Raw genomic sequence first — 288,358 nt, forward strand, 5'->3', positions numbered from 1 at the left:
CTCTGTTAGTGACAGACAAAATTACTTAAATCAAAACAAGAATTTATTGAAAATCTGAACAGGTCACCGAAAATACAAGCTGCGATACATTTGCGTCCCCCTCCCTCATACTTTTAGAGCGCTGCTTGCTCTGATCAGGATTTTTCGATGCCTTTGCCGAGTTCACCCTGATTTAGTCCGTAAAGAAAGGCAGCATCGAGGTAGTAGATACTGAATTTCCTGACAATTTGGACTTGCTGGCATGAAATTCAAACATTCCAACGAAAATACAACAGAATATGATATGACAACCGAATTCCGAACTTGTGATGATAAATACGAATTCTACACAAAAAAGTCAATGGTACCTCGGAGAAATATTGACGGGAGATTGATGGGAGTGAGATTGACAGGAGAGAGGGACATTTCGCCGCCTTGCTCCTTAGGTTGAGAGAAAACGTGTCAAGATCTACGAGTCGTGGTGACGTTAATAAACTACAAGCTCATAAGCTGTTTGGGTACAGAAGACGTGACCTCCCCGGAAAACACTCTCGTGAAAGGAAGGCCAAGAGACACGGTATTACTGGCTCATGCCTAGAGAGTTACGAAGATGTTAAAAGGACAGCCCAGAAAACTCACCAATAGTTACGTCCAGCTCCATAGCTGAATGGTTAACGTGCTGGCCATTAGTCCACGGGGTCCCACGTTCGATTCCCGACTGGGTAGGAGGTTTTAAGCTTAACTGGTTAAATCCAATGACTCAGTGGCTGGGTGTGTGCATTAGAACCTATCACAGGTAGAAACACTCGCCCGAGGCTTCTGGCACGCCTTCCTTGCAAAATTTGGCATTTAAAGAAGTTTTTGAAAAACATTTAGCTGAACGAACCGTGGGTTAAATAATGTTCACCATGTTCTAATATTCTTGGCATTTTCATGACACTGTAACTGGAGATCTGCAGCTTGTGCATTGAATGCCTCGATGTGCCGAGGAAATCTTGGTCGACACATATAATACTGTGTTGCGAAGTTGGCAGTACGGCAGAGTTAGTAGCCATTGTGTCAGTCCACACAACATGAGTGATATTTCTTCCCTAAGAGTAAGTTATTGTTGTATACGAAAGTCATTTATTAATTCTCATTGCTTATACTTGTCCGGCTCCATGGCTAAATGGTTAGCGTGCTGGCCTTTGGTCACAGGGGTCCCGGGTTCGATTCCCGGCTGGGTCGGGAAATTTAACCATCATTGGTTAACTTCGCTAGCATGGGAGCTGAGTGTATGTGTCGTCTTCATCATCATCATTTCGTCCTCATCACGACGCGCAGGTCGCCGACGGGAGTCAAATCAAAAGACCTGCATCTGGCGAGCCGAACTTGTCCTCGGACACTCCTGGCACTAAAAGCCGTACGCCATTTGATTTCATTGCATTTACTTCAAAATACAGAATGCATTCTGTAGCATAACAGCAAGTTAACTTGTGTTTATGTGTAGTGGACTTGTTTGACACACACCCCCTCCCCCATTCCCGCCAAGGTATTAGAGATTCTTAAGCTATGTAACGGTGTGGTGACACTGTGATGTAACGTCATGTTGCTGGTTCAACTCCAGTATTCCCTCTCCTGACCACGATGGGTCTCTCTCTCCCCTCTCTCTCTCTCTCTCTCTCTCTCTAAGAGTGTGGTGACATTGTGATGTAACATCATGATCATGGTTCACCTCAGTATTCCCTCTCCTGACCGTGACAGATCTCTGTCTCCCCTCTCTCTCTCTCGCTCTCTCTCTCTCTCTCTCTCTCTCTCTCTAAGAGTGTGGTGACATTGTGATGTAACATCATGATGATGGTTCACCTCCAGTATTCCCCCTCCTGACCATGACAGATCTCTCTCTCCCCTCTCTCTCTCTCTCTAAGAGTGTGGTGACATTGTGATGTAACATCATGATGATGGTTCACCTCCAGTATTCCCCCTCCTGACCATGACAGATCTCTCTCTCTCTCTCTCTCTCTCTCTCTCTAAGAGTGTGGTGACATTGTGATGTAACATCATGATGATGGTTCACCTCCAGTATTCCCCCTCCTGACCATGACAGATCTCTCTCTCCCCTCTCTCTCTCTCTCTATGAGTGTGGTGACATTGTGATGTAACATCATGATGATGGTTCACCTCCAGTATTCCCCCTCCTGACCATGACAGATCTCTCTCTCCCCTCTCTCTCTCTCTCTATGAGTGTGGTGACATTGTGATGTAACATCATGATGATGGTTCACCTCCAGTATTCCCCCTCCTGACCATGACAGATCTCTCTCTCCCCTCTCTCTCTCTCTCTAAGAGTGTGGTGACATTGTGATGTAACATCATGATGATGGTTCACCTCCAGTATTCCCCCTCCTGACCATGACAGATCTCTCTCTCCCCTCTCTCTCTCTCTCTAAGAGTGTGGTGACATTGTGATGTAACATCATGATGATGGTTCACCTAAAGTATTCCCGTCAAAATGGTAGCTGACATCTTGACAGCTGTCGAAAGCACGTGGCTTTGTTTACAAACGAGGCCACGTGCTCGTGACGTCACGGTCACATGGGCATGACGTCTTGGGGCCAATGACCTTGACCGGAGTCAATGACCTTGGGTGCTGACTTAGCACAAAAAATGCTGACGCCAGTGATTTAGAACCCGTATAGCTCTTCGAGATATCGAGGTTCCACTGTAAAAGCAATCGCAAACAAATGAATAGGATACCTGCGAAGATGCCTGGGCTGTCAACAATACCACAGATACTCCTTGTATCTTCTTTACTGGCAACCATTAGATGTTTTAAACCATTTATTTAAAAGAAAAATATAATAATAATAATAATAATAATAATAATAATAATAATAATAATAATAATAATAATAATAATAATAATAATAATAATAAGCGTATTAACACAAACAATTTTCACATAAATTTCATGAATTACGTTATTTTGTTTTTCGGGTTGGTACAATTAATATTAAAACAATATAATAGACCATTTTCCTTTTAGAGCTATATTTGGGGCTGAGATGTCGAACTCTTGAGGAAGCCACGTACAGTTGACCATGGCAGAAGGACGAGCGATTGTTGATGCACATAGCGAAACTCAAAGGAACGGGAAACTGCAGACATCTAAATTGAAACGTTATACCCGAAGCGATGATTGGAATCTGATCACTCACTGCATGTCGAGTCATGACCGACCTCAGTCGCTGCAGTGCGACCAGTATGGAGTATCCCGCAGATAGTGGGTTCGAACCCCACTGTCGGCAGCCCTGAAATGGTTTCCCGTGGTTTTTGTGTAGGTCCTTTGGCACAGTTGACCATCGCTTCGAAAATACATTCCAGAGTAATTAAAAATATATTCTAGATTGTGCAGAAATTAAAACAGAGATAGACAACAGCGTTGATATAGAATCTGTATGTATTTCAATTACACATGTGCTTTCTGCAGCTCATGATGGCAACATTGCGGGAAGAAACCTGGCGACACTTCATCAGTAACAACTGTTTTCTTCACCAGAACGATGTAGTTTTTGCACATAAGGCGCTAACACTAATTCTGGGCTTGTTGTGCACTCATTTTTTTTAAAAACCTGGAGATTTTCTTATGAAGGAACAATCGAGACATAAAGTATCACTACACGTGTTTTTAAATGCGATTTTGCTTTACGTCGCACCGACACAGATAGAGCTTATGGGGGCGATGGGAAGGAAGCGGCCGTGGCCTTAATTAAGATACAGCCTGGTTTGAAAATGGGAAACAACGGAAAACTATTTTCAGGGCTGTCGACAATGGGATTCGACCCCACTATCTCCCTAACGCAAGCTCATAGCTGCGCGATCCTCAATATTAATTAATTAATTAATATTAATTTTAATAATTTCAGTGGCAACATTGCAAACATAAATGTGTTATTTATTCTAACCTTTATGGAAAAAGGACTATTTTTCACTTGTACCCTTATAAAATGTCCATTGAGAAGGTTTTACAGGTACATATCTTTTACTTATGAAGCATTTCTTTAAGTAATGTCAAACATTTTGTAATCTCCAATTTTGGAATGTTTTCTTCGAAGAATAGGCCACCTCTGGCCACTTCAGTAACTGCGTTATCTAATCTATATATAACATATCCTGACTGACTGACTGACTGACTGACTGACTGACTGACTGACTGACTGACTGACTGACTGACTGATTCGGTATCGCCGGGCCAAAACTACTGGACATAAGGAAATGAAATTTTGGGGATAATTTATATTACAGTGTTGGTTCTCATATTGCGTTGCTAGCGGGGTGTAAAAGGAGTAAATTTTTTAAGCGAATAGATCTCAAAATCTTAACACTTTACAGACGTGAAAATTGGCATTTGGAATCTCTTTTAAAAATAAGGCAACACGTATTTTTTCAAAATATAAGGTTCCTAGAAGGAAACTATAATTTTTTGTTTTCGGAAAATGCACTCAAGGTTACTTAAAAGAAGTAAAAAGCGGACTGAATTAAATTTATGATGAAACTTATATATCAAAAACAGAAGATGATACAGACGTGGAATCTCGTCTCGTATAAACAAGGGCAGACAAGCCAGAACAGTACAGCAAGATCTGATGTCTTTACAACAGAGGTGAGTTATTTTCTTTGTAAATATAATGTTTATTGGCAACTCCTGAATGCTTTACTGGAAAACCATCTTTCCACTTCAAGAGAAAATTTATTTCAATTTATTTGTAAGAGGTTCACCAACTTCATTTAAAATAATGCCATCGGTACTGTGATGGGTTTTGTTAATCATAACGCCGCAATTTGTGATTTTATGGTTTGCTATTTCAGTATATTAATTGAGGAATTCTACCATTGTCCGGTCTCAAGTCCGGAATGGGAGAGGAGGAGGGTTAGCTGGCTTAGAAACCAGCTGTAAAAAAATTCTAACGCCGAGTGCCGAGCGGCAGTAAATAACTCGACCCCCCATAGGGGCCAGCAGATTCAGGTTGGGTGATGGTCCCCTCAGTGACACTGGAACCCTTCATCTGTGTCTTTGACTCAACGGCAAAACTGAGGGAGGAACCTCCTTTTTTGTGGTTCTCATCGGTCGTGGAGACGGATGAGGTCCTGCCAGATGGACTGGCTGTGAAGGTGAAACTGAGTGGTATTTCGGGTCTGCGTCAGTCCGTTGCAGTCGTGGTTCTAGAACCTGTATGTCGCATTTAATTTTGTGCCACAGGAGTATGTGGGTCACTTCCTTGCAAGCTGAGATCCACCTTGTGGCTGTCACGCTCTTCAACTCAAGTCAGACGGCGATGGGATAAGGATGGTGGAGGCAGGTTTTTGGGTGAAACGGGAAACTATTTCGGACCTGCACGTTGAGCAGATGTGCGGTGGTCGTCTTTCTGAGACCCAGTGACTACTCAGGAATTCGGTCCTGCATCTGTGTTTGGGCAGGCCTATTTAGGATCACCGCTGCCCGCCCTGAATGGGGAAGGTCCTTGAAAATGTGGGCTAAATATCGGTAGTCACACTCTGAGCCGGCTGGGAGGCCGCACCCAGCGGGTCACCCCTCGAAAAACGGAGATTGCCAAAGTTTTGAATATAGGAACCTGGAATGTTTGAACCCTACTTGATTTGAAAGACAATAACAGACATGCGAGAATAACAGCGCTTATCACCCTTGAGCTTGGTTGATATTGCTGCCTTAAGTGAAACCAGACTGTCCATCGAAGGTAAATTTACAAATTTCAGCTCAGGCTACACAATCTTCTGAGGGAGAACACCGCATTCATAGTGTTGGATTCGCTGTGGAGACCGCATTGGTGAATGATTATCAGCTAACTCCAACCGTTGTCAGCGAAAGAATTATGACTCTCCGAAACCCACCCTCTGGAGCCAAATCTATGACACTCATCTCAGCATATGCTCCCACCTTGGATGCTGATGTACAAGCTAAAGACCAATTCTATAACCTGGTGAGCACTACCATCACCAAAGTACCACCAAGAGACAAACTCTTACTACTTGGTGATTTCAACGCCAGAGTTTGTAAAGGTCACCAATTATGGAGCAATGTACGGGAAAACATGGACTTGGCAACTGCAGTGACAATGGTCTACTGCTCCTTGGTTTATTGAACTCTTCATTACTAACACTCATTTCCGCCTGACTAATCGCTACAACACCACTTGGATGCATCCTCGCTCAAAGTACTGGCACATCCTTGATTATATCATCAGCAGGCAATGTGATGAAAAAGATGTCCTTGTTACAAGGACCGCAAGAAAGGTAGAGGACTGATAGACAGTAAGCTCCTTTCTTGCCGGTTGAGAGTCTCAATCTGTCTCAAAACAAAAAGATCCATCCACAACCTGCCCAGACAGAAATTCGATACTTCTAAACTTCAAATTGAATCCATTGCTTCAGAATACAGAAATGCAATCTCAAACAAACTGGCATAATGGAGGGTCATAGAAGACTGCTGACAACTCCATCATTTTAACAGATAATGGAGAAATTTTAGAGCATTTGAAGGAACATTTCTCTGCGCTTCTAAATCGTGTCTCCAGTGTTGCTGAGGACTTTCTTCGTAATGTCCCTCAGCAGCCCCAGTAACCACTCATATACAGAGACTTCACCAAAGCAATCAACCAGCTAAAACCAAGAAAGGCTCCTGATACTGTTTGCATTCCTCTGAAACTGGTACAAAATGGAGGTATACCCTTGAATACCAGACTTTTCACACTCACCCTCCTGATTCGGGAAACTCGAGAAGTACTATATTCAAGAAAGTCGATCGTAGCATATGTTAAAACTACCGTAGTATATTACTTTTGACAATTGCAGGTAAAATTCTCGCAAGAATTCTATTAAACCGGGTCCAAGTTATTTCTGAGAGGATTTTGCCTGAGTCTCAATGTGGTTTCCGAACCTCCAGAAGCACTACAGATATGATCTTCTGTGCTAGACAACTCCAGGAAAAATGCAGAGAACAACAGCAGCCTCGGTATTTAGTTTTCTATGATCTGGAAAAAGCCTTTGATTCAGTACCAAGGTCTGCTATGTGGAAAGTATTGAGACATTTTGGATGTCCTGAACGTTATGTGGAATTGGTTCAAGCTCTTCATGATGGCATGTCTGGACAGGTTACTTGTGGTAACTCGGTATCAGATTCTTTCCCAATGAATCATAGATTGAAACAAGGCTGTGTGCTTGCTTCTACACTCTTTGCACTGTACATGGCTGCAATGCTGCATGAATCATCTGCAAACAACTTAGGCATGGAGATTAAATTTCCTTTTTATGGAGGCCTCACAATCTGGCAAGACTTCGCTCACAAAGATGTACTCAGGTTACCCGTACGACAGAACTACAGTATGCATCTGCTGCTCTAACACCTGCAGAACTACAACTGTCACTCAAATGCTTTAAAACTGCATGTGATCCATGTGATCACTTTCGTGTTACCATTAATGCGAAAAAGCGAAGGTACTTGCACAATCACACCCAGGATTAACTCTTCCTGAATTCAGTATCTCCAACTTAGACACAACACTGGAACAGGTTGATCACTTTTCATTTATTGGAAGCATCTTTTCTAAACCGTGTAAATGCGAACAAGACATTGATAAAATAATAGGGACTGCTGATGCAGCATTCGGACGGTTAATGCACAGAATATTCATGAATAACGACTTAAACTGCATGTCAAAGTCATGGTGTACAAGGCTGTTGTCATTTCCACACTGCTGTATGGCTGTGAGACATGGACATTCTATCGCCAATGAGCGCTTCCTCCAACAGAAAATGAGATACGTCTCTGTGTGACCAACACAAAGCGCAGCTAAATATCATTGAGGCAACAATCATCGTTCATCAACTGAGATGGTTAGGCCATGTTCACCGCATGGGTGATACCAGGCTTCCCCGCCAAATTCTTTATGGTGAACTTTGCTCCTGCAGTAGACCCCTTAAGCGTTTTAAGGACCAGCTGAAACACATCATGAAAACAACTGGTAAAAAATATACAGACATGGGAAGAATGTGCTGTGGCGCAACACTGCATCCACTGCTGCCAACTTGTTTGAAAGAGAATGCTGCAGACATAAAGAGGCCAAGTGACATGCAAGAAAACTCCGTCAATTACAACCCCCGTCCTCCTCCATCTATTCAGTGTGATTTGTGTGGGAGTATATTTTATGCCAGGATTGGTCTGTTTAGTCATCGCAAACACATCCATAAACTGAGTTGAGGAAGGAAGAAGTTATATATATTCGGATGGGGTTACAACCGACAATATTAGTTGAGGGCAGAGACTCCGGCCAATCAGCTCTTGGCGTTGGCCATTTTGGAATAGTCTCCTTCTCCTGTGAGCAAGGGAAGCGAAGCCTTGCATTCGGTGTCTTCCCAACATGGAACGAGGGCTTTTGTCCAATCTGAAGGTACCTTACCAACACACGAAGACGTTGGTGTATCAGTCTCCAAGTTATGTGTTGGAGTAGCGGCATGAACTTTGGATAGTAGTTTTAAAAGATGTAAGGTTGTGCTCCACACCCTCAGTACATTCTACTTTCATCCTCGTAGTGCCAGTTTTTTATTTACCTGAAAATGTGATCTTCGTCTGGTAAGCTACACATGGCTTGACAACAGTGAGGTTTAATCCCGTCAAGATGGCAGCAGTGAGGTTAGCGATGTTCTGTTGTTTAAAATTCCGCGCCACGTCATGCATATGAGGTTTAGCGCGGTGAAGATTGCAGCAGTGAGGTTAGCGATGCTCTGTTGTCCTTAAAAGTGAGGTTAGGTTTCGTCAAGATGACAGCTGTCAAAAAAAGCACGCGACTTTGTTTACAAACGAGAGCACGTGGTCGTGAAGTCACGGTCACGTGGTATACTACGTCAGCACGCGAAGTTCAAAATCCACGCCCGCGTGGTTAAAAATTGTCAAAAAAGCACGTTGAAGTTCCGCGTTCTTCGTCGTTAAGAGCAGCACTAAGAATAATCATGTTTACAAATGTTGTAAACTTAGCAGTAGTAAGAATAGCAATGTTTAAAAGCGTGTACATATTACCTATCGATGACGCATGCATCGACTATCGTACTAAACTTATTCCGCTACAATGAACAACGTTCGCATGTGTGTGTGTGTGTGTGTGTGTGTGTGTGTGTGTGTGTGTGTGTGTGTGTGCTATGTTAGCATAGCCTATGTGCACTAACTTAACGACGTCGCCAACCGGTTTCCACTTTTCGGGATAAATTATGTAACCTCTGTGTCCTAGGCAAGGCCGTGAAGAACATACAATGTTAATATAATATAATATAATATAATATAATATAATATAATATAATATAATATAATATAATATAATATAATATAATATAATATAATATAATATAATATAATATAATATAATATAATATAATATAATATAATATAATATAATATAATATAATATAATATAATATAATATAATATAATATGCCTGTCTTCTTCAGGGTTTCCATGGCAGTCTGAACAAATCGACTAATATGGCTGACACTTTAGGTAAAGATTGTATCAAGTGCCTTTCTTCGGACTGTTATCTATGGATCAATTTTCGGTTAAAACAAAATGGCTGCAGTTATGACCCAAAAGTGGTGCAATGGTTGTGTCTAGAAACACTATTAAACGATGATTATATTATATTATATTATATTATATTATTAGGGAGGTGAGTCGAGATTTCCTGATACGGCAGAAGCCCATGTCTACAATTACAGACCGTGAACGTATCTCATAACATAGACATGATTTGTGCCGTGTCAAGAAAAAAAGGTGAAATTATTTACGATTCGCAGAGAATTTCGGTCCACCTCGACTCTTTACGAGGAGGACTTCTGAAATAATGAAGTTTGAATTCAGACGTTAGTAATAAAAGCGTCATTCGTCACCAGATGGCTCCGTACAGCGGAAGAGGAAGCTGACGGCGCCATCATGACCGGCCTGGGAGGTTGTACACAACACTGACACAAGCCTGGAGTGAAACATCTGGCGGTGAGGAACATACGAATTTTGAAAACACCGAAACGAAATAACAATAGTGAAAGGACAGGGAAGGTAAATCCTTAATGGCTTGCCTTCCTTTCTTGGATGATCTAATAAGAAAGAAACCGGACGGCTCCTATCGTAAGCCTACCTTCATTCTGATTATCACCACCATCCATCATAGAAACAAGCCATCCTCACGACACACACCAATAGGGCGTTACGAATTTGTGAGCCATCAAATATCCAGGTGGAGATGGACACACTCAAAGACACGTTCAAGGGCAATGGTTACAGCGATGTGCAGATTCATAAAACCTTGCATCCCAGTGGAACGACCAAGCAAAGCTTATAGGAAGAAGAAGTGAAGGGAACTGCCTACTTGCCTTACATTCACAACACCACAGATCGAATTGCCAAGATCATCCCCAAACACAATACAAAACCCCGCTTTGGTACCGCCAGTAAAATTGCTCACAGTCTGGATAAAACCAAGGACAAATTGTCCCCACTTTTACATCCTGGGGTATACGAAATTCCCTGTACTTGCGGTAAGGTATACATCGGCCAAACATGCCGGGCCATTGGTACCCGTACCAAGGAACATGAACGTAACACTCCTCTCAACCAACCAGACAAATCAGCAATAGGTGAGCACGCTCTATCGTCGGGCCATGATGTCCTGTTCCACACTAGACACTACGGGAAGCTGTGGAAATTCTAACAATTTCTACAGGGACACTGGCTATCCTTAAAGTAATACGTGGTTGCCAGTCTTTAATGCTTTCCCTTCCCTGTCCCTTCGCTATTGTTACTTCGTTTCGGTGTTCTCCTAACTCGTACGTTCCTCACCACCAGATGTTTCACTCCAAGTTTGTATCAATGTCATGTGTGTACACCTGTTATGTGACTCCCTCTCAGACTGATTCTGATGGTTCTGACAGCTTCCGCTTCAAATGCTAGCGCTGTATCGCGTACGGTGAGCCATCTGGTGATGAACGAATATATCATTACCACTTCTATTAATAACGACTAAATTCAAACTTCATTCTTTGAGAAGTCTTCTCGTCAAGAGTCGAGATTTTCAACTGAAGACGCAGAGCAAAGTTGCCTCTGAAACATAAAGAGATTCACCATAGTTTCTTGACACGGCACATAAGCTAAAAAGCCTGTACCATGTTTATGAGTACGAGCCGTTAAAGCATCAGATGGCCTTCACTTAAACCGCAGTGGTACATATGTTAGGAAATATGTTAAGAATGGTTATAGGGAGGTACATTCAGGGAAATGGGATGGTCTAGAGAGCAGTGATAACGGTACAGGGATTTGGAAGTCAACTAGGGATGACATAAAATTGTTAGTGCTGAACTGCAGAAGTACTGTGATCATGATGATGATGATGATGATGATGATGATGCTTGTTGTTTAAAGGGGCCTAACATCGAGGTCATCGACCCCTAATAGTACGAAATGAAATAACAAAAAGTAAAAATTAATCCACTGACCAAAATAAAATAAAAGATGAAATGAAGAATGAATGGATGGACATGAACCCAACAAAAAATCCATACAAACAAACAAACAAACAAACCAAACAGTGGATCAGACTTAAAAAAAATCGTAAATAAAGGTAGTACTGACCAAGGTACCACTCAGAAAGCACAATGATGCTTGATGCCTGAAGGGGTGAAAAATCCATGTCTAAGGCCCCACAGAATGGCACATGTCGGGAGTAAAGTAGAACCATGGTATGTGTCATGTTGGGGTACTAATCAAAAGTAGCGAAGACTCACGGTGTTCCACACAAGATGGTACTACTCACAAGTACTGTACTTCGTACAGGTAACGCAGACCTATGGTGTTTCTCACACAATGGCGCCACGCATAGCCAACGCAAACCGATGAGGTTCCTCACCTAGGTGTACTAGTCACGGGTACCGGTATTCCCGTGGTGTTCCTCACATAGTGGGTGCTAATCACAGGCAACGCAGACCCACGGTGTCGCTCATATAGTGGTACAACTCACAGGCAACGCCCAGACCCGCGGTGTTGCTCACATGGATACGACGCACGGGTACTGGAAAACTCCCAGGCCAGGCTCTATACTGCTACTAATCACAAACTTATTTCGTACCTAATATAGTGGTACTACTCGCAGGTAGAGGCAACCTATGGTGTTCCCCGCGTGATAGTACGAATCAAAAGTAGTTTCATGGTTCTAATTAAATCAACCCTTGGTCACCCCTTTTAGTCGCCTCTCACGACAGGCAGGGGATACCGCGGGTGTATTCTACATGTGCGTCCCCCACCCGCAGGGGGTAGTGTGTTTGGTCCGCGAGAGGTATTTTATTTCCCGCAAATCCGGCGGCAAGCCGGTTAGGACCCCCCTATCCGCCACCTGGGACGCGCCACGTGGGAGTATCACCTCTCCCCCTCCTACGCCAGCGTAGTAGGTTCGTGGAGAAGTACTGTAAAGAAAGGAATGCAATTAAGTAATTTAATAGATATATACTTACCATATATTGTAATAGGAGTGGAATCATGACTGAGAAATGATATAATGGATGCAGAAATATTCTCACGGAACTGGAGTGTGTGTCGTAGAGATAGGATAGGATTGGTAGGAGGAGTTTTCATTCTGGTGAAAGAAGAATTTGTAAGCTACGGGAAAGTTAAATTTCATAAACATGAAATTCTAGGTGTAAGGTTCATCTCTAAAGATAATAGACAACTTGGTGTCTTCGGAGTGTACAGACCGGGAAAGGGTAGCGCTGACGCTGAAGCAGAATTAATTGATAAGATAATCAGCTACGATATGGAAAGGAATGTAATTGTAGCGGGTGATCTCAATTTATCAAACGTCGATTGGGAAGGTAATGCAAACGACAGGAAACATGAAAAACAAATGGCAAATAAGTTAATATGGGAAGGACAGCTGATTCAGAAAGTGATGGAACCAACTAGAGGAAATTATATTCTAGATGTGGTGCTGGTAAAACCGGATGAGCTCTATAGAAAAACCGAAGTAATAGATAGTATAAGTAATCACGAAGGTTTTTTTGTCGTACTTAGAAATAAATGTGACAGAAAGGAAGGTATTAAAATTAGGACTCTTTGGCAGTACCATATGGCTGATAAAACGGGCATGAGGGAGTTTAAAAAAGCAATTATGATCGGTGGAAAACGGTAAATAAAAATGTAAGCAGACTCTAGGATGGGTTAAAAGAAATCGTTGAGCAATGTGAAAACAGGTTTGTACCTTTAAAGGTGGTAAGGAATGGTAAAGAGAACTAAAGAGTCTAAGAAGGAGATCGGGAAAAAAAGTAGAGTTAGAAATGTCTGTGGAAGTAAGGAGAAATTGAAGGAACTTACTAGAAAATTGAATCTAGCAAAGAAGTCAGCTAAGGATAACACGATGGCAAACATAATTGGCGATCATACCAACTTTAGTGAAAAATAGAAGGGTGTGTATAGGTACTTTAAAAAAGAAACAGATTCCAAGAAGGACATTCCAGGAATCATTCATGCACAAGGGGAGTGTGTATGTGAGGATCTTCAAAAGCAGAAGTACTCAGACAGCAGTGTGTAAGGATTGTTGGTTACAAGGGTAATGTTCAGATAGAGGAGGTGACTAACACTAAAGAAGCATTAAACTTTACGTATGATAACAATTACCTTTACAATAAGATATGAAAGTTGAAAACTAGAAAGGGAGCCGGAATTGATAAGGTTTCGGGTATATACTAAGGACATTGGGTTGGGATATAGTACCATGTCTGAAGTACTTATTTGATTATTGTTTGCGTGAAGGAGCTATAAGAAATGAATGCAGAGTTGCTGTAGTAGCCCCTGTGTATAAAGGAAAGGTGTTTTCGAAATTAATAACTGGTTTGATACTAGGCAGTTTGGATTTAGGAAAGGTTATTACACTGAAGCTCAACTTGTAGGACTCCAGCAAGATATAGCAGATCTCCTGGATTTTGGTGGTGAAATGGACTGTATCGTGATTGACTATCTAAGGCATTTGATATGGTACATCATGGGAGACTACTGGCAAATATTAGTGAAATTGGACTACACAAAAGAGTGACTGAATGGGTTGCTATATTTCTAGAAAATAGATCTCAGAGAATTTGAGTAGGCGAAGCTTTATCTGACCCTGTAATAATTAAGAGGGGAATTCCTCAGGGCAGTATTATTGGACCTTTATGCTTCCTTATATATATATATAAATGATATGTGTAAAGAAGTGGAATCAGAGGTAAGGCTTTTTGCAGATGATGTTTTTCTGTACATAGTAATCAATAAGTTACAAGATTGTGAGCAACTGCAAAATGACCTCAATAATGTTGTGAGATGGACAGTAGGCCATGGCATGATGATAAACGGGGTTAAAAGTCAGGTTGTGAGTTTCACAATAGGAAGAGTCCTCTCAGTTTTAATTACTGCGTTGATGGGGTGAAAGTTCCTTTCGGGGATCATTGTAATTACCTAGGTGTTAATAATTATAAGGAAAGATCTTCATTAGGATAATCACATAAATGGGATTGTAAATAAAGGGCACAGACCTCTGCACATGGTTATGAGAGTGTTTAGTGGTTGTAGTAAGGATGTAAAGAAGAGATAATATAAGTCTCTGGTATGACCCCAACAAGAGTATGGTTCCAGTGTATGGAACCTTCACCAGGATTACTTGATTCAAGAACCGCAAAAAATCCAAAGAAAAGCAGCTCGATTTGTCCTGGGTGATTTTCGACAAAAGTGTAACTTGACAAAAATGTTTTAATGTTTGGGCTGGGCAGACTTGAGAGAAAGGAGACGAGCTGCTCGACTAAGTGGTATGTTTTGAGCTGTCGGTGGAGAGATGACATTAGTAGACAAATAAGTTTGAGTGGTGTATTTAAAAGTAGGAAAGATCAGAATATGAAGATAAAGCTGGAATTCAAGAGGACAAATAAGGGCATGATATTCGTTTATAGGAAAGGTAGTTAGGGAATGGGTTATGTTACCAAAAGAGATGTTCAACAAATTTTCAATTTCTTTGCAATCAGTTAAGAAAAGGTTAGGAAGACAACAGATAGGGAATCTGCCACCTGGGCGACTGCCCTAAATGCAGATCAGGATTGATTGATTGATTGATTGATTGATTGATTGATTGATTGATTGATTGATTGATTGATTGATTGATTGATTGATTGATTGATTGATTGATTGATTGATTGATTGATTGATTGATTGATTGATTGATTGATTGATTGATTGATTGATTGATATGTCGTAACATTTTATCCTGTTTATACCACGGCACGATTTACCTCGTCGTTCTTTATAGGCGGATGTGTACTTGCCCAGTGTTTGAAGCTTTGTTGGGCAAATTTACAGGTCCTTTCTGTAAGTTTAATTGGAAGGGCCGAAGGACGATGTTTGTCGAAGGGAAATTACAATAAGAAGAGACACTACGTCACAGTAACACATGAGTCTTGATCACCTGACCTCACCTGTAAGTCTGACAGCTGCTGGCCAGTTAAAAAGGCTTCACTTCGTGACTTTACAAAACTTATAATATTTCTGGCGCTGTCATATATTATTGTTGACTCACTGGAGTTACGAGAAGTCTGACACCACGCGCCAAAACCCGGTTCCATCGTGAACTCTGAGTCATGTAGAGGAGGCAGGATTCCTTGTTTAATTTTAACTGGTGACTGATAAACGTCACCCTGAAGGGGTGGCGCGGGCCACCAAGCAAACTAACAGCACGCATGCGCGACGTATTGTCGCTAATGCAGCCCCAATACTTGACAAGTCCGCACACTCTTCTTTCTGCTTATATCGTATCGCAATACTTTTGATGGGTATCTCCACCGATACTAAGCAGTTCAATAATTCCAGGGTTTATAACAAAATTTAAATAACAGAAGCGCTAAGTTTAAATAACATATGTATATTTGATAGTAATAACAGTGAGAATATTAAAATAAATATTTAAAACTATACACAGAGATAATAAATAATGAAGTCTCGTGGACGCGGTCAGTACTGTGAAGGGCAGTTCTTCTGGTCGGTGCGAATGAAGAATGCTCTGCTGATGCCATTCTTATCCACCACGGCGTAAGCGCGTTCCATCACCTCCAAGGGCGGGTGTCGGGCCCTTGTCAAGATCCAAGCATTTCCTGAAACACACAAGTTGCTACATCAACGTCACTTCTCCGCATTCACACTGTCCATTTAGGCGGCATGAGTGTCAGTTTTGCTTTGCCAGATCGCACAGAAACAGACTTATATTGGTGCGATCTGTTGCTGGGTTTTGATCATTTTGTAATTTTCTCTGGTAAAGACAAAAATTTCTCAACATGGAACGAAGCGTGCAACGCGGCCAATTCAGCCTCCGGAGCTCAACTGAGTAAAGGAGGGTTCGATTCCCACCTCAGCCATCCTCGAAGTGGATTTCCGTGGTTTCCTTCTTCTCCTCCAGGCAGATGCCAGGATGGTACCTAACTTAAGGCCCCGGCCACTTCCTTCCCTCCGCCTTGTCTATCCCTTCCAATATTCCCATTCCCCACCCCCACAAGGCCCCTGTTCCTCCCCCCACCCAAAGTCTCACGCTCCAGGACACTGCCCTTGAGGCGGTAGAGGTGGGATCCATCGCAGAGTCCAACCCTGGAGGGTAAACAGATTAAAAACTACGAATAAATATTACATTTTGCTGAAAAATAACGATTACAAATCTGTGGTGTATAATCCGGTACGTCAAAGAACTTGACATTTGAGGAGGCGGCTTTAAATGTTGGCGAGTTCGCTGAAATTCATCATATATTATCATAAGATGATCGACAGGACACAAAATACAGTAGAAATATGAAAGGTCCCCGGAGTTATTTCGAATTGGACACATCACTTGGACAGAATTGTCACCCCAGTTACTTACTTGTGCTGAAGAGGCCGAAGTTGGAACAAGACCAAACGACGGAGAAGTTGTCGTAATCGGTGTCCAGTACCCAATATGGCGCAGCCAAAGTCACTGCAGACAAGAAAATACATAACATTAGTTATGGTGAGTTCTATGGGTTGGAAGATACATTACAGATTTATAGATTCTGGTTGCTTTTGCAGCTCGTGCATAAAATGGGTCTCTTTTACAATTGCAATAGTGTAAAAAGTTGCGGACTAGGCCTACAAGCTTCCCTACGGGATTTTCTTTGTGGTTTCCCTAGCTGAAGTCATCATAGGATAGCAATATAGCGATTAAAGGCAGCGTTATCATATAAAATACTTGATCAAATGAAAAACCGCACGTTTTGTCACTTTCAAACAGTCCAAAGTACCAGTGCTGAAAAAACCAGGCCGCAGAAAGGGGTAAACACTCCTCTACCATTATTCCGTTAAAGGTGCACACTGCTCATTCCAGTCACCCCCTCAGAGTAGGGGTTGAATAGCTTGAATGCTATGATGAACCAGCGTGTTACGTACCAGTAGATCCGAAAATTTATGAACCGGAGGAATGGCACGCTAAAGAAGAAACTTATCTAACTCGCCAGCTATTCCCCGCCAATATTCAGGCAGGCTGTTACACTCGGTACGACCGGGCGAGTTGGCCGTGTGGTTAGGCGCGCAAGGGTGAGCTTGAATCCAGGAGATATCGGGTTCGAACTCCACTGTCGGCAGCCCTAAAGATGGTTTTCCGTGGTTTCCCATTTTCACACCAGGCACAACTTGGGAACTTTTCATTATAATGGCAGACAGTCTCTCTCCACCAGCCTTTTTACATCCTCAGAAAGACTGTTAGTTGTTTTTCCAACTGAAATCAACATAGGTCATTACGATGATATCAGTAGGAATGTCGCGATTAAAAGCAATGCACCACATGAAATACTCGATCAAATGAAAAACCATACATTTTCTCACTTTTAACAAACAGTACTATGCTGCCGACCTAACAGCCCAAAGTTCCACGCCGCAGACAGTCGTGAACACTCCTCTGCCAATATTACGTTAAGTGCCCACACTGGTCATTCCAATTTGTGTCTCAGGGTAGGAATCGAATAACTGGAATATTGTGATGAACCAGTGTGTTACGTACCAGCAGTATCAGAAAATGTATGAACCAGAGGAATTACATGCTAACAAATAAAATTATCTAACTCCCGAGCTCTTTCCCGCCGATATTCAGGCAGGCTGTTATACTCGGTACGCAGCAGTAATTCCATGTATGGGAGATGAGTGGCAGCAGAAGAGACAATGAACATCACAACAGACAATGGTCAATGTAATATTACTGTTGATTAATTTTATGAACTTTGGATATTGTAGGCCTCCACATTTAGTTTTCTTCCAACTCTGAAATACCACTCATCATAGTCGGTACGGTAAAACAGAATAAAACATAAATGATGCGAAATTGTGTCTCTGTCACTTTTGTTATGTAGTACTTGTGGATAGGACCAATAGCAGAGGTATTTAAAAATTAAATTTTAAGCTTCTTCTCCCAACACTACAATTTTATTCAGGGTGAATAGAATTGTTTACAGCCTAGAGCGACTCATTCCCCCACTCTGCATACCGATTTTCAATAAATTTCGTTCAGCCTGTTTTTGTGATGCGCGTACATACATACATACATACATACATACATACATACATACATACATACATACATACATACATACAGACAGACAGACAGAAATTACCGAAAATTAAAAAGTGCATTTCCTTGTTACTGTGGCGATACAAAAATACCATTCTTTTCAGTTCTGAGCAATGTACAGACAAAACTATTATTTTATATATATATATAAATCAATGTATGGAAAGAAACATACCGTATTACAAAAGGTTGTGTGCAACTGTTTATGTTCTTATAGGAAGTAATTGTGTAATACGTTGATTATGGTAGGCCATGAAATTGTCCAAGGAACGTATTCGTTTTATCTTCCATAAACAAGCATCTGTACAGTTACAATAAACCTATCGGCGTTCCTCGCGACTGCCCTAACACATTTTCTGATCATTTCTAAGGTATAAAAACTCACCGAGAAATTGAGTTTGATTTACCCCAGTACGATGTTTGTGGTAGTGCCATGACCTGGCTACGGATCATGCCACACGTGCGAGAAACGGCCCACTCTCAACAACATGCTTCTTCATTTTTAAACGAGATTCCAAATGCCCAATATCACGTCTGTAACGTGCGATTTTGATATATAAGTATCTCCATAAAAAGAATTCAACGCCTTTTTCAGTTCTGTTAACCCCCGTTTTAAAATGGATTTCCCAAAAATAAATACGTATTCCTTTAATTTTAAAGGAGCTTCCAAATACCAATTTTCATCTTCAGTTATTGAGATATGAGAGTACGCATAAAATATTCAATCTTTTTTCTCTTCTTATCACCCACCCACCCCTCAAATGGATTTTTAGAAAACAAAAATACGTGTTTCTTTATTTTAAAGGAAATATCAAATACCAATTATCACGCATGTAACATCATTTTTTGAGATACAAATATCCACATTAAAATAATTCCATCATTTTTTTTACTTCAGTCAGTCAGTACATGCTGTTACCCGCAGCTTTGCTGGCGTGGAATTCGCAGTTTGATTAAAGTAAGCCTACAAAAATTCACCAAAAAATTGTGCTTCATTTACCCAGAACCTCTGTGTAAACCACGTTTGTGGTATTGCCTTTTGGGGCTAAGGTCACCAGGATACTGGCAGAGGTTACTCTGGATCATGTGACATAGATTTTTTTTTCTTTTCTTACGTCGCACTGACACAGACAGGTCTTATGGCGACGATAAAACGGGAGAGGGCTGGAAGTGGGAGGGAAGCGGCCGTGGCCTTAATTAAGGTACAGCTCCAGCACTTGCCTGGTGTGAAAATGGGAAACCACGGAAAACCATCCTCAGGGCTGCCAACAGTGGGGTTCGAACCCACTATCTCCCGAATACTGGATACTGGCCGTACCTATCAGGCTCGGTCACATAGATCTCTACATGTGAGAAACAGTCCTGTCTCAAGTCGAAAACAAAAATAATACATGTTTCCATGTCCGTAACATCTTCAGATTTTGTGATATAAGTAACTTCATAAAAAGGATTCAAATCTTTCTTTCACGTCTCTTCACCCCCGTTAAGTGGCTTTTCTAAAATACGTGTTTCTTTATTTTTGAAGCAGGCTCTAAGTACAAGTTTTCACGTCTGTAACATCTTCAGTTTTTGAGATATGAATACACTCGTACCCTTCTACACTGTCATACAAATAGCTCGGCCGTCATTCAGTCAGTCAGGTTAGGAAAGAGTCACGTGATGTATTTCACAGTGTCTGGAAAAGGCAGAACTGTTATTTTTTGTCATTGTCCCGGTGAGTTCGTGACTCATTTTCAACAACGTTAATTTTTACACATGGTTTTCATTGAAGAAATTTGGATGATTTTTTATGTGATCCAGGCTCGCTACTTCGATAACGATTATATCAATGATAGTGATGAAGAGAACGAAATTATTTGATGGAATATCTTGGATATTTTACAGTCTACTGTAGATACAAGTAGGTTATCATGTAAATACTCACTGCCATCTGGCGGTGTTGTCTTAGCTTCTTCCCGCCCCGTGAATTTCAAGCATTTAATGTCTCGATTTCGAATCCCCTCTTTTATGATGGCTTGTTACCTCGTTATTCGAATGACCGTACCGCCACACTTCTTCACTGCCCTTCTGATCAGCAAGAGACGGCCGCGTCTATCTACTGCAGCAGTCGGATGTGGAAAGGTTATTCACATTAGACATGCTACCGATATAATCAACTATATATTTCCAATTAGTCGTTTGTTCGATGTTTCCAGAGTTACAAGAAGGTTTAGTGTTCTATGGTCACATAGTCAGGATTGACAGCCAGAGACTCAGTTCAAGGATCTTCAATACTGTACCTAGAGGGAGAGCAACAAATGCCAAATAGAGGAATTTAGTTCGTAAAGACCTACAATACCTAAACATTGATCACATTGACATTTACAACCGAGATAAGTTCAGAAAGTTAATCAAGACATGTGACTCTCTCCAGACACTAACGGCTAAATCACTGCGTCCAGGAGTAGGAGTGAAATAGACTCAGAAAGAAAAGACATCCATAGCGCTAGAATGAAGGAATACTCGACTGAGGAAGAAAAAAGCTCACCAGAGCTAAGAACCACGTGATACATCGTAGGCCTAAACGAAGAGGAAGAAGAAGAAACTGAATATTTTCTTTGTTAGTGTTAAAATACGACGCCTCGCACACTTACTCCTCTGTTTATTGAGTGTCGCTTCTCTTTTGATGGTTGTTCGCAGTTTACATGGATTTTTGTAGAATTTGGCCTAAAGCTGGCAAGTCCCGTTCTTGATTAAAGCTCTTTTGTAGAATTTCCTTCAAATTTTCGATATTCAGACTCACTTACTTACAAACTGCCCTTGTATTCACTTGTGAAGACGAGACCAGACGCATTCGCTCGATGTGATACTGAAAGCGGTGTCGTCCCACTTGCGATCACTCAGGCTGGTACAAGGGCTAGAATTCTGATGTTCAAACTCATAAAATAAATTATGTGTACCGTTCGTGTTTGATATGCTGACATCGGGACAGACATAGACTGATTAAGACCCATGTGTACCTTTCATTTAGGGTTATCAGATGGTCGACATATGAGTTCTAAAACCAGGACATATTAAAACCGCTGAATTTTACACTCTTCACATTCAACACAAAGATTTGTACAGTAACACTCTGCTTCCTCGACAGTACGACCCATAACTCCAACATAGCATAGAGAATGTGCGTTTGGATAAGGAACAGCGACTGTCACAAATATGTTTTCGAAAGTTAAATTGATGGGTGATTCCTTCGAAGTAAGAACGGAAGTACGACAGGGGATCGGCTCTCAACTGTGCGCTTGAGAAGGTAGTTAGAGAATGGAAGGGTATGTATAGGTATTTTAAGGCAGAAACAGGTTCCAAGAAAGACATTCCAGCAATAATTAATGAACAAGGGAAGTGTGTATGTGAGGATCTTCAAAAGGCAGAAGTATTCAGTCAGCAGTTTGTAAAGATTGTTGGTTACAAGGATAATGTCCAGATAGAGGAGGAGACTAAGGTCAAAGAAGTAATAAAATTTACATATGATAACAATGACATTTACAATAAGTTACAGAAGTTGAAAACTAGAAAAGCGGCTGGAATTGATCAGATTTCTGGGGATATACTAAAGACAATGGGTTGGGATATAGTACCATATCTGAAATACTTATTTGATTATTGTTTGGTCGGAGGAGCTATACCAGATGAATGGAGAGTTGCTATAGTAGCCCCTGTGTATAAAGGAAAGGGTGATAGACATAAAGCTGAAAATTACAGGCCAGTAAGTTTGACATGCATTGTATGTAAGCTTTGGGAAGGCATTCTTTCTGATTATATTAGACATGTTTGTGAAATTAATAACTGGTTCGATAGAAGGCAATTCGGTTTTAGGAAAGGTTATTCCACTAAAGCTCAACTAGTAGGATTCCAGCAAGATATAGCAGATATCTTGGATTCTGGAGGTCAAATGGACAAATTGACATGTCTAAAGCATTTGATAGGGTGGATCATGGGAGACTACTGGCAAAAATGAGTGCAATTGGACTAGACAAAAGAGTGACTGAATCGGTTGCTATATTTCTAGAAAATAGATCTCAGAGAATTAGAGTAGGTGAAGCTTTGTCTGACCCTGTAATAATTAATAGGGGAATTCCTCAAGGCAGTATTATTGGACCTTTATGTTTTCTTACTGTATATATATAAATGATATGAGTAAAGGAGTGGAATCGGAGGTAAGGCTTTTTGCGGATGATGTTATTCTCTATATAGTGATAAATAAGTTACGAGATTGTGAGCAACTGCAACGTGACCTCGAAAATGTTGTGAGATGGACAGTAGGCAATGGTATGTTGATAATCGGGGTTAAAAGTCAGGTTGTGAGTTTCACAAATAGGAAAAGTCCTCTCAGTTTTAATTACTGCGTTGATGGGGGGTGAAAGTTCCTTTTGGGGATCATTGTAAGTATCTAGATGTTAATATAAGGAAAAAGCTTCATTGGGGTAATCACATAAATATGATTGTAAATAAACGGTACAGATCTCTGCACATGGTTATGAGGGTGTCTAGGGGTTGTAGTAAGGATGTAAAGGAGAGGGCATATAAGTCTCTGGTAAGACCCCAACTAGAGTATGGTTCCAGTGTATGGGACCCTCACCAGGATTACCTGATTCAAGAACTGGAAAAAATCCAAAGAAAAGCAGCTCGATTTGTTCTGGGTGATTTCCAACAAAAGAGTAGCGTTACAAAAATGTTGCAAAGTTTAGGTTGGGAAGAATTGAGAGAAAAAAGAAGAGCTGCTCGACTAAGTGGTATGTTCCGAGCTGTCAGCGGAGAGATGGCGTGGAATGACATTAGTAGACGAATAAGTTTGAGTGGCGTTTATAAAAGTAGGAAAGATCACAATATGAAGATAAAGTTGGAATTCAAGAGGACAAACTGGGGCAAATATTCATTTATAGGACGGGGAGTTAGGGATTGGAATAACTTACCAAGGGAGACGTTCAATAAATTTCCAATTTCTTTGAAATCATTTAGGAAAAGGTAGGAAAACAACAGATAGGGAATCTGCCACCTGGGCGACTGCCCTAAATGCAGATCAGTAGTGATTGATTGATTATGAAGAGTGCAATTAGACTGGGTTGCAAAAAGGAAGACCCTTAAAATCAATTGTATTGCTTTTGCGTGTGATATGGCCTTGTTTGCGAAAGAATGGAGGAAGCAAGGGAGATGAACTAGAGAAACATCTCTTTCGAAAACACAAAATCACGACAAACAGCAAACACCCACATAAATACCTCAAAGTCCAAGATGAAACGATTGAAATAGTAAAAGATTTCAAATATCTCGGAGAATGGATTGCTGTGGAATCCAAGGACTCGCCTTCCAAGACACATACAACATGAAACCCCTTTCTCATGGGGTGCAGAAGCACTATAGGCAGCAGAAACAGTAAGGATGGAGACACTCGAGCTAAAAGAAGGGAGAGATCATAGGACAACATACATGAAGAATGAATCACTCTACGAGAAAATTAGAAAAGTCTCCGTCTATGCGGAAAAGAAGGATACATTTTTATGGCCATCTTTTCAGAATGAACTCTAACAGATTAACCAAACAAATCTTTGACTTCCTCTGTAAATGGAAAATAAAACCTAACTGGTTTAAAGAAACTGAAAAAGACCGAGTAGAATGAAAAATAGAGAAAATTCGCTATTGGGTCGAACAGCTAAAGTAATAAGTAAATACGAAAATATAATCTTCGAAGTCAAACGTATCTCGGAAGATGAGGGAAAGCGAAGATCAGATAGAAAGAAGAAAAACTGGGCACTAAGAAAAGAACAACACGTGCCCCAAAGAGGCTGAAACTAAAGAAGAATAAGAAGGGGACACCATTAAATGAATGCCCAAAGTGACACGTTAAGTAAACATCTGTGGGTATGTCCGGGATGAGGTGAGACCTGTTTTACGGCTGGATGGTCTTCCTCATTCCAAACTCAGTTGAGGATGAATGAAATTGGGTAAGGAGGTGGAACTTTTCCAGTATTTGACAGGGAAGCCGACGGTGGGACTTGAACCCACGTCTCACCGGGTCACTAAGCCTGCTTGCATCTGTACACTCTAAACAACCTTTAAAAAATGTTTACAATTAAAATAGTTTTAAGAACCCATCATTCTGTACTGATAGTGCGATGTTAGCGTCAGCACCTCCACTGTTTTGAAGTGAGCATATTAACTCCCCTTTGGCATTAGTCAAGAAACTTTCCAACATCAGAACTTTCTTTCTACCTTCCAGTAATCCTTGCTATTCTTTCGTCCAACTCCCCTTACAACTATTGATGCTTTCAGGGCCCGTGCTTATAGACATGATACTGTATAGGCTTTTGGGGTTATCAAGAAAGTAAGGTAAAATTCTTAACGTTTCGCAGAAAACAGTGCTCTGCGTCCTCAGCTGACCACGACAAAGGCTTCTTCTTAAACAACCACATAAATACCTCAAACTCCAAGAAGAAAAGTAAAAGAATTCAATTTCTTAAACAAGAAGAAGCCTTTCTTGTGGTCAGTCGAGATTTCTTCTGAGGACGCAGAGCACAGTTTTCTGCCGAACGTTAAGAATTTCACCTTATTTCCTTGACACGGCATAACCCCAAAAGCCTATACAGTATCATAGCTTTTTCCCTTTTCTCCTTCTAAAGTCAAGTCCATCCTGATTTGACGAGGTCGCCCACTCTGCGGTGTGGTCTTCCAATCCGACTGTTCAGTTTGACGTCCATAATTTACGCGACACTTCAGGATTTTCAAGCCACGAAGGAGCTTTTCTGCTTGCTCGATCTTCAGGCTGCAGAGCAGTAGATATAGTGGACCCTTCTCCCCCTGTGCGTGAGGGCGGTAGAATTACTCTCACTGTCTGTCGTAAGACGCGACCACACAGCCGTTAGCCGAGTCTTGGCATTTGTGCCTCCTGTCCGACCTCCCTTGGTCAACTCCTGAACCCGAGGCCGTTGTGTTCCTTTGGCCGATATCTTCATTTTTCCAAGTGTCGGACGCCTTCAATTTTTCTCTCGGATTAGTGTAAATAGAGGATAATTGCCCAGTTGTACTTCCTCTTAAAACAATAATCACCACCACCACCACCACCAGAGACACTCCGTAAAGACCTCTGTGGATGTTAACAGAGGGAAATACCTCCTTTAAGGCTGAGAGAGACGACGTTTCAAAATCAGTATACTGTATATCGTCAATCAGGTAATTCTTGTGAAAGCAATCGCAGCATTCGTAAATAAGTTACTTCCTTTTTTGTCAGGAAGAAGACTTGTGCAACATCTGTTTCCGTGCTTCAAGGTCGAGATGTATGGAACAGATTTGAATAAATTGAGTACTGCAGCTTCCGAATGTCCTTTCCTTTGCCTCCACCGAACACGAACAACCTATCTTTTACAGCATCATCGGCCAGGATAAAATTCTCCCCGTCAGTAAAACATCCTCACGAAGAACGATCCCCTCCTTGGCTCTTTTTGTACTCCTTGTTTCGGCGTCCTTGTAACCCGTCTTTTGTAAATACTTGGTGAAATACAGCTTCCTTTGCGTCTCTCGTCAGGAACGCACACCGATACACTAGTGTTACTTTACACAGTCAAACCTCCATCATATAAAGCACATTCGGCTTAGAGAACTCCAACGCAGATAAGAACAAAAGCTCAAACGATGAATTTCTCAGGCGGAATGATAGGATGGCTCTTAACAATCCCTGAGACTAGTTGTCTGGACTCCCCCTGCTGACTGTGATCGCAAATGGAACACAACCCTCAAAGCACGCGGGGAGTCGTTGTGAGACCTTGAGCGATACAGACAGCCTCTGATATTTGTCAACAGAAATTAAAACAGTGAAATTAAGTTATCCTCCTCTTGTGTGAGCTGGAGCTACGTACCTGGTAAGGAAGGAAACTTGACACTCAGCTTCGACTCGTCCGTTCTCCCCAGCTGCTTCACTTCACCTTCGATTGTGGAACGGATGCCCGTGCTGCAACAAACAGTCACAACACACTCAAAATAACAACTCACCTGTAAAGTGTGATAAAAAATTAAGATAACTTACAACCACGAATCACAGCTTACACGACAAGAAACGTCATGTGTTAATTGGCTACCAGCCTTACCATTAATTCTGATATTAATAAACTATGTATGCTGTGGTGTTCGACAGCTTTTATATAAGTGGGACACATTATATTGCTCCACAATTCATTGTAATTTGTGATTTCATTTTCTGCCGAACAGCGCGGGGAGCCAGGAGTCTCTATAACATCTGGTATAGCGCCAAACAAGTGTCGGATCTTCTACTGAAAACAACCAACATAGAAAATGCTCTGTGTGGCGACATTCCTTGGACTCTGAACTTTAAGGCAAACTGCTAGATTGGTTTAGATCAGTGATCGCCAAACTACTAGCTCGGGGGAACATTTTCGGTAGTTTGCGGTATCGCTCAGTTTGGCTAACCTGGAGTTGCTCCACTGAACAGCGCCGTATCTCGTACACTGGTGCTAGCGAAGCCGGAAACTTGCGGCCGCCGCCATCTTACGTCACTACAGATTCACTGTAAACATGCATGTTACAGCGTTATGTGCAGTTTTGTTTTATGTTGTATTTATGTACATTTCACATCAAGTTTTCGAAATACTACTGTGTGGCAGAATGATGAATACCGCTGTAGTATTTGGGTGTGTTTTTTTTTCTATTCACGAAGAAAGAATAAGGAAGGAATAGGAGTTTCAATACACCAGTAAGTGGCGTACTTGTGCTTATTTCCGACTTATTAATGCAATTACATTTAAATTTGTTGGCGTTAGCCCCCTTGTGATTAGGGACTAATAATGTTACTACAACATTTGGTTACAAGTAAAGTTTTTGTTTTGCTGGTGTTAGTAATTTAATAACAGCGGTCTCGGTCTTTTCTAATCTTTAAAGATACATTATAAGCAGGTCAAAATTACGCTTAAAATTAGAGTGGAAAGACTGATGACATTGCACCAATCGAAATACGGTGTTACGATTATTATCACTGAATATTATTGAATATATCTTAGGATTTGTGGTAAAGATGTTAGCCAATTCTCTACACTGTGATACTTGTATGAAAGCTGTTGTACAAAAAGAAAATCCTTAGCCGGGCGGAGTGGCTCAGACGGTTGAGGCGCTGGCTTTCTGACCCCCATCTTGGCAGATTTGATCCTGCCTCAGTCTCGTGGTATTTAAAGGTACCGGTATTCAAGTACGTCAGTCTCGTGTCTGTACATTTACTGACACGGAAAACTCCTGCAGGACAAAATTCCAGCACCTCAGCGTCTCCGAAAGCCGTAAAAATAGTTAGTGGGACGTAAAATAAATAACATTAAATATTATGATTAGTAAATCCTTATCCATTCATTTCTTTCCAGAATAGAGGTAATCTGTATGTGTGCAAACTTACTGAGATTACACATGTAATGGCTTAAGCTCAGTCATGAAAGGGAACATACCCAACGAAGTCACAGCTCGGCTGTATGTAGCATTTTCTTCTTCAACTTAAAGCTCACATACTTTAGACCTCAGCTCAAAGGACTAGAACGTTCATCACCTTATTAGTGTAATTTCATCGTTGTACCTGAAAATACACGGTAAGCCCACCTGGTAGCCATGATCGTTAAGGCACGTTCTGACACTGTAGTTAGTCGGTTCGAGACCCGTTGGTCACCATCAGATTGTTGGCGGTCAGGGTGGGAGAAGTGGTGGTAATCACGAGATTGCGTAACAAAAACCTAGATTAAATTCCACACCTCTCCGCAATACTCATATGGAGCGAGGGAATATGACGCTGTTGATGGTGATTCGTCCGTCGTATGGGGACGTTAAGCCTTGAGCAGACCCCTTGGTGCTATTCGACAGGAGTAGGCTACGTGCTAGCACCGGACTTCAACCTATCCCTTCCTAGTATCATCTATCACGGGATTCATTCCATCTCATTAACTCCTCTGACGAGGTTGACGTCAGGAAGGGCATCCGAATACAACAACTCGCCACGGCAGATTCATCTTACCTCATACGCGACCCCGTACAGAAACGGGACAACGATTGAACAAACAAACCTGAAAATACGTGTGAAGCATGCTGTAAGAGTGTTGAATGGAAACAGATTTGACCAAATATCGGTCTAAAACAGGTTGGTTATGTTTAAGCACAGGTAAACCAGGATTTCATTTTTGAACAGTAAAATAAAGCACCTAATAGGTCTAATTAATCAATGCTAGTGTTATTATTACGATATGTTTTAAATTATTATAATTATCCCCTGTCCAATGTTCCCGTTTCAGCTACTATTTCACATTAATGCACCGGGGTAGTGTAGTGACGTAAGATGGCGGCGGCCGCACGCTTCCGGCTTCAGAATTCTGCTGCTCGTTGCCAGTCTAAATCTATATTCCTGTGGCTTGGATCGCGCTTTCTGCCTTAGTAGAATTTTTCAAAGAATCGGGAGAATCCCTCCGTGAACTAGAAGATCCAGTTTGGCTGCAGGAATTCGCTGAAAAGTTAAATATCCTTAATTTGTCAGCTTCAAGATAAGAATAAAGATACTGGCGGAGCAACAAGCATCACTATTTCATAACACACCATTGTGAGGGAGTCAGTTAGAAGACGGCTCAATACTCGACCGCGCTAATGCAAGAGACCAGCCGGTGCCTATTTTGTATCAACGATCCTTTCAAATTTGAACGAACTCAGCCAATCACAAGCTGGTAGGAGGAGTGTGAGGTGACTAGGAGCCACCGAACAAAGATATCAGGATAACCAACTTGGTAAACTGCAGGAATGAACCAGTAAGATATTACGAGAGGAATCCGTCATCGTCCCAATATTCCAGAGTCCTGTTATGTCCAGAATGACAGACATGATTTTACCAATGCCCCTATGTGGAAATGTTGATTACTTAAAGGTGATATAAAGATTTCGCACTCTCAACGGTTTGCTGTTTAAACTCAAGCGGCGGTTGAACCGACACCCTATTCACTTAGGGAGACTCCCCGAGTACAAATGGGAGTAAGTGAGTCTTTATAAGAACGAGGAGAGGGGGAGGGCTGGGTCATTCCTGTGCTGTTCGCTCACGGATATCGTATTTTGCTAACGACGGTTTGTTCTTGCGATATTTGAACTAAGCCAGTTGCTACATTCGCAAAAGTGTTATTCGTGACTGTGAATTTAATATGCGCGTTACCTGTGCCGTACAAACTATTCCGTTCCGGAGTGATATCAGTTTAATTGAATTAAGGTAGTAAACTCTACCCGTGACAATTATTAAGGTAACGCTAGGGGGGGGGGGGGAGAGTTGGCGCGTAATTTATCTAACTTATCTAAAGACGATATGAACTATGTCAGCCAGTTGGCACTGATTTGAGTCTTATTTCACGTAAACTAAATGCTGTCCAGAGCTGTCTGCATGTTCGAGTTTATCTTTTCTTTATTTTATGTAGAAGGGAATAAGGAATTATTACGGTAGATATAGGAGTGTGTATATTTCTTTTCAGTGTATTCCATTTGTGTGTGATAAAGATTAGAGACATGGTCATTGTTTTTCTAGGCTGCACGCCATTAGTATTCGTATGAGATAATATGTTCATAGCAGCAGTGCATGTTTCACTTTTTTGTAATGCATGGGTTTTCCAGGCGTAATTGCAAAGCAGAGACCATGGAGACTCTCAATGTTGCCTAGCTGGAATCTTATTATTATGCAATGAAGGCAGGATACACGGGAAGAACGAACTACGGATCTGATGTTTATGAAGCCAGATGTGCATAAAATTATAAGGTGTTTTCGAACTACCGGGCAGATTAGAAGAAGGCTTGAGGAGCCTGAATACAGAGATAAATAATTAAAGTGGAGCAATGGAAGACTGGGTTATTTAGAGTAGGCTCAATGTGCCATATTTAAGACTAGAGGGGAGACATGAACCCGAGTGCTCCCAAATGAATGGCCTGAATTTGTCTTAGAATTATGATGATGCTGCGTATATTCAAATGAAAGAGACTTAAGGCCTTATTGATGTGAAACGGAGGGTTATAGAGAACTGAGATCGCAGGTTGTTTTATGAAATGTTAGCAGTGGTTTAACTGCGAAGTTACGAGAAGGGAAGCCAGGTGTCAAGTAGTGAAAGTCCAGCCCCCTGTCGAGTGTAGTTGAATGAACCAGCCAGCCCCATGTTACTGTGAAGGCTTAGTTCGATAGGGTCCGCTTACCCTGCGTTTCCAGGGGAGCTCATTCCCGAGTCCCGCGCTTTGCTTCCAGCGTAGCATCACCTCATGCTGACGTCACGTGAAGGTCTCCTGTCGGCAGCTGTTGCAGTGAACGATAAGGAACTCGCTTTCAGTATAGATCTATTTTACGGTACGCAGTCTTCTAACATTTTCCGTGTTGTGTTAGAGATGAGTAAGGTTTCTAAATATAAAGTTAATTGTGCTATGGCACAATGCACTAATTGGGGATCGAAAACATCTGGTGTCTTGTACCACAGATTTCCAAAACGTGAGAGGAGTGTGAGTGTTGCGCTGTAAGCGAAGTGACAAATTTAATCCTGATAATGCCAGAGTATGTTCCATACATTTTCGTCAAGAGGATTACGAACGAGATTTGAGAAATGAACTACTGGGATTACCGCAGAGAAAAATCTTGCGGGCAGATGCTGTTCCGTCTCTGTCCATTGCAAATTGGCTTGGTGATAAAGCTTCGTGTTCAACCGCTAGCACCGTTCCCAGCCAAACAGCAGGCCTATCTGTCTACTACTTTTCATACAATATTTAATATTTAATAAATACAATTTTTAATAAATCGTAATAAATTTGACCAGCTACGTGGAAGTATGAATAAACTTATTCTGTCGTACTACGGTATTGTATACTGGCTAGGATAGTTGACTTTTGTTTAGATGGCTTCAGTTCGATTCCTGGTACTAGAACAAAGTTTTGAATCTTTTTACTTTGTTCTGTTGTTTGCCAGAAGAACGTTTTATATGAGAACACCGAGTTACGACAGTGTATTAACTTACAACTATTCATATACTTCGAACGTAGTTAGGCTTCTTTTACATAACGATCGTAGTTTCGATTTTTTATATGTTTAAAACGTGATCGCTCATAAAGCTTTATCTTCATTTTACAGATTTCCAGTGATAGAGATTTGCGTCCTGAAGTTAGGAGCGTGAAGAAGCGGGCGCGGTCAACATTAAAGACTTTCTCACCAAAGAAAAGGAAAGTTGACCAGGCGACTAGCACCGAATCGCTTCAAAATTAGGAGATCTTAAAACTCCGTAAGCGGGTGGAGATTTTGGAAAAGGAAAACACGACTTTAAGACGAAGGGAGGCTGCTCTAAAAAAGCTCAAGGGACCTAGGTATCTAGTCTCAAAAAGACAACAATCGTCTCCGCCGAAAGTGAAGAAGAGTGCACACAGAGAGGAAGTAGTTAAGATTATGTCCAAATGTTTTACGCCAGGGCAGATTCGATTTCTCTTGAGGGGCAATAAACGAGTGAAATGGTCCTCGGAGGACATAGCAAATGCTTTGTCTTTGAGACCGCTTTGCAGAAAAGCATATGGTTATTTGAGGAACCGCAACATTCCTTTACCATGTCGGTCAACCTTACAAAAATGGATTCGGCGCTTTGAATGTAGGCCCGGAATTTTAACAGAGGTGCAATATCTGTTGAAAACCAGCGCAGTAAATTACAAGGAGTCTGAATAGATCGCGGTTTTGACTTTTGATGAAATGAATATAGACGGACGCATTTCATACGATTCATCTGAAGACCCATACTAGGGCCTCACAGCAACGTCCAGCTAGCGATGGTTCGAGGGCTCTTTGCTGCATGGAAGCAACCCATTTTTTATGATTTCGACGTCACAATGACGTCAGAGTTGTTAAGAAACATAATTAGTAAACTTGAGACTTGTGACATTCGTATTGTCGCAGTAACTTGTGACATGCGGGGCAAAAATGTCAAAGTGTGGAAGGAACTAAACGTACACAAGGACAAGAGCTTTTTTACCAATCCAGTGGATGATAGAAGGAAGGTGTGGATGTTCTGTGATGTACCCCACCTCTTGAAATTATTGAGACACCACTTTTTAGATGAAGGTTTGACGTTAGCTGATGGTTCAGAGTTTCATAAGAAGACAATGGAACACCTATAACAAACTCAAACAGGGGATCTATCAACTACACATTATTTAATGAGGCTCATCTGATGTCTGCTCAGTTATTTTCCAGGCGCACAGCTCTGGCAGTGCGGTATTCTTTAAAAAAGGACGCTGAAAGGAACTTCATCGAGCTAGTCAATGACACCTTCAATCAATACTGATCTGCATTTAGGGCAGTCGCCCAGGTGGCAGATTCCCTATCTGTTGTTCCCTAGCCTTTTCCGAAATGATTTCAAAGAAATTGGAAATTTATTGAACATCTCCCTTGGTAAGTTATTCCAGTCCCTAACTCCCCTTCCTATAAATGAATATTTGCCCCAGTTTGTCCTCTTGAATTCCAACTTTATCTTCATATTGTGATCTTTCCTACTTTTATAAACGCTATTCAAACCTATTCGTCTACTAATGTCATTCCACGCAGTCTCTCCGCTGACAGCTCGGAATATACCTCTTAGTCGAGCAGCTCTTCTTCTTTCTCTCAATTCTTCCCAACCCAAACATTGCAACATTTTCGTAACGCTACTCTTTTGTCGGAAATCACTCAGAACAAATCGAGCTGCTTTTCTTTGGATTTTTTCCAGTTCTTGAATCAGGTAATCCTGGTGAGGGTCCCATACACTGGAACCATACTCTAGTTGGGGTCTTACCAGAGACTTATATGCCCTCTCCTTTACATCTTTACTACAACCCCTAAACACCCTCATAACCATGTGCAGAGATCTGTACCCTTTATTTACAATTCCATTTATGTGATTACCCCAGTGAAGATCTTTCCTTATATTAACACCTAGATACTTACAATGATCCCCAAAAGGAACTTTCACCCCATCAACGCAGTAATTAAAACTGAGAGGACTTTTCCTATTTGTGAAACTCACAACCTGACTTTTAGCCCCGTTTATCAACATACCATTGCCTGCTGTCCATCTCACAACATTTTCGAGGTCACGTTGCAGTTGCTCACAATCTTGTAACTTATTTATTACTCTATAGAGAATAACATCATCCGCAAAAAGGCTTACCTCCGATTCCACTCCTTTACTCATATCATTTATATATATATAAGAAAACATAAAGGTCCGATAACACTGCCCTGAGGAACTCCCCTCTCAACTATTACAGGGTCAGACAAAGCTTCACCTATTCTAACTCTCTGAGATCTATTTTCTAGAAATATAGCAACCCATTCAGTCACTCTTTTGTCTAGTCCAAATGCACTCATTTTTGCCAGTAGTCTCCCATGATCCAACCTATCAAATGCTTTAGACAGGTCAATCGCGATACAGTCCATTTGACCTCCAGAATCCAAGATATCTGCTATATCTTGCTGGAATCCTACAAGTTGAGCTTCAGTGGAATAACCTTTCCTAAAACCGAATTGCCTTCTATCGAACCAGTTATTAATTTCACAAACATGTCTAATATAATCAGAAAGAATGCCTTCCCAAAGCTTACATACAATGCATGTCAAACTTACTGGCCTGTAATTTTCAGCTTTATGTCTGTACCGGGCGGTACACCTCTACTCTGTTTATTTAAAAGTTGCGCCAGTTGAAACTCCTCTTCTGGAGGAAGTCTGAACTTTATCTACACTATTAATCTACTAATTTCTCAGAAGATGTCACTACCTGGAAATTTTTGAGTTTGTGAACTGTGTCATTTTTGATGTGTTTTTGTTTCGCTTGAAGTAAGAAGTGTGAACTTTCTCTTCTAGAGGACACTACTGAAGATCAACAATAGTGCGACCTAGTGCGGAGTCAAAGAACTATTTTGTTGGAGAAATTTTTATTTCAAGAGTTTGTTCTTTGTTAAATTTCTTTCTGTCATTGTTTAAGTTGGCTGTATACCCCTCTTTTTCCCCTTATTTTGGATCTAGCCAATCCTGAATTTCTTTAATTAATTTTTCCAACAATAATGTGTTTCTTCTTCCTCTATGTAGGGGTTTCTTTTCCCTAGCCAATAAAAATTTTGTGGGAGGGTGTTTTCTTTCCCCTAACGCCTAGAATCTTCCGCGAGAGGATATAAACTGCTGATTTTAGGGTCTCGGGGCCACTTCTGTTCCATCTTTCAGTGTATTAAGTACATAGCAGGAGGCGGGAAGCGCCTCTTTCTTCGGCGGCGTCTACAACAAGGTAATGGCCAAGTAATAACTTCTTTCTTTGCTTGCTCAGCAGTTTAACCTTCGGGGCGGGTTCTAGGCCTTCCACCATGTAACTTTCCTTTAAAATGTAAAGACTACTGGTACCTATCCTATCTTCTAAACTACATACTGGGATAGAGAGTGCTAACCCTCTCGAGTTCCCACTCATATTGTTTTGAGGTGAACTTATTTTCTCAAACCCATTCTTCCGTGATGTAATGTAAATTGTTATTTTCTTAAGTCACCTCTGTAGTATGGGATTAGCCCTTGTATTAACGGCCTAGTGCCAAGTAGGTCTTAAACTAAGTGTATCAGGAGTGCGGTTAGCCTCCTCTCAAATTGTTATTTTAGAGGTCATGTAATCAACCTTCTTTTCATGTAATAGACCTCAGTAGGTTGGGTATTTTACCCCTGTGAATACGTCCTTAGAGGACAGCTTGAAGGTAGAGTTTGGTGTGGCCTTTGAGAGGCTTAAATTTTGAGAGCGGATCGCTCTTTTGAAAATGGAGTGTCATATGCCTTGCGGAGGCTTTTCTGTGTAATTCGGAGCCAGGGGCTCCTAGGGATGAATGGGGTTTTCTGCCCCTCTGTTAAAACTTGTGTTTGTGGTAAAACTGAGCTGATCGCTGAAGTCAGGGCGTGAAGCCCAAAACCTGTAAATATTGTAACTCCCCTTGTTTTGCTACATTGTACCTGCCATGTCTGTTATTGCTTTGTTTTTGAAAAGAAAATATAACTTTGTTAAATTTTAAATTAATTTTACATGCACTATAATTTCGTAGCTTGAAACCCATTCACACCCGCACCTTCTTTTACGCATAACTACCGCTAAAACACGGTAACAAGTGGTAGCAGAGCGTGGTTGAATGGGTCTCAATTTAGCCCCTTTTGACGGCTAAACATTGCTTTGATTCGAACTCTAACAATTTTCTCAGTTGCTGGAATTTTTTGAGTTTTTCAAAATTGTTCTGTCATCATGCCCGGCCCTCGCGATGTTCTCCTCCTTAACTATTTGCGCAAAGAGGAGTTGATATACGAGTTAACTATCAGAAATGTGCAATCTGGAGGCACGGTTGCAATCGACACCAACAAGCATAGAGAGTCCCTTGATTTGCCCATTTCCATCCCCAATTTGGGAGAGAAAGAAATTGATGATTCTCTTTCCACGATCGTCGAGAATATTACTGGGCTAGCATCTGTAGTCAGCTTTTTTGATGAAAACGATCCGTCTCCTAATCAAATTAAGCGTGTGCAAGGCAGGCTGTATCACTTTGCAAATAGAGTTAATGATCTGTTGTCTCTAAAGGTGAATGACGTTCAGAGGAAGGACGCTAATACGCTCCTTGAAACTATTTCTGAATTGTCTAATAAGGTCACTCAATTGCTAACCGGCGAAGTTCCTCCCAAAACTGATCAACCAGCCACAGTGAACGTAGGTAGTGATGAAGAGCCTCCTCAGGGAGAAGTCAATAGGATAACCGTTGCTGCTCAAACTATCTCTGCCCCATCGAACAACGAATCTGAACGCCGTGCGTCATTGGGTAACATCCGCTCTGAATTAACTTCTTTGCCATTGAAACCTTTAACGACTATGTCACCTGGGTTCAGTAGCTTGCCTCATCCATTGGCAATGTTGCTTAGAGGTATCTCTAAGTTTTCTGTCAACACCACCAGTGATGTAATTTCATTTTTAAGATTTCTAGTGGAATTTCAGGATCATGCTCTTGTTTTTTCTCTTTCGCCATGTCAAATTTTGCAAATTATCTATCCGTATGCTATTGGTATTCTCTCTGATAAAATCGTAAGAGCCATTGCCGAGCAATCATCTATTGAGGATTTCCATGCCCATTTGCTAGCTAACTTCATCCCGGCTAGGGCCAGGTCCTCCCTGATTCAGAAGTACTATTACCGTGTACAGCGCTTGGATGAAAACTTGGCTGATTTCATACAAGATATCAAATTCTACACTAGGGTGTTTGCTCTGCACTTTCCTGAAGATCAGATTGTGCAGGCTATTGTAGAAGGTATTTCGCCATCCTACAGGTCATATTTGTGTTTCGCGGCGTGTCCGCAAACCTTCTCTGAACTTGAAGCATTGGCCGTCTCAGCGGAAGGAGTTAGATACGCCGATTCTTTGCGTGTCGCGAAAGAACCCCCGCCTTCCTTTAGTAACACTCGGCCTCCACCTCGCCGACCAGTCAATCCCCGTAAATGTTATGCTTGCGGGTCGCCTGACCATCTGCGCAACAAGTGTCCACTGATCAAGCCAAGTGGGACTAGGAATGGAGCTGGTTCATCACAAGGCTGCTTTAAATGTGGGGCTTTCTCACATATCGCCAAGAATTGCCCAAACTCAAATAGCACCCCCTCCTGCTCAACTTCTGGTGCAAATTCCACCTATGCCAATAATAAAAAGTGACTAGCGGCTTCGGCTGAGTCGACTAATTCTGCTTTCCAAGGCTCAGCCCCGGGCAAAAAGGTCGAGAATTCAGGGAATGAGCAATCTTCAAATTCTTTTTTTGAATGCCCCAGAGAGTGTCTTAGGATTGCGGCGGATACCCCCGCACCTGTTCCTTTTCTTAAGATTGAGTTAAATAACGAGCCTATAACAGCTCTCTTAGATTCAGGCAGTGTTTGTTCCATTATTTCGGCTGATTGGTATTCTAAATTGAAATCTGTTTGTAAACTCCCTGACTATGACTCATCTCCTGTTAAATATGTTTCGGCTAATTCATCTCCATTAGAAATTCTAGGTTCCTTACATGTCAAAATTCGTGTTTTTAAATTTACATGGAAAATCAAATTGTGTGTGGCCAAGCATTTGTCTTGCCCCATCATACTGGGAGCGGACTTCATGTCTCACACTGGTCTTGTGCTCGATCTTCAGAGTAAGTCGTGCAAATTCAAATTTGCCTCTAATTGTAAAATCCCTCTATTAAAGTGTAATTCTGCATCATGTTCATCTATTTCGCCTACCCAGGATGAGATGTTGTTAGACCTTAGACATCTACCTGAGGAGCAGGCTGATAGTATTCGCAAATTGTGTCAGTCGTTTCCCGAGGTGTTTTCTGATACTCTTGGTGTTACTGACCTTATTGAATACAAAATTGAGGTCACGGATTCGATTCCTGTTCGCTTTCCACCTTATAGGCTGTCTCCTCCTAAAATGAAAGCTCTGAAAGAAATCATCGATCAGATGTTGAAGGATGGTATTATTAGGCCCTCTAAGTCAGCGTATTCTTCGCCTATTTTTCTAGTCCCGAAACCCCAAGGAGGCTTCAGGCCTGTCATTGATTACAGGGCTCTCAATCGGAAGGTGGTGTTGCAATCTGTGCCCCTTCCCGACCTTCATTCTTGTTTTTCATGGTTTCGTAAGGCCAAGTTCTTCACCATCTTGGACTTAAATCAGGCCTATAATCAAATTCCCCTTGCCGAAGAGTCTAAACATCTTACAGCGTTTGCCACGGACTGGAATTTATATGAATACAACCGCGTGCCTTTCGGGCTCCCTACGGGAGCAGCTGTACTCACTAGGCTGCTAGATAGGGTCTTCTCCGACATCAAATTCGAGTACTTATATCACTACTTAGATGATGTCGTCGTATTTTCAGAGACTTTTGAAGAACATCTAGATCATCTGCGAGAAGTTCTCGATCGCCTTCTTAAGGCTGGGTTAACTGTTAAGTTGTCCAAGGTTGCCTTTGCTAAGCCCTCTATGTCATTCCTAGGGCATATTGTGTCACCCGATGGAGTAGCAGTTGATCATTCTAGAACACAGGCCATCAGTGATTTTAAACCTCCCAAGGACATTAAAGGTATCGCCAGGTTCATCGGTATGGTGAATTTCTTCAGGAAGTTCATTCCTAATTTTGCTAATAGAGCGGCGCCCCTAAACCTTCTACGTAGGAAAGGCATCAAATTTGAGTGGGGACCTTCTCAACAAGCCGCTTTTGAAGACCTTAAATTAGCTCTCTGTAATGCCCCTGTACTTGCTATGCCTGATTTCTCGAAGAAATTCATCGTCCAAACCGACGCGTCGTCGTCGGCGGTAGCTGCAGTCCTTCTTCAAGAGACTGAACGAGGGAGGCGACCCATCGCCTATGCGTCTAGGACATTGTCAGCTCAAGAAGCAAAGTACTCCATATATGAGCTTGAAGGTTTGGCAGTCTTATTCGCCTTAGAAAAGTTCCGTCTCTATCTGGAACACGTCAAATTCGATCTGGAGACAGATAATCAAGCCTTAAGCTGGGTCTTAGGTAGGCCGCGTCGTACAGGTCGTATAGCCCGTTGGGCCATCCGTATTTCTGCCTTCCAATTCGATGTACGGCATATCAGAGGTACTGAAAATGTTGTGGCTGATGGACTCAGCCGTATGTTTTCTAACGACGTCGAGACCCAGGAACCGGCCGACAGTTCATCACCTCCCGAGTCCATACTATCTGAGGTTAATGCCATCTTAACAGATGCTCCCATGCTCTTTAGGGATATTGAGAAATACCAACGTGAAGATCCGACGCTGGGTCCGATAATGGAAACCCTTTCTTCTGGGGAACATGTCGTCCCTTATGTTCTGAGGAATGGTGTTTTATGTTGCCCATCGAGGCATGATAAGATGATGAAGGTTGTCGTTCCAGCGGTTCTTGTGCCTATGATCTTCAAATACTATCATGAGACCCCATTGGGGGGGCACCTGGGTATCTCTAAAACTCGTGAAAAGATTCGTGAAATGTTCATCTGGAAAGGTATGGACGGTGAAATCCGCGAACTTGTAAAAGCTTGTAAATCTTGTTTGCTTAGTAAACCCACCATGTCCACCAAGGTAGGCCTTTTGTCTTCGCATCAAGCGTCGCGCCCCATGGAACGCCTGTATATCGATTATGAAGGACCCTTCCCCCAGTCAAAGGGTAATGCTAATAAGTTCATCTTTGTATGTGTAGATGGTTTTACAAGATTTTCTTGGTTATTTCCGACTAAACTGGCTACCGCTCAGTCTACCATTACCTGCTTAAATTCTATTTTTGCTTCTTTTGGTCCGTGTCAATATATTGTATCTGATAATGCTAAGGCGTTCACATCAAATTTATTTCGTAAATTCTGTTTTGACTTGTCCATCTCTCATGTAACTACTTCTGCTTATTACCCTCAACCATCTCTGGCTGAACGGGTTAACCGTAATCTCAGGTCCGCACTCATTGCCTATCATCATGAAGATCCTTCCAGGTGGGACACGTCCCTGCATTGGATAGCTTTTGCTTTGAATTCGGCGGTTCATGAATCTCACAAGTTTACTCCAGCTTCTTTGATGTTTAAGTTTGTTCCCAACTCGCCGCTCTCTAACCTCTGGTCTCTGAATGACATTCTACCCGAGACAATAGATCCGGACAGCATTAAAAATCTTTGGAAGAAGGCTAAAGCCAATCTTAAAGTGTCTCATGAAAAGGTTAGGGAAAGGTATGATCGTGGACGGAGACCCACCCCTTTGAAGGTAGGCGACCAAGTAATGGTCAAGAATTTTGTTCCCGCGGGCAAGCTTGCCCCCAGATTTCATGGGCCTTGTATCATTCTCGATTTTCTTACGCCAGTTACGTTGTTAGTTAGCAATCCAGCCACCGAGAGGATATTTAGGGTTCACCTGTCACAGGTGAAACCGGTGTAATTTACGTGTTAACTTGCTTCATATTATTTTGAAAGGAATATGAAGGTTATATTTTTTTTTGAGTTTTCAATTTCTAGGCATTCTGCCCCTTCTATAGGATTTTGTTTCTTATGTAAGCATGTTTGTGAAACCTGCCCCGACCCATTAAACTGCCATCCTGTCTTTGCCACGGCCATTACCACGCTCCCGTCTCCTGCTCCACTCTACACAGTGGCTTTATGAATACCATGAATATCTGCACGCCGCTGGCCCCTCAATCTCTCTACAAGCCTGTGCCCTCAAAGAAACATGATGGTCCAACACAATTCTGCCGCCTAGCTTAATGTTTCAGTGCCCCCGCAGCCACGCAGCGCCGTGCAGCAACTGGGGAGGGGGATGGGCCCCCTCCTCTCCAGCGAAGACGTCATGTGCCCGGCGAGCCGGAGCTCTCCTCCCGGCCAAGGCTGATGTGCGGCGCACGACCTGCTACTTGCCCGCAGCCTGTGTATGTTCACCGCGGGCGCGGCGTGTGTCAACACCTCTGCTCCCCTCATAGTGCGGGCGAGCGGTATCTCAGGGTACTTGAGGGGTCCGAGCGGCCTCCTTTGGACGCAAGCTGCAACGGCCGGTCTGGCCACCTCACTTCATCAACATCAACTACATGAACAGTTACTATAAGTAATGATTACAATTGGGAATCCAACAACAATATTTGGTGGACATTGCCAAATTTTTCATCACTTTCAAGTATTAAAAGTTTATCTTCAAAAATTCAACTTCTACAAACTGAAAGACTTTGCTTCACCTGCAACAACAAATTGTGAAACTGAATCACACAACATTCTGAAAATCTTGTAATCTATTTTCATATTCACTTTATAACTTGGAACTTGTTTCAAACTGATTTCATGTGTCACCCCTGGAGGAACTTTTGGGGGGGGAGGTCTGTACCGGGCGGTACACCTCTACTCTGTTTATTTAAAAGTTGCGCCAGTTGAAACTCCTCTTCTGGAGGAAGTCTGAACTTTATCTACACTATTAATCTACTAATTTCTCAGAAGATGTCACTACCTGGAAATTTTTGAGTTTGTGAACTGTGTCATTTTTGATGTGTTTTTGTTTCGCTTGAAGTAAGAAGTGTGAACTTTCTCTTCTAGAGGACACTACTGAAGATCAACAATAGTGCGACCTAGTGCGGAGTCAAAGAACTATTTTGTTGGAGAAATTTTTATTTCAAGAGTTTGTTCTTTGTTAAATTTCTTTCTGTCATTGTTTAAGTTGGCTGTATACCCCTCTTTTTCCCCTTATTTTGGATCTAGCCAATCCCGAATTTCTTTAATTAATTTTTCCACCAATAATGTGTTTCTTCTTCCTCTATGTAGGGGTTTCTTTTCCCTAGCCAATAAAAATTTTGTGGGAGGGTGTTTTCTTTCCCCTAACGCCTAGAATCTTCCGCGAGAGGATATAAACTGCTGATTTTAGGGTCTCGGGGCCACTTCTGTTCCATCTTTCAGTGTATTAAGTACATAGCAGGAGGCGGGAAGCGCCTCTTTCTTCGGCGGCGTCTACAACAAGGTAATGGCCAAGTAATAACTTCTTTCTTTGCTTGCTCAGCAGTTTAACCTTCGGGGCGGGTTCTAGGCCTTCCACCATGTAACTTTCCTTTAAAATGTAAAGACTACTGGTACCTATCCTATCTTCTAAACTACATACTGGGATAGAGAGTGCTAACCCTCTCGAGTTCCCACTCATATTGTTTTGAGGTGAACTTATTTTCTCAAACCCATTCTTCCGTGATGTAATGTAAATTGTTATTTTCTTAAGTCACCTCTGTAGTATGGGATTAGCCCTTGTATTAACGGCCTAGTGCCAAGTAGGTCTTAAACTAAGTGTATCAGGAGTGCGGTTAGCCTCCTCTCAAATTGTTATTTTAGAGGTCATGTAATCAACCTTCTTTTCATGTAATAGACCTCAGTAGGTTGGGTATTTTACCCCTGTGAATACGTCCTTAGAGGACAGCTTGAAGGTAGAGTTTGGTGTGGCCTTTGAGAGGCTTAAATTTTGAGAGCGGATCGCTCTTTTGAAAATGGAGTGTCATATGCCTTGCGGAGGCTTTTCTGTGTAATTCGGAGCCAGGGGCTCCTAGGGATGAATGGGGTTTTCTGCCCCTCTGTTAAAACTTGTGTTTGTGGTAAAACTGAGCTGATCGCTGAAGTCAGGGCGTGAAGCCCAAAACCTGTAAATATTGTAACTCCCCTTGTTTTGCTACATTGTACCTGCCATGTCTGTTATTGCTTTGTTTTTGAAAAGAAAATATAACTTTGTTAAATTTTAAATTAATTTTACATGCACTATAATTTCGTAGCTTGAAACCCATTCACACCCGCACCTTCTTTTACGCATAACTACCGCTAAAACACGGTAACAATGTCTATCACTCTTTCCTTTATACACTATAACTATAGCAACTCTCCATTCATCTGGTATAGCTCCTTCGGCCAAACAATAATCAAATAAGTACTTCAGATATGGTACTATACCCCAACCCATTGTCTTTAGTATATCCCCAGAAATCTGATCAATTCCAGCCACTTTTCCAGTTTTCAACTTTTGTATCTTATTGTAAATGTCATTGTTATCATATGTAAATTTTATTACTTCTTTGGCCTTAGTCTCCTCCTCTATCTCGACATTATCCTTGTAACCAACAATCTTTACATACTGCTGACTGAATACTTCTGCCTTTTGAAGATCCTCACATACACACTCCCCTTGTTCATTAATTATTCCTGGAATGTCCTTCTTGGAACCTGTTTCTGCCTTAAAATACCTATACATACCCTTCCATTTTTCACTAAAATGTGTATGACTGCCAATTATGCTTGCCATCATGTTATCCTTAGCTGCCTTCTTTGCTAGATTCAATTTTCTAGTAAGTTCCTTACTTCCACAGCCATTTCTAACTCTATTTCTTTCCAGTCTGCACCTCCTTCGACGTGTTGAACTCCAGGCGCCTAAAGATGAAAAGACTCCCCTTAGGAGTGGATACTGCTTAAACTTAAGAGCCAGGAAAATACTCTGAAGCGCTTTCTGGAGGTGATTACACAAGTGAGATTTGGTAAACGGAAAACTTTACTTCCGTTTCAGAAGGGGTTCATAATATCTATAAACTCTCTCTTAGGACTTTTTTCTTTTTGCTAGGGGCTTTACGTCGCACCGACACAGATAGGTCTTGTGGCGACGATGGGATAGGAAAGGCCTACGAGTTGGAAGGAAGCGGCCGTGGCCTTAATTAAGGTACAGCCCCAGCATTTGCCTGGTGTGAAAATGGGAAACCACGGAAAACCATTTTCAGGGCTGCCGATAGTGGGATTCGAACCTACTATCTCCCGGATGCAAGCTCACAGCCGCGCGCCTCTACACGCACGGCCAACTCGCCCGGTCTTAGGACTTTTTGAAGACCTGAAACATGCAAATATGTCTTATATTTTAACTGCCAGATTAAACCAAGACTGCTTGGAGAATTTTTTTCACGCGTCCGTAGCCTATGAGTTTTTTTTATAGCAATCCGTCCCCTTTTGAAGTTCGTAACAGAATTCGACTTGTATTACTCACAAGGAGTAATGAAATCCCTCTCTCCTGTAGTGTGTCAGTGGAAGCTGAAAATAATTCATCGCCGAGTAATACGGGTATTTTTCATCCTGATGCTGATAATGAGGAAGATTTCTTGAGCTTCGTAAGCAATGAACTGTGTATAGATATTTTTGAGGGGCCGTTAACTCCTGTACCCGTAGATGAACAGAAAGAAACGTTGGAGTTGTTAAGGATGGAAGGCTTGAGCCAGGACTTCGAAACTGAAGACGTAAACCAGGATGCAGTTAAATACCTTGCAGGCTACTTGGCATTCAAATGTCGCTCTGTTGAAGACAGCTTGGGTTATAAAAGTGAAATGTTTGCCTTGCCACAGGAAGTGCCTCACGACTGGCTATCAATCATTTCAAAAGGAGGCCTTACTCCTCCAACCGAAGAATGGTATCAAAAAGTTGTGCAGTTTGAGGAACTGTTTGGAAGTTTTCACGGGATTTATATTTCTAGATGTGAAAGAGTAATACAGACTTTGACTTCTATAATTAAATCAAAATTTCCGGAACTTGACGAGAATATTATATCACTGTACGTCAGAACTAGGACTTTCATTAGAATACGTCACCCCAACAAAAAACATCATATAGATGCTATGAAGAAGTATTCAGCGAAAAAGAGTCGACTGTGGGCAGCTTCAACTCCTTCAACAACTTCCTAAGTCATCAAAACGTGAGCTTTAAATACAATTAAACCAATAACTATTCCAGTGTTTCGATGTTACAGCCGGCTTATAAGATGTAATTACTCAGAGTTTCTTCTATTTTTCTATCAACAGTATTATATCACTGATTGCAGGTGGTATGTAAAGTACTGCTTTATTATAATAATGCCAACCTTTTAATTATTTATAAGAAATTGAACTTATTTTACCTAATTATCGAGGTTTATGCTGCATGCTGGCAATGCAGGCGCGCGCTTCTAGCCCTCCCGGCTACGTCACGCGCGATCAACCAATGAGAGCGTTGTGAGCGGGAATGGCCTACCTAATATACTCTACCTACCTTGCTGCGTTCCATTGTCCATTAGGGAGACGTTTTACTAGGTCACAGCTGTTCTGAACCCAAGGAGAGGGACGTTTGTGACACTCCCCCACATGTTAACTGGAGACACAACCCAGCGCCTATATTTTATTGGTGTGATTCCAATAAACCATAATAAGAACAAGAGTATATATTTATGAGTTTATTTCCAGGTTCCCATATGAGTCATCTTATTTGCATGTGTATTATTTCAGAGATCCTATGCTCTCTTTATGTTCGATGTATGTGTCTGGTGTTTGTATCTTTGATGTAAGTAGTATAATTGGATGGTTCTGGCGCCTCCGCCGCATCTTCCGCCGCCGCCGCCGCCGCCGCCCGCGGGAAATTTGAATTTTGGCAGGAAATTTGAATTTTGGCGGGAGATTTGAATTTGTAAACAAAGCCACGTGCTTTTTGACAGCTGTCATCGACAACAACGCATCGCTAACCTCACTGCTGCCATCTTGACGGGCCTAAACCTCACTAGTGCCAACTTAACCTAACTAGCATGAGGTAAACAAAGCCACGTGTTTTTTGACAGCCACGTGCTTTTTGACAGACAACAACGCATCGCTAACCTCAGTACTGCCATCTTGACGGGCCTAAACCTCAGTAGTGCCAACTTAACCTAACTAGCGCGAGGTAAAACAATCCACGTGTTTTTTGACAGCCACGTGCTTTTGACAGATTTGTAAACAAAGCCACGTGCTTTTTGACAGACAACAACGCATCGCTAACCTCAGTACTGTCATCTTGACGGGCCTAAACCTTAGTGGTACCAACTTAACCTCACAAGCATGAGGTAAACAAAGCCACGTGCTTTTTGACAGCCACGTGCTTTTCGACAGATTTGTAAACAAAGCCACGTGCATTTTGACAGACAACAACGCATCGCTAACCTCAGTACTGCCATCTTGACGGACCTAAACCTTAGTGGTACCAACTTAACCTAACTAGCGCGAGGTAAACAAAGCCACGTGCTTTTTGACAGCTACGTGCTTTTTTGACAGCTGTCATCCGCCATCTTTAAACTACAGAGCACCGTGCTGCCCTCTTTCGTCACCTGTCATCGGCAGTGCTGCCATCTTGACGGGCCTAAACCTTAGTGCTACCAACTTAACCTCACTAGCTCGAGATAAACAAATCCACGTGCTTTTTGACAGCCACGTGCTTTTTGATAGCTGTCACCCGCCATCTTTAATCTATAGAGCACAGTGCTGCCCTCTTTAGCTACTTACCTTTGAAATGTGGTGGCGGATAATTTGAAAAATGCTTTTCGACAAGCAGCCATCTTTAATCCAGAGAGAACAGTGCTGCCCCGGTGACGGCAAATTCCACGTGCTCTTGTTTGAAAACAAACTCACGTGCTTTTTTGACAGCTGTCATCTGCCATCTTTGAGCACAGTGCTGTCCTCTTTAGTTTGAAATGTGGTGGTGGTAAATTCCACGTGCTCTTGTTTGGAAACAAAGCCATGTGCTTTTTTGACAGCTGTCATCCGCCATCTTTAATCAACAGAGCACTGTGCTACTATCATGCGGGCAATTTCATCACCTGTCATCCGCCATCTTTAATCCACAGAACACCATGCTGCCCTCTTTGTGGCTACTACCTTAAGCACGTAGTAGCGGGCAATTTGAAAAGTTCTGTTAGCTATCATCCGCCATCTTTAATCAAGAGAGCACTGTGCTGCCATCTTTAGCTAGATACCTTTGAAATGTGGTGGCGGCAAATTGAAAAATTCCACGTGCTCTTGTTTGGAAACAAACTCACGTGCTTTTTCGACAGCTACCATCCGCCATCTTTAATCAACAGAGCATAGTGCTACCCTCTTTAGTTTGAAATGGCGGGAGATTTGAATTTGTAAACAAAGCCACGTGCTTTTTGACAGCTGTCATCGACAACAACGCATCGCTAACCTCACTGCTGCCATCTTGACGGGCCTAAACCTCAGTAGTGCCAACTTAACCTAACTAGCGTGAGGTAAACAAAGCCACGTGTTTTTTGACAGCCACGTGCTTTTTGACAGACAACAACGCATCGCTAACCTCATTACTGCCATCTTGACGGGCCTAAACCTCAGTAGTGCTAACTTAACCTAACTAGCGCGAGGTAAACAAAGCCACGTGCTTTTTGACAGCCACGTGCTTTTTGACAGCTGTTACTTAACCTAACTAGTGCGAGGTAAACAAAGCCACGTGTTTTTCGACAGCCACGTGCTTTTTGACAGACAACAACGCATCGCTAACCTCAGTACTGCCATCTTGACAGGCCTAAACCTTAATGGTACCAACTTAACCTAACTAGCGCGTGGTAAACAAAGCCACGTGCTTTTTGACAGCTGTCATCCGCCATCTTTAAACACTGTGCTGCCCTCTTTCATCACCTGTCATCGGCAGTGCTGCCATCTTGACGGGCCTAAACCTTAGTGCTACCAACTTAACCTCACTAGCGTGAGATAAACAAATCCACGTGCAGCTGTCATCCGCCATCTTTAATCACAGTGCTGCCCTCTTTGTGGTGGCGGATAATTTGAAAAATGCTTTTTGATAGCAGCCATCTTTGAGCACCGTGCTGCCCTCTATGTGGTGGCGGTAAATTCCACGTGCTTTACAAACCTATATGCTTTTCTGACAGCTGTCATCCGCCATCTTTAATCACAGTGCTGCCGGGAGCGGCAAATTCCACGTGCTCTTGTTTGGAAACAGAGCTTTTAATCCAGAGAGAACAGTGCTGCCACACCGTGCTGCCCTCTTTATGGCTACTACCTTAAGCATGTAGTAGCGGGCAATTTGAAAAGTTCTGTTAGCTATCATCCGCCATCTTTAATCAAGAGAGCACCGTCCTGCCATCTTTAGCTAGATACCTTTGAAATGTGGTGGCGGCAAATTGAAAAATTTCACGTGCTCTTGTTTGGAAACAAACTCACGTGCTTTTTTGACAGCTACCATCCGCCATCTTTAATCAACAGAGCATAGTGCTGCCCTCTTTAGTTTGAAATGTGGTGGCAGCAAATTCCACGTGCACTTGTTTGGAAACAAAGCCATGTGCAGCTGTCATCCGCCATCTTTGAGCACCGTGCTGCCCTCTTTAGATGTAAATTCGTCACCTGTCATCCGCAGTGCTGTCATCTTTAGCTAGATACCTTTGAAATGTGGTGGTGGATAATTTAAAAAGAGAAATTCTACAGCAGCCCTCTCTCGACGCTAATTGCATAAGATGGCGGCTATACATGACTCCTTAAGGGTGCTTACGCAAGATGGCTGCTATACACAGGTGTTTATGAGACGCCCTTGGGATGCTTGCGCAAGATGGTAGTTATACATGGCTCCTTATGAGATGCCCTAGGGATGCTTGCTCAAGATAGCGACTGCTCTTATGGGACGGCTTAAGTGTCCTTGCACAAGATGGCTTGAGACGCCCTAAGGATGCTTGCGCAAGATGGCGGACACAAGATGGCGGCTATACACAACTCCTTATGAGACGCTTTAAGGGTGCTTGCGCAAGATGGTTGCTACTCTTAGCTTAGAGGCTAACGTGTCGTGCTAGTTCGATTCATTAAATTTAGGGCTTAAATGCAAAATGTTAAATATATCGAAAACGGTGCACCGTAGAGCAAAACGGACAAAATTTTTCTGCCTAATACCTTGGTTCCCAGTATGAGGAACAAGAAAACTATAGTCTAATGATGGGATCAACGGTTCGGTTCCTACTTAGGCCCTTTGACATTTGCTCTGTTTTAGCTTGTATTGAAGCGAGTCTTCGTAACATGATCAGGTCTAACTATGGTAGAGAGTATAACGTACCGTGCTGGTTCGATTCATTAAATTTGGAGGCTTAAATGCAAAATGTTAAATATCTCGAAAACGGTGCATCGTAGAGCAAAACGGACAAAATTTTTCCGCCTAATACGTAGGTTCGTAGTATCAGGAACAAGAAAAAAACATAGTCTAATGATGAGATCAACGGTTCGATTCTTACTTAAGCCCTTTGGCATTGGCAGCTATCTATTTCTACAAGATGGTGGCTGCTCTTATGAGACACAAGATGGCTTGAGACGTCCTAGGGATGCTTACGCAAGATGGCGGACACAAAATGGTGACTATACATAGCTCCTTATGAGACAGCCTAGGGGTGCTCGCACAAGATGGCAGCTACTCTTATGAAGAAAGCTAGCTTAGAGGCTACTGCGCAAGATAACAGCTGCTGTTATGCATGTGGTGGAGGGCAATTTGAAATTCTATGTGCTTAATCAACAGAGCACCCTGCTACCCTCTTTATCTGAAATGTGGTGGTGGATAATTTGAAAAATTCTTTTGACAGCTATCATCTTTAAACAATGGCGACTATACATAGGCTGTTAAGGCCTTATCATTCTCCTCCTCCTCCTACTCCTCCTCTTCCTCCTCCTCCTTCTCGACCTCCTCCTCCGCCTCTTATGTCAAGGCATAGCTTTATATCGAACAAGTTTAAACCTGCATCGCGAAGGCAAGCGTGTGCAGCGATAACATTATTATGCATGTTTAGACTTTCGAAACATAAGAAGAGTAGAATCAAACGCTGTACTCGATACGACATGTGATCAGAACATTGATTGATGCGTTTAGAAAACAAAATAGGTGATCAAGACTAGAATCGAACACTGCACTCAATACATCATGTGTTTAGAATATGTCAGGGGATACCCTTGTTCTAAGAAGATAAGATTGAAACATAACAAGACTAGAATAGAACACTGTAATCGATGTTGCTAACTTCAACATTTGATCAGAACATTGATTGATGTGTTCAGAACACAAAATAAGTGATCATGACTAGAATCGAACACTGTACTCGATACAACATGTGATCAGAACATTGATCGATGTGTTCAGAACACAAAATAAGTGATCAAGACTAGAATCGAACACTGTACTCAATACAACATGTGTTTAGAACATGTTAGGGGGTACCCTTGTTCTAAGAAGATCAGAATGAAACATAGCAAGACTGTAATCGATGTTGTTAACCTCAACATATGATCAGAACATTGTTTGATGTGTTCAGAGCAAAAGTACAATTTTGATGATTTGCTTAGTGTAAAATCAAAAACTATGGAAACACACTGTGCACATATCGCATAGCTAACTCGCTCAGTAAGCAATATTGCAAAACTACAACTTCAATGATTTGCCTAGTGTAAAAATCAAAAAACACACTGTACCCATACTGCGCAGCTAACTCGCTCGGTAAACGATATAGCCAAAGTATAACTTCAAATTATTTACCTTCCATCATTCGTCTTGTGTGAAAATCAGTCGAACAAGTTATCGCATAAAAATGTAACATGAAATATCAGTCAATCTGTTGGCATGGGTTACAAGCATGTAGCTTATGCGGGAAGTAAAATTAAACGGAACGCTAGTGCTATAAGAAATACTCTGCTTACATTTAAGTCCCTAGCTGTTGAACAAGTTATTACATAAATATGTAACATGAAATATCGGTTCGGAAACATATTGTTTCAAGGATGAAAGGACTCTTCCTCCTCCTTACCGCACATTCCTTGTAGGGCTAAGGGGCTAATGGGCTAAAGGGCTAATGGGCAAAAGGGCTAAAGGGCTAATGGGCTAAAGGGCTAAAGGGCTGAAGGAGCAACAACCTCATCGATCGCTATCAGCAAGAACGCTTGTACTTTGTTAAGAGTAGAAAATTAATCTTTATTTGTAAATGGTTTCATGTTCAGAACAAGGAATGGAACCTAGGGGTTACGTCTTACCTAATAAAATCCCCGAGGTGCGATGAGTTACGTTTTTCGAACTAGTGTTTGGAACACTGAACTTTTCAAGATGATAGCAGAGAGTTTAGCAATGTTCTGTTGTTGGATTATAAATTCCGCGCTACAACATGCATAAGGTGGCAGCCTTGAGGTTTACTGCCGTAAAGATGACAAGAGTGAGGTTAACAATGTTCCGTTGTTGGATTTTAAATTCCGCGCTATAACATGCATAAGGTGGCAGCCTTGAGGTTTACCGCCGTAAAGATGGCAGCAGTGAGGTTAGCGACGCTCTATTGTCCTTCAAAGTGAGGTTAGGGTTCGTCAAGAAGACAGCTGTCAAAAAAGCACGTGGCTATGTTTACCAAACAAGAGCACGTGGTCGTGACGTCACGGTCACGTAGTATGCTGCCTCAGCATGCAAAGTTCAATGTCTACACCTACGTAGTAAACATTCTGCTGTGTTCACAAGATTTTTACACATAACTATTATTTATGCTTTAAGTTCATGCACACAGGCTATGCTAAGATAGCAGCACAAACACATGCGAACTTTGTACATTCTAATGGAATATGTTTAGTACTGCGTGCATCATAGATACATGATGTGTACACGCATTTAAACATGGCTATACTTAATGCTGCTGCTTTGTTTACAAGATTTTTATACATTGCTATTCTTTATGCTTTAAGTTCGTGCACACACAAGCGATAGTCGTACGCTCTGGCAGGAGAAGTTTAGTACGATATTCGATATATTATCGGTGGGTGATGTGTACACGCTTTAGAACATAGCTCTTCTTTGTGCTTTAAGTTCGTGCACATGGGTTGGGGATACACAAAAGCGATTGCTACATGCTCTAGCGGAGGAAGTCTAGTACGATAGTCGATGCATGTAAAATCGATAGGTTTTGCTAAGGTAGCAGCACACTTACACGATTTTAGCACAATCTAGTGGAAAAAGTTTAGTATGATAGTCGTTTCGTGCAAAATCATTAGGTAATGTGTACACGCTTTGAAACAAGGCTATTCTTTGTACTTTAAGTTCATGCGTACAGGTTATGCTAAGATAGCAGCACAACCTAGCGGAAGAAGTTTAGTACGATATTTGATGCATGCAAAATCAATAAGTAATGTGTACACGCTTTAAAACATGGTTATTCTTCGTACTTTAAGTTCATGCGTATAGGTTAGGCTAAGACAGCAGCACAGTCTAGCGTAAGAAGTTTAGTACGAGAGTCGATGAATGCAAAATCGATAGGTGATGTGTACACGCTTTGAAACATAGCTATTCTTTGTACTTTAAGTTCATGCGTCTTAGTTATGCTAAGATAGCAGCACAATCTACCTGAAGAAGTTTTGTACGAGAGTCGATACATGCAAAATCGATAGTTGATGCGTACATGCTTTGAAACATGACTATTCATTGTTTGGTAAACATAGCCACGTGCTTTTTTGACAGCTGTCTTCTTGACGAACCCTAACCTCACTTTGAAGGAAAATAGAGCGTCGCTAACCTCACTGCTGCCATCTTTACGGCGGTAAACCTCAAGGCTGCCACCTTATGCATGTTATAGCGCGGAATTTAAAATCCAACAACGGAACATTGTTAACCTCACTCTTGTCATCTTTACGGCAGTAAACCTCAAGGCTGCCACCTTATGCATGTTGTAGCGCGGAATTTATAATCCAACAACAGAACATTGCTAAACTCTCTGCTATCATCTTGAAAAGTTCAGTGTTCCAAACACTAGTTCGAAAAACGTAACTCATCGCACCTCGGGGATTTTATTAGGTAAGACGTAACCCCTAGGTTCCATTCCTTGTTCTGAACATGAAACCATTTACAAATAAAGATTAATTTTCTACACTTAACAAAGTACAAGCGTTCTTGCTGATAGCGATCGATGAGGTTGTTGCTCCTTCAGCCCTTTAGCCCTTTAGCCCATTAGCCCTTTAGCCCTTTTGCCCATTAGCCCTTTAGCCCATTAGCCCCTTAGCCCTACAAGGAATGTGCGGTAAGGAGGAGGAAGAGTCCTTTCATCCTTGAAACAATATGTTTCCGAACCGATATTTCATGTTACATATTTATGTAATAACTTGTTCAACAGCTAGGGACTTAAATGTAAGCAGAGTATTTCTTATAGCACTAGCGTTCCGTTTAATTTTACTTCCCGCATAAGCTACATGCTTGTAACCCATGCCAACAGATTGACTGATATTTCATGTTACATGTTTATGCGATAACTTGTTCGACTGATTTTCACACAAGACGAATGATGGAAGGTAAATAATTTGAAGTTATACTTTGGCTATATCGTTTACCGAGCGAGTTAGCTGCGCAGTATGGGTACAGTGTGTTTCTTGATTTTTACACTAGGCAAATCATTGAAGTTGTAGTTTTGCAATATTGCTTACTGAGCGAGTTAGCTATGCGATATGTGCACAGTGTGTTTCCATAGTTTTTGATTTTACACTAAGCAAATCATCAAAATTGTACTTTTGCTCTGAACACATCAAACAATGTTCTGATCATATGTTGAGGTGAACAACATCGATTACAGTCTTGCTATGTTTCATTCTGATCTTCTTAGAACAAGGGTACCCCCTAACATGTTCTAAACACATGTTGTATTGAGTACAGTGTTCGATTCTAGTCTTGATCACTTATTTTGTGTTCTGAACACATCGATCAATGTTCTGATCACATGTTGTATCGAGTACAGTGTTCGATTCTAGTCATGATCACTTATTTTGTGTTCTGAACACATCAATCAATGTTCTGATCAAATGTTGAAGTTAGCAACATCGATTACAGTGTTCTATTCTAGTCTTGTTATGTTTCAATCTTATCTTCTTAGAACAAGGGTATCCCCTGACATATTCTAAACACATGATGTATTGAGTACAGTGTTCGATTCTAGTCTTGATCACCTATTTTGTTTTCTAAACGCATCAATCAATGTTCTGATCACATGTCGTATCGAGTACAGCGTTTGATTCTACTCTTCTTATGTTTCGAAAGTCTAAACATGCATAATAATGTTATCGCTGCACACGCTTGCCTTCGCGATGCAGGTTTAAACTTGTTCGATATAAAGCTATGCCTTGACATAAGAGGCGGAGGAGGAGGTCGAGAAGGAGGAGGAGGAAGAGGAGGAGTAGGAGGAGGAGGAGAATGATAAGGCCTTAACAGCCTATGTATAGTCGCCATTGTTTAAAGATGATAGCTGTCAAAAGAATTTTTCAAATTATCCACCACCACATTTCAGATAAAGAGGGTAGCAGGGTGCTCTGTTGATTAAGCACATAGAATTTCAAATTGCCCTCCACCACATGCATAACAGCAGCTGTTATCTTGCGCAGTAGCCTCTAAGCTAGCTTTCTTCATAAGAGTAGCTGCCATCTTGTGCGAGCACCCCTAGGCTGTCTCATCAGGAGCTATGTATAGTCACCATTTTGTGTCCGCCATCTTGCGTAAGCATCCCTAGGACGTCTCAAGCCATCTTGTGTCTCATAAGAGCAGCCACCATCTTGTAGAAATAGATAGCTGCCAATGCCAAAGGGCTTAAGTAAGAATCGAACCGTTGATCTCATCATTAGACTATGTTTTTTTCTTGTTCCTGATACTACGAACCTACGTATTAGGCGGAAAAATTTTGTCCGTTTTGCTCTACGATGCACCGTTTTCGAGATATTTAACATTTTGCATTTAAGCCTCCAAATTTAATGAATCGAACCAGCACGGTACGTTATACTCTCTACCATAGTTAGACCTGATCATGTTACGAAGACTCGCTTCAATACAAGCTAAAACAGAGCAAATGTCAAAGGGCCTAAGTAGGAACCGAACCGTTGATCCCATCATTAGACTATAGTTTTCTTGTTCCTCATACTGGGAACCAAGGTATTAGGCAGAAAAATTTTGTCCGTTTTGCTCTACGGTGCACCGTTTTCGATATATTTAACATTTTGCATTTAAGCCCTAAATTTAATGAATCGAACTAGCACGACACGTTAGCCTCTAAGCTAAGAGTAGCAACCATCTTGCGCAAGCACCCTTAAAGCGTCTCATAAGGAGTTGTGTATAGCCGCCATCTTGTGTCCGCCATCTTGCGCAAGCATCCTTAGGGCGTCTCAAGCCATCTTGTGCAAGGACACTTAAGCCGTCCCATAAGAGCAGTCGCTATCTTGAGCAAGCATCCCTAGGGCATCTCATAAGGAGCCATGTATAACTACCATCTTGCGCAAGCATCCCAAGGGCGTCTCATAAACACCTGTGTATAGCAGCCATCTTGCGTAAGCACCCTTAAGGAGTCATGTATAGCCGCCATCTTATGCAATTAGCGTCGAGAGAGGGCTGCTGTAGAATTTCTCTTTTTAAATTATCCACCACCACATTTCAAAGGTATCTAGCTAAAGATGACAGCACTGCGGATGACAGGTGACGAATTTACATCTAAAGAGGGCAGCACGGTGCTCAAAGATGGCGGATGACAGCTGCACATGGCTTTGTTTCCAAACAAGTGCACGTGGAATTTGCTGCCACCACATTTCAAACTAAAGAGGGCAGCACTATGCTCTGTTGATTAAAGATGGCGGATGGTAGCTGTCAAAAAAGCACGTGAGTTTGTTTCCAAACAAGAGCACGTGAAATTTTTCAATTTGCCGCCACCACATTTCAAAGGTATCTAGCTAAAGATGGCAGGACGGTGCTCTCTTGATTAAAGATGGCGGATGATAGCTAACAGAACTTTTCAAATTGCCCGCTACTACATGCTTAAGGTAGTAGCCATAAAGAGGGCAGCACGGTGTGGCAGCACTGTTCTCTCTGGATTAAAAGCTCTGTTTCCAAACAAGAGCACGTGGAATTTGCCGCCACCCGGCAGCACTGTGATTAAAGATGGCGGATGACAGCTGTCAGAAAAGCATATAGGTTTGTAAAGCACGTGGAATTTACCGCCACCACATAGAGGGCAGCACGGTGCTCAAAGATGGCTGCTATCAAAAAGCATTTTTCAAATTATCCGCCACCACAAAGAGGGCAGCACTGTGATTAAAGATGGCGGATGACAGCTGCACGTGGATTTGTTTATCTCACGCTAGTGAGGTTAAGTTGGTAGCACTAAGGTTTAGGCCCGTCAAGATGGCAGCACTGCCGATGACAGGTGATGAAAGAGGGCAGCACAGTGTTTAAAGATGGCGGATGACAGCTGTCAAAAAGCACGTGGCTTTGTTTACCACGCGCTAGTTAGGTTAAGTTGGTACCATTAAGGTTTAGGCCTGTCAAGATGGCAGTACTGAGGTTAGCGATGCGTTGTTGTCTGTCAAAAAGCACGTGGCTGTCGAAAAACACGTGGCTTTGTTTACCTCGCACTAGTTAGGTTAAGTAACAGCTGTCAAAAAGCACGTGGCTGTCAAAAAGCACGTGGCTTTGTTTACCTCGCGCTAGTTAGGTTAAGTTGGCACTACTGAGGTTTAGGCCCGTCAAGATGGCAGTAATGAGGTTAGCGATGCGTTGTTGTCTGTCAAAAAGCACGTGGCTGTCAAAAAACACGTGGCTTTGTTTACCTCACGCTAGTTAGGTTAAGTTGGCACTACTGAGGTTTAGGCCCGTCAAGATGGCAGCAGTGAGGTTAGCGATGCGTTGTTGTCGATGACAGCTGTCAAAAAGCACGTGGCTTTGTTTACAAATTCAAATCTCCCGCCATTTCAAACTAAAGAGGGTAGCACTATGCTCTGTTGATTAAAGATGGCGGATGGTAGCTGTCGAAAAAGCACGTGAGTTTGTTTCCAAACAAGAGCACGTGGAATTTTTCAATTTGCCGCCACCACATTTCAAAGGTATCTAGCTAAAGATGGCAGCACAGTGCTCTCTTGATTAAAGATGGCGGATGATAGCTAACAGAACTTTTCAAATTGCCCGCTACTACGTGCTTAAGGTAGTAGCCACAAAGAGGGCAGCATGGTGTTCTGTGGATTAAAGATGGCGGATGACAGGTGATGAAATTGCCCGCATGATAGTAGCACAGTCCTCTGTTGATTAAAGATGGCGGATGACAGCTGTCAAAAAAGCACATGGCTTTGTTTCCAAACAAGAGCACGTGGAATTTACCACCACCACATTTCAAACTAAAGAGGACAGCACTGTGCTCAAAGATGGCAGATGACAGCTGTCAAAAAAGCACGTGAGTTTGTTTTCAAACAAGAGCACGTGGAATTTGCCGTCACCGGGGCAGCACTGTTCTCTCTGGATTAAAGATGGCTGCTTGTCGAAAAGCATTTTTCAAATTATCCGCCACCACATTTCAAAGGTAAGTAGCTAAAGAGGGCAGCACTGTGCTCTATAGATTAAAGATGGCGGATGACAGCTATCAAAAAAGCACGTGGCTGTCAAAAAGCACGTTGATTTGTTTATCTCGAGCTAGTGAGGTTAAGTTGGTAGCACTAAGGTTTAGGCCCGTCAAGATGGCAGCACTGCCGATGACAGGTGACGAAAGAGGGCAGCACGGTGCTCTGTAGTTTAAAGATGGCGGATGACAGCTGTCAAAAAAGCACGTAGCTGTCAAAAAGCACGTGGCTTTGTTTACCTCGCGCTAGTTAGGTTAAGTTGGTACCACTAAGGTTTAGGTCCGTCAAGATGGCAGTACTGAGGTTAGCGATGCGTTGTTGTCTGTCAAAATGCACGTGGCTTTGTTTACAAATCTGTCGAAAAGCACGTGGCTGTCAAAAAGCACGTGGCTTTGTTTACCTCATGCTAGTGAGGTTAAGTTGGTACCACTAAGGTTTAGGCCCGTCAAGATGGCAGTACTGAGGTTAGCGATGCGTTGTTGTCTGTCAAAAAGCACGTGGCTTTGTTTACACATCTGTCAAAAGCACGTGGCTGTCAAAAACACGTGGATTTGTTTACCTCGCGCTAGTTAGGTTAAGTTGGCACTACTGAGGTTTAGGCCCGTCAAGATGGCAGTACTGAGGTTAGCGATGCGTTGTTGTCTGTCAAAAAGCACGTGGCTGTCAAAAAACACGTGGCTTTGTTTACCTCATGCTAGTTAGGTTAAGTTGGCACTAGTGAGGTTTAGGCCCGTCAAGATGGCAGCAGTGAGGTTAGCGATGCGTTGTTGTCGATGACAGCTGTCAAAAAGCACGTGGCTTTGTTTACAAATTCAAATCTCCCGCCAAAATTCAAATTTCCCGCCAAAATTCAAATTTCCCGCGGGCGGCGGCGGCGGCGGCGGAGGAGGATGCGGCGGAGGCGCCAGAACCATCCAATTATGCTACTGATGTATGTGTCAACGTTATCTTCGTTCTTAATTAGCTCGAAAGCTAAAGATTGGTTGTTAGCTTGTGTGCTAACGGGCCGTACTTTCGAGTCAGTGTTGGAGATAACTTAGAGAAGCATTGGACTAGCCTTGATTATTGATTTATTTCAGTTATTAATGTTGTATATATGTAAATAATGGATCAAATACTAGTGTGATTAACTTACTACGCGCTTCCTTCCGACTCCTAGGACTTTCCTATCCCATCGTCGCCATAAGACCTATCCGTGTCACTGCGAGGTAAAGCAAATTGAAAAAAAAAAAAAAAAACAGAGATGTCTGCTAACACAATGCCTTATCATGGCAACTCCATAAGGTTTCAACAGCAAAGCTTCAAGCCAGAGCTAATAGTAAACTTAACAGTACTCCAATACGTTACTGTTTGAAACCGTTCCATGTATCCAAGACCTCGTACGTTTACAAGGCTCGTCATTCATCAAACCGATGACAACGTTCCCAAACGTTCTTCCTACGCTGTCTTTCGTCTCACCCTTATTTATCCCAGGGTTTCTTCATAAATCAATTGCACAAAGTTTCTCTTAAGTATTGACTGCTCTTGTTATTAGAGCATAAAAGGGTAAAATAGTAATAATAACCTTCTACGCATTTACCTTTTGTTTGGCAATCCTTGAGTAGTTCTTGCGAAATTCAAAATTTAATTGCTATTTTCATTTCTGTTTGCTCGTAGTAATAACCTTTTGCAATTAGAATACGTGTGAACGCAGTTTAAAATTATCACAGTGTAGTTATTTTATTAGAAATTAGCGTGTTTATTTTATTATTGCAAAATATTTGAGTACTAGCAGAAATTTCTCTCTCTCTTACTAAAATTCTATTTTTGTAATTAGGATAGGCTTAACTGCAGTTTAGAATTGTGTAATTCTTGTCTATTCCTTTCGATATAATATGACTAAGTAGTACTGCAGTGTCATTAGTAAATTAATTACCTTATTGTCCTTTGAACTTTGTGTACGATCCTAGACAATATTACTTTCCTTTGTTTTCTGTTATGTTGTTTGTTTTCTTCTTTCTTTTTTTGCACAAAATAACTTATTTTACTTTTGATGAATTGCTCTTCCGTTCAGGAGAGTAGAGAATGGCTAAGGAATGCAGGTGTGGGACTGCGGGTGTGGCCAGGAGTTGGAGAGTTTCAGGGAGATAATTAGGATTCTCTCGGAGGACAGGAAGAAAGTAGGCCTCCCTTAAAACAATGTACAGGATACAGTAGATATAAAAGAGGGATGGGAAGGAAAGGGGGGAATTGTAGAAGACAGGTGGTCTAATGTTCTAAGGGGAAGGAGATTTCAGGCTAAGGGCTCTATTCAGGATCAGAATTCAGGACAGGTGTCTGTAAGAAATCGGTATGAGTCACTGCAGGTAGAGCAACAGAGGGAAAATGAGGGACAGGGAACTGTTGCAGGGAAGTGCATAAACAAGAGGAAATGAAAAGGTAGGAAAGACAAATGCAGAGTAGAGGATGGGAAAAGAAAGGTGGAACAGGGTCAAGGGAGGGAGAAAAGACAGGAGGAAATAGATTCTGCAGCCGTCACGAAAGGTAAGGCTGGCCAGGATGGGAGGGGACCAGATGAGGTGGGTAGGGTTGAGGATCAGGTCATGGAGGATTCCACTGTTAGAAATGTGGGGAGAGTGTGTGGAGGAAGGGGAACCAGGGTAAACTGTTATGCAGGAATTAGAATAAGGCAGATGTTGAGGGAAGTAGAAGATGAAGAGGAGGGTAAGGAGAAGGTGATAGTGTTTCACGTAAGACAGGCAGGTATAAGTACTAACATAGTTGTGTAGGATCTGTGGGATCTGCAACACAGGTGAAGTTCACGGAAGCGGATATTGTTATCAGTGGAATACGGTATAGGAGGGGTACTGACTGGAAGGTGATTGGGAATTTAAATGATACTATCGAATGAGTATGTGTGAAACTGGGAGTGAGGTTTCTAGATCCTAATGGGTTCGGTTCTACGCTCAGATGGCCTTCACTTAAACCGCAGTGGTACGTATAAGTTAGGAAATTTGTTTAGAAGGGTTACACGGAGGTACAATCAGGGAAACGGGGTGGCTCTAGGGAGCGGTAATAAGGGTACAGGGATCTGGAAGTCAAGTAGGGATGACATAAAAACGTTAGTGTTGAACTGTAGAAGTATTGTAAAGAAAGGAATAGAATAAAGTAATTTAATATATATATATATACTAATTACCAGATATTGTAATAGGAGTTGAATCATGGCTGAGAAATGATATAATGGATGCAAAAATTTTCTCACGGAACTGGAGGGTGTATCGTAGAGATAGGATAGCAATGGCAGAAAGAAGAATTTGTAAGCTACGAAAAAGTGAAAGATGATAAACATGAAATTCTAAGTGTAAGGTCCATCTCTAAAGATAATAGGCAACTTGATGTCTTCGGAGTGTACAGATCGAGAAAGGGTAGCACTGACGCTGATTCAAAATTATTTCATAAGATAATCAGCTATGTGGGAAACGACATGGCAAGGAATGTAACTGTACCAAAAGTTGATTGGGAAGGTAATGCAAACGACAGGAAGCATAACCAACAGATGGCAAATAAGTTAACAGCTGATTCCAAAAGTGATGGAAGAATATTGTGGGCGTGGTGCTGGTAAAATCAGATGAGCTCTACAGAAAAACTGAAGTAATAGATCCTGTTAGTGATCACGAAGGTGTTTCAGTCGTAGTTAAAATAAATGAGATAGAAAGGAAGGTCTTAAATGTAGGACTATTAGGCAATATCATACGGTTGCTAAAACAGGCATGAGGTAGTTTAAAACAATTGTTCAGGAATACCTTTCAAGGTGGTAAGGAATGTTAGAGACTCGCTGTATTATAACAGAGCACAGAGACTACTAAGAAAGAAGTGCAGGTTGGAAAGAAACAGAGTTATAAATGGTTGCTAAAGTAAGGAGAAATTGAAGGAAATCAGGAAATTGAATCAAACGAAAAAGTCAGTCAGCTAAGGATAACATGATGACAAGCATAACTGACAGTCATACAAATTTTACTGAAAAATGGAAGGGCATGTATAGGTACTTAAGGGCAGAAAGAGGTTCCAAGAAGGACATTCCAGGAACAAGGGGAGTGTGTATGCGAGTATCTGCAGAAGGCAGAAGTATTCAATCAGCAGTATGTGAAGATTATTGTTTCAAGGGTTGTCTCCAGATAGAGGAGGTGACTAATACTATAACGAAGTGTGGAAATTTACCTACGATAACAAAGATATTTGCTATAAGATAAAAAATTTAAAACTGGAACAGCAGCTGGAACTGATAAGATTTCTGGAGATATACTGAAGACAATGGGGTGGGATATAGTATAATATTTCAAGTATTTTTTTGATTACCGTTTGCATGAAGCAGGTATACCAAATTAATGAAGGGTTCCTATAGTAGCCCCTGTGTATAAAGGAAATGGTGATAACATAAAGCCGAAAATAACTGATTCGATAGATGGCAGTTATGGTTTAGGAAAGTATTTCCCACTGAATCTCAACTTGTAAGATTCCAGCAAGATATAGCAGATATCTTAGATTCAGGTCAAATTGACTGTGTCACGACTGGCCTATCTAAGGTATTAGATAGGGTGATTCACGGGAGACTACTGGCAAAAATGGTTTCAAATGGACTAGACAAAAGAGTGACTGAATGGGTGGCTATATTTCTAGAAAATACAAATCAGAGAATTAGAGTAGTTGAAGCATTATCTGATTGTGTAATTGTTAAGAGGGGAATTCTCCAAGGTCCTTGGTCCTTTATATTTTCTTATATATAAACGATATGAGTTAATAACTGGAATCAGAAATAAAGCTTTTGCGGATGATGTTATATTGTGTACAGCAATAAATCAGTTACAAGGTTGTGAGCAACTGCAAAAGGACTTCAGCAATGTTGTTAGATGGACAGCAGGCAATGGTATGATGATAAACGGGGTTCTAAGTCAGGTTGTGAGTTTCACTAATAGGAAAAGTCCTCTCAGTTTTAATTACTGCGTTGATGGAGTGAAATTTCCTTATTGGGATCACTGCAAGTACCTAGATGTTAATATAAGAAAAGATCTTCATTGGGGTAATCACATACCCTCACCCGGATTACTTGATTCTCGACTGGAAAAAATCCAAAGGAAAGAAGTTCGATTTGTTCTGGGTGATGTGATTTCTGACAAAAGAGTAGCAGTACGAAAATGTTGCAAAGTTTAAGCTTGGAGGACTTGGGAGAAAGGATATGAGCTGCTCGAATAAGTGTTATGTTCCGAGCTGTCAGTGGTGGTGTGAAAGAACGTTAGTACTCGAATAAGTTTGAGTGGTGTTTTTAAAAGTTGGAAAGATCACAATAAGAAAGTTGGAATTCAAGAGGACAGATTGAGGTAAATTTTCGTTTATAGGGAGGGGATTTAGGGACTGGAATAATTTACCAAGGGAAATGTTCAATAAATTTACAAATTCTTTACTATTATTTAAGAAAGTGTAGGTAAACAACAGATAGGGAATCTGCCACCTGGGCGACATGCAGATCATGCTCCACACTGTGCATGTTTCCAGGAACTCTTTGAAGCACCAGTTGTTTAACTTGTATAGTTGTATGTTTGTGGCGATAAGATACACTCTTCACATTCGGTTGCACATCTCTGTCTGCTTTTTAACTTATTGTTGGCTTTGTGTTGTTGAACAGAAACTGGACGTTGTTTTCTGGCAGGCAATACAAAATGACTGGATAATCGGTTACATACAATAATCGTAACTTTAGAGACGAGGACATGTGCTTACCGCACAACTTGCTGTCTTTGAAATTCAAGAATCCAACCTTGAAGTACACATGCTAATAACATAAATTTTAAACCATTATCTTCTTCTTCTTAATCTGTTTACCCTCCAGGGTCGGTTTTTCCCTCGGACTCAGCGAGGGATCCCACCTCTACCGCCTCAACGGCAGTGTCCTGGAGCTTCAGACTTTGGGTCGGGGGATGCAACTGGGGAGAATGACTAGTACCTCCCCCAGGCGGCCTCAACAGGGGCCTTGTGCAGGATGGGAAGATTGGACGGGACAGGCAAGGAAGAGGGAAGGAAGCGGCCGTGGCTTTAAGTTAGGTACCATCCCTGCATTTGCCTGGTGTGAATATGGGAAACCACGGAAAACCACTGCCAGGATGGCTGAGGTGGGAATTGAACCTACCTCTACTCAGCTGACCTCCCGAGGCTGCGTGGATCCGGTTCCAGCCCCCGTACCACTTTTCAAATTTCGTGGCAGAGCGAGGAATCGAATCCGGACCTCCGGGGGTGGCAGCTGACCACAGAGGTGGAGTTAAACAAGAATAATTTGAGTCCATTTAAAATGAAACTTTCAATGATGTAGTGAGACGTGAGTTTTTCTAAAAGTACGTACTATACCATGAAATAATATGGAAAATGTGAAACGACTCGCAGTATGTAGACTCACAGAGCGCTGGTCTGCCTGTTGAGGATGAGAACTCGGCCGTCCTCTGAAGCGGTGTAGTTGGCGCTCACACATTTGCCGGCGAACTCGAAGAGGGCGAAGTAGCGCTCAGCTTCGTACCACCTGCCCAGGTACTGAAACAAGGCAAACATCATGATACATTCTCTCGCCATTTTCCGAGTGCACGGAGTCTGGTCCATCTTCCCTGTAGATTAAAAAGTCTGGGTTTTCCAAGCTGTATAAAATCCTTCGAAAAATCCTTAGAAGTAACACTGCAACAACTAAATGTCAATGTTTATCGATTACAATTTAGGATCGTATTCATCAATAAAATCGATACTCATACTCTGAAAACGAGCGGTCAGTATCACGGCCGCTTTCTCCAGATGAGTTTAAACTAGGTTTATTTAATCGGGTTGAAGTCTGAGTTTAAACTAACATTCATTTTCCCCACATTGGTTTAAACTTTGTACCAAGTTTAAACTTGGTTCAGACTTAAACCTTCTATAATGTAGATTTAAACTGCTGTTTATATTACGCCTTCTTGACATTTTATTAACGTATCCGTGATTTTCCTGGTAGAAGCTTTAGTGTTGTCTACCAATAGTGCAGTACTTAAATAGAAAACACACTAAAATTACAACGTAGTATTAGCATTAGAAAATTGGAAGAATTTATTGAAGTCATTGATTAAATCTATCTATATAAAATAAGAGTTTTGTCTGTACATTGCTCGGAATTTAAAAAGGATGGTATTTCTGTATCAGTCGTGTCCACAGTGACAAGTAAATGCACTTTTTAATTTTCCGTAACGTCTGTCTGTCTGTCTGTCTGTCTGTCTGTCTGTCTGTCTGTCTGTCTGTCTGTCTGTCTGTCTGTCTGTCTGTCTGTCTGTGTGTACATGCACCACGAGAAAATGGCTGAAGAGAATTTAATGAAAATCGGTATGCAAAGTCGGGGAATAAGTTGCTATAATCTAGGCCATAAATAATTTTATTCACGCTGAGTGAAATGGTAGTTCAGGGAAGGGCCTAAAATTTAATTCTCAAATATTTGTGTTATTAGTGGTTGTATCTTTATGAAAATAAGTTGCTATAATCTAGGCCATAAATAATTTTATTCACGCTCAGAAAAATGGTAGTTTAGGGGAATGTCACAAATTTAATTCTCAAATATTCATGTTATTAGTGGTCTTATCCTAATAAAAATCGGTATGCAACGTCGGGGAATAAATCGCTATAATCTAGACCATAAATAATTTTATTCACGCTAAGATAAATGGTAGTTTAGGGGAAGGCTTAAAATGTAATTCTCAAATGTTTATGTTGTTAGTGGTCGTATCGATAAATATCACATTACTAAAGTTAAATAGTTTTAAATTTCCGATCATTTATGTTTTATACATTGTTACCGTACCCGCTATGATCACAGAGATATGCATGAACTTGGATGTTTGTTACTATGTCCATATCAGCGCCGAGTTAAGAGAAAATGGGTAAACAGAATTTAATGAAAATCTCTATGTGAAGTCAGAGGATAAGGAACTACAGTCTACGCTATAAATAATTTTATAAGACGCCCTAATATCACAGAGTCGAAAGAAAACTAAATATGAAGACCTACACTATGGAAAGCTCATAAAATTGATCAACAATAGCGTTGGATTGACCATTGTTTGTGATGTGGTTTGTGTCTTTTGTTGCCCCTCATCTCCGATAGACAGGATTATTGCTGCGTACTGAGTATTTTTTTTAAAATTTGCCTTACGTCGCACCGACAATGATAGGTCTTATGGCGACGATGGCAAAGGAAAGGGCTAGGAGTGGGAAGGAATTTGCCTTGGCCTTAATTAGGATACAGCCCCAGCATCTGCCTGGTGTAGAAATGGGAAACCACCGAATACCATCTTCAGGGCTGCCGAGAGTGGAGTGGGGTTCGAATCCATTATCTCGCGGATGCAAGCTCATAGCTGCCTGAATATTGGCGGGAAGTAGCTGGGGAGTTAGATAACTTTCTTCTTTAGCATCTCATTCCTCTGGTTCATACATTTTCTGATACTTCTGGTACGTAACACACTGGTTCATCATAGCATTCGAGCTATTCAATTCCTACTCTGAGGCACTGACTGGAATGAGCAGTGTGCATATTTAACGGAATAATGGCAAAGGAGTGTTCACGGCTATCTGCGGCCTGGTCATTCCAGCTCTGAAACTTTGGATTGTTAGATCAGCACCGTAGTACTGTTCGTTAAAAGTGAGAAAATGTTCGGTTTTCATTTGATCGAGTATTTTATATGATATCATTGCTTTTAATCGGTACTTTCCTACTGACGTTTTTGTAATGACCTATGGTGACTTCAGTTAGGAAAACCACAAGGTCAGGCTCTCTGATCTCGTAGCGAAGCACGGGTACATCAGCTAGCAGGAAATAATTCTGATGTACAAGTGAGGTTAAGAAGCAGCATTCCAACAAACGTTTACAATTTTGGAAAATCGGATGTAAGGGAGTTTTTTGTTGGATTTATAATTCATAAGCGAACAACGAGGATTGTCTTGTACCAAAGAAGGATTCATTTAAAACGTCAACTGCAAGAAATAATGCTAGAAGCAGGGCCGTCGCGTGGTGTGTAGGCAAGGCGCACCCCATCCCCGCGTCGTGATGACGCACAAATGTAAATTATTTATTTATCAGCAGAGCTAATATCCCGGGGAATTTCTACTTTATTCGCCACAAACAGCTGACATTAATACAAAAATGTCGGTCATTGAATTACTTGGCTCTGATTGGCCAAATCCAATCGACCATGCCTTGGACAAGACCAACTACAATACCTCAGACCCACAATGGTGGCTGTTGGAGTGCTAGCATGTGCTTGTTAACGTTTGTGTAAGTCGTGCTGTTACCAAATATTTATGGAAATTTGAATATTATTAATCGAAAATTATACCTAACATTTAAAATGCCCTTTCGGTGGCGTAGGAACGAACTGTCCCGGTGGTGATAGTCCTCGGAAATTGTTCTCTTTCTATTTCCACTTACCTGTGGCTATGGGTCGTATGTGCTGTGTGCCTGGATGTAAGTCCAAAAATTATTATAGGGGCAGAGCAAAAACTTCAGTGTTCAGATTTCTAAAAGACCTTGTATTAAGGTAAATTGGTTAGGTGCATCCATAAGGAAAACTTCGAACCAAGTGATAGTACAGACGTGTGCATATTATGAGAATAATGGATGAATTTTGTGTCTCTTCTCTCATTTAGTACAAAACCTCTATACATATTAATGTGAAAGTACGTTTCAACCTTTTTATGTATTTTTTGGTTCATGTAGTCCACTGATGGCCCTTTGGGATATCTGAGGGAACACTACTTCCCGCTCTGTAGAGGTTTCTAACACTGTTTATCAGATCAACTGATGCTGTGGCAATTGTTGAATGTGGTTTCCATAGCTTTTTCTAGTTGAGTGTTGAGTTCTTAAGCCAGAAATGAAGCCTAGAAGTGTTTATATTGTTTATATATGTCTGTGTAATCCCAGTTTGGGATAAAGTTGGGTTTTGGATTTGTTTCCTAGTGAGTTTTAGAAGTGGTGAACTGAAGTTGCATCTTCTTGCAAAAGTGACGTTATGGTAAGTAAACAGATCTTTCTCCCCGTAAATTGGCATTGTCTGAATGTTTATTTAAGGAAGGTAGATATTCCCAAATAAGATATTGATAGGAAATTGAATTTTTCGCAAGTATCGGTTAGTAGAATCAGCTCTGCGTTGAAATCAGGGGAGAACCGTTCAGTCAAACGTAAGGGGAAATGTGGTGGAAAACCGATAATGAGCCCTTGTGTGCAACAAAAATTGATTCAAAATGATAAGATTAATCGAAAAAGCACCAGTAATGATTTGAGCAATCAAATAAATAACTATGGGGTTGAAATAACTCTATCAATTGTCAAATGACGTCTTTGTGCAAGAAGGCCGAGAAATAAAGCCAAAATAACTCGTACCATGGCTAAGAAACGGCTGGAATGGGCCCTGCTGGTATAACTCCCGAGAAGGCTCGCCAGTAATCATGGCTGACGTGGGCGAATGGACTCTGCCATTGGTTGAATATTACGCCAATGAAATGTCGTTCCCACAATTCAAGACATTTATGCATGACGGAGCACCATGCCATAAGGCCAAGTCTGTTAAGAAATTCTTGGAGGAAAACAAGATAAAGATATTGTTTTGGCCTGGTAATAGCCCAGACTGCAACCCAATTGAAAATTTATGGGGAATTGTGAAGTCAAGACTGAGGAAAAGAACAATAACAACCAGAACTAGCCTCATCGAAAACATCATAGATATGTGGCATCGAGATGAGGAAATTCAGAAAATGTGCAAGAACCTTGTGGCAAGCATGACAGAGGATTGAAGTGGAGAACACACACACAGTACTAAAAAGGTCATTGTATATTGATAAATTGTTATACTTATACTTTAAAAGTGAATTACTGTTAGTGTTATCTGTAGTGTTTGTGTGCATTAATCTTTGATATCAAATGTATTGTTATGTGTTTATCCATGCAAACTTTTGAGCTTACCTAATGAAGCCTGTGCTAGCATTTAGTCAATAACTATAAAATGACATCAGTCCCCGTGACTCAGAGCTACGACTGAGATGCGAAACATTTTTAAATGCGTACAAGAATGATGCAAGTGTCTCACAATGAAGGTACGTAAACGAAATCTAACCCCATTTCTCGTGAGTTGAAATGAATTGTGGCGAGTTAAAATTTTGCTCGAGAAGTGCATTTATTAGCATGTTTTACGTAATGGGCTCTCCCGGGTCGGGGATGTTAACCTTGATTGGTTAATTCCAATGTCTCGGGGGCTGGGTATTTGTGCTGTCCCCAACATCCCTACAACTCACACACCGCACACAACACTATCGTCCACCACAATAACACAGAATGTCTGCCTTACAAGGGCTCTACTCGGATAGAAATAGCCACAAGAAATTATTATAACCTGACGTTGATAACATTTCTCCCTCCGTTATTTTCCCTCTGAAATTACAATAAAATTACGCGATAACTTTGCCTTTGTTGCATAACTATTCATATTTTGAGTTCATGAGTTGCATTCCATGACTTTTGATGTTTCCTTGGGTATGATGCGCAAAGGTATCACCCAAATATCACTATAAAATTTGTCACAAATGGAACATAATAATTGCTTTTACACATATCAAGTGAAAAATCCCTGGCAAATTAAGAAATACCGTCGTTATTTGAGAAATATGAAAACATACTTAAGGCTTGTAGACAGGACTGGTTTATGTCATACTACGCTGCTGGTGCCGTCTTTTGTTACTTTATTCAGGTCCAGGGCTAGCACCGTGGAATGGGAGTGCTATGTCTGTGGATTCTCATTATCTTTGTCCATTCGCTGCTGGTGCCGTCTTTTGTTACTTTCTTCAGGTCCAGGGCTAGCACCGTGGAATGGGAGTGCTATGTCTGTAGATTCTCATTATATTTGGCCAGTACAAACAGCAAAATGGAGGTCAAAAGAAAAATAGCATGATCCCTGGACCAATAAATATTTTTATTTCTGTTCGAACGAAAGTAGCTCGATCCCTGGACCAATAAATCACTAGTCCACTGAATTTTTCTTATGTACACTGGCCATATCATTTTGTCGCCTATTAAATATTGCATATCGCGATAAAATTCATGAAATGATGTCATTGACAAGTGAAGAATGAAACGAAAGCAAAGAACTTCAGTGAACACAGATATCACACACGAAATTGTTCAAAGTGTAAGACAAAAGACATACGTGTGTCACTGTGAGCGCAACACCAAATGTACTTGTAAAGTAGTAAAGTACGTATTAATATTCTCCAAAAAACATATATTTCTTAATTTGCCAGGGATTTTTCACTTGATATGTGTAAAAGTAATTATTATGTTCCATTTGTGACAAATTTTATAGTGATATTTAGGTGATACCAATGCGCACTATACCCGTTTCCTTTAGGTGACTCATGTCGCCCACAGTGGGTTACGGTCTCATGTACTTGGTCTATACTCAGCCAAGCTAGCGCAGAGTTGACATCATTAGTTTAAGCGGGCGAGCTCTCGTTTAAACTAAACGACTGTCAGAAATTGGTGGAGAATATAGACGCAGGTTTAAACTAAGTACTAAAGTTAGGCTAAACGGGTTTAATTTAAACCAGGTTTAACTCAATTTGGAGAAAATGGCCCTCAGTCACGTCATCATGACAATGTTGGTGGCGTATTTTCATGTCAATGTATGAAAGGAACTGCACAACTCTGGCCCGATTTATTCAACCTCAGTTAACTGCATATTCAAATAATTTAACAGTGAACTTAACCAAATTAGCATATAATAAACTTCGGTTAAGACTGGTAATCTGTTAAACTCTCAGTTAACTTGATGCAAGTGTAATGGACTATTATAACTTGGAAACCATTCTCTAGCCCATGGGTAAATATCGAGCTCGACTGTTATTACTATCACGACTCGTAAGGCGTGGCTATGAATTTGTTTAGTCTATTATTATTATTATTATTATTATTATTATTATTATTATTATTATTATTATTATTATTATTATTATTATTGGCTTTATATCGCACCAACCCAGATAGGTCTTGTGGGGACGATATTAGATATATATATATATATATATATATATATATAATTCGCTGGGGCCATCAAGGACCACGTTAAGTCTTGTTGCATTTGACACTGAACTTGGCCTTCTTTAGGGCCCAGATTTCCCTCATTCTTTGTGAGTGGGCCTGCTTACGCTCCTCTGTCCAAGGGGCACCGTGTGTTCCTTTCGCTTGCCCTTCTCGGTTTAGCCCGTTCGTCAATATTTTCTTGCGGAAGCGATCTTTGTTACGGGCGTCTTCAGCTGAGATATGTAACATTTGCAGGTCTTCTTTGGTATTTCTAAACCAGGGAGTTGTGGTTTTTCTTTTCAGATGACCGTAAAATCGTGCCCGTCTTTTCGTGATTGTGTCGGTAATTTCGATATTATTATTATTATTATTATTATTATTATTATTATTATTATTATTATTATTATTATTATTATTACGTAGTTATGTACGGTCTTTATTTGGTATAACTCGTGATGGTATTATTTATGTGTTTTATATTGTGTAACAAAACATGTGAGAATATGTCATGATACATCCGCTGTGTATATATTAATATGACTTTATTTAATGTAAGAACACGTAATTAATAGTATGTAATTTATTATTACCTGTACAGATGATGCATAAATCCAGTGTAATGTTGTGCAAAACACGGTAATAGTCCAGAACAACGCATCTTATCACTAGAATTGAATTTATAGAAAATTCCTTTCATTGTAATTAGGCTACTCGAGAGTCTAGAAATTACGAGAAAACATGTTTGTCATATCCTTCTAGAAACCTCCCCAGGCAATGTGTATAGAGACAGTCGCGGGTAGTGGAGTTGAGTTGTTTAGCGAGAAGTCGTTAGCCGATGATGTTCTAGCTGTTAGCCCCTTTAAGCAACAAACATCATCATCATCATCATCATCATCATCATCATCATCATCATCATAATCATAATCATAATCATCATCATCGTCGTCGTCGTCGTCGTCGTCGTGGTTAGCGAGTGTGTGAACCCATGTTGTGATTCTGTTGTGTTGGTTGACCTGGTAATGGTTCAGCCTTCGTAGCAGTGTTTTGTCCGAGACAGCAGTTCATAAGCAAGTGTGGAAATAAAACAGTGTGCACAATACACAGCATCTCCTGTGTGGTTACGACGTTCTGCCTCAGTCGCTATGTTTAAGCATGTACATGTATTTTCATGCAAAAATTCAATAATAGTTATTTTCATTTCTGAAACGATTATAAGTGCCCTGTTATAGGGCGGTCATGTTTCTGAGAGCCACAACAGCCCTACCTCCCTTTCTAGGTAACACTGAACAATAATTGAGCATTATATTTGTATCGGAGGTATAACTTCTCCGTCCATTTCAGCAGCGCGCCTTCTAGAAGGCCATCTGTACTGTGAACTCTGAATTATGTATCTGAAGAAACTTGGACCTTTAGTCTTTAGATGTCTCTACTATCAACTTATGTGCCCCCTCTGGCGGGACTGTTAAATTATCAATGGAAATTTCTATTCTATATGACTGCAAAACCTTACGTGTTTGTAAATTATTTCTTTTTATGTGAAGGTTATCAGCACTCCTACGATTTCCTTCTTGCTTAACCAATCAGAAATGATCGTATATATTTTGTAGCCAACTAAAATTGGGGGTGCGTACAGGCATTCTGCGCTGGTCAAGAGAGTTGGGGAACCTTCCCCTTGAGTTGCTATATAACCTGGGTCATCTTCACCGCTCCGGTCTACGTGTGTGCACGGCAGGGGCAGCCTTCCCGTCGTCGGAAGGCCTAACATATTTTAATATGTGGTAGCTCCAGCCTTAATGTAAATTTCTAAAGTTTAAATGTAAATTATCAGACAAGACTAAGGACTCTATTCAAATTCCCGCTGGGAAATATGTAACTTACGGAATAAAGACTGTACATCCTCTATCAACTTGGTATGGGAGTGACTAGGTTTTTCCTCAAATAAATTGTACACTATTTTGGAACTTAACATTTCGCATTTAGGCACCCCTCTGTAACTTCGGGCGAGAAGCCTCCTGGCATTGTGTTCATGGCGGATCTTTTGCACTTCTGGGCCATTTAGTATGGGCACTCACTGCCCCTTGATAGGCGAGTGTGTCGAGCAGAAATGACAGCTAAACACTGTTTTGAAGTTTATCTGGTGTAAAATTTGACAGACAGCTTGTGCCTCTGAGAGGCTCGCCTGTAGTGGAGCAAATGTGCTCTTTGTGTAACTTTAGAGCTATAAAGAGCTCATCTCTTGTCGACAATTGTACAATGCACCGGAGCTGACGAGCTCCTTATTGTTGCTGATTCAGATCATCCATCAAAGTTCAAAGTCAGAAAAAAGAACGGAAAGAAATAAAATTTTAACATTTGATGATGATCCTTGTTGTCATCGGCCCCGAGATGGACGACATGACATATCCACTGACTAGAGTTAAAGAAAATGGTGATGAAGAAAAATGATTATGAAATTAAAACAATCAGTGGATCTAATTCACAATGCCTTATTTCCAATAAAATAATAGAAAATACAGGTAAGAAACGAATAAGGCATTGCCTGAAAGTACAGACACAATTCACGTTAGACGTTAAAATAAAACATTAAAATACGCAACACAAACCAAAATAAAGTCAATGGGATAAAAGCGCTGTTAACACAAATACACTAGGACAAAGGACACCATTACACACGATTAAAAAAGACCACTATCCCTCATAAAACGGATGACGAGGTCTGCGGACTGCTCGTCATCGCGCAGAATGAGGCAGATGGTACGCGGGAGTTTTAGACTACGGCGCAGATCGACCAGGTCCACGCGCTCCGTAAGGATGTGCACCACGGTAAGATGATCGCCGCAAGTACACACCGGAGGGGTTTCTCTTTTCAATAGATGGGAGTGCGTCAGGATATTGTGGCCAATCCGAAGACGACATAATACCACTGATTCTCTCCGGCAAGCCCGAAGGGAACTCCTCCACACCTTCGTTGTACCTTTTATCGCTCTCAGCTTACTTGGAAGAGGAGTGGCCTGCCACTCCATCTCCCAATGGGACATAACAAGAAGTCTCAGCTGAGAGCGAATATCACTTGCTGGAACCTTGTAAGGCAACGGGGGGCAGTGTAACTGCCTCCTTGGCAGCCTGATCTGCTAACTCGTTTCCCTCTACTCCCATGTGGCTTGGGAGCCACATAAACGTGATTCGCGGCCAGCAGGTCCTGGATCCGCTGCACCAGAGGGTGCCAAGGGAAACAGGTATCAATAGCCTGTGGCGAGCTCAAGGAGTTAGTACACAGAAGAAAGTGTCGGCGCTCATCGGACTGTGCGTACCGCAGAGCTGCATAGAGCTCCGCTGTGTACACACTACAAGTTTCCGAGAGAGCAAAAAGAAACCTGTCATTGTCGACAACAAACGCACAACAAACTTTCATGTCTGTTCTCGAGCCATCCGTGTAAACGACGACTGAACCTGGAAACCGGCCAACAACGGACAGGAAGAGCCTCCGATAAATCGAAGGGTCCGTGTTTTCCTTCGGGCCAGTGTGCAGATCCAGTAGAATTTCAGGTCGTCGTACTACCCACCGAGGTACCCCACTTGATGTTCTGACAAGACAAGGAACCAAATGTACGTGAAACAATATGTGACTACTATCCAAGTGTATTCCAACCGGCCATGTTGCACGAGGACAAGCAGCGTACAGCCGACTGTATCCATTGTTGAATACGCAAAAATAGCTTGGGTGAAGTGGGATCTGTCGACGAAATGAGCTGTTGGCGCCACAGGTGTAAAGGTGGCACACCAGATTCAGCGAGTAAGCTAGCTATGGGGCTTGTACGAAAAGCTCCCATCGCCAAACTAACCTCGCTGTGGTGGATGTTGTTCAGTATTGCAAGAACACTTGGTCTTGCTGAGCCATATGCTGCACTGCCGTAGTCCAACCTGGATAAAAAATGTGCCCTATACAATCGTAGGAGCACCGTGCGGTCATCTCCCCAATTAGTGCTGCAAGAAAACTTCAAGAGATTAAGCCTCTTGGTGCATTGCAGTTTTAGCTGCCGCACATGTGGCTCCCACGATCATTTGCTATCGAAAGAAGCACAAGAAAGCGGTAAGTTTCAACTACAGGAATAGCGATATTTCATAAATAAAAAGTTCAGGAGGAGGGTGAAGAGAACGTTGACGTCAAAAGCGGACAACGCAGGTCTTTGTGGTGGAAAACCGAAAGCCATGGTCTAAGGCTCTAAGGCTCACTGTTCCGCTCTCCTAATAGCTTGTTGTAATTGTCGCTCTGCTACTGCCATATTACGCGAGCTATCCTGCGGAGCAAAATCGTCCACATATAGCAACGGTATTACTGCTGAACCACCAGCAGCAACAATACCTTTTATGGCAATCGCGAACAGAGTGACACTAAGAACCGATCCCTGTGGGACTCCATTTACCTGAACGTGGTAATGCGAATATGTCCTCCCTACTGGACATTGAATAGACGGAGGAACAAAAAATTCGCAATAAATACCGGCAAGTTACCTCGCAATATCCATTGATGCAGGACTGAAAAGATACAATATCGCCATGTGGTGTCGTAGGGCTTTTCTAAGTCAAAGAAATCAACTACCAAATGCTGTTTGCGGAGAAACGCATCCTGAATGGAGCTCTTCGTACCAAGTGGTCAGTGGTCGAGCGAGTGGCTCGAAAACCCCACTGGTACTCGGACAAGAGTCCTTGTTTCTCCAGACACCACACAAGTCGGCGATTTACCATCCTCTCAAAGAGCTTTCAAAGGCAGTTTGTAAGACCAATCGGTCTGTAAGTTCCTGCATACTTAGGACCTTTGTCAGGCTTGAGGACAGTAATAACTATGTCCTCTCGCCATTGAGACGAAAAATCGCCTTCTATCCACATTCCGTTGAACACACGAAAGAGATATAATAGACTATCCTCACTAATATGTTTCAACATCTGGTTATGGATATTGTCTGATCCAGGAGACGTGTCCTTGCAAAGCGCTAAGGCGCTGCGGAGTTCCCACACCGTAAAGGGCACGGAGGTCGAGAGGTAAAACTAAGGTGATGTCGTTCTGCCTCCCACTTCAGAGCGAGGAAATCACGATGGTAATTCAAAGAGCCAGATACATCTGCGAAATGACTAGCTAGGTGGTTAGCAATCGAGAGTGGTTCAGTGACGATACTGCCTGCAATGGAAATTCTCGGAAAAGAAGATGACCCCTGGATACCCGAAATACGTCGAAGTTTAGTCCACACTTGAGATGATGCAGTATGTGACGTCACAGACGACACGTATCTCTCCCACGAAGCTTTCTTACTTTGGCGAAAAAGAACTCGCACCTTAGTGCGGAGATTTTTAAATATTACCAAGTTGACCGCAGTAGGCTGCCTGCGATAACGTTCATGAGCGCGACGGCGTTCTTTGAGAGCTGCTGCAATTTCGTCGTTCCACCAAGGAATGAGGTTTCGGCGAGGAGTCCCTGATAAGGATGGAATGGACTCCTCATCAGCATCAAGAATAACTTGGGTGATGTAAGTTATTTCCTCGCCGACGGTCCGGCTGGAATCGTCGTTAAAGACAGCTAGTGATGTGTACTTTGGCCAAACAGCATGTTTAAGAAGCCATCGAGGAAGAGCCTCGACAGATTTTTCTTTCAACAAAGTAAGGATAATGGGAAAATAGTCACTGTCACAGAGATCTTACGTCTATGCGCCAATATGTGCCGTAACGTAGACTAAAGCGGGTTGGTTCCCCTGTGTTTAAAATACATAATCCAGCTCTGTTACTAATGTTTCCAGCTCTCTTCCCCGGGGGCAAGACGTCTCAGAGCCCCATATGGATAGATGGGCGTTAATATCTCCATACAAGAGGAAGGGAGGTGGAAGCCGATCTATAAGATCAGTGACATTATTTAAGTTAAGAGGTTGGCCTGGTGGAAAATAAATTTTACACATTGTTGCTATGACAGGCAGCGGTACCCGCACCGCAACTGCTTCCAGTGGGGTCCTTATAGGAACCACTTCACTATATGTATCAGAACGAACAAAAATACCCACGCCACCGGACGCCCGGTGAGCACTATATCGTTCTGTCCAGTAAAGTCTGAAATTCCTCAAGACCGTATGATGACCCGGTCTGAAGTTTGTCTCCTGAATACAGACTATACTCGCCGCGTACTCACTAATGAGGTGACAGAGCTCAGGAATATGACTGTCATAACTGTTACAATTCCACTATAACAGTGTCATAGTGTGGACTATAAAAGGATTGTTAGGTTATGAGCGACAAGATGTTCGTGAACCTAAACATTATCAACAATCTACATCCGTAGATGTAGAGGACTGCTCGACGTCCAGTGCGGGAGCGCCCGGTGGGGGCGTTCTTCTTCATCGCCTTCTTTTTGAGTTTAGACGGGCTGGGAGCTGATTTCCCAACCCTGGTCAACGATGCCGCCCCCGCCGGCTGGGTTGGGAGGAGAGAGAGAGACTTAGCCTTCTCCCTTGATGTGCCGGCTTAGAAGTGCCAGCCGGCACAGACTTCTGGTTGGTCGAAGGTGGGGTGATCCCCGCCTTCGAGCGTTTACTCTTTGCGACGTTGCTCTGAGCAGCAACAATCGCCTTGGGCGCAGCGATCATCAGGGGTAACGATGTCGTGAAGGACAAACCTGAGAGACTCTGAGCTATCATGCTGTAGTCGAGTGTATACGCAGGTGTATTCGTGGAATTAAACTTATGGCGCGCTCCCTGGTAGGAAAGACCATCCAAGGTTTTGATCTCCTGGATCTTCTTCTCACTCAGGTACGTCGGACAGTTCCGATCCCGAGGAGAATGAAGACCAGAGCAGTTAGTGCACTTTTACGGAGTTGTGCACTCCTCCGCGCCGTAAGCTACTCTTCCACATGTACCACATACAGCCTGATTCGAACAGCGAGATACCATACGTCCGAATCGCTGACATTGATAGCATCGCACAGGAGGCGGGATGTACGGCCTCACATCGCAACGATAAGTTGTTACCTTGACTTTCTCTGGTAACACTGACAACTTGAAAGAGACAATGAAGGCACCAGTGGCAACGTCTTCACCGTTGACCTTGCGCGTAATGCGCCGGACCTGTGTCGCGCCACGGTTCTTCATCTCTTCCATCAACTCTTCGCCAGGGTTCAAAATAATGTCGCGGTGGAAGATGACTCCGCGAACCAGATTGAAGGATTTATGCTCTTCCACTGTGACGGGGATTTCGCCATAGTGCTCGCACTTAAGCAACTGATCAACTTGCAGTGCTGTACGAGTCTTCAAAAGCAAACTACCGTTGCGCATTTCCTTGAGATCTTCAAGTTCGGCGTAGACGCCTTCAATATGTCTACTGAAAAGGATCAACTTCTTTCAAAGTTGCTTTACGTCGCTCTGACACAGATGGGTCTTATGGCAACGATGGGACAGGAAATGGTTAGGAATGGGAAGGAAGCGGTCATGGCCTTAATTAAGGTACAGCCCCAGCATTTGCCTGGTGTAAAAATGGGAAACCACGAAAAAACATCTTCAGGGCTGCCGACAGTGGTGTTCGAATCCACTATCCCCGAGTACTGGATACTGGCCGCACTTAAGCGACTGCAGCTATCGAGCTCCGTAGGATCGATTTTACCAGCTTAAAATCGTGCCCATCGATTCTGGTAGCAACCAGAAACCTCGGGAAGCTGGATCCCATTCCATCACGCTGCGCATGTTCCCAGGGAGTTGAACCTCTCAGGGAAGCAAAAGTTAAAGACTTCGGTGGGGGACCACGTTGAGATGGGCGACTTCGTTTCGAAGTCAGGCCCGAAATCATCCTACCCGAATGCCACCCACTCCGATCAGGGGTCTCTCTAGCCGAACCAAGCAGCCAAGGCAATACCCACCTGGTCATAGCAGGTACTGCCCGGGGTCCGATGTTGGACGATGCCTAATACGGGATGACTGAGGCAATGAACACTAAGACTCCCTTCCTCCAGTCACCCGCAATAGCGTGTACAGCGCACTAAATACAGAGGAAAAGATATAAATAATTAATAACATGTCCTGGCATTCGACTGTGTTGTCAGCCAATACTAGTGCCCGGGTACATACCGCTCCCACCATCAAGATCCCTGGGTGGTCAAATGCGTTTGGGCGTTACCGCACACGTGAGAGGCCCATCTCCGAGCAGCACGCATATCAAAAATTTTGAAATGGTCTACAACTAACCCTAAAAAGAATAACAAATAAAGAGGGGACCATGGCCACATGACCCTTTTAGTCGCCTTCTACGACAGGTAGGGATTACCTGTGAATGTATCCAGCCTCTCCCATCCACGGGGGTCCAGTACATTATACCAAACTGCAATCCATTTCCCCGCCTAGGTCGCCCCTTTTAGTCGCCTCTTACTACAGGCAGGGGATACCGCGGGTGAATTCTACATGTGCCTCCCCACCAGCAGGGGATAATTTCAAAATTTAGTGTTTTAAATTATGCTGTCATCTTTTGTCTGTCCACCCATTCACTCCACCACTGCGTTCCCTATTGAAGCTATCGTAATAGTCAAGGATACTAAATAATTAATTTGAGACATTGAAAGGAATTTTATTGAAATACCAACTGTAGAATAATAAACACTGTGTTAGAAATTGGGCAGTCCACTCTACTGGTACACTGTTCACTTTAGCGTGTAGACACATCTCCTAAGTTGTTTTAACATACTCCCACCAAGTTTCGTGCGATGCCGTGTCCGTTCGAAACATATTATTATATAGAACAGACTGCAATTCCGAATTAAATGTAGCATATTTGATTTACAGTAACAAAGTTCCCACATACATTTCTAAGGAATGTATCCTTTTAAATACATGAAACTCCGAAGTCCAAAAACTGTATTAAGCATGATAATCGCTTTCGGAGTCAGGGTGCGATGATGAGGGCAGTACCGGGCGTGGAAGCCCCTCCCTCAGAAAAATGTAAATGTTAGATCTTTTTGTTTGAATTCTGTTCTTATAACAAGAATTAGAACGTTATTCCAATCGGCTGAGAAGTTTCTTAAGAAAGGCCAGACGAGGCGTGATTTGCCCTGATTCATTGCTTTATTAGTGGAACCCCCTCTATCAGGGCTAAGTGCTGTCAGTTTGTATACTGAATTGGCTCCTATCGGAAACACACCCTCTCCAAAAAGTACTTAGAGCAGTGACAAGGTTCAAGTAATTTACATTGGACTTGCCCGAGTGCAGGTGCGGAGTTGTTTCATTGCTCAAGGTCTAGCAGTCATTTGAATTATTGCTGATGTCATTAATTTCGGTAATACATTATATGTGTTCTACACTTACCTCATTATTTGATAATGAAAGAATCCCCTGGGCAATTTTAGTGGTGGTGGGGGGAAACTTTGAGATAAAATTGTTGGTGGGGAGTGAATCTCTCCACCCCCACAGCCAGTCAAGTTTTCTCACATGTCCATAGACAACACTCGTTCGACTGCCGCATTCGTACCAAGAAAGTATACCGACTGTTGATGTGGACTAACCACCATCTTGTACTAACACCGCGAAGATCAACGAAAGGAGACGAAACTTGTCGCGATTCGGAGAGAACATCACTTGATCAAGAAAGGTCCAGCAATGCCACACTGGTCCCGCTTTAGTTACCTTTAACAGCAGTACGACGCCCCCTACCAACCCCTTTCTATTCTTCGATGGGGTCATTTTGGACGACATTTTTCCATTATAGGTCACTTTTCGCATTCATTACGACACCAAAACCCGCCCTTCGGTATCACTATTTGAAAACCGTTTTTCTCTAACATTCATGAAATTTCGTTAGTTCTTTCATCCGGAGTAAATTTTCTGTGTCTCTGTTGTTCGTTCAAATCAGTCGAATATCCGTATTTTGCTTTACGGGAAACGAAATCACAGAATGTCATTATAGCTTGGGATGATGATGGTTGCAGCACCACGGGCGTCTTGCGCCTATCGAGCGTTTCTTTTGCCGATACCTTCATTGTTCGAAAGATTGGTGGTAACACTACAGTGTCCTCAGGCGCATATGTACTGAGTGATAGAGCACATTTCAATCTCCCGTCCCTTCCTCATCAGGAAACCTAGCAACAGCGCTGTCACATCAGCATCCTGGAAAAACATACCTCTGTGAAATGACTTCAGTTTCATTTATTAAACGACATTCGTGATCAGTTGTTTTTCGAAAATGGGAATAAATATCATGTTTTGACAGTTAGCAAACAATGGCATCTTAAGGTAGGCAATGGAGGTATAGCGAGCCGTCCTATTAAGAAGACCTGAAGGAACCCTTTGAGTTGTGACTTACCTTGACCAAGTTGAAATCACCCATAGTTGGTAGATCAGGACAGGGTCCCAACATGGGGACCTGGGCGTTACTGATACCAATACAGGCCACCAGTAGCGTTGCTGTACACTTGAGGAACTTCTCCATGCTGCTGAACCTGAAACAGGCACAAACATCACGACATTGCCCAGGAGTAAGCTGTTCATGTTTGACGTTGAGAGAAACTCAATACAAAGAACGTGCCAATAATATTTTAATTAAAAATAAAACAAGCACATGAAGAAATAACAAAATAAAAATGAATCGCTAAATGTGTTACTAAGTGTAAACTCGGGAACGGCTGGACCAATTCAGCTAATTCCTTTTTTCAAATATTTGTCTAACTCCCAGTAAGGTTTATAGGAAGAGGAAAATTGGAAAAATGACAGGAAAAACGTAAAAGCCACATTTCTATTTTTCCATTCAAACTGTTCGTCTCTCTTTCCTTCTCCCACGTTTGCGCTTAGCGCTGTCCTCCGCGTTTGCCAAATGTCCGTAGATCTCAATGTTATCGGTTAAAATGGGTGAATATCGGATTATGTAGAAAATTTCAAACCGCATTTGATGCCGTTAACTCTTTGAAGCACAATTTGTGTTTTTGTAATGTTAATGTTCATAACATGTTTATTTCTTCTATATGCACTTGGAATAGTATCATAAGAGTGATTTTGAAACTCTCAGTGTTTTGGTGTGAGTGGTATGAGGTGGCATAAATAGCATACCAGTTGGTCTCTAAGAATTTCTTCCCATATATATGCTAAAAATTACAAATATACCTTAGTTTACTATTACTCATTTACTATTATTTACTAATTTAATTAATACAATGATGAATTTGATAAAATTATGTTCATTTATTACAAAAAAGGAAAAACGAACCACACAAATAAAATATCAAAACAAACAAAGAGAAAACTTCCTTACAGAAAAATTACAGTGCTTCCCTAATTACCAGGAACACTGTCCTCAAGTTTGTGAAAATCCTGGAAACATGTTTTGTTTTCACTGAGGCACAACGTAACTTGTTGTCCACTACAGACTCTTCATCGGATGGAACCTCACACAAAATTGTCTCTATTTCACTGTCTTTTAGCTTCGTCATTCGTCCTTCAAGCGAAATTATTTGAAATTCCGTTAGAAATTGACGTTAGAGAACGAGCGAGTTGAAATAAAACGAATTGAAATAACATCCATCACAACGGAATAGGGGTAAGTTTGGCTGTAGCATTCACGGTCCATGTTTCGGTGGTACACCCACTATTTCCAAGCGAGGAACATGGACATTCAAAATTACAGTAAAGTGATTGTCATATGCCTTAGCTCTAATATGTAGTGAAATGCTCAGCAGAAATTAACCGCACAAATGTAGGTTTCTATAGCCACAATCCAGGAAATAACAACAGGTGACGCTCCGATGTTCATTTCTCTGAAGTGTGAAACACCCTTATGCAGCCGATAAGAAGAGCGGAGCATAGCGCTCACTCTATCCGTAAAGCAGAGAAGTAGCTATGTGGTGGTAATAGAAATTTACCATCATGCCACGTCACCAGAATTAATTGAAAAGGTGGTATATATTCCATACCACCATGCTTCATAAACTGCTTTAAAATGACTTCATTTGGGGCAACAAATATACTTCGGGATAATTTCATACCAAATTGCAAGGTAACGAACAGACTTATCCCCCATATTGTTTTGTTTATTTAATTTTATAGTTTTGTGACAAAAATAATAAACCTGTCCTCCTTAATTTACAGATATAAGGCCAAATATATCACAGAGCAGGTTCACTGTTACCGGTGTTAGATGGTGACTACAAATTCCTGCAAATTCATTTCATGGGCAATTCAATACAAGAAATTGATCTGCGTTGTGCACATAACAGTTCAGTGAAGAAGTCTATTGTAGAACATTTACAAACTTTCTTTCATCAACACAATCAGTTCATTGTTCAAAACTGCATTGGATCTCATGCCATCTGATAATCACAAAATTGTAATCAGAGCTGATGAAACTCCTGTAGGCCAACATGGAAGACGTTTCAATGCGCCAACAATATTGATGAAGATGTCATTGTTCTAGTTGGAGAAAATTCGGAAGCCCATGATATTCTTTTACATCACCGGAATGATCAGTTACAGCGTGTGTACGAAACACATCGCTCATACGATGCGCTACAATAGCCCATCATATTTTGGCAAGGTGAAGATGGAAATCACTTCTCGATCAAGATGATAAATTCCCTTACAGGTAATTATAAATTTGGATATTTTTATCAGCTACTATATGTATTATATGCAAGTTAAATCACTGTCATTAAAACAATAATTTATTTGCAGGTGCCGAAACCAACAAAAAAGTCAGTTCAATGAAGTATTATTCATACCGCGTTATGGTTCGTGAAAATAAAATCAATCACATATTGAAATGTGGGCGATTATTTCACCAATATGCTGTTGATATTGTACGGGAGACACAGCCACGTGAAAACAAGTTCGAAGTATGTGTGTAGCGTGACGTAGCCGCTTCGAGTTAGCTTCACGCAGCCAGGCGTGACCATATATGGTAATGTTCTGACCCATGTGTAAAAGTCTACTTGGAGTTAAGATGTTGTTGTTTTTACACCGCAAACGTGGAGGCAATCGTAACAGATGCAATCTATCAAATTCTCGAGAAAATCCACCATGTACTTTGGGAATTATAGAGGTGGATAATATCCACGTTTCTATATGCTTCGTCACATCCATGTATAAAAGGAGGGCGATCCGGCTACAGATTCAGTGATAATCCACCGTCTCTGAGATACGGGTGACGGGTGGAGCTCTACAAGTGCGGCAGACCGAACCTATGGTCGGACGAGACCTTGCATCTCGTGTGCTCGGTTCCAGCGGAGTTGGAGCTTCATAATTTTCTTCAAGTGCCATGTTAGGACTTGTGTTTCAGTGACAAACTTAGAATTTCTCTCATGAGTATTGTAACCCTTCCAAGTGCTACATTCCAACTTGCGTTTGAACCTGTGTTTCGTAAACAGACTTTGGGAACATAGATATTTTCCGAGTGTCATATTTGAACTTGTGTTTTGCGACCAAGATGTGGGGACATATAACATTTCTTGTGAGTGTTGTGATTTTCCAAGTACCACATTGAACTTGTGTTTCGTGACGAATTGTGGGAACATAGAATATTTTTAGTGCCACATCTGAACTTGTGTTTAAACTTGTGTCATCGTAACTGACTGTGCAAACATAGAGTACCCATGCCATATCTGAATTTGTGTTTTCCTGTCGTGAAGTTCCGAGAGAACATAGGATTTTTCAGTGCGATATTTGAACTTATAATTTCTATTTCATCATAATTATTCACGAACAGTGTTAGACTCTTCCCAAGTGCAGTTGAACTTTAATGATCATTTAAAGACATTGATGAACAGTCTTCAAGTATACGTAATATTTTTCTAGACGGAATAGGACATTCCGAGTGCCAATAAATTTGCGCAATTTATTACGAACATGCTAATATTTCCTGAACTTGCATGAACTGTGAATATTGCGCTCAATATTGTGTTTTGATTATAAAGTTAAGAAGTCAGTAAGTTAGGAACTGTGATGATAACGATTAGTGATCTAATAGAACATGTCAATGTTAGGGTGAACTTGACATTATAAATTGTACACAATTTGACTGGCGTCTAACACGTGGTCAGATATTCAGTTCAATCGTCTTACTTTCAAGTGATAATTTATGAACATTTGTGATTCAGCGAGCTGTTTGAATCAAGATTTGAGAGTCAATTTCATTAGCATTTGACATGTTCCACTTGCAATGAATGAACGCAATATTTAAAGGTCAATGTTAATTTATTTAACAGTGCTACAAGTGAGTTGAATGCCATACGGGGGACTTGTGTGTGCGTCACGCCTCACCTCTCAGTATTGTCGTGTGAGATCGAACCCCGCAACGTGTGCACCTAGAAATTCGAGAATCCCAGATCCTCTAGGACTTCGAGAACTTCACATCCAGGACGGGCGTGGTTCCTGTCCAGACCGTGCCCAGTAACCATCCCGGAGTCCGGAGGTTCAAGCCAGCTAAAACGCTTCAACTCAACTTGTATGAAAGGTGGTATGAATTTGTTTCCAATGAACAATAAAACCAAATTTTCAAAGAAATCTAAGTTCAATGAAGTAATATCCCTTTCTGTACCAACTCCAATGATTACGTGCCACACCCTTAGAAGTATTCCATGTTCTTCAAGCTAGTGTCAGCGGTCCCAAAGACAGACATTTCTTCCCGGACAAAACTGAAACAGAGCGTTTGACATTCATCAAGTTGAACCAGAGGAAACTCCGTTCTGAAGAGTATATTCACCTTCGAGATGCGATTAACAGTGATGGAAATGCAGAGAATGTCGGCCGGATGACCATTCTTCCAGCAAAATACATCGGAAGTCCTCGACATATGCATGAATATGTTCAAGATGCCATGTCGTATGTTCGTCATTATGACACAGCAGATTTATTTATCACATTCACGTGAAATCCGCAGTGGATAGAAATCAAACAAGAGTTGATCCCTGGACAATCAACCATTGATCGCCATGACATTACGGCTAGCGTCTTTCAACAAAAGTTGAAATCTTTATTGGATTTCATTGTGAAACATAGCGTGTTTGGCGAGACGCGCTGGTGGATGTATTCTGCGGAGTGGGAGAAACGTGGATTGCCTCATGCACATATTCTGGTTTGTTTGCTTGAGAATATAAGACCAAATGAGGTTGATGAAGTGATATGAGCTGAAATCCCTGATGTACAAGTAGATCCACGCTTGCATGAGGTAGTTATTAAAAACATGATTCACGGTTCCCTGTGGAACACTCAATCAAAATTCACCGTGTATGGTGGATGGCAAATGCTCGAAGCGTTATCCACGGGTATTACTACCAGAAACAATTACCGGAAATGAAAGTTATGCACTGTATCGTCGCCGGTCGACTGCAGACAACGGAAGATCAACAATAGTCAAAGTGAATCAACAATACATTAAAATTGATAATCGGTGTATTATTCCATATTCACCGATCCTATCAAATACTTTCAAGGCGCACATCAGTCTTGAATCTTGCCATTCCGTCAAATCTATCAAATACATTTTTAAATATGTAACCAAAGGAAGTGACATGGCTGTGATCGGAGTTAGTGCAGATAATTCCCATGATGAAGTCACCCAATAGCAAATGGGCCGCTACGTTGGCAGTAATGAAGCAATTTCGCGCATGTTTCTTGTCCCATTCATGAAAGACACTCCACTGGTGTTCACTTAGAAAATGGTCAAAGAGTATATTTCACGGCTCAGAACGCATTACAACGAGCTGCTGAACCACCATCTACAACCTTGACCAGTTTTCCTAATTGTGCCAGAATGACGATTTCGCCCGAACACTTCTATACTCCGAAATGCCATAATATTATACTTGGAATCAATCCTCAAAGAAATTTCAACGACAGAAACAAGGAAAACCAGTTCCAGGTTACCGGAAACGTGCATTCCACCGATGCAATAGGTCGAATATATTCAGTCCATCCAAGCAACGATGAGTGTTTTTATTTGCGATTGCTATTAGTCAATGTTCGAGGCCGAACATCATTCCATCATTTACGAACTGTTAATGGTGAATTGTGTGACTCTTACAGAGAAGCCTGTCTACTTTTTCAACTGTTAGAAAATGACGCTCATTGGGATCAAACTCTCAATGATGCTGTAATTTCTTCACAACCTCATCAAATACGAATATTATTCTCTATAATTATAACAACATGTTGCCCATCAAAACTAATTTATTTATGGATCAAATACAAAGATAATATGTGTGATGATATCTTGCATCAAATGCGCATCACAACAGGAAATCCAAATTTACAAATCAGTGAAGAAATGTACAACGAGGCGTTCATCTGCTAGATGATGTCAAACAAAGTATCATCTCAATTAGACATGGCCGCGCCCTTGCAACGCGAAAAACTGTACGATCTCGATGCTTTAAGAGAATCAGTTCGAATACATCTTCCGCTTTTGAACCAACAACAAAAGTATGTATTTGATACTCTAATGAAAGTTGTAAATGATGGAACTGGAGGGATTTACTTCTTTGACGCTCCCGGGGGTACAGGAAAATCTTCCTTAATTTCATTGATTTTAGCAACAATTCGCTCACGCAATGAAATTGCACTCGCAATTCTTTATCAGGCATTGCAGCTACATTGTTGGAAGGCGGTCGAACAGCCCATTTAGCGCTAAAATTGCCGTTGAGTATGCAAAGCAACGAAACTCCGACATAAAACATATAGAAGAACTCTGCAATGGCAAAGGTTTTGGAGCAATGTAAACTAATATTGTGGGCACATAAAAAGTCTTTGGAGGCATTAGACCGAACTATGCGAGATCTGCGGAACAATCAAAACCGATTTGGTGGAGCGATGATTCTGTCAGCAGGAGATTTTCGTCAAACATTGCCAGTGATTCCACGATCAACGCCAGCTGATGAACTTAATGCATGTTTAAAGTCATCAGTTCTGTGGAAACACGTCAAGATACTAAATTTAAGCCAGAATATGCGTGTGGAGTTGCAAAATGATCCACCTGGAGAGATATTTTCAAAACTACTAATTGACATTGGTAATGGCAAATTCCCTTCACACGTTCTGACTGGCTGCATTACTTTTCCTGACAATTTTTGTCAGTTTGCTGAATCCAAAACCGAACTCATTCAAGAGGTATTCACCTCCCAAACATTGCTCAAAATTACAGAGATCATATTTGGTTGAGCGAACGAGCTATACTGGCTGCCAAAAACATGGATGTAAATGAATTAAATTTAAAAACTCAAAATGAAGTTGCCGGTGAATTGAGGACATACAAATCAGTTGATTCCGCTACCAACCAAGATGATGTCGTCAACTATCCACCCGAATTTTTGAACTCGCTGGATTTGCCTGGATTGTCGCCTCACATTCTTCAATTAAAGGCCGGATCAGTGGTCATAATGTTGCGAAATATCAACCAACCGCGTCTTCGTAATGGCACACGGCTAGCGGTGAAAACATTACTGAACAACGTGATCGAAGCAACCATTTTAACGAGGAAGTATAAAGGAGAAGACGTTTTGATACCACGCATCCCCTATGATTCCGACTGACATACCATTTGAATTTAAGTGACTGCAGTTTCCAGTGCGGGTCGCTTTTGCTATGACCATAAATAAATCCCAGGGGCAGTCAATGAGTGTTTGAAAACCAATGTTTCTCGCATGGCCAATTGTATGTTGCCTGTTCCCGAGTTGGAAAACCATGAGCTTACGCGCCAGATAACCAAACAAAAAATATCGTGTACCTTAAAGCTTTACATTGAAAAATATCTGTATAGTGCTGATTGGAATCAGCGTTTTCTACGATAGTTATTCCCTACGAAGAAAGAGGAGTAAGTTTTGCCACATTATATTTCACGCCATCAACTTATCAAATTACTTTTATTTGCAACGGGTGATAGTTATGACTCTGTGAGGGATCTGAAGACCTGCTGAACAGTTCACATCTACGTTACAGTCAATCAAGGTCGTTTCTGGGTAGTGATATGCTGTCTATTTGAGTATTTCCTTATTCACAATCAAGGTTATAACATTGCAGGTAATGAAAACGCGTTTTTTCCAGTAGTTTCTTACTAACGTTTGGTAGCAGTAGAAAATTAACTCATTTGATGTTGAGGATGTAGTCATTTGCATTACTCTTATTATTATTTGGGTGCAGTACAGACCGAATTTGAGTTCGTTCCATTGTCATTTATTTTTGACAGAACGACGCCTGTCGGGTCAGCTAGTAAATAATCAAATAAAGATGAGTAGAATTATGTTTGTAATTTGAATACTCCTCTTGAGTTGATAAAATAAAAAGAAAATAATAAGAAATGTTCGTAAAGTTTGACGCCTCACTGAAATGGTCCCATAGCGGACATTACTGACTTGAAATCAACGAGCTATATATCCACGATTACGCTCAAATAAGAGACTGCGACATTTTAACATAGATATTTATTACAAAATATACTTTCTACCAGCTTCAAGTGTCTAATCACTTCAGTTTTAAAGAAAATCACCGAAGATGGTTTCTTAAGATAGTTGTTCAAGATTTTAAGGCAAAAAGTGCAATGTAACTGATTACGTGGAATGTCTTGTAGGACTCAACAAAGGCATTGTGCCCCGGGTCCCCTTTAGCGCAGGATTCCAAGTAGATGGTTGGATCAATAATAGATTGAAGGCAATCGTATCGGTCTTTCAAGCGCTTCCATTCTCCAGGTGGAGCCGCCTGGGCGATGTACAGACCGGACTGCCTTGAGTTTGTGTGATGATCCTTGGTCGTGACTGGCTGGATGTCCTTGACCTTTGTGAGGGAGATTGCGCCCCTTCTTAAACTCCTGGCCTTGTAATCACCCCCTGAGAGTCCATCTTCAGAATTTATCAGCTGATAGAGTTTCGCTTTCCTCCTCGAGGTTCCTTGTGCTCAAGATGTAGGTAGACAGAATGCCTCCCACGGTGCAGAGAATAGTCCTAGCCGCTTAAATTTTCTGTGACTGTACATCATGTCTTCTGGTACATCGGCTGGAAACAGAAGGATTTCCTTCAGGTTTTATTTTATCAATTTGTCAGCTTACACGAGGAGTTTCTTATAGGGACAGTCTCAGACAGACACACACTTGTCTGCAGTGCCACACACAGTCATGTGCATGTGGTAGGTACATAGGTTACAGAGCAACAGAGGCACTGAAGCACTCGAGTTTTCAGTTTATTTCACCAGCAAAACAGGAACAGTCCTGAATTTAACATCGGATTAGTGCACTTCGATGAAGAGCAAAGTGATCGCTACAATAATTATTCATCAAATATATGAAAACAGGAGTAACTCTGAAAAGTAGCGGGAGAGGCAATACACGAAGAATGTTACATGTAACTATTTGTAGAGTTTGGTACATACTTTGCATCATCATTACATAATTTTGTTAGTATTTAGAAAATACAGTGTTGAAATTACTTGTACAAAAGTTTGTAGAGTACGTTTTGAGAACTAACCGTAATATTAGTGCTCTTGCAATTCCTTCAAGTTTCGAAACTTCCTTTGATGATCCGCATGCAGCTAATCAAGTGTCTACAATATACCCCAATATGTGTAGATTTTTTGTTTAATGTAAATTACAACATTAGCTACTGAGCCAGACCTGAAGTAGAACTAAAGTAGTCTTTTATAAGCCATGTACACTGCTATAGAACATTCTGTAGTAAGAATTACTGTAGTTACGAATGAAGCTCTCTAAACAAGCGCGTGTATTTTGTGGCTGAGCCACAGAACATAATGCAAGCAACTTCCAGAAAACCGATACGTGTGCGGCCTTCTTACTGCGTAAGTTCTGCATTGTGTTTGACGATTAAAGGAGACTGCAGTGTGAGAGGTAACTACGAGATACGAGGTACTTTATGGATTGCTTAGAAGATAATGTCACCTTCCTAAGTTGACTGATGGTCTTCAGCGATCTGTCCGTTAAAAAATGTTTACATATCCACATTTTAATGTGTTGATTTCAAGTCCAGGCTCATTAAATCTTTGTAAGGCCGTTCTTATCCTTTGCGATAATGAATTACTGTACTGTGTCGTCATCAAATGCGAGGACTGTTAGAGGCTTCAGACGCGTATTTCTTTGCTAGAGTTCCTTCAGAAACTGGTTGAGAACTGCGAAAGGGGTGAGCGCCTCTCAACAGCTCTGTTGTTGAACGAATACCCTCGACTTGTATCTCATTTCCTTATTGTAATGGTTAGAGATAACCAAAGTCATGATTGTCGATCGTAAGAACAACAACAGTCCACATATCAAACAGACTGGAGGTTGTGAAGTTGTACATCAGTATGTATATGTAGGCGCCTTACTATCCAATTATGGTGGTTCCAAAGATGAAATAAAGAGAAGAATTGAAATAGCAAAGGTAGCGGAAGATCTGGAAAGATAATAACATCACCATCAATACAAAAAAAAAAAGAAGCTCGTTGAATCTCTAGTCTTCTCAGTCTTCTTGTATGGCGCAGAGACGTGGACCATCCTCAAACGTGATCGTGAACGGACAGAAAGCTTTGAAATGTGGTGCTGGAGGAAAACGTTGAGGATTCCTTGGACAGCTCATCGCATGAACACATCAATCCTGAAGCAACTCCAGATAAAAGTTCGTCTATCGTGTAAGGTCTCACAGCGGATCGTACGCTACTTTGGACATATAATGCGCCGAGATGGTAGTCTTCAAAAGTTGACTTTTGAGTGCAAAGTCCAGGGAACCAGACAACGAGGACGAGTACCAACGCGATGGATTGAGATGGTGAACGGCTCCCTAGAGTGTTCTCTCAGAGCAACCACATTGAAAGCTTTAGATAGGGAAGAATGGCGGAGTATGGTTCATCGGCCAGAGGGCTGAATATTATGATAGTCACGACGCCTCAGTCATGAGGCAAAACGAAGAAGAAGAAGAAGAAGAAGAAGAAGAAGAATGGTTAGAGAAAGACAGTTATTTGCAAAGGACTGTGGAGTTTTCCAGACTTTTCCTAAGATGTTCATGCTCAAGATTGTCAAAGGCTAAATCCGAAATAAAAGTACATAGGAAAACATAGTTCTCTTTTCAGCTACTCAGGATGGTGGCGATTTACTACCATTTCTAATAATAGATATACAATGACGAACAAATCCCAAAGCGACAAGTATCAGAGATCTTGCCATCGATAAACGGTATCCTTATCCCTCCAACAATGAACCCTCCCTTCACACAATGATTTTAATACTGTTTTAGATATGCTGTTCAGTTTAAAATATACGTTTTCTGCTCAGAACTCATCCAAGTCGTAGTAAAGGCAGGCTGAAGACAGCAACCACTGCAGAACACTGGACAGTAAATAGACACTTAGACACTCGGCGAAGTTCTTATATATCAGGTTATAAATTTTCATGGAACTTTCCGCTACTTGCCGTATGAATCGGATCATAATTCCCAAGTAAATGCACACTTATTCACAAACAATATCCAATACGGAAAACCTTACAGCTTAAACTTCATTTAAGAAAGACTACTTTTCTTGCGAGACGCACAGCCGTCCTAGATGCAGAACACCACGTGAAGACTGCAATCCTCCATCTGGTGGCAGTAAATGGCCTAAAACAAACTCAGCGACTTGGAGAGACAACCGAGGACACACGGAATTCTTCATCCTAATTCTCTAATTCAGCGAATGGACTTGCCACGTCTAAATGGAGGAAGAGTATTCAACTTCAGGGAGATATGCCATGATTAGAGAGAAAACTTACGAAGTCAATGTCAGATCAAAATCTGTTTGCATCTGTCTGTTGTGGTCCACTTAAGGGGACAGTTTGAAGATAGAAATAGATAATTTGATCATTTCGGCTAAATTATTTATGGCTGAAATAGAAATAATTGAGTTTCTTCTTTGTTGTCACGAAGTTATTTCATTGAATAATGTTTGTTTGCCGGTCTGTGCTTTGTTTTCATTTACCCACCAATTATATTTTACATATTATTCCCATTTTTCTCCCATAATATTCTGCCAAATGCAAAAAAAATTACTTTGCTATACGTATCACAGCTATATTAGGAAACCTGCGTATGCAATTTTTTATTGCAGATTTCTTTCAAGTAGTAGGAATCTTTATATCCAAAATCTGTTCTAAAACATAAAAATTTCACAAATTTTAGTACGATATATCTCCTTATATAAATGATCAATCAATCTGCATTTAGGGCAGTCACCCAGGAGGCAGATTCCCCGTCTGTTGTTTTCCTAGCCTTTTCTTAACTGATTTCAATGAAATTGGACATTTATTGAACATTTCTCTTGGTAACTTACTCTAATCATTAAATCTCCTTCATATAAATGAATATTTGCCCCAGTTTGTCCTATTGAATTCCAACTTTATCTTCATATCCTGATCTTTTCTACTTTTAAAGACGCCACTCAAAATTATTCTTCTACTAATGTCATTCCACGCCATCTCTCCGCTGACGGCTCGGAACATACCACTTAGTCGAGCAGCTCGTCTTCTTTCTCCCAATTCCTCCCAGCCCAAACTTTGCAACATTTTTGTAACGCTACTCTTTCGACAGAAATCACCCAGAACAAATCGAGCTGCTTTTCTTTGGATTTTTCCCATTCCTTGAATCAAGTATTCGTGGTGAGGGTCCCACACACACTGCAGCCATACGTTAGTTGGGGTCTTACCAGAGACTTATATGCCCTCCCCTTTACATCCTTACTATAACCCCTAAATACCCTCATAACCATGGGCAGAGATCTGTACCTTTAATTTACAATAATATTTATGTGTCCGGCTCCATGGCTAAATGGTTAGCGTGCTGGCCCTTGGTCAGAGGGGTCCCGGGTTCGATTACCGCCAGGGCCGGGAGTTTTAACCATCATTGGTTAATTTCGCTGGCACTGGGGCTGGGTGTATCTTCATCATCATTTCAACCCCATATCGACGCGTAGGTCTCCTACGGGAGTCAAATCAAAAGACCTCCATCTGGCGAGTCGAGCTTGTCCTCGGACACTACCTGCACTAAAAGCCATACGCCATTTCATTTCACATTTATGCGATTACCCCAATGAAGATCTTTTCTTAAATTAACACCTAGGTGCTTACAATGGTCCCCCAAAGGAACCTTCATCCCATCAACGCAGCAATTAAAACTGAGAGGACTTTTTCTAGTTGTGAAACTTACAACCTGAGTTTTAACCCCGTTTATCGTCATACCATTGCCTGCTGTCCATCTCACAACAATGTCGAGGTCATCTTGCAATTACTGACAATCTTGTAACTTAACTCTATACACAATAACACCGTCCGCAAAAAGCCTTATCTCTGATTCCACTTCTTTAGTCATATCACTTATTTATGTAAGAAAACATAAAGGTCCAATAATACTGCCTTGAGGAATTCCCCTCTTAATCATTACAGGGTCAGATAAAGTGATATGAAATTGGGTTTGGACCTAAACTAAAATAACCCTCAAATAATTATTCATGCACAGGGCCTGCTTAATGGCGACTGCTGTTGCGCATGACATGGGGCGTACAAACCGGCGGATTTGCTGAGCTTATTTCCTTTAAAGTCCTATGATTATTAATTGTAACAGTGTTCTCAAAACGTCTGAACTTGATACGTTTAAATAGGACTTTATTTTTGCAACAAAAATAACCACATCTATTCATGAACTAAGCTAAAGTGACATGCGGCTAGGCCAGTACAACTGTCATGGCGGCCGTAGTTCACTGACCTTCAGTCAGGGGCACTGTAACGTATATGTTTATCAGTCTATATCTTTATGTCGTTGGTACCTCCCTACAACTCTTCTAAACTTATACGTACCACTGCAGTTTAAAAGAAGGCCATCTGAGCGCAGATCCCTATTTCCTACCCCACCCATTAGGATCTAGAAATCTCACTCCCAGTTTCCCACATAGTCTCATTTAAATCCCCAATCACCTTCCAGTCAGTATCCCTCCTACACAGTATTCCACTAATAACTATCTCCGCTTCCATAAACTTCACCCGTGCTGCATATACTAGATCCCACACATCCCCAACTATGTTGGTACTTCTACGTGCTTGCCTTACGTGAAACACTACCACCTTCTCCTTTCCCTCCTCGTAGTCTTCTAGTTTCCTCAACATCTGCCTCAACCTAATTCCTGGATAACATTCTACCCTGGTTCCCTTTCCTTCACACACTTCCCCATAGGCCTATGTCTAGCAATGGCATCCCCTATGTACAGAAAAACCAATGCACAGTGCTTTTTAAAGAAGTATGATCTACCTAATTCCAAAATTTCATGAATATCTCAATTAAACTTCACAAAAAATAGAATTAAACATTGAAAAATATATTTTCAAAAGAAATGTTTTGGAAACTATTAATTGTCTATGAAATAAATTTTTGTGATACCCCTATTTTTATTTATATGACATTCCCACAAAGTTTTGTGAAAATCCACGAATTATGTAAAAATATCTGTTTATCTCCAGACTGTCCCCTTAATCTTAAAGGCATGACGACTCCTCCCGAAACTTTTCCCACACAGAACAAGTACAGCATGCCAGGAACCTAAAAGAACCCCATGATTGATTGATTGATTGATTGATTGATTGATTGATTGAATGAATTATTTATTTATTTATTTATTTATTTATTTATTTATTTATTTATTTATTTATTTATTTATTTATTTATTTATTTATTTATTTATTTATTTATTTATTTATTTATTTATTTATTTATTTATTTATTTATTTATTTATTTATTTATTTATTTATTTATTTATTTATTTATTTATTTATTTATTTATTTATTTATTTATTTATTTATTTATTTCTCTTACCATGAAATTCAACCATCTGTTGACAGACTGAAATCCACTCTCTGGCTAAAATGAGGTGACCTCAACGGAGAAACAGAAGGATTCTTGACAGAGTCATAAACACCCGTAAGTACCGTAAGTTTGCCTTAAAGGAACAAGTGAACGACAGATGCAGGAGAAGCAACACAACAGTGGAGCCACGAAAGGTGAGGTAATTGCGCGATGAGCTGCTCGTGGTCCTGAACGTCCAGTTGGAACAGAATGGGTTATAAATTTTACTGGTTGCGACATTTCTTCCGGTTGCTCTTTTTGTGTCGATACGGTATCCTGTTGGCGGAGCCACGTGACAGAACACAAAGTGACACAGTTTATATAATTCGTGCGATCTTGACCGACTTAGACCCAGTAGAGCTCGTCCGTCAAACATCACTTGAGTTGCTAATTAAATACTCAGAATTGTGCCTGTTCACTTCATTCTACTTCTTTACTTGTGCTGGTTAAAGTCAGACTACAAAACTGAGCAGAAATTTCTTCTTTTCTTCATTTATTAGTGCCTTATTTACTGGCAAAGTTAGAACCGTAGGCCCTCTCTTATAAGATTCTTAGGAGTAAGTAGAACCACATTGTCAGTGGTGCGGTTAAACGGGAGTTCTATGAGAAATGATTAGTGAGTTGGATCCTCTGCAGCTCTGCCATCAGCTGTCATAGATGGCCTAAGCATCACTGAAGAGGCGTACTAGGCAAATGAGGAGTGAGGTAGTTTTCCGTTGCTTTCCTCACCGAGCCAGAGTTGCTAGTACATATCAGTCTGCCAAGCCCACTGAAATGCATACACCAACCGACCCTATGAACAACATTTTCACACCATTCATAACAGGGACTGGCTGCATAAGGATTGGCATTACTAGCATCGCTCATACCTCAGTCACTTTCATATTGTCAAAGCCAAGGATAAGACAGAGACAGATCTATGAAAGTAACTCAATTGCTCTAGCCTATACCACAAGACATAGTGCACTGTAAACACTAGGTCCTGCCAGCAAAGGCATAAATTCAGCTTGCGCTATGTTTATTGATAAGACACGCATGGTGGAGAAATTCGAGACTAAGATGTCCGAGTAAAAGGGTTCAGATCCAGTAATACTTACACTCCGAGTTCACAGTTGCAGTCCATGTTATTTTGGGGAATCAGCCAGGCTGATCTTATTCTATGGTAGAGAAAGTTGATTAGCTTCATCCAGGCTGAAATTTCTCCAGAGATATTTTGTTAAAATAACTTCAGGTAAATTCTACGATAAAAAATTTTCTCTCGTCATGGAGTTAAAAACCCTGTCTCCAAATGCCAACAAAGGACTCCTTGAAGAACTGGAGAAAAAGAGCGAAAAATTGTGAGAGGAATCTTGGGATCAAAGTATAGAAATAGAATCCGTCAAAAGAGATCCAACGACGAAGTCTACAGCAAAATAGAGAAAATTACCGACACGATCAGAAAAAGACGGGCACGATTTTACGGTCATCTGGAAAGAATGGACGGAAGAAAGTTAACTAAAGAGATATTTCACTTTTTTTAGTCAAACCCCAAAACCAAAATTTCCTGGCTTAGAAATACCAAAGAAGACCTGCAAATGCTACATATCTCAGCTGAAGACGCCCTTAACAGAGATCACTTCCGCAAGAAAATATTGACGAACGGGCTAAACCGAGACGAGCAACCGAAGAGAAGACACGGTGCTTCTTGGACAGAGGAGCGTAAGCAGGCCCACTCACAAAGAATGAGGGAAATTGCTAGTTGCTTTACGTCGCACTGACACAGATAGGTCTTATGGCGACGATGGGACAGGAAAGGGCCAGGAGTGGGAAGGAATCGGCCGTGACCTTAATTAAGGTACAGCCCCAGAATTTGCCTGGTGTGAAATGGAAAACCACGGAAAACCACCTTCAGGACTGCCGACAGAGGGGGGAAATTTGGGCTCTAAAGAAGGCCAAGTTCAGTGTCAAATGCAACAAGACTTAATGTGGTCCTTGATGGCCCAGCGAATTATATGATAATAATAATAATAATAATAATAATAATAATAATAATAATAATAATAATAATAATAATAATAATAATAATAGCCGTGTGGGGATTTTCCAGTTACTTCCATCGGGCGCGTCCCATTGGAATTGGGGAAGCTCGCTGGCTCTGCCGCCAGCAGAGTCAGAGGGTAGTAGGGAAATAAAATACCACCGTGAAAAAAAAACTGGTCCCTTGCCACGGTTACGGCGAAGACTGGTAAATGACCAGAAACCAGAAAACATCTTGAGGCAACCTCTAGGGCTAACAACCCTAGTTGTAAAAGGATGGGTACCCGTCCAAAGCGAAGTCAAGTCAAAAAGCATGATGGTTCAACATTTCAAGAAACATACCCCAGGGGGTAAATCTTCGGATAAATCCCTCGTCGTGAACGCCACGGCGCACGAGTCTCGTTCGGATTCTGGAGGAGACTCGACATCATGCAAGAGACGAGTCGGAGCGTCTCGGTGTACCCCAAAGAGTCAAAAACTCAGGCCAAAATCCAAAACCTTTCTAGCAACTTTCAATATAAATTCACTTACACAAACTGGCAAGCTGAAAACCCTCGCCAAAGCTCTTCATGAAAATCAGATATCCATAATGGCCCTATAGGAAACAAGGTACCCAGATGAAGAGATTTTTGAATCCGAAGGCTACCTATTTTTCAAGAGCAAAGCGCAAAGGGGAATCCTCAATGGATGCTTGGAACCGCGTTTGCTGTTAGAACCAAGATCCTTAAATCGGTTGCAAATTTCGAACCTGTGAATGACAGATTGTCTATACTCACAATTAAATGTGCGAACAAAACCTACGCCCTAGTTAACGCACATGCTCCTACAAACGATAACAACAAGTCTGGTCCAGACGAAGTTGATAATTTCTGGGACCTACTGGATGAAAAATTAAACAAAATCCCCAACACCATATCAAACTTCTTTTAGGTGACTTCAATGCCCAACTAGGTCGTGAACAGAAGTACAAGAAAGTTATAGGAAATTACCCTGCTCACAAAATAACTAATCCCAACGACAAAAGTCTGGTGTCCATTTGCGAAAATCACAACCTGCAGGTCATGTCAACACACTTTCGCCATTTACCCAGAAAGCAAATGACTTGTTCTCCCGTCCAAACTCTCGGAGAGTTCCAAATATATCATGTTGCAATCTCCAGGAGAAACAGCCTTGAGATTATGAATGTCAAGGTAAAGAAAGGCATCAATGTGGCCTCAGATCACTATATATCTTTTATCAAATTCAAACCAATTCCTGCAAACACAAGGAAGACAACCAAACAGATCACACGCTTCGACAATGATAAACTTCGGCAATGGTCGAGGAGTTCCAGGAGAAGGCTAGACCAAATGACTGTGACTTTGACAACACCAAAAGTCTCCTTGTTGAGGCCGCCAAAGACGTTGCAGAAATCAAGAGAAGCAAAAAAGCATGCCTGGTGGAATGGTACCTGCGAATCAGTCCTCAAAGAAAGACTCAATGCGTGGAGACAGTACTACTCTACGAAATCAGAAAATGAATGGGAAACCTACAATACCAGACGTGCCCAAGCAGCTAGGGTGTTCAGAACTGAGAAACGTAAATACGAAAAATCTCTCGTTGAAAAGATAGAACAAAACTTTAGGAAGAATGAAAGCAGAGATTACTACAGAGCCTTCAAACGCAAACTCACTGGCTATAAATCACCATCTCTATGCTTTGAGCGAAAGGACGGCACACTGGCGACGTCAAATGAAGAAAATTGCAGCATTCTGGCAGATTACTTCAAGAATGTACTTAATTGCTCTAAACCGCAAAGCGCCATTGAGACCAAGGAACCCTTACTCAGGTACCCAGATTCCAGACCACCCGACAGAGGTTAAATCAAGCGTCACATTGCCCGTCTCAAAAATAACAAAGCGCTGGGGAAGACTCAGTAGTAGCAGAACTATGGAAATATGCCCCAGAGGAATCACTTGATGTCTTGCAAAAGCAAATAGAAGAAATTTGTAACAAGAAGACCCTACCCAAAGATTGGAAAATAGCTTTGATTCATCCATTACACAAAAAAGGCAGCATGAAGAACATCAACAACTAGCCGTAACTTACAAAATTCTACCTTGCCATCCTGGAGCGTTTGGAAGCACAAATTGAACATCAAATAGGTGAATACCAAAGAGGGTTCAGAAAAGATCGCTCAACAGCTGAACAGATCCAAAATCTCAAAACGATCATCAGATATTGTATACGAAGGTCCAAGCAGTATGTGTCTGTCTTTGTGGACTTCAAGAAAGCGTACGACTCCATTGACCGCGAAGTCCTGCAAAACATCTTAAGTGAATTTGGAGTTGATTTGAAACTGCTCGCATTAATTAGAGCCACCCTGACCGATACAAAATCCAAGGTGAAATTCCACGGATGTCTCTCGCATTCCTTTGACATCAAAACAGGATGGGCAATCCCCATACTCTTCAACTGCGTTCTTGAAAAGATCATCAGAACCTGGCGGGTGAGAACCAACTACAGTCCATTAAGAATAGAATAGATCCAAGGGGATCACAACAGACTGCTTAGCATTTGCCGATGATATTGCTGTTCTCTCAAACGGCATAGAAACAGCTAGAGCTCAAGTTGAAATGTTAAAGGAAATTGCCGAACAAACTGGTTTGCAGATATCGTTTGAGAAAACAGAAGTAATGACTAACATCAAAGAGGCCCCACCAAATTTCCATACAAAATACGGGGACATCACCCGAGTAGACAAATTCAAATATCCGGGTGAGATCATCATGAAAAATGGACTGGACAAAGAAGCACTTCAGGAGCGAGTACGCAAACTGGAAATAGCATACCAAACATTCCGCACAATCTACAACAAAAAATGCCTTTCCCAAAACACCAAGATACGACACTATGAAACAGTTCTGAAGCCAGTAGTTCTGTACGCAGCCGAAACCCTGTCTCTAAATGCCAACAAAGGACTCCTTGAAGAAGTGGACAAAAAAGAGCGCCAAATTGTGAGAGGAATCTTGGGATCAAAGTATACAAATGGAATCCATCAAAAGAGATCCAACGAAGAAGTCTACAGCAAAATAGAGAAAATTACCGACACCATCAGAAAAGGACGGGCACGATTTTACGGTCATCTGAAAAGAATGGACGGAAGAAAGTTAACTAAAGAAATCTTTCATTTTTTTTTATTCAAACCCCGAAACCACAATTCCCTGGTTTAGAAATACCAAAGACCCGCAAATGCTACATATCTCAGCTGAATACGCCCTTAACAGAGATCTCTTCCGCAAGAAAATATTGACGAACGGGCTAAACCGAGACGAGCAACCGAAGAGAAGACACGGTGCCCCTTGGACAGAGGAGCGTAAGCAGGCCCACTCACAAAGAATGAGGGAAATTTGGGCTCTAGAGAAGGCCAAGTTCAGTGTCAAATGCAACAAGACTTAACGTGGTCCTTGATGGCCCCAGCGAATTATATAATAATAATAATAATAATAATAATAATAATAATAATAATAATAATAATAATAATAATAATGAAAATTCACAGCCTGTTTGCAGTCATTCGACCGGGTCAGGAATGGAATGAATGAAGCCCCCATCTAGCGGCGAGGATAGGAATTGTGTCGGCTGCCGAAGCCTGTCGCACTCCTCTGGGGCAATGATTAATGAATGAAAGATTAAATGAAATGATACTGGAGAGTGTTGCTGGAATGGAATATGACAGGAAAAAGCGGAGTACCCGGAGAAATACCTATCCCGCCTCCGCTTTGTCCAGCACAAATATCACATGGAGTGACCGGGATTTGAACCACGGAACTCAATTCATAAAAATTGTATTATATATTTTTATTATATTATTTTATTATTTTATAATAATAAAAATTATTATTATTATTATTATTATTATTATTATTATTATTATTATTATTATTATTATTATTATTATTATTATTATTATTATTATTATTATGCTATTCTACGGGCACATCAGTTGACGGAGTAACAAAATAAATGTGGAATTTCATCAAACGGAAGTGAAAAAGACGATGGTGGTGAATAGGTACCGAGACAGATCGGTATCCCAGACGGGAGCAAATTTAGATGGGTAAAGGGCTGAACAGAATTTAATGAAAATCGGTATGTAAATCTGGGAATTAGGTACTACAGTCATGGCTATAAATAATTTTTATTCACGCTGCTTGAAATGGTAGTTTAGGGGAAGATGCCCAAAATGTAATTTTGTAATTACCTATGTTATTCGCCCTATCGAAAAATATTACATACCGCGACAAGAGTTGACATATTGTCTAATCGTGTCGTGATTGTCTTAAGATCGGTCCGTATCGACAAGGAAAGTGTGAAGATGATTATAAAAACCGTAAAGCAAGGATCGCTTGAGGAATAAGACAAGACATTGTCCATCTGTGCGCCCGCCCGAATACATCGCAACATACCATCACAGAGGAATGAATGAACTCATATTTTGGAAAGATGACGGCGTCTGATCTATTTCTCAAGGTCTCTGAACTGACTTACTCTTTCTATGATTTAATGCAATGGAGACACCTTGATCGTTGCTTTTCCTAAATACCATGAACGTATATTTTGTGGTATAGATGTTAGACCTTAACTAATGAATTCTGTTGGGACCTTCAATAATCTGAAATCTAATATTGTTTATGACGTGTCGACACGTAGCTCAGTATCATGTAGGCTTCTTAGAATACGTGGTCACCAAAGAGGTTGAATAGGAGCGGTACTTACTGTAAACTCCAAGGCCCATGTATAGAGATAGAGAATGGAATATTTTATTTTTACAGATAGAAACGATGAAAGAATGTAGCAGATTTCTTCAATGGTTTCAAAGAAGTTGAAACGTTATGGAACATCTGCCTATTTCTCCACACTAGAAACGAATATTTATCCTGTTGAATTTCATGTTACGATCGTTCTAAACCTACTACCGTGATACCACGCCGCCTCCCGATGTTGTAACGCTACTCTTTTGTCCGAAAGAACAAATCGCGCTGCTTCCAGTTGTCGAAACACGTAATCCTGGTGAACTGGAACTCTACAGAGAGCTGCGTGCTTAAATATGAAGCGAAAGACTCACTCCCCGAGCCAGAAGAATTAAACAGACGCGGGTCGACCGGGTAGCGAACTCGCGACCCTCTGAGGTTGTGGGGGTGGTGGTGATTATTGTTTTAAGAGGAAGTACAAGTAAGCATGCATCCTTTTCTAACATTAATTAAAATAATGAAAGGGAGCAGACACTTCGAAAAATGAAGGTGTCGGATACGGAGAGCGTCAAAATGTAAGCCTCGACCGTCGGGGTCGGAAAAGAAGAAGCGTTGACCAAGTGTGGTCGGACAGGTCCCGTGATCGCCAACCTACGCCTTTTAGTCGCCCCTTACGACAGACAGTGGGTACCATGGCTGTCGGTATGACTCCTTTACATCTTAAACAGCCATCGCTGCATGTACACACCAGTCCTCGTGCCATTCTTAAATCTGTGGCAGTATCGGGAGTAGAAGCCGGACCCCCGAGGACGGCAGTTAACCGGAGCATTACTGAGACATTAGTCTTTAGGTTCTGGCAGTTGAATAAAAAATACCACGGTGAAACTCAATTAGAGGATGAAACGTCATTTGTGTATGCAAGTAGGTCTCAATTCTTATGATATTACAGTAAATGAAGCTCATTGAAGCTTACGTACCTGTTAGTCTGACCGTGTCGCTGCACTTACTGAGTCTCTGACAGTCCGCTAACGGTGAGGCTTACTGGGTCACTAGAGAGACGGGGTCACTGCCTCCCGCTCAGGAATCAAGGGCAAGAACACTGCTGCCAACCAAGTTCAAGGCTCCCGTAACACTTCTCAACACGGAAGTCTGCAAGTGGGTGTTCGTAAGACCCGCTCCTCCAACTTTCTTTCTCCTAGTGGCTTCACGTAGGGCGACGTAAGGATGTAAAAATGGGAAACCACGGAAAGCTCACAGTTATGCGCGGTCTATTTGCCCATGAGAAAGACTAACTGCGTTCCGGAGAAGGAGAGCAGAACAGCCACACCAAATATGAAGAAATACAATGTTGAGATCAGACAAAGAAACCGGTTATCGTCGCACCGACACAGATGGGTCTTACTGCGACGGTGGGACAGGAAAGGGCTAGGAGTGGCACGGAAGCGACCATAGTCTTAATTAAATTACAGCCCCAGCATTTGCCTGGTGTGAAAATGGGAAACCCCGGAAAATCATCTTCAGGGCTGCCGACAGTGGGGTTGGAACCCACTACCTCCCGGATGCACAGCTTATCGAGCGCATTGCACATTCCCGTCCTCATATCCCACACACCTGCATTCCTTAGCCATAGGATGTGTGTGCTCCAAGGTGCAACAAGACTAATGGGGTGTGCTTTAGTGCACGGGAGTGAAAGCCGGGTGGACAAGTCGCGATAACAATGCTAGGATGAGATGAAAGCTAACTTTGAAATGAACTCGATGTGCGTAGAAAATGTGAGCCTAATGGAGGAGGATAGGATGGTGACCTTACTTCCTAAATAAGAAGTATTGTACATAATTCATTCCAGTAAGACATGACTGAGTCTTTCCAGCTGACTGCACATGGGAGTGATAGTGGTGATTATTGTTTTAGAGGAAGTGTAAGTGGGAAACGCTCCTTTATTACCAGTAATCAGAGAGAAAAAGGGAAGGGATTCGACTCTTCGAAAAATGAAGGTATTCGTCAAAGACAAGGGCCATGAAGGGCCTCGAGTGATCTAATACCGTTGGGGTCAGAAAAGAACAAGAGTTGACCAAGGGAGGTTGCATAGGATAAATGAAAGTAAGGAGCCTGGCACATCTAAGTGGAAGTAACGTCAGGACTCAGCTTAGGGCACTGTGGTCGCTAATCCACGCTCCTAAGTTCAGAGCCCCTGAGTCCTCTTACCGTGGCTGTTATTCTAGCGCCCCCACCCACAGCGGGTGTGCACATGTGAAGGACGAGGATCAAGGCGATGGGTCAGAGTTTTGAGTAAAATGAAATTGAAAGTTCTACATAAAATCCAGGCGGAGAAGCCCTTGACATGAGAATAGTCAGTCCGGCCAAAGTGACCCGGCAAGCTAGACAGAGACACCACTCACCCTATCGATAGTACTGTGTAGAGATGAGAAGAATGCAAGAATGAGGAATGTGGCCTGCAAGCACGAACTTCCTGTTCTGCCCAGACAGATCGGCTCTTATCTGTTCTTATCCGCTACACGAAAACATTGACTCACACTTTGCAGTTTTCTTGATTACAACTGACAAGAGCGAAGAGCTGCCAGTAGAAGATAATATAAAGTCACCTGGGTAGTAGCGAAGTTGCTATGGTAACCATTGCGTCACAGGCCCTGCTTGTGAAAACCCCTCCGCCCCGTGCCTGACCGGCCACGTGCATTCTTCTGATCTCCCAACAATACCGAGCTCGATAGCTGTAGTCGCTGAAGTGCGGCCAGTATCCAGTATTCGGGAAATAGTACGTAGTACGTTCGAACCCCACTGTCGGCAGCTCTGAAAATGGTTTTCCCTGGTTTCCCATTTCCACACCAGTCAAATGCTGGGGCTGTACCTTAATTAAGGCCACGGCCGCTTCCTTCCCACTCCTAGCCCTTTCCTGTCCCATCGTCGCCATAAGACCTATCTGTGTCGGTGCGACGTAAAGCAATCTCTCTAGGTTATTCCAATCCGTAATTCGTTTTCCTGTAAACGAATGTTTGTCCGCTGAATTCAGTCTTTATGTTCATACTGGGATTTTTTCCAACTTCCAAAAACACCATTCAAGCTTATTCGTGTATTAATACCACTGACAGCTCGGAATATACCGCTTAGTCGAGCAGCTCGTTTCCTTTCTCCCAACATTTTCCTATCAGCGCTCTTTTGTTGGAAATCGCCGGGAATAAACTGTGCTGCTTCTGTTGGGAGCTTTCCCAGTTGTCGAACCAAGTAATCCTCGTGAGTGTCCGAACACCCAGTCTAGTGAAATGTGGTCAAAGGAAGATGCTTACTTTCTACTTCATGGCCACCCGATTATTTGATACAAACGCAGCTGTTGTCCTCTCGTAGTCCCTGGACCGCACACACGAGCGAGCCGAGTCCAGTTAGAACGGTCAAACCTAGGTCAGTAATACCAGCGCTCCAGGATGTCCTAAATAATAATAATAATAATAATAATAATAATAATAATAATAATAATAATAATAATAATAATAATAATAATAATAATAATAATAACAATAATAATAATAATAATAATAATAATAATAATTGTTACCGTGTATTTGTGGTAGTTATGCGTGAAAGAAGGTGCGGGGTGGTGAACGGGTCTCAAGCTACTAAAGTAAAATTAATTAAAATTTAACCAGGTTATATTTTCTTTTCAAAAACAAAGAAATAACAAGCATGGCAGGTACAAAGTAGCAAGTCAAAGGGTAGTTACAATATTTACAGGATTTGGGCTTCGAGCCCTGAAAACACAATGCTTGGGCAATCAGCGCAGTTTTACCTCCAAACACAAGTTTCAACAGAGGGGCAGAAAACCCCATTCATGCCTAGGAGCCCTAGCTCCAAATTACACTGAAAAGCCTCCACGAGGCATACAACTCTCAATTTTCAAAAGAGCCACTCGCTCTCGAATTTAAGCCTCTCCCAGGCCACACCAAACTCCACCTTCAAGTTGTCCTCAACGGACATAAACACAGGGGTAAAATACCCAATCTACTGAGGTCTATTAAATGCAAAGGAGGTTAATTAAATGACCTCTAAAATAACAATTTGAGAGGAGGCGAACTTGCACTCCTAATACACTTTGATTAAGACCTACTTGGCACTAGGCCGTTAATACAAGGGCTAATCCCATACTAAAGAGGTGACTTAAGAAGAGAACAATTTGTTTTACGTTAACGAAGAATAGCTTGAGAAAAATAAGTTCACCTCAAAACAATATGAGTGGGAGCTCGAGAGGGTTAGCACTCTCTATCCCAGTATGTAGCTTTAAAGAGAATATATGAAAAGAGTAGTTACATTTAGGAAAAGGTTACATGGTGGAACGCTTCGAACCCGCCCCGAGAGTTAAACTGCTGAGCTAGCCAAGAAAGAAGTTATTAATCGGCCATTACCTTGTTGTTGACCGCTGCCGAGGAAAGAGGCGCTTCCCGCCTCCTGCTATGTACCTTATACACTGAAAGATGGAACAGAAGTGGCCCGGAGACCCTAAAATCAGCAGTTTATATACTCTCGCGGAAGTTTCTAGGCGTTAGGGGAATGAGAACACCCTCCCACGAGGATTTTATTGGTTCATCCATAAACCCCCTACACAATACTAAGAAGAAACACATAATTGGTGGAAAATTAATTTAAGAAATTCGGGATAGGCTAGATTTAAAACAAGGGGAAAGAAGGGGTTAATATTGCCAACTTAACCAATGACTGAAAGAAATTTAGCAAAGAACGAACATTTGAAATATAAATTTCTCCAACAAAATAGTTCTTTGACTCCGCACTAGGGTGCACTATTGTTGATCTTCAGTAGTGTCCTCTAGAAGAGAAAGTTCACACTTCTTACTTCAAGCAAAACAAAAACACATCAAAAATGACACAGTTCAAAAACTCAAAATTTTCCACGTGGTGACATCTTCTGAGAAGGTAGCGAATTAATAGCGTATATAAAGTTCAGACTTCCTCCAGCAGAGGAGTTTCAACTGGCACAAATTTTAAATTAGCGGCATGGAGGTGTACCGCCCGGTACAGACCTCCCCCCCCAAAAGTACCTCCAGGGGTGACACATGAAATCCGTTTGAAACAAGGTCCAAGTTATGCTGTGGATATGAAGATTGATTGCAGAAGCATTTATAAGATTTCTTAATTTGGTTTGATTCAGTTTCAAAATTTTGTTGTTGCAGGTGAAGTAAAGTCTTTATATTTGTAGAAGTTGAATTTCTGAAGATAAACTTTTAATACTTAGAGGTGAAGAAAAATTTTGCAATTGCCACCACATATTGCTGTTGAATTCCCAAGTGTAGTCATTGCTTATCGTAACTGTCCATGTAGTTGATGTTGATTCAGTTGAATGGCCAGACCGGCCGTTGCAGCTTGCGTCCAAAGGAAGGCCGCTCGGACCCCTCAAGTACCCTGAGATACCGCTCGCCCGCACTATGAGGGGAGCAGAGGTGTTGAAACACGCCGCGCCTGCGGTGAACATATACAGGCTGCGGGCAAGTAGCAGGTCGTGCGCCGCGCATCAGCCTCGGCCGGGAGGAGAGCTCCGGCTCGCCGTGCACCTGACGTACTCGCTGGAGAAGAGGGGGCCCGTCCTCTGCCCCAGTTGCTGCACGGCGCCGCGCAGCTGCGGGGGCACTGAAACATTAAAGCTAGGCGGCAGAATTGTGTTGGACCATCATCTTTTTGAGGGCACAGCCTTGGTGAAGAGGTTGAGGGGTCAGCGGCGTGCAGATGTCCATGGCATTTAATATAATCCAGCCACAGTGTGTATTGGAGCAGGAGACGGGAGCGTGGTAATGGCCGAGGGAAGGACAGGATGGCAGTTTAACAAATCGGGGGAGGTTTCACACAAATGCTTACATATAAAACAAAATATTATAGAAGGGGCAGAATGCCTAAAAATTGAAAACTCAAAAAAAATATAACCTTCATATCCCCTTTCACAATAATATGAAGCAAGTTAACACAGAAATTACACCGGTTTCACCTGTGACAGGTGAACCCTAAATATCCTCTCGGTGGCTGGATTGCTTACTAACAACGTAACTGGCGTAAGAAAATCGAGAATGATACAAGGCCCATGAAATCTGGGGGCAAGCTTGCCCGCGGGAACAAAGTTCTTGACCATCACCTGGTCACCTACATTCAAAGTGGTGGGTCTCCGTCCACGATCATACCTTTCCCTAACCTTTTCATGAGATACCTTAAGATTGGCTTTAGCCTTCTTCCAAAGATCTTTAATATTATCCGGATCTATTGTCTCGGGTAGAATGTCACTCGGAGACCAGAGGTTAGAGAGCGGCGAGTTGGGAACAAACTTGAACATCAAAGAAGCTGGAGTAAATTTATGTGATTCATGAACCGCCGAATTCAAAGCAAAAGCTAACCAATGCAGGGACGTGTCCCACCTGGAATGATCTTCATGATGATAGGCAATAAGTGCGGACCTGAGATTACGATTAACCCGTTCAGCCAGAGATGGTTGAGGGTAATAAGCAGAAGTAGTTACATGAGAGATGGATAAGTCAAAACAGAATTTACGAAATAAATTAGATGTAAAAGCCTTAGCATTATCAGATACAATATATTGGCACGGACCAAAAGAAGCAAAAATAGAATTTAGGCAAGTAATGGTGGACTGAGCGGTAGCCAGCTTAGTCGGAAATAACCAGGAAAATCTTGTAAAACCATCTACACATACAAAGATGAATTTGTTGGCATTTCCCTTTGACTGGGGGAAGGGTCCTACATAATCAATATACAGGCGTTCCAAGGGGCGCGATGCTTGATGCGAAGACAAAAGGCCTACCTTGGTGGACATGGTGGGTTTACTGAGCAAACAAGATTTACAAGCTTTTACAAGTTCACGGATTTCACCGTCCATACCTTTCCAGATGAACATTTCACGAATCTTTTCACGAGTTTTAAATATTCCCAGATGCCCCCCCCAATGGGGTCTCATGATAGTATTTGAAGATCATAGGCACAAGGACAGCTGGAACGACAACCTTCATCATCTTGTCATGCCTCGAAGGGCAACATAAAACACCATTCCTCAGAACATAAGGGACGACATGTTCCCCAGAAGAAAGGGTTTCCATTATCGGAGCCAGCGTCGGATCTTCATGTTGGTATTTCTCGATATCCCTAAAGAGCATGGGGGCATCCGTTAAGATGGCATTAACATCAGATAGTATGGACTCGGGAGGTGATGAACTGTCGACCGGTTCTTGGGTCTCGACGTCGTTTGAAAACATACGGCTGAGTCCATCAGCGACAATATTTTCGGTACCTCTGATATGTCTAACATCAAACTGGAAGGCAGAAATACGGATGGCCCAACGGGCTATACGACCAGTACGACGCGGCCTACCTAAGACCCAGCTTAAGGCTTGATTATCTGTCTCCAGGTCGAATTTAACATGTTCCAGATAGAGACGGAACTTCTCTAAGGCGAATAAGACTGCCAAACCTTCGAGCTCATATATGGAATACTTGGCTTCTTGAGCCGACAAGGTCCTAGATGCATAGGCGATGGGTCGCCTCCCTAGTTCAGTCTCTTGAAGAAGGACTGCCGCTACTGCTGACGACGACGCGTCGGTTTGGACGATGAATTTCTTCGAGAAATGTGGCATAGCAAGTACGGGGGCATTACAAAGAGCTAATTTAAGGTCTTCAAAAGCGGCTTGTTGAGAAGGTCCCCACTCGATATTGATGCCTTTCCTACGAAGAAGGTTTAAGGGCGCCGCTCTATTAGCGAAGTTAGGAATAAACTTCCTGAAGAAATTCACCATACCAATAAACCTGGCGATGCCTTTGATGTCCTTGGGAGGTTTAAAATCACGGATGGCCTGTGTTCTAGAATGATCGACGGCTACACCATCAGGTGACACAATATGCCCTAGGAAAGACATAGAGGGCTTAGCAAAGGCAACCTTGGACAACTTAACAGTTAACCCAGCTTTACGAAGGCGACCGAGAACTTCTCGCAGATGATCTAGATGCTCTTCAAAAGTCTCTGAAAATACGACGACATCATCCAAGTAGTGATATAAGTACTCAAATTTGATGTCGGAGAAGACCCTATCTAGCAGCCTAGTGAGTACAGCTGCTCCCGTGGGGAGCCCGAAAGGCATGCGGTTGTATTCGTATAAGTTCCAGTCCGTGGCAAACGCTGTAAGATGTTTAGACTCTTCGGCAAGGGGAATTTGATTATAGGCCTGATTCAAGTCCAAGATAGTAAAGAACTTGGCCTTACGAAACCATGAAAAACAAGAATGAAGGTCAGGAAGGGGCACAGATTGCAACACCACCTTCCGATTGAGAGCCCTATAATCAATTACAGGCCTGAAGCCTCCTTGGGGTTTCGGGACTAAAAAAATAGGCGAAGAATACGCTGACTTAGAGGGCCTAATAATACCGTCCTTCAACATCTGATCGATAATTTCTTTCAGAGCCTTCATTTTAGGTGAAGATAGCCTATACGGTGGAAAACGGACAGGAATCGAATCCGTGACCTCAATTTTGTATTCGATCAGGTCAGTAACACCAAGAGTATCAGAAAACACCTCTGGAAACGACTGACACAGCTTACGAATACTATCAGCCTGCTCCTCAGGTAGATGTCTAAGATCTAACAACATCTTATCCTGGGTAGGCGAAATAGAAGAACATGATGCAGAATTACACTTTAATAAAGGGATGTTACAATTAGAGGCAATTTTGAAAGTGCAAGACCTACTCTGAAGGTCGAGCACAAGACCAGTGTGAAAAATAAAGTCCGCTCCCAATATAATGGGGCAAGACAAGTGCTTGGCCACAAACAATTTAACTTTCCACGTGAATTTAAAAATACGAATTTTGACCAATAAGGAACCTAGAATTTCTAATGGGGATGAATTAGCCGAAACATATTGAACCGGAGGTGAGACATAGTCAGGTAGTTTACAAACAGATTTCAATTTAGAATACCATTCAGCCGAAATAATCGAACAAACACTGCCTGAATCTAAGAGAGCTGTTATAGGCTCGTTATTTAACTCAATCTTAAGAAAAGGAACCGGTGCGGGGGAATCCGCCGCAATCCTAAGACACTCTTTGGGACCTTCAAAAGATGAATTTGAAAATTGCTCGTTCCCTGAATTTACAACCTGTTTACTAGGGGCTGAGTCTCGGGAAGATGGATTAGTCGACTCAGCCGAAGCCACTAGTCACTTTTTATTATTGGCATAGGTAGAATTTGCACCAGAAGTTGAGCAGGAGGGGGTGCTAATCGAGTTTGGGCAATTCTTGGCGATATGTGAGAAAGCCCCACATTTAAAACAGCCTTGTGCTGAACCAGCTCCATTATTTGCCCTACTAGTTTTGACCAATGGACATTTATTGCGAAGATGGTCAGGCGACCCGCAAGCATAACATTTACGGGGTGTGACTGGTCGGCGAGGTGGAGGCCGAGTATTACTAAACGAAGGAGGGGGTTCTTTTGCCACACGCAAAGAATCGGCGTACCTAACTCCTTCCGCTGAGACGGCCAACGCTTCAAGTTCAGAGAAAGTTTGCGGGCACGCCGCGAAACACAAATATGACCTATAAGATGGTGAAATGCCTTCTACAATAGCCTGTACAATCTGATCTTCAGGAAAATGAAGGGCAAACACCCTAGTATAAAACTTAATGTCTTGTATGAAATCAGCCAAGTTCTCATCCAAGCGCTGTACACGATAATAGTACTTCTGAATCAGAGATGACCTCGCGCGGGCGGGAATAAAATTTGCAAGCAAGTGTGCATGAAAATCTTCAATAGATGACTGTTCGGCTATGGCTCTTACTATTTTGTCAGAAAGAATACCAATTGCATAAGGATAGATGATTTGCAAAATTTGACATGGAGAAAGAGAAAACACAAGGGCATGATCCTGAAATTCAACCAGAAATCTTAAAAATGAAATTACTTCACTGGTGGTATTAACCGAAAACTTAGAGATACCTCTGAGCAACATTGCCAATGGATGAGGCAAGCTGCTAAACCCGGGTGACATAGTAGGTAAAGGTTTCAATGGCAAGGAAGTTAATTCAGAACGGATGTTACTCAACGATGCACGGCGTTCAGATTCGTTGTCCAATGGGGCAGAGATAGTTTGAGCGGCGATGGTTTTCCTATTTACTTCTCCCTTAGGAGGTTCTTCCTCACTACCTACATTCACTATGGTGGGTTGATCAGATTTGGGAGGAACTTCCCCAGTTAACAATTGAGTGACCTTGCTAGATAATTCAGACATATTTTCAAGCAGCGTACTAGCTTCCTTCTTCTGAACGTCATTCAACTTTAGAGACAACAGATCGTTAACTCTATTTGAAAAGTGATATAGCCTAGCTTGCACACGCTTAATTTGATTAGGAGAAGGATCATTTTCATCAAAAAAACTAACTACAGAAGCTAGCCCAGTAATATTCTCCGTGATCGTGGAAAGAGAGTCGTCAATTTCTTTCTCTCCCAAATTGGGGACGGAAATGGGCAAATCTAGGGACTCTCTAAGCTTGTTTGTGTCTACTGCAACCGTGCCTCCAGATTGTACATTTCTAATAGTCAATTCATAGATCAACTCCTCCTTGCGCAAATAGTTAAGATGGAGAACATCGCGAGGGCCGGGCATGGTGACAGAACAATTTTGAAAAACTCAAAAAATTCCAGCAACTGAAAAAATAGTTAGAGTTCGGAACAAAACAATGTTTAGCCGTCAAAAGGGGCTAAATTGAGACCCATTCAACCACGCTCTGCTACCACTTGTTACCGTGTTTTTGTGGTAGTTATGCGTGAAAGAAGGTGCGGGGTGGTGAACGGGTCTCAAGCTACTAAAGTAAAATTAATTAAAATTTAACCAGGTTATATTTTCTTTTCAAAAACAAAGAAATAACAAGCATGGCAGGTACAAAGTAGCAAGTCAAAGGGTAGTTACAATATTTACAGGATTTGGGCTTCGAGCCCTGAAAACACAATGCTTGGGCAATCAGCGCAGTTTTACCTCCAAACACAAGTTTCAACAGAGGGGCAGAAAACCCCATTCATGCCTAGGAGCCCTAGCTCCAAATTACACTGAAAAGCCTCCACGAGGCATACAACTCTCAATTTTCAAAAGAGCCACTCGCTCTCGAATTTAAGCCTCTCCCAGGCCACACCAAACTCCACCTTCAAGTTGTCCTCAACGGACATAAACACAGGGGTAAAATACCCAATCTACTGAGGTCTATTAAATGCAAAGGAGGTTAATTAAATGACCTCCAAAATAACAATTTGAGAGGAGGCGAACTTGCACTCCTAATACACTTTGATTAAGACCTACTTGGCACTAGGCCGTTAATACAAGGGCTAATCCCATACTAAAGAGGTGACTTAAGAAGAGAACAATTTGTTTTACGTTAACGAAGAATAGGTTGAGAAAAATAAGTTCACCTCAAAACAATATGAGTGGGAGCTCGAGAGGGTTAGCACTCTCTATCCCAGTATGTAGCTTTAAAAGAGAACATATGAAAAGAGTAGTTACATTTAGGAAAAGGTTACATGGTGGAACGCTTCGAACCCGCCCCGAGAGTTAAACTGCTGAGCTAGCCAAGAAAGAAGTTATTAATCGGCCATTACCTTGTTGTTGACCGCTGCCGAGGAAAGAGGCGCTTCCCGCCTCCTGCTATGTACCTTATACACTGAAAGATGGAACAGAAGTGGCCCGGAGACCCTAAAATCAGCAGTTTATATACTCTCGCGGAAGTTTCTAGGCGTTAGGGGAATGAGAACACCCTCCCACGAGGATTTTATTGGTTCATCCATAAACCCCCTACACAATACTAAGAAGAAACACATAATTGGTGGAAAATTAATTTAAGAAATTCGGGATAGGCTAGATTTAAAACAAGGGGAAAGAAGGGGTTAATATTGCCAACTTAACCAATGACTGAAAGAAATTTAGCAAAGAACGAACATTTGAAATATAAATTTCTCCAACAAAATAGTTCTTTGACTCCGCACTAGGGTGCACTATTGTTGATCTTCAGTAGTGTCCTCTAGAAGAGAAAGTTCACACTTCTTACTTCAAGCAAAACAAAAACACATCAAAAATGACACAGTTCAAAAACTCAAAATTTTCCACGTGGTGACATCTTCTGAGAAGGTAGCGAATTAATAGCGTATATAAAGTTCAGACTTCCTCCAGCAGAGGAGTTTCAACTGGCACAAATTTTAAATTAGCGGCATGGAGGTGTACCGCCCGGTACAATAATAATAATAATAATAATAATAATAATAATAATAATAATAATAATAATAATAATAAATCTGAAGGAAAGGCAAGAAAATATAAATTAAGAGGTGGAGATGCTGGTGATTATTTTTTTAAGAGAAAGCACAATTAAGTAATAATCTTCTATTAACATTAATCAGAGGGAGGAAAGGAAGGGATCCAACACTTCGAAAAATGAAGATATCGACCAAAGAAAGACTAGGGCTACCAAGGGCGTGAAAATGAAAAATTCCCTAATAGCGTTGAGATCGGAAACGAACAGGACTTGACTAGGATAGGAAAGTGCGCTGTCTGACAAAACTGGAAACAATGCCAGGACTAGCCAAGGGTTCCATGGTCGCAACCCACGTTCCTGGTGCTCCTGAAGCACCTTTTAGTGACCTCTTACGACAGTGCCCGCAGGGGAGCAACCAGGAAATTTACAATCTACAGTCAGAACTTGACACGAAGCTAATTAAGAAATTCTGTCAAATTCGACCCCCAGTGTTTGGTATGGTCATCTCGGCCTCAGAGAGAGGAACTGTCTTCACTTAATACAACAAAGAAGACGGGGACTAAAAGGAGCGCTTAGTCTTTGACGATACAAAACATTGCATGCGACTCACTCACAAATAGGATGAGATTGGAGAAATACATCCTCTCATGAAAAGATAGGAATGTCTGATATTACAGGAATATCCGTACCCGAACAACACTGATAGAACTCTGAAGTCACAACTTCAAATGCTGTTTGTGAATTTCTGAGAATTAAGCGAAGCTGTATCGCAAACGAACGGAATTTCCCCTGCGAACATTGTGAAATCGTTCCCTTTCAGTTTAACATTCACATGTAAGATGTGTGATTTCAGAACGTTCACAAGAGGAGAACCCACACCACGAATTCGAGGCCCAAAAGTCGGCTTGGACAACGTCTCCGTAAATATTTGTATTTTCGAGCGGCGATAGGCGGCCGATCCCATCATAATGTTGGCCGGCAGGGTACGAGAGTTGTAGAGAGGCTCTCCCTACCACCACCACTACAACTCCCGCGGGCTGCTGTGAGGGTGCGATCACGTCCGCTAACACATGCACACGAGACTCTTCAACAGCGATTGCTTTTTGAGGAAGTACATTTCTCACTTTCTCGAAGAAATTTACTTTTAGATTTGCTTTTGTCATAGAATCGAAAACATTTGTATCTTCAAATTAAGATTCGGGAGGGTCTATGGCCCACCGTGCCTGCCTCTTACCCGGAGGCTGCGGGTTCGATTCCCGGGGAAGGCAGGGAGTTTTACCCGACCACACGTCACCTCGTAATGTGCAGGCCTTCGGTTTGAGCAGCGGTCACTTGGTAGGCCATGGCCCTTCGGGGCCGTTGTGCCATAGAGAGAGGGGGGGGGGGGGATTCTGGCGAAAAAAATAAGTGACGCTTTTCACGAAAGACAAAACTGATGATAGCGCCTTAACGCGCATGACGTCATCACAAGTGAGCAGCCGTGATACCTCTTTCTTCTTCTCCGTCCATCAGCAAGACATTGGTCTTAACAGCTTGTACAGATTTTGGAGACGCCATTGTGGCGGAGTCTCTTTCACCTGCCGCTCATTGGCGGGAATAGTTTTCTTGCACAAACGCCATAAAAATGTAACATTTGAAAACGTACCAGCAAAGTAAATATTCTGCTTCTTAGTTCCCGAAAAAGTGAGAATTCTTCCTTAAATGTAAAGCTGTCGTTCCGCAGCTTCAATACTCGACTATTACTGTAAATATCGATGTTGTTTGTATTGCTTATGGACAGCCACCAGTCGATACTGTTTACCTCGCCAGTAGACTCACAAGTACGAAACCTCTTTTATAAGTCTAAGAAACAAAAAAACCTGGGTGGCACAGCCTGGCCTAACATCTACGTCATCAGCCCCTAATGATAGGAAATGTAAAGACAATTTAAAGATCCAAAATTCATCCCGTGTCTAGAATTCAAAACGTGATGATGAAGAATGAATCGATGAATACAAATTTAAAATAACCAGGGGGAAAGTTGAACTAGATTCCAAAATCAATCCACTGACTAGAACAAAAAGACGACGAAGAACTTAAAACAACCAGTGGATCAGAACTGTCCTAAAACAAGGCACAAAACTTAATCGAGGATGCTCACCGCCCCTCATACTCACCGCTAGTAAACCATGGTATTTCTCATGTACCGCTACTAATCAAATGTAGCCTAGACTCACGGAGCTCCACACATTGTGGTACTACTCACAGGTGACGCAGACCCACGGTGTTCCTCACCTAGGTGTACTAATCACAGGGACTCGTACTATCACGTGGTGTTCCTCACCTAGGTGTACTAATGACAGGGACTCGTACTATCCCGCGGTGTTGCTCACATGGTGGGTACTAATCACAGGGACTCGTACTATCACGTGGTGTTCCTCACCTAGGTGTACTAATGACAGGGACTCGTACTATCCCGCGGTGTTCCTCACGTGGTGGGTACTGATCACAGGGACTCGTACTATCCCGTGGTGTTCCTCACCTAGGTGTACTAATGACAGGGACTCGTACTGTCCCGTGGTGTTCCTCACGTGGTGGGTACTGATCACAGGGACTCGTACTGTCCCGTGGTGTTCCTCACGTGGTGGGTACTGATCACAGGGACTCGTACTATCCCGTGGTGTTCCTCACGTGGTGGGTACTAACCATAAGGACTCGTACTGTCCCGTGGTGTTCCTCACGTGGTGGGTACTAATCACAGGGACTCGTACTGTCCCGTGGTGTTCCTCACGTGGTGGGTACTAATCACAGGGACTCGTACTGTCCCGTGGTGTTCCTCACGTGGTGGGTACTGATCACAGGGACTCGTACTATCCCGTGGTGTTCCTCACGTGGTGGGTACTAACCATAAGGACTCGTACTATCCCGTGGTGTTCCTCACGTGGTGGGTACTAACCATAAGGACTCGTACTGTCCCGTGGTGTTCCTCACGTGGTGGGTACTAATCACAGGGACTCGTACTGTCCCGTGGTGTTCCTCACGTGGTGGGTACTAACCATAAGGACTCGTACGATCCCGTGGTGTTGCTCACATGGTGGGTACTAACCATAAGGACTCGTACTATCCCGTGGTGTTCCTCACGTGGTGGGTACTAATCACAGGGACTCGTACTATCCCGTGGAGTTCCTCACGTGGTGGGTACTAACCATAAGGACTCGTACTATCCCGTGGTGTTGCTCACATGGTGGGTACTAACCATAAGGACTCGTACTATCCCGTGGTGTTCCTCACGTGGTGGGTACTAATCACAGGGACTCGTACTATCCCGTGGTGTTCCTCACGTGGTGGGTACTAACCATAAGGACTCGTACTGTCCCGTGGTGTTGCTCAGATGGTGGGTACTAACCATAAGGACTCGTACTGCCCCGTGGTGTTGCTGACATGGTGGGTACTAATCACAGGGACTCGTACTGTCCCGTGGTGTTCCTCACATGCTGGGTACTGATCACAGGGACTCGTACTATCCCGTGGTGTTGCTCACATGGTGGGTACTAACCATAAGGACTCGTACTATCCTGTGGTGTGCCTCACGTGGTGGGTACTAACCACAGGGACTCGTACTGTCCCGTGGTGTTCCTCACGTGGTGGGTACTACTCACAGGGACTCGTACTATCCCGTGGTGTTGCTCACATAGTGGGTACTAACCATAAGGACTCGTACTGCCCCGTGGTGTTCCTCACATAGTGGGTACTAATCACAGGGATTCGTACGATCCCGTGGTGTTGCTCACATGGTGGGTACTAATCACAGGGACTCGTACTATCCCGTGGTGTTCCTCACGTGGTGGGTACTAATCACAGGGACTCGTACTGTCCCGTGGTGTTGCTCACATGGTGGGTACTAATCACAGGGACTCGTACTATCCCGTGGTGTTCCTCACGTGGTGGGTACTAACCATAAGGACTCGTACTGTCCCGTGGTGTTCCTCACATAGTGGGTACTAATCACAGGGACTCGTACTGTCCCGTGGTGTTGCTCACATAGTGGGTACTAATCACAGGGATTCGTACTGTCCCGTGGTGTTGCTCACATAGTGGGTACTAATCACAGGGATTCGTACTGTCCCGTGGTGTTGCTCACATGGTGGGTACTAATCACAGGGACTCGTACTATCCCGTGGTGTTGCTCACATGGTGGGTACTAATCACAGGGACTCGTACTGTCCCGTGGTGTTGCTCACATAGTGGGTACTAATCACAGGGATTCGTACTATCCCGTGGTGTTGCTCACATAGTGGGTACTAATCACAGGGACTCGTACTGTCCCGTGGTGTTGCTCACATAGTGGGTACTAATCACATTGACTCGTACTGTCCCGTGGTGTTGCTCACATGGTGGGTACTAATCACAGGGACTCGTACTGTCCCGTGGTGTTGCTCACATAGTGGGTACTAATCACAGGGACTCGTACTGTCCCGTGGTGTTCCTCACATGGTGGGTACTAATCACAGGGACTCGTACTGTCCCGTGGTGTTGCTCACATGGTGGGTACTAACCATAAGGACTCGTACTATCCCGTGGTGTTGCTCACATAGTGGGTACTAATCACAGGGACTCGTACTGTCCCGTGGTGTTGCTCACATGGTGGGTACTATTACATGTGACAAGCTTCAACAACTTCATTTCTAATAATAATAATAATAATAATAATAATAATAATAATAATAATAATAATAATAATAATAATAATAATAATCCCATATTGACTATATATCAAACAGTGAATATTTAAGATAAACTTAAATATTATAAACAAGATGTTCGCCTATTCAATACAGTTTATAATTTATTATAGGCCTATTTAATATATGTTTCAGCCCCTAAGGGGCATCATCAGCTATGATAAAGTAACATTAATATATCAGAATGCAAAATAGATATTATTAAAATTGGCAAGACACATTAAAAACCATTGATGCCATAGAATACAGTCTTAGCAAATGTTGTTAAAATTATAAGTCATGTGATCGATAAAAAAAAAAACTCCAGATAATGTTCTTGGGGATAACAGTTGTGCTTTATAAAATCACAAGTGATCATTTAAGATTACGTTAACTATGGTGTTTGCAATATAAGAACAGGATTTGAATCCATTATTTTTTATTCTATTACGGTAACTAAATCAGAGTTCGAAATCTATATCCCTAATGCAGATTTTTTTGTTGCATGTGTCAGTGTTCGAATCCCGCATAATCCATCTTCTTAACACAATATAGGTAGGACAAATATTTTTCATGTTATCCCCTGCTAAGTAGTAACAAAAGCGTAAAATAATTTTATCCGCATAGTGGTAGTGATTATTGATTTAAGAGGAAGTACAACTGAACACTTTAAATCCCATCAATCAACAAGATACGGCGCCTCCTCCTCCTCCTATCAGCTAATGAGGGTAAGTTTTTTCTGTTTATAACACGATAGAAAATGTATGTTGTCTATTCAAATCTTAACTGTAAGATAGCATCTGTCCTCTGTAACAGGACTGAACCTGACAACATGTTTTGTCTTGTCGGATGGAGACATTTGCTTGTTATACAATCAATTCTATACTTTTTTCTTCCTTTGCTATTTGCTCTACGTCGCACCGACACAGATATGTCTTATAGCGACGATGGGAGAGGAAAGGCCTACGAATTGGAAGGAAGCGGCCAAGGCCTTAATTAAGGTACAGCCCCGGCATTTGCCTGGTATGAAAATGGGAAACCACGGAAAACCATCTTCAGGGCTGCCGACAGTGGGGTCGAACCCACTATCTCTCGATTACTGGATACTGGCCGCACTTAAGCGACTGCAGCTATCGAGCTCGGTATTCTATACTTTTGCGTGCGTGCTGATGGCATAGAATTGCGTTTTGTTATCATGTATAAACTGTTTTAAACAAAGAGATTGGTGTTCAAATCCCATAATGCATGTATTACAGATTTTTTCTTATAGAAAGGGAACAGAGATCGAATCATATTCTTAACTATAAGATAACAACTGTCCTCTGTAACAGGATTCAAGCTGTCAACATGCTTTGTCTTGTCGGATGGAGACATACAGCATTTGCTTATCCTACATTCTATATTTTTGTGTGTGTGTGTGTACTGAATGCAATCGAAAAGGAAAAATTGAAGAGGGTAAAAAGTACTACCTTCTTCTTACCGCATACTCCTCCTCCTCCTACCGCTCCCTCCACAATCGAAAAGAGTAAAAACTTATTCGACGAGGTAAAAAGAACAAGAGGACAACGCTACACCATGCTTTCCAGTTTAATAACGTAAGTATATCTGGTAAAAGATAATATTTGACTAATCCTCTCTTTGTAAACTAGACTAGGAGATCGTAATGTGTTAGCTCTTTTAATGTCGAGAAGGCTTGCTTAATCCTCTCTCCAAAATGGTGTCGGGAAGGAACTATGCTGAGAAGGGCAGCTTGCAAAAAATTCCGCAGCGAGGCTAAGTCATGTCAAGATCATTTTAATTCCGCGCTCCCTACAGGGTTAAGATAGTTGCAGTGAGGTTTGGCGCTGTCAAGATTGCAGCACTGAAGTTAGCCATGTTCACTTGTTTAAACACCGTGGCAAAACAAGTGCACGTGGATATGACGTGACAGCTGTCGAAAAGCACGCGGATTTTAAATTCCGTGCCACTACCTGCATAAGGTGGTAGCAATGAGGTTTAGCCCCGTCAATGTGGCAACAGTGAGGTTGGCAATGTTCTCTTGTCCTCAAAAGTGAGGTTAGGGTTCGTCAAGATGACAGCCGTCAAGTTGACAGGTTGACAGCTGTCGAAAAGCACTGGCCAAGCAAGTGGCTTTGTTTACAAACAATGTGACGACACGGTAACGTGGTCATGACGTTATTGTGTCAATGACCTTGGCCAGGTGCTGACTCAGCAGAAAAATGCTGACGCTATGGTACAGATTCCACAGAGCTCTACTACTATGGAACTAATCGCAGAGAATCGTATTATCCCGTGCTGTTCCTCACATAGTGGGTACTAATCACAGGCAACGAAGACACAGAGAGTCACGAAGTTGTCACCCGAAATACTTAGCGAGTTCCTACCTGATAAAGTCCTAGCAGATGTTTAACCAAGTTGTCACCCGAATACTTAACGAATTCCTCCCTGATAAAGTCCTTGTAGCTGTTTAACCAAGTTGTCACCCGAATACTTAACGAATTCCTCCCTGATAAAGTCCTTGTAGCTGTTTAACCAAGTTGTCACCCGAATATTTAACGAATTCCTTACTGATAATGTCCTTGCAGGTGTTTAACCAAGTTGTCACCCGTATACTTAACGAATTCATTACTGATAATGTCCTCGGGGCTGTTTAACCAAGTTGTCACCCGTATACTTAACGAATTCCTCCCTGATAAAGTCCCTGGAGCTGTTTAACCAAGTTGTCACCCGAATACTTAACGAATTCCTTACTGATAAAGTCCTTGCAGCTGTTTAACCAAGTTGTCACCCGTATACTTAACGAATTCCTTACTGATAAAGTCCTTGCAGCTGTTTAACCAAGTTGTCACCCGTATACTTAACGAATTCCTTACTGATAAAGTCCCTGGAGCTGTTTAACCAAGTTGTCACCCGAATACTTAACGAATTCCTTACTGATAAAGTCCTTGCAGCTGTTTAACCAAGTTGTCACCCGAATACTTAACGAATTCCTTACTGATAAAGTCCTTGCAGCTGTTTAACCAAGTTGTCACCCGAATACTTAACGAATTCCTTACTGATAAAGTCCCTGGAGCTGTTTAACCAAGTTGTCACCCGAATACTTAACGAATTCCTTACTGATAAAGTCCTTGCAGCTGTTTAACCAAGTTGTCACCCGAATACTTAACGAATTCCTTACTGATAATGTCCTTGCAGGTGTTTAACCAAGTTGTCACCCGTATACTTAACGAATTCCTTACTGATAAAGTCCGTGGAGCTGTTTAACCAAGTTGACGTACCCGCAATAGTATTGAAAGAATGTGCGTCTGAGCTAGGTAGGCCACTTAGCATCATAATAAATATGTCATTCTCGTCAAGGTATTTTCCGTGTGAGTGGAAGAAATGTTATGTCATACGAGTGTTCAAGAAAGGAGACAAAATGGTGTTTGATAACTATAGGCCTGTTGTGTTATTGTCCCTAATTTCAAAGGTGGCAGAGAAGATCGTGTATAAGAGACTGTACAGTTCAGTTTCACAGTATATTAATATAGCGCAGCACAGTTTTGTACAGAAACGCTCTAACGTCTCCAATATGGCGGTGTATATCAATTCATTTCTGAATCTCTGGATAGGAGGCAACAAGTGGATGTTGTTTTGTACGGACTTCTCCAAAGCCTTTGATTCAGTTCAACGTGATGCTCTACTTACCAAATTGTCAGCATATGGGATAGGAGGAAGTGCTTTGGAGTGGATTAGAAGCTATCTCACTGATAGAGTTTGCGTAGTAGAAGCTGATGGTATAATGTCAAAGCCGTACCACCCTACTTCAGGTGTCCCACAAGGCTCTTTACTGGGCCCCCTTTTCCTTGTCATATTCATAAATGATATAACATCAGTTATACAACACAGTAATTGCCTTCTCTATGCTGACGATCTAAAGATCTTTAAGGTAATCAATAGTGAGTTGGACTGTAAGTTGTTACAGTCTGACTTAAACCTGCTAAGTAACTGGTGTGAAAAGTGGCTGCTTGGTTTGAATACTTCAAAATGCAACGCAATTACATTTTCACGCAAGTTGGAACCAGTAAATTACCCTTACCATTTATGCAATAACCAAATAGCTCGTGTGAATGAAATAAATGATCTTGGTGTGACAGTTTCAAACTGCTACGGTCTTTCCTTCGAGAAACATTTAGACAAGATTTCTAGGAAAGGGTTTACATTACTTGGCTTTCTGAAAATAAATTGTGCCGAATTTGTTTCTCCTAGAACTCTAAAAACTTTGTTTTGCACTCTAATCAGGCCATCGTTAGAATACTGTTGCGAAGTGTGGCTGCCTTCTCAGCAGTATTTAATACAAAACTTGGAAAGAGTCCAAATAAGGTTCATGAAATGGATCAGCTACAAGGATTTGGGTATTTCTCTCTCTTTGTCCGATTACGAGTCTTTTTGTGAGACTATGAGCATGAGGACATTGCACTCACGCCGCAGATGTGCCAATGCCCTCTTTCTTTATAAGTGTCTGACGAACAGAGTGGATTGCTCAACATTACTGGAGCTGATTCCATTACATGTTCCTCGTCGCGGTACTAGGCAAAGGTAGAACTGTGGCTCGGGCTAACTCATGGCTTGTGAGGGCACTAACATCACTGTATGAGGTGGGTGAATCAGTGGACCGTTTACACTCACCCCCGTCTAAAATCAGACTTGCCCTAATGACCTCACGAAAGTAAGACCCTATCTGTAAGATATGTAAATATGTAAATGTTACTAGATATAGTTTAATAATGTCAATTATTTAAGGATATTGAGTTTTATTTATTTATTTAATTTATTTAAGGTTTTGAAAATATGCATATAAAATGGTCTCTAGATTTAGTTTGAATTTGGTCTTTATTTTAGGAAATTAGTGTTATTTACTTAAGGTGTATTTGCAGTATATTATCTTTTATTGAATCATCTTTAATTGGGGAAATAACCTGTTGATGATAAATAATTTTATTCTATTCTATTCTATTCTATTCTATTCTATTCTATTCTATTCTATTCTATTCTATTCTATTCTGTGACGGTGACCTGCACGCACTATTGACTTGTGAACAAGGAAGTTCCTCTTGTCAGTTGACTTGCATTTCCCTTTTAATATCGTATAGTTGCCATCGCATGGAAACCTTACTGCCATGATCTTAATTCGGTATTTTTCAAGTAATTAACCACTTCCAGTGTGTTCGCGTTAAAGGTATTTCTTTCTCGTTCTCAGCTTGCTGGATGATGATGGGTTGGGCGCCCCAGAATCCTGTGCCCTACACCTCAGTAATTCGCGAGGTCGTCTCTAAACAGTAGAGAGAGCTCATTTTCAAAAAATCTTATTTTGATTTAGTGTTTTTGTCCACCACTGCATAGAGTCCCCCACAGTATGACCGCCCATAGACTAGGTAATGCTTACTCGTGCATTGCTATAGTTTACATTTTTGTTTCGCAATCCACTCATTCACTTCAATGTAGCAATTATACTCGTGTGTATATATCGTTATAGGGAAGGGAAACCTCGTAATTCCACTCATGAGGAAACCACGTTTCTCCCCCTGCCTTGTGACAGATTGCCGGTCGCTTGAGAAGGGAACACAAGACTATAATAAATTGGACTATCGTTAAGCACTGAAAATGGCCGTTTGGGGCTGCTTCTGTAAACTTTACATTTATATAGAATACATTTTTGTTATTATTGGGGAACAGGGTGGTGTAGCGACTCATCCCGGAGACGATTCCCGGTGCTGGTGGGTGGTATTTTCAGTGTTTAACCCCGGCCAACTCTTCTATGCGTCAACGCGGGCAAACCGGATAACCTGCGGAAGATGGTGATGATGAAGATGCAGAAGAAGAAGAACAACAAGAGGATTATGATGAATATGAGGATGACGATGATTAATACTATCTGAAATCCAGCAATAATAATTCGTTATTTCGGCTATAATCGCAAGGTTTGATAAGCACTCCATCATGGTAGTTGTGTGGAGTGGGTTGTTCCGCCTTCAAAGCCTTTCAATCCGCGAGTGCGCATCCCCCGATCTGCAGCCACGGCAAGGGCTGCGGGAGGCCCTTGTATCAACCACGACAGTAAAGCCGGCCCAAGTCTGCACGTACCTGAGAGAACTCTTCCTTGAGTCAGCTTCACGACGAGCATATTTCTTTCTCACTAAATGCACGGATCCGTCTCAAGAACATACGCTTTCTATGTACGAGTTTGAAACGTTTGGTCTCGGACCGATGACCTAGATATTAGGCCTTCTTTAAACAAGCATCATCATCAAACTTTTGATGAAATTAGTTATTCTTGTGACTCATCTTCAAGTGCGGTGGACAGCCGTCCTGTATTAACGCTAATAACAGGGGAAAATGGCAGAGATTCGAAGGTATGGGCCACGAAAGGCTTGAAAATGAAACACTCCCTAGGTTTCGGACAAGAAAGGGTTGACCAATGGAGGGCGGATAGGATGTATGAAAGTGAGGAGTCTGGGACAAGCTTAGGGGCCGTAGTCACAACCCACGCTCCTAATTTAAGATCCCCCTTCAGTCACCTCTTACGACAGGCAGAGGGATCATCTTCAAGACAAGTCCGTGTACAGTGGGTCCGTGACGGCCATCCTGGATTTTCCCACCCTATTGTTCAAACTCTTCGCATTCTGTTCACACAACGAAAGTCAACCCACTTTGATCGGTTCCACTCGAGCCAATCAGTGAAAAATTCAGAACCTGAGAGCTCGATGCGAGCTTTTGCTGCCTCCAGATAAGATGTTTTACAAATTTGTTGCACATGTACACTTCCTACACCGCAAAGTTCTAACGTAACCGCACTAACGCAGAAAACAAGTCGCTGAACTGAATTTCTCAAAGCAGGCCAGTGTCAACAGTTCACGGTACGCTGACCTCTTTCCCACCATACAGATTATGTATCACAGGAGAAGTTTCACGTTCTGTCGTTAGCCGCGTCCCCGAAAGTTCATAGCTGAATTCTTCTTGCAATCACAAAACATATCAGAACAATAAATTAAGAACAAGTGGTACACGCGTGATTTACAATGCTGGTGAAGAAAGAAGTCCTCAAACATAAGTGGACCTAACTTTAAATATAACAATCCTCTCTCTCTTACCATCTATGGCCGGGCTCACATGATCCCACCATTATACACACAGCTCTAAACATGGAATGTATTCCTACTTTGGCTTTGATCTCATTTCGAGTACCCTCCTGCCATTGTTCCCACCTATTTGTACCAGGAATCATTCTCACTACTATCATGTCCGTCACTTCTAATTTACAAATAAGATGTCCTGAGTCCTCACAACTTCCACTCCCATACCGTAAGAGCGATCTGAGAATTCACTGCAATAGTTTTGCTGATTTTTGATTCAGTTTCACTTAGTGTCTGAAGTGATGCAGCTGACTTGTGTGCTAATGGCAACACTCTAGGCTTGGAAATATTGAACAGATGAACAATGCATTGGTTTACGTCGCACAGGACAGACCTACGACTAGTGGTGGTGGTGATAACGTATCAAGACGAAGTACAATCATTCTCTGTTAATACAAATCAGAGAGAAAGGTCGAAGCGGCCCTACACCTTGAAAAATCAAGGTATCGGCCAAACAAAGACAAGGGGGGACAATGAAATACTCCCTAAGGCTAAACAGGTAAGAGGTCCATATTGCGTCCCCTTAGCAGATCTGGACTTGTAGAAATTCAGGTATATTATGGACAAGGCTAGAAGTGGCTATATATATTACTGGGTACATAGTCCACTTATATCAAAGCTACAATGAAACTGTAGTCAATATTTGACATTAACACAACAAGTACTAAAGTACCTACCAAAATGTGTTCGTGATTTCGTCCTCACAAAATTTATGAAGTGTAACGAGAAGCTACCTCGCTCCTCATTTCCCTACTACGCCTCTTCAGTGATGCCTAGACTATTTATGACAGCTATTGGCGGATATATATTTTTCCTTTCTAATTATACCAAAAGTTTTCCCTATAATTAATTACTTGAAGGCCATTTATGGAAAATGTTTTTTTTCTAACGCAGCCTTTCAGTGTTGCTCGCTTTACTCCCACATCGCCATAATAGCCTTGTTTATAGCCTCCTTCTCCAACTCCTTGCGTTTTTCCATCTGAAAATAATAAAATTCATAAGTAACAAATGAAATGGAGGGGGACGAAATTACGAACATTCTCTAATCTTGGACCTCTCTTGTTTTTAATTCTAATTAATGATTTACCAGACAATATTTGCCACTCTAACTGTTTACTTTTTGCTGATAATCTGAAACTTTACAAATACATTAGCGACCACCACGACCAAGACGAGTTGCAAATGGACACTAATAATGTCATTTCTTGGTGTGAAATTAATAATTTGTCTTTGAATGTTAGTAAATTGGATAGGGTTTTAACGTTTAAGGATCTTGGTATAATTTTTGACAGTAAGCTAACGTTCAACAATCATATCAATACAATAACAAAGAATGCTAACCGAATGCTAGGATTTTTGATAAGAACATCGAGACCATTTACCCAGCCCTCTGTACTGAATAAATTATATATTACCTTGGTACGAAGCATACTGAAATATTCTATAATAATCTGGAGCCCGTATACAAAACAACAAGTGAATGCCATTGAAATTATACAAAACAAATTCCTACGTTACCTTTATTTCAAAACTTTTAAGACTTTTTGCCCTTTCGACACATCAACCCAGTTATTAAGGAATATTTTTCAATTTACTTCATTGAAATCCAGACGGTCCCTAATTTCTATACAAATACTAAGAAATATTGTAATAGGACGATTTGATTCCTTGGACCTGTTAAGACGCATTTCATTCCATGTTCCGCAGACAAGATCACGTCAGCACCAATTATTTCACGTTCAAACGTCAAAAACATTGCATCAGTCAAATTCACCTTTCGTAGAAATGACAACACTCTACAACACCGTAAGAAAAGTCGATATATTCACCAAATCGGATAAAGAATTCAGTAAGAAACTAGAAGCCTGCCTTTACAATTTGTAAATTTTTGATAATTCCTTCTTTCTGGTATTCTTCATATTTCACAGTGTACTCATTCATATTTTAAGTTTCTTTGTTTCTGCATTGTCTTTTGCTTTGTATTACTGTGTGATTTCTTAGTGAATTTTTCATGTATTATCAACTGTAAATAGTATCATATATAATGTTAATTTTGTTTTTTGTTCATTTTTAACTTTGTTTTTGTTAAACTTTAACTTCATAGATACAGATTGTTACTGAATATCAAGAAGGTACTTAATTGGGTGTAAAACCTGTGTACTTTCAGATAAATAAATTAAATAAATATATAAATTATTATAATGACCGCTACAGTAACTTACTGTTGCGATTACACGCCAGGAACTACAGCACACGACTGAAATGCAGTCCAGTATATCAAAGCTCACTCTAGGAGTAACACAGCTCAGCATAAACAATTACCCCTCCTTGTACACGGACACTAAACGTGGCGCACATAACGAACAAGACAACGGGTTGAGGCTACTCGTTTACCAAACGTACAAAATGGAAATTCCTACGGGGACGAAATTACGTGCAGGGGCGGAAATTGGCCTGTTACCTTACCGTCGGGATCGAAAAAGAACAAGAGTTGACCAAGAGAGATCGGATAGAACAGATGAATATGAGGAATCTGGCACAAGTAGTGGAAACAATGCCAGGGGTTAGCCAAAGGCACAGTGGTGGCCAAACCATACCCTCGAGTCGCCTCTTACGACAGACAAGAGTTCCCTTGGGTACTATACTACCGAACCCACTCCCAGGGTGTAAAAATTGTTACGGTCTGAGAAAAATGTAAAACTCCTACATTCCAATCAACCGCGGAAAAATTGGTATTTAATTTCATAAATCTCACGACACAGGAGCGGTCATTTTGATTCCTTGAGAGGTTCTGTTGTTCCATCTCAGATTTGATGCATGGAGGTTCCCATCGAAAAGTCAGAAGCGTCGACCATGAACGATAATGGAAGACCATAGAAGTGTACCGTCAAAAATTTGTCTCTTGAGCTTCTTAAAAGATTGGATTGCATTTGGTGTCCATTTAATCACTGAGGTCACACTTGCGCGTGTCTTTACAAAGGCTGAAAACGATTCGTTGATTTTTCTTCAGCATTGGGATGTGGCCACTCGTACCGGCCAACAACGGTGTCAGACCATACAGCGGCCACCATGCGGGCTAACTGCTATATCACTAGATCTGTTTGCTCCAGTAAGATGAGTAGAACATTTGGAAGTGGAGACTCGTACCGGCTAACCATGGTGTTAGACCATACAGCGACTACCAGGCTCTCTCAGTAGACCTGTTTCAAACAGCAAGAGCATTAGAACATTGGGATGTGGCCACTCGTACCGGCCAACAACGGTGTCAGACCATATAGCGGCCACCATGCGGGCTAACTGCTATATCACTAGATCTGTTTCCTCCAGTAAGATGAGTAGAAAATTTGGAAGTAGAGACTCGTACCACGTAACCATGGTGTCAGACCATATAGCGGCCACCAGGCGGGAGTAGTATAATTGGACAGTTCTGGCGCCTCCTCCCGCGGGAAATTTGAATTCTGGCGGGAAATTTGAATTTTTGGCGGGAGATTTGAATTTTGGCGCGAGATTTGAATTTGTAAACAAAGCCACGTGCTTTTTGACAACTGTCATCGACAACAACGCATCGCTAACCTCACGGCTGCCATCTTGACGGGCCTAAACCTCAGTAGTGCCAACTTAACCTAACTAGCGCGAGGTAAACAAAGCCACGTGTTTTTTTGACAGCCACATGCTTTTTGACAGACAACAACGCATCGCTAACCTCACTACTGCCATCTTGACGGGCCTAAACCTCAGTAGTGTCAACTTAACCTAACTAGCGCGAGGTAAACAAAGCCACGTGTTTTTTGACAGCCACGTGCATTTTGACAGACAACAACGCATCGCTAACCTCAGTACTGCCATCTTGACGGGCCTAAACCTCAGTAGTACCAACTTAACCTAACTAGCGCGTGGTAAACAAAGCCACGTGCTTTTTGACAGCCACGTGCTTTTTTGACAGCTGTCATCCGCCATCTTTAAACTACAGAGCACTGTGCTGCCCTCTTTATCGTAGATGTAAAATTCGTCACCTGTCATCCGCAGTGCTGCCATCTTGGCGGACCTAAACCTTAGTGCTACCAACTTAACCTAACTAGCGCGAGGTAAACAAAGCAACGTGCTTTTTTGACAGCTGTCATCCGCCATCTTTAAACCGCAGAGCACTGTGCTGCCCTCTTTATCGTAGTAGATGTAAAATTCGTCACCTGTCATCGGCAGTGCTGCCATCTTGGCGGGCCTAAACCTTAGTGCTACCAACTTAACCTCACTAGCGTGAGATAAACAAACCCACGTGCTTTATTGACAGCTGTCATCCGCCATCTTCAAACCACAGAGCACAGTGCTGCCCTCTTTAGCTAGATACCTTTGAAATGTGGTGGCGGCAAATTCCACGTGCTCTTGTTTGGAAACAAAGCCATGTGCTTTTTCTTGACACCTGTCATCCGCCATCTTTAATCAACAGAGCACAGTGCTGCCCTCTTTAGCTACTTACCTTTGAAATGTGGTACGTCACAGCTGTCATCCGCAGTGCTGCCATCTTAACGGGCCTAAACCTTAGTGCTACCAACTTAACCTTACTAGCGCGAGATTTGAATCGGTAAACAAATCCACGTGCATTTTTGACAGCTGTCATCCACCATCTTTAATCCATAGAGCACAGTGGTACCCTCTTTAGCTACTTACCTTTGAAATGTGGTGGCGGATAATTTGAAAAATGCTTTTTGATAGCAGCCATCTTTGAGCACCGTGGTGCCCTCTTTAGCTAGATACCTGTGGTGGCAGGCAATTCCACGTGACAGCAGCCATCTTTAATCAAGAGGGCACCGTGCTACCCTCTTTGTGGCGGTAGCAAATTCCACGTGCTTTACAAACTCACGTGCTTTTTTCTGACAGCTGTCATCCGCCATCTTGCATCACAAACCTCAGTGATGCGCTCTTTAGCTAGTTACCTTTGAAATGTGGTGGCGGCAATTTGAAAAAATTCTATGTGCTCTTGTTTGGAAACAAAGCCACGTGCTTTTTGACAGCTGTCATCCACCATCTTTAATCAATAGAGCACTGTGCTGCTATCATGCGGGCAATTTCGTCAGCTGTCATCCGCCATCTTTAATCTACAGAGCACCGTGCTGCCCTCTATGTAGTAGCGGGCAATTTGAAAATTTATGTTAGCTATCATCCGCCATCTTTAATCAAGAGAGCACCGTGCTGCCATTTTTAGCTAGATACCTTTGAAATGTGGTGGCGGCAAATTCTATGTGCTCTTGTTTAGTAAACAAAGCCACGTGCTTTTTTTGACAGCTGTCATCCACCATCTTTAATCAATAGAGCACTGTGCTGCTATCATGCGGGCAATTTCATCAACTGTCATCCGCCATCTTTAATCCACAGAGCACCGTGCTGCTCTCTGTAGTAGCGGGCAATTTGAAAAGTTCTGTTAGCTGTCATCCACCATCTTTAATCAAGAGAGCACCGTGCTGCCATCTTTAGCTAGATACCTTTGAAATGTGGTGGGGGCAAATTGAAAAATTCCACGTGCTCTTGTTTAGTAAACAAACTCACGCGCTTTTTGTCAGCTGTCATCCGCCATCTTTAATCTATAGAGCTCAGTGCTACACCCTTTAGGTACATACTTTTTAAATATGGTGGCGGATAATTTAAAAAGAAAAATTCTACATCAGCCATCTCTCGACGCTAATTGCACAAGATGGTGGCTATACATGACTCCTTAAAGGTGCTTATGCAAGATGGCCGCTATACATAGGTTCTTAGGAGATGCCCTTGGGATGCTTGCGCAAGATGGCGGTTATACAAGGCTCCTTATGAGACGCCCTAGAGATGCTTGCGCAAGATGGCGGTTGCTCTTATGAGGCGGCTTAAGGGTCCTTGCACAAGATGGCTAGAGATGCCCTAAGGATGCTCGCGCAAGATGGCGGACGCAAGATGGCGGCTATACACGGCTCCTTATGAGACGCCTTAAGGGTGCTTGCGCAAGATGGTTACTGCTCTTATGAAGAAAGCTAGCTTAGAGGCTAACGTGTCGTGCTAGTTCGATTCATTAAATTTGGAGCTTAAATGCATAATGTTAAATATCTCGAAAACGGTGCATCGTAGAGCAAAACGGACAAAATTTTTCTACCCAGTACCTCGGTTCGCAGTATGGGGAACAAGAAAAATATAGTCTAATGATGAGATCAACGGTTCGATTCTAACTTAAGCCCTTTGGCATTAGCTCTGTTTCAGCTTGTAATGAAGCAAGTCTTCGTAACATGATCAGGTCTAGCTATGGTAGAGAGTATAACGTACCGTGCAGGTTCGATTCATTACATTTGGGGCTTAAATGCAAAATGTTAAATATCTCGAAAACGGACAAAATTTTTCCACCTGATACCTAGGTTTGCAGTATCAGGAACATGATAGCATAAGAAAAACATAGTCTAATGATGAGATCGACGGTTCGATTCCTACTTAGGCCCTTTGGCATTGGCAGCTATCTATTTCTACAAGATGGCGGCTATACATAGCTTCTTATGAGACAGCTTAAGAGCGCTTGCACAAGATGGCTGCTGCTCTTATGAGACGCCCTAGGGGTGCTTGCGGGAGGTAGCAGCGATAAGACGATGACTATACACAGCTGCTTATGATACGGCCTAGAGGTGCTTACACAAGATGGTGGCTGCTCTGATGAAGAAAGCTAGCTTTGCATCGTGCAGGTATTTTTACAGCACTAAACCTCATACCTGTGAAATGTGGTGGTGGGTAATTTGAAAAATTCGACGTGCTTTTTCTTCACAGCGGCTATCTTTAGACAATAGTGGCTATACATAAGCTGTTAAGCCCTCCTCTTATGTCAAGGCATAGCTCTATCGAACAAGTTCAAACCTGCATCGGAATAGCTAGAGTAAGCACGTGCTGCAGTGATGACGTCATTAAGCATGTTTAGACTTGCAAATCACAGAAGAAACGTAACAAGGCTGGAATCGAAAACTGCACTCTATGCCGTTAACTTTATCATGTGATCGGAACATTGATTGAAGTGTTTAGAACACTAAATAAGTAGAACCGAACACTGTACTCGATACAACATGTGTTTAGAACATGTCAGGGGATACCTTCGTTCTAAGAAGATTAGTTTACCACACATTCCTTGTAGGGCTAATAGGCTAAGAGGCTAATGGGCAAAAGGGCTAATGGGCTAAAGGGCTAAAGGGCTAAAAGAGCAACAACCTCATCGATCGCTATCAGCAAGAACGCTTGTACTTTGTTAAGTGTAGAAAATTAATCTTTATTTGTAAATGGTTTCATGTTCAGAACAAGGAATGGAACCTAGGGGTTACGCCTTACCTAATAAAATCCCCGAGGTGCGATGAGTTAAGGTTTTCGAACTAGTGTTTGGAACACTGAACTTTTCAAGATGATGGCAGAGAGTTTAGCAATGTTCGGTTGTTGGATTATAAATTCCGCGCTACAACATGCATAAGGTGGCAGCCTTGAGGTGTACTGCCATAAAGATGACAAGAGAGAGGTTAAAAATGTTCCGTTGTTGGATTTTAAATTCCGCGCTATAACATGCATAAGGTAGCAGCCTTGAGGTTTACCGCCGTAAAGATGGCAGGAGTGAGGTTAGCGACGCTCTATTGTCCTTCAAAGTGAGGTTAGGGTTCGTCAAGAAGACAGCTGTCAAAAAAGCACGTGGCTATGTTTACCAAACAAGAGCACGCGGCTGTGACGTCACGGTCACGTAATCAATCCTCAGCTCGACGTCGTTAAGAGCAGCATTAGGATTAGCTATGCTTAAAAGTCTTGGGAACAGAGCAGCAGTATGAATTGCCATGTTTCAAAGCGTGTACACATCACCTATCGATTTTACATGCATCGACCATCGAACTAAACTTCTTCCGCTAGATTGTGCTGCTATCTTAGCATAACCTATAGCCATAAAATTAAAGTACAATGAATAGCCATGTATCAAAGCGTGTACACATTACCTACCGATTTTGCATGCATCGACTCTCGTACTAAACTTCTTCCGCTAGATTGTGCTGCTATCTTAGCATAACATATATGCGTGACCTTAAAGTACAATGAATAGCCATGTTTCAAAGCGTGTACACATTACCTATCGACTTTGCATGCAACAAATATCGTACTAAACTTCTTCCGCTAGGTTGTGCTGCTATCTTAGCATAACTTATACACATGAACTTAAAGTACAAAGAATAGCCATGTTTCAAAGCGTGTACACATCACCTATCGATTTTGCATTCATCGAATCTCGTACTGAACTTCTTCCGCTAGATCGTGCTGGTATCTTAGCATAACTTATACACATGAACTTAAAGTACAATGAATAGTCATGTTTCAAAGCGTGTACACATCAACTATCGATTTTGCATGCATTGACTCTCGTTCTAAACCCCTTCCGCTAGATTGTGCTGCTATCTTAGCATAACCTATACGCATGACCTTAAAGTAAAAAGGAATAGCCATGTTTCAAAGTGTGTACACATCACCTATCGATTTTGCATGCAACAAATATCGTACTAAACTTCTTCCGCTAGATTGTGCTGCTATCTTAGCATAACTTATACACATGAACTTAAAGTACAATGAATAGTCATGTTTCAAAGCGTGTACGCATCAACTATCGATTTTGCATATACCGACTCTCGTACAAAACTTCTTCAGGTAGATTGTGCTGCTATCTTAGCATAACTAAGACGCATGAACTTAAAGTACAAAGAATAGCTATGTTTCAAAGCGTGTACGCATCAACTATCGATTTTGCATGTACCGACTCTCGTACAAAACTTATTCAGGTAGATTGTGCTGCTATCTTAGCATAACTAAGACGCATGAACTTAAAGTACGAAGAATAGCCATGTTTCAAAGTGTGTACACATAACTTATTGATTTTGCATTAATCAAATATCGTGCTAAATTTCTTCCGCTAGATTGTGCTGCTATCTTAGCATAACCTATACCCATGAACTTAAAGTACAATGAATAGTCATGTTTCAAAGCGTGCACGCATCAACTATCGATTTTGCATATACCGACTCTCGTACAAAACTTCTTCAGGTAGATTGTGCTGCTATCTTAGCATAACTAAGACGCATGAATTTAAAGTACAAAGAATAGCCTTGTTTCAAAGCGTGTACACATTACCTAATGATTTTGCACGAAACGACTATCATACTAAACTATTTCCACTAGATTATGCTAAAATCGTGTAAGTGTGCTGCTATCTTAGCATAACCTATCGATTTTACATACATCGACTATCGTACTAGACTTCTTCCGCTAGAGTACGTAGCAATCGCTTTTGTGTATCCCTAACCCATGTGCACGAACTTAAAGCACAAAGAAGAGCTACGTTCTAAAGCGTGTACACATCACCTATCGATAATATATGTATCGAATATCGTACTAAACTTCTCCTGCCAGAGCGTACGACTATCGCTTGTGTGTGCACGAAATTAAAGCATAAAGAATAGCAATGTATAAAAATCTTGTAAACAAAGCAGCAGCATTAAGTATAGCCATGTTCAAATGCGTGTACACATCATGTATCCATGATGCACACAGTACTAAACTTATTCCATTAGAATGTACAAAGTTCGCATGTGTTTGTGCTGCTATCTTAGCATAGCCTATGTGCATTAACTTAAAGCATAAAGAATAGTTATGTGTAAAAAATCTTGTGAACATAGCAGAATGTTTACTACGTAGGTGTAGACATTGAACTTTGCATGCTGAGGCAGCATACTACGCGACCGTGACGTCACGACCACGTGCTCTTGTTTGGTAAACGTAGCCACGTGCTTTTTTGACAGCTGTCTTCTTGACGAACCCTAACCTCACTTTGAAGGACAATAGAGCGTCGCTAACCTCACTGCTGCCATCTTTACGGCGGTAAACCTCAAGGCTGCTACCTTATGCATGTTATAGCGCGGAATTTAAAATCCAACAACGGAACATTTTTAACCTCTCCCTTGTCATCTTTACGGCAGTAAACCTCAAGGCTGCCACCTTATGCATGTTGTAGCGCAGAATTTATAATCCAACAACAGAACATTGCTAAACTCTCTGCCATCATCTTGAAAAGTTCAGTGTTCCAAACACTAGTTCGAAAAACGTAACTCATCGCACCTCGGGGATTTTATTAGGTAAGGCGTAACCCCTAGGTTCCATTCCTTGTTCTGAACATGAAACCATTTACAAATAAAGATTAATTTTCTACACTTAACAAAGTACAAGCGTTCTTGCTGATAGCGATCGATGAGGTTGTTGCTCTTTTAGCCCTTTAGCCCTTTAGCCCATTAGCCCTTTTGCCCATTAGCCTCTTAGCCTATTAGCCCTACAAGGAATGTGTGGTAAACTAATCTTCTTAGAACGAAGGTATCCCCTGACATGTTCTAAACACATGTTGTATCGAGTACAGTGTTCGGTTCTACTTATTTAGTGTTCTAAATACTTCAATCAATGTTCCGATCACATGATAAAGTTAACGGCATAGAGTGCAGTTTTCGATTCCAGCCTTGTTACGTTTCTTCTGTGATTTGCAAGTCTAAACATGCTTAATGACGTCATCACTGCAGCACGTGCTTACTCTAGCTATTCCGATGCAGGTTTGAACTTGTTCGATAGAGCTATGCCTTGACATAAGAGGAGGGCTTAACAGCTTATGTATAGCCACTATTGTCTAAAGATAGCCGCTGTGAAGAAAAAGCACGTCGAATTTTTCAAATTACCCACCACCACATTTCACAGGTATGAGGTTTAGTGCTGTAAAAATACCTGCACGATGCAAAGCTAGCTTTCTTCATCAGAGCAGCCACCATCTTGTGTAAGCACCTCTAGGCCGTATCATAAGCAGCTGTGTATAGTCATCGTCTTATCGCTGCTACCTCCCGCAAGCACCCCTAGGGCGTCTCATAAGAGCAGCAGCCATCTTGTGCAAGCGCTCTTAAGCTGTCTCATAAGAAGCTATGTATAGCCGCCATCTTGTAGAAATAGATAGCTGCCAATGCCAAAGGGCCTAAGTAGGAATCGAACCGTCGATCTCATCATTAGACTATGTTTTTCTTATGCTATCATGTTCCTGATACTGCAAACCTAGGTATCAGGTGGAAAAATTCTGTCCGTTTTCGAGATATTTAACATTTTGCATTTAAGCCCCAAATGTAATGAATCGAACCTGCACGGTACGTTATACTCTCTACCATAGCTAGACCTGATCATGTTACGAAGACTTGCTTCATTACAAGCTGAAACAGAGCTAATGCCAAAGGGCTTAAGTTAGAATCGAACCGTTGATCTCATCATTAGACTATATTTTTCTTGTTCCCCATACTGCGAACCGAGGTACTGGGTAGAAAAATTTTGTCCGTTTTGCTCTACGATGCACCGTTTTCGAGATATTTAACATTATGCATTTAAGCTCCAAATTTAATGAATCGAACTAGCACGACACGTTAGCCTCTAAGCTAGCTTTCTTCATAAGAGCAGTAACCATCTTGCGCAAGCACCCTTAAGGCGTCTCATAAGGAGCCGTGTATAGCCGCCATCTTGCGTCCGCCATCTTGCGCGAGCATCCTTAGGGCATCTCTAGCCATCTTGTGCAAGGACCCTTAAGCCGCCTCATAAGAGCAACCGCCATCTTGCGCAAGCATCTCTAGGGCGTCTCATAAGGAGCCTTGTATAACCGCCATCTTGCGCAAGCATCCCAAGGGCATCTCATAAGAACCTATGTATAGCGGCCATCTTGCATAAGCACCTTTAAGGAGTCATGTATAGACACCATCTTGTGCAATTAGCGTCGAGAGATGGCTGATGTAGAATTTTTCTTTTTAAATTATCCGCCACCATATTTAAAAAGTATGTACCTAAAGGGTGTAGCACTGAGCTCTATAGATTAAAGATGGCGGATGACAGCTGACAAAAAGCGCGTGAGTTTGTTTACTAAACAAGAGCACGTGGAATTTTTCAATTTGCCCCCACCACATTTCAAAGGTATCTAGCTAAAGATGGCAGCACGGTGCTCTCTTGATTAAAGATGGTGGATGACAGCTAACAGAACTTTTCAAATTGCCCGCTACTACAGAGAGCAGCACGGTGCTCTGTGGATTAAGGATGGCGGATGACAGCTGATGAAATTGCCCGCATGATAGCAGCACAGTGCTCTATTGATTAAAGATGGTGGATGACAGCTGTCAAAAAAAGCACGTGGCTTTGTTTACTAAACAAGAGCACATAGAATTTGCCGCCACCACATTTCAAAGGTATCTAGCTAAAGATGGCAGCACGGTGCTCTCTTGATTAAAGATGGCGGATGATAGCTAACATAAATTTTCAAATTGCCCGCTACTACATAGAGGGCAGCACGGTGCTCTGTAGATTAAAGATGGCGGATGACAGCTGACGAAATTGCCCGCATGATAGCAGCACAGTGCTCTATTGATTAAAGATGGTGGATGACAGCTGTCAAAAAGCACGTGGCTTTGTTTCCAAACAAGAGCACATAGAATTTTTTCAAATTGCCGCCACCACATTTCAAAGGTAACTAGCTAAAGAGCGCATCACTGAGGTTTGTGATGCAAGATGGCGGATGACAGCTGTCAGAAAAAAGCACGTGAGTTTGTAAAGCACGTGGAATTTGCTACCGCCACAAAGAGGGTAGCACGGTGCCCTCTTGATTAAAGATGGCTGCTGTCACGTGGAATTGCCTGCCACCACAGGTATCTAGCTAGAGAGGGCACCACGGTGCTCAAAGATGGCTGCTATCAAAAAGCATTTTTCAAATTATCCGCCACCACATTTCAAAGGTAAGTAGCTAAAGAGGGTACCACTGTGCTCTATGGATTAAAGATGGTGGATGACAGCTGTCAAAAATGCACGTGGATTTGTTTACCGATTCAAATCTCGCGCTAGTAAGGTTAAGTTGGTAGCACTAAGGTTTAGGCCCGTTAAGATGGCAGCACTGCGGATGACAGCTGTGACGTACCACATTTCAAAGGTAAGTAGCTAAAGAGGGCAGCACTGTGCTCTGTTGATTAAAGATGGCGGATGACAGGTGTCAAGAAAAAGCACATGGCTTTGTTTCCAAACAAGAGCACGTGGAATTTGCCGCCACCACATTTCAAAGGTATCTAGCTAAAGAGGGCAGCACTGTGCTCTGTGGTTTGAAGATGGCGGATGACAGCTGTCAATAAAGCACGTGGGTTTGTTTATCTCACGCTAGTGAGGTTAAGTTGGTAGCACTAAGGTTTAGGCCCGCCAAGATGGCAGCACTGCCGATGACAGGTGACGAATTTTACATCTACTACGATAAAGAGGGCAGCACAGTGCTCTGCGGTTTAAAGATGGCGGATGACAGCTGTCAAAAAAGCACGTTGCTTTGTTTACCTCGCGCTAGTTAGGTTAAGTTGGTAGCACTAAGGTTTAGGTCCGCCAAGATGGCAGCACTGCGGATGACAGGTGACGAATTTTACATCTACTACGATAAAGAGGGCAGCACAGTGCTCTGTAGTTTAAAGATGGCTGATGACAGCTGTCAAAAAAGCGCGTGGCTGTCAAAAAGCACGTGGCTTTGTTTACCTCGCGCTAGTTAGGTTAAGTTGGTACTACTGAGGTTTAGGCCCGTCAAGATGGCAGTACTGAGGGTAGCGATGCGTTGGTGTCTGTCAAAAAGCACGTGGCTGTCAAAAAACACGTGGCTTTGTTTACCTCGCGCTAGTTAGGTTAAGTTGACACTACTGAGGTTTAGGCCCGTCAAGATGGCAGTACTGAGGTTAGCGATGCGTTGTTGTCTGTCAAAAAGCATGCGGCTGTCAAAAAACACATGGCTTTGTTTACCTCGCGCTAGTTAGGTTAAGTTGGCACTACTGAGGTTTAGGCCCGTCAAGATGGCAGCAGTGAGGTTAGCGATTTGTTGTTGTCGATGACAGCTGTCAAAAAGCACGTGGCTTTGTTTACAAATTCAAATCTCGCGCCAAAATTCAAATTTCCCGCCAAAAAATCAAATTTCCCGCCAGAATTCAAATTTCCCGCGCGAGGAGGCGCCAGAACTGTCCAATTATACTACTGGCGGGCTAGCAGCTCTCTCTCTCTCTCTCTCTCTCTCTCTCTCTCTCTCTCTGTGTAGACTTGTTTCCACCAGTAAGAGTAGAACATTTGGAAGTGGAGACTCGTGCCGCGTAAGCGTGTTGTCAGACCATATAGCGGCTTCCAGGCTTTCTCAGTAGACCTGTTTCCACCAGTAACAGGGGTAGAACATTAGGAATTGGAGACTCGTACCGGCTATCCATGGTGTGTCACGGATTTCGGATGCGTATTGTGGTGTGCCTGGACACTTATCAAGTTGCCTTTTGATCAAAACTAAATTTTATAATTAATTCGACTCATCGGAAATGAACTAGAAGTATTTTATTCTGCAAGCTAGTATCGGTACGGATGCGCCACCGTAGCGCTAGCATTCAGTAAGCATGCTGTTGAGATTGTACTGCCATCTAGCAGCAGTCTCCCAACTTAACTCAGCTTCTGATTTTTCCTCCATGCATGAACGACAATCGAGTGATTGGCAATTATCATTACGAATTGATTTGGTCAAGAAGGATCAACTCTCTCTGTTGCGACTGGACTTTTGGAATACATTTGAGCAGAAGAAGGAGGAAAAATGCTAACCTTTGATCCGGGGTCATTGTATCACCATATGGCGGTACGCCAAATTTCTTTGATTTAGTTTGCTTTCAAACTTGGATATCTGTAAGTAGCATTTCAATTCTTGTTGATACCGGAACTACCATGAAGTGACGTTTGTTTCTTACTAAATTATTTTGGAATATACTCATCTAAATCGTGATATGTGAACATTATTACTTCCGAAAGTGAGAAATTATTTGTACAAAAGGAATCCGTAATTTAAGGTTATCTTGTTGAGAAATAATTACAGTTCCAGTGTTTGTGGGGCTTCGATGTAATGATTTGTAGGATTATTTGGTTTGATAATCATTCTGAGCACGTTTTCTTAAAGGTAATTCATACATCAAAAGATATTTTAGTAACAAATATGTGTCCTTCACTACTACATTTAGAAATGAGAATCCTTATCACTTACGCCTGAGGTAATTCACCCAGTTATATCTTAAATAACCTATTTTCCGTACTAAAGTGTGAAATAAGGTGAATGTTAGAGTTGAAAATTGTTTCTGATGACTAGTTCTGTCTCGGGTAGGTACTGTTCGGGGAGGTGCCATTTTGGTTTTCTTTTGGTCACGTTACCTTGTTGCTATGGTTACATTCATAACCTTATGTGGGGGTGTATGCTGTGACATCTGACTTGCGGTAATTGTGTTAGGTTTCTCCTTGATGTTGGACGTTTGACTGGATTTGCATTACGCGGTGGTTAATGTTTTAAATATCTGATCCTGTAATGGTATTTTCTTTTTTGGGGTGATTCTTCGTGTATATTTTTCACGTAAAAGTTTATTATTAATTTTGTGTTCCTGATGTTTGTTCCTGGTGGAACTTGTGATCGGAGACTTAGCTTATCCGGATTACATTCAGTTTAATTTTGAAGTAGTCAGAAGAAGCACTTTTCTACTCCATTATCATTTTGTAACTAACCTAAGATCTCGGAGTTGGGATTCTCATAAGAACTCCGTTTCTTCACTTATGTTTAAACATTGATAATTTGCTCAAGGAACTGAATTGCGAAAACAGACTTATTTAATTTTAACCCTTGTCAAGTTTTAATGACTTATATTTCTTGACTTAAATTAATTTTTTTCTTAACTTCTTCTTAGGAACTTGTAATTGTGTCATTTCATTTCTTATCTTTACATTAAAGTCTCTGTTTACCTTGAAACTGGTTTTTATTTTAGTCAGTAACATTTATTTGTCACTTAATCCACCTAACCTCGGTGGGCTCAGGTTGTTTCCACGCCTTGCTACGACCTTCGGTTGGGAACATTTCGGTAATTGCTTGTCTAATTTAATTTTCCCTGGTCGTGCAACTACTGTGGTGTAAAACCTCTCTTGTAAGTACGCGACAGGTGTCAGACCATATAGCTGCCACCAGGCTCTCTCAGTAGACCTGTTCCCGCCAGTAAGAGAAGTAGAGCATTTGGAAGTGGCGACTCGCACCAGCTAAAAATGGTGTCACACAATATAGTTGGCTAGTTGCTTTACGTCGCTCCGACACAGATAGGTATTATGACGACGATGGGACAGGGAAGGGCTAGGAGTGGGAAGGAAGCGGCCGTGGCCTTAATTAAGGTACAGCCCAAGCATTTGCCTAGTGTGAAAATGGGAAACCACGGAAAACCATTTTCAGGGCTGCCGACAGTGTGGTTCGAACCTACTATCTCCCGAATACTGGATACTGGCCGCACTTAAGCTACTACAGCTATCGAGCTCGGTACACAATATAGCAGCCACTGCTCTCTCAATAGACCTGTTTCCACCATTAAGAGGAGTAAAAAACATTTGGAATTGGCGACTCGTACCGGCTAACCATGGTGTTGTAGCGGTATAATTTAAGGACTATGTGAAATCACCGCTACACCGGAAATTTGATTATGTGGAAGTCATAAAAAGGGGGGGGGGATGGAAACTATCGTTTAATCTTGCCCCAAAAGAAGGGAACTCTGCGATAGCTAATTGTTGTATTGTTGGGATTCTTATTGGTGCAAATTGTAATATAACTGTGGGCAATTGCTTCGCCATTGGACTTTTATTGAACTTTGTTGTCTATGAGTTTGTTATTGGGTAGTCCCGCTGCTCGATCTTCAACTGTTTTGAATTTGAGGTGACTTCGTTTTCGTAACTGCTTTTCTACTCTTCCTTTCTATAACATCGTAATAAATTTGCTTGTGCGAGTCACCTCCATGGTATGGAAATAGCCCCTGCTTATCGGCCTAGCGCCACTTAGGTTTTAACAAGCTTCATGTAGGAGTGCAAGTACACACCTCCATTCATTTTGGTATTTTGGGCCATTTAATTAATCTGTTCTTTTTTGACGAAGGCCCCGTAGGTTGGGTACAAGTTACCCTTGTTTATTTGTACGTGCACTTTGAGAGGCAGTTAATGGGAAAGTTGTTGTGACCTTTGATAAGCGTGAGAATTTGAGAGCGGGTCAGCTCTTTTATGTTTGAAAAGTGCCTCTAGGAGGCCCGATATGGGTTTTGGGGCTTATGCTCCTTGTATGAAGGGGTTTTCTGCCCTTTGAACTATGTGTAGAGTTGGGTTAATAGATCAAGGATTGTGAAATCTGGGCTCGAAGCCCAGAACTTGTAAAAGATCCCTGAACTTGTGCTCTCGTTTGTAAAATGACACTTGTACCTGATTTTCATTGTTATTTCACCTAGTGAAAATTCGCTAAATTATCTTGGCTTTCCTGGTCTTGGATCTGATAGTTGGTTATTGGTTGACTTGTTGTTATTGGTTAAAGTCTAAAACTCCTTGTTAAATCTTGTTAAGTTTTGGCATTGATGAAAATATAACCTTTATTGAAATTTTACTTCATCTTTCGGCTTTGTAGTTAGACCCATTCCAGCCCGCACCTCCTTTCACCTCTGCTGATCCACCAAAACACGGTAACAAGTGGTAGCAGAGCGTGGTTGGATGGGTCTCAAATTAGCCCCTTTTGACGGCTAAACATAACTTTTGTTTTGAACTCTAACAATTATCTCCGTCGCTGGAATTTCTTTATTATTTTCTAAATTTGTAAAGTGTCTGTCATCATGTCCGGCCCTCGCGATGTCCTCCATCCCGGCTATTTGCGCAAGGAGGAATTGATCTATGAATTAACAATTAGAAATATTCAATCTGGAGGCACGGTTGCGGTAGATATCAATAAGCTTAAAGATTCCCTTGATTTGCCTATTACCATCCCAACTTTGGGAGAGAAAGGTATTGACGACGCTCTCTCCACGATCACTGATAATGCTACTGAGCTAGCATCAGTAGTTAGCTTTTTGGAGGAGGTGATCCAACACCTAATCAACTTAAACGTGTGCAAGCTAGATTGTTCCATTTTTACAATAGGGTTACTGATCTATTGTCTCTGAAGTTAAATGACATTCAAGGGAAGGAGGCCAGTGCTGTTCTCGAAAACCTTTCTAAATTGTCCAGTAAGGTTAGCCTATTGTTAACTGGGGCAGTACCCTCCAAAACCGACCAACCCACTCTGGTAAACGTAGTTTGCGAGGAGCATTCTCCCACGGGGGAAGAAAGTAGGAAATCTGTAGGAGTCCAACAAACATCTGCCCTATTAGAAACTGAGTCAGGTCGGCGCACATCCATTCCACCCTTTGTTTTGAATAATGCACCCTTTGAAACAGCTTCTCCGCCCCTTAGGCCTTTACCTACTATGTCACCCGGGTTCAGTAGTTTGCCTCATCCATTAGCAATGTTGCTCAGGGGTATTTCTAAGTTTTCTGTTAACTCCACCAGTGACGTTATTTCATTCCTAAGGTTTTTAGTTGAGTTCCAAGATCATGCGCTTGTATTTTCGCTTTCCCCGTGTCAAATCCTTCAGATTATTTACCCCTATACCATTGGTGTTCTCTCAGACAAGATAGTAAGAGCAACTGCTGATCAATCATCTATAGAAGACTTCCACGCGCATCTATTAGCAAACTTAATTCCAGCTAGGGCAAGGTCATCTCTAATTCAGAAGTACTATTATCGTGTACAGTGTCTGGATGAAAACCTTGTCGATTTCATCCAAGACATTAAATTTTACACAAGGGTATTTGCTCTACATTTCCCTGAAGATCAAATTGTACAGGCTATTGTGGAAGGCATTTCCCTATCTTACAGGTCATACTTGTGTTTTGCGTCGCGTCCGCAATCTTTTGCCGAATTAGAAGCTATGGCTGTCTCCGCCGAGGGAGTTAGATATGCTGACATACTTTGTGTGGCGAGGGAGCCCCCTCCTTCTTTAAGTAATCTTCGGGCTCCACCTCGCCGAACCATCGTAACCCGCAAATGTTATGCTTGTGGGTCTGCAGACCATCTCCTCAACAAGTGCCCTTCGATCAAATCCAACGGGGCAAAGAATGGAGCAGGGTCACCTCGAGGCTGCTTTAAATGCGGCGCCTTTTCCCATATTGCCAAGAATTGCCCGAATTCTAATAGCACCCCCTCCTGCTCAACTTCGGTTGCAACTTCCACCAATAGTCAAAAGTGACTAGCGGCCTCGGCTGAGTCGGCGTGCCCACCTTCTTCAGGCTCAGCCCCGGTTAAATTCGACCAAACCTCAGGGAAAACTCAGTCTTCTAATTTATCATTTGAAGGTCCCAAAGAATGTCTTAGGATTGCGGCGGATTCCCCCGCACCAGTACCATTTCTCAAAATTGAATTAAATAATGAACCTGTCACCGCTCTATTAGATTCTGGGAGTGTGTGTTCCATTATTTCGGCTGAATGGTTTTCTAAATTAAAATCTGTTTGTACACTTCCTGATTTTTGTTCATCTTCGGTTCAATGCATTTCGGCTAACACTTCCCCGTTAGAAATTTTATGTTGTCAGTATGCCAAAATTAGAATTGCTAGATTTACTTGGGAAATTAAATTGTTTGTGGCGAAGCATTTGTCTTGCCCCATTATAATAGGAGCGGATTTCATGTCGCACACCGGCCTAGTGCTCGACATTCAGAGCAAGTCGTGCACCTTCAAATTTGCTAGTAATTTCAAAATCCCCTTACTTAAATGTAATTCTGTATCATGTTCATCTGTTTCGCCCACCCAGGATGAGATGTTGTTAGACTTTAGACATCTACCTGAGGAGCAGGCTGATAGTATTCGTAAGTTGTGTCAGTCGTTTCCAGAAGTTTCTTCCGATACTCTTGGTGTTACTGACCTTATTGAATACAGGATTGAAGTTACGGATTCGATCCCTGTTCGATTTCCTCCTTATAGGATATCTCCACCTAAAATGAAGGCTCTGAAAGAGATCATAGATCAGATGTTGAAAGATGGTATAATTCGGCCCTCTAAGTCGGCGTATTCATCGCCTATTTTCCTTGTTCCGAAACCCCAAGGTGATTTCAGGCCTGTGATTGATTATAGGGCTCTCAATCGGAAGGTGGTGTTACAATCTGTGCCCCTTCCAGACCTTCACTCTTGTTTTTTCATGGTTTCAAAAGGGTAAATTCGTCACCATCTTAGACCTCAATCAGGCTTATAACCAGATCCCTCTGGCGGAAGAATCTAAACATCTTACAGCGTTTGCCACTGATTGGAACTTGTACGAATACAACCGCGTTCCATTCGTGCTCCCCACGGGAGCAGCTGTGCTTACAAGACTGCTAGACAGGGTCTTCTCAGACATCAAATTCGATTACTTATACAATTATCTTGATGATGGCGTCGTATTTTCTAAGACCTTTGAAGAACATCTAGATCATTTGAAAGAGGTCCTGAGTCGCCTTCGTAAGGCAGGGTTGACGGTGAAGTTGTCCAAGGTTGCTTTTGCTAAGCCTTCCATGTCATTTCTAGGGCATATTGTGTCGCCCGATGGTGTCGCTGTAGATCATTCTAGAACACAGGCCATCCGTGATTTCAAACCTCCTAAGGACATCAAAGGAATTGCCAGATTCATTGATATGGTGAATTTCTTCAGAAAATGTATTCCTAACTTCGCTAATAGAGCGGCAACCTTGAACTTACTTCGTAGGAAAGGTGTCAAATTTGAGTGGGGGCCTTCTCAACAAGCCGCGTTTGAAGATCTCAAAATTAGCTCTGTGTAATGCCCCTGTTCTTGCTATGCCTGATTTTTCGAAGAAATTCATTGTCCAAACCGACGCGTCGTCGTCGGCGGTGGCTGCAGTCCTTCTTCAAGGGACTGAACTAGGGAGGCGACCCATCGCCTATGCGTCTAGAACTTTATCGGCTCAAGAAGCCAAGTATTCAATTTATGAACTTGAAGGTTTGGCAGTCTTATTTGCTCTAGAAAAATTCCGTCTCTATCTGGAACATGTCAAGTTCGACTTGGAGACAGATAACCAAGCCTTAAGTTGGGTCTTAGGTAGGCCGCGTCGCGCTGGTCACATAGCCCGCTGGGCCATCAGAATTTCTGCCTTCCAATTTGATGTTAGGCATATAAGAGGAACGGAAAATGTTGTGGCGGACGGACTAAACCGTATATTTTCTAATGATGCAGAGCCCTGTGAACAGGAAGACAGTTCTTCACTTCCCGAGTCCATACCTGCTGGTGTAAATGCCATTCTAACTGATGCGCCCATGTTTTTCAGGGATAATGGGAAATATCAACGTGAAGATCCGACGCTGGCCCCGATCATGGAAACCCTTTCTTCTGTGTGCTGAGGAATGGTGTTTTATGTTGCCCGTCGGGGCATGATAAGAAGATGAAAGTTGTGGTTCCAGCCGTTCTTGTACCCATGATCTTCAAATACTACCATGAGACCCCATTAGGGGGTCATTTAGGCATCTTCAAAACTCGGGAAAAGATCCGAGAAATGTTTATTTGGAAACGTATGGACGGAGAAATTCGTGAATTGGTAAAGGCTTGTAAATCTTGTTGGCTTAGTAAACCTACCATGTCCACTAAGCTAGGCCAATTGTCTTCTCACCAAGCGTCGCGCCCCATGGAACGTCTTTACATCGACTACGTAGGACCCTTCCCCCAATCAAAGGGGAACGCCAACAAATTCATTTTTGTGTGTGTAGATAGTTTTACAAGATTTGCCTGGTTATTCCCGACTAAGATGGCTACCACTCAGTCCACCATTTCGTGTTTAAATTCCATCTTCGCTTCTTTTGGTCCGTGTCAATATATTGTTTCCGACAATGCTAAAGCTTTCACCTCCAATCTCTTCCGTTAATTCTGTTTTGATCTGTCCATCTCTCATGTGACTACCTCTGCATATTATCCTCAGCCATCTCTGGCCGAACGGGTCAATCGTAATCTGAGGTCGGCTCTAATTGTCTATCATCATGATGATCATTGGAGGTGGGACACGTCCTTGCATTGGTTAGCTTTCGCTTTGAATTCGGCGGTTCATGAATCTCATAAATTTACTCCAGCTTCATTGATGTTTAAGTTTGTACCCAACACGCCGATCTCCAACCTTTGAGGCAATAGATCCAGATAATATTAGAGATCTTTGGAAGAAGGCTAAGGCAACCTTAAAATTTCTCATGAAAAGGTTAGGGAAAGATATGATCGTGGACGGAGGCCCACCAATTTAAAGGTAGGAGACCAAGTTATGGTCATTACTTTGTTCCCGCGGGCAAGCTTGCCCCCAGATTTCATGGGCCGTGCACCGTTTTGGATTTCTTAATCCCGGTGACATTATTAGGGAGCAATCCAGCCACCGAGAGGATCTTTAGGGTCCATATTTCTCAAATTAAGCCTGTGTAAAATCCTTGTTAACTTTGTCATTAACATTTTGCTGGAACTCGGAAGGTTATATTTTTGCTAATTCTTAGGCCTTCTGCCCTTGGGGTTTTCATCTACCATTGTATACGTATGTAAAATCTGACCCGACAGTTAATCTGCTGTCCTTTCCTGTACGGCCATTACCAAGCTCCCGTCTCCTGCTAAGCCACACCAGCGGCAATAAAAAAAGTAAAATTTTCCACGCCACTGGCCCCTCAGCCTCACCACCAAGACAGTACCCTAAAGCATTAGTCCAAAAATAATTCTGCCGCCGAGATTTTACTGTTTCAGCACCCCGCAGCCGTTCGTCGCCTTACGCCCACTGTGGTAGGGTATGGGCCCACCCCACTTCCGTGATGTCCTTCTGGGTACGGCGCGCCGGAGGCTACCTCCCGGCACAGGCTGATGTGCGGCGCACCATCCGCCAGCTTATCTATGGACTGTAAACAAACCTTACATCTGCGGCGTGCTTCACCACGACTACACCTCTCATAGTGCGGGAGAGAGGTATCTCAGGGTACTTGAAGGGTCCGGGCGACCTCGACTGGACTTTGGCAGCGGCGGCTGGTCTTGCCGTTAAAAGCAGCAACATGTACCTGGTATTCTACGGCAAAACAAGAGGCTCTAAATCTGGAGTCTAAAAAGTTATCAACTAAAAGACTTCGAATTTTCTTTCTTTCTTCAAAATTCTTCTTCTTCAATATTAAGAGACCTTTTCATCGATTAACGTTTCTTCCATGTACTTCAACAAATCTATCACCATGGAAGCAAAATTTTCTTCAAGTTGGGTTAAACAAAACTTGGACTTTTGTTTTGGAAAATTATTTTATTCAACATTCTTCTGTGTCACCCCTTGGAAGGACTTTTGGGGGGGGGGAGGTCTGTACCGGTTGGTACACCTATACGCCGCACATTTGAATATTCCGCCTTAAATTACTCCTCTACAGCTGAAACTCTGAACTTTAAAACTGAATTAATTCAACCGTTTATCTGAAGATGTCATTGTGTTAATTTCGAATTGTTTTTGTTTGCTAGTTATCAAGAAGTGTGGACATTCTCTCACAGATGTCTCTACCAAAAACTATGATCATGCACCCTGGTGCGAAGTGATGGAACTTTCCTTGAAGATATTTTATACTCATAAGTTTTCCTATAACTAAATTTCGTTCTTTCATCTATGGGTTGGCAATATTAATTTTTTCTTTCCGCCAGATTTCTTTAATTAATTTTGGACCAATCGTGTCCTTCTTCCTCAATTTTTGATCTGTAACTTTAGATGACCAATAAACGTCTGTGGGTGTGTCTTAATTATTCATGAAAGGTCTCGAATTTTCCATGAGGGTATAAAAACTGCTGATTTTCTCGTCTCTTGGCCACTCGAACAACATCTAACTTAGTATGGATATGTAGCAGGGGGCGGGAAGCGCCTCTTTCTTCAGGCAGCAGTTCTTCAACAAGGTAATGGCCGTTTAACATCTTTATTCCTGGCTAGCTCAGCAGTTTAACCCTCGGGGCAGGTCCGAAACCTTTAATATGTAAACAATCCATTGAAACATGTAAAATCTTTCCGGTCTGTGTAAAAGTTTCATATAACTTTAACTGTAAATCGGGGATAGAGAGTGCTTTACCCTCTCGGGTTCCCCTTCCTTTTGAATTTGAGGTGACTTCGTCTTCGTAACTGCTTTTCTACTCTTCCCTTCTATAACATCTTAATAAATTTGCTTGTGCGAGTCACCTCCATGGTATGGGAATAGCCCCTGCTTATCGGCCTAGCGCCACTTAGGTTTTAACAAGCTTCATGTAGGAGTGCAAGTACACGCCTCCATTCATTTTGGTATTTTGGGCCATTTAATTAATCTGTTCTTTTTCGACGAAGGCCCCGTAGGTTGGGTACAAGTTACCCTTGTTTATTTGTACGTGCGCTTTGAGAGGCAGTTAATGGGAAAGTTGTTGTGACCTTTGATAGGCGTGAGAATTTGAGAGCGGGTCAGCTCTTTTGTGTTTGAAAAGTGCCTCTAGGAGGCCCGATATGGGTTTTGGGGCTTATGCTCCTTGTATGAAGGGGTTTTCTGCCCTTTGAACTATGTGTAGAGTTGGGTTAATAGATCAAGGATTGTGAAATCGGGGCTCGAAGCCTAGAACTTGTAAAAGATCCCTGAACTTGTGCTCTCGTTTGTAAAATGACACTTGTACCTGATTTTCATTGTTATTTCACCTAATGAAAATTCGCTAAATTATCTTGGCTTTCCTGGTCTTGGATCTGATAGTTGGTTATTGGTTAACTTGTTGTTATTGGTTAAAGTATAAAACTCCTTGTTAAATCTTGTTAAGTTTTGGCATTGATGAAAATATAACCTTTATTGAAATTTTAATTCATCTTTCGGCTTTGTGGTTAGACCCATTCCAGCCCGCACCTTCTTTCACCTCTGCTGATCCACCAAAACACGGTAATAATAATAATAATAATAATAATAATAATAATAATAATAATAATAATAATAATAATAATAATAATAATAATAATCATAATAATAATAATAATTAAATGCTTTCCTTCGAGAACTCATAAAATCTAGTCGTGAGCAATGTGCTTGTTTCGCAAGCAGTCTTGTGGGTTTCTTCTCCGAAATCTGCTTGGGTTAATATTATATTGTGCCACATCTTTGTGATGTGATAAAGATGGGTTCCAGGCCGTAATAAATGCAATGTTTTCGAAACTACTTGGTAAAAATATTAGCTGCTGCACACTCTCGCAAATTTATATTTGTTAATTTGAGATTTTAGGTAGATTCATTATATTTTCTTCCTTCTGAAGTATACGGAAATTGCTAATGTTCATACTATTGTTGTAATATCGATCTTGTGACCGTTAGGTTGAGTTATCTTGATCTTATTTGTGATTCTCGGTCGCATCTTCCATTGTTGAATTCCGCTAATCTAAATATGCCCTACCAATTATGTTATACTTAAACAAGTGAATATTTTTTATTGATGCACATACTTATGCGTCACCGGAACAGTGTGGTTTAAACACAGTCTAATATACACAGTCGCGAAGCTCGGCTTATTTTTTTCATCCATGCGACTGCAGCGCTCCACGTGGCCAGCAAGCTGCCGGTCTTCTGGGATGTGTAAGTTGTATACGTTTTGCGAGGTAAGCGTGAGGTAATTATATTATAGATGATCGGTTTACTATTAAATTGACATGGTATGTACGAAAGGAGGTGTGTGTGGCGCAATAAATTGCTCAGTTACAAGAAGACACCAGAGCTATCATTCTTCAGGCTGTCTAAAGATCCTGAACATTAAAGCCTCAATTACTGTTTAAATTTTCGGATAAGAGAACAATATTGTGAAGATTCAGAAATTAACTTCAGATAAGTAGGCATTTCGTTCATCACTGATTCAGGAATGTAACTCGTAGTGAAATCCATCCAATGATATGAACTTAAATAACGTTTTAATACAACCGTAACCTCTAACACGTAGCGGTGTTTTGATTTTCAATGTGTAGAAAATTGCTTGTCGCCTCTGTGTAGTGGTTAATGTGATTAGCTACCACCACCCGGAGGCACGGGTTTGATTCCCGGCTCTACCACGAAATTTGAAAAGTGGTACGAGGGCTGGAACGCGGTCCACTCATCCTCGAGAGGTTAACTGAGTAGAAGGGAGTTCGATTCCCACCTCAGCCATCTTCGAAGTCGTTTTCCGTGGTTTCCCACTTGTCCCGACAAATGCCGGGATGGTACGTAAGTTAAGGCCACGGTCGCTTCCTTCCATCTCCCTTGTCTATCCCTTCCAATCTTTCCATCCCCCACAAGGCCCCTCTTCAGCATAGCTGGTGAGGCCGCCTGGGCGAGCTACTGGCCCTCCTCCCTAGTTTTATCGCCCAAACCAAAGTCTCACGCTCCAGGACACTGCCCTAGAGGCGGTACAGGTGGGATCCCTCACTCAGTCCGAAGGAAAAACCAACCCTGAAGGGTAAACGGATTAAGAAAGGAAGAAAGGCAAGAAAATTGCTTGTAAATAGTAGGGGGGATGATTTATTGAAGAAAAATGTGAACTATTTGTACAATAACATCACGTTATGTTCCAATCATTTTGGAGACAGCCAGTTTATGTCAGCAGAGAAGAAGAAATTAGTATGGAATCTCCGCAGATTTCTTCGAACCGAAAGTTATTGATAAGAGATGATTAGCCCGTCTCAAAAGAGCACAACACACAGTCATACGTTGCACCGACTCAGATAGGTCTTTTGGCAACAGTGGGATAGGAAAGGGCTTGGAGCGAGAAGGAAGAAACCATGGCCTTAATTAAGGTACAGTCTGTTTTGACAATGGGAAACCACGGAAACCCATCTTCAGGGCTGGCGACAGTGGAGTTCGAACCCGCTATCTCCGAAATGTAAGCTGATAAGCCGCCCAGCCACTTGCGCGTTTGTCAGAGGAGCCGAGAGAACATGGGCTGTATGCTCACTAACTTCGATGTAGTATACTATTAATTCCCTAATGTTAATACCTGATTTTCCACATTAATGCTGTGAAGGTACTAAGTTATTAGTGTTGAAATTATTTGTGAAACTAAGATTAGATTACCTCGTGATATTTTGCAATGAAAGTTTTCAGTGTCATAAAACAAAAAAGCTCAAAATCCAGCCATTTAGGTTCCTGAGATGTTTGAATATTATTTGAATTGTTTTATAGTTCATTACTATTTTTATGATGTATGTGAAATTACCAAATTCAGTTCAATAATAGGATTTCGAAAATGGCTAAGACCTTAACTACAGTGGTATGATAAGCTGTTCCTTCGAAAATAAACTATTGTTGTTTTCCTTCGGTATTATTACCACGCTGTAGTCTAGTGTATCAACGTATTTTATTAAAATGTACGATTAATATAGTTGTCGAGGTAGTTACAGTTTATAATTTACGTGGGAAAATGCATTCAACTGTTGGGTAGAGAATTGTTCCGGACAGTTAGAGCTTGCTGGCCGCTACGAGCGCTAGTGTCGTTCCGCCTGACAACAGGATACCATTTCATTACTAAGGAGCTTCGCGACTGTGTATATTAGACTGTGGTTTAAAGTTATCTGCTCTTCAAACTGGAGCTGTGACAAGTGAAGGTGTGTGTAGTTTCTTGTATCATTAGCCTCATAAAGGCGACTGAATATTTAAAATTATTTTAAACCCTAGTGAATACTGAAGCGTGCTTTGGATCGAAGCGAATTTAATTTCATATTCTTTTAAAAAATTAATTTTCATTATTATTATTATTATTATTATTATTATTATTATTATTATTATTATTATGAAATCTTCTCTTCCCTGAATTTCGATTAATGTTACTGATCTGGAGCTTCACTCCATTTCTGTTCCATTGTTGTTGGTATGCTTTCATTTGTTTTTCTGATAACGGTGTGATAATTTTGCATTGTAGCGGTGTGAGTGTTTCAACAATACTCGTGACGTGCAGACGTTCGTTGTTGCATGGCGTACCTGTGTTGGTGATGTGAGGAACTGGTCACAAGATGAGTTTTAATTGTTTCTACATTATTGTGCTGCCTTATTATTGTTATTATTGATTTTCTTCCGTAATTCTTTCTTTTTCTTTTGATGCCGGCTCTTTATTAATTGTAATTTTTTGCCTTCCTTAATGTTTCTTGAGGACATTGTTAGTGTGTTAGGGAACGCGGTTGTAGGTTTAAATTTGAAACGCTTCCGTGTTCACTGAGGAATTTCAAAAATGTAATAAGTTATCATTTTGGGGAATTTTATTGGGACGCGCGTTCCCACAACTGGTGCACCTGAGTTATTTAAGGAGAGATGGGTCCGAGCTCCAACAACCAAATTGTAATTAACAAGTAAATTATAATAAACAAGTAAATTGTCACAAACTAGCTAATTGTAATGAAGCTTTTAAATCTACTGAAGTTAATTGTGTCTGGGAAATATTGTTAAATTTCTTCAAAAAAATTAGTTGTAACTATTAGTACGGTGACTACGATTGGTGGTTTTTCTGTATACGAGCCTTGTCATCAGTTTTCTTTTTTATTAAAAGATAATGTTTTGTTTTTTATTTTCTTATATTTTAAATTGCACCACCCCTTATTATTCTTTTAAATCAAATTATATTTGGTCTTTTTAAGTGTGACTGAGTGTGTCATTATTGTGGACTGCTCTACCTAATATTCCTCCAACCTCTGTTATAGTTGTTAACCGATTGACTTCACCCATATTCCCATCGGTTCCCATTTCCTGTGTTTGTGTTCTATCGAGGCCCTTCTCTAAGCAGCTGGCGTGATTCCCGCTGAGAAGAGCTTCTTATCTCTTTGGTGGTTGCGCTAACAATCGTGGATTGGGCTGCGCTGCTGTGACGCCTGTTGTCTCAATGCCCTCTTCTGCGATTGTTGGTGAGCCATAGTGTCAGAACATATAGCGGGCACCAAGCTCTGCAGTAGACTTGTTCCCACCAGTAAGAGAAGTACAACATTTGGAAGTGGAGTCTCGTAACGGCTAACCATAGTGCTAGACAATATAGCGGCCACCAAGCTCCCTCAGTAGACCTGTTTCCAACAATAAGAGGAGTAAAGTATTTGGAAGTGACGATTCGTACCGGCTAACCTTAGAGTCAGACCATATAGCGGCCACTAAGGTCTCTCAGTAGACCTGTTTCCACCAGTAAGAGGAGTAGAACATTTGGAAGTGGAGACGCGTAGCCGCTGACCATGGAGTCAGACCATATAGCGGCCACTAGGCGGGCTAACTACTCTCTCAGTAGACCTGCTTCCACCAGTAACAGTAGTAGAACATTTGGAAGTGGCGACTCGTACCGGATAACCAAGGTGTCGAAAATACAACGGCCACCAGGCTCTCACAGTAGACCTCTTTCCACGATTAAGAGGAGTGCTACATTTGGAAGTGTAGACTCATACCGGTTAATCATTGTGTCAGACCTTATGGCGGCCTCCAGGCGAGCTAACCTCTCTCTCAGCAGTCCCGTTTCCACCAGCAAGAGGAGTAGATCATTATGATGTGGCGACTCGTACCGGCTAACCACGGTGTCAGAACATATAGCGGCTACCAAGCGGGCTAAATACCCTCTCCGTAGACCTGTTTCCATCAGTAAGAGAAATACAACATTTGCAAGTGGACACTCGTACCGGCAAACCATCGTGTCAGACCATATAGCGGCCACCAGGCACTCTCAGTAGACCTGCCTCCATTAGTAAGAGGAGTAGACAATTTGGAAGTGGAGACTAGTACCGGCTAACCATGGTTTCGGAACATATAGCTGCCACCAGGCCGGCTAACTGCTCTCTCAGTAGACCTGTATACACTAGTAAGAGGAGAAGAACATTTTGAAATGGCGACTCGTACCGGCGAATCACAGTGTCAGATCATATACCGGCCACCAGGCGGGCAACTACCAGTAGACCGGATTATACCAGTAAGAGTAGTAGAACATTCGGAAGTGGCGACTCCTACCGGCTAACCTTAGAGTCAGACCGTACAGCGGCCACTAGTCTCTCTCAGTAGACTGGTTTCTACCAGAGGGAGGAGTGGATAATTTGGACGTGGCGACTCGTACCGGCTAACCTTTGAGTCAGATCATACAGCATCCACTAGGCTCTCTCAATACACCTGTTTCCACCAGTAAGAGGAGAAGAACATTTGGAAATGGCGACTCGTACCGGCTAATCATAGTGTCAGATCATATAGCGGCCACCAGGCGGGATAACTGCTCTCTAAGTACACCTGTTTCCACCAGTAAGAAGAGTAGATAATTTGGAAGTGACGACTCGTACCGACTAACCTTAGGGTCAAACCATTCAGCGGCCACCAGGCCCTCTCAGCAGACTTGTTTCTACCATTAAGAGGAGCACTACATTTGGAAGTGGAGACTCGTACCGGCTAATCATGGTGTCAGACCATATGGCGGCCACCAGGCGAGGTAGCCTCTCTCTCAGTAGACCTTTTTCGACCAGTAAGAGGAGTAAAACACTTGGAACTGGCGACTCGTACTGGCTAACCATACTGTCAGACCATCAAGCTATCTCAGTAGACCTGATCCCGCCAGTAAGAGAAATAGAGCATTTGGAAGTGACGACTCGTACCGGCTAACCATGCTGTCAGACCATCAAGCTATCTCAGTAGACCTGATCCCGCCAGTAAGAGAAATAGAACTTTTGGAAGTGGCGACTCGTACCGGCTAACCATGGTGTCAGACCATCAAGCTATCTCAGTAGACCTGATCCCGCCAGTAAGAGAAATAGAGCATTTGGAAGTGACGACTCGTACCGGCTAACCATGCTGTCAGACCATCAAGCTATCTCAGTAGACCTGATCCCGCCAGTAAGAGAAATAGAACTTTTGGAAGTGGCGACTCGTACCGGCTCACCTTAGATTCAGACCATATATCGGCTACCAGGTGGGCCAACTGCTCTCTCAGTAGACCTGTCTCCACCAGTAAGAGAAGTAGAACATTTGGAAGTGGAAGCTCGTACCGGCTAACCATGGTGTCAGACCATACAGCGGCCAACAGGCGGGTTAACTGCTCTCTCAGTAGACCTGTTTCCACCAGTAAGAGTAGTAGAACATTTGGGAGTGGAGACTCGCACCGGCTAACCATGGTGTCAGACCATACAGCGGCCAACAGGCGGGCTAACTGTTCTCTCAGTAGACCTTGAAAGTATGAACGCACAGTCCATCAGTACAGAATTTTCCTAAGACATGATTTGCTCATACTGAAACTCCATAAATTGATTTATATGAAACGCGACCTTTGCACCTCATTTCACACCTCTTCCTAGCGACTCAAGTGAAATAACTGACACAACTACTTTGTGAAGTGGGCTGGTTTGATGTAAAAACAACACATCTCCAGGATAAGTGTTCTTTCTGCACAAAACGGAAACTTTCATTCGCGATTGACAGGCAGAGATATATGGTAAAAGTGTTTTTTCTGCACAAAATGATAGCCCTTCGTGCATTAATCATGGCAGTATTAATAACTCATATAGTGTCAAAAAGTGCAGAAGTGTTGTTTCTGCAACAAACGATTCAATTAGGTATTAAGTTTCCACGGCCTAAGGAGTCATTCATTTTCACGCCCTTGTCTTTCCTTGGCTGATATCTTCATTTTTTCGAAGTATCTGATCCCTTCCATTTTCCTCTCTGGTAAGTGCTTTACAGAGGATGTTTACCTAGTTGTACTTCCTTTTAAAACAATAATCATCACCACCGCCACCTTTTAACAAGTCGGAAAAGAGTGAGGGCATTGAGCACATCTCATTATCGTATATTTCGTAGCCAAGATATTCTCCTCCTGCTTCCTTCAATTCTACCTCGTAAGATAAGCTAAAGGAGTCTATATTTATCATTCGAATGATATGGCCTTAGTACTCCAATTTATTATTTTGGACGTTGTGCATGGCTTTGGCGTACTTCGGTGGTGCGTATTCTGTCAACCAACATAACGGCATCTACCTGAAAATGCATTTTTCCTGTTTCTCATTTCTCGTCTAGATTACGTATTTTGTGTTTGTACTGTAACAAAAGAATGATCTCTGTTTATTTCGACAACCTGAGTGTATGTAGCTGTCTGTTTAGTAATATTCTTGATCTCATGTTAATGGGACATTGTTACTAATTGCAGACATTACATAGTGCTGTCTTTATCAACAATCCGCCTTGTACCATTTTTTATCTACGTGGTTAAATTGTCTGCATAGTGGGTCTGAAGGTGAGCAACATACCTCTTGTGAATACATTTACTGTTCGTCACCTGTAAAGTTACTAAATCTAGCACAATTGTATGTTTCAAGTTTGTGTTTAACTTTAGAGCTAGTGGTAGTACAGAGGGATGAACATAACCAAGGTACAAAAGTAACTAAAACCAGACCTTGTGACAATGAAAGTTACAAGGATTTACGTAAACTGACGAGAACAATTTAATAAATTTAATAAGCCAAATTACTAACAACAATTAATATGATAGCTATTTTTGAATTAGGACCCATTTACCAATAAATTACTCCCATTACATATTATTTGTTAACTCTTTTTTAATTCCATTCTACATGCCTTTAGTTACATTTCCACACAATCTTTCATCCTCGTTCATACAGGTGTCATAGCGTGGGACCAGCTTTCGTAAACACTCGTCATTAGAGTCTACCACCAGCGAGGAAAACCCTTTCTGAATAGTTTTCACTTCGTCTTCGGTATAAAAACATTTGCTACCAAGGTATTTCTTCAGATGCAGAAAGAGGAGGTAGTTACTAAACAATTTAGACAATTCCACAAGTTATAATCAACATCAGTGAATCATTGCTCGAGGCTGACGTTACAGATCTGGAGACTCTCGGAACCGATTCTCCTGTGCTGCAATTTGTGCGACGTCCCAGTAACTACACGTGTACACTAGATCGTATATCGTCAGCGGTTATTGCGCGAAATAACGTTTCTATATGGAAACATTCCCGATAAATTTAGTCAAAATACTAAAAAAGCGCATGTTCAACTATGAGCCCCTTAATACCACTAACGAAAGTGAAAACAGAATGCCGGTATCTTAAACAGTTCAAGAGGTATTTGAGGTGGACATCTTAGCTGAATAATCCTGTATAATTTGTTAATAACTGTAGAGGGATGTAAAATTAAATGGCGTATGATTTTTAGTGCCGAGAGTGTCCGAAAACATTTCGGGTCGCCAGGTACAGGATGAAATGATGATGAAGACGACACATACACCCAGCCCCCGTGCCAGAGAAATTAACAAATGATGGTAAAAATCCCCGACTATGCCGAGAATTGAACACGGGGCACCCCGTGACCAGAGGCTAGCACACTAACTTAGCCATGGAGCCGGACAGACAGAATGAATACCTACTGGGTACCTCGCAATTGTCGGTAGCTTCTTGTGACGCAAACGGGGCCGGACCAATCCCTTTCAGTGAAATTATGTTTTTTAAATGCTAGATTATCTTAGAAGTACTCCTACTGACATATTTTTCTTCTTTTGAACGAACAAAATAAAATAATTCCACGTCCACGACTTACGTTGCGTTTCGGACATTGTCTTAAAATCTTCGCGTACAATTAGACACTGTTCCACACTGCACAGTCATATATGACGCGAATACTCTACAACAATGTAAGGATTTTTTCTTCATCGCCATTATGTCGGTAAACAGAAGCACTGGTCAAGTGGATATCGAATGTGGGGTCTTGATAAGTAATGATGTACACCTACAGTTTCTGTACTTAGCCTACTCATCTGTGTAATTACGGCTGCATACAATGCCAGAAAGCGTACACTTGTAATTATGATATACTGCGTCAATAATAGACCTCGGTAGAAATGACACGTATTTGCGGAATGGAAAAGGCACGTGCTTAGCTATTCGCATACTCTGCACAAACAACATTCAGCTCCGTCTACCTGTAGGCCTACGACACGATGGCCACTGCAGAAGGGTATAAAGCTCTCGAGATGTCTCGCGACAAAGAGTGCTCGTATTAGTCAAGGAATCTCGGAATTTCTCGCGAGAAAGAGTGCTCGCAGTACACGAGAAATCTCGAGATTTCTTTCGAGAAAGAGTGCTCACATTACTCGAGAAATCTAGAGACCCCATCTCAGACTGCCCATAACGGGTTTACAGCTTATCCCTTGATTTACTTCTCATCGTATATTGTTTTATTGCTGCTGTAGATCTTCGAGGCTGTAGGGAGAGTAGTAAAACTGTTCCCAGCCAAAGTACTAGGTCTACATATCATTGATCCAAAGGACTCATTACAGTGTTCATTAGAAATATACGTACTTTATTGTTCCATGGTTTCTATGGAACAATACTGATTCCTTTTCAGAAGAATTTTCACATTCGCAAGCATAAACTACAAAGGAACATTATTCTTTATTAATATTACATAACTATTAATGCTACTTATAGTTTAAAAAGTCCTAACATCAAGCTCATCGGCCCAACTATTATTGCTATTTCATTTTAACACACAGTTAACAGCATTTAAAATGAAGAATTACAGAAATGAAATACCGGTATGTGATACTTAGACAGGGTTATCTTTACACTCCGAAGGTACAACTTAATGGTGGTTCATGGTGACGATCACCACAACGAGGCATGGGTTCTATTGAAATTCAATGGTAGTTCATGGTAACTATGACAAGTAAATTCAGGAGTTTTTATGCTTATTGATAATTTTCTTCACATTTGGTCTTTTATTCACTAAGTCCCTTGAAATAACTTATTCTATATTAATACTGTGATTCCATCAGGATTGGACAGGAATAGCAGATTGTTATACTCAATAGTACATTCAAATACATTCATTTACAATTTATTACATCTTCTATACACCTGTCGCAATAAAATGGTTTTGAAGCAACGATTTTACAAATAAGCAGACGTCCTAATTATCCAGAAGCGCTGAAGAACTATCCTTCGAAAACTGCCTCGTATGAGTAAACATATGGGTCTTCAGAGTTCCACGCTGAGAGAAAGATTTACCACACAACGAACAGGAATGTGCACGTTCCCCAGTATGGGTTAACATATGTCTTTTGAGGTGTGGGCGTTGAGTGAAAGTTTTTTCACAAATACTACAGGAATGCGAACGAAGACCTGAATGACCAACAACATGTCTCAACAATGCAGACCTCTGATTAAAAGTCTTCCCACAGATACTGCACACATGAGGTCTCTCCGCGCTATGTGTATACAAATGGCTATTCAAGTGCGACCTACGGACAAATTTCTTGTTGCATATAGAGCAGGTATGCGGTCTAGCCCCCGTATGGTATAACATATGACCATTTAAGTTTTCACGTTGGGTGAATGACTTATCACATAGAGTACACGAATATGGCCTTTCCCCCGTATGAGTTACCATGTGCCGTCTCAAGTGCGAGCTGAGTGTAAATACTTTACCACACGATGAACATGAGTGTGGTGCAACTCCAGTGTGTAGAAGCATGTGAGACTTCAGATTTCCACGTCGTGTGAAAGCTTTGTCACATTTATCGCAACAATAAAGTGACTTCTTGCTCTCACGTTTCCTTCCAGATTTACCAGTGAGGGGCGATTGAACTTGAGCACTTGCAGTCTCAATACTGTAAAAACAAGAATCAAAAACAATAACAGCTATTCACTGAGAGCTTACATCCTTCAAGGAGAGAAAAATGTATGCAGCTGTGTTTGTGTCATTGATGCTATTACGTGAATGAACCTTTTTAGTGTCAGTCACAGGTCCTTAGATTGTACATCACTCCAATTTACTATATTTTCTAGGTTACCGTTTAAAACGTTATGCAGTGAAACATATCTAAAGTATACAGTTCTTCCAAAAGAATTGGCAGCTAATCCAAGGTTACAAAATTATGAAATCATAGAAGAATTCTCTTTCATCATAGGATTAATTACAGTATGGCCTACAGTATATTAAAAGTAACACACTGAATTGGTTTAAATTCTTGTTTAATATATGCTTTTTTTATTGGTATAACCTGCTGTTCGTTGCACAGACAGGTCTTACGGCGACGATGGGACGGGAAGTTAACGTGACTTCAAGTAACACACACAGCATTTGCCTGGTGTGAAAATGGGAAACCACTATAAAACTAAAAGCAAATGCACAGGGCTTATGTCCATAGAAAGATTTTTTGCTTCAAAGAATCATTCCTATCCTATCCCTGAATATCGATCATTCCTCCCGGGACACTCTGTACATAGTTTAACGCCCCTCGCATGTGCGCCTACTGGTTTGCTATGATCACAGCGTGTATGGCGCAATGGTGCGTCGTGACATATGAATTGCCCACTATGTGGATTTCGTAACAGTTATCTGCTTCATGTTAAGATGGCAGGAAGAGGCAGCTTTTAGATACATTCAGAGCTAATAATTATTCCTGAGAGATGTCGCATATCTTATCAGTTAATTATTTCGTACAGCTCTGCACACGTATTTCGTGCTAAAGGACCGCGAGTTTGTAAACATGGACATGGCAGGTTCAAGCGGAGTGATTCGTGATGGGGAAATAATTAATTTACTGGTTAATAGTGGCAGTGAAAGTAATTCAGAGTGTGACAGTGATTTAGAGGATGAATTAGCGATAACATCCAACAAAGATAGTGATACTGACGATGTGCTTTGAAATCTATTGCACAAAGTGTCAGTATTGATGTCAAACTGTCCAGGGATATCCAGGTTAGCATATGTTTATATTAGAGTTAATATGTTATAGTAATTGTGTGTTTCCAGCTGTTTGAAAATTATAGCAAAATTAATTAGACACCGCACTCAGCATTGGAAGTAGGCTAGAAATAAAGCACGCTGTGGGTGCAGCATGCAGTTTACAATGTCATGCTTGAGGGGTTAACCACCTAATCAATACACAATCTTATAAACTAAAAAGATTATTTATGGAAGAAAAGTGGACATGTTTTGACTCTTTGAGCAATTATCAGCACACAAACACTCAAATAAGATTAAAAGCACAATTATTTGTTTTGAACTGATCTAAGTACCATGATCTTGCTTTCAAATGTATTTATCTTAAAATCAATTCAAACATCTATATGCTAATGTGCTTTTGTTCCATAAATGATCTTTTTAGATTATAATATTGTGTGGTTAAACTATGCATACATATATACTAATTTTTTCTCAAATTGAGCAATGCAGAACAGACACTATTGCATGGGGCCGTTTATCCCCTTGTAGTATACTCTGCCTACAGAAAAACAGGAACAATTAACAAACTTGGCCCTGAAACTGGCACACAATCCTTCTTGCAACTAGGCTAAATTAGCTTTTTGTTTCTGACAAGGAGTGGTGTATGTACAGATGGCCTATTGCACACCTTACAATAAATTATTACACAATAACTTCGCATTTATAGATAACTGATGTGAGCTATGACTCCATAGGCCACGTCCAAGAGTACCGGTATGTGACCAAAAATATGGCTTCCGGTTGAGATATCTAAATAAAGTTCAGGAGACTCAGACGTCAATTACCAGTGTTTTGCCCCAGTGCAGCATGGGCACATCAGTTGGATACTGCACCTTCCCAAGACACTGAGATGCAATTCTCCCTTAGTATGTTGGCACTGCATTGTGCTTATCACATGTATAGCTTGCAATGGTGCTGCTACCAGCGTTCTAGCCAGCCAGTGTCTTCGGAAGGTGTGGAATCCAACTGATGAACCCATTCTGCACTGGGACGAAACACTGGTAATTTTTTATGATTGAGTTTCCTGAACTTTATCCAAGAGTATGTGTTTAGCAGTTTCATCTGCTCTGTGACATCCATCACAAGAAGAGTTTCAGCAATTCCAATCTCGTATAGATGTCCCATTAGTCTGCAATGACCAGTAAGAACATCCATTTCACAATTCTTCTGCTCATATGAAGCAGTTTATTTTCCCTATTTTCATTCAGCTGTTTATATGGGTATTTACATACTGGCATCCTTCAGCTGAACATCGTCAACATCATCATCTATTTAAAGGCAATGCGTTGTCACTGCAGCCACATCTGACGATCTTCTCCTAGCCTCTCCATGTTGCTATATGAACCGCATATCAGTTCAGCATGGAGTACCTGATGTACGACATTCCCCTTTACGTTCTTTAAAACAAGGTCATTTTTCATCCTGTTTTTGTAATTCACCAAAACTACATTTCTGCAGCCTCACCCCGTTTCTTCCTGTTACCCTAATGTCCAGGTTTTGCATCCATACAGTAGCCCACTCCAAACAAAGGTTCTCACAACTGATTTCTGGTCTCCAAATTGAGATGGTTGTTTCCTTATTTTGGAAGGCTTGTTTTGCTAGCATAATTCTTTTCTTGATTTCTGAAAGGGATGTGTTATCAGAGGTAATTACACGACCCAAACAGGAGAACTCTGTGACTTGTTCTATTGGTGTTTTATTTAACTGTAAGTTTTTCTACTTGTAGGCTACTTTTTGTCTCCTATCATGAATATTGTTTCCTTTATATTTATTTTTAGCTTAAGATTTGTTGAATGTTCTAAGTATCTTACTCATTATTCCTTTCAGAATTAGTTAGGATCTGAAAAAGCAGATACTGGGGACCTGAATATTATTTAAAATTCACCCTCTTTCATTTCTCTAACTGCATTTTCTACAAACAGGTTAGAGAGATATGGTGACAGTGAGCAGCCTTGTCATACTCATCTTCTAATTTTTGTTTCTCTTGTAATACCTTATAATAACTTCTGTGGTTTGAGTTTTATATAGATTCAAAATAAGGTGCCTGCCTCTCCAGTCAAGTCCCACATTCCCCATTATTGGAAAAAGCATTTTTCACTTAATATTACTGAATGCTTTTTCCAAGTCAATAAATGTTGCAGAAGTTTTCCTGTTGACTTTTAACCTTCTTTCCAAAATTTGACATAATATTAATATAGCCTCCCTAGTTCCTTTTTTTGTTCTAAAGCCATATTGAATGTTATCCAATTGTTCTATTTTCCTTCTAATTCTATCTTTAATGATAAGTATAATCTTAGAAATGTGAGAGAGGATTGCTAATTCAAATAATCACATTATTTCCCTTTTTCGGGAGCGTAATTGTTCCACTTTTAATGAAATCAGTTCGTAAGGTTCCTTGTTCATAGCATTCATTAATCAGTTTAAACAAACCTTTTTTTTTATGGTATCATCACAGTACTTCAAGAGTTCTGCCGGAATGCCATCCACACCAGTGGCTTTGTTCTATTTTAGTTTTGAGAATGCTGCATCAAACTCTGCTGGAGTGATCAGCGGACCTCTGTCGACTTCTTGAACTAATTCCACATCCTCCAAATATTCTTCAATACTGACAATATCTTCTGCATCATATACTGTATGTCTTCAAGGTATTCTTTCCATTGGTCACTTGCATTTCCAATTTGAAAGAGCTGTTTTCCATCTTTAATTTTTATCACATTGATTTTAGTTATTTTCTTGTAGCCCAGAGTATTTTATCTTAAAGTTAGCTTTATCAGAATACACCTTCTTCAAATCATTTTCCATTGCTCCACTTACTTCTTTCATCCAGTTGTATTTGCCAGTCGCTATTTCATTCTTATCAAGTTTTTAAATTTTTGTATTGTTCAAATTGTGTTTTCCTTAATCTGTTCCTTTCTTCAATGAGCTCTAGAATTGCCGAGGTCATCCATGGTTTTCTTGGCTCTAACTTTGCTCTACTGCGGACTTCTATGGAGGGAATCTCTAAGTCACTTTTTATATCATCCCATCTCAAGTTACCTTTCTTCACTTTGGTAGTATCCCTGAATGTTTGTAACACAATAGAATCTTGAAGTTTATTTAGACACCACTTCTCCTGTCTGAGCGTTTGGAACGTCTTAAATCTGACATCACATTTAGCTGTAAGAAGAGTGTGATCACCACCAATTTCAGCACCTGGGTAACTACACTATGTGATCAAAATTATCTGCACACCTGACTGAACATGACATACAAGTTCGTGGCACCCTCCATTGGAAATGCTGGAATTCAATATGGTGTTGGCCCACCCTTTGCCTTGATGACAGCTTCCACTCTCGCAGGCATACATTCAATCAGGTGCTGGAAGGTTGCTTCAGGAATGGCAGCCCATTCTTCACGGAGCGCTGCACTGAGAAGTGGCAATCACAGTCGATGAGACCTGGCACAAAGCCGGCGTTCCAAAACATCCCAAAGGTGTCCCAAAGGTGTTCTATAGGATTCAGGTCGGGACTCTGTGCAGGCCAGTCCATTACAGGGATGTTATTGTCGTGTAACCACTCTGCCGCTTATGAACAGGTGCTCAATTATGTTGAAATCGCCATCCCCAAAGTGCTCTTCAACAGTGGGAAGCAAGAAGGTGCTTAAACCTCAATGCAGGCCTGTGCTGTGATAGTGCCATGCAAAACAACAAGGGGTGCAAGCCCCCTCCATGAAAAGCACGACCACACCATAACACCACTGCCTCTGAATTTTACTGTTGGCACTACACACGCTGGCAGATGATGTTCACCAGACATTTGCCATACCCACACCCTGCCATTGGATCACTACATTGTGTGCCACGATTCGTCACTCTACACAACGTATTTCCACTGTTCAATCGTCCAATGTTTACACTCCTTACAACAAGCAAGGCATCGTTTGGCATTGACCTGCATGATGTGTGGCTTATGGGCAGCCGCTTGACCAGGAAATCCAAGTTTTCTCACCTCCTCCCGAACTGTCATAGTACTTGGCGTGGATCCTGATGCAGTTTGGAATTCCTATGTGATAGTCTGGATAGATGCCTGCCTATTACACTTGATGAACTTCTTCAAATGTCGGCGGTCTCTGTCGGTCAACAGATGAGGTTGTCCTGTGCGCTTTCATGCTGTACGTGTCCCTTCATGTTTCCACTTCACTATCACATCAGAAACAGTGGGCCTTGCAAGTATGATGTGTTTTTCTGGGAACCTCAAAACATGTGTTTGATATAAACATCTCGTACTGCTCACAAAATTCTAACAGACTCCTGCCTCAATTTGTCTCTCCCAGAATAAATTTACCACTGAATTAAGCATTTTCATTTTAACCTACAGAAGCATTAAAATTACCCATAAAAATAACAATGGCGTTCTTGTCCACAATTTCAAATAGTTCTTTGATGCTTTCATAGATCTCATCTACATCTTCCCTCTTACTGTTGATAGTGGGGAAATACACATGTACTAAGACCAAGTCTGCTGGTCTGGCTGTTACTTTCACCAGTAGGATAATATGTGATAAGTGTTCCCAATATTGTGGACCAATTTACCTCTCAATACGATTGCCACTCCACTTCTATTGTTCTATTGTTGCCACTATGATTTAGAAAAGGCTTTCGATAGAGTACCCAGAGCAAAGGTATGGAAAGTAATGCAACAAAGAGGATTTGGATAAAATATGTGTAAGCAATGTACAAAACCTGTTGCTGCAGTGTCCAGACACATGTGGAGAGGACAGAGTGGTTCTAGAACGAAACTGCACTACTACAAGGACGTGTACTGTCACCACAGTCATTCATAATGATAATGGAAAAAACTGTGCAGGAGACCAAGATAAAATATGGGCACAGGGAGCAGATGATATTTAGTGTGGAGAACAGAGAGGAAGTTCAAGGGCTACTCGACATGTTGAGTGAGATTATTGAAAATTATGGAATGAAAATCAGTGTGGATAGGAGTAAGACAATGGTGTGGACTAGAAGAGAAAGGGACGGGAAAAGAACAAAACCTTAAAAATGTAGACAGCTTCAAGTACTTGAGAAGTGAACAGACGCAGCTCTGGACATGAAGATCAGTAAAATGATTCAACAGGGAAATGTATTCTAACGCAGTGTGAGAAACCCGGTGTGGAGGAAGGAAGTACAAACATTAATGTTTAAGATGTACTACTGCACGATACGTCAGGAAGAAAATCAGAGTGTTAGAGCAAAATGCAGAGGGATAAACTGAGATGGTTTGAACATGTTCAGAGGATTGAAAAGAGAAGGATGATGAAGCAGATGATGGAAACCCAAATAGAAGGAGGGAGGGCAAGAGGGAGACCCAGGCTAAGGTGGTTAAAAATGATCAAGAATAGTATAATAAGAGGAAACCTGGATTGGAACACAGTTAACACGTTCAGTACCTGCTTCTGAGCGGGACACTTGAATGCCTGGACCAGCCATTTCCATGCCCGGCCTTCTTGACGTGCATCACTTAATACAATTTACAATTACTCCTAAACTATAAATGTTAGAAAAATGATACTTTGTGCTTACCTCTAGTAAATATTTAGGGTGTGAATCTGGTATCACAGGTTTCAAAATACGTCTAATTTTATACAGCCTGTCTGTATTTTTGGCATAATGATTACTGTCACTGAATTGAAGAAATGAAAGAATATGAAGGAAGCGTATTCGGAACATAGTATTAGAAAATATCGGAGCATGAAAAACAGCGTCCTCGGTCCAGTACATTTTTATATCAGGATTTTGGACTAATCGGTTTCCACGATTGCATGATCAAATTCTTTGTGAAAGGCCGGGGCACCGTAGTTGTATAGATTGGTCTGCTCACACACATACTGATAAAATTCGTCATTCATGAAAATACTCACGTAACTCAAAATATCCTGCTTATTTTCTATTTGAAAGTTTATACCTGAATTCTCTGTAAATTGTGGAACGGGTGGACAATAACTAGGATGATATGTACCAGGCACTTCACTTTTCTTTATAGGACTAACGGAATTTCCTCGTCACTCTCACTTTCACTATCTGAGTCTATTTCAGGAATAAGTTCATCACCAAAATAATCATTGTGAACAATATCTAATAATTAATCCTCCGTAAGAAACTTTGTATTATAAGCCATTATACTACACTCGGTAAGAACAACACGCACTGCATTGGAATCTCAAGTACCGTCTTGTCGCGTGAGGAAGTGCTGAGATATTCGCGCTAAAGCAGCTAAGGTAAACATGAGCCCACTCAACGCGAGAGTTATCTCAACAAGGTCAACCAACTTCCTGCTACAACCAGTAACGCTGACTAAGGTGTAAGAATGCATAGATGATGAATATAAACAGCATTGCTCCGCGCGGAACATGAAACGTCTTACGCCGTCCACAGCCTGCAGCATAGGAGCAAGCTTGAACGTCTTACGCCGTCCACGGTCCGCAATGAGTTAAGGAGTGGTTGGATACATGAAGGTGGAAAGGTCCCAAAAACATCCCAACTGGTGGGAGCTCAGCAAACAAAACTGATGATGATGATCCTTGTTGTTTAAAGGGGCCCAACATCTAGGTTATTGGCCCCTAAGAGTATGAAGTGAGACGAAATATAATGACAATTTAAAATTCTAAAATTAATCCACTGACCAGAATTCAAAGCATGATGTTGAAGAATGAATAGATGAATATAAACGTAAAATAATTAACGGATCCAACTCACAATGCTGAAAAGTAAAAAATTATTCCAAAATCAATCCAGTGACTAGAATTCAAAAAGACAACAATGAACAATCATTTTGAACTTAAAACTATCAGTGGATCAAAACCACAACGCCCCACCTTGCCAGAAACTATCTTAAAATTATGGTATATACTGATCAAAGGGCTGCTTCCAAAGCACAATCCTCATAATGGTACTTATTGCTAGCAAAGTAGAACCATGATATTTCCCATGTAGCAGTACTAACCACAAGTAACGTAGACTCACAGTGTTCCACACATTGTGGTACAACTCACATGTAACGCAGACCTATGGTGTTTGTCACATAATCATGCCACTCATAGGCAACACAGAACCATGGTGTTCCTCACGTGGTACTACTCACAGGTAACCCAGACCTATGGTGTTTGTCACATAATCATGCCACTCATAGACAATGCAAACCCATGCTGTTCCTCACACAGCAGGCACTAATCACAGGCAACACCCAGACCCACGGTGCCCACAACCTGATGCTGAAACACCCTAGTGGGGATAGTCTCTTTCCTTCTCCTTGGGGTGTTCCAACTGAACCTGGACAGAGGGGAGCTTCCGTAATAATGGCAGATACTATAGACTCTAAACCCATAGTCATCTACCCACAGACCCATGGTATTCCTCACATATTAATACTAATCTCAAGAAAAATTGACTCATGGTGTTCCATGCATGATGGTACAAATCACAGGAAATCTCATGGTTCTAATGTCATCACCCCTTGGTCATCCCTTTTAGTCCCCTCTTATGACAGGCAGGGGATACCATGGGTACATTCCTCGTATGCACACTCCACCCACAAGGGGTCTTCCTATTACTGTCTAGGCCATAAATACAAAGAGAAAAATTTCACTGTTTCCTGTGTGTATCAGAAGGTCAGATGTTTTCAGGACATATATAAAAGTGTGGTTTGCATAAAAGAATACTGGTAGAGGCAGCTTCGCTCTTAGCACTACTCAGTGTATTTATGCATGCAGGCCTAGACTAAGGTGGTTAAAACAATCTACAATAATATAATTACAAGAAACTCGGACCGGAACACAGTTAACCGATTGAGGCAGACATTGTTAACTGCCCTGAAGCAGCAATTATTTTAAAGGAAATTTCTGTCTACAACTTTTTGTGATAAAACCTATAATTAGGAAACCTTCAAACTTTCAAAACATTAAAAGGAAATGATTATGAAGTACTAAAGAGACTGGAAAATATGTTTTAACGTGGAATGTTCTGTATTTTATCATAATGTGTCTGATTCGCCTTCTTCTGTTATGATCACCCAATACACGCTTCGCATTGTCGTTGGTTTCTATGGTAATCATGTAAAAAAACATCACCTAGTATCATCAATTATCGATATATATATCCAAAGAATATGAGAAGAGATGTCACATAGATATACGAATTACATGTAACTAATCTCATTATTAGACCCGTATTGAACTATGCTATGATATACTAACAATTTGTTGGTTATTTTGATCCACCTTTTCAATACAAATTACAGTTTGTGTCGCTAAGTTGTAATGTTACAACACTAATTTACCGGTTGACATGTTTTGCTTTTATTCACAAGCACCATCAGCCTATACAATTGCCTCAAGGTTTGTCATTTTTGGGTTGTTGTTACAATTTTCATTACATTGAATGTAAATCTAATTTCAGTGATAACAATATTTAAAATAAGAATAATATACACATTAAAATTTTTTTTGACAATATGATTTGCAATGTTAAAATGGATTAACTCTTAATTCTAAAACACATTGACGTCCAAAACACAGTTTTTAATTTGGCTAAAAATTGTTTGTGATGTTAAAATAAAATTGATTCAACTATAATTTGGCATTACAATTTGAGTCATAAATATATAAATATTGGATGTTAATATATAGGAGCCATAGTTTCTGAAGTGCGTTGGTTTCTAGAATACAGTAACATTTCAGTATTGAGAATTATAGTTATGAATTGTGCTCTCTAAATAATGTTATTTAAAAAGACTGTAATTTTGTATTATGCGTGATTAGTCATGATGATAATCTAGAATTGAAGTCTTGAGTTCGTTGGAAAATGGCTTCTAGATTTGATGAGGCTTGCTGCTGCAGTTTGGCAATTTGATCAGAGGAAGTATTGACATATTTAATTCTTGTTTGTAGCGACCAGACTCTCCGTTGGAAGTTGATTGTTTTGATGTAAGTTATGGTTAAAAGGGGCTCCAATCCAAATTTTGAGTACTGGTATCTGATTATGTTTCTTTCGATTTATGGAATGGAAGAAGCATCTGGAACAAATGGAAATGAACTTAAGTAATATTGTGTGTGTGTGTTGTGCTTATAATGTGAGTGTTGATGTTGCATTATCACTTACCCCTTTGTCTGCTGCTACAGAATCTTGTGGGCCTTATTGCGTTACTGTGACTATTGTCTGTTGTGGCTCTACTCCTTGTGTTGTACGTATGAAAGAGCTGTTGTGAAGGGCGGGTAGGGGGTTGAGGGGAAGAGATGTTGGGCGGGGCGTTTGCTATTGACGTGCTACGTGGTGGGGAATTCTTATTTGTTGTCGAGGTGGGGGTAGAGGACGATCCTGCAGGCGGGGCGTTAAGCTTTGGCGTGTTATGTGGAGGGGGACTTTTTTGCGTTGCCGAAATGGTTTCAGTTGTGAGTGTATTTAGATTGAATATTTTAAAGAATTTGCTTTTATCTGATTTGAGATTTCGTAATAATGTTGGCAACTGTTCTATTAACGGACTTTTTATTTCGACCGCGTCATTCAAGTTTTTTCCTTTATTAAAGTATTGATCCAAATAAATATATATGTTTTCGAATTCTGTCATTAGCTTCCCCTTTTCGATTCTTTTGATTATTGTAAGGTCTTTATCTATTGAGGTGTAATGATGGTCGGTTTCTTTCATATGATTACTCATTGCTGAGTATTTATTGTGTTTTAAGACATTAAAGTGTTGTAACATCACAACTTAGCAACACAAACTGTAATTTGTATTGAAAAGGTGGATCAAAATAACCAACAAATTGTTAGTATATCATAGATATACGAAGTCGCAACCATCTCCATCTATTGTGGAATCAGTTAAATTGCATCGTAATGCGTGAACATGGAACAGTTCCGTGGTTCTGCCTCACGTTCACAGTAGTGGAGCATGGAATGGTTCTGTGACTCTGCACCAAAGGGTTAAGGAGGAATAATGGCGGTGGGATTCGGGAAGATGGAAAGGTGCCTAAAATATCCAAACCCAGCAGGAGCTGGATGAGGGAAATGGTGGTGGTGGTGTATAGAGCCTAGATTGCTTTCAAAAACATCCCATTCAGAGAGTCTTTCTGGATCTTTGATTGTTGAATGTACAATGAATTTGCAGGATAAAAATAATAATTGCTAGTAAGCAAGATATTTTATCACTGCAAGCAAGGTCATGAAAATCTTTAACTTTTATCTGATTGTAAAGAAGATGGCAGCTGATGAACACTCGACAACGCAGCAGTTCCACATCCTTATAAAGCAAATGAGTTAAAAATCAAGTTCCTCTCAGGATTTAGATACAAAGTTTCATCCACTAGGAGGAAGAATGTGAAATAGACATTAAGAAAGTAAAATGTAACTGAAATTTTGTTGAACCACTCGTTATAATCTCACTGTTAGGTCTGTTTTCTAGCAAAATAATCAACTGTTAAAGTATTACTTACTCATAATCAGGATCTCCAGTGCCATTACTCTCTTCAAAAAGAGACTTCTGCAAATCCTGGGGGAAGAGAACATTTACAATTACAGAATGTGAGAAAAAGCTACAAAATTATACGAGTATTTTATTATGAACATCTTCTCAACATGCCTAGTAGTTGAACCTGACTTATACGTATATCAAGGTGAAGAGAAAAAACGACGTGTTATTCAGAATTACTTAGAAATCAGACTTACACAACACATCACATATTTACTGAAAAACCAATGGAATTAATCTACATGTATAAATCCTTGCAAATAATAAATACATTAAGAGAGAAAATATTATTTTGAACTTGGTCCAGCCTTAAAGAAATCATATAGATTGGCTTGTTTCAATGTTCTTGCATTAAGAGCATAAACCTCCTTTTGCAACTTCGTAATGAATTCAAAGCATTTTCACTACAACTTTTCACACGGATGTAATGGCTACACACTTCAATTGCACTTAACACTTCACTCAGTTCTGGTGTTTCAAGATTCAAGTCGTTACCTTCATCACTATCACTATCGCTTGTAGCTGGTCCATCACAACCGCGTTGTTGACATACATCAGCAATAATCTCTTCATCTGGTAGTTCTCGACATACAGCCAGATTATCATCGAAATGCACAAAAGTTTCGAATTCTACACCCTCTGGTAGCGTTAGCTCATTGCCAGACAAAATTTTGTCCCCATAACCATCATTAGAGGCAGCCTCTTCTAACAAGACATCAGCTTTGCGGAAACAGTTGCTGATTGTGAAAGATGACACCTGCTTCCAGACAGCCGAAATAAAGTCCATGGCTGGTAGCAAATTAATGGAGAGAGTTTCATTTCCTGCATCACTCAGTGTTATTAAATGTTGAACCAGCATTTTTTATAACGCACACTGAAATTTGCAATGATGCCCAAATCAAGTGGTTGTAGAACACTCGTACAGTTAGCAGGGAAAAATTCCACTCGGACATTCTCCAGAACGATTGGAGATGGATGTGCTGCACATCGATCCATAAGAAGAAGGATTTTCTTCTGTTTCTTTTTCATTTTAATGTCCATAGTCATCCAAGCATTTTTGTTGGATTCATATTCCGTAGGTTTTGTTTTCGCACCCTTAAAACACCTTGGATTCTTCGATTTTCCTATCACAAGTGGAGGAAATTTGTCAGATCCATCAACATTGGTGGCGAGAAGTACTGTTACACGAATTTTATGTTTCTTCCCTCCATGGCATGAGTCACCTTTTTCAGCTAATGTTTTATTAGGAAGGAGATTGTAGAATAGGCCGGTATCATCACAATATTGTACATATTTGGAAGCTGATCATTGCTTACAATACACGGCAGAACCCCGTCTTTCCAGTGTTGCACTGTGACGTCGTCCACAGCTTTTGAGACACCGCAAATTATTCTCCCTGTGATTTCATAACGATCTTGCAACCATCCTGATGAAGTCTTGAAATCAGCAGTGATAATCATCATTTTAGTTCAATCTATCGCTTTCGCCTTCAGCATGTCTCCACTAATTGGTTGAGCTGCAGCCTGCTTTTGCTGGAACAATGTGAAAAGTGCTTTCTCCAAATTTACGCACCTTCCTTCTTGCTGACGGCTGTGCTTTGCTGATTTTGAACCCAGTTTTAAGAAATCATCCAAAATAGCGTTTCTTTTCCTGATGACTGCTCATAGCGTGGTATAAGCAATCCCTAAGTCTGAAGCAATTTCAGTTTTTGTTTTGTGTGGATTAGCATCCACTTCTTGTGTAAATTTTACTTTTTCATCTAGGGTATAACTTTTCGTTTTGACTGTCCTCCATGGCTAATCAAAAGTCTTTTTAAACTTTCTTTTTCACTCGATCTTGTCCAGCTGAGTGCAACAGTAAAAAACCACTACACTTAGCAGTATATGAAGTCCCGAGGAATGTTATTTTGATTTTGATCTAGGGTAAGCGAATTAGTTCGTCAGTGAAAATGATATGTATGTTACCTTAGTCCTCTTCATGTTGTTGGGAACAGTCATCATCATCATCATCATCAATATCTTGTCGCTGCAACCATTGATCTCTTCTCTCTGCGATTCTTTTCATCTCTCCATAACCTTGGCACCCCATCATCTCAACTACCTCTTCAATGATCTTCTTCCGTAGTTTCCCTCTGCCTTTCTTTCCCATCACCTTGCCTTCGAACAAGTTCATTATGAAGTCATTATGCCGGAGAATGTGACCAAAAAGTGACGCTTTTCTTCTTTTTATTGTTGTTATTAAATGTCTCTGGGTGTTTATTTCTCTAAGCACTGCTTCATTAGTTTTCTTCTCAATCCAGCTAGTTCTTGTCATCTTCCTCCATAGCTACATTTCCACTGCCTCTAGTCGTTGCACGTCCTCCTTCAAGAGAGTCCATCCTTCACTGCCATATGGCAGCACACTCCAAATGAACGTTTCGATAAAGAATTTATTTTGTTCAGGATCTACGGATTTATCAGTTAAGAGCTGCTTCTTCTCCTCACAGGCTTTCATACACAGGGAAATTCTTCTTTTTATTTCCACAGTGCATCCTAAGTAGCAGAACTTGTGCACCTGTTTTATTAAAATATTTCCAAATCTGAGATGTGCCTCTGGCTTCATTTTAGATTTGCTTACAACAATAACATTAGTTTTATTTCCATTAATGTTAACTTGGAAATCTTTTAAGATGGATGTTAACTCACTGGGCCCGAGCCACAGAACCGTTCCGTGCTTCGTCTCGGTGGACCAAACGCCGGACCACGGAACTGTTCCGTTGTCTCATTTTACTACGTAATTCTACTTTTCCTCAAGAGATGGCAGAGTGAGTTGCATTTGTGATTTGTGTAGGGACTCTTTCTTTGCAATGTTATATGCTCTTTGGTAATAAATATCGATAGTGTGCTTGGTAATGTTAGTTTGAAGTGGGCTATCTCTACCTTTGAGATTCGCTTGTAAACAAGATGGCTGCCAGTATAGAACTGATATTTACGGATATATAACCCCATTTAGGAAGTAATGATGATCAGGAACGTAATTTTTTCAGTGAAATTAGTAGTAATATTAGTACTAGTGTGAGCAATGCTCCTGAATAACAAATAGATGTGGAAATCGAAGAGAAAGTGCAAAGAGAAAACTGGGTTACAGCTCAGCAGGCGGACTGAGTAGGCCTACGGTCCCGTGATGCTAATAAAATTAAGTGTTTTACTGTATTCCTTGTTCCGCAGTTTGTGGTATGGAAGCCTTTTGTGTTCATGTATATTTAAATCTTTAATGGTCTTGTAACTAAGAAATTTCTCACGATATGAAGCGAAACTATATTTCCTCCAAAATAATCCCTGTGCCAATGCAGTTTCAATCCAACAAATATGCAGGGCTCAATAGGTTAATTAGTTGAACATGATCTGCATGTTCTTCTCATTGTCAGCCACAAGTGCAAATCTAATACAGTGTACAGTTGTTCCAATTATTTTAATGCCAGGTGCTTTTGATTAAAAAAATTTTATGGCCTCTTCAATGTACAGATTAAATAGAAATGCTGATAAGGAACACCACTGTCTTACTCCTTTCCTGATTCTCAACTTGCATACTTTTTCAACACTTTCGATATTTATTCTTTGACTGATGTAGAGGTTTAGTAATTCAATTGCTTTTCTTTTTTTCCAGTCCAAATGAATACCCTTCATAATTTTTCCAGGTCTACAAAAGCTATATATGTATTCTGTTAAAATCTAGTCTTCTCTCCAAGTGCTATAACAGCTTCTCTTGTTTCTACTCCTTTCCTGAACCCAAACTGATCATCATCTAGATTCTGCTCAATTTTCATTTTCATCCTGTTTTTTAATATGCATGTGAATATTTTTGCTGCATGTGAAACAAGGCTTAGTATTCTGTAATTGGTGCAGTACTTGGTGATTTTGAAGAGTTCATCCTTCAGCTTTTTTCCAGTTTTTCCACAGTTTAGCAGGCAGTTTGTCTGGTCCAGGGGCCTTTTTCTTTTTCAGCTGTTGCAGTGCTGTTTCAAATTCACTTCTCATTATGGGAGGACCTAGTTCATCTTGTGAAACCTGCTCTTGTTTTATGATGTACTCATCTACAGTGTCAATTTCTTCTCCATTATATAGATCCTCCAAATACTCTTTCCATCTCTTCATTACCTCCTCATCTTCTATTAACACATTTCCTTCCTTATCTTTTATTACACTGAATTTCATTTTAGCCTTGAATTGCACTCTTTTTACTTGATTGTATGCTCTGTCAACATTTCCGATTTTCATATCATGTTCTATGCTTTTACAAATGTCATCCATCCATCCTTCTTTTGCCTCTCGGCACTTCTGCATAACAAATTTTTTAGTTTCTTATATTTTATCATTCCTTCTGGAGTATTTCTCCAGTGTTCTTTACTTCCTTTTTGAATGAGATTAGTATTTCTTCAGTCATCCAGTTCTTCCTGGGTTCAAGCGTCTTTTTTCCTAGCACTTCATCTGCTGCCGTTGTAAGTGAAGCTTTGACAGTGTCCCAATCTGTTTCGTTGTAGTTGTTACAGGTGATCGTGTCTGTCTTTTCTTCAAAAATGCTACTTGTGTTAATGGATCATTTAACTTTTCTAGATTCCATTTCTTACCTCTTGGTTTCCTTAACTTCTTCAGCCTAATTTTGCTAATACTGGGATATGGTCCCTGTCAATGTCTAAGCCAGGATAGCTACGGCATGACGTTATCTGATTTCTGTACTTTCTCATAAGTAGAATGTAGTCAATTTGGTATCCTTCCATGTGTAACGTCTTCTATTAGGCACGTCAAATACAGTGTTCATTATGATCATATCCTGTTCTTCACAGAAGTCCATCATACATTCTCCTCTATCATTTGTTCATCCTAGACCGAATCTGCCAGCAACTTTTCTAGTAATACTGCTGCCAACCACAGCATTGAAGTCTCCCATTATGATTATGTTATCTTTGTCATTGTTTAGTTTAACTATATATCTTCTATTTTATTATACATTTCCTCAACTTCACCGTCGTCATGTCCAGTAGTTGGGAAGTATACCTGTATTATTACCACATCTGTTGGTTTGTCAGCTATTTTCACCATCATTATTCTATCATCGACATGATATGTGTTTAGCACGTTGTTTTCCCAGTTCTTTCCTAATATTACAGCTACTCCATATTGTCCACCATTTCCAATTCCACTGTATATAATTCTGAATGGGTCACTGTGGAAATCACCTTTGCCAGGCCATCTAATTTCACATAGTCCTAGGATGTCTATTTTGTTTTCATCCTAATTCGTTTGAGTTCTTCTAGTCCTCCTGTTCTTAGCATTGTTCTTGTATTCCATGTCCCTATTTTAATCCGTTCTCCAAACTTCTGAGATTTTCGCTTGCTGCCAACCTGGAATACCTCAGTTACTCCCCTGCCAGATCTTGATGTCAGAGTACCATGATCAGTAGTATCTAAGTTACAATTCGTACTATCCATGGTTGCTATACTAGGAAAAATAATGCGGTGGTTTTCCGTTGCCTTCCACATCGCAGTTTTACTGCCATTCAAGTCTTCCTGACCATGCCGGTGAATTTTCAGCAACAGTGCAGTAGACACCTTTAGTCCTGCACTGTGCTGATATTGATCGCGCTGCTTCCACTACCAGGAAGAGAGACTCCTCTGTCTTCCAGCTGTTGGGACTTATCCTCATCCATCCTTCAAGCCGTTGGTCCTCTTCACCTGTAACCCTAGGTAGGGGCCCTATAACAGGGTGCTACCATCCAGAGCCAGATGGACCCTGGTTTTTTAACGAGTTTTATACTCCTCCTGCTCCTCCTTCCTCATCACTTGCGAGATGAGGCCCTGGGCTTGCAACTGGCATGGCAGCATTTTGGGGATAGTATACAAACTAAATTTTACACAAATTTGACTCTCACTTCACCAACAATGAGACTAAACACACTATACAGGGTGTTAGGTGTATACGTGCAGATATTAAGCTAGTCGGCTAAGAAAAATACATCTCATAATATATGCTATGTACTTTTTACCTTGTCCTATTAGTTTGCCCATAACTGAGCCAAATATTTCTGGACCTAATGTGTTTTGAACGGCCGTAGCAGGATACGCCGGTGATGTCATTCTGTCCACGCGTAGCGGAAGTACAGTAGCCGAGTATAGAGCTTGTTGAACCTGTTTCTTATCGCAGGCCAACACATGTTGTTGTGCACTTCCCCTAAAGGCTTGGCAAGTAGAAGAGGATGACTCACGTGCCAGGTCACTTGCTGTACTCGAAAACCGGTGTAGGGTACTCTGTGTGAAAAGTACACAGAATCCTTACAGTGACGTCGAAGATCCGTACAAGCACATACGTGCGAATCAAGTGTTGTGTATTTGTGTGCGATTTTTAAACGTCAATGGCATTACTCAGTGATCCAAGCTGACAAAATGAAAGGAAATGGTTAATAAGTAAATGAAATATGGGCGCAACATTTCTGTGCTGTTATTGCGACAGTCTACGATGAATTTCTGACAATAGACAATGCGGGTTGTCGATGCATATTCATAAACTTTTTAGGTCATTGAAAGGACGGTGGACACTGAAAGAAAAGGCTATAAGTATTCAGTGAAATTGTTATTAATGAGACAAATTTCAAAAACCGTAGTTGCATCCATCGTGAACATTGCTCGAAGGAAAAAGACCTACTGTGGAATTGCCGCCGGGCATTTCTAATAGAAGGCTTATTCTTCTTTTTCCTAATCTGTTTACCCTCCAGGGTTGGTTTTTCATGGGACTCAGCAAGGGATCCCACCTCTACCGCCTCAAGGGTAGTGTCCTGGAGCGTGAGACATTGGATCGGGGATACAACTGGGGAGAATGACCAGTACCTCACCCAGGCGGCCTCACCTGCTATGCTGAACAGGGGCCTTGCGGGGGTATGGGAAGATTGGAAAGGATAGACAAGGAAGAGGGAAGGAAGCGGCCGTGTTAGTTAGGTACCATCCCGGCATTTGCCTGGAGAAGGGGGGAACTACGGGAAACAACTTTCAGGATGGCTGAGGTGGGAATCGGACCACCTCTACTCATTTCACCTCCCGGGGCTAAGTGGACCCCGTTCCAGCCCTCGTACCACTTTTCAAATTTCTTGTCAGAGCTGGAAATCGAACCCGAGCTTCGGGGGTGGCAGCTAATCACACTAACCACTGCACCACAGAGGCGGACGGAAGGCTTATTACTGAACAGCAAGTACCGATAGGTAAAATGATGACTGTAATGGACCCGTTTAATTAGAGCTTCCGTAAAAATAATATTACTACTACTACTACTACTACTACTACTACTACTACTAATAATAATAATAATAATAATAATAATAATAATAATATCTTTACGTTCCACTAACTAATTTTCACGGTTTTCGGAGACGCTGAAATGCCAGAATTTTTTTTATCGCAGTATCTTTTAATGCAAATAAATCTACAGACACGAGACTGACGTATTTGAGCACCTTCAAATACCACCGGACTGAGCCAAGACCAAGCCTCCCAAGTTGGGTTCAGAAGGCCAGCACTTTACGCAGTGCTGCACCAATCATCTTGCCGGGCTGAGTGGCTCAGACGGTTGAGGCACTGGCCTTCTGAGTCCAGTCTTGACAAGGTGCTCAAATACGTTAGCCTTGTGTCAGTAGATTTACTGGTACGTGAAGAACTCCTATGGTACTAAATTCCTGCAAATCCGCGTCTCCGAAAATCGTGAAAAGTAGTTAGTGGGACGTAAAGCCAATGACATTATTATCATCATCTTACCTGCACAGTTCATAGGGGTATCTTACCTGGAGTTCCTCATAGGTACGTTATTAGAGCTTTCAGAGGACGCTCCGTTTCGACTACGCCGAAACATGTGGTTTTTACACGATGGTCCACCACCTGATATAAGCCGCTTACTGCGTGATCATTTGGATCAGTCCTTTGGTCTATGGCGAATAGAACTACATGGACCCATCAAATGGCCCGCCAGATCTCCAATGGATATTACGGAAGACTGGATTCGGAGAAGTGATTTTCTTTTGTTAGTTGCTTTACGTCCCACCAACACAGAGAGGTCTTATGGCGACAATCGGACAAGAAAGGCCTAGGAATGGTAAGAAAGTGGTCGTGGCCTTAAAGAAGGTTCAACCCCCGCAATGCCTGGTGTGAACTTGGGAAACCACGGAAAACCATCTTCAGGGCTGCCGACATTGGGGTTCGAAGCCCCAATCTCCCGGATGCGAGCTCACAGCTGTGCGCTCCTAACCGCATGGCCAACTCGCCGGGTACGGAGAAGTGAAGCCTGCAGAGTAGTCCAGGGAGGTCACTTGAACAATTGCTACGTGTTTCACATTGGTATGTCAGATGATACACCATTTCTGCAGCGTATTGAGTTGGGAATTCAGTTCTCAATCGATGTAGTCTTTTGAGTCTCGATAGTTCGATATTCTCATAAATCCGAGCAGAAAAATTGAAGTACCGGTAACAAAAATTATAAATCTAGAGTTTCAGTTCGCGATTGCCTTGTACGTGGCGCAAGCTGAACACAACACACGGAAGACGTGCTTGTTAAAACGCTAGATATTGACCTTGAACACAGCATGGCAGTTCTTCATTCTACACTGTACTGGTTTGGGTACATTGCGTGTGTGTGTCTGTTGCTGTGCATGTTTGATGTTTATACACAAAACCTGTTTGTCACACTTTGTCCTCTAGTGCTAACCACAAAACGAAGATACACCTGACTCATCGCAAAGAGACCTGGTTCTGGTCTTACGCATACTATCCTGTAGTAAACTACTGCGAGCGATGTAGGCACGGGTGAAGTACATTTCATTTTGTTTCCTCCTACACCACGCATATTTTACTATTTTCTTCCCTGCCTTTCAGCTCCTAATGACCTGATAATAATAATACCGGTAATGTTATTTGCTTTACGTCCCACTAACTACTCTTACTGTTTCTGGAGGCGCTGAGGTGCTGTAATTTAGAATCGCAGGAGTTCTTTTTACGCGCCAGTAAATCTACCGACACGAGGCTGACTTATTTGAGCATCTTCGAATACCATCGGACTGAGCCAAGATCGAGCCTGCCAAGTTGGGGTCAGAAGGCCAGCGCCTCAACCGTCTGAGCCACTCTGCCCGGCAGCAAAAAATATTATTATTATTATTATTATTATTATTATTATTATTATTATTATTATTATTACCGTGCGAGTTGGCCGTGCCGGTTAGAGAAGCATGGCTGAGAGCTTGCATCCCGGAGATGATGGGTTCGAATCCCACTGTCGGCAGCCCAGAAGATGGTTTTCCGTGGTTTTTCATGTTCACACCAGGCCAATGCTAGGGCTGTAACTTAATTAAGGCCACGGCCGCCTCCTTCCAACTCCTAGGCCTTTGCTATCCCATCGTCCTATAAGACCTATCTGTATCGGTGCGTCGCACCGACACAGATAGGTTTTATGGCGACAGATATAACTAAGGACTAGGATCGGGAAGGAAGCAACCGTGGTCTTAATTAAGGTACAGCCCAGCATTTGCCTGGTGTGAACATGAAAAACCACGGAAAATCATCTTTAAAGCTGCCGACAGAGGGATTCGAAGCCAGTACATCCCGAATATTGGATACTGTTCGAACTTTAGCGACTGCTACTATCAAGCTCGGTGATGATTTAAGATTGGATTTCTGCCGCTGGTTAATTGATCAAGCACTCAATCCAGAATTTCTGTCAAGTGTATTAGTGACACAGGAGGCAATTTTTATAGAAGGAGTGTTTAATATTTAGTATACCAAGGCAACCTCTAGCACCGGCTCTCAATTAATATCTGGATGGATGCAGTGGGAAGTCTGTCTCTTTGACCAATCGTCTTTTTATTAGCGTTATTTTGCTTTACGTCCCACATACTATTTATACCGTTTTCTGAGACGCTGAGGTGACGAAATTTCATATCGCAGGAGTTCATTTACGTGCCAGTATTTCTACGACACGAGACTGACGTATGTGTGCCCCATCAAATATCATCAGACTGAGCCAAGATTGAACCTGCCAAGTTGGAGGTCGGAAGATAAGGACCTCAACGGTCTCAGACACTCAGACCGGTACCAATCACCTTACTTGCATAAATTTGATCGGTGTAGCTTTCCTTATGGTGACGATGGGACGGGAAAGGGCTAGTATCGGAAAGGAAGTGATCGTGGCATTCATGACGTTACAGCCCCAGCATTTGCCTGGTGTGAACATGGAAAACCACGGTAAACCACCTTTAGGGCTGCCGACAGAGGGGTTGGAACCCACTATATTCCACTCATGAGCTGTGGAATATCCCCATTCAATAGGACAAGGCAGTTTCCAGCACCGGTTCTAATTAATATCAGGATGGGTGTAGTTGGAGGTCGGTTACATCTTTTTATTAATGTTATCTTGCTCCTGTACAGTAGATACAGTACGTTACTGGAGCTTTCAGAGGACGTGTCGCTTCGACTACGCCGAACCACGTGGATTTTACACGATGGTGCAGACATTTCCTCAACGGTAGACAGGACGATGTGGAACTATCAATTGGCCAGCCCTTATTCCAGTGGATTGTTATGCCTGGGGGGACATGAGAAACAAAGTATACCGAACTGAGGTAACCACTTCGGATGACCTCCGTGAACGTATGTTTAAGCACCAGAGGATATTCTGAACCACAGTGGTGTCTTGGCTCGAATGACAAGTTGCTTTACGTCGCACCGACACAGATAGGTATTATAGCGATGACGGGGCAGGTAAGGGTTAGGAGTGGGAAGGAAGCAACCATAGCCTTAATTAAGGTACAGCCCCAGCATTTGCCTCGTGTGAAAATGGGAAACCACGGAAAACTATCTTCAGGGCTACCGACAGTGGGGTACGAACCCACTATCTCCCGAATACTGGATACTGGTAGCACTTAAGCGACTGCAGCTATCGAGCTCGGTGTACCAGTAAATATACCGACACGAGGCTGACGTATTTGAGCACCTTCAAATACCACTGCACGGGGCCAGGTTCGAACATGCGAAGTTGGAGTCAAAAGGCTGGCACCTCAACCGTTTTAGCCACTCAACCAGGCAGGAAGCACGAAATGTAGGTACGTTTAATTTACTTAGTTGTATAATATGTCCATTTTTCGTTTGAAACAAAACGTTCGATGTGCTTCGATAATTCAATTCTGATTCTACTCATATGGATATCCTATGCCATGCATTTGTTCGTTCTTCTACCTTTACGCAATGCACAACGGGGATCGTACCGCATTTCACGTCCCGGCGTGCGTATCCCAACCAATAATTATATCACACGCTCGTACAGGTCGCGCACCGACACAGGTTTTCAGGTCATTTCCATACTCACTAGATCACAGGGCTGACGACCACAGATATCCCTATCCCCTAAAGGACGTAACAGCAAATGAACCAGTATTAACGCTGAGAATTCAATACATCTCCAGGGTCCGAAACCGATAACTAGTGTTGTCTGAAACCCCTAAGACGAAAACTAAATACTAACAACAACAAACCAGTCTGGCGATAATGTAACGTAACATGTTGTAGACTGGTAGCCTTCAGCTGTTACCGTAGGTCAGTTACTCGTAAACATAAAACCAGTTTGGCAAGTATATTACGTAACATCTCGTGGCATTGAATAGGGAGCGCTCAGCTGTCACAGTAGTAGATTTGCTCTTAAACATAAACAGAACAGAAACCAGTTTGGCAGGGATGGCGCGTGACTTGCCTGTTATCAAAGGAAAGCTATTCATTCACAAGAACAAGGCATACTACCTATTCTAAAAACATCGTACCCCTTTGCTCTCGAAAATAACTTCCGAGGATTACTAAAAGTTTGATATATAGTGGTTCGTCACATCGTTCTCTATTGCTACAATAAATATCTGCACGTATACACCTAACACCCTGTATATGGTGAACCAAAAAGCTATTTCCAATAAAACCAAAATTGGTTGGAATATGGTATGGTATCATGTCCAGTCAGGTCAGGTCAGGAAAGACTCTGCTACCATATGCAACAGTAGACGGTACTACCTGTCTGGCCGAGAGTTGGGCGGCCAATACCAAACCCGACAAACTAGGGGAAACCATCAGCTACGGGTGGAGGAGTTTTCCCTTAGAAAGTTAGACGAGACCTTTGTGTAGGAAACAACACATAAACTCATCCGCTGTTGTCTTGCAGTGAGGCAGGGGACTGCCAAAGGCTAAGGGAGACAATCCCTGACAGAAAATCCTCTGAAACATCAGTGGAAAAGAGAAATGTTAATTGCTTTCAAAACCAAAAGAAGCCTCAGAGTGTTAAACAAACCCAATAAGGATGCAAGTTCTCCTGGTATTGATATTAATGACAGCTCAACGCTTGATGCTCCATCAAGAAAATTAAAATCTACAAGACAACAACCACAATCATAGTAGCAACTCTGAATATCATTACTTTGACAGGGAAAATAGAAGAGTGTGTTGATTTGATGAAAATGAGGATGTACTAGGACTGAATGAAACCAAGTGGAAGGGACAACGGTCAAAAGAACTCACAGAAGGTTACCATCTATACTGGTCGGGAGGTAGTTCAGCTAAGAATGTAGTGAGTGTTATGGGACCATTCAATGAAACAGCATGTAATAGACATAAACTTCAAATCTGACAGGATTATCCAAGTCAATCTAAAATTAAACCCTACCCAGAACATTAGTATCATTCAGTGCTATGCCCTGCAAGTAGGTTGTGATAGTTCAGAGAAAGACCTATTTGAAGAGTCCTTGGAAGAGCAAGTTAGAGTTGAAGGAACCATTGTTATTGGTGACATGAATGCCCAAGTAGGGTCTGATAGGCAAGGTTGTGAGAGCATCATGAGCACACGTGGATGGGGACGAAGGAACACTGAGAGAAGCTAACTCCTAGATTTCTGTCTGAGAAATAACTGAGTTATTGGTAATACCTGGTATCACAAACAGAAAAGTCACAAAATTGCCAGATATGGATGGAATGGGCAACAGGAGTCCTTCATTGATTATATTATGGTAGATAAACATATACAAGAAATGCTACTGGATGTGAAAGTGATCTCAAGTGTGATCATAGGCTCCTTCTTAGTTGTTTCAAGTGTAAAAAGTTGAAGGAAATAAGAACCATCCAGGACAAGAAATTACAGGTATGGAAATTGAAGGGTAAAGAGAAGGGCACAGAATACCAAGAAAAAATCCAGCAGCGAATACCAAAAACAGACACTGGAACAGTTGAAGGAGAACGGAAAAATTTCAAGTAAAGCTTGGTCAAGACAACAGAGGAGACATGTGGAAGAACAAATGGCAAAAAGAAATGGAAAGAGACACCATGGTGGAATGATAAAACAAGAGACACAGTCCTTAAAAAGAACAATGCCTACAGAAAATATTTCAAGGGTCGAACAGATAAGGACAAAGTTGGCGAAAAAAGAATCTAAGCAGGTTGTCAGAGAAGAATGGTTGAATGAATGGAGTGATAAACTAAATGAAGATTTAGATGGCAACTGAAAAATGTTGTATGGAATGATAAAGAATACGAGGAGGGACAAAGAACAGACTAATTATCTGACTAGTGATAGTGGGTATCTCATTACATATGACAGAGAGATCAAAGAAGAATGGAAGAATTATTTTGATAAGCTGTTAAATGTGAATGATATCACAAATGATGGAAGGCACTATAACAGATCTGACATGGAATGATATAGAATACACATGGAAATACATCAAAACAGGAAAATCTCCTGGCATTGATGAAGTGTGTGGTGAAATGATCAGGTCTACAGGTAATGCAGGAAAGCAGTGGATGTATATACTTTCTCACAAGATATGGAAGGATGGGTAGATACCAGCAGATTGGAAAAAAGGTATCACCATTCCACTCTTTAAGAAAGGTGACAGGAAGAAATGTTCCAATTACAGGGGAATTACATTAACTTCCCAAGTGGAAAAGCTGTATGAAAGGATTTTAGAAAGGAAAATAAGACCACTGATAGAATTAAAGTTATTTGTTTGTGTCAGCAGCACAATATAGATTACAGATTGCAAATTAGATAAAATATATGAAATTACAAAATTACATAAAATGAAACAGTTAAAGTTATCAGAGGAACAATACGGATTCCAGAAAGGCAGATCAATAGTTGATCTAATATTTGGACTATGTCAGCTAATGGAGATGTATTATGAACATAATAAGGTCCTTTGGCTGGCCTTCCTGGATATCAAAAATGCCTCTGATGCTGTAAGCAGGGACAAAGTCTGGGAAGTGCTGAGAAACAGTGGGTTCAATAATGACATAATAAAACAAATTGAGAATTTATATGAACACATCAGTAGTCACGTCAAAACACCATCAGGAATGACGGAACCCTTTAGAATAACTACGGGCCTAAGATGGTGGTGGTGGTGGTGGTGGTGGTGGTGGTGGTGATTATTGTTTTAAGAGGAAGTACAACTAGGCAACCATCCTCTTCGGGCCTAAGACAAGGTGGAGTTCTGTCACCTCTTCTCTTCATTACTGTGATGAATGAGATTCAACAACAAGTATGCCTAAACGTTGGTGACAACAAAATGAAAGTTATGCTATTTGCTGATGACATCTGTATATGGGGAGATTCCAAGAAGGAACTTCAGGAACTGATCAGTGCAATGGACAGTAACAGCTAGAGGGTACGACCTAAGGTTCAGTCAGGAAAAAAAGGTGAACAACTCAAGATGTCCAACAAATTCAAATATCTAGGAAGCATGATATCAGCAACAGGCTCCACTGAAGAGGAACTTACCAGCAGGATTCAAGCTGGAGGAACATTCTATAGAGTTGTCTGAGACCTAATATGGAACCCAAAAGTACCATTGAAATGCAAGCGAGCAATTTATCCGACTTATTACATGCCAATTTTGACATATGGGAGTGAGACCTGGACCATGAGGAAAAAGGATGAAGCAAGGATTCAGGCAGCTGAAATGAGATTTGTGCGAGCGATGGTTGGCAAAACAAGACGAGATAAAATTCGTAATGAGAACATCAGGGACATAGGTCAGGTTGGCAGAATGCAGGCTGCGTAGACTCAAATGGTATGGTCACATGCGAAGGATGGATCCTGATCGCATATCCAGAAAACTATATGATCTGCAGTTAAAATATCCAAGACCAACAGGGCGGCCAAGAATGCGATATACAGACATGGTGAAAAAAGACATTCAGCAACGAGGAGGGGACTGGGACAACATTGATGAAGGAGAAAGCTACAAAGACAGAAGTTGGTGGAGGGGCTTCATTCACTGACCCATCGTTTAGATGGAACGATGTGCGATATTTATGTACGTATGTATGTATGTATGTATGTATGGTATGCTAGACTTCAAAGACCCACTCAAAGCTCCACCCACATCCAGAGAACACTAGATTTTTAAATGTTTTTGCTCAGAAGGGTTAATATGTAACGTCTGAAGCCATCACTTTTCAGTTCCACACAGTTCATTTTTTAACTGAAACAATGTTGTTTCTGTTTCAAGTATAAGACTGTTCCAGTTTCCCAGGTAGTTTATAAATTAGTTTTGGCAGACTGAATAACCATCAAACTGCACAAGGGAAGACTTGGTGCTGGCCAATCCAAATGCCCTTGAAGTGGCCAAATTTTGGGCCGAATCGGTGTGAGATCTGTATGACATATATTGTTGAAGACCTTTTACTTGTATATATCTATGTATATAGTTCGTTTTTTTTTTTTTTTGCTAGGGGCTTTACGTCGCACCGACACAGATAGGTCTTATGGCGACGATGGGATAGGAAAGGCCTAGGAGTTGGAAGGAAGCAGCCGTGGCCGTAATTAAGGTACAGCCCCAGCATTTGCCTGGTGTGAAAATGGGAAACCATGGAAAACCATCTTCAGGGCTGCCGATAGTGGGATTCGAACCTACTATCTCCCGGATTCAAGCTCACAGCTGCGCGCCTCTACGCGCACAGCCAACTCGCCCGGTTTTGTTTCTTTTAAACGTAGTATTATTCTGTTGTACTTCTGATTCGAATAAAGAAAGAAAGAACCTGACACTTTACCTGTAAAAGGTGTGCAAGTACTGCACATTATAATTAGTGTTTCAACAGACTGAAAAGCTCTTTTTCTTTTACAATGTGCAGTGTTAGTGAGCACTGTGAAGGAACACAGAGGATGCCATGGGGCATTCAGCTGTCACAGTGGACTGAGTGGGAATGTGAGGGAAACCACACGGGTCATCAAGGTTCCGGCCGACCAAGTCTGACACGCCGTATTTTGCACCAAGCACATCGTAATTCCTCTACATCTGTGCCTGCCATGCAGGTGAAAATAAACGACTCAAACAACAGCCCATGTCATCCCACGCTATTGGTTGGAGGCTAGCAGCTGCTGGACTACTGAACCACCACCCCATGTGTAGGCCGCCATTAACACCATAATACATAGACTGTTGACTAACAATGTGGCATCACTTTCAGTGATGAATCTTCCTACATGACAATCATCAACGAGTACGGTGGCGCCAAGGCGAGAGGCACATTCTGTCAATGTTTTGGAGAGATATACTGATGTTAACTCCTGATGTCATGGTGTGGAGCTCAGTCAGATCTGCCTTCAACTCACCTCTGACAGTGATTCAGGAAGACTGACAGCTCAACGTATATCACAGCCATCTTGTGCTCTCATGTGTTACCTCTCGTGAGACCATCTCTTAACAGGACACAGCGCGTATCCACGAACTGCCTGCATGACCTTGAGGTACTCCCTTGTACACCTAGATATCCAATCTGTTCCCTATAGAATATGTGTCAGCTCTGTCCCAGTGCCAAAATCCAGGATATCCAGTTGCAAATGTTGGGGGTCCACTTGCCTCAGGAGAGGATAAAACACTTGTATGACATCCTTCCTAACCAAATCACTGCATGCATCCAGGCTGAAAAGGCTGCAACATCCTACTGAAAAAGAACCAGCAGTGTGCTCGTACTGCCAACTTTGTTGTACATTTCACTTGTTTTTTTGTAATCACTGAAATAAAACTGCATAACTTCTCAACACATGAAGTTTCATTTCATATCCTCCACTCTTCTAGGTGCTTAAATTTTTTTGTCAGCAACACCCAGAAAAGTTCATCTTCACTCATTTAAATGGCACATTCTTTGCTCACATTGGACCCTTTGTAAAAGTAAAAATACAAAAGAGTAAAACCCAAAGAATAATCAGAAGAGCCAAAAGCTAATGACCAACAGTTTAGAGAATCTGATAGGCAAGATAACAACTTTTTAAAGTAATGCTAAGCCTGTTCATTTATTTTTCAGCTTTCCTATAAACACAGTCAACTCCCATTCTACTAAGATTAAACACAAGAATACCATACTTACGCCTTCCTGTTCCACTGTTGTTACGGTGTCTGGTATAAAGAGCTCCTCAGTCTTGACATCGTCATCCTCACTGATTGATGTCCTCTGAGAAATAAGAATAAAAACAGTCTTGTACTGAGCCCTTATAGAAGTGCTCATTTCATTAATCACTCATTTATTCGAATGTACAGAGAATATTTCATTTTATTAAGTACTAGTAACTGGCAGGAAAGATCTACATTCAACAGCACATGTTGCAATTTCGGCAGGGAGCGTGGAACTCTGGTTTGTTTGCTCACCAGCTAAGTTTGGAAGGTGGAATTTTGACATGATGCACACAAAGCCGAACAAGGGAACAATAGAACTCCAACAAACAACATTTCGGATGCCCGGATGAGAGGTTAGGGTTGCTTATAAGAAATGTTTGAAGTAAGTGTCAGGTACGCGATGCGTTGAGCCAATGCAACAAAAGAGCCACTGTCGATATGGCAAGGCATTGGTCTAGGGGAGATGTGGCCCCAATCGAGGATTCGACGGCGTCTTCGAGGACGAGTTAATAAAAACCATGACCGCATAAGTTAGTTACTCTATTATTCGGCAAGATTCTGTGCAGGTAACATCGTAAGAGGAAGTTTTTTATTTACGCAAGTGATCGTGTGGGGACTCGTAAGATTTTGTTGGAAGACGCTCAGTCTGCATTTGATATACTCAAGTTTTCTAATACTGGGAGAATGGCATTTAACTTACGATTACCAAAGGGAGAGAACAGTTCCATTTAATCATTTCAAAACGCATAGTAGCCTGCCTGTGTAAATCGTTTTCTGAGGGCATAAACTTTACAATTTCCAGTCCAGCCTTTTACAAACGGGAAATATTTGACCTAGTTACGGGTGTAGATGAGAGAAGCGGTTCCGCGACTGAATGGTAACTGGTTTCATGGTCGGTGGAATTTACCCCGACTGTAGTATTCTAGTAACCGGCCGGTTGATCTTGACTTAGTTTCTACATCGTGAACGAGGGGATGTTTTAGACGACATCCAGAAGCAGCAACGGAAAATATGACATCACCTTTCTACCCCTCGATGGAGACAAAAGGACTGATCCAAGTCTTTTCTGAAGGCAGCATCATCATCGATATGGCGGGCTAAAAACAAGATGGGGTCGGCTATCCCCTGAAGACGAGTGGCCATAAGTCAACATAACAGATGAGTACAGAGTTTTAATGTAATTGCGTGAAAGTGAACGTTTATAATGTCGCAAAAGGGGATAGGATAGTTTGATATTTAATTTCTGTAGATGTAGCTCTGTTTGGAAGGACTACGTCCTATTTAAAGTAAATGATAGGAAGCTTGATAATGTAAATATAAATTGTAGCATAAATGTGGACCATTTGCATGAGGTCACAGCTTGCTTTCTTACATTTTATTCTGATTTATTTAGCTGAGTGGTAGCATCATTTCTTTACGAGTCAGTTTCTTATTTTAGCCTGATATAATATTTGATTGTTTGCTTTGATGTTTGAAACGCAGTGTAGGTCTCGGGGCTTAAATGTAATTGTAAATAAGGATTCAAATTAAAGTCAGGAAGGACTAGGTTAATGTATTATTAATGGGTGCTCAAAGTGTACGGAAACATGCCGTCACGTTTTCTGGGATTTATTGCATGATGTGTGAATGAGGGTGTGTAAGACGGTGGAGAGTGGATTCATGAAGTTGTTAGCATCATCTTCACGACTATTTTGTATATCCAGGTGGTAAATTAGTAATTAGTTCACGAGTTCCACGAACGCTGTTTCGTATTTGGAGTTCCAAATATTAGAATAAAATTTCTGTAAAATTTATTATTATATTATTATTATTATTAATATTATTATTATTATTATTATTATTATTATTATTATTATCATCAATATGAGTTTCTCGTGATGATGGATTGATATATTTCAGTAACTTTCCGATGTTCAGACATGATCGATTGTCAATGTGGCAATTTCATAGTTTATTACAGAGTTGGCCACTTTATTATTCATGTTTACTTTGAGCACAAGTGCTCTGATTTGTGACCAGCGCGGTCTTGTTTCTTTTATGCGAGCGAATGTTAGACGACGTCCTTCATATTTCTTCTGTTGTATGCAACTTTAGGACATGAGACATTATTTTGTGTGATTTTGTGTACGAGAACGTGTTCCTCGTCTGAAAGGCCTGCATTTCCTTGTTTGTGCGACTTGCCTCGACCCTATGTCGCTGCACTTCACAATGAGTTTCATGTTCTACTGTCCAATCTTGACGAGTACATGCCCACTGTTAGTGGGTGGTTTATTTGGAGATTTGTCAGCTTTCTTTCCACCTGCTAGAAGCCTACAACCAAAATTAGTCACTCCCCTGTCACAAACCAAGTCCACACCAGTGAGCCTGAGATATACCGTAATTTGTCCCCTGTGAGGAGAAAGCGGTCATTATGTTTTCCATTGTTTGAGCTGCCTATTAGAGCCTACATGACATGATCTTTCTTTATGTCATATAAATATTCTGCAATAATGCTACTCCACTTCCTGGCAGATATTACAAATACAACATAAACTCAAAATTCCTCAAAAGTATAATATATGCAAATAAATATAGTACTTCCAACTGAAAACAATTGCCACATAGAGCCACATTTTAATCATCTCTTACATTATACTGTGCCAACTTCTGAACATGCAACAAGAAAAACAAAACTATTTCTTTTTCATTTTCTATTTGTCTTACGTCGCACCAACACAGAGAGGTCTTACAGCGATGATGGGACAGGAAAGGCCTAGGAATGGGAAGGAAGCTGCCGTGGCCTTAATTAAAGTACACCCCCAACATTTGCCTGGTGTGAAAATGGTAAACCATGGAAACAAAGTATTTCACAGACTTTCTTTGAAAATACAGGATTCTGAAATTGTAAAGTATTCAACTGAGAATCAAAGAATGCATAGGCTCTAAGAATAAGCACTGGTGCCAACTACTGGCAAAATCTATCTATATATTAAATAAAGTTTACTAAAAACCGCTTTTTCCAGTCTGTCCAGCCGTTCTACTGGACTGATTTGCTTCTTTCTTTTTTTATATTCTCTCCGGAATTACCTACCCGTGAATCATCAGACAATGATAGGTATCTAAGTTCAGTTAATTAAACATGTTATTCAAATGTTTGGTCGGTTGTCAGTTGTAGCAGATACCTGCATTCAAGTCAGCTGCCTGTGAATCAGTGACAGAAGGATCTCTACAGTCGTGGATTCAGATCTGGCAGAGGTACATGGATTTTTAAGGGTTGAAGTAAGTGCACTGGACACTCCACATCGTACAATGCCAGCATGCATAAGATCTCTGGCAACACATGCAGCGTTTACCCTCGCAGCAGCCGAAATTCTTCTCCGGCTGCGCTGCAGGCATAGCCCGTAGTCAGGTTTGGCAAAAAAATCGAGAACGAGCTACGCACGCATTCTGGTGGTTACATCGTGTTTCTTCATGAATTAGTTACATGTGCTTGACGAAAGTGATATTTTCGATATTTTATGACATATTATAAGTTTATGCGCAAATGAACATATTATTGACATATGATTTCGAAACAACTTCTTTCATTTCATTATGATTGGAGTTCGTTTTACGGCCTAGCACATCTTCCCGCATATTTCAAATTTGCGTGAATATGTAATATTGTCTACATATTAGTAAAGTTGACTGTTTAGAAGACTGTATTTTCTCTTTCTCACAAGTCTTTTGTGGTAAATGAAACAAAATTTTTTACATTTAAGTAACTTTTGACAAAATTTATCAATTAAAATAAAATTTTATAAGAGCTCCCATTTTCATTATTGTAATTATTATTATTATTACATACATTATCATTCTAGACTGTTATGCCTTTCAGCATTCAGTCTGCAAGCCTCTGTGAATTTACTAAACGTCGCCACAATCCTCGATTTGCAACTAGTGTTGTGGCTTCATTTAGTTCTACACCTCTTATCTTTAAATCGTTATAAACCGAGTCTAAACATCGTCATCTTCATCTGCCTCTACTTCTCTTACCCTCCATAGCAGAGTCCATTATACTCCTAGGTAACCTATCCTCCTCCATTCGCCTCACATGACCCCACCACCGAAGCCGGTTTATGCGTACAGCTTCATCCATCAAGTTCATTCCTAAATTAGCCTTTATCTCCTCATTCTGAGTACCCTCCTGTCATTGTTCCCACCTGTTTGTACCAGCAATCATTCTTTCATGTCTGTTACTTGTAACTTATGAATAAGATATCCTGAGTCCACCCAGCTTTTGCTCCAGTAAAGCAAAGTTGGTCTGAAGACAGACCGATGTAAAGATAGTTTCGTCTGGGAGCTGACTTCCTTCTTACAGAATACTGTTGATCGCAACTGTGAGCTCACTGCATTAGCTTTACGACACCTTGATTCAATCTCACTTACTATATTACCGTTCTGGGAGAACACACAACCTAAATACTTGAAATTATCGACCTGTACTAGCTTTGTATCATCAATCTGACATTCAATTCTGTTGAATTTCTTACCTACTGACATTAATTTAGTCTTCGAGAGGCTAATTTTCATACCATACTCATTGCACCTATTTTCAAGTTCCAAAATATTAGACTGCAGGCTCTCGGCACAATCTGCCATTAAGACCAAGTCGTCAGCATAGGCCAGACTGCTTACTACATTTCCACCTAACTGAATCCCTCCCTGCCATTTTATACCTTTCAGCAGATGATCCATGTAAACTACAAACAGCAAAGGTGAAAGATTACAGCCTTGTCTAACCCCTGTAATTACCCTGAACCAAGAACTCATTCTACCATCAATTCTCACTGAAGCCCAATTGTCAACATAAATGCCTTTGATTGCTTTTAATAATCTAGCTTTAATTCCATAGTCCCCCAGTATAGTGAACATCTTTTCCCTCGGTACCCTGTCATATGCTTTCTCTAGAACTATGAAACATAAACACAACTGCCTATTCCTCTCGTAGCATTTTTCAATTACCTGGGGCATACTGAAAATCTGATCCTGACAGCCTCTCTGTGGTTTGAAACCAGACTGGTTTTCATCCAACTTCCTCTCAACGACTGATCGCACCCTCCCTTCCCAGATGCCAGTGAATACTTTGCGTGGCATACTAATCAATGAGATACCTTGATAGTTGTTGCAATCCTTCCTGTTCCCTTGCTTATAGATAGGTGCAATTACTGCTTTTGTCCAATCTGAAGGTACCTTACCAATACTCCATGCTAATTTTACTACTCTATGAAGCCATTTCATCCCTGCCTTCCCACTATACTTCACCATTTCAGGTCTAATTTCATCTATTCCTGCTGCCTTATGACAATGGAGTTTATTTACCATCCTTTCAACTTCCTCAAGCCTATATTTCACCAACATCATTTTCCTCCTCCCCATGAGCTTGGCTCTTTGCAACACCACCAGGATGATTTCCTTTTACACTGAGAAGATGTTCAAAATATTCCCTCCACCTCTCCAGTGATTCCCTGGGATCTATTATGAGTTCACCTGAATTACTCAAAACACTGTTCATTTCCTTTTTCCCTGCCTTCCTAAGATTCTTTATTACTGTCCAGAAAGGTTTCGCTGCTGCTTGACCTAGCTTTTCCAGGTTATTACCAAAATCTTCCCATGGATTCAACAAGTATTTGTTTTGCTCTGTTTCTTTCTTCTACATACAAATCCCTGTCTGCCTCAGCCCTTGTTTGGAGCCATTTCTGATAAGCCTTCTTTTTACGTTTACAAGCTGCTCTCACTTCATCATGCCACCAAGCTGTTCGCCTCTTCCCATCTTTACACACAGTTGTTCCTAGGCATTCCCTTGCTGTTTCTACTACAACATCCCTGTATGCCACCCATTCGCTTTCTATATCCTGAACCTGCTTACTGTCTACTGTTCGAAACTTCTCGCTAATCATATCCATGTACTTCTGTCTAATTTCCTCATCCTGGAGATTTTCTACCCTTATTCGTTTGCAGACAGATTTCACTTTCTCTACCCTAGGCCTAGAGATACTTAGTTCACTACAGATCAGATAGTGGTCTGTATCATCGAAAAATCCCCAGAAAACTCGTACATTCCTAACAGATTTCCTGAATTCAAAGTCTGTTAAGATATAGTCTATTATGGATCTGGTACCCCTAGCCTCCCACATGTAGTGGTGAATAGCCTTATGCTTGAAGAATGTTCATGTTTCTGGGTTACTGTAGTCATGTCCTAGTTCGTGAACCATGGGCAAAGGCTGAGTGGCCTAGTAAGTGGTCCTGAGAGTCGGGATACCAGTTGCTATGGAATGGGAGTGGGCATCTCGGACATATTCTGAGTCCTGGCCCTCCTTGTGCTCAGGCGGCTAGGACTATACAATTCACCGGTGGTCCATAACCCGTTAGAGGAGAGATCCTCACTCGGACTATGTGCAAGTAGGGTAGCATCCTGCTTCATGAATTGACCGAGCTCAGAACATTTTAAGCAAGCCTCGGACCGATGGGAGTAACGGAGTCCCACTCCCATTTGACAGGCGAGGGACTCCTTGGAAACAACTTGGTGAACGAAATGGAATTCGATGGGGAGCTATCAATATTATTATTATTATTATTATTATTATTATTATTATTATTATTATTATTATTATTATTATTATTAAAAATTATTATTTTTATATCGTACTCATTATTGTTGTTGTTTTGTACCTGCAATGCACATCTTATATTAGCAAAATAGAGTAAATATAACCGTATTTCAGAAAACTGTACTTGCATAGTTATCTGTCAGACCTTTTTTACCATTCGCAAATCATAGTACAATATATAAACAATTTTAAAATCTCAAGTGGTAGTTGACATAATACAAACAGTGTTTTTCAAAACTAGATGATCAAGCAAGCACAAAGAGAAAAGAATCATGCAAATATCTCCTACAGGTACGGAGATATAATGTTTTAAATATCCCTAAAAATGCCCAGTCCAGAACGTTTGTTAAGCATATTAAGGCCCAAACTGGAATGGGTGAAAAAAGAGATTTGTTCCTCTACCAAATTGTACAGTAAAACAGAACATCAAAGTTGACAAATAGGCAGCATAAACGACATGAAATTAAAATATCTATACATGGTACACAGAGCCACATTATAATCATCTCTTACATTATACTGTGCCAACTTCTGAACATGCAACAAGAGAAACTAAAGTATTTCAGAGACTTTGTTTGAGAGTGCAGGATTTCAAGATTGTGAAGTAGTCAAAGACCAACTTTTATTTTCACTTGTGGTTAAGTATTGCACAATCGGAGTTATGGTTGCTGTAACAATGAGCTAGGAAAATGCTGGAACTTGGAAGGAAGCAACCATGGCCATAATTCAGGGTATAGTCCCAGCATTTTCCTGGTGTGAAAATGTGGAACCGTAGAAAAGCATCTCGAGGCTGCAGATGCCCAAATACAAAGCTTATAACTGTATGACCCAAACTGCACACGGCGGTAGAGGACCAAACTGAATAAGAAAAATGTTCTTGTAAGGAAAGTCACCTCCAAAACATTCCTGCATTTCTCATGACAGCAAAGTAAACTGAGAGCATTAAGATCACCTGATCTTCGGTCGAATCTGCAACGTTTTCCTCCTCTATATCAGGAAGCGGTTCTCCCTTTACCTCTTCCAGGTTACTGGCAGTAGCTCCCTGAAAAGTTAAAAATACTGCTTCAAACATGATTCTCAGGAGTTGTACACTTAACTAATGGCCGAAATAACTCGCCAAATAAAAAAAAAAACTAATTATGTACACTGTACCCATAGTACCCACTAACCATTCTAGAATAAATAAGATAAACATTATACATCAAATCAATGAAAAAATACACAGTTCTAGCCCTGCAGGAAGGCAACTCAATGTTGAAAGCATCCTAGGGATATGAGCTACGAATTTTACGTGAACAAAATATAATGGCGTATGAGAATATATTATTTATTTATTCCTAAACATTACAATCCTTTTCTTAATCGTCGTTATCCGGCCAATTAGATCAGCATTTTACCTTTTTCTACCACTACAAGCACTAATGTGAGTCAACGCATTGTTTCACTTAAGTCCTTATAACTACATTTGGTGTGGACATTTTAAAAAAACTTAAAAAACGCTTGAGAGTATTGAACCAAGGAAAACATTACAGAAAGTATTATGTAAATACGTTAATTTGGCTAGGATTTGAATAAACAAGAAAACAAGTAAATAAGTGATTTTAGGCTATTTTTCCAGAACTGTATTTAGGTGAGACATGATTTTCAAAATTTGTTAATTTTTTTTTATAGATATAATTCGAAACCTTTCCAGGCCCTTTAGGCCTTCAACTTCTGGCACAATTGAGGAAATTGCTTAATTTTATGTTTTTCGTGGTATGGGGAGCCCTAGATTGTCTGCTAAGAAATGTTTTTGACATTAAAAGGCAACAAAAGGACTACGTAGTTATGCTCAGGTTTTGTAGATCTACAGATGATGTATGACAAGGTACGACCACTTGTTGAATATACAGTGAGAGAGGCACACATAGGAAGAAGGAATAAGAGGAATAAGGGACAAGGACAAAAATGTAAACACAAAAGGAAAAGGAAAAATCTCCTCGTCTTTATACACTGCCACATCGGTTCTCTCGTCATCAAACCCAGTTCCCATAAGTTCAATTTCTTCAGCCCTCGACCAGACTTCAAAATTCATCAAGGGTTTGTTACAAAGATGGGCGGCACAGAGAAGGCATGTTCTACTGCAGCAAGTGTCCAGGAGTCTTGAACAATGCTTCGTGGCCACTCGGATGTTGGTAACCATTCCCGCCATACGGTACTACTTTTTTGCTTAACAGAGTTCATTTCTGTGTCCTTATGCACTTTAGATTATCATCTGAAACATTTCAATAATATTTTATGCATAGGACCCATGACGCATCACGGCACTACCTCTGGTTACAAGTGAAGTAAGAGCTTGGCGACTGCCAGTTGCTCTAACGCTCTCAACATAAGTTAACATCTCAGCGGTCGAAGGGAATTTCATAACACACTTGACTACCCACCGACTGACAACAACTTTTACTACAACAACGTTCCCTTTCGACTAGTACGCTCATTTCAACACGTCTAACAACAAAGAACCACACCTATCACAAACTCTTCCCATGAATACTACAACAAAGAAGATGGCCTAATGACGTCTACACAAAATCCAATATAGCCTAAGGCACCAGCATTTTAACCAATATTATCTCAAAAAGAACCACGCCATAAGAAAATTCTTCAAAATTTATAAGCATATAAATGAAAATCAATACTTACCAATTTCAAGAACCAAGGACTATTGCCAATGCTCAACTTTCCTCAAGTTTTTAACAACACGCCATTTGACAAATAATTAGAATGTGCTTTCCGATTTTTAACTTTATTATAATATCTTTTAATATCAAGAATCAACCACCTATGTCATAATTTTTAAATAATTGTCATATTTTTAGACTCAAATATTAACACAAATATTAGTAAGTAATAGTATATACTACATTTTATATTGTTATAGTTGATTAACAATCTTTAATCAATTTTACATGACATAGTTACTTTTTAACAGTATTCAAAAGTCATTTCCAATCAGGTACCTGATCTATTCCTAAAGTAAAAATATGGCTGATGATGCCTACTATTGATAGGCGAAACATGAACCATCCAATGTATTAATTTTATGTTAACAATTTTGATAAGGACAAAGTCCTAATTTTTAAGATTGTATTGTATTGAATAGGTGGGTAAACAATAAAAACATACTAGTGTTATTAAATACTACCTGTGGTGCCGTTTGATGTTTCCTGGTGACGAAGGAAAGAATGCTTTGTTCGTCTACAGATATTCAATAACTTTCTACAACAGATAGATTTGTTTTTGGGCATTTCTCACAAAAATGGTGTGTAATAAAATCCTTATTAGGCTATTGATGTGCACAAGGAAGAGTTTAACAGTGCGCTGGAACACAGATAGATATGGCATTGATTGGAGCCATTTACTTCTGTATTTTGTGGAATTCCATGAAGTACTGCTCAAGACACAAGCCTGGCTGTCCTGAACACTCGCTGTAATAGAGCATGTTGTTCTCCGCCACCCCTCTTTGTAGCACCCTACGCCCATTCTCCTGAGCCAAACGTTTACTGGCAAAACGTGTTCCTGCAAGCGGTCATCATAGAATTTGGGAGCCTATGAGACTGTGTTTCTTCCACTCAGAGGCCCTGTAACCTCACTACTCTCTACTGACATTGTAAAGAGATCATAACTAACAGATGTTTAACAGCAGCTTAAGAATGCATAAATTAGACGTCCACTTGTTTACAGTGGTCCTGGCTGAAATATGAGCTTTAATATTTGGCAATATTAACAATATTAATAGGAGAAAAGAGCTTGATATAGCATCAAATAAAAGTGTATTCGAGAGGTGTGTAAATAGTATCTTAAAGATAAGTTGATGTGAAGGGATTATACCCCCATCTTGACCCACGACGACTTGGCTATGAACATGGACATTCTCATCGTTTTCGATTTGGACAGTTATTAGTAGGATGTGTACCTGATCTTGTTATATTTTGTTATGTTTCTTATATTTTATTATGAAAGTTTACATTTGTTAAATAGTCTGTTGACAGTGCAAGTGAAATTTGCTCAGTGTAGCTGTATCTTGTGCTTCGTGAATAAATAAATAAATAAAACATAAATGGAGCATGACGTTCATGTGTCGTCATCGGCACTAAGTGAAAGTGGAGTCATTGGTCTCAAATGTGTTAACAAAAAGCACAAGTAATTGCCATATCCGCTTGTGTTTGTTACAGTGCAATATTAGGGCTACTATATTTACATTGTACAGTGATTGTTCACATAGCAATAATAATGATAATAATAACAATATACAGCATTTTGGTGGGAAATTTTCAAAAATCTATTTATCTGTTGTGTAAAAGTTAGTGAATATCCATAAATAAACAAAATCTTCTTTCTTTCATTCCACTTCAATACCAGTCAAAACACATACCCTGCGTCAAATGAGAACAGAGGCAAAATGCACATCGGTAGTGCCGCTGACGTACCGTGTGAATCATGGGTCCTATGCACAGAAATATTGAAACGAAATGAAATCCTACAACCTGTTTTCCAGTCATTGACCGGGTCAGGGATGTAATGAATGAAGCAGATATAGGCTATTAGTACAATGGGGTCCCCAATCCCTAAGTGATTTATTGACTGATTGATGCTATGAAATGAGAATCGAGAGTGTTGCTGGAATGAAAGATGACAGGGAAAACCGGAGTACCCGGAGAAAAACCTGCCCCGCCTCCGCTTTGTCCAGCACAAATCTCACATGGAGTGACCGGGATTTGAACCATGGTATCCAGCGGTGAGAGGCCGACGTGCTGCCGTCTGAGCCATGGAGGCTCTACAGAAATATTATTGAAATAATTAAAATATTAAATTAAAACCAAAGCATTGGGTATGGAGGAAATGCCACCACTCGCCGAACATCAGGCTCTCTCCAAGGCTTACAATCTTGGCAGTAACTTGGTCAATGCGCAATACCATCAACCCCAAACTATAAGTTTTCAACTGTAAAGCATGGAGGAAAATTCAACTGGAAATAGTACCCCAGGTCGTATCCAATCCACCGTTGCCTTGAGTGACACGTGCGGGCCTTCGGATTCGGGGGAGCCTGCACCGACATGCTTGGAGGTATCTGAGACACCTAGAAACAAGATCAGCCACCAACACCGAAACTTCTTTGCAACCTTAAATGCCAACTCCCTCTTGAAGGTTGGTAAACTCAAACAACTCATAGACATCCTCTCTCATTATGAAATCATAATCGCAGCAATTCAAGAAACAAGGTTTAGTGAGGAACATGCCTTTGAGTCGCAAGGTTATAGAATCTTCAAAGGAAAAACTGGCAAACGTGTGATGAAAACTGTTCCACACCTCGGCACAGGACTTATTGTCAGCAAAAAGGTTCTAGACTCCGTCATCGACAGGCGAGTATTGATGCTTAGCTTTCAAAGCACGAACAAAGTCTACACGCTTGTGAATGTACATGCGCCAATCAACCAGGCAAACAAGAAAGACCCATATGGAACAGATAAATTCTGTGAGGAGCTGGAAGATGTCATCTCAAAAATTTCCGATAAACACACGATCGTTTTGCTTGGAGACTTCAATGCTCAAATTGGCAAAGAAAGGAAATTCCAAAACATAGTTGGAAACTACCCAGCCCATCGATGAACCAATCGGAATGGAGAAAGACTCATAGAACTCTGTAAGGCTTTCAATCTAGTTCTAAAATCGACAGCCTTCAAACATCTGCCAAGGAAGCAAACAACGTGGACATCCCCAAATCCTAACCTGGGTGAGTTTCAAATTGATCATGTCGCCATTGAAAGGAAAGCAACATGAGAGATTCAAAATGTGAAAGTCCTGGGAAGTGCTAACCTTGATTCAGACCACTATCTCTCCAAGATCAAAATCAAGCTTCTTCCCAGAAACAACAGAAGAGTCTGGACAAAGAAAACCACTAGATTTGACACTGAAAAGATGAAAAGTGACAGGGAGTTTGCTCATAAACTTGAGTTCTTGGATCGAGAGAATTGGGATCAACTGAAAAACGCCATTGTTAAAACGGCTGAGGAGACGGTCTTATTAACAAAACCAAAGAAAGACCCATGGTAGACTCATGAATGTGATGAAGCAATAGCACAAAGGCAACTCGCCTGGCAAAGATGGAACTCAAAAGAATTGAGGTAAGTGTGAGGAGTTCCTGGCAGCAAGAAAATATGCAGCAAAGGTCATCTGTGGGGCAAAGCGCTCATTTGACAAGAACCAACTGACACAGATCGAACAGGATTTCAATAAGAACAACACCAGGGATTTCTATAGAATATTCAAATGCAACCTCACAAAATACACACCTCCAAGTCTACATTTCAGAGACCTAAAGGTAAATTTGTCTACAACGACAAAGACAACTGTCAGATTTTGGCAAAATATTTTGGATCTCTTCTCAACTGTGAAGAACCAGAATCTCAGTTTGCCTTTGAAGAAACCACGTGTCCCAACCCAGACTCTTCTCCACCCACAAAAGAGGAAATCAACCAGATCATCAAGTCATTAAAGAACAACAAAGCACCTGGCGAAGATGCAATAACTGCTGAACTCTGGAAGGCCGCAGGTGACAAGGCGTTCAACAAACTAGTAGAGATCATTCATGAGATCTGGGAAACAGAGAAAATTCCAAGTGACTGGACAACAGCCCCGATTAATCCCCTTCATAAGAAATGTGACAAAGCAGATGTAAATAAACAAACCGTGGCATCTCCCTTCTTTAGATAACACACAAAATTCTCTCGAAAGCCATTTAGACATGGGCAGAAGAGCAGTTCAATTCACAGTTGGGTGAATATCAAGGAGGGTTTAGAAAAAGTAGATCATGTGCAAAGCAGAACACGAATCTTAAGTCTGTTCTTTTCTATCTGAATCTCAGAAATAAGAAGTTTGTGGTTACCTTCGTCAACATAAAAGCCTATGATTCTACAGATCGACATACACTCCTCCAAATTCTAAAGGATATGGCTTTAGACAACAAAACAAGAGCAATTATCCAACAGACTCTAACCAACACAACCTCTAGAGTGAAATTCAGGGAAGAAATTTTGGACATCTTCAAAAGCAAGGTAGATGTAAGGCAGGGAGACAGATTATTGCCTTTACTCTTCAACTGTGTACTGGAGAAAATTATTCGTGAATGACACAAAGAGGTGTCCAAGGAAGAGGTCGGGATAGTTTCTCAAAGAGGATGCAAGAGAACTGGCCTGACGATAGATTGCCTAGCTTTAGCAGATGATTTTGCGATATTCTCTGATTTCCTACATACCACTGCAAAACAAATCAACCTACTTAAAACCCAAGCAGCAAAGGCTGGCCTCCAGATCTCCTTTGAAAAAACAGAGTTTATAAGGATAGACGCCTCATACTAAATTTATACAGAATGCAGAACACTGATTTAGAAATCAGTGGGACAAAGAAAAATGCCAAAATAAGAAGAGGAGTTAGGCAAGTATGTTCACTGTCTCCTTACCTCTTCAATATGTTCATCAAACAAGCCATCACAGTCATGAAGAAGAAAACAACGGGGATCAAAATTAATGGCAAACAAGTACACTCTATAAGATTTGCTGATGATATTGCCATACTAGCAGAAACAGGTAAAAGTATGCAGAGAATGATCAACATATTAGCAGAAACTTTAGGCAAATGGAACCTCAAAATTAATACAAGGAAAACAAAACCATGACAATATGTAAAGACAAGAAAACACCTGTAACACACTTTTGGCCCTGATAAAATAGAACAAGTTTTCCATTCATTTGTACTTCTGAGTAGGTAGTTAGTATCCGTAATTTATATTTCGCTCCCTCGATCTTTCAGTATTTATGAGCGGTTAGCTAATAATAATAAAGTTCATATATCCCAGTAATTGCAGTTCAAGTCCCTGGAGTAGTAGTAGTTTTGACAGAAATATTTGAGAAATTATTGTAGACAACCTCGTATTTTTCAGTAGGCCTAATTAAGGACACTTTTTTTTTTCTCCGTCCCGTGGAGTAGGGAAAATAATAGTAATCCACCAGCTGTAATAATCACATAACCACATTTCAGTAGAATTGTAGTGAAGATAAGGTATAATATATTAGATAGTATCTTGCCAGTTATATTCGTGTTTTTCTTCGTGTACGGCAATCCTTTTGATACTTAAGCATTTAACCAAATGCAGTATAGTGTAGTGTAGATACATTGTAGTATAGATACAGTACGGTATTTTGCCTGCTATATTCGTGTGTTATCTTTCGTGTGTATCTATTAGACCCTAATACTAATAATAATTTGTCTAAGCATTTAGCTTCGTTGGTAATCTTTGAGTACAGTAGTTCTTGCAAATTTAATTTCTGTTTGGGCTTAGTAGTGACATACGGTACGGTACCGGTATTGTAATTAGGATACGTCTGAAAGTAGTTTAAAAATTACTGTAGTGTACTGTACAGTAGTATACGAGTAATATCCTATTAGAATTTAGTGTGCTTATTTTATTATTGTAAAATATTTATGTAGTACTGGTGTAGTAGAGGTATCCGTAGAAACTCTTACTAAAATATTGTTGAAATTAGGATAGGCTTAATTGCAGTTTGGAATTGTGTAGTTCTTGTGTATTACTTTCAATATTCAGTAATTAACAGCAGTTTTTATCCTGTTAGGGGTTGTAGGATAAAAAAAATAGAGCACGACTAAGTAGTATTGTAGTGTAGTCATATATTAATTACCTTACTGTTGTGTACTATCCCAGACAATATATCCCTCCATTCATTACATTTTTTTGCAAATAAGTTACTTAATTTTTTTAATTTATAATTTTTCCCCCGTAAAGAATGGCTAAGGAACGCGAGTGTACTTATTGTGGGTGTGGTGAGGCATTGAGGGGTATGAGGGAGGAGTTGGAAAGTTTGAGGGAGATAATTAGGATTCTCACAGAAGACAGGAAGGAAGATAGGACTCCCTCAAACAATGTACAGGTTACAGTAGGTGTACAAGAGGGAGGGGAAGGAAAGGGAGGAGTTGTAGAAGACAGGTGGTCTAATGTGCTAAGGGGAAGGAGATTGCAGGCCAAGGGCTCTATTCAGGATCAGAATTCAGGACAGGTGTCTGTGCGAAATTGGTACGAGTCACTCCAGGTAGAACAACAGAGGGAAGATGAGGGACAGGGAACTGTTGCTGAGATGCATGGAAGTAGGAGGAAGGGAAAAGCTAGGAAAGGGAAATGTAGAGTAGAGGATAGGAAAAGACAGGTGGAACAGGGTCATGGGAAGGAGAAAAGGGAGGAGGAAGTAGCTTCTGCAGCTATCAGGAAAGATAGGGCTGACCAGGAAGGGAGGGGATCAAATGAGGTGGGTAGGGTTGAGGCTCTGGTCATGGGGGATTCCATCGTTAGACACGTGGGGAAAGTGTGTGGAGGAAAGGGAAGCAGGGTAGAATGTTATCCAGGAATTAGGTTGAGGCAGATGTTGAGGAAAGTAGAAGAGAGGGAGGAGGGGAAGGAGAAGGTGGTAGTGTTTCACGTTGGTACCAACAACGTAAGGCAAGCTGATATAAGTACCAACATAGTTGGAGATGTGTGGGATCTGGTAAATGCAGCACGGGTGAAGTTTAAGAAAGCAGAGATTGTTATTAGTGGAATACTGTGTAGGAGGGATACTGACTGGAGGGTGATTGGGGATTTAAATGAGACTATGGAGTGGGTATGTGGGAAACTGGGAGTGAAATTTCTAGATCCTAATGGGTGGGTAGGAGATAGGGATCTGCGCTCGGATGGCCTTCATTTAAACCGCAGTGGTACGTATAAGTTAGGAAATTTGTTTGGAAGGGTAATAGGGAGGTACATTCAGGGAAACGGGATGGCCTAGGGAGCGGTGATAAGGGAACAGGGAACTGGAAATCAAGTAGGGATGACATAAAATTGTTAGTGCTGAACTGTAGAAGTATTGTAAAGAAAGGAATAGAATTAAGAAATTTAATAGATATATATTTACCAGATATTGTAATAGGAGTTGAATCATGGCTGAGAAATGATATAATGGACACAGAAATTTTCTCACCGCACTGGAGTGTGTATCGTAGAGATAGGATAGGAAAGGTGGGAGGGGGAGTTTTCATTCTGGTGAAAGAAGAATTTGTAAGCTACGAAAAAGTTAAAGATGAGACACATGAAAATCTGGGTGTAAGGCTCATTTCTAAAGATAATAGGCAACTTGATATATTTGGAGTGTACAGATCGGGAAAGGGTAGCACTGATGCAGATTCGGAATTATTTGATAGGATAGTCAGCTATGTGGGAAACGACATGGAAAGAAATGTGATTGTAGCGGGAGATCTGAATTTGCCAGATGTAAATTGGGAAGGAAATGCGAACGACAGGAAGCATGACCAACAAATGGCAAATAAGTTAATATGGGAAGGACAGCTGATTCAGAAAGTGATTGAACCAACCAGAGGGAAAAATATCCTGGATGTGGTGCTGATAAAACCAGATGAGCTCTATAGGGAAAGTGAAGTAATAGATGGTATTAGTGATCATGAAGCTGTTTTTGTGGTAGTTAAAAATAAATGCGATAGAAAGGAAGGTCTTAAAAGTAGGACTGTTAGGCAGTACCATTTGGCTGATAAAACAGGTATGAGGCAGTTTCTAAAAAGTAACTATGATCGGTGGAAAATGGTAAATAAAAATGTAAACAGACTCTGGGATGGGTTTAAAGAAATTGTTGAGGAATGCGAAAACAGGTTTGTACCTTTAAGGGTGGTAAGGAAAGGTAAAGACCCACCTTATTATAATAGAGAAATAAAGAGACTAAGAAGGAGGTGCAGACTGGAAAGAAATAGAGTTAGAAATGGCTGTGGAAGTAAGGAGAAATTGAAGGAACTTACTAGAAAATTGAATCTAGCAAAGAAGGCAGCTAAGGATAACATGATGGCAAGCATAATTGGCAGTCATACAAATTTTAGTGAAAAATGGAAGGGTATGTATAGGTATTTTAAGGCAGAAACAGGTTCCAAGAAAGACATTCCAGGAATAATTAATGAACAAGGGGAGTGTGTATGTGAGGATCTTCAAAAGGCAGAAGTATTCAGTCAGCAGTATGTAAAGATTGTTGGTTACAAGGATAATGTCGAGATAGAGGAAGAGACTAAGGCCAAAGAAGTAATAAAATTTACATATGATAACAATGACATTTACAATAAGATACAAAAGTTGAAAACTAGAAAAGCGGCTGGAATTGATCAGATTTCTGGGGATATACTAAAGACAATGGGTTGGAATGTAGTACCATATCTGAAGTACTTATTTGATTATTGTTTGGTCGAAGGAGCTATACCAGATGAATGGAGAGTTGCTATAGTAGCCCCTGTGTATAAAGGAAAGGGTGATAGACATAAAGCTGAAAATTACAGGCCAGTAAGTTTGACATGCATTGTATGTAAGCTTTGGGAAGGCATTCTTTCTGATTATATTAGACATGTTTGTGAAATTAATAACTGGTTCGATAGAAGGCAATTCGGTTTTAGGAAAGGTTATTCCACTGAAGCTCAACTTGTAGGATTCCAGCAAGATATAGCAGATATCTTGGATTCTGGAGGTCAAATGGACTGTATCGCGATTGACATGTCTAAAGCATTTGATAGGGTGGATCATGGGAGACTACTGGCAAAAATGAGTGCAATTGGACTAGACAAGAGTGACTGAATGGGTTGCTATATTTCTAGAAAATAGATCTCAGAGAGTTAGAGTAGGTGAAGCTTTGTCTGACCCTGTAATAGTTGAGAGGGGAGTTCCTCAGGGCAGTGTTATCGGACCTTTATGTTTTCTGATATATATAAATGATATGAGTAAAGGAGTGGAATCGGAGGTAAGGCTTTTTGCGGATGATGTTATTCTCTATAGAGTGATAAATAAGTTACAAGATTGTGAGCAACTGCAACGTGACCTCGAAAATGTTGTGAGATGGACAGCAGGCAATGGTATGTTGATAAACGGGGCTAAAAGTCAGGTTGTGAGTTTCACAAATAGGTAAAGTCCTCTCAGTTTTAATTACTGCGTTGATGGGGTGAAAGTTCCTTTTGGGGATCATTGTAAGTATCTAGGTGTTAATATAAGGAAAGATCTTCACTGGGGTAATCACATAAATGGGATTGTAAATAAAGGGTACCGATCTCTACACATGGTTATGAGGGTGTTTAGGGGTTGTAGTAAGGATGTAAAGGAGAGTGCATATAAGTCTCTGGTAAGACCCCAACTAGAGTATGGTTCCAGTGTATGGGACCCTCACCAGGATTACCTGATTCAAGAACTGGAAAAAATCCAATGAAAAGCAGCTCGATTTGTTCTGGGTGATTTCCGACAAAAGAGTAGCGTTACAAAAATGTTGCAATGTTTGGGTTGGGAAGAATTGAGAGAAAGAAGAAGAGCTGCTCGACTAAGTGGTATGTGATTGAAATAATAACATTAAGTTATTTATTAGACCACCTAATCAATACAAAATCGTCTTGGATGATTTACATAAATTTGTTAGCTAATAGTGGTACATGTTTCGCCTTCCCTGAAGGCATCATCAGCCATAGTCTTAACCTTAAATTAAAAATAAGCGTCTAAATAACATGTAGTAATGAAATGAATTTTAAAATCTTGAAGAGATTTGGAGTAAAATAACATTAAAAATAACAATGATGGTTTGAAAATACAATGTGATGAGATACAATAGTGGAAGTATTAACAAAATTAACATTAGAAGGCTGCTAAAATAAGTACAATGGATAAAACAACAGATTGTTATACAACAAGTAGTAAGATTGCATAAAAGTAAAGTTGATAGTCTGGCGGTAGCAAGAAGTCTACTGTTGCAAATACTTCTAACTCATAATATTGCAAGCTATCTTTGTCACCGTCAAATGATTCCACTTTTATATGCTTTTTCAACTTGAATATCTGCTAGCTCACAATTTGCAACATTTGAACATCACTTCAAAATTTTGAGATGGTCCATAGTGATCCTATTTGAAACTGTTCTTCAACTTCTATTCACCAACTTCATATCCTCAACGTGTTCTACAACTTCTCCATATGCATCTGACTTTCGTCTTTTATCTTCAAGATCATGATTAACTTCGGATCTCTCGACTAACTTTGACTTTTATTCTCTCTTCTTTACTTTGATTATATAAGATTTTTCGCCATCATCTAATTATAACCGCCAGACTTTACTTTTATGCAATCTTACTACTTGTTGTATAACAATCTGTTGTTTTATCCATTGTACTTATTTTAGCAGCCTTCTAATGTTAATTTTGTTAATACTTCCACTATTGTATCTCATCACATTGTATTTTCAAACCATCATTGTTATTTTTAATGTTATTTTACTCCAAATCTCTTCAAGATTTTAAAATTCATTTCATTACTACATGTTATTTAGACGCTTATTTTTAATTTAAGGTTACGACTATGGCTGATGATGCCTTCAGGGAAGGCGAAACATGTACCACTATTAGCTAACAAATTTATGTAAATCATCCAAGACGATTTTGTATTGATTAGGTGGTCTAATAAATAACTTAATGTTATTATTTCAATCAAATATCATCAATACGGACCAAAAATGATATTTATTACATGTAAGTGGTATGTTCCGAGCTGTCAGCGGAGAGATGGCGTGGAATGACATTAGTAGACGAATAAGTTTGAATGGCGTTTATAAAAGTAGGAAAGATCACAATATGAAGATAAAGTTGGAATTCAAGAGGACAAACTGGGGCAAATATTCATTTATAGGAAGGGGAGTTAGGGATTGGAATAACTTACCAAGGGAGATGTTCAATAAATTTCCAATTTCTTTGAAATCATTTCGGAAAAGGCTAGGAAAGCAACAGATAGGGAATCTGCCACCTGGGCGACTGCCCTAAATGCAGATCAGTATTGATTGATTGATACCTAGGAACCCTGATCACGAGTGATAATCGGAGCATATCAGAAGTCACGAAGAGGATAGCCATGGCAAAGACAGCATTCCAAGATAAAAAGCATCTGCTGGCCAACAAACATATAGATATTCAAACTCGGAACGCCTTTGCAAAAACCTTTGTATGGAGCATGCTTCTGTATGGTTGCGAAAGCTGGACATTAGGAATGCAAGAAAAGAAAAAACTAGAGTCAGTTGAAATGTGGATCAGGAGAAGAATGCAGAGGATAAGTTGGACGGAAATGAAGAGCAATACTGAAGTCCTCAGACAGATAAGAGAAGAACGGAGTCTGATAACCGAAACTGAAAAACGGAAAATAAAATTTATTGGTCACATTCTGCGGCATGAGGAGTTCCTTTGTAATATCTTTGAAGGAAGAATTGCTGGAGAAAGAGGAAGAGGACGACCCAGAGTGTCTTACTTCAAGAACCTGCTTCTGAGGATGAAGTGCAAGACCTACGCTGAGTTTAACAAGATAGACAACTGTGGCTGCAGCGCCAATGCTTAGCCTTTAGAATATGATGATGATGATGATGATGATGATGATGATAACAAATATTAAGCCAGCTCCTAGAGAGTTAATTTTAGAACAGGGGAAAATAAAACGAGCAGAAAAGTTTAAATACTTGGGCGAGTGGATAGCACCTAACAACTCTGAGAAACTAGCAATCACATCTACAATCAACAAGATGGAACTGGCATACCAACTAACTAGAAATATCTACAACAAAAGATTAGTGTTCATCACGGCCAAGATTAGGGATTATTGTTTAGTCATTCGTCCAGAGGCCCTTTATGCAGCAGAATGCCTTGTAGTGAACAGGAGGGGTTTAATTGCAAAGTTAGATGCCAAAGAAAGAAAAATCCTGAGAAAGATCCTAGGACCAATCAGAAAAAATGGTGAGTACAGGAGACAGCATAACAATGAACTGTACCTGCATGTGGAAAGGATAACGGACACCATTCAGAAATGAAGGATTAATTTTTATGGCCAGATAACACGTATGAGCTCGCAGAGATTGACCAACCGGATCTTATTATACTTTGTAAACAAGAAAACCAAACAACCCTGGTTCACTGAAGTTGAAAAAGACCTTCTAGAAATAGCGATCACACATGAAGACATCCAGGAATGTGTTCCTCTCCAGAAAAAAGTTTGAGCATACCAGCGATTCCAAGAAAAGCAGAAAACAGGTAAGAAGAGGACTGATAAAAGAAAGGAGGCTCACAGAAAGCGAATGCAGGAATACTGGCAAAGAATTAAAGCTCAAGGATGCAAACGGTTGAAATAACGTGGTCAACAGCCGGCTGAAACTAATAATAATTTAAATGCACAAGAACACAAATATAAACTCTATGAAGCCAAAAAATAGAGAATACTGGTATCTGTGAGGTCACAAACGTGTTAATGATATGAGGTGTGGAACTAAATGATGCAGAGCTACTTGTAAACAAAGGATAGAGGTGCTTGTAGATGGAATGCTGAAAGGCATAAATATCTAGATTACAAATGTGTTTAAACATATAAGTCCTTAACGTTCCTACTAGTAATAAAAAGCAATTAACAAAAGAGGACCACTTACAAAATTAGAAGTTTCTTCTGTTTCTGTCACCCATCCGGGCTCACATTTGATGAAGATTGGCTCCTCCATAACTTCCCAGAATCTACAAATAAACAAGAAAAGAAAACACTAGTCACGTGATCACTAGGGCTCATATTTTGTTCCCTGTCTTTGTCTGCGTGCAAATATGGTGATTGATTGGTGGTGGTGGTGGTGGTGGTGGTGGTGGTGGCGACGATTAATGTTTAAAGAGGAAGTATAACTAGGCAACAATCCTCTATATAACACCAATCAGGAAGGAAAATTTGAGGGATCCGACACTTTGAAAAATGAAGTATGGGCCAAAGGAAGACAAGGGCCACAAAGTGCGTGAAAATGAAAGACTCCCTAAGCCTCAACTGCTCTAATACCATCGGGGTTGGAAAAGAACAAGAGTTTACCAAGGGAGGTCGGATAGTAGAGATGAAAGTGCGGAGCCTGGCACAAGTAAGTGAAAGCAATACCAGGACTCAGCTGAGGTCCTCATGGTCGACAACCCATACTCCAAAGTTGAGAGCCCCTTGGGCCCCTTTTGTTGCCTATTACGACAGGCAGGGAATACCGTGGGTGTTATTCTACCACCCCCACCCACAGGGGGGAAAATATGGTGATTCTTGTCACAAATGTCATAAATGCACATTTTGGTCTTATTTTGACATTAGGACATATTATGAGAATTGATTGGCTAAATGTCATATTTTATTGATATGTGGGTGGTTTGATGCAAGAGAAAGCCTCTACCACTGATTTGCATTCAAGTAAATAGGTGTTGTAGGGGGCCTGCTGTCTGAAATGTCATTTATTTTGCCATATCTTGACATATTTATCTATTTTAGGTCAACTCAAGACCATTTCAGTAGTTTTTAGCCTTTGCATCTGTTTGTTTGTTTGTTTGTTTGTTTGTCTGTTCCATCATAAAAGGTAAATGGCTAAACAGATCTTAAGCAAACTCATCCAGGAACAGACTTAGATATGCATATAATTTTATGATCACTCAACAGACTGGGGATTTACAGGAAAACCAAAAGAGAGTAAATACAAAATTTTAATATTCCACCTTCTCAATACTAAAAAATCATTTGATGTTTTTACAAAAACATTACAATGATATTAATAGGTACTAGTTTCGGTCCACTGTGGACCATCATCAGCCTAGCCAAATTACAATAGTAAAAGACATAGTGATAAAAATAGTGTGGAGAAATGAGAGGATCTAGAAGGATGGGATGGTGGTAGAATGACAGACAAAAGTGAAAAACAGTATTTGCGAATAATGATAAAAGTAACAGAAATGTTCACATTGACAAGTAAAATCTTGTGAAGTCACGTAAAAACTCTTGATGAGATAGTCTTTGGTTGGCAGTTACTCCTGTGTTGCACAATTAAAATATATAACTAAGTATATGCTTCTAGAAAGTTCTAGATGCGAGTTCCACTTTAGCGTAGAGGGAAGAATTGTCCGATGAGACCAGCACAAGATTAAAAGTTACAAAGTTGGACATGTTCTATGGTGGAATAAAAAGCTTGCTGTGTTAAGCAGAAGTAGTCTCAGTTCAATCGGGACCCCAATGAACCTTGCGCTGCATGGAACAAACTTGCTGTATTGAATGTAACTCCGCAAGACTACTTTCTCTTTTTCTCTTATTTTCTCTTATACTGTAGATTATATCTTGACCAAACTTCAGATTTAGAGTCTACTCATCCAGGAGCAGGTTTTGATATGCATACCATTTAAAAATACCTCAACAGACTGGGGGTTGGTTATACTAAATTCCCATGAAGGGAATTAGGTATTTTTCCACCAATAGAGCATATCAAATCCCTTCATGGGAATTTAGTATTACCATTTGGAATTGCTAGGCGGGCATTAATTCCATTGTGGAGTTTTATCTCCCGTATGCAGTTATCAGACTGTGCCACATAAGAGGCTTCTGATAAGTTCACCTGCATACACCCCAGCATCAGTGGGTAGGGTCTGACACATCCCACTCTGACGAGTCTAGTGTCAGACCTAAGACGAAATGCTGGTTAATAGAGCAAACGCCTGAAAAGCCATACATCCAATTTTTGATCTGATTTTTGATTTTTGATCAGACTGGGGGTTTGTAGGAAGACCAGAAAACTTTTTCTCAATTTTCTCTTACACTACTGATTAGGCCTATATCTCAACCAAACTTCATATTTAAAGTCTACCCATCCAGGAGCAGGTTTCAATATGAATATCACTTAAAAATCACTCAAAAGACTGGGGGTTTATAAAAATACGAGAAGAGGTACCTTTTTTTCCTATTTTCTCTTACACTATTGAAGTTAATATGAAACACTCCTTCATTTTAAATAATTATTATGTGGATAATTTTGCTTACTATTCAGATGATGGAGAAAATTACAATTTTCTATGGGCTTCATACTCTGCAACCGGTGATGGACACCCTGACAGACTAGAGTTATTTGAATTATCCATAACTGGAGAAAATCAGAGGATGCATAATGTTTTGCTCAGCTTCAAAATTAACCCCACCAAATGTATCTGAACACAGAGGTATGGTTATCTGTTTGTACGTTCCTAAAAGTGGAAAACCGCTGGACTTATTTTAACCAAGCTACATATTTGGAATCTATTCACTCAGGATTGTATTATCAGGTGTACATGATGCCACGGTAAAGACATGGAGTTGGTATTTATAGCAAGATTGTTCTCAAATACTTGCATTAACATTAGATCTATCGAAAGATAACAAATATTTAAGAACATGTTGTTTATGCCATGCACGTATTCATCGTATGATGGATAATAAGACAGATGATTATGAAATTGGATTTTTAGTAAAGTCTCAATGGGACATGCCATGTATCTCACTTCAAGGTGGGTAACAGGAAAAACCAAAGAGCCATTTTACTCCTTTCGATAGATCAGATATTAAGGGAGATATCATCAACGTCAGAGCGCCACATCAGTGGTCAGAGATACAATATGCAACCCGAGCACCATGGAGAATTTTGCACAAATTTGGACCAGGAACTGTACCGTATGATAAATTCAGAAATTGTCATCATTCTCTTTCTCTCTCAACTTTGTTCAACTTCATCATACTTCACGTTGCTGCCATGTGCTTTCGTAGGAAAATATCATTATAACACGTCACATTAAACATGTGAATAGAGCCACGTTACTTCGTACAAATTGCTAAAGGAAGCACGTAATCCACTGCAAATTCCCATGCAAAGAAAGGGTACAAATGCTGACCCAGTCAAATGACTGGAAACAGGCTATGGACTTCTCAATACACATGTGCACTGCCCACATTAAATTTAACTCACAACAGAGTGAATACAATTAATATGTCATCAAATAATAATAATTATATATAACTCCGCCATTGCTGGTCGCAAGCCTATGGCCTCATTTTGCAAGTGATGAAGTATATGCATAGTTTAAAAAGAGTGTCAGGCGTATGGATACAATTAGGATAAAATACGTATATTCAGCTCTGCTGTATGTTGAATCTTGTTGTTTTATGTTAAAACTGAATCATGTTGTCCTGTGACATCTATAAAATTTGAGTGGCATTGGATTCAAAGTGGTGGCTCCTTTCCCATCTGTAGCTGTGCAGTGATGTTATAATTATCTGTGGAAGATAAGATTGAGCTGTGAGTGATATTTTATGTTGGAGGAATATCTAAGGATTGTGTGTGCTAATTTGAATATGTACTTACTGTTGTGTGGTTGAGTTGCGTTTGATATGTGAGCTAGTTGTGTACTGCTTAGTGTTCGTCTTGGGTTCATACTAGCTGCTGTGAGGGAAAGGGTAGGAGGGGTAGGGAGAGTTGCTGTTGTGGGGGTAGGTATGGAGCTAGGTGTGTCGTTTGATGTTTTTCTGTCGCATGTCATGTTTTGTTTATTGATTATCTTAAGGTAACGGTTTCTTAGGGCGGGGATGACTGTACTGAAGATGATGTTAGTTTTTTCTGTAATTTCATTTATGTTGAAATTTGGATTGGTGTACTGATCTAGAGAAATGTAAAATTCTTCTGTTATGTTGAGCAGGGGGCCCTTGGGGTTTATGTTCAGGATTTGCATGTTGTTCTCAATGTTCGTGAAACTGTGTTTATAGTCCACGATATGTTGGCCTATAGAAGAAAAATGACTGTGTTTTTTAGCATTTATGCGTTCATTATATCCGGTTAGAAAGTTCCTACCAGTGCGTCCGACATAGCCTTTCTCACAGTTATTGCATTTAGTACGGTATACCCGAGTGGTTTTATTTATTGTTGCTGTTGGTTGTCCTGATGTTGTGTATGATATTGGTACTGTTGTGTGTAGTTTTAAATGCTATTCTTAAGTTATGTTTTTTTTAAACGTTAGTTATGGGGTATGTGTCTACATTATTGAAGGTGAATAGTGCGTAATCTTTCCTGGGTTCGTCTATTTTTGCTAATTTGGTTTCAGGTTGGGATTTTATTTTGTGAATGATTTTGTTAACCATTTCTTTCTTGTATCCAATGTTTTTAGCTATGTCATGAATTAGTTGTAATTCTTTATTTAAATCTTCTTTTGTTAACAGCATATTAAATGCTCTGTGTATCATGCTGTAGTAAGCTGCTCTTTTGTGTGTGTTGGGGTGAACGGAATCCATTTTAATTGTATTTGAGGTGTGCATGGGTTTTCTAAATATTTTGTAAGAAAGGTGGTCTTCATGTCTGGTTATCGTTATGGCCAAGTAGTTCGGAGTGCGATTGTTTTCAGTTTCTGTGGTAAATTTTATGTGGGGGTCCATTGTATTGAGTTTGTCTAATATATTGGTTTCATTTGTGGAACTATTATCGATGATGATGAAAATGTCATCAAAAAATCTACACCAAAAAAGTATATTGTCTATTTTACCAATTGATATGTGCTCTAAATGGTCTATGTAAATTTTGGCGAGTATACCAGAGGCGGGAAGTCGCATCGGTAAGCCTTGTTGCTGGTAAATAGTATCATGGAATTTATAGTTGTTACTAATGGCAAAATCAAGTAATTTAATGAATCCTTCTATTTCTAAAGTGCTAGAGTGCTGTGACTTTTTAGATTGGATTCAATGATTTCTATTGTTCGTTTCATGGGAATGTTGGGGTTCAAGTTTATAATGTTGAATGATGTGAGAATATGGTGTTGTTCAATCTTTAATCCTTTCATTTTATTACAAAAATCTATTGAATTCTGTATTGTTTTCTTGGCTGAGAATACGTAGTGCTTTTTAAGGAATTCTTGGACAAATTGCGAGAGTTTATAGGTTGGACTTGCTCTGTAGTTGATAATAGGTCTCATTGGTATGTGTTCTTTATGTATTTTGGGATAAGCTTTAGCAGCTGGTATTTGAGGATTCATTACTATAAGTTTTCAGGATTCCACTTCAGTTAAAAGAAAGTGCGTATTTTTTAATAAGGCTTTGAAGTTTCTTTGTATGTTATTAGTTGGATCTTTATGTTTCTAATTGTTCCTGATCAGCGTCCGATTCCATGTTAGGGATGGCTGTTCTATAACTCCAGGTCTCACCAACTTGGTTTTACCCTCGGATGGGGTTCTACCCTAACCCCCAAACCTGAAACCATGCAACTTCCATGATGGCAAAATGTACAGAATCTAGTACCCCAGCCAGTTTAATCCAGGGCCAAAGTTCTGGTTCAAGTAGGGCAAAGGATTCTGAAGACCCTACACCATCATGTTTGGATCAGTTGGAGGATCCATCACCTCGCAAACTAAGAACGAAAGAGAAGCATTTCTTTGGTACACTCAATGTGAACATCCTTTTGAAAGTTGGTTAACAAAAGGAACTGATCAAAGTACTCGATGAATATGAGATCAAAGTTCTAGCAGTCCATGAAACAAGATTTATTTCAGGTGAAGTGCCGGCTATTGGAAACTACCGAATACTGAAAGGATGGCTAGTTATCAAAATTAAGAAGTCAGAGAAAACCAAGAATCCAGTGTTAATACTCGGGCAGCCTTCTTTATTCACAACTCTATAACAGAATCTATAGTAGACTTCAGATCTCCATCTCCCAGACTGTCTGTACTAACTCTCAAAAGTGGAAACAAATTGTACTCCATCTTCAATGCTCATGCTCCAATTAATGAAGATAACAGAAAGAAACAAGAGAAAGTAGAAGACGTTTGGTCAAAACTTGAAGAACTGTTCCGAACCCCAGAAAAACCTGTCAAGATCTTGATGGGAGATTTTAATGTTCAGACTGGAAAGGAGAGAAAATTTCAAAACAAAAGGACAAACAGAAATGGTGAACGACTGATAGATGTTTGTGAATCATTTGGCATGAAAACAATGTCCACTCAGTTTAAGAGAGCTCCCAAGTGGATCACCTAACTCCATGTTAGGAGAATTCCAAATTGACCATGTACCGACCACCAGCCCGAATGTCAGAGTGCAGAAAGGTGCTAATTTTGATTCTGACCAATATCTAACAAGGATAAGAGTGAAGCCAACACCTTGTAACCATAGAAAGAAACCCCTCAGAATACAGAGCACAGAACTGAAGAACTCAAAGTCAGCGAAGAAAAAAAATAGTAGTGAAGTATCAGAAAGAACTCGACAAGTTGGAGTCCTATGAGTGGGACAAGATTCAGGAAGCAGTGAAACAAACAATTTTTCTTGCTAAGAAGAAGAAACATCCATCGTGGAATGATGAGTGTGAAGATGCTCTACGAAGGCAATCAGAAGCTTGGAATAAGTGGAACTCAACAAACAGAACTTTGGAAAATTTAAGATCCAAAGGAAAAGAACAGCAAAGAATGCCAAAAGAAGGTTCGAAAGAGACCAGCTGAGAGAGATAGAAGAGAATTTCAGGAAAAACAACACCAGGAAATTCTATCAGACGTTTAAGACAAAACTTCGAGGTTACTCGTCACCCAACATTTGTTTTCAAAAATGATCAAGGTAAGCTGATTATGAGCAGCAAACAGAACTGTGAACACTTGGCTGAATATTTCAAAGAACTGCTCAACTGTGATCCACGGTATGCACTAGCAATTCGTCTTGGTAGGTGTGCTGTTTACCAACTGATGAGCCCAACTTAGCACACTGGGGAAAAACGCTGGCAACCAGGGATGAGTTAGCTGGAAAATTTGTAATGTCCAATAACGGACCAACTAGGCTATATTGGTATTGCCACTTGTTTGTTGCGACCTACATATTACTGAATGGTATTACGAAAATACTGCAAAGTTTGGGCTCGGAAGACTTGGGACAAAGGAGACGAGCTGCTCAAATAAGTGGCATGTTCCAAGTTGTCAGTGGAGAGATGGCGTGCAATAACATTAGTACATGGAAGACCTCAACTCAGCAACACCCGAAGCAGTGAAGTGGGTGGCGCGTTTGGACATTCACATTTAGTGAGATGTACATCACTCGCACTCAATGTGTTCATACGAACTGTCAGAGTTGATAGGTGGATAATGATGTAAACATATTGTGTTTTCTTCTTGTTCTTTCAAACTTTGTAAATTGCTTTCTTTAACTGTACAGATATGTTAATTTGTATTTACTTTGTATTCATCTTTCACTTGTTGTGCAAATAGTTTATAGGTTGTCATTATTCATCATGTATGTGTTGTGTATGTTGGGTATTCAGCCCGAAGGCTGGTTTGATCCTCTGCAACTCCACCAACAGCTGTCATAAATAGCCTAGGCGTGACTGAAGAGGAGAACTAGGGAAATGAGGAGTGAGGTAGTTTCCTGTTGCTTTCCTCACTGAGCCAGCAGTTGCTATTACATATCAGTCTGCCAAGCCCACTGAAATGCATGCACCAACCAACCCTGTGAGCAATATTTTCACACCATTCATAGCAGGGACTGGCTGCAGAAGGATTGGCATTACTAGCATCGCTCATACCTCAGTCACTTTCATATTGTCAAAGCCAAGGATGAGACTGAGACAGACAGGTCAATGTTATAGCCCATACCAGAAGACATAGTGCGCTGTAAACACTACATCTCACCAGCAAAGGCTATGCCAAATAAATAAATAAATAAATAAATAAATAAATAAATAAATAAATAAATAAATAAATAAATAAATAAATACACGGATAAATTCGAGTGGCATTTTTACAAGTAGGGAAGGTGTTCAATAAATTTCCAAATTCTTTGAAATTATATATTATTATACTACGAAAACCACCGGGAGGAAATCTGCCATCTGGCCGACTGCCATAAATGCAATGATTGATTGATTGATTGATTTAGTGCGTGATGATGACGGCGATGATAAAATACATTAAACATGCTTTTGTACGACCTATAAAACCGTGTCATCATGTTCACAAAAGTTAGAAATGTGCTTAATTTACCTGAAAATTGCAGGAAGACGCTAGGATAAAAATGTGACATGTCACATAATTGCGAGCCCAGGTGATTAGGTTCGTTGTTAATTCCTTACGATGCGTTTGCGATAAATAATAACACTGCAGAAAAATTAGTTTCTCCAACCAAATTCTTGCTGTGTTGTGTTCCCCGCTGATGAGGCTTGTCCGATATGAAAATCCATTCCCTCATATTAATATACCGTGCTGTATGTGCGCAAATATCTGAATGATATATAGGCCTATGTCGGATATCCGTTCATTAAAGCTGCTGTATCCTCAGTTAACTGCACAGCTCTTTGTACAATTCTACATGAAGAAATATTCGTAAGTCCACAACTGAAAGAATTATTTTGATTCTAAAATTGGAACACTGACACTAATGACCTGATGCGGTTGCAGAATTCACAGTTCAACAAGAAACCTGTACTTACAATTAAAGACTGCAGTAGTAACAATAATACAAATTTACAACTGTTAAAAATGTACATAAAATTTCCATAAGTAGCCAAGAGGAAAAACAGTGATATATCAATCTTTGAAGGTGCGGCCAACAATATAGTATCGAACAGTGGCGTAAGCGGGATTTTAAAATGCAAGTTAGAATGTTCATGGTACGGTAGTCAATAATAATAATGCTATTTGGTTTGCGTCAAACTAACGACCTTTTACGATTTTCGGAGACGACGAGGTGCCGGCATTTAGTCCCGCAGGAGATCTTTTACGTGCCAGTAAATCTACTGACACGAGGCTGACGTATTTGAGCACCTTCAAATACCACCGGACTGAGCCAGGATCGAACCTGCCAAGTTGGGGTCAGAAGGCCAGCGCCTCAACCGTCTGAGCCATTCAGCCCGGCGGTACGTAGTCATATAGACAAATTTTATTTCTATGGTTTAATTCTGAATGAAATCATTGAACAATTTGAAATTTAATTTAACTTCATGTATGCCAAATTATTATTATTATTATTATTATTATTATTATTATTATTATTATTATTATTATTATTATTATTATTATCATTATCATTTACATTTTATGGCCTTCATTGGACCACTCTAGCCAACTTTATACAAAGAATTTTTCAGTTTCCTGTCAGCCCAGTACTTCTTCATTCTCTCTGATCTTATCCTTCTTTCTTCATCGGAAATCACCCTTCCTATTGTCTGTTTGTTATTATTATTATTATTATTATTATTATTATTATTATTATTATTATTATTATTATTATTATTATTAAAATCAACTTGAACTTACATTTTAAACATTTTAAATTAATAGGGTAGGTCTAATTATTACTCTACAAAAATTATGATAAATATCCTATTGAAATAATGAAGAAAATGTGGTACGAAATCAGTGGAATCGTTCATAGTTCTCGACTTCCTACACCAATAAAACACTGCGACCACTGAAACTCAGTCACTATTACTCGCACACGTTTTAGTGATGGATGGACACCCTAGTGCTGAACCGGTTGACGTCGGCAATCTTTGAGATTCGTATTGGAAACCTTTGAAACACAAACTAAGAATCGCTTATGCATCACTGTGCCACATCTGGCATACACTTGACACACTAGTACTGTTGTTGTTTACACAGCAAAGCCAAACTATAGAATTCATGCTAGGAACAAGATTCACATCGAGAAATGTTATATAATGTGTGAGTGACATAGTTGTTGGCTTAAGATAATAAAGGTTAAGAAAACTCATATCGATCGATCATATTATTGATTCAATTCAGATTTCATTTCCATTCAGTTGGCATATTACCGGAACCAGGAGAGCTCCCTCCTTACTCCTCAATCCCATACTCAAATCTGTCACTAAAAAGTGTGCGAGTTAAACTGCACTATGAAAATCAAGCAAGTGAAGAATGATCACCTACCCTGATGGCCTGTCCATCTCCTATTGCCCTTCCTCAACAAGTAGGTCAAAATTTAGTGGAAAAACAATAAAAGCACATTCTTCTTTGAAACTGCGATCATTCCAGTCTCAACTTAACTGCATTGTCACATCATCTTACTTCGCCTCAGCACTAAGAAATGCAAGTACTAGAAGTAATAGTTGAAGTATTAGTCTGGCCAGGCATCCCTGCTGCGGTACTGGAGTAGTGCGTACAGCCAGCAACTCCACGCCAAGTACTGAGCAGCAGTGAATAACTCGGCTCCCTAAAGAGATCAACGGCTTTGGGCGCATCAGCCCCTCCAGGTGGAGTGACGGTCCCCTGGGTGGAGGAAATGCACCCAAAATGCATAAAGCAGCATCTGCACCCCAGGTTAGAGGCGGCTGCAGTTCCTATGCTGGGAAGCAGCAGTTACAAGAATGTCTGTGTGGAATGATCATTTGTGTGACAACTCTTACGTAGACTACAATATTACCAAGAAAACATTTTTGGATTCATGGAAGGTAGTAATTCTAGTAATATGGAAATGTTTACACCATTTCAAGATATTTGGACTTTGCCACTCGTAATTTTTGGTTTGCTCTAATACAACATACAAGAAGGGAGGGTCAAACATAACTGGGAGATGAGAGAGCCTAGATGTTTTGAGGGTTCAAGCTTTGCTCAACTAGGGAGAAATACATGCATAACATCAATTATTCATCTCTCTTAGGGATGTGGAAAGCAACAAATAAGGTTTAAAATTCAAATTTCTGACACAGCCTTGTTTTCAGGTCTTGGGACTGGGAAGTTATTGGTACGAAGTTTGGTGCGCGCCTAAAAATTGCAAATTTCTTTGTGAATATTTTCAGTGGTTTTGACTCCCTTCTAATGTTCTACAAGAAATATCAACTGTGATTTTGAGAGATTCACTTCAAATAGTACAAAATCATCTGTATAACTTAACGAAAATCCACAGCCTGTTTCCAGTCATTCGACCGGGTCAGGAACGGAATAAATTAAGCCCCTATCTAGCAGTGAGGATAGGAATTGTTTGGCTGCCGAAGCCTGTCACACTCCTCTGGGGCAATGATTAACTCTTTAACCACCAACGTCCGATTGATCGGACGTTCGAGGTTCAGTTCAAAAACACCAATGTTCGATTGATCGGACGTTCTGGAAAATATATTTTCCAAGTTATTTATTTGTTTTAATAATGTATAATACATGTTTTGGACTAGAATTGGATTAAATAAGACTATATACAACAAGTTTAGTTGAGGAACTTGCTTCCTAGTGGCTTGGTGACCAAGCGGCAATTCAGCTCCCGCGGGCGGGCAACGAACCCCTTACTCTTTTACCGAAAAATAAAGAACGCAACTGTTCTGTATGCAAAAAGGTTAGTACTAGCCAACGTCATAAATGGAAAAAGATGAGATACATTTGTAAACTGTGTAAGAAAGGTGTATACCCTTTGTGTCTCCCTAAGCACATTCGTTAGAACACATCATAAATATGTGTAAATATTATTTAAAAAATTTCTTTTATCATATTTTTAAGGAAAAAGTGAATTTTTAAGTGTTAAATATGTGTGAAGTAGACATTAGTAATCATGTTTTTCTTAAAACGAACCAGGAACTGGAGCATTTGCACATAATGTAAAATTAGAAAATTTCATGTTAATGCAATAATAATAATAATAATAATAATAATAATAATAATAATAATAATAATAATAATAAAGTATTGTAACTGTAATAGTGTATATAAAGCTCTATTTTTATTTAATTTATCACTTCATAAAATAGAAAATTACAAAATAAAGGTGCATTAATTTACATCAATAAAATGTCCGAAGCATTATATTCAAAACAAAAAAATGCCCGTCTAATTTACATAAATTGAACAGAAGTTATTACGAATAATTTACTGCAAGGTAAAAAGTGCTCATTAGGCCTTGGTGGTATAGGACATGGACACCGCGTATGAGGCTGGCGGTCAAAGGGTTAATGAATGACAGATGAAATTATATTGGAGAGTGTTGCTGGAATGAAATAAGACAAGGAAAAGCGGAGTACCCGGAGAAAAACCTGTCCCGCCACTGCTTTGTTCAGCGCAAATCTCACGCGGAGTGGCCAGGATTGGAATCACGGAACTCCGGCGAGCTGCTGCCTGAGCAACGGAGGCTCTCTTATCTAAATAAGTTAACAGTTATTTAAATAAATAGAATCCACCAGGGCGGCAGCTGCCCGAAAACGAATAAATATTGCAACATTCTTAAGAATTCAAATTCAAATTAATTAAATGTACTTTCTTATAGTCCTTATGCATTAATTAGTAGGCTGAACCTTTATGGTTTCCCTGGAATTAGGGCAGCTATCCTCTCTCTGCTGAAGAGTTAATGATAACACCAACTAAACAGAGTACAGGGGCCTAAGTTCATGAGAATGAGTAGAAGAGAAGCAAACCGAAACGAGAACAAAATAAGAATATTTTTTCCTTCAGAAAGTAGGAGGTGGTTAGTGCCATTCCACTCATAGTTTTGAGGCAGTTAAAGATGTATACCAGTGGCATCATACGCTTAAAATCTTTGGTTGTTCACATGGAGCTGACAGTCGATTCAAAAAATCTGATGTATAGACCTGTGTTGCTCCTCAGTCGGTCGATGCATTAACACGAGCTCAGTTAGCCTATCATGTGTCACCTCTTTGGTTCATTAAGCATTATTATGGTACACATCCAACTGTCAATAGCGATATGTGGTTAGTCAGTTAACCCCTCCAGGGTAACCACTGCCACGGACTACGCGATACGTGTTGCCATCTTTGGCATTTGAAATCAACTTTTCAGAGAAAGCATTGGAAGCGGGTCAGTGGTCTGTAATCCACTACCAGCTCGAAAGCAGCTGTAGGATGCATATCTAGTGAGCAGTAAACTGTGATCATATTCGCCATACCCACATTATTCCACTTTTAACCTCTATCTATGCAATACACCGAAGTTTGTAGTTCGAAACAGAGTTGTGATCGGCTGGAATGGCGCATGATTCAAATGGATATGGAAAATGAATCAGCGCTTACAACACAGTATCGGGAGAAAAGGGTGGCTTCAGATTGCAAAATGTGAGGGGAAGAGGCAGTGGTGCCACCATATTTAAATGTCCATTTAAAATGAAATTAATTAATAAATAAATTAAATTAAATTAATAATATATTATGGCTCCATCTATTCAATACAATAACACATAGTAATGTGAGGTTACATCGTAAGTCGATCACAACTGGTACCGGTTTCGACTCCAGATCTGGGTCATCATCAGCCGATCGTTCAAAACGTACAAGACAAAAGCAATGCACAGATGAATAACAAGTAACATAGAAGATATAAAGATTTTTCAAGGCGAAAGTTTGTGTGGAGCTATACAACACTTAAGTATAAAGCACTAGGTTTTAAATGTCTTTAAAATCTTGATGTGAAGATGAATAAATAGCTCACTGTTAAATCTTATAATCGTATGTTTGATATACTAAGATGCAAATAGCTAGTTGTCTTGTTATGCAGAAAAGTTGAAATTAAACACCATTGTGAAGAGAAATAAGTAAAACAGAGTGCAGTATTAGAACAATTGAGAATCACAGTTGACAAACGAAGGTATCTTTAAGATAGGGTTATCTGGAGGTGGATAGATTCCAGTTCTTTTCTTGTGATCTTTTTCAAGCATTTTCAAATATACCAGAATTATATCATATAATGGGTTCTTATATTCTATAGCTTCTTTAAGATTATTATTTTTCTTTACAAGTTGGTCAACATGAATGTATAGATCTTCATATGTATTCATTAAGCTGCACTTTTTAATTTTTTTTATCATGGTCAGGTCTTGTTCTATGTTGGTAAATTTATGCCTTTGGTGGTCATAGTCTCATCTAGACCAGGGATGGCGAACCTATGCCACACGTGTCATTAGGTGACACGTGAACACGATTTTGATGGCACACCAGCTGCACATATTAACGTTTTTATGTATGCCTTGTATTATCAACTATACATATCTCATGCAACGTATAGTCATAGTGTTTCAGGTTTAAGAAATAAATACCGAAAATCTAATTTCTATGGCAACACTGCAACACTGATAGGTCCGGAAGTCAAGTGAGATAAATGTCAGATGCATCCGGCGAACCATTCGCTCACCTACATTCTGTGGATGATCAGGATGGTGTAAATGAGTCATGCACCATGCTCTTTATGAAAATCACTGAAAATATTTTCTTCCATTATCAGGATAATTATTGTGCATCTTACCTAGAATTCTGAATTTGTATTGTATGATATTCTTTCTCAGTTTGACAACCTCAGTCATTTGGGGAAGAAAAATAACACACCGCTGTTTGGAGAAAATGAAACACCAAGACCAAGAGCTGTGATCACCATGCAATTTATTCCACAGATTAGAAAAATGACAAGACACAAATGATTATAATTAGTGACTTGTACATATTCGGCAACTGTGGAAATTCAATATGGCATTTTAATCAGAGAGCCGCTGGACGTCCTGGTATGGAATCAAAGAGCACCTGAATATGCTGCTGGGGAATACTCTGCCACACATTTTGTAGCTTCATCCACGAATCATCAAAAGTGGCTGCAAGAAGATCTGAACAAAGGAGTTGCCGACCGACCATATCCCAGACACGTTCGATGGGTGATATGTCAGGCAGACAGGCAAGCTAGTGAAGCATTGGTACCCATTGTTTTTTGAAGAAGGCTTACACATTCCTCACCACATGCAGCCAGGCATTGTCCTGCTGGAATATGCCATGTGCAACAGTCTGCAAGAGGGACAGTGCCTCGGGCTGTAAAACAACCTTCCTGAGGTAGCGGTAGCTGTTCAGATTGCCCTCAAGATGTAGAAGGCCTGCACATTCCTCGTCACATGAGGCCGAGCATTGTCCTGCTGGAATATGGCATGTGGAACGGCCTGCATGAGGGGCAGTGCCTCGGGTTGTAAAACCTCCCTTATCTAGTGGTAGCTGGTCAGATTGCCCTCAAGATATAGAAGGTTTGCATATTCCTTATCACATGTGGCTGGGTATTGTCCTGCTGGAATAGGACATGTGGAACAGTCCGCAGAAGAAGCAGTGTCTCCTTAATCTAGTGGTAGCTGTTCAGAGTGCACTCAAGACATAGAAGGTGAGATCACATGTTATAGGCAATGGCGCTCAAACCACCACATCTAGAATGGGTCCATTATTCTGCTCAACAATACAGTCTGCCCGATTGTGTTTATCACAGCAGTTTCTAATGCATATGCTGCCATCACTGTAGGACAAGTTGAAGTGGGACTCGTCCTAAAACATTACATTTTGCCATTCAACATGCCAGTGTTGGTGTTCACGTGTCCATTGCAGTCTGCAGTGTTGGGGGTTGCTGGTCAATGGAAGCCGATGCAATAGCATGCATACCACTAGTCCAGCCCTCAGACAACAGCATCGAAGTGTTGATGCAGACATGTCCATACCCGTTGCAGTGCTCCGACATCGATCCAATACTGTAGACGAAGCTCTTCCATCTGTTACAGCCAAGCTCACAACATGACAGTCATCTCGCACTGTGGTCCCATTGTGTCGTCCAGTAACCTGTCGGCGCTGTGTACGGTCCTCTTCTCTCCGCTGGTTCCACATACGCCTCACTGTTGAAGCAGCAGAGAGATAATTAGGATTCTCTCAGAGGACAGGAAGGAAAGCAGGCCTCCCTCAAACAATGTACAGGATACAGTAGGTGTAAAAAAGGGATGGGAAGGAAAGGGGGGAATTGTAGAAGTCAGGTGGTCTAATATTTTAAGGGGAAGGAGATTGCAGGTTAAGGGCTCCATTCAGGATCAGAATTCAGGACGGGTATCTGTGAGAAATCAGTATAAGTCACTGCAGGTAAAACAACTGAGGGAAGGTGAGGAACAGGGAACTGTTGCTGAGAAGTGTGGAAGTAAGAGAAGGGGGAATGTAGGAAAGTGAAATTTGGAGTAGTGGATAGGAAAAGACAGGTGGAACAGGGTCATGGGATGGAGAAAAGGGAGGAGGAAGTAGCTTCTATAGCTGTCAGTAAAGATAGGACTGACCAGGAGGGGAGGAGATCAAATGAGGTGGGTAGGGTTGAGGCTCTGGTCATGGGGGATTCCATTGTTAGACATGTTGGTAAAGTGTATGGAGGAAAGGGTACCAGGGTAGAGTATTATCCAGGAATTAGCTTAAGGCAGATGTTGGGGAAAGTAGACGAGAAGAAGGAGAGAAAGGAGAAGGTGGTAGTGTTTCACGTTGGTACTAACAACGTAAGCCAGGCAGGTATAAGTACCAACATAGTTGGGGACATGCGAGACCTGGTAAATGCAGCATGGGTAAAGTTTAAGGAAGTGGAGATTTTTATCAGTGGAATACTGTGTAGGAGGGATACTGACTGGAAGGTGATTGAGGATTTAAATGAGACTAGGGAGTGGGTATGTGGGAAACTGGGAATGAGATTTCTACATCCTAATGGGAGAGTAGAAGATAGGGATCTGCGCTCAGATGACCTTCACTTAAACCGCAGTGTTACATATAATTTAAGAATATTTTTTAGAAGGTTTATGGGGAGGTACATTCAGGGAAATGGCATATGGCTTTTACTGCTGGGAGTGTCCGAGGACATGTTCGGCTCACCAGGTGCAGGTCTTCCGATTCGACGCCTTAGGCGACCTGCGCATCGTGATGAGGATGAAATGATGATGAAGATAACACATACACCCAGCCCCCGTGCCAGCAAAATTAGCCAATGATGGTTAAAATTTCTGACCCTACTGGCAATCGAACCCAGGACCCCTGGGACCAAAGGCCAGCGCCCCAACCATTTAGCCATGGAACCGGACATTCAGGGAAATGGATTCGCTTAGGGAGTGGTGATAAGGGAACAGGGAACTGGAAATCAAGTAGGGATGACATAAAAATGTTACTGCTGAACTGTAGAAGTATTCTAAGAAAGGAATAAAATTATGCAACTTAATAGATATATACTTACCAGATATTGTAATTGGAGTTGAATCATGACTGAGAAATGATATAATGGTTGCAGAAATTTTCTTATGGTACTGGAGGGTGTATTGTAGAGATAGGATAGGAATGGTAGGAGGAGGAGTATTCATTCTGGTGAAATAAGAATTTGTAAGCTACGAAAAAGTTAAAGATGACAAACATGTAATTCTAGGTGTAAGGCTCATCTCTAAAGATAATAGGCAACTTGATATCTTGGGAGTGTACAGACTGAGAAAGGGTAGCGCAGATGCTGATTCAGAATTATTTGATAAAATAATCAGCTATGTAGGAAACAATATGGAAAGAAATATGATTGTGGCAGGTGATCTCAATTTACCTAATGTCAATTGGGAAGGTAATGCAAATGATAGGAAGCATGACCTACAAATGGCAAATTAGTTAATATGGGAAGGGCATCTGATTTCGAAAGTGATGGAACCAACTAGAGGAAAGAATATTCTGGATGTGGTACTGGTAAAACCAGATGAGCTCTATAGAGAAAGCTGTTTTTGTGGTAGTTAAAAATAAATGTGATAGAAAGGAAGATATTAAAATTAGGAATATTAGGCAGTACATATGGCTGATAAAACAGGCATGAGGGAGTTTTTAAAAAGTAACTATGATTGGTGGAAAATGGTAACTAAAAATGTAAACAGACTCTGGGATGGGTTTAAAGTAATTGTTGAGGAATGTGAAAATAGGTTTGTACTTTTAAAGGTGGTAAGGAATGGTAAAGATCCACTATATGATAATAGAGAAGTAAAGAGACTAAGAAGGAGGTGCAGGTTGGAAAGAAATAGAGTTAGAAATGGCTGTGGATGTAAGGAGAAATTGGAGGAACTTTGGTCAGGGAAGACTTGGGAGAAAGGAGATGTGCTGCTCGACTAAGAGGTATGTAAATACACCTAAGGTGGATATTAAAATGACACTTGTAACATACTTTGTATTTATGTACATTTCAATACCGACGTAACATGAGAATTATAACATGTAAGTGGTATGTTCCGAGCTGTCAGTAGAGAGATGGTGTGGGAGGACATCAGTGGATGAATAAGTTTGAGTGGTGTCTTTAAAATTAGGAAAGATCACTATATGAAGATAAAGTTGGAACTCAAGAGGAGAAATTGGGGCAAATATTCGTTTATAGGAAGGGGAGTTAGGGATTGGAATAACTTACCAAGGGAGACGATCAATAAATTTCCAATTTCCTTGCAATCATTTAAGAAAAGGCTAAAAAAATAAACGACAGACCCACCTATCGGAACCCAATCATTCTGCCCTGTTCAAACACACTCGCATACTTATATCCCACTCTGTGATGTTGGCGAGGCACAGTGGTACTTGGGTACATCTTTCCACTTTATATGATGGCTCTGCACCAACTGAGCATTGTGTAACACTGATCTGGCAGGTCACACAGAGGATAGCACTGCTGGGCCTACATGTATCCCACCTCTCTGCAATTTAAATCACTTACTAAGGTTCCACATCCTCTGATTTTGGCATGTTTCACACTATTGCCCCTGAGTGTTTTCCAGACAGCTGCAGTGTAAAATAAAGAAGTGGAAAGCCAATATCACATCCAGTTGCCCTTAAAGCACTGCTGGGATATGGCATAATTTAAAGGTGGTTGAGTTTATTTCAAATGTATAAGCTACATGTAAACTTTAAATTCCAAAAATGAGGTCCCTCTTGACAATGAAATTGTGAATCTTGTCAAAATGAAATACCAAATAAACAATACCACACTGTCAAATATTAATAAAACAACTTTGTTGAAGGAATTCCATTCTCTGTATTTCGATGTATTTGATGTATTTTTGATTGAAATTGGAAATCTTCATGATAAAATATTTTTCCACTGAAAGCATCCCTAATGTCAAAAGCCTCTGCTGCCCCAACGTATTTCTAGAAATGTTAAAATTATTTTTTATGCAGAGAGGCAACACCGAGCACCGACACAGATAGGTCTTATGGCAACGAGTAGGAAGGAAGCGGCTGTGGTCTTAATTGAGGTACAGCCCCAGCATTTGGCTGGTGTGAAAATGAAAAACCATGGAAAACCATCTTCAGGGCTGCCGACAGTAGGGTTCGGAGCCACTATCTCCCAAATACTGCATACTTCATACAAGCCCACACTTCCTGGCATTAAACATAATTCTTTCAGCCAGGCTGAGTGGCGCAGACGGCTGAGGAGCTGGCCTTCTGACCTAAACTTGGCAGGTTTGATCCTGCTTCAGTCCGTTGGTATTTGAAGGTGCTCAAGTAAGTCAGCGCCATGTTGGTAGATTTACTGGCACATACGTCCTTGCCTTTCTGTCTAATTCTGAGCTGACAGTTTTCCTGATCTGGAGTGCTTTCTGAACATGTGTTAACATTAATCTCTATCTTTCCACCTGGCTGAAGAGTAAGTCTATATCTGGTATAACTTTATACAAGAAAGAAGGTCAAAATTTTAAAATCTCACTCCCAAGTGTCCTTATGTGCCCTAATGCAAGTGAGTTGGTATTAATATTTTCAGTTTTGTCTCCATCTAAAGTTACCATGAAACACTGTTTCATATGTCTCTTATTTTCAAATGCTGTGTTTAGAGTTTGAGAATGAAAATTTAATCTGGTGGATACCGTTTCGAATACTCACCTTTGCACCGCATGATCCAACTCTACAATTCTTTGTGGACTTGTGGAAACAAATGTACATATGCCTTTAAGATTAGCAAAAAAGATATGCACATTTCTGTTAACTACTGCAGCATTTAGCAGTGTATATAGTGAGCTTGAGTATGTTTGGTTAAGAATCACCTGATCCCCATCAGATGAACCTCTCATTACATTTGCTCCATCATAAGTCTGTGATACTTATATTTCTGTTCAATTATCCCTCTACTTTCAAGTTCTCTCATGTATGGTGTTGAGGTGCGACAAAATCCAAGATCTTTCTGTTGACTTCCCATTCACGCTCTACTAAACCATTTGGTATATATTGGCAACATCACCAGTTTTATATGCAATGAAAGATGGAAAATCTGCTTCACAGGTTTCTCTTGTTATATTATCCTGGCACAAATCAATTTTATTCTGTGTTGTTGTAGATGTCCGCCAGTAACGGCAGTTGGGAATTAGAAGTGGGAGGAAGGGAGTCCAAAAGGCACCCGGGTTTGTGGAATATAGTGGTAGGGGATTGGAGGGTATATAAATCAAAACTGAAAAAAAAACAAAAAGCTACAAAATGGTAACTTTTTATGCTTTCTGAACTAATTTCAACAATTAAAGTGCAGTAATAATAGGGTTTTTTCAGATTTTTATGCAATACACTAAAACTTGCCCCAAAAGAACAATATTATGCATGTATTAGAATTACATAGAACTATGGCATGATTATACAGTTAAAAATTATTTAGTACTGTAACAGTTTTGTATGTACTGTATAGACTCTCCCAGTAAACCTTCTGGACTGGTATTTTTACCATTGGAAATTCATATCAATGGACTTTAGCAATGAACATTGTCATATCACATTTAATGTGCAATATCTTGCCATCTTCGTTTGAATTTGTTTATCTTATTTTCTCGGTCGATGAGGTGCTGCGCTCTGGTAACTAGCCTTTGAACTTTCGAGGCCGCCTCAGTTATTCTGCGTGCGCGCTGGCAGCAGCAGAGTTGTCAGCGTGGGAACGTGAGCAGTGTGAGTTGAGCTGCCATGAGGCAAAGGTGCGTGTGGTTGTTCCAGCGATATGGCGTGGGTCGCCTGCTTTGACCCGGGATGAAAACAGGCCTCTACAGGCATTGTAGCCCTTAAACCTGGTAGTTGGCCTCGATGTTTCTTTTACTAATATGTACTCTACGAGCAGTTAATCTGCACCTTCTTCCTTCTATTGGTCTGGTTGTGGGAGGTATCCTTCTGGAACCTTGGTGTTGCTTTGTTGCTAAGGGATCAAAAACTGTAAGTCTCATTCTACATTGAATTGAACTCTACCAAGGAAAAACTCCAAGGAATTACTTTGGTTATGTGTATTAAAAGTGATCTACTTCGGCAATAATAATAATAATAATAATAATAATAATAATAATAATAATAATAATAATAATAATAATAATAATAATCTCTGAGTCGTACAATGACTGCACATTCGTTACATTACTACGGTTGCGACTATGGAAGTTTCATCTTGGTATTTTGAAAGAAAAAGAACGGTGTGGACAGTTTTTCAAAATGTAACTTTAAGTTTTGCTATAATTTTAGCCCGAAAATATTCCTAAAATTCTTTATGTGAATTGAGGATAGTTCATACAAGGACCAGTCTAATTCTGGTTTACCTTTCTAAATTTTATTTTTCATTCGGCTTTTGGGTTTATTTCATCTTATTTGCTTATTTTGGCACTTACTTTTATTATTTAATTTGGGCTGGTTCTGTGTTGTTTCACATTTGGTGGACATGCTGTTTGTTGTTGTTGCCTTAGCAATGGGTTGTTGATTTGATTGCTAGGATTACTTGGGTTTTGATCGGGCTGGTTAAACTAATTGTGCCTTCAATTGTGTGGATTTGTTTTGATTTTTGTGTACACTAAGTGTGACGTGATACTGTATTTTATTTTCACCATCTATTTATCTCAGTTTGGTATTTTTTTGAAAGGGTGAAAATACTATCCTTGCTTCGACTCCTTGATGTAGAATGGATTTCATTCCTGTGAGATTTTAAGGCAACCTAAGGCAAATAACTCGCTTAGATCCGTGCGTTCATTTCACGGAATCAACGGAGCACTGTCACTGTTTCTTTTCTGAATTTCTGACCATGGCCTTAAACTGCTTCCTCCCGTCTTCCAAGGTAAGTGTGTGTTTTTCTCCTAGTTGGTGGATTTAATGTTATGTTGAGGTTTGTTATTACCTGACTGGTTTTGGTCTCTCTCTCTCTTGTATTTGCTTTAAGTCTCTTTTTGGGGCAAATACGCTATCAACCTTCTCACCTGGGGGCCTCACCTCTAGGTGCGTAAAGTTAATTGCCCATCGTCCAAAGGGTTACTCGGGTTGCCTTGAGGACGGTGCTGGTTGGTAGCAGCAGGGCGTTGGAGGGTATATAAGTCAAAAATGGAAAAAAAAAAAAAAGCTACAAAATGGTAAGTTTTTATTCTTTCTGAACTGATTTTGACAATTAAAGTGCAGTAATAATAGGTTTTTTGAGATTTTTATTCAATACAATAAAACTTGTACCAAAAGAACAATATTACACATGTATTAAAATTAAATAGAAGTACAACATGATTATACAGTTAAAATTCATTTAGTACTTGACTACACACTAAGAAACTAACCGACGTTAGACTGCCAGACTGATAAATGTGTGCAGCAAATGGGCAAATTATCCTTCAGTCTCCATGACCTGCTACCCTTCCTCACAGCACATGCAAAGTCTCCACTACTTGCTGTGCTGCTATACAAACCAATTAACTGCGATGAATTATATTTGAATTGATTATTATAACCATGTGGGTTAATCCTGTCCATACTGACTAATATTCAAATTTCTATAGAACACTTTTCTGCCTTGTCAATACTTTACATATTTTATTATACCTAATTCCTGTACATGTTTCAAGAGCCAATTACTCTCTTCTTCAGCTGTGGACTTGGTACACTGTTACAAATCAACACAACAATTATAAATAATTCTTGAAATTGTTAAAATATTTGTTTGTGTTTCAACTTTTACTTACTTACTATGTCAATTTATTACAGATTTTAAAATGGAAATTTTCAAATCATAAATGAATATCTGTTAAATTAGTCACTATATGCTAGAATTTTAAATCTGCTCAGCTCTTTGAACTTACGTCCTTATTTACACCTAAAAAGAAATAAAATGTTTCTTCGTGTCTAAATTTACATTTACTTTGTCATACAACACTTGAAATAGAAATTTTTTCCCTAAATATATAACTAAATTACACCTATTAAGTTAGTCACTATGTTGAACTTAAAATATTTTCTGCTCTCCTCTTGAAAATTTCTTCTCTCCTTAAGTCTGCTATATTTCTGAGACCTCTCATATAAATCGGAATTTCCTCCTCTTAATCCCGTCCAACCACGCTAGCTATTTTAACTGTCCAATTCTTCAGTTTCAACTAAATTTATCCACAAATTTAAATGGCATAACACTGGTCTGAACCAAGCAATATGTCCTCGCTTGCCGTCAATGACCTTATGGGCGAGCTGCTACTATGCTGCCGGTTATGTAATGACCTTTTAGCCCTTTTAACTGTCAAAGTCTTCAATTTCAACTGGTTACCAAATTTATCCATGAATGAAATATTATTACACTAGTCTGAATCAAACAAACATGTTCTTACTCTCTGCTTGCTGCAAACCAGTGTTATGCCATTTGAATTTGTGGACAAATTTAGTTGAAACTGAAGAATTGCATCCTTCTAGTATGGCTCCAAGAAATGAGAAATTTAACAGAAAATCTGTTTGAATCTCAGTGTTTTAGAGTGTATAATGAAATGTTGCTCCCAATTTGGTGCAGGATTTATAGTAAATTTGAAAACAATAGATTCCATAATTGCTTTTAAAGCCATCTCACTGAGAATTGCAATTCTATCTTTGCAAACCACAAACAAAACTTTACACCACCATAAATGCTCATGCCCTTACCTATGAGAAAATATTTCCTAACAAATACTCTGCAAGAAGTCAATAATTTCTGGGATCTCCTTGATCAGACAATGAATAAAATAAATATGAGTAATATCAAGATCCTTATAGGTGACTTTAATTCTCAGGAAGAGAGGTATCGAGATGTAGTAGCAAAGTGGGCTCCTCATAAATATACTAACAGAAATGGCCAAAGACTCATAGAAATTTGCAGAACCCATGGACTAACCTATAAATCTAACTATTTTAAGAGAAAACCACACAAACTTATAACTTGGAAACATCCTGAATGGACATAAGGGGAATGGCAGCTAGACCACATATGTATGGACAAATACTTTCACAATGTCAAAGTTCTAAAGGAAAATGGACACTGATTCAGATCATTACTTAATTAAAATCAAGATTAAATTTACTCCATTAAGAAGAGAAGACAAAATAGATTTAGAGAGAAAAGGACATACATACAACCCTTACCAGTTAATCCGGAATGCCCAGTATTGCAAAGAACAGGAACTACAAGTTTGACAGACAATTTAGATGACCTAATACCAATTCTTAAACAGAATGCAGAAGATCTAGCTCCAATAAATCCAAGGGAAAGATATGTCTAGTGGACCTATGATTATGATAGAATACTTGAAGAAAGACATCAAGCTTGGTTGAAATTTCAAGCCCACAAAACAGAAGAAAACCTCAAGAATGTCAGAAAATAATTTACCCAAACTATTGGAAGAATTAAAAGAAAATATCAAAAAGATTTAATAAACTCTATTGAGGAAAATTATTAAAAAGTCAGTTCTAGAGATTATTACAAATCCTTTGGTAAACAATTGCAAAAATACAATCCCCCCCACATTATTGTTGAAAAATAAAGATGAAAAAATACTGTAGTGCATAACAATAAGGAAACTGCAGAAATCATGGCAGAAGCATTTAACAAGCTCTTGAACAGTGATGAACCTGAAAAGCTTTTATTAATCGATACACATACCCTGATAAAACCTAAACAAGAAAATATAAACCCACCTACAGCAAAAGAAGTTGGAACAGGGCTTAAGGAAATAAAGAAGTACAAAGCATGTGGAGAAGACCAGGTTTTTGCAGAGATGTGGAAATATGCCAGCAGTGCGACTCAGACATCCCTCCATATGATATTACAAAAGATTTGGATATCAGAAACATTCTCAGAACAATGGACAACAGCTATAATTAATCCAGTTCATAAGAAAGGTGAAAGAATTACTCCAGACAACTATAGAGGTATTTCCATCCTTGACTGCAAGTATAAGATTTTCTCTAAGATACTGTATAATCGAATTAAAGAACAACATGATCAAGAGTTAGGGAGGCTTCAGACCTTGCAGAAGCTGCTCTGAACAAATAATGACTTTGAAGCTAGTCATGGCATATTATAGAAAATGAAACACACCCCTTTCAATACGGTAACGTTTATAGATTTCAAGAAAGCTTATGACTCCACCCACTGACCATCATTATTAAAAATTTTAAGACATTTTGGACTTCCCCCAAAGCTAATAAACATTGAACTTACTTTCTTCTTCTTCTTGTTTTCGAATAGGTCTACTATGGACCACGTTAAGTATCATTCATTTACGGTTCTTCCTCTTTCGATCGGCCCAGTACTTCTTCATCCTTTCGGAGTGGGCTTCTTTACTGAACTTACTTTAGTTAATACAATTTCTAAAATTAAGTTCTGAGGAGAACTTTCTGAGCCATTCTTGGTAACAATTGGTTTAAGACAGGGTGATGAATTGTCCCCTCTTCTTTTTAACTGTGCACTAAAGTACGTTATGAGGGAATGACACAAGAACAACTTGAAAAATATAAAAATTGGAACCCAGAAGAATAACACACAGTTGAACTGTCTAGGATTTTCTGATGTTCTAGTTCTTCTGGCCAATGACATTCAGGAAAGAAAATAAATAAAATCTTTACAGGAAATAGCTCAAAATATTGGTTTCAAAATTTCATTTGAAAGACAGAAGTTATGCTAACTAAACTTCTGCTTGCAAACAAAATTAAGGTGGGAGATCAAGAAATGAAAATTGTAGAAAAATGTAAATATTTAGGTGAAATAATCACATACAACCTGAACGAAAAACCAGCATGGCAAAATAGAACTGGCTACAGCACAGCATGTTGCCAAGGTGGTGGTGGTGATTATTGTTTTAAGAGGAAGTACAACTGGGCAACCATCCTCTATATAACACTAATCAGAGGGAAAAAATGGAAGGGGTCCGACACTTCGAAAAATGAAGATATCGGCCAAAGGAAGACAAGGGCCACAAAAGGCATGAAAATGAAAGACTCCCTAGCCCTCGCAAACCTAATAGCGTCGGGTCGGAAAAGAACAAGAGTTGACCAAGAGAGGTCGGATAGGATAGATGAAAGTGAGGAGCCTGGCACAAGTAAGTGGAAGCAATGCCAGGACTCAGCTAAGGGCCCCGTGGTCGCCAACCCACGCTCCAAAGTTCAAAGCCCCTGGGGCCCCTTTTAGTCGCCTCTTACGACAGGCAGGGGATACCGTGGGTGTTATTCTACCGCCCCCACCCACAGGGGGATGTTGCCAAGAATTCAAAGTCTATAATAAAAATTGTCTCTCATTAGCAACCAAATTGAAATACTAGAAAACAATCACCCAGCCACAAATTAAATATCTAGGTGAAACATTATTCAAAACAACAAACACAGTTGCAATAGACAGAGCACTCAAGTTAGAAAGGAGAATAGTGAGAACCTGTTTAAATAAAAATTATCAAGTAAACAGAGTCTGGAGACTAGCACAATGAAAAAGCAATGAATATCATTCTTAGGGCATCTATGCCAGAAAATAGAATCTGTAGGAAAATAATAGAAAAATTATGGAAGAGTAAACGTAAGAAAAATATTAGATGGATCACAGAACGTAAATAAGACATGACATCTTACAATAGAAGATTTAAAGTACAAAACAAATACACTCAAGATATTGAAAGATAAACACTAGAGTGCAGTTGAAAATTAACAAGCAGAGAATAGGAAGAGTGATTGCAGAAGAAGAAAGAAAATTATGTTCAGAAGGGATGAATCGGTATTGGGCTGACAAAAAGAAGAAAAACCTCCATAAACCTGACTAAAGTAGTTGTATGTTGGCTGAAAAATTAAATAATATCGAGACTAATTTTGACCCTTTTATTGGGTCATTTCAGCCTTAATATATAAATAGAAATGAACATGAAATGTAACTTCAAACCATCAACACCTAATATAACACTATTGGCATGTCTTGACACATGTTGTGGTTACACATGAGTCCATTAAAACTGATGTCTCATGCCCGTACGTCCAACAGTGTACTGTTTTATATTACGGCTATGATTTCCTTGAAAAGAAAAGTACAGTATTGAACAGGTGGACCTTCTCATCCTTGTTGACAGTCTTCTCTATGTTTAGCACTGGTAGGGGACATCCTAAATATTTAATTTCTAGCTTCCCTTCTGCTCAATACAGGCTGTAGTGCAAACTGGACAGTGTATTCATTGTGGAAATGCTTTAACTGAGTCACAGTTGAATGAAAATAGTAGCAACACCATGCATTCCAGTTTCTCTGGACAAAGCAGTGCAGAAGCTAGCGAGATTAGCACACATGAGAAATGCAATCTGTCACCACCCATACTCCACTGGACTGAAGAGAAAGCAAGATGTTTGCAGTAAATAAATGAATCACTGCTCAGCAAATATTCAATTAATTAAAAGAATATAAAAAGTGGTGGCTGCGTAAATCTTCAGCCGGGCCAGAAAACACCACTACCTTAAAGATAGTGTCTGAGATGGGCTGGGCAAGTCATGAGGAAGGAAATGGCCCTAATTAGAGTATGGTTCCAATGTATGGGACCCTCATCAGGATTACTTGATTCGAGAACTGGGAAAGTTCCCAAGGTAAGCAGCACAATTTCTTCTGGTTGACTTTCACGTTCAGAACGTTAGCTGGCAGGGTAAAAAGATATGATGGTGTACAATTTCTAGTCACTATAGATCATAAGGAGTGAGGGTATACGACACTGGTGTAAGTGATTTGTCCATTGGAGGGGATGTTAAGCCTTGAACACACTCTTTGGTGTTATTCAACAGCAGTAAGCTCTCCCCTCCCAACATCATTCGACATCCAGACATGCCGATCACCAATGGTCGAGCCCGACATGACCCAGATGCCACCTGGTCAGCGTGAACAGACCATTGTTCTTGGCTTTCTAAACCAGGATCACCATCTTACCATCAGATCACTCCTCAACTGTAATCATGTAGAACCTGGCGCCTCCTGGTGAGAGGCAGGTATGCTACCCCTAGACCACGGGGTCAGCCCGCCATTAAAAATTAAAACCATACACCAAAGAAATCAGAATCCAAAAAAAGAGTTGTGTTACAAAAAGGTTGCAAACTTTGGGCTGGGAAGACTTGCAAGTAAGGAGATGAGCTACTCAACTAAGCGTGTTTTCCTGACCTACCAGAAGAAAGATGGCATGGAATGACATTAGTGGACTAACATTTTCCGCCTTGTCAATACCTCACATTTTATTATATTACCTCCCGACATGTTTCAAGAGCCTTCCTCAGCCGTAAAAGTCATCAACAAAATTCCCTGGACTTTATGTCTTAATTCTACCCTATACTCTTCATTGTACAATTTAAACATCCCTAATATTATTAAAGTTTTCCAAATCTATTTTATATCTTGAGACCACTGCCACATTGTACAACACTGTCATCGATAAGATAAACTAAACATAATATTTTGGAAAATGTTTTTTTAAAGGAATGTTTTAACATTTTTTGAAGAGGGATGTTCCTACTTTTTCAAGGATTCTTGTTGAAGTTTTTAACTTCTGAGGAGGTGAGCAGTTGAGCTCTCAAAACACGTACGGGAGGTAATATAATAAAATGTGAAGCATTGACTAGGCAGAAAGTGTTTTCATAGATTGAATGTAAGTCAATATAGACAAAATTGAACCATCATGGTTAAAATTATCAATTAGTGGACATAGTAACATGAAGTTTTTAAAATTATAAAGATAACGTAGGAATTCAGGAATATTTGTTTACAGGAAAAGGAATTAGGGACTAGAATAATTTATCAAGGGAGATGTTCAATAAACTTCTTTGAAATTATTGAAGGAAAGAATAGGCAGAACATCTGACAGCCCTGGTCGGTCGGTCGGTCGGTCGGTCGGTTTTATTTATTTATTTATTTATTTATTTATTTATTTATTTTCTGTTGTCAGATAACCTACAAGGGTATGATGTTTTATGTTTAACTGAGCATTGGTTGGTAAAAGATGAGATTTCAAACCTTGTATTTTATTACTCTTGCAAGTAAGTTTTGTGGAAGGAAAGTGATGTGTGGAGATTCATGTATATACCGGTATGTGAATAATAATATCAAATGTAAGCAGTTAGATAAATTTGAGTATCTGAATGTAGATGAGCGTTTTGAGGCTAGCCTGGTGAACTAGTGGATAATAAGTTAATACTTATATGCATTTATAGAAATCCTTCTAGTAAGGTTGAAATGTTTTTATAATAATATTGAAATTGTATTAAATAACCTACAGAATAAGAATGTAACAATCATGGACAGTTGTAAATCAACCAACTAGAATATCTGGGGGTACCAAGTCAGCAGTAGATCAAGTTGTATTGAATGAGGAAATGTGGAATTATGACATAGAAGTTTATGATACAGGTTTCTCAGATCATTTTGCTCAAATTGTGCACTTAAACTTTAGGGTAATAGGAAACCATAATTTTTAAAATGACAATGCAATTTACAGTGAAACTAGAATGAGTAACAAGGAAAATATTTCATATTTTAACCAGTTATTGGCCAAGGCAACTTGGTAAAGTGTATATAGAAATAACTCAACTAATAAGGCCTTCAATGAGTTTTTGGGTCTGTTCAGCTATTATCACCAAGTGGCAGTACCAGTCAAAAGGGTAATTGTAAAGAATTATGGGAATGGATGGATTACAACAGGAAGTAGAAATTCAAGTAGATGATTAAGATTTGTAAGCAAATGTGTGAAAGGGAGTAACACCTCATCTGAATGGAAGGATTATTATAAGAAATATAGTAACATATATCAAGAAGTTTCGAATGCTGCCAAAGGATTGCACAATGAGAATGAGCAAAAAATTTGTAAAAACAGGTCTAAATGTATGTGGGACGTTATGAAACAGGAGAAGCGTACTCCAGTTCCAACAAAAAAGAATATTACTGTTACAAATGCGGGGAAGGAAGTGGCTGAAATATTTAGTACCTAAGTATTTTCTAGAAGCAGTTTTGAGTTTAACGGAAAATTTTCAAACATCAATGATAAGAACAAATTTGAATATAGTTCATAGTTCATAGTAATGTACCATCCGTGTTTCTTACTCCTGCGACTGAGCAAGAGATAGAAAAGATAATAAAACAGATGGGTAAAAAGAAGTCTTCTGGTTTAGATGGTTATAAAAACTATCTTATTAAATGCTGTTATCAATACATAATCAAGCCTTTCAGTTATTTGATAAATTTGTCACCAACCACTGGTAAATTTCCAGACAAATTCAAGGTCACTAAAGTTGTTTCGATCCATAAAAAGGGTAGTGAAAAAGATTCTGTTAACTATAGACCTGTCTGCCTCCCGCCTGTATTCTCCAAAATACTGGAAAGGATTATGTATGAGAGACTATTACCATTCTTAGAGAAGTATGAAATATTAGCTGGTCGCCGAAATGGCTTTCGTTAAAATAGATCAAGTACCAAAGCATTCATTAAATTTATTGAACAGATATATGACACACTAGATGGGAAGGGTGCATGTTTAGGTATTTTCTTAGATTTAACAGAAGCTTTTGATATAATTGACCACAGCTTGCTATTAGAAAAGTTATACATGTATGGAGTTTGGAGAATGGCCTATAACTCGTTCAAATCATGTTTAGGGGATAGGAAACAGATTGTTGAAATATCATATACCGGTACTGATTTCAGCAAAAATGAAATTAAGAATATGTATTCCTGTGCCAGAAACATAAATCATTGTTTTTCACAGGGGCAGTTTTAGGACGATTATTATTTTTAGTATTTATCAATGATATAGTCCAAATTGCAAGTTGTCCACTTCATGACCATATTGATGAGTATAATCAACAAGTATAATTAAAGAACCACCTAATCGATACTTTATTTTTTGCGTTGGGAAAAATTAAATATACATTATCACACTCAGAACATGTTTCGACCACTTAGTGTTCATCATCAGCTGTATAAGGAAAACTTAGATGAAAAATATTGGACAATAAGCACAAGCGTTAATCTTTAGGTTATGGAAAAAATACTTGCTGTGTCGATTGTTTGATTGATAAAAGTTCTTTGGTATCTTCTCTGTTATAAAATGGCGGCCATCTGGTTATGGCAGCTTGTCTCACGTTATCATATCTTGGAAAGATGTTTATTCCGCGCTGCCTTAGGGGTCTGTCTTTGTGCACGACCTAGTGTAGTAGCGATGTGACACGGTTTGATTGTTCGTGCAATCCACAGAAGAAATGGGAAGTGGAGTTGTGTCATCATCCAGTCCGTCATTTAAGGGAGGAGGGAGACTTAGCAGTGAATCCGCGACATCGTGCTTGAACATTACATTTTTTCGTCTTATTTGTTGTCTGTCAACCCATTCCATGCATTTGCTGATGTGCTCGTATAAGAGGACATTTTGCTCATTCATTTCGTTAAGATTTCGTTCCCCATTTTCTAATTTATCAAGAATAATGTAGGTGTTTTCTAGGTTGTTCATTAGTGTTCCTTTATTGATCTTACTTATGATTTGAAGGTCCTGTTTGATATTAGTGAATTTGTGGTTCGCTTCTTTCATATGAGCTCTCATAGCAGAGAATCTTCTGTATTTCTCTGCAGTGTCGTGTTCTTGATATCTAATTATTAAGCTCCTTCCTGATTGTCCCACATATGTTATTTTACACTGAGTACATCCCAACTTATAAATGCCACATTCTTGAAATTCGCCATCTTGAAGTTTATTGGCTCTATTGTGATTAAAGAATCTATGTTTCGTATTGTTTTTGGTTGAAAAAGCTACTTTGGCGTTGTATTTCTGAAACAAATTCGTGATTTCATAAATCCTCTGGTTATTAAAGGTGAATTTGACGTACCACTTAGTCTTTTCTGATTGCTGTTTAAGTTTTATTTGTTGTTGATATTTGCATTTAGAGATGATTTTGTTGATGAATTTCAGACTGAAACCATTATGCAGGGCTTGTTGACGAATGTAAGATAGTTCCTTCTTTCTGTCAGTTTCTGTAAGCAGATTTCTTTTGTGAAATGGGATGTAAAGAATCGCTTTTTATTGTGGTCAGTGTAAAAGTAGGTTTTCTGTAAATTTTAAAGTGGAAAATGTTGTTTTTCCGAATTGTTTGAATATCTAGAAAATTTAGCATACCATCTTCTTCTTCTTCGGCTGTAAATTAAATGTTAGGGTCTAAACCATTTAAAACATTTAGAATACTTAGACTCTCATTGGTTTCTCCATTTATTATGGCATAGGTATCATCAACATTTCGTAGCCATAGATCTAGTCCTTCAATGTGGCCTACTATCTGAGTGTGTTCCAAATCTGCTTACAATAGTTTTGTCAACAGGTCCTTTGAAATGCCGTTAACAGAAACTGACAGAAAGAAGGAACTATCTTACAATCGTCAACATGCCCTACATAATGGTTTCAGTCTGAAATTCATCAGCAAAATCATCTCTAAATGCAAATATCAACAACAAATTAAGCAGCAATCAGAAAAGACTAAGAGGTACGTCAAATTCACCTTTAATAACCCGAGGATTTATGAAATCACGAATTTGTTTAAGAAATACAACGCCAAAGTAGCTTTTTCAACCAAAAACAATATGAAACATTGATTCTTTAATCACAATAGAGCCAATAAACTTAAAGATGGCGAATTCCAAGAATGTGGCATTTATAAGTTTGCATGTACTCAGTGTAAAAAAAAACATATGTGAGACAATCAGGAAGGAGCTTAATAATTAGATATCAAGAACACGACAATGCAGAGAAATACAGAAGATTCTCTGCTATGAGAGCTCATATGAAAGAAGCGAACAACAAATTCACTAATATCAAACAGGACCTTCAAATCATAAGTAAGATCAATAAAGGAACACTAATGAACAACCTAGAAAACACCTACATTATTCTTGATAAATTAGAAAATGGGGAACGGAATCTTAACGAAATGAATGAGCAAAAAGTCCTCTTATACGAGCACATCAGCAAATACATGGAATGGGTTGACAGACAACAAATAAGACGAAAAATGTAATATTCAGCACGACGTCGCGGATTCACTGCTAAGTAGTGGCGGAAAACTATCGATAGTGACCACTATCGTCATACATCGATAGTCAGTTGCCTATTATCGATAGTCAACGATAGTATTTTTTCCCCTCATTGGCTTATTTTTCACGCTAACAGAAAATGTACAGCTGTTTGCAGTTAAATGGTGAGGAGGCACCTATGACTTCTGTGCCGGCCGAAAGACTATTTAGCATTTTGGAAGGTGGGATTATCCATTCAACTTAACCTTAGTTCAGTTGATGGCAATACGGGACAAACAATGAGATTTATATGTTGTCAGTGACTGTATGTAGGCGAGAGAGGATCAGGCACATTTTAGGTCCAAGACTTCATGAAAGCAACTGAAAATTCTCCTGTCCTCTGTTGAGAATTCTGTAAAACATTTTTCCCAAAATATTACAATACCCGAGAAAATGTCGGGCGATCGCAAAATGAACACTGCAGCTGAACAAGAATTTCTCGGGCGGTCACGCTATGGGCAAGCGCGTGCAGCCCGAGAATGTCTCGGACGTGCCACTGAAGAGATTTATGAGTGATTCCGATTTGAATTTCGGAAGTTACATAGCATGAAATAGCTGTGCTTTCTACTGATTTTTGTGAATTGCGTTCGCTAAATGTTCTATTTTCGGGCATAATGATATGATTCGTTCCACTTTTTGAAAACTATCGATTACTATCGATAGTAGAGCTAATAATATCGGAAAATATCGATGGCGATTACTATCGATAGTTTGCCGCCTCTACTGCTAAGTCTCCCTCCTCCCTCAAATGACGTACTAGATAATGACACAACTCCACTTCCCATTTTTTCTGTGGATTGGACGAACAATCAAACCGTGTCACATCGCTACTACACTAGGTCGTGCACAAAGACAGACCCCCAAGACAGCGCGGAATAAACATCTTTCCAAGATATGATAACGTGAGACAAGCTGCCCTAACCAGATGACCGCCATTTTATAACAGAGAAGATACCAAAGAACTTTTACCAATCAAACAATCGACACAGCAAATATTTTTTCCATAACCTAAAGATTAACGCTTGTGCTTATTGTCCAATATTTGTCATCTAAGTTTTCCTTATACAGCTGATGATGACCACTAAGTGGTCGAAACATGTTCTGTGAGTGATAATGTATATTTAATTTTGCCCAACGCAAAAAATAAAGTATCGATTAGGTGGTTCTTTAATTATACTTGTTGATTATACTCATCGATACGGTCATGAAGTGGACAACTTGCAATACGAATGCGAACCAAGCAGGTAATATTACGAACATCTATCTTAGACTGAAGATGAAACTCGCAAAAATAAGCACAGATATATTATTCCTTAACGAATGTCTGAATAACAATCTAATTCCCAATTTTTTAAAAGGGACACAAAGAAATAACTTACGCTCAGTATTCCAAATTTCAACACAGAGAACAGTTAACCGTCTATGGCTTAAACGAGAAATCAGATTTATGTATAGGAAGAAATCCTTCCTTAATCGGGAACTTTACCTAGCGCACCTTTCTGTATCAATAAACTTAGTACCATTAGAATGGGATTCCGTGCAAAAATACAGCAGAGATAAAATAGAGAGTCTAATACATAAGAAACGAGCAACATTGAATAAGAAGTTAGAAAACCTAAAAAACAATTCTTCAACAAATCAAAATAAGCCACAACCTAAAACATATTTCAATTGTAAACAAATTCTACCCCCTGTCAAGAATTTGTCGAACACATCTTTTACAGGACAAGAACTACAAATATTAGGCAAAGGGCCAAATCACAATTGGCATAGTTTCAACAACAGACAGGAGTTCATTCAAACTTTGGCAGAAACAGAAACGGCCATACAAACCCTTCCAGTCAACATTCAAAATGACATTCGACACGAAGCAAAGAAAAAAATTCCCTCCGTAATCAATGGTTTTCTGACTAATTCCACTAATACTAAGATTGAGAAAAATCTTCAGCGTAAACTTAAACAAAATGATGTAATTATAACGAAAGCCGATAAAGGTGGAACAGTGGTAATTTTAAATAAAACCGATTACATTAAAAAACGGAAACTTTTTCGTTAACAACAAGTTTAAGGTAATTGAAAAAGACCCCACCCAAAAAATTCAAAGGAATTTGAAAGGAATACTGAAGCAAAGCTCCTTCCTTTTTAACGACGAAAAATTCAAAAACTCATAAATATGAATCCAGGACTTCCTAAAGCGCCCCCTTACATGCATAAGATGGCAGCAGAGAGATTTGTGTCTGTTAAGAAGGCAGCAGTGAGGTTAGCCAAGTTCACTTGTTTAAACTCCTCAGCAAAACAAGTGAACGTGGTTACGACGTGACAGCTGTCAAAAAGTATATTAATTTTAAATTTCGCGCCCACGTAGTTAAAGATGGCAGCTGTCATCTTAACAGCTGTCAAAAGCACGTGGAGTTCAAATTGCGCACCGCCACGTGCATAAGGTGGCAACAATGTGGTTTAGCCCCGTCAAGGTGGCAGCAGTGAGGTTAGCGATGTTTTGTTGTCATTAAAACGAAGGTTAGGATCCGTCAAGATGACAGCTGTCAAAAAGCACGTGGATTTTAAATTGCCCGCCACTACGTGTATAAGGTGGTAGCAATAAGGTTTAGCCCCGTCAAGATGGCAGCAGTGAGGTTAGCGATGCTCTGTTGTCCTTAAAAGTGAAGTTAGGGTCCATCAAGATGACATCTTTTGAACGTGGTGGTGCGCAATTTAAAATCCACGTGCTTTTGACAGCTGTCAAGATGGCAGGTCCTAACCACGTGGGCGCGGATTTTGAACAAGTAAACGTGGATAACCTCACTGCTACCATCTTAACAATTTGGGGAGCGCGGAATTTGAAAAGTGACAGGTCCTAACCACGTGCACTTGTCTTGCCACGGAATTTTGACTCACTTGACTGGAGACTTAGAGACGTGCAGACCCGGAATGTTTTAAAATAATTGAACGATCCTAAAGCCAGGGGGCCTAAACACAGTGGATTAATGCAAGCTGCCCATCTCAGCATGTTCCTTCCCGACATAGTTTTAATGCAAGCTGCTCTTCTCGGCAAGACCCTTCCCGACATACTTTTCATGCAAGCTGCACTTCTCGACATGACACTATCTTCCTAGAAAGAGATAACTGATGTTGATCTCCTAGTCTAGTTTGCAAAGAGGGATTAGACGAATATTTATCAAAAATATTACCTTTTACCATATATACTCACGTTATTAAACTGGAAAGCTACCGTTATCCTCTTGTTCTTTTTACCTCGTCGCAGAAGATTTTACTTACCCTTGTTACTTTTTTAGATTGAGGAGGGAGCGGTAGGAGGAGGTAATACTTTTCCCTTTTTCAATATTAATATTGTTTACTTTTCGAGTGATAGGAAGAAGAGGAGCTAGGGGTAGGAGTAGTATGCGGCAAGAAGAAGGTAATACTGTATTTCCCTTTTTCAATATTAATATTTTTCCTTTTCGATTGATAAACACGTCGAGAGAGGATTATAGTTTTAAAGCAAGCTGCCCTTGGTCCCTTCCCGACACCATTTTGTTCGTGTCTGAACAGAAAACTTACCTTGATTATAACGCAAACGCAATAGTTACCGTAACAGAATACAAAATCGTGGGAGACGAACTCTGTTCCCTTTCTATTAGAAAAAAGTCTCTAGGCCTATAACATGCATAATGGGATTTGAACCCTAATCTCTTTGTTTAAAACAGGCTGTACATGATAACAAACGCACTTCTTTAAGTTATATATGCAATCAGCACACACGCAAAAATATAGAACTGAAAGAAGGCCAAACAAATGCTGTATGTCTCCATCCGACAAGACAATACATGATGACTATCTGTACAGGTTCAATCCTGCTACAGAGGACAGTTGTTGTCTTACAGCAAAGATTTGAATAGACAGCATACATTTCCTATCGTATCCTGAACAGAAAAACTTATATGATAGGAGGCTTCACATCTCTAACCGCGTAGCCAATTCGCTCGGCATTAACACATAATACTGAACTTTACAGTATAAAAATGTGATTCTTATTACTCTACAGCTACGCATTTGCCTGGTGTGAAAATGAGAAAACACGAAAACCCATCGTCAGTGCTGGCGACAGTGGGGTTCGACCCCGCTGTCTTCGAGCACATGCTGATAGCTACGTGACCCAAACTACGCAGTAGAAGCGACCGAGATCTTAATTAAGGTACAGCCGCAGCATTTGCCTGCTGTAAAAATGAGAAACCACGGAAACCGAACTTCAGGGCTGCCGACAGTGGGGTTCGACCCCGCTATCCCCGAATGCATGCTGATAGCTACGTAAACCGAATTGAAAAGCTACTAAGCTAAAAACACTATCTTTAATACATACATTATGGGATTCGAACGCAAACCTCTTTGTTTAAAACAAGTTATACATGATAATAAACGCACTTTTTTACGTTATACGCTCTTTGAAGAAAACACGGTATATATGACACCGTAAAAAGCAAAAGCTCTAATAATAGTGATCCCGTCTTCTCAGTAAAAATGATTAGCGATGTTTGGTTATACATGTGCAGCGTTTTGTGATGAGGGCTGGTGCAAGCTGCCCACACATTACCTCGTAATCTGCAGGCCTTCGTAGGCTGAGCAGCAGTCGCTTGGTAGCCAAAGTCTCCGTAGTTTTACATTTTTAGCAAATCACACATTTTACGAAAAGCTAAATAAAAACTGTAAAATGGTTGCTAACTGTCGTATTTCTACTTGCAATCACGTTTATAAACATCGATAATATCGGCTTTACGTTCCTACACGGTTTTCGAAGATGTTGAGTTGTTGGATTTTTTCACACGGATGACATTCTTAAAGAACAACAATCTGCACAGTAAAACTTAGCTACACACACATTTATTAGCTTACCTCAACACTTACATCTAAAGGGAAGTAATCTTGTTTAAAATTGAAATACATTCAGTGGATATATGATATATATCGGAAGTGATCAGGGAGGCTCCCACTGTACTGTTCACTGGCTCGCTAACATACATTCATTAGAAAGTGGAACATCATAAAAATTTAATCCGACAAAATAATGTTCTATCGAGTTGAGATTATTATTATCTAGAAGGGCTGCTGGATAAAATCCCTTTACATCAACGTTATCTGTCTACAGCTTAGCATATTCGATCCCGGCTTATTCAAAATGTATTTTTCTACTTTGACGGCCTAGGGAGTAATACGCAATATGTCGACTATTAGCAGCCTATTCCTAGCAGGCCAAGGGATTCTTTCCTATTCCTAGACCTTTCCTGTCGCTATCGTCGCTATAAGATCTACCTGTGTGGGTGCGAACACCGTTCTTGTTCTGTTAACAACCGTGAATTTAACCAGTGAGAGTGGACTGCCCCATTACCTTGGTCAATGAACAGCTTTGCAGTTTTCAGTTCAGCGGGTCTCCGGGTTTAAATCCATAACGGGATGGTGGTTACAAATCGAACTCGGAACAGGCAAATGCTGGGGCTGTACCCTAATCAAGGGCACGGCCGCTTCCTTCCTAGGCGACCTTCGAGTCAAGAGTCCCTTATAGAGAAAGCTGGCCGGGTTCGATTCCCCGGTAAGGATAGGGAAAGGGCTGGTTTGTGCAGGCCTACAGGCCGAGCAGCGGTCCGTCTAACGTTACGTTAACCAAGCCTTATATCACTTGAACTACACAGGCCTAAGTTTTTTCGGACAAATGCCCTTCTAGTCGCCATTTTGGAGGTGGCTAACTACACAGTGCTAAGTTTCACCCCAAAGATCAGTAAATTACGAGGTGTTGTGTAGTCAGCATCATTAATTCTTTGCCGCGGTAACCAATTTTTGATTCGCGGTAAGGAAGACGATTTTTACCTAAGCGCTGGTTCGTGCAGGCCATGAGGCTGAGCAGCGAAATGTTATGTGATAAATATTTCATTATAATTCTCAGTACTGCATAGAACTGTATAATAAGTGTAAAAGTGCTTCGAATGCACACCCGGACGGGTAGGCAGAATCTTGCAGTGTAGTTAAAATGCCGACAGGTATTGAACTTTGATCGATACGTCGGTATATAAGCAGAGGAGCAATTCTTCCCCTCTCTTACTTTCAACGAAGCAGCTTTCGCAACAAAGTAAGCATGCATGTGTACTGTTTGCAAAAATAAATTTATTTACACAGTAAAATATTATATATATTTATTTACGATTTTCCTCTTTTCAGACATCATCATTATTGGCATTATTATCAGTGATTTTCGCCCATATCCACAACGCAGGAAGGACTAGGGAGGTGGTTTGCTGCTACATCGCAGAGGGACCTGTTATCTGCAGTCTACTCTGTCATCGGTGATTGTCATGCATGTATGTTGGGTATTCAGCCCGAAGGCTGGTTTGATCCTCTATAGGCACACCAACAGCTATCATAGATAGCCTAGGTGTCACTCATGAGGCATACTAGGGAAATGAGGAGTGAGGTAGTTTCCTGTTGCTTTCCTCACTGAGCCAGAAGTTCCTATTACATATCAGTCTGCCAAGCCCACTGAAATGCATGCACCAACGGACCCTATGAGCAATACTTTCACACCATTCATAACAGCGACTGGCTGCATAAGAAATGGTATTACTTTCATCGTTCATACCTCAGTCACTTTCATATTGTCAAAGCCAAGGAGGAGACTGTGACAGATCACTGAAAGCAACAAATTTATTCTAGCCCATGCCAGAAGACACAGTGCACTGTAAACACTATGTCTTGCCAGCAAAGGCATCGGTGATTGTTATCTGCTTAAAATATTGCGGCTTGATTTTCAACATTAATCTGAAAAAGTAAGTTTGATTTTAAAATATATTATTATTATTATTATTATTATTATTATTATTATTATTATTATTATTATTATTATTATTATTATTATTATTATTATTATTATTATTATTATTATTATTATTTGATTTTGTCTTTCTTTTGAGATATTACCTTCAGTCGTATCCACAACACACAGAAAGGACTAGGGAGTTGTTATTTGCTGTATTAATCGCGGGAAGGACTAGGTTTGCTGTATCTACATTCAACCCGTATATTATTTAGAGGTATGTATTTATCTTTTTATTAATTATGCGTTTCCATTTTTAATCTAAAATAGTGTTTTGATTTCTTAGAAAACTGGAAAGGATTAACAATATAGGACGGATTTCAGGGGCAACAACAACGAGAAGACTAAGTGATCTTCCTATTAATCAACAATTTAAAGTTGTCTCACTTCAGATATTATCAACGAGACTTGGAGATAGAATAAACTTTAACGTATTTTTACCTAATTGATTTAATGTATTTACAGATACAGAAATACAAAATATAAATCAAAGAACAGTTGCCTTAACATATCATGGAATAGAAAACAACACATGTATTCTTGGTTTTGATGATATTTAACACACTCATTTATTATTTTTAATGTCATGGCATCTAATTGGGAGACTATTCATACATGTTTTTCATCACCTATACTAAGTGGCATTATAAGAAATTCATTGAATATAGATCCAAATTCTTTTTTATTATCTTGCTATAATGCGCTTAATTTAAATGCCTCACTTGCTTGTTCATTTATTATTTTTTTAAATAAAGATGAAATTCATAAAACATTTCACATATCTTCGAATATGACAAAACTGTTATATTCAGATAATATTTCAGAATGGTTTCGTGAACACATTGTTGACGAATTGCTTGCCAAATTTCAAACGTTTGAAGAGGGTGCAAGCAATAAAACTCTACAAAGTATTTCTCATCTTCAGATTAATGTCCGTAAATTTGATCCATTAAATTCAGAGAGGCAATCTATCCCACTTCCGAAAGTCATTTAGATAAACCAATATTCAGAATAATGATGAAAACCGCTTTCTATGGTGTTTCGCAATGGCATTAAAACTATCAACACATAATCCTTCAAGAACAGCGCAGTATGAAGGCATGTTTATTGAGTTGCAACAGACGTTAAATTTTGATGGTGTTACTTTTCCAATGGACTTAGAAAACATTCCCAACTTTGAGAACAACAATGCTAATTTTTCATTTCCTCTGTACGGTGTAAACAGAGAGAGTATTGTTGAACCACTTTATACAGCTTCTTCTGCAAAACAACACCATATTCATCTTCTGTATGTTTGCGATGAAAACACAAGCCACTACTGCCTTGTAACAAAACTTTCGCGTTTGTTAAGCTCTCAACGTTCTTCACACCATGACAGATGCTTGCAATACTTTACAACAGCTACGTACTTAGTTGATTGTACAACACACCCAGCCGTAAAACTAGTTCTGCCAAATAGTGAAAATGCCAAAATGAAATTTGAGAATTATTATTGTCAGGAACCTGTTTCGTTTACTGTTTATGCAGATTTCGAATGTTTTACAGCACCTTTTCATCGTTGTCAACCAGACTTGTCTGAACCATATACTGGTTATATACAAAAGCATACACCGTTTTCTGTAGCATACAAAGTTGTTTGTTCATATGATTTGTCATTATCATTTTTAAGATGTATCGCGGAGAGAACTGTACTAAATGGCTGTTAAATGACTTATAAGAGTAAACACATCGTGTTCATTTTTATATCACATCCAGTTCCAATTCAAATAACATTGGATGATATGATTATGCATGATGAAGCAGATGAATGCCACATTGTAAACAGCCAATTACATTCCCAGAGATTGAGGTTAGAGATCCCTGTCACTTTGCTAGAAAATGTCGTGGATCTGAACATCATTCATGCAACCTTTTATATCGTGTTCCTAAATTTATTCCTTGCTTTTATCGTAACTTGTCAGGTTATGACAGCCACTTCATTGCTCGTGAGTTTGCACAATTAAATTGCACAAAGTTCGCTGTAATTGCACAAAATCTTGAACGTTTTATTTCATTCAGTCATCGTGTATGCGATATTAGCATTCGCTTTCAAGATTTCTATAAACTTATGAACTTTTCACTTGATACACTGGTATATGGACTTTCAAGGGACGACTTGAAATACGTTCATGAATATTTTCTAGATCCTGAGAAATTTAAACTTTATATAAGGAAAGGTGTTCTGCCATATGACTATATTCAAAGCTTTCAAACGTTAGAAGAAACAAAATTACCTCCTCAGTCTGCATTAAGTCTTATTAAGTGAATGTAGTACACCATCTCTAAGCTCATCCCCATACGATAAGCATACAATATCGACTTCTGATGAAGACTATATGCATGCGTGTAATGTGTGGACAAAATTTAATATACAGTCATTAGGTGAATATGCTGACTTGTATTTAAAAGGAGATACACGTTCACTTACGTCGTAAGTAAAATCTCAGGAGTCAAAACAAACATCAAAACTGCTACTTGCGGAGAGCATTCACATTAAGGAAAATAACACTTTTCCAGAGGAAGAAATTAGTTCCAAGTTAGCAACGAAGTGTTTGTGTTTACTGTACTGACGCTAGGAAAAGCAGGTGTGGAGGCATGACGCCAGTTGAAGGGTTAACAAGGCGCAGTGTTGACTTTCTCACGTCAACTTCGCCACTCGGGTTACACTTTTTTTTATAATTGACTTCATTTTCTTTGTGTTGTTTACACCAGGACGCGCCTCGGGTAATGGGTTGGAACCGTGTGGGGAGACCCCCTTGTCACTTGTTTGCTAAGGGCTGTCCTCGGCTGACAAGATGGATGACAAGAGAACGTCAGTTATATCGTATTTCATGTCGCGGGACGTACTCCAACAAACACATACAGAATGTGCATTTTCAAGGCAAAAGTGACGCACTTTGATAACACGTATCGAAGCAATCCTGATTGATTCACAGATTAATGATTTACTTACACTGGCAAAATTAAGACCAGGTGGCGCACTATTTACATAAGTTGCGAGTATATTCAAATTATATGTTAACTGGAATTACGAAAGGAACATATAAAAAATAGACATGAATATTATGCTTTATCTACCAAGCAGTTTTTAAAGATAATACATAGCGTAAAACAGAAATTAATAAGAAATACAAAAGAGTACTTATTGAGTAAGTAATTAATATGTACATGATTTATAACTAAGTAAACTTCGAGAATAACAAGTATTTCTTACTACCTGCCTTAATTGTAATAATAATTCTCAGGCTGAATTCGCAGGGTAAGCGATCCACTGAACTGCGCAACTAGCTCTGGCCTCGCCTCATTCAAAGCTGGCAATCTTACCCTCCGTGGCCAGGTACACCCTCCTCCATTCTTCTCACATATGTAGGAGATACCGGAGGTCGTTGCTACAGGAGTAGGTTGCAACACTTACGTTTTCATATCACTGTGACAATTCATCTCGATTTGTTCTGGATGATTTCCGACAAAAGAGTAGCGTTACAAAAATGTTGCTATGTTTGGGTTGAGAAGAATTGAGAGAAAGAAGAAGAGCTGCTCTACTAAGTGGTATGTTCCGAGCTGTCAGCGGAGAGATGGCGTGGAATGACATTAGTAGACGAATAAGTTTGAATGGCGTTTATAAAAGTAGGAAAGATCATAATATAAAGAGAAAGATGGAATTCAAGAGGACAAACTGGGGCAAATATTCATTTATAGGGAGGGGAGTTAGGGACTGGAATAACTTACCAAGGGAGATGTTCAATAAATTTCCAATTTCTTTGAAATCATTTAGGAAAAGGCTAGGAAAGCAACAAATAGGAAATCTGCCACCTGGGCGACTGCCCTAAATGCAGATCAGTACTGATTGATTGTTTCATGCAACTTCAGTTTGAGTACGAATGTCGTTTTGTATTGTTTTCTTTGTGAGGTAACATTTCCTGACCTTGTTATTTATTTAATATAATCCTAGTTAAGACGAAGGGAGGGGACCTCGAGTTTATACTGGTTTATGTGGGCGTGCTAGCTGAACGGCGGAGCTGCTGGGGGGCGCAGTTCGAATCCCGGCCAATGCACGTCGTCGTTCATGAGGTTCGGATTTCACATAAAACTGGAGCTACAGTCACGTAAAACTGGAGCTTGATCGCTAAACTCGTCCTTCATAATTGTACCGGGCGGTACACCTCCACACCGCTAATTCAAAATGTGCGCCAGTTGAAACTCCTCTGTTGGAGGAAGTCTGAACTTTATCTACGCTATTAATTCTCTACTTTCTCTGAAGATGTCACCACATGGAAAACCTTGAGTTTTTGAACTGTGTCATTTGTGATGTGTTTTTGTTTCGCTTGAAGTAAGAAGTGTGAACTTTCTCTTCTAGAGGACACTACTGAAGATCAACAATAGTGCAACCTAGTGCGAAGTCAAAGAACTATTTTGTTGGAGAAATTTTTATTTCAAATGTTTGTTCCTTGCTAAATTTCTTTCTGTTATTAAGTTGGCTGTATACCCCTCTTTTTCCCCTTGTTTTAGATTTATCCAATCCCGAATTTCTTTGAGTTTTTTCTCGACCAATCCGATGTATCTTCCCCCTACTTGGATATGTTTCTGTACCCTAGCCAATAAAGAATGTGCGGGAGGGTGTTTTCATTCCCCTAACGCCTAGAAACTTCTGCGAGAGGATATAAACTGCTGATTTTAGGGTCTCCGGGCCACTTCTGTTCCATCTTTCAGTGTATTAAGTACATAGCAGGAGGCGGGAAGCGCCTCTTTGCTCGGCAGCGGTCAACAACAAGGTAATGGCCGATTAATAACTTCTTTCTTTGCTAGCTCAGCAGTTTAACTCTCGGGGCGGGTTCTAAGCTTTCCACCATGTAACCGTTTCCTAAATGCAACTACTCTTTTCATTTATTCTCTTTTAAAGCTACATACTGGGATAGAGAGTGCTAACCCTCTCGAGCTCCCACTCATATTGTTTTGAGGTGAACTTATTTTTCTCAACCTATTCTTCGATAACGTAAAACAATTGTTCTCTTCTTAAGTCACCTCTTTAGTATGGGATTAGCCCTTGTATTAACGGCCTAGCGCCAAGTATGTCTTAATCAAAGTGTATTAGGAGTGCAAGTTCGCCTCCTCTCAAATTGTTATTTTAGAGGTCATTTAATTAACCTGCTTTTCATTTAATAGACCTCAGTAGATTGGGTGTTTTACCCCTGTGTTTATGTCCGTTGAGGACAACTTGAAGGTGGAGTTTGGTGTGGCCTGGGAGAGGCTTAAATTTGAGAGCGAGTGGCTCTTTTGAAAATTGAGTGTTGTACGCCTCGTGGAGGCTTTTCAGTGTAATTTGGAGCAAGGGCTCCTAGGCATGAATGGGGTTTTCTGCCCCTCTGTTGAAACTTGTGTTTGGGGTAAAACTGAGCTGATTGCCCAAGCAGTGTAAAGTCAGGGCGCGAAGCCCAAATTCTGTAAATATTGTAACTACCCTTTTGATTTGCTACCTTGTACCTGCCATGCTTGTTATTTCTTTGTTTTTGAAAAGAAAATATAACCTTGTTAAATTTTACATTAACTTTGATTCCGTAGTTTGAGACCCGTTCACGCCCGCACCTTCTTTCACGCATAACTACCACGGATATCTCCGTAACAATAATAAAGGTTCAATATCCACTATCCCGTACCATAGAACGAAAACTAAGACACTCCAGATAAACAGTAGCCTACATTGAGAATGACAGAAAAAATAAAGGAATAGCAAGAGGAAAAGTAATGATGTGACAAACTCTGCCTCAACGAAGAGAAAAACTGTGTCTAACGGTAAACATTTCTGTATTCCTGCTCAATCAATCAGTCACTACTAATCTGCATTTAGAGCAGTCGCCCAGGTGGCAGATTCCCTATCTGTTGTTCTCCTAGCCTCATCTTAAATGACTGCAAAGAAATTGGAAATGTATTGAACACCTCCCTTGGTAAGTTATTCCAAACCCTAACTCCCCTTCTTATAAACTAATATTTGCCCCAATTTGTCCTCTTGAATTCCAACTTTATCTTCATATTGTGATCTTCCCTAATTTAAGAGACACCGCTAAAACTTATTCGTGTTCTAATGTCATTCCACGCCATCTCTCAACTGACAGCTCCGAACATACCACTTAGTCGAGCAGCTCGTCTCTTTTCTCCGAAGTCTTCCCAACCGAAATATTGCAACATTTTGTAACGCTACCTTTTTTGTCGGAAATCATTCAGAACAAATCGAGCTGCTTTTCTTTGGATTTTTCCAGTTCTTGTATCAGGTAATCCTGATGACGATCCAATCTTTTTCTGTTTTCCACTTGTAACTTCTCATATTGCTTGCCTAAAAATAGACACAACTACAGTATATGAAGACGTTGTGGTATACTTGTGGTCACTCCAGATAAACAGTATATTGAGAGAGACAGAGAAAAGTAAATAACAAGAAGAAATGGGTCTTACCAGAGACTTGTACGCCCTCTCCTTTACATCCTTACTGCAACCCCTAAATACCCTCAAAACCATCTGTACCCTTTATTTACAATCTTCTTTATGTGATTACCCCAAGGATGATCTTTCCTCATATTAACACCTTCATACTTACAAGGATTCCCAAGGAACTTTCGCCCCCATCAACGCAGTAATTAACACTCAGTTGACTTTTCCTATTTGTGAAACTCACAACCTGACTTTTAACCCCTTTATCGCCATACCATTGCCTGCTGTCCAACTCACAACATTATCGAGGTGATTTTGCAGTTGCTCAATCTTGTAACGTATTTATTATTCTGTACAGAATAACATCATCTGCAAAAAGCCTTATCTCTGATTGCACGTTTTTACTCATATCATTTATATATATATAAGAAAACATAACATTCCATTAACACTGCCTTGACGAATTCCCCTCTTAATTATTACAGGGTCACATAAAGCTTCGCCTACTCTAATTCTCTGAGATCTATTTTCTAGAAATATAGCAACTCATTCAGTCACTCTTTTGTCAAGTCCAATTGCACTTATTTTTGCCAGTAGTCTCCCATGATCCACCCTATCAACACCTCCTAGATATAAGGCCTCACAACTGTTCTGGGAATATACTGTGACGTCAGCATAGGCAGGCAAGCTTGAACCTTTTCAGTAATAACACAGCAATGAGTTTGGCCTCGTAACGCTGAATTTAGAAGAGTTTTAATTCGTTTAATGATGCCAATTGCTAATACCGTTGTACGTAGTGGTACTGATGTGTTGCGTACTCAACTGTAAGGCGAATTGCGACAGTGATAACGAAGTGCATCCATTAAGTTTCCGAAAGACGAGGTTATGCGGCAGATATGTTTACGTGCAATTCCAAGACAAGACTACAGATTTACTAATAACTCAATGGTGAGTAACTATTATTATTACATTCTCACACAATCATAATGAGCATAGGCCTAAGACGTATTTAACTACACGCAACAGCTGGTGATATGCAGGCATATTTACTCTTCAGTGATATAAGGTTATGTTAGCTCACAATCATGGAATACATTATTTCAACGGTATTATTATTTTTATTATTATTATACGCATTAAAACATACCACCTACAAGAGCTGCTGGTGTAGGCTGATTCACTCTGTAAATGCACGAATTTCGCTCACGGTGATACATTATTTTACAGGTATGCCACAGACATTTCAAAGTCGATGATATTTTATGGGAAATAACTGGTACTGATCCTCAGGAAAAACTTGTAACTACTTCTCTTCCAAGATCATGATTGTCAGAAAATGCAGTGCCTTATGTCTTTCCGAACTGCCCATCATATTTATCGTCACATTCTGGAAGATGAAGAGAAGAACCAGGCAAAAAATGTAGAATAGAAAGAGGAGCAATAAACAGAGCCATTGAAGATAGTACATATCTCATACCGTACACAGAATTTCAATCCACACTCTTACACAGCTGAAAAGTACAATAAACATGTTGTTACCTGATGGTTGTTGTACTGTGATGAAGGGAACGTAAGTAATTTTCCTGTACGTCGGTACATCAAGGCAACCATACTGCATAGCATATCTAATAAGACAGGGCCTTTATTCTAAACGGGTTTTATTAAAGTATAAAATATTTCTAATGTATATGTGAACAAAATTACTAATACAAATGCGGTATATTCTTTAGTTACAAAACATCATAGCTGCATTACAAGGAATGAGTGTAACAATGTGTAGAAAGATTCAAGAAATAAGTTAATTCTAGTCCTAGCTGGTGAACTAAACACCGAGGATGATGTCCCCACAGTTAATTTAATAGTCATAGTTAAAACATTTCTTAGTTCATAAAGGAGTATGTGTATGATTTTCTTGTTATTTGTTCAACCTTCTGCCTGATATCTCCTCATGTTTACAAATTTACGGCCGACCCCGTGGTGAAGGGATATAATGCCTGCCTCTTACCCGGAAGCCCCGAGTTCGATTCCCGGCCAAGTTAGGGATTTTTTCCTAGATCTGAGGGCTGGTTCGAGGTCCACTTAGCCTACGTGATTACATTTGCGAGCTATCGTACGGTGAGATAGCGGCCCTGGTCTAGACAGCCAAGAATAACGGCCGAGAGAATTCGTCCTGCCGAACACAAGACACCTCGTAATCTGCAGGCCTTCTGGCTGAGCAGGGCCAAGGCCAAGCACTTCAGGGCTGTTGCGTCGTACGATATTTACAAATGTATGAGACATAGTAGCAATTTAATGTTGCCACATGTCAATACTTTTAAAAGAGTAGGCTCCGGTCTGAATGGTAGTCCACTATTAGGACAGAAACTTACATACTTTCTGGAATACATAAAACATAAAGTTCAAGGTTTCGAACAGAATGACAAATTGGTAACATATCGATGCTAGGTGAAATTCTCATTAAACCATACATGAACTTCAAGGGAGGAAATACTGCCAGTGATGCTACATCAGCTTAGATGTTAGGCCTATGCTAATATTATACGTGCTAATTCTCTTTTAAGATCATGTAATGCCTATTTAAATCGAAATGTATTTGTAACATCCTGTTGTGATGTTAACAATTCGGCCCAAGTAAGTTAACATTTGCAAGATGCTGTCGTGTTTTACAACTGTTTGCTCTTTATATTTAATGACAGAGTCACTAAAATACGGTAATAACGACAGTATAATTCCGTATACTTTAAAATTTAAATGCTATTTTTTTAGTAAATAAATTATTCCATTGGCAAAAAATATTTAAATCGTGTCTGTGTTTAACCATGTTCCGCGTTTCTCTGCATTGCCATCGCCTCCGTAGCGTGACGTCACCACCCTGTTGTTAGGCCTTATTATCTAGGAGGTGTTGACCCTATCAAATGCCTTAGACAGGTCAATCGCAATACAGTCCATTCGAACTCCTGAATCCAAGATATCTGCTATATCCTGGTGGAATCCTACAAGTTGAACTACAGTGGAATAACCTTTCCTAAACCCGAACTGCCTTCTATCGAACTAGTTATTACTTTCGCAAACATCATATATACTGTATATAAAATAAGAGTTTTTTCTGTACATCGCTCAGAATTTAGAAAGAATGGTATTTCTATATCAGTCGTGTCCACAGTAACAAGGAAATACATTTTTTAATTTTCCGTAATGTCTGTCTGTCTGTCTGTCTGTCTGTCTGTCTGTCTGTCTGTCTGTCTGTCTGTCTGTCTGTCTGTCTGTCTGTCTGTCTGTCTGTCTGTCTGTCTGTCTGTCTGTCTGTCTGTCTGTCTGTCTGTCTGTCTGTCTGTCTGTCTGTCTGTAAGTATGTACACGCATCACGAGAAAACGGCTGAAGACAATTTGATGAAAATCGGAATGTGAAGTTGGGGGATGAGCCACTACAATCTAGGCTATAAATCATTTTACTCACGCTGAGTGAAATGGTAGTTTAGGGGAAGGCTTAAAATTGAATTGTTAGTGGTCCTATCGATAAATACTACATAACTAAAGTTATATAGAATTAAATTTCCGATGATTTATGTCATACAGTATCACCGTTCCGGCTTTGATAACACAAATATTCATGAATTAGTATTTTTGTTGCCAAGTCCATATCAACGCCGAGCCACGAGAAAAGGGGTTGACAGAATTTAATAAAAGTCGGTATATAGAGTCGGGGAATAAGAAACTTCAGTCTAAGTTATAAACAATTTTATTCGCCCTGTATGAAATTGTAGTTTAGGGGAAGGAGCCTGAAATTTAATTTAAAAAATCTATTGTATTGGTCTCATCGGAAAGTACTACATAAGGAAAGTTATAGAGAATACAATATCCGACCATTTATGTTTTATTCACTTTTACCGTACCGACTATGATAAGAGTGGTATTTCAGAGTCGGAAGAAAACTAAATATGAAGACTGAGCCCCACCCCCTCCCTTACCGACAACTTACCTCACCATAAAACACACACGTCGGAAGATACGAAGCGTGGACCGCGGCTAGGAAAGGCCAAACACAGCCCTGAACTGGAAACGGTCCTCATTTTAAAAGCAGAACAGGAATGAGACTAAAACTACTAGCAATAAAATTCAAACTAAATTTAATTGAGGGTTTATTGATATAATAAAATTTAAAAAGAAACAAGAAATGAAGCCAGCAATTAAAAGAAGGGATACGTACATGTGCAGAATTCATCCATATGAAGTTATAACACTAATGCGTGAGCACAGCTTTATTAAACACCAAGCTTAAATTATTCATATGACGGACTCGCCGTCTCAATTGCAATCTCGCTACAAAATGTGGCAATGTGAATACAATCCACAAGGATCAAAGCTCCCACGCGACGAGGAGAAGTAAAGTTCAGAGATCACAACAGGGAAACGTCTCTGGACCAAAGAAATAAAATTTGAACCCAAAGAGAATCATGGCGGCTTCGTGGGCAAGCAAAGGGCCGCGGCGGAGACCAAGGCGCCGGCAAGAAACATGAGGCCCAGAAACGAGATTAAAATATAAAATGAGCTGACCGATACGTCATCCTTACTCTCCTATCACACACCCAAACATTCAGACATTGCCGGTATCGGCAAACAATCTGAGCAGTTGCTCCAGTTAATAAGTTGAACACAATCTCATATAGTATGACTCTCATGATCACAAACAAAGGTCTCACATATGTCACAGATAGCGTGCACGGCGCAGACAATTAGCAGTACGATGATAGAGACCCGGTGGTCACACATGAACCCATCAGCTCACGCACACCGTACGACACGAATGGATCTCCCCGTCGACACGCAAGGCATACATTCATTGATGGCCAAATACTTTACAATGTAGTACACGTAAATAAAATCAATCAGAGACCCAACTAACATAATAACTCAATCACAATAAAGACAACTAGCACGCAGCCCATTCATGCAGCAGACCAGAAGGATGCGTATCAATCAGCTACGGACGATAGCGAAGAATGACACGGTTTTGCTATTTAAGGTGACCGCTTCAGAATAGCCACAGTACTTCGATATTTCCAATTGCAGTGTGACGTTGTGTATGTTGTGAGTGACTCTTCAATAAGTCTTTGTTATAAAGTGTGTGAAATTCAGTGGCTATTTGTTGGAGTCTACAAGTTTCATAATAATAATAATAATAACAATAATAATAATAATAATAATAATAATAATGATAATAATATCAACATTGATATGATTGTACGTAAATGTGTGGAAGTATTCGTACTTTCCGAGGACGTGACGGTGATTATTCATGTGACGTGTGGAATCATGGAATAAACTACATGGGAGCAATTAATGTGTAACTTAAACGCTGGTAGGCCGTCCTTTATTCCATTTGCACGGGATATAATTATATGCTATGATTAAGGTCCCTCAGTTAAATAAAATGTGGAGCAGCGTAATTGAGTAAAGGGGATTTGAAATTCATGTAAAATTCACTCCAGTTTAACATCAGCTATATTCTGCATGAGTCTTCAGAAACATTCTGAAATTTCTATTTTCTGCTCCACATCAGATAGATACCCACCTATGTAAATTAAGGATATATATATGAGCATCAAAGAGACGATATGACAGTGGGTGTGATTATAAATGAGTTATACTAAAATCGGGAGTGTCGATGTCTATTTGCCCCCATTCGATAGAACAGCTTCTTTTGTGACTTACATGTATGGCCGAGTCGAGGGAGTAAAAAATCGAACTTTGTGTAGGAGACTGTGATGAGCCTGTGATTTGAGGAAGTATGAATATTACCCAGCAATTTGAATAGTACCACGATGAGTAATTCCGTGTGATGAATGTAAAGAGGGCTACATTACAGCCGATTCACATTAATTAAATTAGTGACACAGTTGGAAATAAATGAAAGTGAATGAGTAGCAGAAGTATTGATCGCAAGACCGGCTGGGAAAGTCCCGTTAACTTGGAGGGAGTGTTTATATTTTTGGCTGGCAGGTCGTTTACCTGAAAGGCCATTCATGGGCCGAAGGTGTGTGTGAGAGAGAGAGAGAAGCTACCGCTGTTGGGCTTTAAAAGGCTTGTTTAAGTTCGCATTATTTCTCCAAGACAGCCTTACTTGTAATAACTTGTAGAACATCAACGTTGGGGATCCCACCTCTCTGTGCATGAATCTTGCCGCTCAGGGTTTTCAGCTGAGATGTTCACACCCACACTCAGAGGAACATGGTTCGCTGCTAATCTGTAGCAGTGAAAGTCATACCCACTGCTACTTACTGTGGACCGACTACAGTGTCCATCAACTGTCATATGAGTGTGAAGTGTCTATTTATCTGTCATTACTTTCAGGAGATTTATCCTGTAATCTAAGGATCATTGGCTCATTAATAAGCATCGTTACAGGGAAACAACGTCGTTGGATGTCAATTGTACAGCAGTTTAAAGTAACATCCCGATGGAATTCGCATTATGTACATATTTATTTACTTATGATACAGTGGTACAGGGTATAGGACGAGGCGACTTTCCCGTACTTCAGAGTGTACTCATAAATAACTTGACCAAACCTCATTTAACTTGACAGCGTAACGATGCTGCTTGTCCTTTGGTCGTGTAAATTAATAGCTCGAGTTACGCAAGACACACACGATATGCCTCCGCCAAATGATTTGTGTATATAGGATGCGTGTGAAGTGATAAGTATTTAGGTAGGTAGTTAATTGGTCCGAGAAGGGACGCCTTCTCAAGTTTTGCATATTTCTGAGCAGATGCGGTTATAGACATCCTAACCTCAAGAAATATTAGTGTTTGTTATTTGTGTGTTGATGCGGTGACATATCTGTACAAAGATTTAAATATGTGCTTTATTATTAATTAAATTGCCCTTTTGGAAAAAGAATCAATTCATTCTCCTCATTGCATAGTTTGATAGTATTCCTCACATTATTAAGATTTCCCTACTGTACATTATTAGATTACTGCCCAGTAAGGACAGACTGCGATCCGTATGTCTCTATCGACTCAGCTAGTGCCTTGTAACGCTAGTAGGAGAGGAGGGGTCTTCGGCACCGGGCCTGGTCGAAGGCCTCATCCAAAGTGTTCCATTTTAACGTCATGTTGCGGGACTATTATGATCTATTGATGTACTGATGCCACGAAAAGGGTACAGTACGTAACTCAACGGTTCATCATAGTATTCTAGCTATTCGATCCCTACTCTGATGCGCTGTTTTGAATGATCAGTGTGCACTCTTAAGGTAGAGGCTCACTTAGTAGTAGTAGTAGTAGTAGTAGTAGTAGTAGTAGTAGTAGTAGTAGTATGACCTGGTCTAGAATTACAATTTAGGCATATTTCAAATTATAGCACCACAATTCACTAAATAACTCAAAATTCAAGCCTGCAAAGAGACATTTCTTAAAAAGAGCTTCTTCCTCTTCACTTTTATTAAATTCTACATTCATTTTATTCAAAATTAGCAGTAAAGAGGGGTTTCACCTGTGGCTTAGAGGGAAAAATTGCATCTAAGTCAGATAGATTTTTCCGCCGCCAGTGTAGTGAATTGAGATTTTCTGACTCATCGGATACTCCTAGGAAACAGATTAGTAAAAGGGCATAGTTTTGCCCTGCGATTTTTCACTATTCGACACCCCCTCCCCGCACGGAAAAAAGACTAGGAGTGTTCACGGATCACGGCTGTCTGCGGCCTGGTCATTCCAGCTCTGGAACTTTGGACTGTTAGGTCGGCGGCGTACTACTGTTCATTAAAAGTGATAAAATGTGTGGTTTTTCATTTCATCGAGTATTTCATGTGAAATCATTGCTTTTCTTTGCGCCATTCCTACTGACGTCTTTGTAATGACCTATGTTCATTTCAAATGGGAAAACCAATAAGACATTCTTTCTGAGGATGTAAAAATGCAGGTGGAGTGTGAGTGTCTGCCATTATAATGAAAACACTCCAACCTGATTGTGACTGATGGTAGGCAAGCGGGCCTACCATTACAATGAAAATTCCCTAACGCAGTCTTCATATGAGAAAAGACGTTTGTTGATTTCTCCGTCGCGTTTCCAGGGTAACGTTAAGAGCTATGCAATTTAATACAGTCTTGCTCACAACGGGTACTCTACCTAACTTACAATTCTGTATACAATGTAGAATTCCGTAGCGAAGCACGGGTACATCAGGTAGTGTCTAATACAATCAGAAAGAATACTTCCTCAAAGCTTACATGCAATGCATATCAAACTGACTGGCGCGTAATTTTCAGCTTTATGTCTATAACCCATTCCTTTATACACAGGGGCTACTATAGCAACTCTCCATTCATTTGGTATAGCTCCTTCAAGCAAACAATAATCAAATAAGTACTTCAGATATGGTACTATATCCCAACCCATTGTCTTTAGTATATCCCCAGAAATGTTATCAATTACAGCCACTTTTCTAGTTTTCAACTTTTGTATTTTATTGTAAATGTCTTTGTTATCGCGGGTAAATATCTATGCTTCGTTAGTATTAGTCACCTCCTTTATCTGGACATTATCTTTGTAACCAACAATCTTATATACTGCTGACTGAATACTTCTGCCTTTTGAAGATCCTCACATACACACTCCCTTTGTTCATTAATGATTCCTGGAATGTCCTTCTTGGAACCTGTTTCTGCCTTAAAATACCTATACATACCCTTCCATTTTTCACAAAAATTTTTATGACTGCGAATTATGCTTGCAATCATGTTATCCTTTGCTGACTTCTTTGATAGATTCATTTTGATAGTAGTTTCCTTCGATTTCTCCTTACTTCCACGGCCAATTCTAACTCTATTTCTTTCCAATCTGCACCTCCTTCTTAGTCCCTTTATTTCTCTGTTATAATTAGTGAGTCTTTACCATTTCTTACCAGCTTTAAAGTTACAAACCTATTTTCACATTCCTCAACAGTTGCTTTAAACGCTTCCCAGAGTCTGTTTACATTTTTATTTACGGTTTTCCACCGATTATGTTTACTTTCTAAAAACTTCCTCGTGACTGCTTTAACAGCCTAATAGTCGTACTTTTAAGACCTTCCTTTCTATCACATTTATTTTCAACTACGACATAAACAGCTTCGTTATCTCTATTATCATCTATTACTTCGGATTCTCTATAGAGTTCATCTGATTTTACCAGCACCACGTCCACAATATTCTTTCCTCTAGTTGGTTCCATCATTTTCTGAACGAGCTGTTCTTTCCATATTAACTTATTTGCCATTTGTTGTTCATGCTTCCTGTCGTTCACATTAACTCCCCAATTGATATTTAGTAAATTGAGATATCACGCTACAATCACATTCCTTTCCATGTCGTTTCCCACAAAGCAGACTATCTTATCAAATAATACTGAATCAGCGTCAACGTTACACTTTCCCCGTCTGTATACCCCAAAGACATCACGTTGTCTGTTACCTTTAGAGATGATCCTAGAATGTCATGTTTGTCATCTTTAACGTTTCTGTAACTTACAAATTTTTATTTCGCCCGAATGAATACTTCCCCTCCTACGATCCTATCCTATCTACAAGGACAAGAATTCCCTGGGTCTATTTTCCATGTGAAGGTGCAGATGAGCACGAAATTGACAAGTCCTGTGAAGTACTGAGTGACATCATAGTCAGTGTCAACAGCAAGGCTAGGGTAGTGCCAATGGGTGATTTTAATCCGGGAGATGGAAATAGATTTCAATGACATGACAAGGTGATGGATAAATATCGGGAAGATATAGAAGCTAGTAGGAATAGGAAGCGTTTACTGGACTTCTGAGCTAGTATGGCATTAGCAGTTACGAATACGTTCTTCAGGCATAAGGGTAGGTGGGGGGCACCACATCCGCTTTAGACTATATTTTAACCGATTTTGAGTTTAGGAAATCTGTTAGGAATGTGCGGGTGTTCCAGAGATTTTTGATCATACAGTGGTGGTGGTGGTGGTGGTGGTGGTGGTGGTGGTGGTGGTGGTGGTGGTGGTGGTGGTTGTTTGAAGAGGAAGTACAACTGGACAACCATCCTCTATTAACATTACTCAGAGGAAAAAAGGAAGTTGCCCGACACTTCGAAAAATGAAGGAATCGGCCAAAGAAAAACAATGGCCACGAAGGTCGTGAAAAATGGAAGACTCCTTAGGCATCGTAACCTAATACCGTTGGAGTCGGAAAATAGCAAGAGTTGACCAAGCGAGGTCAGACAGGATAGATGTCACAAGTAAGTGGAAGTAATACCAGGACTCAGCTAAGAGCCCACACGCCCTCCTTTTGGCCGCCTCTTACGACATGGAGAGAATACCGTGGATGTCATTCTCCCAAAGAATAGACCGTAAACACATGAAGAGGGTCAACTTGTGTAAGCATGGGAAAAAGGGAATACCGTGGTGAAATGATGAAGTAAACGTAAAAAGAAGGCGTATCAGAAATGGCTCCAAACAAGGACTGGTGCAGAAACAGAGCGAAAAAGTGAGAGAAAATTAAATCCAAGAAGCAGTCATGGGAAAGGCTAGGTTAAGCAGCAGACAAACGTTTCTGGACAGTATAATAATAAAGTATCTTAAAAAGCGAAGGGGAAATAAATGAATAGTGTTTTGGTTAAATCAGCTGTACTCATAGCCTATTAAATCACTGGATAGAAGACGTAAAAGTTAATATTTCTGTCGACGACCGAGCTCGTAGGGTGGAAGACAATGATGTAAGTGAAATTACGCGTGATGAAGTGCAAAGGGCCACTGTCATAAGTGGGAACGCAGGGATGTAATGCCTTCACAGACTTTAGCATGGAATAAGGTAGAACTTCCACCTACCTATAAGCAAGGGAACAAATGTATTGTTAAAAGTAGAGAAAAAAGTACAGTAAAGTGGTTGTATCATGTTAACGCGAATAGCTCCGTGTCTCAGCATGAGTTCTAAAGGCACATACAGCCGCAATGAAACATCCATTCTTTAACGCTCTCCAATATCGTCAGTCAGTAATCATTGCTTCGACAATCGACACAATTCCTATCCTCGCCGCTAGACGGAGCTTCATTCATTCCATTGCTGAGCGCGTAAATGAGTGATCTTGACCATTCTAGCGAGTGTAGAGTGGCATCGTCGATGCAGCTTAGCGATATGATGCTCGTTCATCTGCTGATGCCATTGTGACCTTGTATAGCAAGGCCGTACCCAGCGAAGGGCTGCGGGTACGATATTAATTCTGTTATTCGAAATAAATTCCATTAAAATGAGCCATGTCAATAGTGGCGGCCGGTCAATACGTGCTACGGGGCTCCAGCACGTAGCTTGGAACTGTACAGTACAGTCACCCTGGTACCTTTCCTTTGTTTTGAGTACGATATGAACTTGTGTTTTGTGAAAATCAGGACGAGATCTGTCGTTCCCCTGGCTCGTGCTCATGCGAAGTGAGCCTGAAGGAAGCAATACGCAGGCGCAGCCAAGCTTGCAACACTCCCCTTTCACTGATCCCGTCTATAGTTACTTGTCCTCCCGCAAGGGGGTACAACTCCTCGATGTCTCCTGCAACCCTGATGTTGAACGTGGTAAGCCATTCTGCCACTAGAGAGTAGCATCGTCTGGGCTCGGAAGTAAAGCGTGAGTGGAGGCAATCTATCGCAAACATAATATTGTTGCTGAGGTCACCGACCAATGTTTATTAAAATATCCATCTTCCTTTGTGTCAAAAATCAGGAATTCGTAGGTGAGTCTTTTTTTTTAAAAGAGCCTAAATGTTATCCCGCATTACAATGTAATTTATGCTGGCAAAAAGGGAGGTCAAAGTGATTCAGTTGGCAGCGCTTTTAGTTCCTTTGTGTGGTTTTTGATGTCGAGGTTATACTGCTGGTGCGCGTTTTTCTATCATCGTGTTAGTGCTAGAGTTCATACGGAGATATATCCAATTATTTATTCACTGCAGTGTATATAAAGTAAAACTGAATTTGTGTTCTTAGTGAGGATCTATATTCCCACAATTCTATTTGCATTGATGTAAGTTGGAAAGTGAGTATACAGCATTAACAGTGTGGACAGTTTGATGAAAGAACCATTTTCTAGCAGAACGGTAGAAGAAAATGTGAACATAAAAATTATAGGTCGTCCCATTCCAGTTTGAAATTTAACTCAGAAGGCTTCGAGTGGGAATAATTCCATTATGTCAGGCATTTCAACTGTGAAGTTTAAGACAATAACAGTGGTATATGTGGTTGTGATGAAAGAAATTATTTTGTTTTCTTTTCCTTGCATCTTATTAGGAGTACAAAAGCCTTGGAAGATCTGAAAATCCACGAGTGTTCTTGGGATAAGTTGACTTCATGAGCAGTTTATGCAGTGCCATTAAGGAACACATGGAAGCCAATAAGGTATTTAGGAGCACATCAAAAACCATCCAGAATGAATTGCTAGACTGTATGCTGGAACTCTGCCGTGAAAAGATATTGGAGGAAGTACATAACACTAAATACACTACTATCATGGCAGATGAAACTGCTGACGTCTTTGAAGAGCCACAGTTGGCAATTATGTTCAGATACGTATTAAAAGGCCAACCACTTGAAAGATTTTGGGGATTTTTTAATCCAGACGGACAAACAGCATATGCAATATCTGAGTGCATCCTGCACAGCAAGTCAATAGTATTTTTCGGGTTAATCCAGAGAAAATTGTAGCCCAAAGTTACCATGGATCATCTGTGATGAGTGGTGAAAGAGGTGGAGTTCAAAGGAAAATCAAAGCTAGCCAATTACACTCACTGTTACGCCCACCAGCTAAACCTCGTATTTAAACACGCGGTCTCTCAAAATCAAGCTGCGCGCATGTTTTTCTGCAGCCTATCTGCCTTTCCCGCATACTTTTCCAGATCTCCTCAACGTCTGGATGTTTTGGAAAAAATGTTAGTACAACGAATTCCAGGATGTTCATCAAGAAGACGGAACTTCAAATCTAGAACCGTCAGTGTCGTGTATGGAAACAAAGATGCTTTGTGGATCTGGAAAAGTCGTAATTTGTAAGGACAGTTCAAGAACCACGTGGACGAAGACACAATTTGGAGGATAGTAGTATAATAGGCGGATTCGGGCGCCGCCTCCTACTCCGGGCTCCCAGGGGCCCCTCCGCCTCCCGCGGCAAATTTGAATTTTGGCGGGAAATTTGAATTTTGGCGGTAAATTTGAATTTTGGCGCGAGATTTGAAATTGTAAACAAAGCCACGTGCTTTTTGACAGCTGTCATCGACAACAACGCATCGCTGACCTCACTGCTGCCATCTTGACGGGCCTAAACCTCAGTGGTACCAACTTAACCTAACTTGCGCGAGATTTGAATCGGTAAACAAATCCACGTGCTTTTTGACAGCTGTCATCCGCCATCTTTAAACAACAGAGCACCGTGCTGCCCTCTTTATCGCAGTAGCTGCAAATTCGTCACCTGTCATCCGCAGTGCTGCCATCTCAACGGGCCTAAACCTTAGTGCTACCAACTTAACCTTACTGGCGCAAGATTTGAATCGGTAAACAAATCCACGTGCTTTTTTGACAGCTGTCATCCGCCATCTTTCATTGCAAACCTCAGTGCTACACTCTTTAGGTACATACCTTTGAAATATGGTGGCGGATATTTTAAAAAGAAAAATTCTACAGCAACCATCTCTCGACGCTAATTGCACAAGATGGTGGCTATACATGACTCCCTAAAGGTGCTTATGCAAGATGGCCGCTATACATAGGATCTTATGAGACGCCCTTGGGATGCTTGCGCAAGATGGCGGTTATACAAGGCTCCCTATGAGACGCCCTAGGAATGCTTGCGCAAGATGGCGGTTGCTCTTATGAGGCGGCTTAAGGTTCCTTGCACAACATGACTAGAGACGCCCTAAGGATGCTTGCGCAAGATGGCGGGCGCAAGATGGCGGCTATACACGACTCCTTATGAGACGCCTTAAGCGTGCTTGCGCAAGATGGCTGCTGCTCTTATGAAGAATGCTAGCTTAGAGGCTAACGTGTCATGCTAGTTCGATTCATTAAATTTGGGGCTTAAATGCAAAATGTTAAATATCTCGAAAACGGTGCATCGTAGAGCATAACGGACAAAATCTTTCTGCCCATTGCCCAGGTTCGCAGTATGAGGAACATGGTAGCATAAGAAAAACATAGTCTAATGATGAGATCAACGGTTCGGTTCCTACTTAGGCCCTTTGGCATTCGCTCTGTTTTAGCTTGTATTGAAGCAAATCTTCGTAACATGATGAGGTCTAGCTATGGTAGAGAGTATAACGTGCCGTGCAGGTTCGATTAATTAAATTTGGGACTTAAATGCAAAATGTTAAATATCTCGAAAACGGTGCATCGTAGAGCAAAACGGATACAATTTTTCTACCTGATACCTAGGTTTGCAGTATCAGGAACATGATAGCATAAGAAAAACATAGTCTAATGATGAGATCGACGGTTCGATCCCTACTTAGGCCCTTTGGCATTGACAGCTATCTAATTCTACAAGATGGCGGTTATACATAGCTTCTTATGAGGCAGCTTAAGAGCGCTTGCACAAGATGGCTGCTGCTCTTATGAGACACCCTAGGGGTGCTTGCGCAAGGTAGCAGCGACAAGACGGTGACTATACACAGCTCCTTATGATACGGCCTAGAGGTGCTCACACAAGATGGTGGCTGCTCTGATGAAGAAAGCTAGCTTTGCATCGTGCAGGTATCTTTACAGCACTAAACCTCATACCTTTGAAATGTGGTGGCGGGTAATTTGAAAAATTCTACGTGTTGTTTCTTAACAGCAGCTATCTTTAAACAATAGCGGCTATACATAAGCTGTTAAGGCCTCCTCTTATGTCAAGGCATAGCTCTATCGAACAAGTTTAAACCTGCATCGGGATAGCTAGAGTAAGCATGTGCTGCAGTGATGACGTCATTATGCATGTTTAGACTTGCAAATCACTAAAGAAACATAACAAGACTACAATCGAACACTGCACTCTATGCCGTTAACTTTATCATGTGATCGGAACATTGATTGAAGTGTTTAGAACACTAAATAAGTGATCAAGACTAAAAATAGAACACTGTACTCGATACAACATGTGTTTAGAACATGTCAGGGAATACCTTTGTTCTAAGAAGATTAGATTACCGCACATTCCTTGTAGGGCTAATAGTTAGGTCTTAGATTTGAGTCTGTTTATTATTTACAGGTTGCAAATTTATTCGAATCGATTAATTTTAGCGAAAATTCAAAACAGTCCCCTGTAAAAGGAGTTAACACCGTGTGTGACGTATACAGACTCCCAGACAAGAAGAGACTAATGACTGTTCTTAGCGTTCTGTATGAAAGTACTGATTTCAGAGAAACTGAATGTGCAGCTCCCTTGCTTCAACTGATCCTGCAAGATACCTTCGCCCAAATAACAGAATTGCTCGGGATTTTGATTACTATTCCAATGACCACTTCAGAACCGGAAAGATGCTTTTCTAGTCTCAAAAGGATTAAAACTTTCCTTCGAAATACTATGTGTCAGGAATGGTTGAATGCATTAGCTATGCTATCAAACGAGAAAAAGCTTAAATAAAGAACTTCAACCAAAAGGTGATTAACAAGTTTTGCAGGAAAAAGATCTCCGTATGGACTTCGTATTGCGCCATTAGGTGAGTGAAAATAATATTTCTCGAATACATTATTTATCTCGTAGACAATTGTTGAAGTATTCATATGTTTCCAAATTAATGCTGTTTTTGTTTATTCTGAGTTATAAATTGTGAGAAAAGCTTTATTACTATTATTATTATTATTATTATTATTATTATTATTATTATTATTATTATTATTATTATTATTATTATTATTATTATTATTATTATTATTATTGTACCGGGCGGTACAACTCCACGCTGCGAATTCAAATATTGCGCCAGTTGAAATCCCTCTACAGGAGGAAGCCTAAACTTTAACAATCTGTATTAAATTAACGGTTTCTCGGAAGATGTCACTACTGTAAATTTGGTAATCTTGAAGTGTTCTGAACTGTGTCTATTTTGATTTGTGTTTGTTTGCTCCGTAGCAAGAAGTGTGGACATTCTCTTCTAGATGGCACTACTTAAGAACGATAATTGTGCACCCTAGTGCGAAGTGAAGGAACTTTTTTTTTTGTTGTTGTTGAAGAAATTAGGTATTCATAAGTTCGTTCTTTGTTAAATTTCTTTCATTCATTTTTTGGGTTGGCAGTATAACCGTTCTCTTTCCGCCAGTTTTGAATTTGACCAATGAGTAATTACTGTAATTAATTTTCCACCAATCCTAGATGTCTTCTTCAGTTTTGACTTGTAATCTTTAGCCGACCAATAAAAATTTATGGGCGGGTTGTTATCATTCATGAAAGGTCTCGAATGTTCCACGAGGGTATATAAACTGCTGATTTTCTTGTCTCGGGGCCACTTCAGTAACATCTTTCGCAGTGTGTGAACATATATAGCAGGGGGCGGGAAGCGCCTCTTTCTTCGGGCAGCAGTTCATCCACAAGGTAATGGCCGTTTAATAACCTTATTTCTTGCTAGCTCAGCAGTTGAACCCTCGGGGCAGGTTCGAAACTTTTCTCATATAACCTATCTTTAAAATGTAATAGACATTTGGTAAAATTTCGTCTCTTTAACTACAAATTGGGATAGAGAGTGCCTAACCCTCTCGAGCTCCCACTCATATTGTTTTGAGGTGACTATGTTTTCGTAACCGTTTTTATCTTCCTTCGTAAAGTCTTTAACGTATTTGCCTACTAGTCACCTCCATAGTATGGGATTAGCCCCTGTATAACTGGCCGAGTGCCACCTAGGTTTTAAGAAGTTTCATGTAGTAGTGCAAGCTACGCCTCCAGTCAATTTTGTTTGTTGGGCCATTTAATTAACCCAGTGTTTGTTTTCTTCATGTGAAGGCCCAGTAGGTTGAGTACAAGATACCCCCGTTTCACTGTATGTGTGCCTTAAGGACAGTTAGGGATGAAGGTTGTTGTAACCTTTGACGGGCGGGTAAAATTGAGAGCGGGTCTGCTCTTTTCATCTTAACATTGTAATTAGGAGCGAGTGCTCCTTGTACTTAGGGGTTTTCTGCCCTGTAACTATTGTGGTGGTGAGCTGAGAGCTCAGAAATTAATCTTGGGGCTCTGTAAATTCTTAAATTGTTAACTTGCTACTTGGTACCTGTTACATCTTTGTTATTTGTTGTCATTTGTTGATTTTGAAAAGAAAATATAACTTTTTTTATTGTTTTAAATTAACTTTAATTTCGAAAGTTGAGACCTATTCCCGACCGCACCTTCTTTCACCTCTAACTACCACGGATAACTCCGTAAAAATTATTATTATTATTATTATTATTATTATTATTATTATTATTATTATTATTATTATTAACAAGTTTGAAGTTGAGTTGTTCACCGTGGCAATATGAAGATTTAAAACAGTGTATTTAGCGTTTTTTATAGCACGCAGGTTGATTTTTTCCGAGCCACCACTGCATAACAATTAAAAGAAAGCTGCTATTAATGTTCAAAATTCTAACAATATACTGAATACACTTCACGCGTCATCTTGCTTAGTCCAGGAAAACACAACAGTCTCGTCTCCTGGGTACGAGAACTAAGGCTGAGGACAAGAGTAACTTCAGTTCTTTGAGTTTCTATATTTTCCTTCATAGGACCAAGACGCTACAGTTCCGTATAAAACTGTTAGTCTGTTTTAGAGAAGGTTTTTTTTTTTTTCTTTTTGCTAGTGGCTTTACGTCGCACCGACACAGATAGGTCTTATGGCGACGATGGGATAGGAAATGGCTAGGAGTGGGAATGAAGCCGCCGTGGCCTTAATTAAGGTACAGCCCCAGCATTTGCCATCTTCATGGCTGCCGACAGTGGGGTTCGAACCCACTATAGTGGATACTGGCCGCACTGCAGCTATCGAGCTCGGTTAGAGAAGTTAAAATGATTCCTTAATGCTGTACTTCGTAGGCTTTTCATGTCCAACATCCAGGGAAGGAGCGAGTAAGAAGCCGTGGATGAAGATATTTCCTCTTCACTGTAAATATTTCAGTGCCTGTCCCGGGGCCAAGCAGACAAAAGAAAGGAGACAGAGCAGAGGAATTTGCCAGTTATTATCTGTTAATTGAGGTGGGGAGGGAAAGAGGAACCAATCATGGTAATGGCGGGCATTATCTCCGGCCGGGTCGATTATCGTAGCTAAAACAAACAAGAGGTAGGGGCGGAGTCTACCTCGGGGGCTGGCTCCTCGCCTTGTACCCAGGTCTGTCAACACAGGGGTTCGACAAGGAGATAACTGTCAGGTCTCTTGTTCAATCTTGTTCTATAAAAAGTAATCAGAACCTGGGAAAAATAAGTTAAAGGAACAATCCTCGGTAGACAAATGAAAAACAGAATTCACGTGCGGTGTCTAGCTTTTGCAGATGACCTAGCAATTCTTTCCAATAATAGGCAAGAAGCAATCCACTCCCTCGAAAACCTACATGAAATTGCCGCCAAAACGGGACTTCAAATATCACATGAAAAACCCCAGTACCTGGAAGAAGCCTCTCGGTTTCTAGATGGGCGAGCTAGGATGACTACATTTCCCCAGTAAATAAATTAAAACACCTTGGAGAAGTCGTTCAACCTTCTGGATTAAATCGTGAAGCAAATAAGGAGAGAATTATTACATTACAGAAAGCATATCGAATCACTTGGACCACATATAACAAAAAATCATTATCTCGGAAAACAAAACTAAGACATTACCTATAATATACGCATCGGACACGTTAATTAATGGTGAAAGATCACTCATAAAAGATATAGAAGAAGCAAGAAAGAAACATTTTACGGGAAATTGTCTGCCAAGTCTGCACAGAGGGCAAGGAAATCTCATGAAATCTATTGCCATGCTGAAAAAGTCTCAAGAAACTATCAGGAAAATGGGTTGAAATTCTATGGCCACATTCTCAGAATGAACAATGAGAGACTGACCAAACGAATTCTAAATCTTGCCCTCACACTGAAAGTAAAGAACAAATGGCTAAATGAAATAGAATCAGATCTTCAGGAAATCAACATCAACCACGAAACTGTGAAGAACGGATCAGCTAAATGAGTTCAAGCGTGCTCCTCAGCAGAGCGTAACTATGTAAAATATTAATAATAATAATAATAATAATAATAATAATAATAATAATAATAATAATAATAATAATGGAATGCCTATACGCGAGTGAATGTCTAGTACTGAATTACAAGCTAAAGAATTTAAAAGTACCGGAAAGAAAATTCATACGGAAAAATGCTCGGTCTACTAAGAACTACAGGAGATCATGAACTAATGATGACATCTACCGGAATATAGAGAACAAGACGGAAGAGGCGATTCATTTTTGCTGGATATTTATAGACAATGGATGACAATAGGTTGACGAAACAGATCTTCAAACATCTTTGGAACAAGAAATCGACAACAATGTGTATTCATGAAGTCAAGAAAGATTTGGAAAGAAATAACATAAGGGAAGACGAAGCAACAGAGAGAGAGAGATTTTTAGACAGACAGTGTTTAAAATGGAAGGTCTGGAGGCTCGGAGATGAAGGAGTGTTGGAGGAGGAACAACAAGACGATGTCGACGAAACACAAGCCACACGCCGTCCCTATTGGACCAAGACTTTGTGTTTGCTAATTCCTGGAAACCTCCACATCTCCATATTGTTAAATCAAAAGGAGAAGAGTTTCAAAGATTGGCACCCTCTCCTTGCTCCCTTCTTACCGCCCACGCTTCCATGACCTCCTTTGTTCAACTCTTGTTCTTTTGCGACCCCGAAGCCTAGCGAGTCTTTCATTTTCACGCCCTTCGTTGCCCTTGCCTTTGTTTGACGGATACCTTCATTTTTTGGAGTTTCAGATCCCTTCCGACTTCCCTCTGATTAGTATTAATAAAGACTTCCTGTTAAAACAATAATCACCACCACCTCAACATATCTGCTGTAATTATTTCTCTTCTTCTCGTCAAATGTCGCCTCTTCGCTGGCCAATTCGATTCAGTGTCTTTTCATTCGTGATTCTATCTAGCACCAACCTGAAGCATATAATGAAATGGAAATAACGTTAAATATTAACCCAAAGTCACAATAGCTTACAGTTTGGGTCTGCATTTGTGTTCTCAAGTGAACTATTTGTGGATCATGTAGGGCCTACACACATTAAATGTAGTATTAATTTGGAACACGCTTTCTTATTCTGAGTACAGGAATGTGCAGAAGTCTTGTTGCCACGGAAGTAAAGTTATCTGTTGTGTTTTTGTCGCCTAGCGACCGTCATGGAGATTCCTTGGTCCACTTTCGTAGCCGTGGAACTTATCATGTCGCCACATACTCACCGATCCGGGAAGATACTTCGACAGCTTTGTTTCCGAATATCATATAAAATTAAAAAGAAAACGAGTTCCAAGTATGACAGTGACAGGGATCCAGTTCTACGTTCCTAAATTATAACCCAAATGAACGAAAAATACATTTTTCGAGTCAAACTGTGAGACTTTCCGTTTCATTGATCCTTTGTTTAGAGACCAGACTGTGCTGGCAGGTTATGTAGCCCACCCAACCCTAAACGGGTCGCATAGACTCCAGTTAACTTTATGGTCTTTTCTTTGTCGAGATGGAACTAAACAGTTTATTGTTTAACTCTAAATGAAGTTCTACCTTTAAATAGCTGGCCCTGCATAGCGCGTGTTCGACGGCTTTCTAGACCGGGGCTGCCTCACCATCAGATAGCTCCTCGCTTGAACCTGCGCTCAGATTCCTGTGAAAATCCCTGGCCTGGTCGCAATCGAACTTCGTCGGTAGATGCAGAGTGGGTCTCAGCCCTTGAGTGGTCCAACAGCTCTGCACTCGGGAGACGGGACCGGATTGGACCTCACGGCTGTCCTGAGAATGGTTTTCCGTGGTTCTCCTGCACCAAGGCCAATGCCGGGACAGTTCTTAGTATAGGCCAAGGCCGCCAACCCATCAGCTTCTCCGAGCATCTCCTTCACCGAACAAATCTCTCGGCCTGAGAGACGGCGTTACCGTCTAAGAGGCCCGCCTCCCCCTTCAGGGGAGGAATGACAACATATTAGTAGTAGTAGTAGTAGTAGTAATCGAACGTGGTGCCTCCGGTTAGACGGCAAGCTCGCTTCTCCTAGACTGCGGGATCGGCCTCTATTTTCTAAAGACAGAGTAGCTAGCACAAGTCACGAGATAGGTCGCTATCCTACCGTCACTAACTTACTGTTCGAAACGAACTCTCGTAGAGATCTGGCCCATCTCCCGTCTCCGTAACTCAGTAAATGCTAGACAAGTTAGCAGAGACGGCGAAGACAGGAAGCAATGTCCTGTACAACATGCTCTTTTTCCTCTTGTAAATTAGTGACGTATTTCCTTAGTGTTTGTCCTTGGAATTGTGGTAGATATTTCGAGAGAATCAATATGTTGTTTCAGTTTCCTGCCATCTATTTTCATTGACTTTGGTTTCAATTTCACTTTCCGCCTTTGATTTTGCTGTGAAGTTTGTTTATTACTGATAATGTATCCTGTTTCTATGAATGATACGTAGCAACGATTTTTTCCTCTGTTCCTTTCATGACTTCGATCTGTTTTGGACTTGTTGAGATGTCAGGAGTTAAGACTGCCAATGTGACAGCTTGATTCATTTTCAGAATTAATTTTCATTTGCAATATTCCTGTGTAACTTCTACGAGAGAGTCCATCTCCTTGCCTTCTGATATATCCCTGCTTTATCATTGCGAAAGTTTTGGGGTCTAAAACGTGTTCCTTGAGTACGTGACACAGTGCTTCGCCATCGATTTTGTTGTTGTTGTTTTACGTCAGGTCGTATAGCGATGATGGGTTAAACTACACACGACGATTCGCCTGATGTGAAAATGGGCTGCTGTCAGTGGGATTCGAACACACCCACCATCTCCCTAATGCAAGCTTACAGCTTCGCCACCCAAACCGCTTATGCAGCTGGCTCGCTCTATTATTATTATTATTATTATTATTATTATTATTATTATTATTATTATTATTATTAAAGCCAGTAAAGGGAAAGCATGCGACTGCTGGCGCTGATTGCCTGTCATCGTCAAGTACCGTCTTATTTATGGCTCGGACGTGAGAGTATCCTTCAATTTTGATTAAAGTATTAAAACTTATTATGTTTTTATTCTTTTTGTGAATTGGCGATGTTGAACAAACAAACGGAGGGGGAAAGTTCTACAAGGTCAACAAGGCAGCCAATGAGAGGCAGGCTTCTTACCGCCTCCTCACCCAGGTAATTGGGGAGGCGAGTTTTTTAATAAAACCTCCACGAGGCATACTTTTTTTTCTCGCAACTCAACAGCAATAAACGGTGATGACAGGAGATGGCTGGCGTGTTACAAGTTCTAGGAAGAGGAACTGCCCTGGGGTTGGTACGAGCAGTCTTACCAACAGTGAGAAAAACTTACTGTACTTGTAAGGCCTCAGCTACGTGATGTTAGTGCATTACAATTAATGTAGAGATGAACATTTAAACGCTGTTCGCAGTTCGGTCAGGCCCATCGACGCACGAGTAATTGTTGTTCATCCGGTAATTATGATAAACTTACTACTAACCAAAACATCTACTTGCAGCTCAAATTTTGTTCTCATATTTCCAGATTTAGAAACCACATGTAGTTGATTACGTGATTTATTATATGTGCAGAGTTTTCTTTGATTGGATTTTAAGTCCGTAATTATCAAAAAATACGTGGTATGTTTCGAACTGTCAGTGGAATGACGTGAGTAGGCGAAAAAGTTTCTGGAATTCAAGAAGACCAACTGGGGAAAAAGTAAGGGACTGGAATAATTTATCCACAAAGGACCAAGTTCTTTGCTAACGTTTAAGAAAAATCTAGGTAAACAATTAATAACAACAACATATAATAATATTACTGGCTTTACGTCCCACTAACTACTTCTTTTTTCGGTTTTCGGAGACTCCGAGATGCCGGAATTTTGTCCCACGGGAGTTCTTTTACGAACCAGTAAATCCACCGACATGAGTCTGACGTATTTGAGCACCTTTAAATACCACCGGAGTGAGCCAGGATCGAACCTGCCAAGTTGGAGTCAGAAGGCCAATGAGCCCGGCGGGGGGAACAATTGACAAGGAATCTGCCATCCTGGCGACCAATCATTATGCCTGTCTGTCTTCCGTACTGACATGATGGAAAGTAGAGGAACAGTAGCAGCTGTGGAGAGAAACTGGTCTATCAGCACTGTTTTTGATGGAGACAGGAACAGTAGCAGCTGTGGGGAGAAACTGGTCTATCAGCACTGTTTTTGATGCAGACAGGAACAGTAGCAGTTGTGGAGAGAAACTGGTCTATCAGCACTGTTTTTGATGGAGACAGGAACAGTAGCAGCTGTGGGGAGAAACTGGTCTATCAGCACTGTTTTTGATGCAGACAGGAACAGTAGCAGTTGTGGAGAGAAACTGGTCTATCAGCACTGTTTTTGATGCAGACAGGAACAGTAGCAGCTGTGGAGAGAAACTGGTCTATCAGCACTGTTTTTGATGGAGACAGGAAGAGTAGGAGCTGTGGAGAGAAACTGGTCTATCAGCACTGTTTTTGATGCAGACAGGAACAGTAGCAGTTGTGGAGAGAAACTGGTCTATCAGCACTGTTTTTGATGGAGACAGGAAGAGTAGGAGCTGTGGGGAGAAACTGGTCTATCAGCACTGTTTTTGATGCAGACAGGAACAGTAGCAGCTGTGGAGAGAAACTGGTCTATCAGCACTGTTTTTGATGGAGACAGGAAGAGTAGGAGCTGTGGGGAGAAACTGGTCTATCAGCACTGTTTTTGATGCAGACAGGAACAGTAGCAGTTGTGGAGAGAAACTGGTCTATCAGCACTGTTTTTGATGGAGACAGGAACAGTAGCAGCTGTGGAGAGAAACTGGTCTATGACCACTGTTTTTGATGAAGCCAGGAACAGTAGCAGCTGTGGGGAGAAACTGGTCTATGACCACTGTTTTTGATGCAGACAGGAACAGTAGCAGTTGTGGAGAGAAACTGGTCTATGACCACTGTTTTTGATGCAGACAGGAACAGTAGCAGCTGTGGAGAGAAACTGGTCTATGACCACTGTTTTTGATGCAGACAGGAACAGTAGCAGCTGTGGAGAGAAACTGGTCTATCAGCACTGTTTTTGATGCAGACAGGAACAGTAGCAGTTGTGGAGAGAAACTGGTCTATCAGCACTGTTTTTGATGGAGACAGGAACAGTAGCAGCTGTGGAGAGAAACTGGTCTATGACCAGTGTTTTTGATGAAGCCAGGAACAGTAGCAGCTGTGGGGAGAAACTGGTCTATGACCACTGTTTTTGATGCAGACAGGAACAGTAGCAGCTGTGGAGAGAAACTGGTCTATGACCACTGTTTTTGATGCAGACAGGAACAGTAGCAGCTGTGGAGAGAAACTGGTCTATGACCACTGTTTTTGATGGAGACAGGAACAGTAGCAGCTGTGGAGAGAAACTGGTCTATCAGCACTGTTTTTGATGCAGACAGGAACAGTAGCAGCTGTGGAGAGAAACTGGTCTATGACCACTGTTTTTGATGCAGACAGGAACAGTAGCAGCTGTGGGGAGAAACTGGTCTACCAGCACTGTTTTTGATGCAGACAGGAACAGTAGCAGTTGTGGAGAGAAACTGGTCTATCAGCACTGTTTTTGATGGAGACAGGAACAGTAGCAGCTGTGGAGAGAAACTGGTCTATCAGCACTGTTTTTGATGCAGACAGGAACAGTAGCAGCTGTGGAGAGAAACTGGTCTATCAGCACTGTTTTTGATGAAGACAGGAACAGTAGCAGCTGTGGAGAGAAACTGGTCTATCAGCACTGTTTTTGATGCAGACAGGAACAGTAGCAGCTGTGGAGAGAAACTGGTCTATGACCACTGTTTTTGATGCAGACAGGAACAGTAGCAGCTGTGGAGAGGAACTGGTCTATGACCACTGTTTTTGATGCAGACAGGAACAGTAGCAGCTGTGGAGAGAAACTGGTCTATGACCACTGTTTTTGATGCAGACAGGAACAGTAGCAGCTGTGGAGAGAAACTGGTCTATGACCACTGTTTTTGATGCAGACAGGAACAGTAGCAGCTGTGGGGAGAAACTGGTCTACCAGCACTGTTTTTGATGCAGACAGGAACAGTAGCAGCTGTGGAGAGAAACTGGTCTATGACCACTGTTTTTGATGCAGACTGGAACAGTAGCAGCTGTGGGGAGAAACTGGTCTACCAGCACTGTTTTTGATGGAGACAGGACCAGTAGCAGCTGTGGAGAGAAACTGGTCTATCAGCACTGTTTTTGATGCAGACAGGAACAGTAGGAGCTGTGGGGAGAAACTGGTCTACCAGCACTGTTTTTGATGCAGACAGGAACAGTAGCAGCTGTGGGGAGAAACTGGTCTACCAGCACTGTTTTTGATGCAGACAGGAACAGTAGGAGCTGTGGGGAGAAACTGGTCTATCAGCACTGTTTTTGATGCAGACAGGAACAGTAGGAGCTGTGGGGAGAAACTGGTCTACCAGCACTGTTTTTGATGCAGACAGGAACAGTAGCAGCTGTGGGGAGAAACTGGTCTACCAGCACTGTTTTTGATGCAGACAGGAACAGTAGGAGCTGTGGGGAGAAACTGGTCTACCAGCACTGTTTTTGATGCAGACAGGACCAGTAGCAGCTGTGGAGAGAAACTGGTCTACCAGCACTGTTTTTGATGCAGACAGGAACAGTAGGAGCTGTGGGGAGAAACTGGTCTACCAGCACTGTTTTTGATGCAGACAGGAACAGTAGCAGCTGTGGAGAGAAACTGGTCTATGACCACTGTTTTTGATGCAGACTGGAACAGTAGCAGCTGTGGAGAGAAACTGGTCTATCAGCACTGTTTTTGATGGAGACAGGAACAGTAGCAGCTGTGGAGAGAAACTGGTCTATGACCACTGTTTTTGATGGAGACAGGACCAGTAGCAGCTGTGGAGAGAAACTGGTCTATGACCACTGTTTTTGATGGAGACAGGACCAGTAGCAGCTGTGGGGAGAAACTGGTCTATCAGCACTGTTTTTGATGCAGACAGGAACAGTAGCAGCTGTGGAGAGGAACTGGTCTATGACCACTGTTTTTGATGGAGACAGGACCAGTAGCAGCTGTGGAGAGAAACTGGTCTATGACCACTGTTTTTGATGGAGACAGGACCAGTAGCAGCTGTGGAGAGAAACTGGTCTATGACCACTGTTTTTGATGCAGACAGGAACAGTAGCAGCTGTGGGGAGAAACTGGTCTACCAGCACTGTTTTTGATGCAGACAGGAACAGTAGCAGCTGTGGAGAGAAACTGGTCTATCAGCACTGTTTTTGATGCAGACTGGAACAGTAGCAGCTGTGGGGAGAAACTGGTCTACCAGCACTGTTTTTGATGCAGACAGGAACAGTAGCAGCTGTGGAGAGAAACTGGTCTATCAGCACTGTTTTTGATGCAGACTGGAACAGTAGCAGCTGTGGGGAGAAACTGGTCTATCAGCACTGTTTTTGATGCAGACAGGAACAGTAGCAGCTGTGGAGAGAAACTGGTCTACCAGCACTGTTTTTGATGCAGACAGGAACAGTAGCAGCTGTGGAGAGAAACTGGTCTATGACCACTGTTTTTGATGGAGACAGGAACAGTAGCAACTGTGGAGAGAAACTGGTCTATCAGCACTGTTTTTGATGCAGACAGGAACAGTAGCAGCTGTGGAGAGAAACTGGTCTATGACCACTGTTTTTGATGGAGACAGGACCAGTAGCAGCTGTGGGGAGAAACTGGTCTACCAGCACTGTTTTTGATGAAGACAGGACCAGTAGCAGCTGTGGAGAGAAACTGGTCTATGACCACTGTTTTTGATGCAGACAGGAACAGTAGCAGCTGTGGAGAGGAACTGGTCTATGACCACTGTTTTTGATGAAGACAGGAACAGTAGCAGCTGTGGAGAGAAACTGGTCTATCAGCACTGTTTTTGATGCAGACAGGAACAGTAGCAGCTGTGGAGAGAAACTGGTCTATGACCACTGTTTTTGATGCAGACTGGAACAGTAGCAGCTGTGGAGAGAAACTGGTCTATGACCACTGTTTTTGATGGAGACAGGAACAGTAGCAGCTGTGGAGAGAAACTGGTCTATGACCACTGTTTTTGATGCAGACAGGAACAGTAGCAGCTGTGGAGAGAAACTGGTCTACCAGCACTGTTTTTGATGGAGACAGGACCAGTAGCAGCTGTGGAGAGAAACTGGTCTATGACCACTGTTTTTGATGGAGACAGGAAGAGTAGCAGCTGTGGAGAGAAACTGGTCTAACAGCACTGTTTTTGATGGAGACAGGAACAGGGAATTAAATCACAGGGAATAACAATTAAAGTTCGTCTTGAACAATACGAAATCACCAAATACTGCTGCGTTATATGAAAGAGCTTTCTAGGAATAGTTTTAGTTTGATTTTGTTTACTTCAAAAAAATCAATGAAGTACCTGCTTCGTCCTGTCTTGACCAGGCTGATGTGATATTTGTTAGCGAGTTCTAATTAGCAAAGGCTCCTGTGTAAATTCACTACCAATAACTCATTGACAACTCGTCAAGAATAGCAATTACCCACAGAATATTCAGAATATTAACAAGAACCTACCGGCGACAGTTTTGTATTCTTGAATATTCTGGAAGTAAACTTTGGCTATTTCTTCACTGTTATGACGAAATGTTTTATCTTGTTAGTGTCATTGTCCTTAGCAGGTTACTACAAAAAATAAAAACTGAAAAATTAGTTATCTGGTCTTTCACCGGGTGTGGTGAGACTCCACATATTGAAAATTAAGGAATGAAGATCAGCAAAGAAATATTGTGTTGACTAGAGGAGAAAGAGAAGGGAAGAGAGCATGGAGTATAGAAGTGAAGTGATGCAGGACTGGACATGGAGATCAGTAAAACGATTTAACAGGGAATGCATTCTACAAGAGAGTAGAGTGAAGTGTAAAGAGGTGCACCTGCAGCAGAAACCTGGCCGCTGACAGTGAAATGATTTTTTTAAAATATAGAATAAGAAAGGACAGGGAAAGAAATGAGGATGTCGGGAAGGAACACGGTTTGGACATGGAAGAAGGAGGGAGGCCATCAAGAATAGTATAATTAGAAGAAACATTTAATGATTAGAGGAAGATGGAAAGGTGGGAGATGGATGAGGAGAAAAAAGGAACATACTGATGATGGTGATGATTCAAAATGTCACATGCGTAAGTTCTGCTTTGAACTGTTGAACTCATGATATAACATTTCCAAAATTATCTGCAAGGAATGGCGTAATAGCTTAAAGTACTACATAGACTTTCATTTAAGTTGTTCATTATGTTGGGCCCTCTCTATCCAGTAAGCACCTTGTTCCTTTTTGTACAAAGGAAGGTTATATTGTGACTCTAATGGTTCTCCAGGGAGTTGCAAGTTTCGTATTACTTCACCCGCTTCAGAGCAGCAAGAAGATAATACTGACAGGATATGAGAGACACTTCACACGGTACATAAAG

General features: G+C 40.7%; 1 protein-coding gene across 2 annotated transcripts; it reads right to left on the reverse strand.

Moving 5' to 3' along the window:
- Positions 1–15,972: 15,972 nt before the first annotated feature.
- On the reverse strand, positions 15,973–221,669 carry LOC136881916 (zinc finger protein 32). Of its 2 annotated transcripts, XM_068229392.1 has the most exons (10): positions 221,339–221,669; positions 212,974–213,055; positions 198,366–198,455; positions 190,759–190,842; positions 173,320–173,375; positions 80,782–80,917; positions 63,790–63,920; positions 26,531–26,622; positions 16,929–17,021; positions 15,973–16,173 (listed from the first exon to the last, which is right to left on the reverse strand). In XM_068229392.1, the coding sequence occupies exons 2-10, from the start codon at positions 213,040–213,042 to the stop codon at positions 16,034–16,036; spliced, it is 891 nt and encodes a 296-aa protein (XP_068085493.1). In that variant the 5' UTR covers positions 213,043–213,055; positions 221,339–221,669; the 3' UTR covers positions 15,973–16,033. The 2 variants fall into 2 exon arrangements, with proteins under 2 accessions (XP_068085493.1, XP_067010463.2); XM_067154362.2 differs by lacking the exons at positions 15,973–16,173; positions 16,929–17,021; positions 26,531–26,622; positions 63,790–63,920; positions 80,782–80,917 and adding an exon at positions 160,062–161,737.
- Positions 221,670–288,358: the final 66,689 nt, after the last annotated feature.

The sequence above is a fragment of the Anabrus simplex genome, chromosome 10 (assembly GCF_040414725.1).
Source record: "Anabrus simplex isolate iqAnaSimp1 chromosome 10, ASM4041472v1, whole genome shotgun sequence".
NCBI classification, from domain to species: domain Eukaryota; kingdom Metazoa; phylum Arthropoda; class Insecta; order Orthoptera; family Tettigoniidae; genus Anabrus; species Anabrus simplex.

What these genes read in the sequence shown, in the direction of transcription:
- LOC136881916 (XM_067154362.2), bottom strand. Translation starts at nt 213,042, where the DNA reads ATGGAGGAGCCAATCTTCATCAAATGTGAGCCCGGATGGGTGACAGAA. An exon ending in CAACAGTGGAACAGGAAGGC is followed by an intron (nt 173,376 to 190,758) that starts GTAAGTATGGTA and finishes CTCTTCCCCCAG; the next exon opens with GATTTGCAGAAGTCTCTTTT. An exon ending in ACTGGAGATCCTGATTATGA is followed by an intron (nt 161,738 to 173,319) that starts GTAAGTAATACT and finishes TTGTTTTTACAG; the next exon opens with TATTGAGACTGCAAGTGCTC.